General features: G+C 43.0%; 6 protein-coding genes and 1 pseudogene across 23 annotated transcripts in view; 5 read left to right on the top strand and 2 right to left on the bottom strand.

Annotated features, from left to right (window-relative positions):
* The window catches only part of larp1b (La ribonucleoprotein 1B), a 74,916-nt gene extending 16,021 nt beyond the window's left edge, over positions 1-58,895 (top strand). For 3 of the 6 annotated variants that reach the window (XM_084310664.1, XM_084310667.1, XM_084310662.1), the window contains 15 exons: positions 4,109-4,234; positions 5,439-5,601; positions 8,792-8,936; positions 9,976-10,150; positions 15,756-15,937; positions 16,348-16,413; positions 25,020-25,367; positions 33,321-33,435; positions 35,325-35,500; positions 38,395-38,501; positions 41,036-41,196; positions 44,224-44,368; positions 50,724-50,833; positions 54,571-54,698; positions 57,176-58,895. In XM_084310664.1, coding sequence (XP_084166790.1) covers positions 4,109-4,234; positions 5,439-5,601; positions 8,792-8,936; positions 9,976-10,150; positions 15,756-15,937; positions 16,348-16,413; positions 25,020-25,367; positions 33,321-33,435; positions 35,325-35,500; positions 38,395-38,501; positions 41,036-41,196; positions 44,224-44,368; positions 50,724-50,833; positions 54,571-54,698; positions 57,176-57,454 — 2,426 coding nt within the window. In that variant the 3' untranslated portion in view covers positions 57,455-58,895. The remainder of the gene's footprint in view (positions 1-4,108; positions 4,235-5,438; positions 5,602-8,791; positions 8,937-9,975; positions 10,151-15,755; positions 15,938-16,347; positions 16,414-25,019; positions 25,368-33,320; positions 33,436-35,324; positions 35,501-38,394; positions 38,502-41,035; positions 41,197-44,223; positions 44,369-50,723; positions 50,834-54,570; positions 54,699-57,175) is intronic. The other 3 variants (XM_084310663.1, XM_084310666.1, XM_084310665.1) reach the window with 3 other exon arrangements.
* Positions 58,896-60,155: 1,260 nt separating this feature from the next.
* pgrmc2 (progesterone receptor membrane component 2) lies at positions 60,156-66,198 on the top strand. The gene is made up of 3 exons (XM_084309416.1): positions 60,156-60,550; positions 64,435-64,590; positions 65,982-66,198. Exons 1-3 carry the CDS (start codon positions 60,184-60,186, stop codon positions 66,077-66,079), a joined length of 621 nt encoding a protein of 206 aa, XP_084165542.1. The 5' UTR covers positions 60,156-60,183; the 3' UTR covers positions 66,080-66,198.
* Positions 66,199-68,590: 2,392 nt separating this feature from the next.
* Positions 68,591-90,013, top strand: asmt2 (acetylserotonin O-methyltransferase 2). The gene is made up of 9 exons (XM_084309758.1): positions 68,591-68,795; positions 69,047-69,154; positions 70,263-70,437; positions 75,634-75,763; positions 78,390-78,458; positions 80,150-80,268; positions 84,171-84,308; positions 86,471-86,593; positions 89,359-90,013. The coding sequence occupies exons 2-9, from the start codon at positions 69,074-69,076 to the stop codon at positions 89,568-89,570; spliced, it is 1,047 nt and encodes a 348-aa protein (XP_084165884.1). The 5' UTR covers positions 68,591-68,795; positions 69,047-69,073; the 3' UTR covers positions 89,571-90,013.
* Positions 90,014-92,854: 2,841 nt separating this feature from the next.
* On the top strand, positions 92,855-141,397 carry jade1 (jade family PHD finger 1). The gene is made up of 11 exons (XM_084311100.1): positions 92,855-92,948; positions 103,550-103,634; positions 104,613-104,683; positions 108,564-108,721; positions 109,367-109,551; positions 113,100-113,311; positions 119,210-119,377; positions 120,412-120,528; positions 124,332-124,913; positions 133,197-133,329; positions 138,143-141,397. The coding sequence occupies exons 2-11, from the start codon at positions 103,586-103,588 to the stop codon at positions 140,509-140,511; spliced, it is 4,044 nt and encodes a 1,347-aa protein (XP_084167226.1). The 5' UTR covers positions 92,855-92,948; positions 103,550-103,585; the 3' UTR covers positions 140,512-141,397.
* A 17,533-nt stretch (positions 141,398-158,930) lies between these two features.
* nsd2 (nuclear receptor binding SET domain protein 2) lies at positions 158,931-219,001 on the bottom strand. Of its 3 annotated transcripts, none has more exons than XM_084309405.1 (23): positions 218,893-219,001; positions 216,049-216,619; positions 214,184-214,358; positions 213,503-213,669; positions 207,219-207,656; positions 204,134-204,305; positions 203,909-203,968; positions 203,672-203,781; positions 201,687-201,765; positions 201,324-201,439; positions 199,973-200,077; positions 198,152-198,278; positions 195,618-195,818; positions 188,857-189,036; positions 187,315-187,471; positions 185,195-185,397; positions 183,608-183,711; positions 182,857-183,126; positions 180,456-180,572; positions 178,509-178,650; positions 174,233-174,339; positions 166,874-167,066; positions 158,931-161,375 (listed from the first exon to the last, which is right to left on the bottom strand). In XM_084309405.1, exons 2-23 carry the CDS (start codon positions 216,592-216,594, stop codon positions 161,032-161,034), a joined length of 4,113 nt encoding a protein of 1,370 aa, XP_084165531.1. In that variant the 5' UTR covers positions 216,595-216,619; positions 218,893-219,001; the 3' UTR covers positions 158,931-161,031. The 3 variants fall into 3 exon arrangements, with proteins under 3 accessions (XP_084165531.1, XP_084165532.1, XP_084165533.1); XM_084309406.1 differs by having other exon boundaries at positions 213,503-213,666; XM_084309407.1 differs by lacking the exons at positions 201,324-201,439; positions 201,687-201,765.
* A 2,433-nt stretch (positions 219,002-221,434) lies between these two features.
* LOC311224737 (CD9 antigen-like) lies at positions 221,435-222,713 on the bottom strand (annotated as a pseudogene). Its single transcript has one exon. The product of its transcript is annotated as a CD9 antigen-like (transcript).
* Positions 222,714-223,886: 1,173 nt separating this feature from the next.
* On the top strand, positions 223,887-274,789 carry letm1 (leucine zipper-EF-hand containing transmembrane protein 1). Of its 10 annotated transcripts, none has more exons than XM_084310895.1 (16): positions 223,887-224,215; positions 242,514-242,574; positions 243,222-243,876; positions 252,842-252,985; positions 256,623-256,760; positions 256,995-257,198; positions 258,304-258,423; positions 259,190-259,321; positions 259,974-260,132; positions 260,946-261,047; positions 261,866-261,898; positions 263,500-263,634; positions 264,789-264,982; positions 266,139-266,171; positions 267,226-267,382; positions 270,497-274,789. In XM_084310895.1, the coding sequence occupies exons 1-16, from the start codon at positions 224,137-224,139 to the stop codon at positions 270,647-270,649; spliced, it is 2,499 nt and encodes an 832-aa protein (XP_084167021.1). In that variant the 5' UTR covers positions 223,887-224,136; the 3' UTR covers positions 270,650-274,789. The 10 variants fall into 10 exon arrangements, with proteins under 10 accessions (XP_084167021.1, XP_084167019.1, XP_084167028.1 ...); XM_084310893.1 differs by having other exon boundaries at positions 223,887-224,221; XM_084310902.1 differs by lacking the exon at positions 266,139-266,171.
* Positions 274,790-288,358: the final 13,569 nt, after the last annotated feature.

The raw sequence follows: 288,358 nt of genomic DNA, 5'->3' as shown, positions 1-288,358 counted from the left end.
TTATCACAGATAATATATCTATATCGATCTGTATGTTACCGACGCCATGCGGTTGATTTAGCACCAAAGTTAAGCTATTTTAAAGGGATATTTCACCTTAGTAGAACTAATGTAAGTACTTTATGTAAGTAAATGAATGGCCTCTGCTGTCAACACCACCATTCCTCCCAGGTGTCAGGCTCATTCACTTCCATTCATTGAAATGTCATACTTCTGAAGTATAACCTGCTGCTACTGTGCAGATTTCAATAAAACAGACACATTTGAGGCAAAGATATGTGTATTTATTTACACTTATTAGATTTATAAATATATAAATAAATATACAGGAAAACAAATATACAGGAAAATAAAAACAGATCAGTTAAATAGGTTTTTAGGTTTGGAGAGTGGTTGCCCATGGTTACATGCAGACATCAAGTTCATGGTATCAGACCTAAGTGTGCTCAGCTGTACTCTGCTGCGCGCAATGTGCTGGAGAGACACGACAACCATTGAAAACCATAGAAAAAAGGTGTGCAGTCAGTGTGATCACAGCCTTAAGCAGTGTTGTTGTGTTCATATGTATAGTAACGATATTTCCAATGTTTGTTATTTGGCCAAACTGGAATGCAGCCAAGCTTTCTAACGCCCAGCAACTGTCTTCCTGAAGCGCGCTCAGCTTGCATCACTTCAGCGTTCCTATTTGTGGCACGAATGCAAACGGATTAAAAATATCCCTGAAGGTAGGTCGTTTTCATGGGAGTTCCCCAGTGGGTAGATCCTCTCAGGGAGTCCCCAGAACAGTTTGGTCCGAAAACGACCATTAGCTAAAAAAACGAGTACCGTTTGACACAGAAAAATATATTACACAGAATAATATTGCTCTATAGTTTGTTTACTCCAGAAGTATTATATTTAGAAATGGTCCACAAAAGGGCAGCTGAGTGGCGCAGTGGGCAAGGCGCTCGCCACTAACGCAGGATATGCTGGTATCGAGCCCAGCTCTCGGCGTTGCTACCGGCTTGGCCAGTCGTCATACTAACACAATTGGCAGTGTTAGAGGGTGGGAAAGCCGGTGGGTGGGGATTGGACGTTGTGGACAGCGACTCCTACAGGTCGGTTGGTGCGCCTGTACAGCAGAATCAGGAAGTATCGGGGGCAGCGTGAGCCTCCCACGCGTTACTCCTCGCCACTGAGAGATCGCGCTGTTCAGGTGAAAAGATGCGACAGTTGCCTCCTCGTGTACCGGAGGGGACACGTGATGCAAGGCTTGGTCCTCACTGCAGCCGACCAGTGGGAGGCATAGTCTAGCAACGTTTGAGACAGGGGAGGGGAGAATTGGCGAGGCGAAATTGGGATGGGAGAAAAAATTGAAAATATGGAGAACAAGTGGATACAAAAAAAATAAATGGTCCACAAAATTAATGGAAGTGAATGAGGAGCCTGACACGTGGGAGGAATGGTGGTGTTGACAGCGGGGACAGCAGTGGTCGCTAGCTTACTTGGATGCATTGACTTGAAGTTCAACTGAAGTGAAATATCTCTTTAACTAGCTTAGATTTGATGGGAGGAAAATGCCATGGGCGTGGCCATTTTCAAAGGGGTCCCTTGACTTCTCACCTCAAGATGTCTGAAATTAAAATGGGCCATTGGCAGCACACAGGACTCCTTCCAGCCTGGCTAATATATGCTAGTCACATGCAGAATTAGATTGTCTTAACTGTAAAATATCCTGCCTCGCTCCAGTACATATCTTGGTCACCCCTTTGATAACTAAGTTTGAGGGATCCTTGCTAAATGTGAGCAAGTATCGGCCGATGTATGGATACTGGCATTTTTTCCTGCCCAAATATCGCCATTGGCCCCACAAATATCAGTATTGGTCGGGCTCTAGTATGGATTAGACCAGTAATTCCCAACCTTATTTTATTATAATTATTTCCCCTCCCCCTCCCCTTACTTAGCCCTGATATAGTGAAAGGCTAAACATTCCACTATTAAACAAGTGAAAATCAGTAAAAGTGTCTTAAATGCTATTTTCCTCAGTTGTATTATTATTTTTATTATTTTTAATGCAGTATGTGCAGTAATACAGAGTCCCACCCGTAGCCTAGACACGTCAGATCTCACGGTTCTGAAACTAGCCCGTTGGCTAGTAACAAAGAGAGCCTCCCGGCAAAAGCGGTCGTTCATAAATTCACGTGACTCACCGTGGTGATGTGTCGGGGTCTTTTCTCTATGTTATCACCATAGAAATATTATTTTCTCTTTACTAGCTAACGGTTGTTCCCAGTGTAAACGTACCTTGTGCATAGAAAAATAACCAATGTACTGTAATGTAATGAGTATGTAATGATACTAAATGTAGTTAACATCATACATATCGGGTAACCTTGCTATTTGGTACCTAGGCAGAACAGGAGCATTTACACAAGTTCACATGTGCAAGGCTTGCTCATACTGGGGAAAGCTTTTAGCTAACACCTAGTATAAAGGGTCATGGAGAGAACCGACCTCTTCCCATACCTTATTGTGACCCAGAACACGCCACTATATGAAGTTACAGTGACTTTATAAGCTACCCTTTTCACTAGTAGTCTCAGTTTACTAGCCAACGAGCTGGTTTCAGACCCAGTGGCAGGCCTAGCTTGCGTGTTGGGCTAAAGCCCCTCCCCCCTGCACACCGCAATCGCCAAGGCGGGTCCATTGTGGCGATTCCCACTGCCGGTGCTCGCTCCCCGGGATCGACTACCTTTCAAAAGAGAAGAGGCTAACTACGCATTTCAGACTCTAGACCACTGTAGTTACTAGGCCAATCGGCATCCACCCTCACTAGATATACTAACCACTAAACACTACAAGATGAACTTTCAGCGTACATTGCTTTTGTTCCTACTGAATTCAACATTAGGCTATTGCTCTTGAGGATGTATTTCAAAACGGACAAGTTGGCAGAACATTTATGTTTTCAGTTATAGGCCTATTTGTAGCGATAGGTTATAGGTTATTTTTGTTATTGTCCAGTATACTTAACCCTGCTTAAACTGTTTATTCTGTCCTATCCTTGGCATAGGGCATTTTGTGCTGCAGGTTATATTGGCCAAATTAGTAGACTATTCTTAGCCTGGCATTTATGGGTATAAATAAACCTTTGTTGATAAAAACATGTTCATCTTTAAATTCATAAGTAGCATAGATGTGTATTTAACTACACAAAGAGACAAAAGCCTAGTATTCTCAGCAATATGCATCCCCCTACCTTGAGTAGTTTTCTATTAGTTTGTTTTACCTAGATTTCAAATTTATCGGAAGGGTTTCTTATTCATAATAACGATAATCTACAACAATAAAGAATTAAAAAAAAACCTGAACATAGATTTATTAAATCTGAATAATATAACTAGCTAATGTAGGCCTATCTAAGTTTCCTCATCACTATTGGGACACAGTTAGAAATGCGCTCAGCTATTTACAGCCATGTTGACCATACAATAGCTAGTTTACAGGCAAAAGGACAGGGTTCGCACAAGGTCCTTGAAGTGCTTAAAGTGCTTGATTTCTTACAAAAAATAAGGCCTGGAATTCCTTAAACAGACGATTTTTTAACAAGATGCTTAAAAAGGTCCTTGAAATTCAAATCAACCATTCGCATTGAATGTTTTGTTCATCCTTGATCAAATTGTTCTCAATCAAGAAATGTTTTTTTGTTCCGTTTTAATAGCTTTTCCTCACTTCTTCGCGTGTGATGCTCTAGCTTGCTCTAGCTGGCCAGCAGGCCAAGAAGATGCTTAAAAAAACAGCATTTAAAAGAGAATTGTTTCCCTTCTAGTGACACCCCTAAAAATGAAAAATAGTGCTTGGAAAAGTACTTAAAAGACCTTGAATTTAATTTTGCAATGTCTGTGGGAACCCTGAAAGGAGCAGGGGAAGAATGCTTGACGCTCGCCTGTCGGGCGCTTCCAGTGTGCGATCGTAAAAACGCCAAAGCCAGTGAGTGCCGTCGGTCGCGGGAGTTTTGGGTTGTGGTCTGCAGGGCCTTCGATAAGGCCTCAGACCATAGGTTGGGAACTCCTGTGTTACACTTTTGTAAGATATTTGACCCTATGCTCACCCGCCCCCCTTACAGGTTGGCGAAGAGAGCCGCGGGACTACGTGGATGATGCTGCCAGCGTTCGCAGTGATGGCAGCGTCAGGGGGGGCCTGAGGGGCCGTGGGGGGAAAGGGCGCGGTCGGGGTCGAGGCCGTGGGCGAGGTGAGTCTTGGCTAAAACAAATTTTTTCGCTTAAACTATCGTCTCATCTCATTGGACCTGTCGTCGCTTTGTATATTTATTTTCCCCTGAAGCAGAATAGTTTTAAATATTTGAAATGCAATGTGAATATTTATTTTGTGAATGTTCTCCAGGTGATGTTGAGAAAGTGAGGAGAGGGAAAAAAGCCTGTGGCACAATTCTCTCTTTTAAATAAAAACGATTCTCCTCATACCTGATTAAATGTGAATAGAGGCATGGTGTATATACCTTTTATATATTTATTCTTACCGTGTATATATATCCACATCTGTCTGTACATACTAGGGCTGACCTTCGAATTTTCTTTTGGAATTCGAAGCTTCGGGGCCGAGATTCGATTTTAATTCGAAGCTTCGAGATAATTATTTTTTTTAAAGTATAAATACATTTATTTTATTTAAATTTTTTTAAATGTTTTATGTTGTGGGACTTGTACAGCACTTTGTTCAACTTTGTCAGTGCTGTAAAGTTTATCTTAGACAAACGAAACACTTTGCTTTCATGAAATATTGTAAGCCGTCATTTGAGGCTTTATAAAAGCAGCACAATGAACACAAATCTGTCAGTGCCGAGTCCGACCTCATCTTAAATAACAAACAGCATTGCTTGTTGTAATTAACAAAGAGAGGCAGAGTTGATTTTGCACAAAAACTTTTTTTTATTTTTATTTTATATATATATTCCAATCCCATGCCCATCGAACGAAGCTTCGAAGTATTTAAGACAGCCCTAGTACATACCTGCATATAATCCCTTTTACATATCTGTAGATACTATATCATTATCTATATCTGTACATATCCCTTACTAGTTACGCTGCTGGCCAGTATGACTTACTACCATAGGGTTTTTATACCTGTATCACTGTACACATTAATGCTACAACTCTGTACATACATCTGATTAGCACTATTTACTATATACTAATTTATATATTTTATATCCATTTGAATCACCTGCACATTGTATATTACTATTGGTCTTTACTAACTGTTACATTTGCACTCTGGTTGGATGCCAAACTTATTTTCGTTACTGTACTGTACTTGTGCTGTATAATGACAATTGTTATCTAATTAAAATGGAGAATGATCAGTGAAATCTGTTACTCTTCCAACATCCTGTAACGTCCTCTCTGTGTGTTGTCTCCCCCCCCCTGGCTCAGGTCGCTTTGAGTACCAGACCTTCAGGGACGGCCAGTCCTCCGACAGTGGGCCGGGCTTGGCTGACCTTGCCGGCAACATGGTTTACTACTACGACGACAGCAACAAGGTCCAGATGTACACGGTGGACGAGAAGCTCCTCAAGGAATATGTCAAACGGCAAATGTGAGAATCGATTATTTAGCAACTTCGTGAACCGCAGCGGCGAATAGATGGACATGTTCACTAGCAGCCAGTGTCATTTCTTAGCCACAGGAGGAGACTTTAAAGACTAGCCGTGTTTTGTTTTGTTCTCCTCATATCAAGAATGAGAATCAATATAATAATTTGACAAATGTACTCAAAACATGAAACCGAAACAAAAGCAACGAAAGAAACGACCAAATGAGCAAACAAACTAAAATAAACTAAAATGCAAGATGAAAACAAAAACAAAATTTTACTGAACTGATGGAAACACAGGGTTCTTTAAAAAGTCTTAAACCACAAGTGAAATCAGTATAAAATGAAATATGGTATCGGCGGACATCCCTGCTGTCTGTAGTCTAGTGTGGTGAACAGCAGAGAGTTGAGCTGTCTGTAGTCTAGTGTGGTGAACAGCAGAGTTGAGCTGTCTGTAGTCTAGTGTGGTGAGAGGCAGAGAGTTGAGCTGTCTGTAGTCTAGTGTGGTGAACAGCAGAGAGTTGAGCTGTCTGTAGTCTAGTGTGGTGAACAGCAGAGAGTTGAGCTGTCTGTAGTCTAGTGTGGTGAACAGCAGAGAGTTGAGCTGTCTGTAGTCTAGTGTGGTGAACAGCAGAGAGTTGAGCTGTCTGTAGTCTAGTGTGGTGAGAGGCAGAGAGTTGAGCTGTCTGTAGTCTAGTGTGGTGAACAGCAGAGAGTTGAGCTGTCTGTAGTCTAGTGTGGTGAACAGCAGAGAGTTGAGCTGTCTGTAGTCTAGTGTGGTGAACAGCAGAGAGTTGAGCTGTCTGTAGTCTAGTGTGGTGAACAGCAGAGAGTTGAGCTGTCTGTAGTCTAGTGTGGTGAACAGCAGAGAGTTGAGCTGTCTGTAGTCTAGTGTGGTGAACAGCAGAGAGTTTGTTTAGTTTGTTTGTTTATAATTTATTTTACCTATGGACGGTGCACATTAATGAACATCTTCAGTTTCCACATCAATGTAAATGTGCCAGATTTGAGCTAATTAGCTAGTTTCCATTTGTAGTCCTTGCCTACCATGCATGTATTTATGGTAGTGTGGTGAGAGGCAGTTGAGCGGTCTGTCTCCTAGATTACAGTCTTAATAACAGGGTCAGGGTCGCCCTCCTCTCTCCCCTCCCATATGCTCACGATGACACGGGTTCAAATCATGACCCGTTGACGCGCTTCCCTCTTCACTGTGTGTTGCCTAATAAAACCCATAAAAGCAGAAATGCCCTTTAAAATCCTTCTTCATGGGAGGAAAAGCAACAGAAGAGAGACCACACGACAGTCCTGCAGGGGGCAGCGTTCCTGCTGTGGCCCAGCGGCAGCCTCTGCCTGGTTGCTGGCCTCGACTCAGAATAGTGGCTGGCGAGGTGTGTGCCTAAATATAGCCCCACTGCCTTGGAGGGAAGCGGGGATGAATTCTCTGCAGGCCCGAGTACGGAAGAGAAAGGGCCTGAGAGTGGCCATGGAGAGAGAGAGTGAAAGGGAGAGAGAGAGGGGGACGGGGGTGAAGTGAAGGGACATTCCTGTCGACTCGTCTCTCGTCTCCGTCGGTGTTATTCAGCCTGTTCACCCAGGCGTTGCGCTCTCTGTCCCAGCTCCTCTCTGGGACACTGAGGCAGCCAGCCGCTCCCCACTGCCCCCAGGCTGAGGCTGGGCTGTAGCTGCACTATGTCCCTCCCTGTGTGCGTTTGTTAGGGACTGTACTATGTGTTTCGACAAGCATGAGGAAGGTTTTCTTCCTTAAGAGTAGACATCTTGGGGATAGTGATTTCACAGCCCCTCAGTTACAGAAACACATACTTCCTTATCCCATAATAATAAACCATCCTGTACCAACTTATCGCTCGATGCTCAGTAGATCTTCTTTTGCTACTGAATGCCCGAGGCAAGTGTATAATGTCTGTGTAAACATACGTATTAAGATTATACTGTAGAAACTTCACTGCAATTAATCAAATAATTTTTGCTGCCGAAAGATTCTCATTGCCAACCCAGAATCAAATGATGGAGAAAGGAGCGCTTGAGGGAGTGTTTACTTTTCGTCGTTCCAATCCAGGAAGTGTACAGATATGTAGTTAAATCGTTTTCTTAAATCATTTTATAATGAATTGTTTTGCCACCAAATGATTCTCATTCCCAAACTAAGATTTAAATAGTTGAGAAGGAACACTTAACTCATTTAGCGCCAAACGCGAGATTTCTCGTGTTTCAAATCCAAGCGTTGAGCGCCAAACCCGAGATATCTCGTTTTTAGATCCTTTTTTCTTTTTTTCGATTTTCCCATTCTAAACACTCACGCAGACCTGCCTGTCTCCCTGGCACTGCTGCCTATGGTATAATTGCAATGACGATCGAATCCTGACAGGTGGCAGTATCGCCTACCTTTTGAACTGGGTCTCTCAGTTGTCTCTCAGTGCCTCTGGCTGCAGGAATCCCCTCCCCCTCAAAGTGAAGCAGCACACAGCCATCTGTCGCCGATTGGCTCGCCTGAAACCTATTGTTTTCCGTATTATAGCCAGGCCCAATGCACACCAGTAATGGCGATTGCGATGGAACTACTGGGATTATTCATTTTGGAGTACCTTCGGACAAAGGTAAGGTCTATTTTACCGAACCTAAAACATGCTTTTGTATTGATCACAGCATCGTATTTTACCGAACCTAATGCATGCTTTTGGTAACGATCGCAGCTTTTTTTAAACGACCCCCCCCCCCTTGATGACTTTGTGAAGAAACATCTATATATGGTATATACCTTTTTGATTTGGAAATAATATAGGTTTCAGGTGAGCAACCCGAACAATCTGCGCATATGCACATAACACGTCATATCTCACAATCTAGAAAACGAGACTGGATTATTTTGAAACGGGGCGATGTTTAGCGTGGTATAGCGCACAAACTAAAGTATGTAGAAATTAACTGGTTTGTCCCTGTTGGACTATAAATAGTGCCTGTCAAATTAGCCATACTATTGTCTCCATAGCTATAATATAGAATATACGATGGCTCTGCAAACATCGTGAAAATGAAAAGAAAAAAAATTGCTCCAGGAAGTAAAGATGGAAAAACAGCGTGGCAGTCAAAGAGTTAATGGCAGCTTCGATGAAGGAAAAAGTGTACTACTTTCTCTACTTCCTAAATCAATACTTTGTGTCTTACTTCAATCCAGCGAGTACTACTTCAGCCTTCACAACCTGGAGCGGGACTTCTTCCTGAGGAGGAAGATGGACACCCAGGGTTTCCTGCCCATCGCTCTGATCGCTGGCTTCCGCAGAGTCCAGGCCCTCACCACAGACATCAGCCTCATCAAGGAGGTAATTGGGGCCGAACGATTAATCGAAATCGCATTATTGGCTGAGTGCAATACGGCGCCCTGTACCGCGTCCAGTGGTTAAGGTTAGGATTAGGCTAGGGGTGGGTTTATACACCAGATGCCTAGGTTTTAGAGAGTCCCTAATGCAATATCAAAATTGTGGAAATTGTGGCACAGTAGTTGTAGCAAAGTGTTGTGGCGTTGCATAGATGTCCAGGCCTACAAATCATATTCTACATACTTAACCTCTTAAGGAAACATCTTCGTTTGGTCCACACAGAAAATAATTTTAATGTGTTTTTCATGAAAATGAGATTTTTTATTTTTATTTTTTTAATCATCCCGTCCTAGAGGAAATCAAGTTTAGAGAATAGCAGTCAGGGCACGTCCTCAAGTAAAGAAATACATCGACTAATAGTCACGGGACCTTGTCGACTAATCGAGTAGTTGATCCAATCAATATGCAAATGCCATGAGCCATATGTGACTTGGAAGAAGGCAAAGCCTCCTCATTTCCTGTTTGTTTCATTCCACATGGAAAGATGTCCGATCTCTTTAGAAACGTTAGTACTCCGAGTCGGTATAGTCACTGATCTCCTCAGTAGAGTAGTGGTGGGGTCGTGGTGCACCTCAGTGGGTACCTGGCGCGCTGAGCTCGCCACTAACCCTCGACACAGACAGGAAGTGGGAGCAGAATGGCCGGATGTAAGAGGCATATGTTGGTGCCTGCTTAGAGCAAACACACCAGACGATGTGTTCTGCAGTCACCGTGAGTGAATCTCCCGGTGTATTCCCACTGCGAGTTGCACGCGTGTTCTGCTTTCATTCAGCTTTTAATCTGTTCCAGGGGTAACATTGCCAGGGTTTAGGGTGGGGGTTTGATTGCCTCTGGGGCCACCCGTGCTGAAAAACCTATGCAGTCACTCCATTGTAAAGCACTTTGATTAACCTTCTGTAGTGTGGTAGTGAAAGGGTTAATACTGGTACTAGAAAGGCGCGATATAAATGGAGTCCTTCCTTCCTTCCTTCCTTCCTTGTAGGCTCTGAAGGCCAGCACAGAGGTGGAGGTAGTGGATGAGAAGGTGCGCTGTAAGGTGGACCCCGAGCATTGGCACATCCCGACCCCCACCACCGACTTCTCCCAGCTCATCAACTGTCCCGAGTTCGTTCCTGGACAAGCCTTCACCATCTCTTCAGCCTCCGCCTCCACCGACGGTCAGTCATCAACACCGCTGACGTCAACCCAACAACTGAATTTATTTATATTTTGATTTAATTAATTTTTTACCTCTTTTAAACCTTTGTATTTAACTGTTATTGACTAGTGAGTAAGTAAGTAAGTAAGTAAGTAAGTAAGTGCATTTTTATTTCTAAAGCACATTTAAAACAACTCTAGTTGCACCAAAGTGCTGTACATATAAATGGCACTATAATAAAACATGGTAAAAAAGCAATAAAGATGCAACAAATATAACGGAAAGAAAGATCACACAAATGTATAAATAAGAAATGGAAAAATACACAACATAAAACAGGGTAGGTGTGAATCGGACTATCCAGGCAACAACAAAAAAGCCCAGTTTAAAAGCAAATGCTAAAAGGCCTGCTGGGTAAACTGGTAGGTTTTTAACCTGGATTTAAAGGCAGACCGGGAGAGAGTGCACCTTATGTTGGGGGGGGGGGGGGGCATTCCACAGCCTTTGGGCAGCAGCTGCAAAGGCTTGGTCGCTCTTGGTGACCTAGTGAAAATGGGAGATGAAATAATATTAAATATATGAAATGTTTTTGTATTCAAGTTGTTGTTTTTTGCGGGGTTATCGGGAGATTGGTGTATCTGGCGAGAGGTTTTATGGAACGCGTGGGAATTTACATTTTCGCCGCCAGTTTAGTGTCACTGTGTTTTCTTTGCTAGTATGGTCATACCATTTGTATTAAAAAGGTCTTAAAGTCTTACATTTTACTTGTAGAAACCTGCAAATACCCTGCACGATGCTGTGTAGGATCCTAGTAGACCGAACATCCCTCATGAGTGGGTGCCACAGTTGACGACAAGCCTGCTTGTACTCGCTCATTTCATTCATAACGGGGTGGGTCTCTATCAGACTGTGGGTGCAGACTGTGGGTGACTGTCATACAGCGCATCGCTAGTATGGGCGGAGCCCAGCCAAAAACAGCTTGGAATCTTGAAGGGTAGAAAATGCTGCTCTACAGAACTTGATTAGAAATACAAAACAATAATGTTTTTTTTTTTTTGAAAAAAAAAAAAAAAAAAACGTACAGATGTGTTCCATAGACTCACAGGAATTGTGTAAAATTGCCCAAATAGTGAAAGAAATAGTAAGATAGTTCCCCTTTAAATTTTTTTAAATGCAACATACCGGTACCCTCTCTCTGGCTGCTGTCCCCAATAGACGCTGCTGTCCCCAATAGACGATGATCGCTCTACCCAGTAGACGATGAATGAAAACCGGTTGCTTTTTCTTTTTTTCTTTACCTTGATTCACCTTGATTTTGAGACATCGATCTGTGACAGATTTGTTGGGGAAGAGATGTGTAATCCAGGTCCCTGGCTAACGTGACCACAATCTGAGCCAAATCAGATAATAAACGGTTACGGACAGACACAGACAGACAAACAGAGTGATTACAACACCCTCTCATGCTCTGTCTGTGTGTGTGTGTTTGGGTGTAATGAAACAACAACAGATGAAGTCATCAAAACGGAGAAAGAAAACTGTAAAGGAAAAACAATACAGGCCTGGTACATTACATGAACCAATGAACAGATTATTTTATTTAAAAAAAACATGTGTTTTTCTAGTGCCGTCACGCTGACACAAATTAAAAACAAAACAATAAATAAATACAAACACAAATAAGAGATATAGATAAAACAAACGCAAAGATAAATAAATGAGAAACAAGAGTTCAGGAGTGAGGGCGGGAGAGACTAGGGCTGGGCGATATGGAAAAAAATCATCGCGATAACGATATGATAATTTTATTTTATTTCTCGATATCGATAATTATCGAATTGTTATAAGTATAATTTTTTTTTTTTTTTTTTTTTTTTTTATAAACAACAGATGTATGTTTATTTTGCAGCAATTCTTTGTCATTGCCGCCATCTTTAGTGTTACATCCCCTCACACTCCAGTTCTCAGGCTGCAGCTGGTTTAAAAGCTAAAGTAAACCGGCTTCTCTGCTGGCTGTGGCTCCAGAGGAGTTGAACAGTTCTGGCTCTGCTAGTTTATTTTCGATCTTTTGGCGCTTTTTTGGTGGACAAACCACCGCACATGTGCACCGTGACTCGTGACTGGAGTCTAGTTCTGCTAGCACACATAGCCTACTGTGTACAGACGGTTTCAAAATGTATTTTAAATTAGAAAGCAAACAAAATAAATGGACAAGAGAAAAAGAAATCTGAATTTGGTCAGTATTGTCATTTGGACAAGCAAAGCCATTACTTTAAGTTGCAGGCAAGAAAGACAAGTCTGTCCACTGTCTCCGGTTTTAAAACTGCCCTGTTGCAGGTAAAAAAAAAAAATTAAAAAAAGAAAAAAAAAAAATATTCGATATCGATTATTAAAATATATCGCGATATTTATCGTTATCGTTATATCGCCCAGCCCTAGGAGAGACCCTCTACTGTGCACAAGTTACTAGTTTCCTTATGTTCCAGGCATTATGGATATAGTTGGATATTGCAAATATGTGGTTATCAAATAGCCATTTAATGACGTCTTGGGTTCTGGGGACCTGCCTCCATTTTTCGTGGATCGTCATAGAAGGGACAGTAAAGTAAGAAGTGGGTTTCACTCTCTAAAACATTTAGTGTAGTTGTCTTTCTTCATATTTGGCGGTGATAAAGACACCAAATGATAAAATCTTAGTTGATTATATTTTTCATACATCAACACATCAGCAGTGCATTCCAAACATTCCATGAAAGGCCTTTTCTCCTTTGACAACACAACGCATTCTGTTGCAATGTTGTGTGTTAACACAGTTGCTGACAGGAAAAATTTGCAATAAAAATGGTAATAAAAACAGGGGCCAAAGCTGTTCCCATAGCAACGGAATACTTCTGAATAGGTCTACAGAAGACACAAAAAGACATCTCCGTGAAGTCATAGGCCCCTTTCACAGCAGATGGGTGACCACAGATAACTAATAACCTTAATAATAATAAACGTTATTTGTATACAATGCATAAAGTGCAGACATAAAATAAGTATAAAACAAGCATAAAATAGATGGCAGCAAAAATAGACAAAGTCAAGATAAGGCATAGAACATTAAATGATAGTTCTTCATATTAGGATCTAACATCTTAACACATTGGGCGCCATAAATGTCGTACAACGTGTTTCAAGGTCATGCAAATTCTGCCAATCCACGGCGTACGATGTTATTGAGATCATATTTCATTTCTTCTATTCAGTCAAAGATAAAAAAAAAATTATTGATATTCTCATTTGGTTCATTACAATTTACTCAAAATAAAATTTTCATTCAATCAATCACCGCGCAGATTGATTGAATGAAAATGTTATTAACAGATTGCAGAATGGGTACAATACAGTACGGCACACAATTGTTAAAGGGGAACTCCAACATTTTGGGAAATTAGCTTATTTAACATCTTCCCTGGAGTTAGACAAGAAGATACATACCTTTTTTGTCTCTGTGCGTGCATTTTAGCTTTGGGAATAGACGCTCCGTTAGCATAGCTTAACTTCATCACTGGAAGTGAGGCAGGACAGTAGCCTTACAGTGCCTTACAGTGTATTGCAAGGTCTGACACAGGTCAACTCCTGAAAAGGGGGTCAATGTCAGACCTTGCAATCAAAAGTTAGGGGGCGCACTGAAATTATGGCAAGGGTTATTAGCCCCCTAACTTTTGATTGCAAAGTCTGACATTGACCCCCTTTTCAGGAGTTGACCTAGAGCCCACCAAGGTCATGCATATCAAGTTTGGTCAATGTCAGACCTTGCAATACACTGTAAGGCACTGTAAGGCTACTGTCCTGCCTCACTTCCAGTGATGAAGCTAAGCTATGCTAACGGAGCGTCTATTCCCAAAGCTAAAATGCACGCACAGAGACAAAAAAGGTATGTATCTTCTTGTCTAACTCCAGGGAAGATGTTAAATAAGCTAATTTCCCAAAATGTTGGAGTTCCCCTTTAAGGGGATGCAGACCAGAGAAAGACTTTCGTCTTGTTTACATCAGGGTCCCCCATTTTTAATTCATAATGAATTGTAAGTAAGGGTGCAACTTGCACCGTGCAATCCATTCTTTGTGGATCTAGCCCACAGTATTTCTGACACTGGGAATACATTCCCTGAGATTCATAGATGTCCCTATAATCAGATACCAAGAACATGCAAATGGACCATATTAAAAAAAAAAATCTGTAAATGTGTATTCTACATTCTTATAGAATGAATGAGATACAAAAAAAATATTATAAAAAAAAAATTGTAATTAATTTTGAGTTAATTTTCATAACGTGATAATTTGCTGTGTAATTAATTAATCTAATTAACGCGATAAACTGACAGCCCTAATTCTAGACGGTATTTTCGTATGAATCTATGAATGAAAAAGTATAACGTTCCTACATCCTGAACGATAGATAATCGATGTTGAATGGGCCATAGTAATGTCAATTTAGCAATACAATTAAAAAAGTTATAGCCCTGCAAAGAAGGTGAACATCTCCATAGGCTTAGAGTGGTGGCAGAGAGTGGTATGAGAGGGGCAAACAGCGTGGCAGTTAATGTGTTAAGGGGCCTCTTTGTTTACGGTTTGATTATCTCTGATACACATAAAATAGACATTTAGATGTTTGAGCTGCCATAGGTCTTTCTCATACTCCGCCTTTTCCCCTGTTCTAAGGTACAAGTTCACATGGATTGGCAGGAAATATATTCAATCAACACATTAATACTCCACTCCATTTAGATGTGCCAGTGCCAAGGCCCTGGTAGTGTGCATACTGGCTCACTGACACCTAAATGTAAATCTTTAATGTTATTATTTGCAGCTGTGTTTACGACGCGTCAAAATGTCTGCTGTGAAAAGGGTCGAGGCCTTTCACGGAATGTTTAGAATGTGCATTTGTCCTCCATTTTCGTAGAAACCATGGCTGCTATGTGCAGAACAATGGTTGCATATATGAGAAATGAAAATGTAATAAATGGTGCATTTATATAGCGCTTTTTTCTTAAGCTCTTTACAATTTTGTTCCTCACATTCACTCACACATTCACAGTGAATGAATGTTTTGAACTTTTATTTCCGTGTCATGTCCGACGACCCATCCCTTACGGGATTATAAGACACTAAAAACAATAATTGAATATAACATTTACTTCCCCAAGGTTTGTAAGCTACACCGTGCACACCATCAGAGGTCAAAATAAATACATCACATGTTCTTTTCGTATGTTTATCCCAAGATTTCTCTAAATATTCTGCAAGTGCAAATACCCTGTGATCAAAAATCCATTTGAGTCTTTCTGCATCACTCAACCACATTAACTCAAGATTTCTACACCTGTCAAATAACCTTTGACACAACTCATAATGGACAATAAAACATAAAATGAAACTCATTCTCAATATCAATATTACAGTAAATACAGATCCGCTCTTCTTCTGCGAATGAACAGGCAGCCATGTTGGAAGAAAGAGACCTAGTACACAAACATTCCATGCAAGGCCTCAATTTTAAGAAAAAGCCAAGCCTGTCATGTGTTTATGAACGTTTTTTGTTATCTGGTTTCTGAGCGTGTTGTGTTTTCCTGCGACAGGTCCTTCAGGTTCACCTCCTACGGAGCAGACCGAGTCCGGCGAGTCCACCGCCCCCTCCGGCTCCGACCCGGAGACCGACCCGACTAAAGACCCCTCCAAAGACCTCCGGGACGCCAAATCGGACCCTGATGCCTGGATCCAGGTGGAGAAGCGCCATCGCCAGCCTTCCGGCAAGACTAAGGTAACGGCGCCACACGGCGGTCGGGTTCTGTATACATTTGTCAGCGTTTTCACCATCTGTCATATCTTTCCCATTTAATTTCTTAACTTGACCTTTATGGCCGTCTTAATCTACCTGTTTTATTTTCCTCCTGTTTCTCTCTGTCTGTCTGTCTGTCTGTCTGTCTGTCTATCTCTCTCTCTCTCTCTCTCTCTCTCTCTCTCTCTCTCTCTCTCTCTCTCTCTCTCTCTCGCTCTCTGTGCATCTATCTATCTGTCTCTCTCTCTCTGTTTCTCTCTGTGCGTTTCTCTCTCTGTGTCTCTTTGTCTCTCTGTGCGTCTCTCTCTCTGTCTCTCTCTCTCTCTCTCTCTCTCTCTCTCTCTCTCTCTCTCTCTCTCTCTCTGTGTGTCTCTACCCTCTTGGGTCGGCAGCATGTCAGCGATGATGTGCCTGTTGTCACCATCTCTCTCCCAGTGCCCGACCACTCCCTCCCTGCAGTTGAGTACTCACTCCTCTCACTCCCCGCACCTCAGCATTCCTCTCTCTCTCTCTCTCTCTCTCTCTCTCTCTCTCTCTCTCTCTCTCCGAGTACTCTCACTAGTGCATTCCTCTCTTCTTTCTACCCCATCCTCTCACTCATCATTCCTTACCTAATCTTTTTTTATTGCACTTGACCTGAAATAACGCAAAGAAAAGCGGTAAAGGGGAGGTGTCAGTTAGGGGTTAAGTGTCTTGCTCAAGGACACTTCGACACATGCTGCCCGGGAGGAGCTGGAATCAAACGGGGAACCTTCTGATTACCAGACAATCTCCTGAGTCACTGTCGGGACAACAAATATTTGTAAACATGAACAACTCTTCTCCCAAATCCTAGAGCTAAAATTCTAATTTGTGATGTCAAGCTGCTTTTTAGACAGTGAATTGAGAAAGATGGTGTAGAAGACACTGAGAAGACACTTGAGTACATGTACATGTTCTGTTCCAGAACTGAGAACACTACTATAGAATAAAGCTCATTTCCAGAGGAGAAACTCAAACAAACATATTGTTCATCGTCTATGGACCAGCTCCAGATTTGATACCTGATGACATTACATGTTTGAGTCTTCTCTGGTTTTTGGCTTTTGGGGGAGAGGAGCTCATTATTATAAATACTGATTGAACTTTCCTAGGCCATGGAGATGACGTATTGAAATTCTGAATTTGGGTGGTGTTCTCCCCTTAAACCTTCTCGCAAGGAGAACTGTTGTGCAGCCAATCATGAACATAAACGGACAATTGCCACGGCAACTATAAACGATACTTAAAATACAAAATACATAACCGTGTTAAATGCATACATTCTGAAATAAATGTCAACTCAAGTGCAAATAATCTTTAATAAGAAATGTTATTGAACTTGCACTGTTTAGCGGGAGCCTCACGCACCAGACGCTGAAGCGTCGTTCTCGTGCGAACGGGAGCCTAGCTGTTCACACCAGAAGCTATTTCTCCATGCTGACCAATAAGGGATCCTCTGCTCCAGTCACATGTAGAGGCACTCTCCGAGAAAATAGACCAGATGGCGAAACTCGCTGAAGATTACGGTGTGGTCGGTCTATCCCGGCGTCAACGCGGGCTGTATTTGCAAAGTGTGGTGTGTGTGGAGGGCGGTCATTGATCAAGAGAACGTGTGTTCAGATTCAGACCTTTGAGCTCATGATGTTGGGTGTTAATTTTTATCAGCGTGATTCCAATTTTGAAATCGGGTGCCATGAGACAAACTGTCCCAGATTGTGAAATGAAAATCTGCTAACTTTTATCTTAGTTGGAAGCAGTTGATATATTCCATAGCCATGTTAGTATCTAAGGTTTATATTAGGGATTGGTCAAACTCACAAAATTGCTATTGCATAGTCGCTAGGAACTTTTCGGATACTAATAGAAAATCAAGCTTTTTATTTTTTTAATATATATATAATACTTAACACATTGACCGCCAGCAGCAGGGGGCGCTGATCCCCCTTCAGCGCCAGGTCTTTATTCAATGGATATAGTTTTAGAATGCCACACTTGCGAGTCCTAAAACTATATTTTATATTATAGCTATGGTTCTAATAACGCCGTCGACTGTCGGTGAGTTGCTTCTGGTCAACATGCAAAAAACAGATTGTTTTTTCATCCGTACATTTCCGTTTGATACCGTTTTGAATATGAGTATGGTTTGGGTGATTCTGAGTAATTCCAGGAAAAGACAAGAAAAAGGCATTTTAGTGTAATCCAGTCATCACGTTTTTTTTTTATTATTATCTTTTCCCCCCTCCTTTTTCCTCCGATTTTTCTCCCATCCCAATGTTAGTCGTTATGCCAATTCCCAATCCCCTTCCTGGTCGCTGCGCACTTACCCCCCACAGTCGGTCTGGGAGAGTGGAGGCTACCACGTGCTTCCTCCGACACATGTCCAGCCAATCAACCGCTTCTTTTCACCTGGCAGCGAGGATTCTCACCGAGAGGGCGTAGCGTGTGGAAGGATCACACTATCCCACTTAGATCCTATCCACGCTTAGCAGGCGCCCCGACCGAACTGTAGGAGTCGCTGTTTACAACGACCCGGACCCACCCCGCCAGCTTCTCCCACCCTCTAATACTGCCAATTGTATTAGTGTGAACGGCCAGCCAAGCTGGTGACAACCCCGGAGCTGTGAGCTGGATTCGAACAGGCGAATCCAGCCGCTCCGGGGTTGGTGACGAACGTAATCTCCGTTACGCCACCTGACCGCCCCCCAGTCATCACGTTGTAATTTTTCGGCTGATTATCTAATCATCCTGAAATCAACGCTAGATTATCATTATTATATCTCCTCGTGCATACATGAAATGGCCCTCGTAGCGGGCCCCCCCCCACCACAGCCAACGGTAGAAAGCACAACACGGTCCACACAGATAGCTTTGATCGCGGGAGAAAGAAATATCAGATCAACGCAAGATTTTATATAGTGTTCTTACCTTGTCTCTGATAAGGTAAATAAATAAAACTCTTGACTTGACTTGATGTAATGCAAAAAAAATAATCCAATTATCTGATCGCCATTCCAGTTATCCACAGCGATCCTGTCCCCGACATTACCGAGCGTTACACATGAAGGGGCGGGCGAGGTTAGTGTTCCATGCTGTTACGCACCCCAGTAAGGGGACGCAACACAAGGCCACAGACACGTTAGGTGAGGGTGCAGTGACACAAAACATGAAACAATTTGCAAAATAATAGTATTTATTTCACAAATGAACAAAAACACAGCAACACAGAGCAAGGAGGACTACCTAGTGGCACCAAATAAAATAGTAAAAGGAAATGAAAACCCACCCCCCTTTACAGGCGCTGAACGCCCAAAAGTACAGGTGGTGGTGCTCACTCTAAAGCTGGTGTCTTTAACATCAAGTCACCTACGTGATGCAAAATGTAGACCCCAGGGTATCTTCCTGTCCTCAATGTCCCTGTGTGCTAAACAAAAGATTAATACAAAGAAAAGCAATCACCATAGGCCATAGAACCAGAGCTTTTACCTCTGAAGAGCCACTGCTCTATATAACTAAGAACCAGAGCTTTTACCTCTGAAGAGCCACTGCTCTATACACCTAAGAACCAGAGCGTTTACCTCTGAAGAGCCACTGCTCTATATACTAACAACACACAGAATTATCACCAAAGACACAGAGAGACACCCACCACCACATTGAGCCAAAATAGCTAACTAACACTGCACAAAATGGGATATATAAATGGAGAGTGGAGCTTAATTGCAGATCAGCTTCAGCTGCCGTTGCACTGGGGTGAGTTGCTGATTGACCAGCTGGCTGCTGGTGCTGCAACTGGGAGACACCTGAGAATGGGATATGTTACACAGGAGGGAGACAAAAACAACAACCAAACATGCCTATATACACACACACAACAGATAACATACATAACCCCATATATATACACACATAAGGACACCGTCCGTAACACATGCCATTTAAAAAGTATTTAAACCCCGCCCCCACGGCTCAGATCGGCTCGGAAAACACACCAGACCATTTCCAATGGAGTGCAATAGCTCCGCAAGGCAGTAGAGGGCGGTGTTGACCGTCTGCCAGCTCAGACCTGAGCTGACCCCCCGCATTTCACTGTATACTTGTATGCCATGACAAATAAAACTCTTGACTTGACTTGACGGGTCTGCAGAGGCTGCAGCCATGAATTATGAATAGATATGGCGAATAAAAGAAATAACGATCCCAAAAACGAGTTAACCCGTTCTTGGCGCAGATTGTGTTAACACTTTCAGTGCCTTTGATTAATGTTGATTAATGTCCTTGGATGCCAGCATCCACTTCAATGATGGGGTTAAAAACGCATAATCTATGTTTTAAATTATGGCTATGTGTCTAATCTGCCCGTCGCTTATCAATGACTTGTTTGCAGTCAACATTGTCGAAACGGATTGTTTTTTAATCTGTTCATTTCCGTTTTATAGCATTTTCGAAAAGCTATCGTTTTCTCAAATGTCAGGAAAATAGAAAGATCTCAGTGAAAACAGCTCTGATTATCCTAAAACTGGTAACATAGACTCCTTACCGCGTTTATTGATTGATTATTGGCTGCTGTAAATATATATTCCAGGCTGCTTTCCGTCTTGCAATCACTTCCCTCTTCATCAGACGGCTCGCCAGCATAGTGGAGCGAGTAGGCTCCCCCCCCACCCATCGACCTGTGTAATCGAATGGGCTGCAGTTACACAGGGATAGACGATAGGGGGCGGTATTTTCCCATCGGAGCTCATAGAGGGGCTGCTGTACCAACGGGAGACTCGGTTGATGAAATATGAATTCAGATTGTAAATTAAAAATTAAAAACGACAATTAGCATCGTCGGCTCTCAACGGGGGGCATGAAATAACGATATATAGCGTGGCCGGCACTGAAAGTGTTAATGGCGAACATGAGATAATCCAACAAGCGAGCTCGTTGGCTGCTGTCATTGCTAACAGCTAAAGTTGGGAACAAAAGCATTCATTCTGAATGTTACATGACTGATGCTTGAAATGTGTGAGCTTAGTGAATAGTGAAACAACATGGCACATCTCCAGTCTCTCTTTCCTTACTGTTCTCCCAGCTGTTAACAGACTGTTATGCTACCTGGATAGCTGTAGCCAGCATGCCGTTCAGTGGTGTAACAGTTAATAGGGTCCCCTCTCAATACACTACACAGTGTAGTTGCAGGTAAAATGAGGGAAAATATATATTTTTTTACCAAATTATATTCACACAAAACAATTTTTTATAATTGAGCGGCTATTCGAAAATCGATGCGCGTCCCTAGTTTGTATGTTGGTCTTATTCAGTGTTCCCCACATGATGTAAAGTATTGGTGGGGTTGGTGAAGCGCTGCGATAGGCTAAGACTGTGCGCTTGGTAAAAGTCTGGGACAGGCTGAGACAGGTGAGACACCTGGGCGTCATATAACAGAAAGAAGTGACGAGATGAATTGTGTTAAAGGTCCCATGCATTATAAATAGCCTTTTCCAGTGTTTAGCATTGTTTCCTAGCAATTGGGGATTATATCAATGTTGTGGTCTGTGTGTCGGTAATTATCATATTGACTAGTCTAGTCTCATGTTCACGAGATCTTCCCTCACTCAACTAAGCCATTCTGATTTGACTGGTTTGCTGATGTGAATATAGCACTGATTTGCAGTAACGGCCCCTCTATGGTTGTAGCGCATAGTGTAACCCGACACTTCCTCAAACGGGTTTTGACAGAGGCAGAGAGCGAGCGAGCGAGAGAGATAGAGAGGGAGAGAGAGAGAGGGACCGGCGGGAGCGTGTGCAGAAGTGTGTGTGTGTGTAAAAATTAGGGCTGTCTTAAATGCTTCGAAGCTTCGAACGTTCGATTCGATGGCACAAGCTTCGAACATTAAAAAAAAAATCGAAGTTTAAAAAAAAAATCAAAAAAAAAATCAAATGTTTTTCAATTTTTTTTTTTTTTACTTCGATGTGTGTGTGTGTGTGTGAACTACCCATCCCAGTTAGGACAGCCGAATCCCGTCCAATCTTTCGCCGTCGACTAAAGACTCACTTCTTCAACCATTATCTGAAATGATGATAAAAAAAAAAAAAAAAAAAATCTAACCGTGACTAACCTTACTGTCATGCACTTTGATGAACATTGTTACTCAGCTGATAGAGTTGTACCCTTCTTGCTGTCTTGTCGTACAGAACTTGTAAGTCGCTTTGGATAAAAGCGTCAGCTAAATGTAAGTGTGTGTGTGTGTGTGTGTGTGTGTGTGTGCGCGCACCTTGTAGAATTCCACACATAAGAAAGAAAGATACTGGGATGAATAAACAAAATAGGAAATGCAATGCAATGCAATACATAAATAAATATGAATCTCCATATGAAATATAACATTTAGATAAGGTGCTACTGAGATGTTTTGGTGAGTTCTTTGTTTTTTTGTGGAAGTTGCCCTTCTTAAAAATGCATGAACATTCACTGATAATTGGTCTGTAGTGGAGTCTACAAGGTCTACATTGCCGGACCATGTAGAATCCGGACCTTGTAGACTGACATAATTCTGTGCATAGTTTAGTCTACACAGGCCATATTTCATCAAAATCTTACTTCATTCATCTTAAACATTCTTGATTTGGGGGATTGGTAGTTCCCATGAAATCTGAAGTTGTTCAAACGACAACAGCGATCCACCTTGAATTAAATCACACAGCCGAGTGAAACCTTGTTGGATGCGTCAGTCACGAAAGGGGCTACTTAATTAATTAATCCAACCCACTTTATTTATAGAGCACATTTAAAAACAACAACGTTTACGAAAGTGCTGTACAAGTCCCACAACATAAGATACTTTTTTTTTTTTTTTTTTCTCTCTCGAAGCTTCGAATTAAAATCGAAGCTCGGCCCCGAAGCTTCGATTGCCAAAAAAAGCTTCGAAGGTCAGCCCTCGTAAAAATGTGTGTGCGCCATCTCTCCCTCGTCGGAGCATTTACACACAAACTTGACTGCGTGTGTGTCGGGGACGCATCTCTTCTCTCGCGCTTGCTTGTTCTCTCTCAAAACCGTACAGATGTCTTCCATAGACTCACAGGAATTGTGTAAAGTTGCCCAAATAGTGCAAGGAATAGCAATGCATGTCCCCTTTAACTTTTTTGGCAAGTGGCTTAGTCTATGCATGGGAATCCTATGTAGTCAGGTCCATAAATATTTCGACATTAACCCTTTATCTGCCAGGGATTATTCTGATCATATACCCCTATCTGCCACTGTTGAAAGTCTATGGAGATGTTCCCCTTCTTTGCAGGGCTATAACTTTTTAAATTGTATTGCTAAATTGACATTACTATGGCCCATTCAACGTCAAGTATCTATCGTTTAGGATGTAGCAACGTTCTACTTTTTCATTCACATATTCATACTAAAATATGGTCTAAAGTATAAATATGTTTTTATCGTTTTCTGCAGCATTCTGCAGAACGTGATTTATAGCCAAAAATGCATTATATTGATGATCAAATACAGTTTGATAGCGATCGGCGCCAGATAAAAAATTTCAAATGTACGTGCTTCTATAAGTTACTACTCATCTGATGTTGACCGGATGTGGGGGGGGGTCGTTTATAATTCCGTGGCCAACGTTAGATGATTCATGTAGTGTGGGTGATATGATCATCAGAGCAGTTTGTATCGAACACGGTAATAATAAACGCTGAAACTTACCCCAGTCTCCTCGGGCCGTTGGGCGATCAGCTTGGAGTAGAAAGTTTCCTATTATGGGATGTTGATCTAGATTAACCATTTCCAGGTTGTATAATACTATATACGTCCAAATAACGTTGTTTATTGAGTTAGGGCGAGCGATTGATTATCCAGTGTGTCGAGATGGAGCCCCGGGAGCTATAGCGAGTGGCCGGACCGAATTTGGATGAGCACCACTTTCTGTTTCCGGTTTGCTGTTTGGGCGATCCGCCGATCGGCCACCAGATGGCGCTCTTGAACCGTTGGAGAGTTGAGAGGAGATCAACAGGTGATCTCAAGTCTCCGTGGGTGAAATATGATTGCCATCACAGATATTTGAAATATTGATCTCAATGACGTGTTACGGCGTCATTGGCAGATTACGCATGGCGGAGAATGACGTGTTAACTCGTCCTTGGCGATTAAAGGGTTAACACCATTTTTATAATTTTGGCTCTGTACACCACCACAATGGATTTGAAATTAAACAAATGTTCACCTGATTTCTATGTAAATACCCTCAAATGAAAGATGAAAGTCTGCACTTAAAAGCACATCTTGATTGATTCATTTCAAGTCCATTGTGGTGGTGTACAGAAACGTTGTGGTGGTGTACAGAAACGTTGTGGTGGTGTACAGAAACGTTGTGGTGGTGTACAGAAACGTTGTGGTGGTGTACAGAGACATTGTGGTGGAGTACAGAGACATTGTGGTGGTGTACAGAGACATTGTGGTGGTGTACAGAGACATTGTGGTGGAGTACAGAGACATTGTGATGGTGTACAGAGACATTGTGATGGTGTACAGAGACATTGTGGTGGTGTACAGAGACATTGTGAGGTCTAACAAAATCAATTGTTTCCTGTTGGTTGTCGGTTAAGGCCATGGGTAGGTAGGGAATTTATTTTATAAAATGTATTGAATTTTTTCCCACGCCGACTATGGATAGGGACTTTCTTTATTTAATTAAAATGTTCACGACAACATGGGTGCATGTACTCTGCCAGCATGTTTAATATCCATAATACTAAAGGTTTGACTAAGATTTTTATGAAACTTTATTGTAATTTTTTTTTTTTTTTTTTACTTAAAGCAGGGTCGGTCGGCAACCGGAACCAAACCATTTATTTTGATAAGCCTGATGGTGTACAGAGACATTGATGGTATACAGACACAATTGTGTCGATGTCTAATATTTATGGACTTGACTGTATATACTATTAAACCTCGTATTCTCTCCTCATAGGCCAGTTGTGTATTCTCTCGTACGGGGATAATCTCCTTGCTTGTTGCCGTTATAATAACAGCTGTGTATTCTCCTCTACTGTCCAGGAGCGTGGCGAGGCTCCCCAGTCCGCCCCCAAGCCCGAGCCCGACCAGGAGGAGCTGGACTTCATGTTCGACGAGGAGATGGAGCAGATGGCGCCCCGGAAGAACAAATTCACAGACTGGTCCGACGACGACGACTCGGACTACGAGCTGGACGACAACGACGTCAACAAGATCCTCATCGTCACCCAGACCCCGCCGCACCTCCGCAAGCACCCCGGCGGTGACCGGACGGGCAACCACGAGTCCCGCGCCAAGCTCACCACCGACCTGGCCAAGGCCATCAACGACGGGCTGTTCTACTACGAGCAGGACCTCTGGACCGGAGAGGAGCAGGCGGAGTGCACCAAGGTAAGTCGGGAGCTGGAGGATTGTTTGTTTACCGTCTGTCAAGGATCCTAGATTCACTAGATTGGGGCGGCACAGTGGTCAGCACCGCTGCCTCACGGCACGAGGGTTCTGGGTTCGAACCCCGGCGGGAGGCCTTTCTGTGTGGAGTTTGCATGTTCTCCCCGTGTTTGCGTGAGTTTCCTCCGGGGACTCAGGTTTCCTCCCACACCAGGAGACATGCATGTTAGGCAGGGACTCTGGTTTCCTCCCACACCAGAAGACATGCATGTTAGGCAGGGACTCTGGTTTCCTCCCACACTAAAAGACATGCATGTTAGGCAGGGACTCTGGTTTCCTCCCACACCAGAAGACATGCATGTTAGGCAGGGACTCTGGTTTCCTCCCACACCAGAAGACATGCATGTTAGGCAGGGACTCTGGTTTCCTCCCACACTAAAAGACATGCATGTTAGGCAGGGACTCTGGTTTCCTCCCACACCATAAAGACATGCATGTTAGGCAGGGACTCTGGTTTCCTCCCACACCAGAAGACATGCATGTTAGGCAGGGACTCTGGTTTCCTCCCACACCAGAAGACATGCATGTTAGGCAGGGACTCTGGTTTCCTCCCACACCATAAAGACATGCATGTTAGGCAGGGACTCTGGTTTCCTCCCACACCAGAAGACATGCATGTTACGCAGGGACTCTGGTTTCCTCCCACACCATAAATACATGCATGTTAGGCAGGGACTCTGGTTTCCTCCCACACCAGAAGACATGCATGTTAGGCAGGGACTCTGGTTTCCTCCCACACCAGAAGACATGCATGTTAGGCAGGGACTCTGGTTTCCTCCCACACCAAAAGACATGCATGTTAGGCAGGGACTCTGGTTTCCTCCCACACCAGAAGACATGCATGTTAGGCAGGGACTCTGGTTTCCTCCCACACCAGAAGACATGCATGTTAGGCAGGGACTCTGGTTTCCTCCCACACCATAAAGACATGCATGTTAGGCAGGGACTCTGGTTTCCTCCCACACCAGAAGACATGCATGTTAGGCAGGGACTACGGATGAAAACTAGCTCATTAGCTAACTCTGGCACATTTACATTGATGTGGAAACTGAAAGTGTTGATTGATGTGCATTGTCCCTGAGTGATAAATAAACTTAAAACTAGGGATGTCCGATATTATCGGCCGATATCGGCATTACAATGTGATATCGGAAAATATCTGTATCGTTTTTTTTTTATTTCTATAACCTTTATTTACCCAGGCAAGCAAGTAAGAACAAATTCTGATTTTATTTATTGTCAAAAGTATGCATAATGTGTAATAAATAGTGTTAATTCCACAACAAGATATATGTAATGTTAATTACCTGAAATTATTCCGTTTTTGGGGGGGGGGGGTGGGGGGGGGACCCTGCATATATCGGTTGATATCGGTATCGGAAATTAAGAGTTGGACAATATCGGTATCGGTAAAAAAGCCAATATCGAGCATCCCTACTTAAAACCTAAGATTGCTAGCTCATGTCTAGTAGCAATCACACCAGGCTCGTGCCAACTCATTCCTGTTCGACCTGTTGCCATCGGGCAGGCGTTACATGTCGGTGCATCAGAGCCAGAACAAACAGGCTGAGTCGGAGACGGTTTCTTCCCCAGAGCCATCACCACCTGGCTTGAACTCCAATATGCACCAATAACTCACCCCTTCCCCCCTCCTCCCACACTGTGCAACATCCTACCGCCCAAGTGCAATATACACAGTGCAATACACCAACCCACTACCGTCTGACAGTGATTGTTATTTTGTATATTGTACAGTATTGTAACATTGTTTTATTGTATAGTATTTTATGTTTCTCTTTATTACTTTTTTTATATTTTCTTCCACTGTATGCAAATATAATGACAATAAAGTACAATCTAATCTAATCTGTTAGCTAAAGTTTGAGTGTCGTCATAGTGACCAGCGAAGTCATCCTGGGTTCCTCCTGAAAACATGAATGACAAAAAACTAGAGTAGAGAGAGGAGAAGCAGAAGTTGGCCACGTAGGACTAAAAGTAATTTGCGTTTTGCTATTTGCATGCGGCATGGGTGTTCCTGTCGTGCTGTAACGTTATAATGCAGCCATTCAGATAAAGGGCAGCAGTCGGCAGGCCAAACATCCTCACGTGTCACATTTATTGCACAGGGACTTTGGCTGCTCCAAAGAGTGAGTCGTCCCACTTCTTCAACTCCCCTGAGTCAGACACTCGAGTCTTATTTCGTAGGCATCTTCAATCTTCTTAATTAGACCAGATGGGGCTCATTTATCCTCTGAAGGTTTGCAGTTACTAAGAGGTTACATAAAGGAGTGTTTTTAAGGATTCCCTCCACGTGTGTTTTTTAAGAAATTTTGTATATTGAATAACAATTTGTTTGGTTGTGGTCCCCCCCCCCCCCCCCCCACGTCTTCCCCCAAGCCGCTTAAATTTTTTTATTTTCCCACAAACGGTTCACTATAAATTTGTTTCACCCAAACACAACACTTCTTCTTGGCTTACTTAGCTTACAATCTTGTTATGATTAAGAGATTCGCTGAAAAAGATAATTGATTTTGTGCATAGATCACTAGATGTATCAACTTTTTTTTAAAGTTTCACATTAGCATTTCATGTTAGCATTTGCTGGATGACAGTGTGGCCAATAATGATAAATTCCCAGGATTATCTACGTCACACTATTTGCGTCCTCAGATTTTGTGGTAGTACAGAGAAGCCCCCCCCCCATTCAGTGGAATAATGTGAAAAGGGCGCTCTGGTGATAAAGTTCTGCACAAATAACAATCTGTCCTGCCTCCAAGAAAAGTTAACAGTAGAAAGAACATGTTTTTGAGTAGAGGGGACCTTTTTAAGGCCTGCACAAGATCCCACCATCTCTGGGCCTGTATGCATAAAGGAGTACTGATCTAGGATTAGTGCTCAGGTCACATGACCACCATAGAACTTAAACTGGTCTCAAATCAGCACCCCTGTTGTAAGACACTTTAGACATACAGTCGAGTCCCTGTACTCCCAGACACTTCATTCCTCAAATACAGTGAATGTCCTGGAATCTGTCTGCGGGACAAGAGGGTACAGAGACATTAACGGTTTGGGGCCTCTTAGCAGTTTTCGCAGACAGGCCTGAAATAGTAGTATAATCACAATCATAATCAGAAAGGTCTTTATTGCCAAGTAGTTTTCACATACAAGGAATTTTATTTGGTCGTTTTCGGTGTGACATTAACGGACGGATAATAAGATAAAAAGGTGGAATAAAATAAAATGGAACATAAACTAAATTAAAATAGAAGCACAACAGAATATAGTATAATTTATATAGTAAAAATAGGTATTTAGTAGTATTTATTCCAAATTTTCACTAACATTTGCAAACATCTTGTTTGCAGTGGGCCATTCTTGTCACCGACCCCCCCCCCCCCCCCCCCCCAACAAATAACTTTGACTGTGTGTGTATGGGAAACACTGGAACAACTTCACAGGCGGGTCTCGGTGGAATTGTGTTGCTAAGGAACCGCTCGCGACCCAAGTTCCCCCGTCACTGTGTTTGCCACTACATCGGCGGCTGCCCGGGATATCGCTCGTCGTCCACCTAGAATGTCTACTTCGCCGGGTTGAGAGTCAGACCGTCTGTGGCATAACATGTACCCTGGCGTTATCCACCCCTACCTCTCTGAACACAATCCAAGCTGGAGTCGGCAGGTGAAGGGCTGGACATATAGATAGACTCTCCGCTGAGATCCTTTTGCACGGGGGCCGCGCGTAAACATGTAGATACGGCCAGGAATAGAGCACACTTTAACACACACTTGATGAGCCCCCTCCACACTGGATACATGTGGGTCACATAGCTCCCTCGGGGGGGGTTGACCCCCTTTCCCCGTCTTGTCAGTCGACTGCGTGCGGCGAGCGATTTTATGTTACAGCGTTTGCTAAATGGACGTCATGATTTCTGGCGTCCCACAAACAAAAGGCTCTGAAGTGATCTGTGTCTCGGCAGCACTATTTTGAACATCCAATGTAAAAAAAAAATATATATATATATATATATAATATTCATACTAACAATCTCGCCCAAGGACTGCGGTTGAAAATCAGCCAGCTGGCTGACCTAGAGCTGGCACATTTACAAGGTGTTTTCTGCTCTATAAAATGGTGTGCAGGACAACAAGAGAGGCCTCTAAACGATAGGCGCTGTAGGTGGGAGAGCGATTAATCAAATGATTAATTCTAATCTAAACGGACGGGGCTGACGCTTCGCTCCGTCGACCTTCATCAGAACCAGGGTGTCGTCGTTTGCAGGCGTTGTCCCTGTGACGAAAAATGTAATTAATACAAATTTCAAACCCCGTCTCGTCATGTTCCTGCTTGTGTGTTTATGGAACAGCAGGGGGAGGAGGATGAGGAAGAGGATGGAGAGAGGAAGAGTGCCGGGTCAGAGACGGCTAGATAATGGATAGCGTGAGAAAGAACCACCTGTTGAGACTTGATAACGAGTAGCCAGCTCAGCAGCCCCCGCCCCCCCGACACACACACAAACACACCTCTCCTCCATGACCAGTCAGAAACACGGTGGGCAAAGGCTCATGACCAGTCAGAAACACGGTGGGCAAAGGCTCATGACCAGTCAGAGACACGGTGGGCAAAGGCTCATGACCAGTCAGAGACACGGTGGGCAAAGGCTCATGACCAGTCAGAAACACGGTGGGCAAAGGCTCAGGAGGACAATGAATAAATCGTGTCATTAATCATTCTTATAAGACCACTAGTCTATTTAGGGGTAGTGATCCCACCTTAACCCCTCTTTTGGTCATCTTTATTCAGCGTGGTCACCAGTCAGCACCATGTAATAATGATTAGTGGTCAACGACTAGGTCTGCTGATATATATGAGAAATGTCACACCTGAGCACATACAGCATCAAGGCCACCTGCCCCCCCCCCCCCCCCCCCCCCAATCCTCACTTCTGACACTGCCGTCTGAAGTTCAAAGTCCTCTTTCTAGATAAAGCATGTGCGTCGTCACATCTGCTGTTTGTCACACATGCCTGCCCGCCTGTCCATAATGCTTCCAAGTTGTGTCACGAGTCCATTCGCGTGTGCCTTCCTCGCAGCCCGGACGCGTCAGACCCCCTGGAGAGAGGCCGCGCGGGCCAGGGTGCCTTCCGGGGGCGTGGCGTGTCCGGCTTCCGTCCGTGGTGGAATTCATGCGGTTCCAAACGGGGTGCAATAGGGGCTGGGTTTCGTTTGAAACGCTTCGATCCTGGTGCCAGTAGTATCGATACCTGGAATTCTATACCGGTACCGAAACAATAAACTCTTTGCGATACCCTGCTTTGCAGAGTTATGTGCGTCGTGTGTGCTATTCGGTTGTTAAGTCGTGTTGTTAAGTATCGCCCTTCCAATAAACAGTTTCCGGGGGCCAAGCTTCCTGCGTTGGCTGAGGCTCTGGTCTTTTCAACATGTCTCGGTGTCCCGTGTTGTTTTAATAGATTGAGTCATAAAAACTGTTTGGGGTCTGTGCTCCTAGTATCTCCCGCTGTCTGAAGCGGAGCTTGGGGCCCCGGACATGAATATACGCCTGGCGTCGAGACGTAACAACCAAATGCGAGACAGTCGGAGGCTTTGTTAATTTCTGGGTTGGTTGAACAGAAGAAATGGCCAATAGCCGGCCTTATATCGTGCAACCAACGTGGTTATTGGCTCACTGACGCTGATGACATTTTGGGTATCGGAATTTGGTATCGAATGACTGTTTTCATCGATACACTATAGGTATAGAAAGTATACAATTTTGATACCCAGCCCTAGAATGCAATACAGATCTAGGAAATCCCAGGGTGTCCAGTAAGACATTATCACGATACTTGAGCCGCAGTACAAGTATGTCGGTCCTCTTATTATAGGCCCATATTATGAATGAGAATTACAACTTCAAACCTATACATCACTGATGTCGGACAAAGCCCACTCGCAATCAATAAAATGTTCAAACTCTGGGCGGCTACGTGGCGTAGTGGGCAAGGCACTCGCCACGAAATGCTGGAGAAGCTGGGCTCGTCAGTTCGAGCCCAGCGCTCCACATTTGCTTTCAGTTTAGCTGGTCGTCCGTACTAATACACATTGGCCGTATTAGGGGGTGGGAAACTGATGGGTGGGGATCGGGCGTTGTGGACAGCGACTCCTACAGGTCGGTTGGTGCGCCTGCGCAGTAGAATCAGGAAGTGTCGGGGGCAGCGTGAGCCTCCCACGCGTTACTCCTCGCCACTGAGAGATCGAGCTGCGCAGGTGAAAAGATGCGACTGCTGTTACCTCAAGTACCGGAGGGGACTTGTGCTATGTATGACTTAGTCCACATTGCAGCCGGCTTGTGGGAGGCAAGAAACAGCGTCCGTGACAGGGGAGGGTTGAATTGGATGATATACGAAATTGGGATGGGAGAAAATATAGAAAATGGGAGAAAAAGTGGATAAAAAAAAATTAAAAATTATTTACCGTAATTTTCGCACTATAAGCCGCACCTGAATATAAGCCGCAGCTTATATAAATTGAATGATGTGTACATATATAAGCCACAGGTGTTTTAATGTTTAATTACCATATGTAAGGGTTCGTGCACAGAGGGGATTGTCGGGAAAGAGATGGCTGTTTGAGGAAGCTCCCATTTATTAACATTTTTGTTTAAACGGTAACGGTAGCTAGGTACTAACACCAGCTCACAGAACGATAGCCACACTAGTTAGCCAGCCAGGTACCAACGCCAGCTCACAGAACGATAGCCACACTAGTTAGCCAGCCAGGTACCAACGCCAGCTCACAGAACGATAGCCACGCTAGTTAGTGCCAGCTAGGTACCAACGCCAGCTCACAGAACGATAGCCACGCTAGTTAGCCAGCTAGGTACCAACGCCAGCTCACAGAACGATAGCCACGCTAGTTAGCCAGCCAGGTACCAACGCCAGCTCACAGAACGATAGCCATGCTAGTTAGCCAGCTAGGTACCAACGCCAGCTCACAGAACTATAGCCACGCTAGTTAGCCAGCTCCAGCTAGGTACTAATGCCAGCTCACAGAACGATAGCCACGCTAGTTAGCCAGCTAGGTACCAACGCCAGCTCACAGAACGATAGCCATGCTAGTTAGCCAGCTAGGTACCAACGCCAGCTCACAGAACGATAGCCATGCTAGTTAGCCAGCTAGGTACCAACGCCAGCTCACAGAACGATAGCCACGCTAGTTAGCCAGCCAGGTACCAACGCCAGCTCACAGAACGATAGCCAGTTAGCCAGCACCTGCGAAATCTAATGCCAAACTGATGATATCAGGAGCCATCAGTAGCTAGATAACATTAGACAACGCCTCATGCATTAATAAACTAAAGTGAATAGTTCGTTGACTGGGTCATTTTGTTTAATGCTTCAGTTATGTTGAAAGAGGAGCTCTGAGCTGCTCATATACTAGACTCTTGCCGTAATGGTTTGTTGACGTGGGTCTGTGAGGGGGAGGAGGAGGGGCAAGGCGTGCACTTCTGCAGCAGATTTAGGAGTCTGATCTGATGGTCACAGAGCTGAGGGAGCGAGCCCAGTTAGCTGTAAAAATCCATAGATTAGCCGCACCGTTATATAAGCCGCAGGGTCGAAAAATGGGGGGAAAAGCCGCGGCTTATAGTCCGAAAATTACGGTAATTTTATTACAAATTCATGAAATGATATCACAACGACAAAACTTCTCAGAAAACAAGCGAGTGTGACGCATGAGATGTTCGCATGGCATTTTAGTCAAATGTGGATATTTTGTATCAGGGAATGACTTGTAACCCACGTGTCAAAAAGAGCAGTGGAGAACCTTCATGAAGGTTTGATTTAACTGCGAGCTCTCTTCACTCACATGTGGACCCGGTGTGCCTTGGTTTGTACCCCAGCAGGAGGTGGAGAACTTTAAGAAGCTGAGTGTCATCAGTCAAGACGAGTTTGAGACCCTCACTCCCAAAGTGCCCGTTGATCCAATCCAGGAAGTCCCGCTTCCTCCCATGCCAGGTTTGTTTGACCCATTAATCCTCCCATTAACAGTTACATCGACTCACATTAACGCTAATTAAAACGTACGTTTTGGATACTATAACCGTCGTACCCTTGTACATTTAACGCACAGTAGGGCTGGGCGATACGGCCTCTAAATTCTGTTTTTCGGTGGACTTGAAAGGGCTTTGGCTTCACCTCATAGTTCCAGAGAATAATTTGGAGACCCATGTCTGTTTTTCGGTGGACTTGAAAGGGCTTTGGCAGTCGCACGTTATGTGATTTTCTGCTGCTAGGGGGTCTCTCAATCAAAACGATAACAAAAGATGGGAGTTTGACGTTGTGAAGTGCCGTGGGATCATGGAAGTTGTTGTCTTCATTGTTAAACAAACAATACACTGAACTTTTCTTTGCTTTTAGCTAGATGGAGAATTCAAATTAGCACTGGCAGACTGGGGTACATCACCCAAATCTGTATTAATCCTATCAAAATCTAGTGATCACGCCCCCTAAGGAGCCAATCAGCCAATCACATAAATTAGTTCATATTCGGTGCTGGGTGGGTGGGTAAAGGGGATATGATGCCATTGACAGGCGACCAAATGTGATGCAACATTACTTGCTTAAAATTGCCGTTTTTGCTGGGTTTGAATGTTGTCGGAAACATTTTGAGATAATGTAAGAACACAACTCAGCAAAATATATAGCACAGGTCTAGTAGTTTTTAGACTTTTTGATGAAGACATTTTACATATTATACCTTTTTAAGCATTACATTAAACTGTACGTGGTTGAGTCTCTACACAGTCCTCATTTCAAATCATCAGACGATCTTAAACGGCATCCACAGCAGAGAAACAAATGTTTAGACACTATATACACATTTTAAAACAAATCAATTTACAATTCATACTGTGTCAAAATTGTATCATCAGTACCACAAAAATAAGTGGAAATGAAGGAAGCGACCAAATAAAAAACAAAACATAGAAACACTGAGAGGTTTCAAGCACTTAACAAAGAAAAGCATCAATTTTGGATGATGAGGTGGCAGGCTTGAGCACAAGCATTAACATTATTTTTCACCGGATCAAATTTCACACACTTATTCATTTCATCAAGATCAATCAAATTAACTAGCAGGTGATGAATTAATTGGCACAGTTGCTGTGGATGTGTGTTGATATCCTTTACATCTACTGAAACTGACAGACTGACTGACTGACTGGGCCAATCAGGGAAAGCTGAGTAGCATTCTTCCTACGCAGAGAGTTGGACGACTGTCAAACATCTCAAGAGGAAGTAAACTATCCGGTGCTACCTACCGTAATTCCTCTAATAGTAACCCCGGCTTGTATTTGTTTCAACTGTAGCGGGTACCAGGCTTGTATTAGGAGGAGGCCTGTATAAGAGGGAGGCCTATATTTCAAACGGATCATAATGAATAAATCAACATTTTGTGTCAGTTTGAACCCAGTAAAATGTACTGGGTTCATTTATTGAAACCAAGTACTGTATGAAATAGTAAACAGTGCAATTACAGGTGGTCACTGGTCATTTCAACGTTTTCAAAGTGAAATCAAGTAACTAGCTCAGTATGCAGCTCAGTATATTAGTAACCCGGCTTGTATTAGGAGGCCGGCTTATAATTGCTTAGCTCAAGAGCGCACCCGGCCATTAATAGAGACCCGGCTTGTATTTGAGACCCGGTTACTATTAGAGGAATTACGCTATATTATATTATATTATATTATATTATATATAATATATTGTATTATATTATTATTTTACGTTAACATATTGAATAAATCCTTTATAATTAAGAACCAAAAATGGGTTGAAAAAGTAAAAAATGGGTTGAAAAAGTAAAATAATGTAATTAAATGAAGAGTTTGTGTACGTTACAGCCGTTACAGTGGGCGTGTCGGAGATGGCCCAGTCTCTGCCCACCACGGTGCCGGACTCTCCCACCGCCCATGAGCCCAAGACCCCGCGGACACCACGCACCCCCGGGCGCCAGGACCCCAACAAGACGCCACGCTTCTACCCCGTCATGAAGGAGAGCGGACACCTGGACGGACAGGTGAGGAGCGCCCAGGGCCCCGCTGACCCCAACCATTCCACGCCTCAACCACTGCGTCGCAGAGTGATCGCTATTCCAGCGCTTTGTTGCTTTTACTACTCCAGAAATGTGCTAGTTAGCGCCAGTGATATTGGTCTCACCGTGTTGTTTTCATTTACCCACCACGTTATTTCTGTGTGTGTGCGCGAGTGTGTTTGTGTTAGAGCCGTCCAAGACTAAAGACATTCTTAGTTGAGTAATAAGTCACAGATTTGATCGACTAATTGATTAGGTGATTTTATTGCCAAATCTGTCAAATTGTCAAATTAGTGTCATAATACACAAAGCTTTCAAATGTGAACAAATTCATGAGATCAATGTCATCGGTTGTCGTCGGAGATTAACATTGGCTAACTGTGCTAACAGGTGATTAATGAATTGCTACAGTTGCTGTGGATGTTTTTGATATCCGTTACACCTACTGACAACTGACAGACCCATTTGCGTTCCACTGTCAAACATCTCAAGAGGAAGTAAACTATCCGGTGCTATCTATACTCATATTATTTTCCCTTAACACTTTCCCGGCCACTTGGATGCGTCTAATATCACTCTAGACGGCCAGCATATCAAAACAGACTTGCGTAGTTCGTGAGGCTGTTTGGAGAGCTAAATCTATACTTTATAGTATTGCTATCTGTCCATTCTCAGGCCCTTGTTACACGCAGTGTTTTTGTGCTAGTTTTTATACGTTTTTGAATACGTTTGCTGTCCCTTTTACACAGAAATGCGTTTTTTGGCGGATACGTTGTGGCTCTACTGAAAACGCTAAATTGTGTTTTCCGTTTTGGAGTAGCGCCAAAACTCAGCCGTGTAATCTGCGCGGAGCCGTTGTTGCTCAACGCCCATGCGCAGTAGACTGTCAGACTGCAGTGTAACCTACAGCCCGCGCGCAGCACCATGTATATCCCTCCTGTCTGGCTGTCTGTCTCGAGCCCGGCGGGGGAGCAGCACCGAGCAGCGGCCGAGGAGCAGCCCGCGCGCAGCACCGTGTATCTCTCCAGTCTGGGCTGTCTGTCTGTCTGTCTCGAGCAGCACCGAGCAGCAGCAGCCCCGCCCCGCCTCATCTCTCCTGCCTCGAGCAGCACCGAGCATAATGCCATAACGTTATGAATGCCCGAAATAACATAGCATTACAAAGTACAGTTGACAGCTGGGCTGTGTTAATGTTACAATGTACAGTCCCGCAAAATAACGTTATGAATGCGCGAAATAACATAACATTACAAAGTACAGTTGACAGCTGGGCTGTGTTAACGTTACAATGTACAGTCGCGCGAAATAATGTTATGAATGCCCGAAAACATTTGTGATGTCACAGTATGATGTCATAATCAAACATTCTAGAACATTTGTGTATCTATTCAACAATGCTCTCACAGCTGAGTGTGGACGACAGTGGGGACGAGGGAGAGTAACTACCTCACCGCGCATGCTCAGTGCTGAATTCGAGACGAGATCCGTTGTGGTCTGACCAAGCCTCGTTCTGACGAAACGAAAGCGCTCAAGGTGCAAAACGAGTGTCTAACTCGGCTACGAAACTCGGCTGCGAAACTCGGCTGCGAAACTCACCTGAAAAACGAAACGAAAAACAGCCTAGGTGTAACTCCAGCCTCATTGTCAATTGAGACCATAAACCGTCCCTTCAAAATGGCTTAAAGAAATAATTTTTTCATCAATACGTTCTCATTTTATAGCGTCTTGAATATAACCGTTATAAGGGATTTTGGCTAGGATATTTCCTGGAAGGCTGGATAAAGGGCTAATAGCTACTAACGTTATATCCAATGGCATTTCGGTTATACAGAAGCTACAGTTAAAACTCAAAGTGCATATGATCCGTACGATCCTCAACCATGAATGGATGAAAGGGGGGGGGGGGCGGGGACATCGTTTCTGATTATTGATTACCAATAACCGTGTTAGCCTCAGTAGCCACATTCATTGATTGGCTGGTTGAGTATGATAACAAGGCCTGATCAGCGTGTAATTTACGTGAAAAAGATCTTACCGTGAGCCGGTTGGATCCCCCAGACCATTTCCCAGTTATCCATTGCCATCTGGTAGATCGATATGTCCATTGGCTGATGATAAATTCCTCCAAAACAACCTTGCCACGGACATGTCCGTGGTTGGTCCTCAACCGGTGGATTCGAAACACTGATTTATCCGTGGCCCGTCCCGAATGTGTTAACATATTGAATCAATAATATTTGTATTATCTTTTTATAAATAACAACCGAAAATTAGTTGGAAAAAAGTTTTTAAGAAAAAATTGTTTGCATTGCAATTACATTTTCCTTTTTTTAATTCATAAATAAACGTTATTTTAATTCGAAGTGTTATGTTTAGATCTACACGTAACCTACCGGTATATTTGAAACCAGCCCGTCGTGTTTTGCGGAACCTGATCGTTGCCCTTCGTAGTAGGGGTTATCAGTTAATTCCCCAAGAAATGTTGAATACACAAATGTCGCTGAGGGAACTGATTCACTCAGCATGAATGGACTATAGGTCAATAAAAAAAAGAAAAAAAGTTTTTAAATTTTTTATTTCGATTATAATCTATTCTAACATTTGAAAACCGATGCAGTTGAATCGTCACATTAGGATCGATGCATTTCGATGCATCGATACACCCCTACTTCGTAGTATTATAATAATAATAAGCAAAGCATGACTTGTGTACCTTCCGTTCGTTTTGCATACATAATTCAAACGTGAGCCTGCATTTATTAAAAAACAAGTAAAAAGAAAACGAGTACAACACTCGTCTGTTACGTATTTTGCATCACTTACTTGGACGCCTTCTTCAGTGAGAGGCTGGCTTTGATTCTTGTGTTTCCTTCTGTCAGACGCCCAGGAAGAAGAAGACTCGTCACAGCTCCAACCCTCCTCAGGAGTGCCACATCGGCTGGGTGATGGACTCACGCGAGCACCGGCCACGCTCCACCTCCATCAGGTGCTGCTGCGCTCCTTTATTTCTGTGTGTGTGGGGGGGGGGGGGGGTAGGCTTGATGTGACTTTGTCTGAAAATCGTAACTGTCATTAGGACTTGGTAAAACGTTAAATATTCAAACTGTAATGATGTCCTCCAAAATTGGAAGGCACTTAGCCCTTCTATTAATTTCACAGTCTGCTTTCCAGTGTCCCAGATTAATGTAGTCACACACTAAAGCACATTTGTGATAATATAATTGCGATTACTTAAAGTTTTAATTAATTTGAACAAATTCTATTTTTACATCAGACCCGTTCAAACTTGATTTTTGGGGGGAAAGTGACAGCCCTAATAAAGACTCGAAACCCTGTCCGTTTACCACCACCATACACTATTATAAATATCCTAATAAAAACGCACAACCCTGTCCGCCCCCCCCCCCTCCACACTATTATAAATATCCTAATTAAAACACACAACCTTATCCGCCCCCCCCCCCCTCCACACTATTATAAATATCCTAATTAAAACACACAACCTTGTCCGCCCCCCCTCCATACCATTATAAATATCCTAATAAAAACACAACCCTGTCTTCCCCCCCCCCTCCCACTATTATAAATATCCTAATAAAAACGCACAACCCTGTCCGCCCCCCCCCCCCCTCCACACTATTATAAATATCCTAATTAAAACACACAACCTTATCCGCCCCCCCCCTCCACACTATTATAAATATCCTAATTAAAACACACAACCTTGTCCGCCCCCCCCCCCCCCCCTCCATACTATTATAAATATCCTAATAAAAACACACAACCCCCCCCCCCCTCCCACTATTATAAATATCCTAATAAAGACACACAACCCTGTCCGTCCCTTCCCCCCTTATTATAAATACCCTAAGCACAGGAAGATTACCTTTGTGCCCTCTAGCAACATGACTAGTACATTAAAAATTTTAAAAAGCCACAGCGATATTTTACAGACTGTCTTCTAACTGGAAAGGAACCTCTGAGCAGTGGGTGTGTACCTGCCAGGGTGGCTTTTAGACAAACCTACCAGGCACAACCCCTAATGCAGGGGTCGCCAATTAGGTTTGCCCACGGGCCAAATTTTCCCCAAGCCATTGTGTGGCGGGCCAATGATAAGTGAACATTTCTTAACTGTAAAAAAAAAACGACATATACATGTTTGCACTGTCTTTTTTCTATTATAAAGTGCCTCTCACACAGTGCATTACACATGAACAGATCAGTCATTTGATTTTAATGCAGGTGCTCGCATTATAAATCGAATTTACGATGAATTGAAAATGGGGGACCCTGATGTAAACGAGACGAAAGTCTTTCTCTGGTCTGCATCCCCTTAACAATTGTATGTATTGAGCTGTACTGTACTGTACCCATTCTGCAATCTGTTAATAAAGTTTTCATTCATTCATTCATTTCATCAGTAGGGTGCATTTGATTTTAAGCACCACGGCGGGTGTATTATACATCGAATGTATTATTATTATTAAAACACAACACTCACCGGCATAATGCAGGCAGCCCTGCACTGGACTTATTGTTTCTGCTTCGGTCCTCAAAAATCCATGCTAATAACATGTTAAATGTCCGCTCGCGTTGAATGCCCACCCAACTTGAACACAGTTGCTTGCTCGTGTTGCCATGTCAACAAGCGAGAGTCACCGGTTGCTTATTGCGAGAGTTACCTGTTGCGATAAACCCGTATTTTAAGAATGACTCCTGTTTATTAAAAATAAGCTTTATAGGTCGTAGGCTCCTCTTCTGGCTCATCATATTTCCCCGTTGCAAAAAAGTTATTCAAAGACGTTTGTTTTGTTTTTGCAAACGTTCGCTCGCGGCATCCCAAACGCGGAAGTGAAAGTGAAATTCCATTGGTTCTCCCAGTCCATGTGACCATTTCTAGCATTTCAATTGGCTATAGTGACAGCCATAGATATGATGAATAGATAGATACAGCTTCAAAAGACACTCTGGCGTCAAGACGAGTGAATATTTCCTGCGCGTAAAATAAACATCATATTCTCAAAATAACCTGACGGGCCAGAAATTATTGCTGGCGGGCCCATTTTGGCCCGCGGGCCGCCTATTGCCGATCCCTGCCCTAATGCATCAGTGTTGACTGGAAGCAGTAGTCATTTCTAACCTTTTGCTAAGAGGTACATGTGGAAATCTAGGGGTATACCGGTAATCATCTATGCTATTAGCATAATTCTTTAAGGCTCATTTTCATTGTTTACGATAAAATGTGTTTTTCTGAGCCAAACCTAGCTGTGTAGTGTATATATATATATTCATATATATATATGAAAGCTCTGTAGTATGAATACATTTTAACACATAAAGAATTGAAAATCAATTGTGACCTTAGAATCTAAATTTGTATCGAGTCTGAAGTACATGTGGAAAACACTGAACACTCACTGTCTCCTTCCATCCCTCTCTCTCTCCTCCCTCTCCCCTTCCCTTCCTCTCTTTCTCTCTCTCACCTCCCTCCCCTTCCCTTCTCGATCTCTCTCTCTACAGCAGCTCCAATGCTTCTCCATCAGAGGGAGCCCCTCTGACTGGGAGCTATGGCTGCACCCCTCAGTCTCTGCCCAAGTTCTGGCACCCATCCCACGAGCTGCTCAGGGACAACGGCTTCACTCAGCAGGGCTACCACAAGTACCGCCGGCGATGCCTTAATGGTACACAGCCAACTCTCAAACACCACGCACACGCACACACACACACACACACACACACACACTGTGGGGACATTCCCTAGACTTAAATGAATTCCAGAACGAATTACCCTAACCTAAACCATAACAACTACATACCTTATCCTAACCATAGTCTAACCGTAACCTAACTATAACCCCTAACCCCTAACCCCAAAATAGCTCGGTACTGGTCAATATCCCCACAGCAACAAAAATAAATCTTGAAAGAAAAGGCCACACCCACTTTTTATTTAAAACTGTTATTATTATTATTATTTTTATTACTTTATTTATTGTCAAAGGACCCTCATTTTCAATGTCGTTGAGACTTAGACATTTCAATGGATACATTTTTTATAATATTATAATAATAAATAATAACAAGTGCCCCACAGCAATTAGCACAAAATTAACAAACAAAAATGAAATCAGCATACAGTCGACAGAATAAAAACTGCAGACATAAGAATAGGTATAAAAGACAATAAAAGTAGTGCAAGGTAGAACGTGCAGGCATAAGAATAGCCATAAAATAAGTACAATAAGTACAGTGTTGCTCGAAGGCATGTGAACCCCCCCCCCCCCCCTCCGAACAGCCAGTCCCCAAACACCCCACACATCAATCCCCACCACATCCCCATCCAAGACACACCCCTTGATGAAGAATGTCATGACCGAAGGAAAACACAAACGGCCTGCGTGCCACTCACACTGCCATGCACAGCGACATATGTCTAGAAATGTGTGCCAAAGTTCAAGTTACTTCTTGTTTTATGATGAAGTCACTCACATTGGGACTTACTGTCAAAATGACTCATGCACAACAAGTCTACACAGGGACTACTACTGTGATCTGATCACGCCAGCCAACCTGCACAAACCATGTGTACCATGAACACATTTTGATACGCTGTAAATATTATTGCTGTAAAATATCTGTAAAATATTTGTTGGAATTGTTACATTTACATCCCTTCTTGGGTATATTTTGGGGAATGTAAAAATATATATATAATAATAATATATATTTTTAATATAGTTATTTCTTGATTGATGATGTATATTAATTGACTGATTGACAGTGACTTGAAGTTTTAGCCTATACATTTTTTTAGCCTATACTATATATTGACAATGTAATAGAATAATATAATTATCTTCAAACCATATGAAGGCATGGTTGTAACATTGTCTATTAAATGTATTTATTTATTAATGGGAAATCCACCATCTACCACGCTTTTCTGAGGTAATCCATTGAGACCGACTTTATGGGCTCAAATAATCTTTGTTTGAGCAACGTAGAAAGATCCAAAGTAATTTGATTCAAACATAATGCCTTACAGCTCAGAAGAAAGTGTACCCGTATCAAACTAAAGTCACCATGGGTTACTGTCATAGTCGGTGCAGGAGTTGTTCCACTACCAGAGGTTAGACTAGGACAGGAGCTGTAACTCTACAGGAGGTTAGGACAGGAGCTGTAACTCTACAGGAGGTTAGGACAGGAGCTGTAACTACAGGAGGTTAGGACAGGAGCTGTAACTACAGGAGGTTAGGACAGGAGCTGTAACTCTACAGGAGGTTAGGACAGGAGCTGTAACTACAGGAGGTTAGGACAGGAGCTGTAACTACAGGAGGTTAGGACAGGAGCTGTAACTCTACAGGAGGTTAGGACAGGAGCTGTAACTCTACAGGAGGTTAGGACAGGAGCTGTAACTACAGGAGGTTAGGACAGGAGCTGTAACTACAGGAGGTTAGGACAGGAGCTGTAACTCTACAGGAGGTTAGGACAGGAGCTGTAACTACAGGAGGTTAGGACAGGAGTTGTAACTCTACAGGAGGTTAGGACAGGAGCTGTAACTCTACAGGAGGTTAGGACAGGAGCTGTAACTCTACAGGAGGTTAGGACAGGAGCTGTAACTCTACAGGAGGTTAGGACAGGAGCTGTAACTACAGGAGGTTAGGACAGGAGTTGTAACTCTACAGGAGGTTAGGACAGGAGCTGTAACTCTACAGGAGGTTAGGACAGGAGCTGTAACTCTACAGGAGGTTAGGACAGGAGCTGTAACTCTACAGGAGGTTAGGACAGGAGCTGTAACTACAGGAGGTTAGGACAGGAGTTGTAACTCTACAGGAGGTTAGGACAGGAGCTGTAACTCTACAGGAGGTTAGGACAGGAGCTGTAACTCTACAGGAGGTTAGGACAGGAGCTGTAACTCTACAGGAGGTTAGGACAGGAGCTGTAACTCTACAGGAGGTTAGGACAGGAGTTGTAACTCTACAGGAGGTTAGGACAGGAGCTGTAACTCTACAGGAGGTTAGGACAGGAGCTGTAACTCTACAGGAGGTTAGGACAGGAGCTGTAACTCTACAGGAGGTTAGGACAGGAGCTGTAACTCTACAGGAGGTTAGGACAGGAGTTGTAACTACAGGAGGTTAGACTAGGACAGGAGTTGTTCAATTATTCACAGTTTATGAAGCAGCTCAAGGATATATATCCTGATGACATCATTAGAGTCTTGTCTCATGTGTTCAGCTTAAGGAGAGACTCATTCATATTCATAAATAAAAACTGAGCTGTGTGCAGTATTATAGAAACAACATATGTGAACGCTACCTGAGGGTGGACTTCAATCGCAGTACGCTCTCATGCTCCACGGCTACCAGTGTTGTCTCGCTGCAACAGCTTGCGCATTGCGCGATTTCTGTTTCAGTGGCACAAACAAGCACTTTTGGTGATTAAAAAAAAATAAAAATAAAAGATCCGAGCACCCTCAAAAACCACTCGAGTTCAGTTGAAACGGCGAGTACTCGAGTAATCCATTACTCACGCTCATCCCTAATGCAGAGGGACCTCATTTAAATCTAATGCTTGCCAGAGATGTCCTCATACTCTTTTCAGGATATAACTCATTCAGCGTGGGGGGGGGGGGCATGAAAATCGTCAAGAGTCTTGGTCGACTAAAACCGATAATGGGTGACGTCCCTAATGCAAAGTATCTCTTCCAGAGAGGAAACGGTTGGGCATCGGCCAGTCTCAGGAGATGAACACCCTGTTCCGGTTTTGGTCCTTCTTCCTGCGGGACAACTTCAACAGGAAGATGTACGAGGAGTTCAAGCAGTGTGCTGTAGATGACGCCAAAGATAACTACAGGTAATTCTCAATTTTTTTTGGTTTTTGCATGTGTATATAGTCAATTATTTTCTGTTCTGATCTATTTAGTTCTTTTCTACTTTATTTTGTTACATTTTACTTAATTTCATGATTTTCTACCAGGCTATTCTATTCTACTCTATAGAAATTAACTTTTGTTTGTTGTACCTGCTGCAAAATCTCTACTGAAATCCATGTCCTCAGAATAGAATTGAGTGACAATGACTCCAAAATGGTTAAATTGATGAATATTGTTATACACCCCAAAACGAACAAAAGAGCTCAAATAAAGCCTGGTCGTATGTATGGGAGTTTAGATATGACCTCATGTAGATTAATCATACAAGTTCTGAGAGCTTTTAAACTTGACATGCTGCTAGTCAGGACATCCCTCTTCATAATAGAAAGAAACTGGATGTAAATATCGTGATGCATGTAGGAAAAAGGCCCATTAACACATCCCTAAAATGAGTGGAAATGTAAAGAAACTTTAGTATCTATGCTGAATGTTCTAATTTACTTTGTAGTAACTGCCTGTGGATTGTCATAGAAACACCAGTGAGGGCTTGTTGGCCAGGTGTAGTTGTGAATCAGTAAATGTACTGGTACATAATGTTTAAGCTGCAGTGCAGAACGTCTACATATTAATTAATGTCGGTTACATTTGAGCTCTTGCCAAACGGGTTTACACAATACTGATGAAGCCAATCACCTCCAGGGGACTCTCTGTATTTATCAGTATACCAGAGTAGTGTTTGTCTGTTTACATCAACCAGCAATGTTAGTCTTTCAGAGCCCAGAGTGGAAGAGGAGAACAACAACAGTAGAGACGGAGTGAAATGGCAGAAAGACCTAAGAAGCGTCCAAAAGAAGTTTCTGGAGTGTGTAATAAAGAAACTCTGCGTTCAGAGGAAGGAATAAAGTTTAAAATAAAGAAAAGAAAAGCAATCGATGGAGACAACGACGACTCTCACTGCCAGTATTTGGAGACAAACTGTAGCTTTAATATATTGATACATTTAAAATATGGAGCGACTAGTCTGAGTACACAGAGTACAGGAGACCAGGCAGTGACTAGTCTGAGTACAGGAGACCAGACAGCGACTGTAGTCTGAGTACAGGAGACCAGGCAGCGACTGTAGTCGGAGTACACCGAGTACAAGAGACCAGGCAGCGACTGTAGTCGGAGTACACCGAGTACAAGAGACCAGGCAGCGACTGTCGTCTGAGTACACCGAGTACAAGAGACCAGGCAGCGACTGTCGTCTGAGTACACAGAGTACAAGAGACTCTCCTGGTGCACGAGGAGTGCTATGTTCTTGTCCCTGGACAAGACGGCGCAGTCAGGAAGCGCATCTGCGGGGGAAACGCCATTGGCGTCTTCTTTATCTTGAAGTCGCTGTCAAAGAAGACTAATTTTCTTGCGGTGCAAACCAACGTGTGAAAGGAATGGGGGAGAGTGGGTGCTGGCTTTTGGTGCCTGTTACAGCAGGTGAAGAGCGCTGGCAGGTGATTCATCATTTGGTCATCCTCAGACGGGTTCGCCAGCGGCGATTCCAGTCATCCCGATCCTCCATACATCCGGCCAGTTCCGTAGAGCTCTCCACACCTGCGTCCTTCCTCAGTATGTCCACGTATGTTGGCGTGGGACGTCCTCTTGGTCCGGCGCCCGTGTGTTGTCTCCCAGAGCACTAGCTTGCTAGTCGGAAATTCCTGGTGTCGGTGGCAGTGACCTGCAAGTTTCATCCTCCTGGATGCCACCTTGTCGCTAAGCCTTGGTAGTCCCCCGTACAGATGCTTGTTGGTTACCTGCTCGCTTTGGTCGATGTTCAGTACCACACGCAGCATTCTGGTATAGCATCCGTCCAGAGACTTCTGCAGGGTGGGCTTCAGGGTCCATGATTCTGGTGATTGGTGCGACGGTGCGTGTAGAATTCTCTGTTACAGCAGGTGAAGAGCGCTGGCAGGTGATTGGTGCGTGTAAAATTCTCTGTTACAGCAGGTGAAGAGCGCTGGCAGGTGATTGGTGCATGTCAAATTCTCTGTTACAGCAGGTGAAGAGCGCTGGCAGGTGATTGGTGCGTGTACAATTCTCTGTTACAGCAGGTGAAGAGCGCTGGCAGGTGATTGGTGCGTGTCAAATTCTCTGTTACAGCAGGTGAAGAGCGCTGGCAGGTGATTGGTGCGTGTCAAATTACCTCAGCGTGAGCACGAACGCACGAGCAAGGTCCAATAGTCAAAGCAAGACAGGAACAAGTGGAATTTGTTGGTACATTTAGTGATGCAACTCCCTTACCATGTGACACTGTCTGATTTATCACAACCACACCTTTTCAACAAGTTGGTGTATCTAGGACGATCCATGGCAGAGTTACTACAAAGTAAATGAGTACATTCAGCAGATGTTTTACATTTCCGCTTATCTTAGGGATGTGTTGATATGTGTATTTCCTGCACGCATCAAGATATTCACATCCAGTTTTTATATTAGGTAGAGGAATATCCTGACTAATGGCATGTCAATTCTGAAAGCTCTGTGCCTGTATTATTTATCTACATGAGTTCACATATGCTTCAACTCCCATACGGCCAGGCTTTATTTGAGCTCTTTTTTAAGAGTGTACAATTTGACCATTTTTGCAGTAAACAATTTTCATACAAGGATCCATTTCATATACGGGAGACCTCCAGAGATGAGGAAAAACGTGGCTGTGTTTAACCGTCGGTAGTGTGATAGTAAAGGGTTGATGCTTCTGAGCAACTCTGTTGTGCTTTTGCCCGGGGCCTTGAAAAACCTGCCAGGCCAACATTCTTGTCTTGTCATATGTAGGTGGTTCAACACTGGAGGAGTTTATTTGGGGTTGGGGGGGCGGGGGATGTTGTTCTAAGGTGTGTCATGTGAAGCAACACGGGTAACAACCAAACAGCTGTTAATAGAGAATGTGATGTGGGTGGGGACTTTGACGGGTGCTACAGGGTTTTTGGAGGATTACTCTGGTTGACTGGTGTGTGTTGACAAGCAAAAAGCTGCCACAGAAACTTCATCCCTTCTTTCTCTTCATCCCTTCCTCCGTTTTTGACATTTTGCAGTTTTAGCGATTTCTCAATACAAATTGAGCCATAGCTCCCCCGCCCACTTCGCATTCTCTATAGAGCTCACGTTCACCAAGTAAAGGAACGCGCCAACATTATGGGAAATGAGTATACGGTGTATAAGCGGATACGGACCACTAGCCTAGCTTAAAACTCAGGAAGAGGTGTTTTTGGCCAACGGCTAGGCTAGTGGTCCGTATCCGCTTCCATTCATTTGTGCTAAGCTAGGCTAGCTTGCAGCCGGACAGCTTTATACTGAACACACAGAGGAAATTGGTATGTATCTTCTTGTCTGACTCTGGAGAAGATGGTAAGCATATTTACCATAATGTTGGCATGTGCCTTTTAACCTCTTTAGCCTGATGACATCACGTCATAAATCCATGTCTACAGACTGTATAGATTAATGTTGTGTTTTTCCCCTCAAATGTAGCCAAGAGTAAAGACCCTAATCCTGTCAAAACAGCAGTCATACTGTATATTTTCAACAATACGTTTGTTTACCAATAGGTTAAAGTGTTATTAATGAAATATCAGTTCAGGAATTGTATTCATATGCAAGCGAATTTTGACCAGAAATACATCTGAGTGGCCATTTTGCTGTAGTCATTATGATGAAGGAAAGACGGGGCTTTCAATGGGCTTTTTTCGAACTACCCTACCCAGCTCAAGCCAGCTACTGTACAGCAAATGACTTGTGGAATAACTTTTTATTTTTCGGAATTATCTACCACACAACTGAACGTTATTGGCATAGATTGGAGCGCAGTTCGTTTGTCTACCTTCTGTGAACGTTTAGCAACAATCCGCGTTGCAAACCGATTCAAAATGGCGGAGCCATATCCATTATAAGAAAGGAAATTTCATTCACGGTTCTTGCTGTACGCCTGTTGATACTAAATCCAAATTGAACTGGAAAGCCCCCCCTGAACTTATTATTATTTTTTTGTACATTTTAAAGTTAAATGCATCAATCTGGTGCACTTTGAGAGCAAAATAAAGAGGCTAGATCTATGATGAACTTTGTGCTCAAAACACAAAATCGACTAGACTAGTGCTTCCCAATCCTCTCCTTGAAGCACCCCAGCCGTTCAATGTATTTTATTTTTTTATCTACTTTTTCCTCCCCATTTTTCTATTTTTCTACCGTCCACAATTTTGTATTGTCCAATTCTACCCTCCCCTGTCTCGAACGTTGTTAGGCCATGCCTCCCACTGGTCGGCTGCAATGTGGACGAAGCCTTGCATCACGTGTCCCCTCCGGTACTCAAGGAGGCAGCCGTCGCATCTTTTCACCTGCACAGCGCGATCTCTCAGCGGCGAGTGTCTGCGTGGGAGGGACACGCCGCCCTCGTCGCTTCCTGATTCTACTGCGCAGGCACACCAACCGACCTGTAGGAGTCGCTGTCCACAACGTCCGATCCCCACCCACCAGCTTCCCACCCCCTAATACTGCCAATTGTATTAGTATGAACGACCAGCCAAGCTGGTAGCAACGCCGAGAGCTGGGCTCGAACCCAGCATATCCTGCGTTGGTGGCGAGCGCCTTGCCCACTGCGCCACCTAGCCGCCCACCGTTCAATGTATTTGTTAAATTCCACCACCAGCACACCTGATTCAACTTAACAAGCCCTTTTATTAGTTGAATCAGGTGTGCTGGTGGTGGAATTTAACAAATACATGGAACGGCTGGGGTGTCTCGAGGAGAGGTTTGGGAACCACTGGACTAGAGCATACATTTGAGCCATCAAAGAAATGAAGCAAAAGCGGTTACCTGTGTTGAACTGGTTTATTTTTTAGAAAATAAAAAAATATAGTGGATTACTATTACGACTACTACCAATACTACTGATACATCCCTATTGGCAAAGTGGGCAAGGCGCTCGCCACTAACGCAGGAGATGCTGGGTTCGAGCCCAGCTCTCGGCGTTGCTTCCGGCTTGGCTGGTCGTTCATACTAATACAATTGGCAGTATTAGGGGGTGGGCTATTCTCTCGCCACTGAGAGATTGCGCTGAGCAGATGAAAAGATGAGACGGCTGCCTCCTCGTGTACCGGAGGGGACACGTGATGCAAGGCTTCGTCCACATTGCAGCTGACCAGTGGGAGGCATGGTCTAACAACGTTCGAGACAGGGGAGGGTAGAATTGGATCATACGAAATTGGGATGGGAGAAAAATAGAAAATGGGGAGAAAAAGTAGATAAAAAAAATAATACAAATAAAAGCAATTTGTAAAAGGAGGAAAGAAGTTCAAGGAGGGTCTCTGAACCCATGGCACACACTTTTGCTTTAGTTAGTATTTTATAATTAAATTTTTTTGGGTAATACAATTGCTTTACATTTTTTGTACTTTATTATTTATGTCTGTTTAACAGTGTTGTATTAATATTCAGGGATGATGTGGTTTGTATATGGGTGAATCAAAAGGCAAAGAGAAATTTAATATAAAAGAAATAGAAAGGGCGAAGGATAAGGGAAGAAAGAAGTTCAAGGAGGGTCTCTGGACCCATATCACACATGATTGCCTTAGTCAGTATTTAATCCTTTTGAGGAGTTTTTTTTTTTTGTATGCCTGTTTAAGGGCGGTATACAATCAGTCTTTGTATTAAGTACCTGGAAAAACAACTGTAGCAGAACCGTACAACTAACCATGCTACCCATGTAACCATTTATGTTCACTGCATTCTTTCTTATTGTGTTGTTAGTTTCATTTTTGTGTAAGTGTTGTTTGTCTATAAATGTTAATACAAATTTAAGTTTAAAAAAAGAAAAAAAAAAAATTGTAAACCTTGAAACAAATGATGAGTCTGTGACTGAACACGCTTCTCATCTTGACTAGCTCGTCGTAGAGGGGGTGGGAGGGATTCTCCAGGATAGCAGCCAGCTTCCTTCTCATCCCCCTCTCTGCCACTACCTCTAGTCTGACCAGCTCGACTCCCACCACAGAGCTAGCCTTCCTCACCAGCTTGTTCAGTTTGTTGGTGTCCCTCGAGTTGATGTAGCCCCCCCAGCATGCCACAGCATAGAAGAGGACGCTGGCCACTACAGACTGGTAGAATGACTGCAGCAGTCTATTGCAAACATTGAAGGATATATATATCTATATTGTACATCCGACATTCCCCTGACCCGCTATACAAACAAAACCCCTTTTAGAAACGTGACTTGGAAGTGAACGTTAAATGTCATTCGTTTACCAAGTCCTGCAGTGACAGGGATTAGTCCTTTTGAACGTGTTCCTGTTTGTTTTTTCCCTCAAGGTACGGGCTGGAGTGCCTGTTCAGATACTACAGCTATGGCCTAGAGAAGAGATTCAGGATAGATCTCTTCAAGGACTTCCAGGAGGAGACCCTAAAGGACTACGAGAAAGGTAATTCACAGTTGTACACATGTCATAATCTAGGGATGTCGCGATTACTCAGTCAATCCATTACATAAAATAATCGATTAAAGGTCACTGCACTAATACTTCGAAACATTTCATTGGTGGCAGTTGAATGTTTCAAAGCATCTAGTCTGACAGAAATACAGAAGAAGAAGAAGAAGAAGAAGAAGAATTTCATTCAGAAGCGCTAAGATTGTTAAAAAATGCTCTAAAAAGACCCTGTTAAAGTGAGCTTATTTTTTTGGGGATGACAAGTAATCAGACTTGTACATAAATCTGGACACAATCCACCCACCATGCGTATACGAGACGAGGTAACGCTGACCCGATCCAGCAACAGGAGACGCCTAACCGTTGTGTGGACACACGGCAATAGCTACGTTTCCATCCAATTGTCAAGTGAATTTTAAGCGAACTTTTGAAATGTTGCAAAAACTATCATTCAAATGAGGTGCCATCAGTTGGGTTGTGGTGAATAAACCTACGTGAACATGGAAACGTAGCACATCCACTGAAACACACACAGCATTAACATGAGTGCCAGGGACGCGTTTTGTCATTAGTTCATGCCGCCAGGTGAGTGCCACCAACGCTATATAGCGTTTGTTTGTCGTATTTTTTTTAATTTATTAGCGATTTGAATTCATATTTCATCAATCGAGCCTCACGCTAGTGTTGCAGATTCTCTCTGAGCTCAATTGGGAAAATACCGCCCCCTATCGTCTCCCTGTGTAACTGCACCCCATTCGTTTAGACTGATGGGGGGGGGGGGCAGCCTCCTCATGTTACTTTTCCGACGAGGCATCTGAAGAGACCCAAGTTGATCGCCGGCCCGGAAAACGCGTGGAATATATATTTACAGTACCCAACACTGAATCAATAAACGCAATCGATATTTGGAATGGCGATCAGGAATTGGAATAATCTTTTTGGATAACATCTGATCTGAGGTAAGGAATCTATTTTACCAGTCTTGGGATAATCAGAGCTATTTTCACCTATATATCAGCGTGTGCCATATGTGTGTGTGTGGCTGTGAGTGTGTGCTCGCTGATCAGGAAATGAGAGAATATATTTTTCAGATCGCTTCTCTAGCGTGCATAAGTACACATATACTATCGATAATCTAGCGTTTATTTGAAAAGGATTCATAAATAGGCCGAAAAAATTAGTTTTTTGTGTATGCCTGAATATTCCAGTAAATGCCGTTTATCACGGAATCTTAATATTTCCTGAAAAACGAGGGCTTTTCAAAATGCTAGAAAACGGAAATGAACCGATTTTATAAAAAAAAAAAAAATCCGTCTCGACAATGTTGACTGCAAACAAGTCATTGATAAATGACGGACAGATTAGACACATAGCCATAATTAAAAACAATCCGACTCGACAATGTTGACTGCAAACAAGTCATTGATAAACAACGGACAGATTAGACACATAATTTAAGACAGATATTATGCGTTCACAACGCTATCATTGAAGTGGGTGCTGGCATTCAACGGCGGTAAGGCGCACCGCATCGCCGGTATTATTATTATTAATGATCAGATCTAAAAAAAAATATCACATTGAAATAACAAAAGGTAAAAGGAATGCATCATATTGATTTATGGAGCAAAACCCACTTCACCGAACTTGAAGGTGCACATGCCAGAAGCCAGTCCCTCTTAGGTGAATGCATTTGGTCTGAGAAAAGGATTAAACCTTTTTGTTTCTCAACCTCGTTCTCGGTTGTGAATGACTTACTGACACAGAATGAAGGATTACTTCCAAAGCTTTATTCCAGCCCAGTTCATTTTATGTACAGTTGAGTGTCACTAATTTGAATCCCCCCCAGAACTGAGATTTGAACTTACCACTAAAATATTGGCGTAACTGAAACATTGAGCCAAAACATCAGTTTACATGCCTTTTTCCAGCCAATATAAAACTCCACAAAATAAATTCCTAGCATAGACTTGTTATAATAAATACTATCGGCGTCATGCAAGTTATGTGCAAATATGATCGTCTCAATAAAACAACGTACGTTTATACTACTGACCATATTCTATTCTCCACTTGCACAACCTGAAAGTAGGCACTTCCGGTTGCGAATGGTACTTCCTGTCCCATCCAAATACATTGTTTTTAGCTACTTTTCTCCCGTTATTTAAACAACTTTGTCGTCACAGAGAGGCAATGAAACGTTTGTATTATTATAGTATATAATGTATTTAATAAGCAAACATTTGTCAGCAGGGTTTTTGGGCTGTATTTCATGTAAAAACGTTTACTGTTAGTTTACTTGCTCACGCTAATTAAGGCTAATTCTGGCTAACAGAAGCTAGCGCAAGAAACGACGCCGCAAAGTATTGTTTATAGTGCATTTCTTGCCACCTTATAGCATTTGTACATTTGTATGACAGTCTATAATGCTCCTGTGAGGTTTTTCCGGACGTTTTGGTAATGATTTTCACTATAAAATCATATTTCTAAATGACAGGAAGTTGATAAACTGGCCGGAATAGCTTTGAGCTAACGATCTTTGCCGATGCATTCCATTCTAAACGTAACGTTAGTTGTTCAAAACATTACCTGTCTATATAATTTGTTCCTCAACATTAGCTTCTAACTTTAGCAGGCTGCAGCTTGCTGGCTAACGTTAGCTTCTAACTGTAGCAGGCTGCAGCTTGCTGGCTAACGTTAGCTTCTAACTGTAGCAGGCTACAGCTTGCTGGCTAACGTTAGCTTCTAACTGTAGCAGGCTGCAGCTTGCTGGCTAACGTTAGCTTCTAACTGTAGCAGGCTGCAGTTAGTTTACAAAACATTACCTGTCTATATAACGTTGAGGAACAAATTATATAGACGGGTAATGTTTTGAACAACTATTTAGAATGGAATGCATCGGCAAAGATCATTAGCTCAAAGCTATTCCGGCCAGTTTATCAACTTCCTGTCATTTAGAAATATGATTTTATAGTGAAAATCATTACCAAAACGTCCGGAAAAACCTCACGGGAGCATTATGGACTGTCATACAAATGTACAAATGCTATAAGGTGGCAAGAAATGCATTATAAACAATACTTTGCGGCGTCGTTTCTTGCGCTAGGTTCTGTTAGCCAGCATTAGCCTTAATTAGCGTGAGCAAGTAAACTAACAGTAAACGTTTTTACATGAAATACAGCCCAAAAACCCTGCTGACAAACGTTTGTTTATTAAATACATTCTATACTATAATAATACAAACGTTTCATTGCCTCTCTGTGACGACAAAGTTGTTTAAATAACGGGAGAAAAATAGCTAAAAACAATGTATTTGGATGGGACAGGAAGTACCATTCGCAACCGGAAGTCAGCCGGAAGTGCCTACTTTCAGGTTGTGCAAGTGGAGAATAGCGATGGCAAAACGAGATATTTCAGAATTCTTCATATTTTTTTGCTGTCGGTAGTAACGGCTTACCAGCCAAATATGATTACTGCTACTAAATATTTTGCAGCCATTTACCATTTTTTAGCATTCCCATTTGTGCGTCATCTTCATTAATATCCCTGCATGATGCATGAATAAACACAATATTCCAAACATTACCATGGAAACTGACTTTATTCAGATCACTAGGAACCAACAGTGACTGGATTATGTTGTTTGCGTAGAGACAAACCTTGGAGATATCGTTTGTCAAAAATGAAAATCCAATAAATGGTTCTACTGTTTCTGTAATTCCTTCATATAGGCCAGCTGTATGGACTGGAGAAGTTCTGGGCCTTCCTGAAATACTCCAAGATGAAGACCCAGCCCATTGACCCGAAGCTTCAGGAGCACCTGGCCAAGTTCAAGAACCTGGAGGACTTCAGAGTGGATGTAAGTGGGCGTCGGCCATGTCGTTGCGAAAGAGACGGGAGAATGGCTGTGGGTTCAATCTCACACTATTCACTATGGGTATTCATTCACCACGTGTAACTGTCTAGCAGCTGCTACTTCCTAGATCACATTTGAAATGGGTCCAAGTCTTTAATGTAGCATCTGTCATATTTTGAAGATGCATGTATTCTTGCATCCTGGGAATTGCTGTGAAAGGAGGGTTTTTGTAGAGCTTGACAGATACTGGATTTTTGGGACTTAGTTGAGCTTAGTGTGGTGTTTAATGTTTCAGTAAGAGTTTTTGTATGCTTAGTGTATGTTAAAGCTTAGTGTAGTGTTTCAGTAGTGGATTTTGTATGCTTAGTGTATGTTAAAGCTTAGTTTAGTGTTTCAGTAGTGGATTTTGTATGCTTAGTGTATGTTAAAGCTTAGTTTAATGTACACTAAGCATACAGAATCTACTACTGAAACACTAAACTAAGCTTTAATGTACACTAAGCATACAGAATCCACTACTGAAACACTAAAGCTTAGTTTAGTGTTTCAGTAGTGGATTTCGTATGCTTGGTGTATATTAACCTGTTAAGATGCTTTTTTGTATCATAAATCGATCAATAGAGACCGTATTAGATCCCCAATTATCATATCATGGGGTATCAAGCCACACTCATTGGCTACAACCCTGTGCAAAGATTTTCGAGATCGCCAAATGATTGACGGAGCTAGAGCCCCGGGAGTCGGGGGTGGTAATGTGTACTTTTGCATACTTTGGGGCACGCCTCACATATCGGCATGTAACTCGAGAACCGCTGAACGGATTTTGTCACCTGAAAGGGTAATCGACAGGCAACAAATAGGGCTTTAATTCTATATATTGTATTAAAAGAAATGCACTAGAGGTCGGCAAAGTGGCATCGCGAATCGTCCTCATGAGGGCCCACATGTGTATATTTTCATTTTTACAGATGTTTTATACGATTTATCGGAAATACGAATTTATCGGAAAAATGCTAATTATATCTCTTTTATCGTAAAACCGCAAGGAAATGACTAGATCCAGATCCCTGCCATTGGAAAGAGGAGCCGTTTCCCTACCCATAGATGTATGATTTGGCCATAATAAGGCCAAGTTCAAGGTCAAATATGAATTCATAATTAAAATCGATTATCATTTATTACTGTATCTACAAATCCTTCTGTTTAATCATCTTCCCTTTATTCATTTGCTTAGATTTTTTTTACACTTGATCTCAATAAGGTGGTGAATGAGCTCAGTGAGCGTAACCCCGCAGATTTAACATGGTGTTATTCACCGTCAAAGATACAAAAATAAATCATAATTTATATTCTCCTTTTCTTCATTACAATTTACTCAAGCCTAGTAACAGACACAATATTTCTGGAACTGGAATACACTGGAAATACATACCCCCAGGTCCCTAGATACCAAGAACATGCAAATTGACCTTGCAGAAGTGGAGCAATCTTCCATTTACTTAGGCATGTACCTTTAGGCGAAATTTCTGAAAATAGGGCTACCACTTAACAGGTTAAAGCTTTTTATACAATGGTCTGGGTGAATACTGTCTTCTGATTGGCCGGCAGCTATGCATTATAACCGTGTAATGCACATGTAATCGGCTCAAGTTTAATCACTGTTCTAAATTCATCCGCTACCCAACCTGTAACCGTGGCAACATTAAAGAGCACAGCTGTCGAAGCTTACCCATTAAAGAGCACAGCTGTCGAAGCTCACTCGTTATTACCTGCGACGAGCACAGCTGACTTGTCAACTTGATAAACTAACGACTGGGAAGGAAACGCCAATGTGGTATTTTATTAGGCCGTGGTATATGGTATTTTACTATATCACAGTTAAGGGGCGTAGTTCGCCCGACGCAAGGCAGAGTTAGTTGGTAACTAGATTAATAAACTTAGTGGAAGTGGCAATAATCAGAATAAAATCATCGCTTTATCCGTCTGATTCAGATTACGCTATCAGCCATTTTGAGCCTCTCTTGGTCCGTATATGGGCATGTGTGTGTGTGTCATGACACGAGGCCTTCTCCCAATCTTAGCATGAAGAGTATTCCTCCTTTTAACTGGCATGTGTCAGCCCCAGTCTCCTCCGTAGACCGTCTCATTTAACCAGGCTAAGGTTTTCCCCCCTCAGACCCAGAGTGATACTGACTTGTGAAAAGGAATTGGAATCATAGCTGTGTGTATACTCTGATTATACCATGGCTATGAACCAATAAGATTGCTTGATTTGAGCTACCCGTTTTGTAAACCGTCTTAAGCCTAGGCATTGCGTGGAGGGTGGTTCTTGGCCTCCCATGTTGTGCCTTAAAACGCACCTACTCATTGATTATCCCTTACGTGTATGTTGAGTGTCAGTAATGGATTTTGTAAGCTTAGTGTATGTTAAAGCTGCGTGTGTTGAGTGCTTGACGCTAACCTTTGACCTCTTCCTCTAGCCCCCGATGGGAGAGGACGGAGGCAGGAGAAGACGCCTCTCCTCCTCTGGCGGGGACGAAGGCAGGCGTCGGCGACACCCCTCCAACCCTACCTCAAAGCCCACGCAGGCCGCCAAGTCCTCTGCTGCCGCTGCCGCTGCCACGCCCACCCCTGGCCCCGCTGCACATGCACAGAACACGCCCAAAGAAAACACCCAGAAAGCCCTGCCAGCCCAGGGGAAGAAGGCTGAGGCTGGAGCTGGTAACGCCAAAAAGGAAAGCCGTGCACCAAATAAATGAATAGCTCCCACCTGGCCATCCTGGGAGAATGAGAGATCAGAGTGAGAGAGTGCACCTCTCGGCAGAGAAGAGTGCTCTTTACAGTGGCATATCGTTCTGGTATGAACCGACTGCTAAGGATGATTGGTTTAATTTGATTTGTTTTATCGGTGCATTTAACTTTTTTTCCCTTTTTTTTTTAAATTTTTTAGCAAGCATAAATAAAGTGAGCTTGAATTAAGTTATCAATGCGCTCGACAGCTCTTTTAACGTTTACAAAAGAATGCATTCCCTGCATTTAGCATTTATTCTCTCGGATGCCATACATTTCAACGAGCGTTAAGACCTTGTTGATCTCCGGAGACTGTAAAGAAAACAAAAAACACACACAAAAAAAACACATCTCAGTCTGGTAAGAGCTTGGCCTGTTGAACTGTGAGTTGGACTTCCTGTTTGCCCGTGATGAGGCTTCTGGAAGTCTTGACTTCCTGTTTGCCTGTGATGAGGCTTCTGGAAGTCTTTTGGTGCCTTAATTTGAAGCGGAATCATGACGGAGAATGCGTTCAGTCCATATATATTTTTTTGAAAGTCTTCTCTCCCATATTAATTGTTTTGGGTTTGCAAGTTACGAGGGAGTTGGGGAAAAAAAACTGACACCGTTTGCCGCGTTGCTTACTTTGTGTCGGCGAGGCACGGAAAGCATCTACAGAGCTGGTTTGATGATGACAATCGAGTAAAACATGACAGCCGCGGTCATTGATTCGGGGGTAGATAGATGGATCCTGAGGCTGCTACTTGGGAAAGGATGTGCTGTTTTTATCGGGGTGACTGACGAGCATCACAGTTGAACTTGACGGGAGTGAAGTTGATTTTTATTTTTTATTTTTGTTGTTGATGAAACCCAGGTGAGTCTATGGAATTGACAAATAGTAATTTGAAATGGTCATCATTCGGAGAAGTTTTATTTACGTCAAGTTTTAAAATTCCAGAAGTAGGATAATTTATTTGTTTTTTTTTCTTCTCGTTTATTTTGATGAAATAGTCTTAGGTAATCATAGCAGTTGTTTTTAATGGCTTTTATGATTTGAAGATTATAAACTATAGGAAATGTTTCGGCTGAAATTCTGGGTGTGCGCTAGCGATCGATTAGGCTGTTTTTAGCTTGAAGTCTACTTCATATCATTATTTTTGACGCTTTGTGCCCTTGGGCACTTTAATCAGCAATTGACCTTTCTTCATCACCAGGCCAAGGCATTCAGCATTGGACAATAAAAAGAAAAATGTACATACTATAAAAAATAATTTGCTATTCATCTTCTTTTGATTTTACGAATTTGATTTTGTGTTTTATCGGTAGTGTGGTTTGAGTGTGTTTTTAGAATAAAAAAGCTATGCATGTCAATGCCAGAGTTTCTTGTCATGAATTGTAAAATGCAAAATTATATAAAGTAACAATTGATTGTGTAAACTTGTCTCTGTGTGATCTGTTGTGTTTAGCTGCCAACTGGTTTTGTTGACACCTGGCAACATATCTGGTAAATCTGGAGAGAAAGTGGATAATGTCCAGGTCTTGTAATGTTCTAGTATTGGGCAAATTCTATTTTGGAACCCTGTTCCAGCCGTCGCACTCTGCAATTTCCCAGGTCTGTCCCTACCTGGGTGTGATATTCCCAGGTCTGTCCCTTCCTGGGTGTGATATTCCCAGGTCTGTCCCTTCCAGGGTGTGATATTCCCAGGTCTGTCCCTTCCAGGGTGTGATATTCCCAGTTCTGTCCCTTCCAGGGTGTGATATTCCCAGGTCTGTCCCTTCCTGGGTGTGATATTCCAGGTCTGTCCCTTCCAGGGTGTGATATTCCCACGCTGCTGTGGGCAAGTCTCCTCTTGTAACGTCTAATCCGATCAGCCACTCTGGCGGAACATCTGGAGTGTCATATGAGATAAATCAGATTTTGATAGAAGGCCCTTTATACATCTAATCATACAAGTACATTTCAAAGCATAAATCGTGCAAGCATTCGGGAGCGTGTTTACACGCTATGTGCTAATGACATGCAGAATTCCGATGAAACCTGAATAGGGGACAGAGGCAAATGTACTTCTAATGTAACTTACGTACTTCTGTGACATAACTGCACACTTAACGTGGCAGTTGTAATCGGGTACTAAATTATGCTCTCCTTTTAGCAAGAATGTTGAAGCAACCCAAGTATTACCATACAGAGGGGAAGGGGCGGGGCATTTGCTTGGGATACACTTTGTACCCAACAAGTCTAGCAGAAATACTATTTTGAAGCTGAACAAAACATTGTTTTTTTTTAATTATTATTGTCCAGTCAGCATATTGGGAACGTTGACACAAGCATATTTGGCAAGCATTTCAATTTTAACCTGTTACTGGCCGCAAGTAATAAGAGGAATTAGAATTTTTTAATATCTTTTTGCCATCGGTATTGATATATATGATATGATACATTTATTTATATTGCGCCCCTCAACCAATAGTTACCAAGAGTATGGTTGTCTTTTACATGTTCTCCATGGCGAAATCATAACAAAACACAAAATTATTGTTTAGTTCCTTCCGACTGACAAAACAAAACGGACCGGATTTCCCAGCGGGGCACGGGAGTAACGACAGCCCCGCGGCCCTGCCCGCCTGTAGCCCCGCCCCTGGGACGCGTCTATTAAAGGGCCAGTAGGCGGGTTAGAGCCGCTGGTAGGGGCGGGTAGGCGCTTCTATCGTGCACAGTATGGCGGACGATGGAGACACTTCGAGTGGACCAGTTGACACAACAAGCGGCGGCTTGTTGGGGACGACGGCTGACGAGTCCGAAGGAGGGCTCAGCCTCGGCGCGATGTTGTTAGATATCAGTGTTTTAGTCGTGATCGTCGCGGTGTGCTACGTGATTTACCGGCGCTGGGGCGCGCGGCACGGCGCTGCGGACGGCGCGGCCCTGGGAGGCGGCGAGGCCTCCACACTCCTGCCCAAGATGAGGAGACGGGATTTCAGTTTGGAACAACTCAGGGAATACGACGGACTCCAGAACCCGCGGATCTTGATGGCCGTCAACATGAAAGTCTTCGACGTTACATCTGGCAAAAAGTTTTACGGGAAAGGTAAGGAGGGGAGGGGGGAGACGATCAACGAACAAGTGACGGAAGAACGACACCCGATGAGCGGGCTGCTATAGCTAACAGAACCAGTTCCCCTGCTGCTGCCGTCCGGCCGCAGTTTGGGCGCAAACCGTCGTTAGCTTAGCTTTAGCTACCCGTCCGCTTTGTCTGCTCTGCACGCCAACCGTCGTTAGCTAGCATGGCATGGGGGCGAGCAACGATCGCGAATATATGTCGCTTAATACTAGGAATCCTGTGCACGTTTCCTTTTTATGTTTAGCAACACATGGCTCTGTGTGAGTTAAGTTGTGCACTGGCGTTATTCAACTGCTAACTGTCGTCAGAGGGGCTGGGTGTCAGCAGGTCGAGGCTAACGCTGCTAGCTTGATGCTGCAACAGTGTTGACGTCCATCTGCGCCGTCTGGCTGGCTGTCTAGACGGTCAGTAGAAGAGGGAGGATCAGTGTGTTTTGAATAGTTCTATAATAATAACGTGAACTTTTTTTTACTCAATGCAGTGCGGTTTATAAAAACAGCCGTAACCTAGTAATATTGCATGATCAATGTTCGGTTACACAGACTTACACAGGCTAGCTTAACATGTCTCAACAAATGCGCATGTTTGTATTAATTAATAATTGTGTGCCATTATTGCTATCACAAATGTAATAATTGTGAGATATTTCTGTAATGAGTTGTATGTGTATGTATCAAGCATCCTTGACTTACAGGGACAACGATGTAAATAAGCCATTGGCTTTTTCGTTCCTATCCTTGACTAAAGCTAATATGTGATGTAATGATCTGTATGTTTTGTTGTCTAAATACATACCTAGGTAACGCTATAGCGTTAGAAAAGGAATGCAAATAAGAACCACACGCGTCTTCTCAGTCCGTGAATATATAAACTAATATAATCTGTAAAGTATGCTGTTCAAAAAGCACCAGTTTGTCACTGGCCTTGAAAAAGGCAAGACTAGTTTGCTGCCCCATTCCCAAAATTTTCTCTTAAATTGGCTGCAGTCAACTATGTTGTTGTAGCCTGTATAATTATCATATTTAGCATAAACCACATTCCTTGTTCCAGGTGCATGTTACTAAAATAACATATCCAGGACAAAACCCAAGTAGGCATGAGGTTTAAGTCTAAACTAAATCAAATAACTTGCTGTTATTTGTGTCCCTGAGGGGGATGACGGAGAACACTTGTATCTTTTGCTTGGGTCTGTTCTGTGACTGTGGTGGAATGTGCTGCGAAGAGAAAATCTAATCTGGTTAAGCGACGTGATAAAGGCGTCTTTGCTTAATGGACTCTTTGATGGGGATCATGTGAAATACTATGTATTTGTTGCATTCTTTGTTGCACAACTGAAATAAAGAACCATACGAGTTATCCCGAGGGAGAACTGAGTGTTCTTCACAATTTCACATGCTGATCAGATGATGCAAAACCTAATTGTTTTGTGGCAGGGGGTCTGTTCTCTATCCCTATGTTCTAGTACAGGCTGTAGCAGTATTTAATATTATTATGGCTACTTGATTATGGATATTGAGCAATGTTTATATATATATTTTGTTAATGGTCTATTATCTAGTAGTAACAAATACATTTATTGACATATTTAGGGTGTTTATGCTTTTATTATATAAGAAGGTAATTGATAGGAAATCAGGAGATGGGGGATGACTAACAACAAAGGTCTTCAGGCTGAGAGACTTGAACCCAGGATGTTGCGATTACTTTGCATGTATTAGCCACCTGGACAGCATGTGATGGTTATATATTACCTGGTGTGTGTGTTGTGGGGCCACCTGGACAGCCTGTGATGGTTATATTACTTGGTGTGTGTGTGGTGGGGCCACCTGGACAGCATGTGATGGTCAACAACCTTGCCCCTCCCTACCTGTCCGACCTCCTCCACCGTCACACGCCCACCCGTCGCCTTAGGTCTGCAGATGCCAACCTCCTAACACCTCCCACGACCAAGCTCCGGACCTGGGGCGACAGGGCCTTTGCTGCTGCTGCCCCCTCCCTCTGGAATGCCCTCCCCAGCCATATCCGTGATGCAAACACCCTGACATATTTTAAATCAGCCCTCAAAACCCACCTTTTCAATCTTGCTTTTGACCTCTAAAGGCGCTCCCATAGTCCAGCAGACTGTACACAGAGCAGACTCCGCGGACGTCCGCGCGGACTCTTTGAGCCTTCATAGTCGAGCGGACCTCCGTGGACCAATTTCCTAGATGTCACGCGCCAGTTTACACAATTGTCCCCACGCTGTTCAACTTCTGTCATGTCCTCGTCATCCGATGTCAAAATAAAGAGTATGTTATCTCCGTTTCCAATATTTCGATAATAAAACGGGCAGTTTTACGCACTTGAATAACAGGTATATAGGCAGCGAGATGCAATGTACCGTATAGGCTTGAGGTGGACAGCGCGCGTGGTGCTGAAAAGACACGCATTGCATGAAATAAAAGCACCAGTTTTATTTCAAAATATTGGAAACGGAGATAACATTCTATGTTATCTCCGTTTCCAATATTTCGAAATAAAACTGGCAATTTTACACACTTCATTTAGAAAAGCCATTCAAACATCTCTCTTGGCACGGAGCGAGTGTTCAGAGTAAAATGCAGATCGGCGTCACATTAAATGCAGTTCGATGTCAACCAAAACGCAGAGCAGCGTTTTGTGTGACACCAAGTCAGCGGCGCGGATGTCCGCGCGTCAGAAAATTGGAGCTTCGCACCTGTGGGTCTGCTGTCCGCTGAGATCAAAGCTCAAGAGTCCGCGCGGACGTCCGCGGAGTCTGCTCTGTGTACAGTCTGCTGGACTATGGGAGCGCCTTAATTCTGTCGGTTTTATTTTATTTTGTCATGTATTATTTTTGTTCTGTTTTTTTGTTTTGCCATAGTTTGTCTCTCCTGCCCATGTGAAGCGTCTTTGAGCACCTGGAAAAGCGCTATATAAAATAGATGTATTATTATTATTATTATTATTATATTACTTGGTGTGTGTGGTGGACTGGTGGGGCCACCTGGACAGAATGTGATGGTTATATTACCTGGTGTGTGTGTTGTGGGGCCACCTGGACAGCATGTGATGGTTATATTACTTGGTGTGTGTGTGGTGGGGCCACCTGGACAGCATGTGATGGTTATATTACTTGGTGTGTGTGTGTGGGGCCACCTGGACAGCATGTGATGGTTATATTACCTGGTGTGTGTGTGGTGGGGCCACCTGGACAGCCTGTGATGGTTATATTACTTGGTGTGTGTGTGTGGTGGGGCCACCTGGACAGCATGTGATGGTTATATTACTTGGTGTGTGTGTGGTGGGGCCACCTGGACAGCATGTGATGGTTATATTACTTGGTGTGTGTGTGGTGGGGCCACCTGGACAGCATGTGATGGTTATCGCTGCTGTCGGGACAAAACCTCATAACTCCAAAAACCCAACTTTTCAGCAGATGAAAAAAACTAACACAGATTTGAGGGTGAATAGAGTTAGGAGGTTTAGACAGATGATCGGTTTAATGCTTTCCCATTGTTTAAACTTTGTAAAACCCACACACACATATGGAGGATGATCTACGGAGTTGATTTATATAATAAAAAAATAAATAAAAAAAAATTGAGTTATGAGGTTTTGTCCCGACAGCAGCGTTATATTACTTGGTGTGTGTGTGGTGGGGCCACCTGGACAGCATGTGATGGTTATATTACTTGGTGTGTGTGTGGTGCGGCCACCTGGACAGCTTGTGATGGTTATATTACTTGGTGTGTGTGTGGTGGTGGTTCACTGCGGTTGAATGCATGTAGAGAGGGACCACTGAACAACTGTTATTAAACTAACACTCCTCTGTCTGGACTTGTTTTTCACAGAGGGCCCTTATGGCATTTTCGCGGGCCGCGATGGATCCAGAGGCCTGGCGACATTCTGTCTGGAGAAGGACGCTCTTAAGGACGAATATGACGACTTTTCTGACCTCAACGCTGTACAGATGGAGAGTGTGAGAGAGTGGGAGATGCAGTTCATGGGTAGGATATATTTTATATATGCATGTTATGTAGGATTATATATAAATGTTTTATATATGTGTGTATATGTATATATCTTTTATATATGTAGGGCTATATATTTTATATATGATATCTTTTTTGAAGCCTTAATCATTGGGAGTTATTTGAACTTTTTTGTTTATTTTTTAGTCTGCAATCCCAATGAGAACTGTGATCTCTTGCACTGGAATGCAGGCCCAAATAACTGTTCTCTTGCCATGTGGGGAACCACCAGAAACATGACCCGGTTTGGTTGTTTAAGAACCCTGGCTTTGAAGGATATCACATAAGTGTGGATTCTGTGGAACATTGTATTCTGCTCCTGTCCACCATTTTGATTTGAAACGTCCTTTAGATAGTGTTTTTTTTTACGGTTGTTGTTTCACAGACACGCCCACCATTTCTTTCATGCGCAAGTACAACTTTATGTCTCGTTAGGAATGCGGATGGGGGATTTTCTGTATATTTCAGTTCTCATTTTGGGTGTTAAGTTGATTTCCTGGTTTGCCTTTAGTTTTGGGCTCTGGTGGGGTGTAGCTACTCCAGTTTATCCTATCTGCCTTTTACCATAGATAAACTCTCATTTACACCATATTTAAATGGTCCATCACACACACACACAAGGAGAATTTTACCATCTAGACTCTCATTCACACCATGTTCAAAAGATCCATCACACACAAGGAGACTTTACCATAGATAGACTCTCATTCACACCATATTTTAATGATCCATCTCACACACGAGGATACTTTATCATAGATAGACTTATTCACACCATATTCTAATGATCCATCTCACACACACAGAGACTTTATCATAGATAGACTCTCATTCACACCATATTCAAATGATCCATCACACAAGGCGGTTCAACAGCAGAACTCTAAACCTCTGATATGTAACCTAACTGTAGCACCACCTCTGCCCTGTCCATTGGTCTCGAATGTCATGATGATTTGAAAATGGGGGGTCCTGAATATATACGAGATGAAAGTCTTTCTCTGGTCTGCATCCCCTTAACAATTGTTTGTATTGAGCCGAACTGTATTGTACCGGTACCCATTCTGCAATCTGTTAATAACGTTTTCAATCAAAACACACACACGCACAGAGGACAGAGCAATCATCTATTAGACAATGATGCATTTGTTTCTAAGCTGGCCCCAAGCTTTCACTGCAAAAAATATAATATAATAGTTATTTTTTAAACACATGGTGCTGTGCTGTCATAGTGGCGCTCCGCCCCTATAACATTCTTTATGGAAAGCACTGCAACCATCTTCATTACATTAGGGTAATGTAATATATCAACTCTTGCCGAGAACGGCGGACCTCAATTAATGGCCTGTTTTTCTCATTCCCTACAGAAAAATACGACTACGTGGGCCGGCTTTTGAAGCCCGGGGACGAGCCGTCTGAGTACACGGACGAGGAGGACGTCAAAGACCACCTGAAGCACGACTGAGCTGTTTACTGACGCCACCAAAGCCAGGATCCCAGGAACAGCTGCGACAGACCGCCTGTACCACGCCCCCCCTCCCCCTCGTCGTCGTCCTCCGCCCCGCCACTCGATCCTGCCCCCCCCCCCCCCCCCCCCCCCCCTGTACCTGTATCTCTCTGGCCGTAGCTGTTCTGGAAAGGAAGGACTCAGTCTGTCAAGCCCCCCCTCCACCACCACCCACCCCCCACCCGCCCTGGCACCCAAAACCTCCCTCTCCATCCTACAAGATTATACCACCAAATGGAAAAAGATTGAGAAACTGTCATTGGCGAAGTGGAGGAGGAGCGGGAGGGGCGGATTTTAATGACCGTTGCGTGTCTGGGTTTTGTGCTGTTCGGTATATTTGTAAAGGAAAATAACTTGACTAAACGTTTTACTCCCAATTTATTTTTTTCCCAGAGGAAATGTGTCCCAACGAGCGTGGTTGCTGCGGAGAGCTGGGCGGTGATTGGTCAGAGGGTGTTGTCTGTCATAAAAAGGAAAAAAAACGATAGTCAAAAATGTCATTGGGGTAGTGGGGGGGGGGGGGGGGGGCGAATTTGCTTTTTGTTCTTCTTTTTTCACTTCGCAACTGAACTGCTTTAGCTTTCAAAAGCTTGTCAATCAATCAATTTTTTTTTTGTTAAAGATGAAAAATAAATGTTCCTTTTTTTCCACTCCCCTCCCTGTTGAAAGGGGCGATGCTGTGTGGCCTAACCAAAGGCAACGGGAGGGGGGACGACTTGCATTTTCCTGTTGTGTTTGTAGTGTATGCACTACTAGTTTCTCTGTTCGTCACCGTGTGATTGTATTCGTTGAGTAGCATAGCGGGGAGGGTGTGGGGGGGGGTGGAGGGTGTTAAAGTCCTTGCCATAAAAATGATCTTTTGAATCACGTCGAGACAGATTGAAAATTGGTGATTTGGGAATTCAAAGGGAAGGTCAAAAGACAGTTCTAATCAATCGACTGTTTACATGCCTATCAAGCCAGCTGTAAGTCTGTAGAACCCCCACCCCACCCCCACCCCCACGAAAATGGTCAAAGTATTAATTGTGCCTTATTTTGTTTGTTTTCTACAACTTAAGTCCTGATCAAAAAGAGGAAGGGGAGGGCTGGTGGTTTTGAAAACGAGACCCCCCTCCCCCTGAATGATTTTGACAGCGACGGTCTCCCAACACTCAGACCGCCAGACTAAATAGGCATGCGTTTGTTAGTCCACTCTGGTCCTCCTCGTACAGTCTGTATATTACCCCCACTTCACTCTGTAAATAGACCGTATGAAGTACTCAGTGTTACTGCCATATTTATGTAGTTGACGATGAACTCCATATATATTGCTATGTTGTATTGGCCAAAACCTCATGGTTTGTGTTCCCCCCCCCCCCCCTTTTTTTCTTTCTTTCTTTCTTTTCTGTTTTTTCCCCCACTTCAAGTTCTGAAGTTCTTTTTAAACGTGGGTGAATTTCAAAAGGAATGTTTAAAGTGCTGCGGGTGGGACAGGGATGTGTTCTTGGCGAATTTTAGGAGAAAAGTTGCTTTTTCCTGTAAATATCTGTATCATTTTATTAAAGCATGTGCAAAAATTGTGAGCTATGCCGAATTCCCACCACGTCATGTATTTAAATGTTGGGTGTGTGTGTGTGTGTGTGTGCGTGTGTCTGCGCGACAGAGACAGGAAGGGATTTGTTCATGCATAATAAATTGATTTGGTTAATAATTTAGAAGTCCTGTGTTTTTATTTACATTCAAAGGGGTATGAATGAGCAATTCGATTGGTTCCAGAGAAAATGAAACCGGTTTAATAATTTGTCATGTTTGGAAATAAAAAAAAATATATATATTATTTTTTGGGTAGGACAGCTTTGTTTGAGTTATAAGCAATACTGTCGAGGAGAAAACCATTTTACTTGTAATCTTCAGTAAATATGTTTTCTTCTGGCAAATTTGTGATTACAATATTTCACCTGCCAATTACACCAAATAGTTTGTCAAATCTCCACTTAACCTTCCATTATTGTCTCCCCTTTTATGTAATTAGAAATTAAGTCAAATCTGACTTTTGTCACTAATATTCCATAAACAATGACTCAATGAAAATAATTTATTCGTTAAGAAAACCACACCTTCCATCCCATAATGCATACATTGATCTACTTCAATTTGATACATGCACGTGAATGATTTCTGACTAATTCTGTGTTTCTGACAGGCTGTGGAATAAACTGCAATTCATATCACATTATGCATACTGCATGTAGCATTCAATGACATTTCTCAACAGTATCGCCAAAGATGGTCGATATTCTTTCCGAGAAGTCCCTGTTATCATCACTAGAGGGTGAATATGAATTGCCTAGTCATAGAATGAAACCCGCCCCAGCCCATGATGACTACTCGATAGCGCCCTTATTATTGGGCAGGTTGATTGTGGAATTACATTTAGGGTCAGTGTGTGGGTTTTTGTCAACTAGTCGGCATTACTCCCGTTATCAGTCACAAAGCGGCTTAACCATTCGCTCCAGTCTCTAAATATCCTCTGATCTGCAGAGATCGCGTTAGTATCGTTGCAGAGTCAATCATTTCACTGTTTCAGATCGACATCAACTCAGGCGCCCCGACATCTTGCTCGCTTTTTCTTTTACATAACTCTAAATTTCCAAAGGCGTTTGGGACGGGACTGCGATCTGTGCATCAGATAAGGGTGAGTGAAAGGCTTATTCAAGAATCCTCTTTCGATATACTTTCGCTTGCATTGCACACAAAAGATTGCTGTCACACGGTGTAACGATACTTGCAAAGCGATGCACAGAATGCTGACTATAGGCGGTGAGTCGGTGACACAAGTTGCATGCATTCCTAGAGGGCTGCTCATCATTAGTAATAATGTACATTCAACTCCACGGTTGACTGATCTCTGATTTGACCCCCCCCCTCCTCTCTCTCTCCCCCCAGAGAGCACTATACAAGAGACCCAGAGCAATGGCAGAACATCTGTCCCAGAGTGAACTGGACTACCCCTTCAAACTTTTGGAGTATTTCAATGGCTTCAGGGTCTCAAAGGTTTATTTGATTGTATTTATGAATTCATTTATTATTAATATTATTATTTAAAAAAAAATATGATTATTTAACTTTGGTCTATTTTGTAAACATTTAAATAACTTGAAGTACAGAAACTTAAAGGTAGAATCTGTAATACCGTCAAACAGCGACCTCTATAGGCAAAAGAGCCGCTCTTGGTATTGCGCTTTGTTGCCTATTTTTTGTTTTGGTCTGACTGTGACATGAGTTTAGCACGTTATTACACTGTACATTTTCTCCAGGCCTCGTTTGACAGAGCCTGAGGTGTGGCCAGCCTTAGCAACCCCTCCCTTATACACAGTAAATCTTGCAGTGTCAAATTAACACTATTCCCGAGAGTATTTGGTCCCACTCAGAATTGGTGTTAAGGGGAACTATCATATAAATGGCCTTTTTCAGTGTTTAGCATTGTTTCCTAGCTATGTGGACTTATATTAATAGGATCTATGCCTCTAATTCTCATATTGGCGCATTCTTCCAATTCTCCTCTCACAATATTCACCCTCACTGAACTGAGTCATCTGAAAATGTGCATATCTGTGATGTCAGAGATTTCTCAGCTGCATAATAATGTGGCAGACTGGCAGTTGATGTGGTAGTACCACCAGGCCACACAGTGGTCGGAGCCCAGCCTAAAACGGCTTAAGATCTTGAGGTAGAAAAATGCTGTTTTTGAGTACTTGATTAGAAATACAAAACAATGAATTAAAAAAAAACTTACAGAGGTGTTCCATAGACTCACAGGAATTGTGTAAAAGTGCCCAAATAGTGAAATAAATAGTAAAATAGTTCCCCTTTAAGTTTATTCTTACACAAGAGCAATTGTCAATTGCAAAGTCAATTTAACACCAATTTGACTTGACTTGAATTGCATTTGACACTGCAAGATTTACTGTGTACTCACTGAAATCCAACCCACACATCAGACAAAAACAAATAAACATAAAAATACAAAGATTGCCTATATAGATCGCTGTTTGACAACATTACAGATGTTACCTTTGAACGCAGTATGTTCAACTTCAAATCACGAGGAAAGAATATTGATTGACAAGGCATGATTCTCGCGTTCTCACTCTCAACACAGGTGATCTTTTCTGCCTGTGAGCTGGGCGTGTTTGACCTCCTGATGCAGTCCCAGAACGCCCTGAGCACGGAGCACGTGGCCCGGGAGCTGGGTACGAGTGTGGACGGCATGGAGAGACTGCTGGACGTCCTGGTGGGCATCGAAATCCTGGACGTGGAGACGAAAGAGGGGACAGGTGATGTCCACCAGGGGGAGCAATATAGCGAATTAGAGATAAGATAAGATCTTATCTTACAGGTGATGTCCACCAGGGGGAGCAATATAGTGAATTAGAGATAAGATCTTATCTTACAGGTGATGTCCACCAGGGGGAGCAATATAGTGAATTAGAGATAAGATCTTATCTTACAGGTGATGTCCACCAGGGAGAGCAATATAGTGAATTAGAGATAAGATAAGATCTTATGTTACAGGTGATGTCCACCAGGGGAAGCAATATAGTGAATTAGAGATAAGATCTTATCTTATCTTATCTTACAGGTGATGTCCACCAGGGAGAGCAATATAGTGAATTAGAGATAAGATAAGATCTTATGTTACAGGTGATGTCCACCAGGGGAAGCAATATAGTGAATTAGAGATAAGATCTTATCTTATCTTATCTTACAGGTGATGTCCACCAGGGGGAGCAATATAGCGAATTACAATATAGTGATAACCGGCAGTGTCTCCCACAGATTCTTAGGTTAAGATAAGATATTCCCCAATCGCCCCCAAAAGTGTCCACTTTAGTTTTCGTTTTTGAGGACTGCATACTTTTTTTTGCAAACCAAAATACTATACTTTATACTTATAGTACATGCATGAGCCTGGTCTCTTTTGAAATATGACATTCGGAAGTTTCTGATACAATAAAGAAAATTCACTTTTAGTGCTAATGAAATAGAGTAACATAGGTCTGAACTTGAGTTGTAGAAAAACTTGTTACTCACGTTTTTCTGTAGTAGTTAGTAGTCCAGAAGTATTATTTCTATGATTTTCTCATAGACTTCAATGGATTCGAAGGAGAATTCTCTTCCTGTTTTGGCTTGTGACTTTTCACCTAGAAAAATATGCACACCGAGCCGCTAGAGGTCGACAAAGTGCCGGTGGGCAAATCGTCCTCAAGAGCTAGGGCCCACATGTGGGCCGTTGCATGCTGGTCCCCTTGGGGAAATTCGGGTGTCATAGCAGCATGGGGCGGGGGTACATGTATGGGCAGAGTAATAGTAGAAAGACAGTGGCTCAGGAAGAGGTAGAGCAGTCGTCTGGTAATCAGAATGTTCCCGGTTCGATTCCCGCTCCTCCCGGGCAGCGTGTCAAAGTGTCCTTGAGCATGGTCGGGGTGTGAATTTGTGAGTGAATGGGTGAATGTGAGGAACAAAAAATTGTAACGTGCTTTGAATAAAAGCGCTATAGAAATGCACCATTTACCATTTATTTACCATTTACATAAATATAGGCAATAACATTTGATCTGAATATAAAAGTATGAGAAAAAAATAAACAGTGTAAACAATATAATTAACTCTGAAAATAAAAACAAAGGTGCAGATGAGCGTCTCTGTATGCCTGGTCACTCTGTATGTGGGAGTGGCGCGCTGAGTGCAGATGAGCGTCTGTATACCTGGTCTGTATGTGGTAGTGGCGCGCTGGGTGCAGATGAGCGTCTGTATGCCTGGTCTGTATGTGGTAGTGGCGCGCTGGGTGCAGATGAGCGTCTGTATGCCTGGTCTGTATGTGGTAGTGGCGCGCTGGGTGCAGATGAGCGTCTGTATGCCTGGTCTGTATGTGGTAGTGGCGCGCTGGGTGCAGATGAGCGTCTGTATGCCTGGTCACTCTGTATGTGGGAGTGGCACGCTGGGTGCAGATGAGCGTCTGTATGCCTGGTCACTCTGTATGTGGGAGTGGCGCGCTGGGTGCAGATGAGCGTCTGTATGCCTGGTCACTCTGTATGTGGGAGTGGCGCGCTGGGTGCAGATGAGCGTCTGTATACCTGGTCTGTATGTGGTAGTGGCGCGCTGGGTGCAGATGAGCGTCTGTATGCCTGGTCACTCTGTATGTGGGAGTGGCGCGCTGGGTGCAGATGAGCGTCTGTATGCCTGGTCACTCTGTATGTGGGAGTGGCGCGCTGGGTGCAGATGAGCGTCTGTATGCCTGGTCTGTATGTGGTAGTGGCGCGCTGGGTGCAGATGAGCGTCTGTATGCCTGGTCTGTACGTGGTAGTGGCGCGCTGGGTGCAGATGAGCGTCTGTATGCCTGGTCTGTACGTGGTAGTACTAGTGGCACATTGGGGCAGTGGTTCTCTAATCTTTTATCAAGGACCCCCCCATCTGAGAAGATATTCTTTGCTCTATATTCATTCATTCATTCAACTCGAGAATTCATTGAGGGCAAGTCCTCATTTTGAATGATGTCAAGCATACATGTATAATAAATACATACGAATACAATAAATATACAAATGCAAAACATAGTATATACAATCAATTAAAACAACTGCAGGTTATGGTGGTATGATTGGTAATCAAGGATTAAAACTGACCAAAGGACAAATATTGAGTTGTCGTATGATGTTCCACGTGTCAGGAGCACAGAAGCCAAAAGCAGATTTCTCAAGGTCGGTACAAACTCTAGGTGCTATGAGTGGGAGCCAATGATTTAGTCCAGACTTCCATAACTGTTTACTGTAGGCAGGGAGATAACAGTCATTCTCACACATTCTCTCATTGTGCTAACTTCTTACGAAATAACATTTGAGTGAAATCAAAACTGTCCCCATCTTTCTGGGGACCCTCTGAAAACCCCTCAAGGACCCCTGGGTGTCCCCGCACCGCACTTTGAGAACCTCTGACACATTTGAGCAGTGGAAAGGACTGCGTAGAGCCGGATTCCTCAAGCTCTCTAGTTTCACATGATATTCCTATATTTCAAATCAAATATTTATTTGTCACATAATAAGGTACATGTACATTATAGTGAAATGCTTGGTTCTGTATGACCCTCCTGAAATTGTGCTTCATACAGTAAAATAATAAAGACCAAACACTATACAAAATATACAATATGCAAAACTAAAGTACAAAATGCAATACAAAATGCAAAAATTAGGTAGAGAGGTAGTGCACATTTTTAAAGTGTCTAAAGTGAATGTTTAAAGTGAGTGTGTGCATGTGGATGTGTGTGCAATGACTGTAGAGGTTTAGAGGTTTGTTAATGTTAAGTGATACAGTAAATGACCTTGCGGGTCACTGAGAAAAATGCCGCGCACCGGATGTGAGTCGAGTATCACTGGTGTAGAAGACTATACATGCAAGACATTATTCATGTGTCATTGTATCAGTTTGAGAAATCTATTTGTGGTCGGCCTGTTTGATATCATGGTGGGCCGCCACAAATAAACCTGTGTATAGGACACTAATACCTAACACTGTGTCACAATATAAAACAACATATTATCCATATTGCAAAGATTCCAGCTGCTATAAGTCCTGAGCTAGAGGAGCGAAGGGTTCTAATCGGGACATAACTCCAAAACATATCGGAGGAATTCCGGGGCAAGGCCATGTGAGGTCTTTAAAACTTAAAGTCAGTTCAAATTGAAGAATTGTATCAAAATAGACCAAACATGCTTATCTTATCACTCTTTGGAGCCCTCTGGAGGGCCAAAATAAACCATGTACTTGGTCAACATGTCCACAAGCCTTACTTTGGGTACATAGACGATAACAGTATTTTGTAAGTATTACCACATCGTGACTAAAGAGGGAGTGATTGCAAGTGGATGATACTTCCTGTCCCCTCCTTTCACTTAGCAGTAATGTAGCCTCCCACTGCCTGGAAAGTCCCGTCTAGAGAAAGGCAAAGGCAATGAAAATGTCATCCTGTATAGGCCGGGAGGTTGCGACCCCCTCTGCGTGCCCCCCTGTCTCCGGAGGTCTCGTAGTGGTGACCGGAGTGCCGGATGTCCCGCGATGATGTCGGGGAGTTCGTGACCCTCTCTGCGCCGCCCCCTATCTCCCTGTCTCCGGCTGTCCCTGAGCAACGACCGGAGTGTTAAATGTCCCTTGACTAAGACGGGGAGGACGTGACCCTCTTTGCGCCGCCCCTGTGCCTCAAATAGATTGCTATCAGCTCTATCTTTAATCTTTCAAAATGTTCAGTTGCTATCGCTATTAGCTCTATCTTTAATTTTTCAAAATGTACAGTTGCTATTGCATGCACTCATCTGTGTTCCACTACACACATGAGTGCATGCTTACCAACTGTCCGTCTGCAACACTACTATCACCAACATCTAAGAAGGGAGATCCCCCCTTGAATGGCCCTTCTAAGGTTTCTCTCCTCCACACTGCCTGTGGAGCTTTTTTCCCTATTGTTAGGTTTTAGTGAGTTTTTCCTTACCTTCGCGTGGGGTATGTCTGGGAGTGCTTGCATTCTTTCATTTATTTGCATCCATCTAAAAATGTTTGCACCTTATGGTGTTCTTGTTCTGTTCTTGACTTATTGTTATGTTTTCTTCTTGACTTGTTTAAAGAAGATCTGTACGGCCCATGGGGACATTAACGTGTGTTGTCGGGCCCTATAAATAAATTTGATTTGATTTGATCTTGTCCCGTCTAAAAAATATATATAGAGATTTGAACAAATCGCAAAGGTGATACTAATTGAACCCTTGCACTGAAGGACCACTCAGTTTGGAAATATTTTGGACAGCCCATGTATTTGCAGTTACAAATCAAATATTACTTGTGATTCAAGATTCAAGATTTGAATTTGTCACATACATACACAAGACATACAGTGAAATGTAGGTGGCCATGTCCGCCTCGATTGTGCAAAAATACAAATAATAAAATAGAATAATAAAATAGAATAGATAATAAAATAGAGTAGACATGATAACAAAAAAGTAATACGAATAAAATACAATGCTAAGCTTAAGAATAAAGGCAATGTGTAATATATACAATAATATACAAATATACAGATATGTTTTTAAAGTGACCTTTTTGTAGTGTATTTGTGTGTGGGGTGTGTGAGAGTGTAAGTGAGGATGTGTGGTGTGTGTGTGTGTGTGTGTGTGCGTGTGTGCGTGTGTGTTCATGTGTGCTTGTGTGTGGAGAGATCAGTGTTCAGTGTTCTGATGGCCTGGGGCAAGAAGCTGAGTCTTGAGTCTCTCTGTTCTCTCTGTCTTTGTGGAGTGTGAATGTGAATGATGTAGATCACCAGAAAAGTACTCAACCTCTACCGCCTTTTAACGATGAATGAACACTCTAAACTTACCATCTGTAGATAATAAAGTTTGAAAACATTGTTCCTCTGAAAACTTCCGACTGAGAGTTCTATGGTTATTCATCCGAGGTCCTCCTGTTGTCTTGTGGTGTATCAGCTTTCTACAGCAGTACCGACGTGGCAAACCTTTACTTGGCCAAATGCAGTGCAAAGTCCCTCCATGATATGATCATCTACCAGTCTCAGACCATCTACCCGCTGTGGAACAACATGGCGGATGCTGTGAGGTAAGGCTGATGGGTGATGGGACTCACTAAAAACACGGTATCTCACGCACCAGTGGGCGGTTGGCGTGGGCCGTGAGGTTCGATGAAGTGAGGGTTACGGTAGGGGCGGGTTTCTACGTGAGATACCAAGTTTTTAGGGAGTCCAGCTGGGCGATAATGGCCAGAATACATCACTGTATTGTGGAGGTTTATTATGTATTTGAAATGACAACATGATATAATGTTGAATTTGGAAGGAATACTCGAGCACACTGGTATTCTTGCTACTTCATTTTAAGGGTGGAATACTTTAAACCAACGTTTCGGTCAACAGACCTTCTTCAGGGTAATACTATTCCTTCCAAATTCAAGATGAATTTCCTCCTCTGAGAACCGGCAGAAAATTAACGTACAATTTCCATATAAATTGGATTGGGGAGGCTACGTTGTTGACGAAGGTGTTGCATAATCACATACCTTGTATTGCTCCATGATGGTACATCTTACAGCCCCACCATGAGGTTTCAATTATGTGAAGTGGATTTTCTCTGAAAAAGTTTAAAACCTTTGGCATAAAAAAGGTTGTTCTATTAAACCTATTGACAAACAAATGAGAATGAGTGTTCCTTCATCGGAAAGTAAACAAACTATTTCAGTTTTAAATATTTCATTGAAAGTGAATTGATCCCGACCCTAGAAGTTAGTGGAGTGTAATTTTGCAACATCAGTGTACAGCAGAATGGTTTCTAGGTGGGGCAGAAAGGCTTCTGAAACAGCATTTAGACCATGTGATGTATTTCCAGGCTGTGATTCTCCCACATATAACATACTGTTTAACTACCTGGTTTCATACCAGCGATTAGATTAGATTAGATAGATTAAAATATAAGACACAGTACAACAAAAAGAAGTTTGGCATCCAACCAGAGTGCAAATGTAACAGCAAAGTGCAATAGTAACATACAATGTACAGGTGATTAAACTGGGTATACAATATATAAATTAGTACTACTTGGTGTAGTACTAATCATATCATATGTATGTACAGAGTTGTAGTATTAATATGTACAGTGATACAAGTATAAAGACACTATGGTAGTAAGTCATACTGGCCAGTAGCGTAACTAGTAAGAGTAGGTAAGGGATATATACAGGTATAGATATAGTATCTACAGATGGATTATGTGCAGGTATGTACAGAGACAGACAGATGTGGATAGATATAGATATATACACGGTGGATATGGATGTGGATTACAACCCTGAAACCCATCCAGTCCTTATACAGGCAGCTCTTATAGGTCCTGGATATCAAACCCAAAAGCTACGTACCATCACTGTAATATACTGTATGATCTCCTGAGCTGGGAAAATGTGTCCAAATTTCACGACACCTGTCTAATATATAAAATCCTCCATGACCTCCCCCACTTAGCACCTTCATAACTCATAATGACAGGTTAACCAGATCTTCGACCCGAGGGGACATTCTTGTCCCAAGGAGGGACATCTCATTCAGCCAGTTCGCTTTTACAGTGATAGCTTCCCAGACTTGGAACACACTTCCAGTACATTTAAAGGCACAGTACCCACCTATCAGTCCTCCATGGATACTCTTAAAACGCGGCTCAAAAGCAACCAGGTGTGTCATTATACTTAGCCTCTGCATGCCTGCTTTATCCGTCCTCATCTGTCTGGCTTGTCTGTCCTCATCTGTCTGATCTATCTGTGTGTGTCAGGTTGACGTCTCTTCGCTCTAATCCCTCTGTCTGTATGGTTGTACCACATGGGTTCCAATAGTTTTATATTGCTAGTTGTGTCTTGTCAGCTAATGCTTGTCTTGTTGTCTATATTTGTGTCTTGCCTGCTAATGATTATGACTTGTTATGCATAATTGTGTCTTGTCAGCCCATGCTTATGTGTTATTATCTATAACTGTGTCTTGTCAGCTAATGCTTGTCTTGTTGTCTATGTTTGTATCTTGTCTTCTTATGATTATGACTTGTTATGCTTAATCGTGTCTTGTCAGCCAATGCTTATGTGTTATTATCTATATAACTGTGTCTTGACAGCTAACTGCTTATGTTTTATCATGTATGTATTATTGTCTGCTTCATTACAGTGTCAACGATTTGACTTATTTCATATTCATGTTTTATATACTTTGCTTTTATTGGCTTTTATTTATGTCTCCCTGTTTTTAATGGCTATTTAAACACCTGGCCCAGCAGGGACAGCGGTTGAAAATCAGCCTTTTTGGCTAACGCCGGCACATTTTACGGCGACATTGATTAACGCACACTGTCTGTGTACAAATAAAATCGGAAATAAAATAAATAAATTATGCCAAAGCTCTCCGCTGAAACCGACACTAATGAAATTCTGTCAGGTGGGGCAGCAAATCCTTCTGACAGGAGGGTTCACCCCCACTATTCTGCGGGAGGAGACTCACTCGTGCACAGAGAGGAAATTAGGAACAGCGCTCTGCACATAGACGCTTTGAATTGGCATCAAACCACACACACACACACACACACACACACACACACAGACACACATATACACACATATACACACATACCACGTGTGAATTAACAATATCCACTTGCTCAAGCAATGGTTGCTAATGTCATATTATATAACGCAGGGAGGGGAAGAACCAGAACGAAAAGACGTTTGGCCTTCCAGCGGAGGATATCTTCCAAGCCATTTACAGGTTGGTATTGGTTTGTTACGAGTCAGACATTCCATTCACATGCATCCACTCTAAATTAAAATATTGAGAAAAGAAAAACCCTTTGTGGTTTATCCTATTAATAGAGCACGAGTGTTCTTTTGTGGTTTATCCTATTAATAGAGCACAAGTGTTCTATCATCAGCAAATACAATTAAATCTCCGTTTACATTTTGAATTAAGTTAATCGAAAGTGAAATGAACACCACTCCTGATCTGTATCTCGTATTATTGCTGCAAATAATAAACTGCACGTTCATCTTTATCATCATCAGCGTGGCTACATGTGCAGGGCCTCCGGGCTCATGAGCAGGAGGTAGAGGGTTTGAGTCTCGGCCAGGGCGCTGTTGGAGATTGATGTTGTTGTCCAGTAGGGGGCGCTGTCCTCTGGACTTGGCAGTAACAGTGCATTATGGGGACAGCCGACTCACTTTGACCATTAACAGGTTGAGTGCCAGCCGTGTTTTCCTATTTACCCCCCTTGAGTGCCACCACCCACTTCAATGATAGCGCTCTCATATTTGTGAACGCATAAACTACATCTTAAATTATGTGTCTAATCTGGCCGTCGCTTATCAATGACTTGTTTGCAGTCAACATTGTCGAAACGGATTGTTTTTTAATCGGTTCATTTCCGTTTTATACCATTTTGAAAAACTCGTTTTTTTAAGTTTCAGGAAAATATAAAGATTCTGTGATAAACGCCCTTTACTGGAATATTCTGGAATACACAAAAAACGTTGTAATTTTCCGGCCTATTTATGAATCGTTTTCAAATAAACGCTAGATTATCGATAGTATATGTGTACTTATGCACGCTATATAAGCGGGCTGAAAAATCGAATCTCTTATTTCTTGATTGCACACACACACACTCACAGACACACACACACACACACATATGGCACACGCTGATATCTCTGTGAAAAAAGTTCTGATTATCCTAAGACTGGTAAAATAGATTCCTTCCCTCAGATCAGATGGTCTCCAAAAAGATTACTCCAATTCCTGATCGCCATTCCAAATATCGATCGCGTTTATTGATCCAACGCTGGATACTGGAAATATGTATTCCATGCTGTTTTGGGGCTCGGAAATTACTTGGATCCTCTCGGGTGGCTTGCCCCCCCCCCCCCCCCCCCCCCCCCCCCCCATGTGTTTAGTTTCAATCCATTCCAAAGGGGTGCAGTACCACAGGGAGACGATAGGGGGCGGTATTTTCCCAATGGAGCTCAGAGAGAGTTTGCAAAAAAAAACTAGATTTATCGTCGCTGGCACTCAACGGTTGGCATGAACTAACGATAAATCTCGTCTCTGGCACGCAAAGTGTTAAAGTACCCAGGGCGCCTATTGTAAAGAGTAGGGAGCTCCTCAACGTTCCTGGCCAAATTACCAATCCATATCCTTAATTGGCTTATATCACTTATATCAATCCTTGTCTCCTGACTTACATTGCGTATATGTGTCGTATACCTGGTGCCAGTGTATGGCAGCCATTGAGCCTTAGCAGGCTCTACATTGTGAAACGCTGTCAAGAGTGTCAAGAAAAGCTATATTAATTCATTCATTCATTCATTCATTCATTCATTCATTCATTCATTCATCATGCTGTATGATTCATGTTTGATCTCTAAGTCTTCTCACTCTCTAACTCCAAATCTCTGTGGTTTCAGATCTGATGAAGAGATGTTGAAATTCATGGGTCTGATGAACTCATCGTGGGTTCTGGACGGACATGACATTGTGACGGCTTTCAATCTATCCTGCTTTAAGACAATGGTAGATCTTGGGGGTAAGTTGCAGTATCGTTCACATAGAGCTTCAAGATTATATTCGGGGGCAGCAGTGGCTTAAAGGGGAAATATCTTACTATTTCTTTCACTATTTGGGCAATTTTACACACTTCCTGTGAGTCTATGGAACACATCTGTAAGGTTTTTTTCAAAAGAATTAATTGTTTTGTATTTCTAATCAAGTACTCTAGAGCAGCATTTTCTGCACTTCCAGATTCCAAGCTGTTTTTTGGCTGGGCTCCGCCCATACTCGCAATGCGCTTTGAGTGACAGTCACCCACAGTCTGCACTGGCAGATCACTTTGGGGGGAGAGAGAGAGATAGAGGGACTAATAAATGTTGCCGTGGGGGGGGGGGGGGGGGGGGGGGGGGCATAATCCCACGGGACAATGCATTGGTAACTTGTGTGTAAATGCTCCAAGACAAGTCACACCGTATGAGAGCCTCTCTCTCCCTCTCTCTATCTGGCTGTCTCTCCCTCTCTCTCTCTCCCTCTCTTTTGAGGAAGTGTCAGTGACAGGGTAACCGCGTTCGCATTATTTCCACTCGCTCCGTTGTTGAGCGAATTGTTGATTGTGGGCGGTGGCTACAACCACAGAGGGGGCTGAGATATGCAGATCAGCAGCACCTACTTACATCAGGGAGCGAGTCAATTCTGAATGGCTTGGTTCAGTGGGGGAGGTTCTTGTCTGAGCTGAACTGAAGAAACGGGAGTAGCTAGAGATTTCACATCTAGTCAGTGTTGGTACAACCCCACATTGCTAGAAAACAATGCAAACCACAGGAAAAGGCCATTTATAAGATAGTTCCCCTTTAAGGGTAGAGAAGTGGGGGTTTTAACCAGAAGATTGGCAGGGGAATCTGGGTGGGTGAATGATTAAAGCGGTGCTATGTAAGATTGGCACCCTTGTGGCCATGAATGAATGAATGAATGAATGAATGAATGAATGAATGAATGACACCCCATAGGTGTTTTTTGAGAGTGTTTTTGAAAGTGGGTAGTGATTCACATTCCTTTACAGCTTTGGGTAGGGCGTTCCACTTTGATGTGGCATAATTGCGAAACGTGTTTAGTCCCTTGTTTGAGCCGAATCTGGGTTTAACATGATTTGTGGAGCTCCCTCTGGTGTTGTGGTCGTGGTATTCACTGACCTTTGGGAAGTATTTTGACATGTACATGGGTACCTTGGTCGTGTAGTGTATCTTGTAGACCAGGCCCATTGCAAGTTGCTGTACTCTGTCGTCTACTCTAAGCCATCCTAGGTTGTCAAAGTGGGCAGGGGTGAGGTGGGTTCTAGGAGTAAGGTCAAGCAGTAGTCTGACCAGTTTGTTTTGAGATGTTTGTAATTTTGTTTTTAGCACCTTTGAGGTGCTTTGGTACCATGAGGTGCACGCATAGTCGTAGTACCCTTGAATGAGTGCTCCTGCCAGAGTCTTCAGGGTATTCTTGTTTACCAGTGAGGAGATCCGGTACAAGAATCGAGTTCGTTGGTTGACTTTTTTTATTACATTGGATGCCATTTTGTCACAGGAAAGATTTGCCTCTAGGATGGAACCCAGGTAGGTAATTTCGTCTTTCCTTGTGACAATATTGTCACCCACTGTAACTGAGAAGCCGTCGGTCTTGCTGGGTTTGTTATTTGAACCGAAGAGAATGGACTCTGTTTTGCCCATGTGTAATGATAGTTTGTTATCAGCGAGCCATATGCAGATTTTTCCTAGTTCTGAGCTGTGGGTTTTTTCAACCTGTAACTTGTTCTTGTCAGAGACCAGCAGGGCTGAGTCGTCCGCAAACAGGAACAAGTTGCAGTCACAAGCTGACAACATGTAATTTGCATAAATTAGGAACAGTAGCGGACCTAGTATGCTTCCTTGTGGAACACCACAGCTTACTGTGAGGGGGCGGGATAGGGTACCGTTTACCTCCACCATCTGTTCTCTCCCCTCCAGGTAGGATTGTATCCAGCTCACTGTCTGTAGGCAGTAACACAGGGGACAGGCTTATTCTGCAGGCAGAGTGTCTGTAGGCAGTAACACAGGTGACAGGCTTATTCTGCAACCGGTTTGGTTACCAAAGAGAAGAACAATGCACGGCCTGCATGGAATGGTTGTGTAGTTGTCTTTCTTCCAACATGGCTGCATCTAACCATTGGTAATTGTGACTTGTTCATAAATAAGATCAGTAATAAGACACCGATTCATACAATTTTTGTTGATATATTCCTCATATATCAACACACGGCAACCGTTGTGTCTTCCAACATGGAGGAAAGATAGGCCATCCAGACATTATATTTCCCAAACATCCATATTCCTTGGAGTTAAAGTGAGGTTTATATACAGTAGTAGCCTATCTAACAGAGCGACAGCTGGCTACCTTGTAGTTTGTCTCCTTTTACATACAGACGCCCATCGTGGTTGCCATGCAGACTGCGGACTATCTGGGTCACCATGGAGACTGATTTATGGACCAAGAAAAACAATAGGCCTTTCACAACGTTTAGAATGCCAATTTCGCCTCCACGTTTGGAAGAAACAACCGTAGCCACTAACACTGATGAAGGAGCTTTTGCTTCGAAACATGTTTGTTCAAGGCTGCGATTAAAAAGTTTTTGAATCTGAGAGTGCTGGTCCGGCTTCCTCCTGCTTTTTTCTATTTAATCTTCGGGATTTCAGCACCCAGTGTCAGATACCGAGAGCACGTCTATCTTGACTGAGAAATATCAACAAAAATGCAACATTTCAGTGTCTTATTGCTGGATTTTGTAAAACAAGTCACAGTAGAACAGTAATACCAACACTTTTCCAGTGTTTTACCTACTCTTACCACTGCACAGAAATGTGGCATTTTCTTTTAGAACGTGGTTACCAATGGTTACAGGCAACCATGTTGGAAGAAAGAGAACTACACAAGCATCCCGTGCAAGGCCTCTATTCAATCAAGAATGATCAAAAGGTAGAGACAGTCGCTCAATTCTGCAGTCCTTGTCTATGCGTGTGTATGTGGGTGAGTCTGCAAGAGCGTGTGTGTGTGTGTGTGTGTAGTGAGGCCGTGTGAGTCGTACGCACGCGTATGCGGTTCAGGTATCCGCAGACGGGATACACGATCGGTTTGCTTTAACCCGCAGTTGTGACCCGTGTGTGTTTCCCTAGTTAACAGTGTGACAGCTTTACATCCACTAGTGCTTTCTAACAAAACACCAGCAGACAAAGGCAGACAAGCGGCGGGACACATGATACCAGTGTAACAGGCTCCCGTCGTCTCTCTTCCCTTGTATCACAGTCAGCAGGAGTTCTATTCTAGTACCAGCGGCAGGCTGGTAACATTGACATTCCACGCAGTGTGTTTGCTACCACTGTAATACAGCAAACGGTGACATTATGCACAGGCACGTAGTACTGTGATATTCAGCTGACTTAACAGAAATCGCACGGAAAGGCGCTCCCACAGAAAAGCGCTGATATGCTACGAGTCGTAATGAATAGGAATGACTCTCTAAAGCCTTCGGGCCGGGGGGGGGTGTTCAGACAGGCGTTTGGCTAGTCTTGTCTTGGTTTTACTTTGTATTATACTTTCTAGTTGGTGTGTTTTGATTGGTTCTATGTGTTGCTGATGAGATGTTTGATGTTTTTTTTGACTGGAAAGCACTTTGTGATCCTGTATCTTGAAAGGTGCTATATAAATCAAATTGACTTACTTACTTACTTACTTCAATGGAGGGTGTTGAGGGAGCGGATAGCACCCTGCCAGACTCCCCTGCCAATCCAGGGATGGAAGCGTTGTCCTTCAAGCCTTACTTCTCTAACCTTTAGGCCATTGCATCACTAACTCTGCTGTTTTTTTTTGTCATTGCTGTTGTTGTTGTTGATGTTATTGTGTTATTCTCTGTGTTTTGGGCAGGTTGCTCTGGGGCACTAGCTCGTGAGCTGTCCAGGGCTTACCCCTCCTCCTCAGTCACAGTACTGGACCTGCCCAAGGTCATAGAGACGGCTCAGAGGCACTTCTCTGAACAGGAGGACACGGTTGTGTTTCAAGCTGGTGAGCCTCTTCCAATGTCGGCGAAATCCACTTACATGAAAGGTTGTTCTCCAATTATTGGAAAATCTGGTTTTCCCAGGATGTGGAAGAGGCTTGTTAGGTGGTCACGTTGCCGGGGGTGTTCCTTTTTTTTTTTTTTTTTTTTTTTCTCGCAATGGGAGGTTAAAGGGGTATTTCACTTTAGTAGAACTTGTCAGGTTTCAGCAGTCTTACCTCTATGTAAGGTCATCTACAAGTATCAACTCCAATCAAGTCTCATCAACTCCAATCCACACATGTTTTGGTCTGATGTGTGGGTTGGAGTTGAGTGGGGATGGGGGGAGGGGTTGCTATTGCAGGCCACACCTCAGGCTCTGCCAAGACAGGTCTGGAGAAATCCACAGTATAATACGTTATTATATAGCTATATATATTATATTATGAACATATATATATATATATATATATATATATATATATATATATATATATATATATATATATATATATATATATATATATATATATATGTGTGTGTGTATATCACTCATTATTATCATATGATCATAATCACTCATTATTATAAAAAAAACTAAAATAAACTCTAACCCTAACTAACCTTACTGTCATGCACTTGTCCTAATAAACTAACCTACACTATAGCACTCAACACTTTGATGAACATTGTTACTCAGCTGATAGAGTTGTACCCTTCCTGCTGTCTTGTTGTACAAAACTTGTAAGTCGCTTTGGATAAAAGCGTCAGCTAAATTACTAAATGTAAATGTAAATGTATTATTGTGTGAATTTCTCCAGACCTGTCTTGGCAGAGCCTGAGGTGTGGCCAGCAATAGCAATCCCTCCCCCTATCCCTCAATTCCAACAGAAAATGTAAGCAAAGTGCAGTACCAAGAGCAGCTACTTTACCCAGAGGTCTCTGTTTTATGACATTACCGATGCTACCTTTAACCCTTTCACTACCAAAGGGTTAACCCTTTCACTGCGACAATACAGAAGGTTAACCCTTTCACTGCCACACGACAAAGGGTTAACCCTTTCACAACCACACTGCAGAAGGTTAACCCTTTCATTACCACACTACAGACGGTTAAACCGTCTGTAGTGTGGTAGTGAAAGGTTAACCTTCTGTAGTGTGGTAGTGAAAGGGTTCATTTGACTTCCATAGAATGTTGTTTATGTTTTCGTGGAAGTGTGCGTCGTTCAATGTGAGGTTAGTGCACGAGACTTGAAAAGTTGGAATGTTCAGCATTCAAAGACGTTCGTCCAAAGACACATCAACCTCCTTGTCTCTGCGTCGCCATGACTCCTTGCGTCACAATGCAAGGATAAGACACCGTTGACCATATTCACACGGCGGCTATTTTGCTCTTCCCGTCGTGCTCAGGTTGGGTTCCTTTCACTTCAAGTCAAGTGTTCCTTTATGAATCCCCTTGGGGGATATTCAGGTTACAGTTATAAGACACCTTGGAGCACAGCTGTTTCAGCAGAGCATTTCTCACCCTGATGATCCCGTCCTGGGCACGAGAGACATGACATAATAAGAGCAACATTACCACGTCGTGTGAATACAGTCTCTCATTCAGATGCCATGTCATGCAAACACAAGTTCGAAAATGTTACGCTGCCTTTTTGGTGTTCAAGTTCACCGTTAGACGGTCAGAATAGATTCCAATCATAGAATCTGAATTGGTCAAGCAGCCATTCAACCTTCACATTGACATGGCTGAATGGTAATTTGCCTGCTACACTGGCTTAAAAATAACTGCCATAGAAAATGTAGAAACGGTGTAATCTTGTCGTGTCTGGATGAATAGTGGTTTATGTTGTATAACTGAGACTGGGGCCAGCGGAAATATACAACAAAACGGTATTGAATCGTTTAATTTGAATCAAATCTTAAAATCCCAAGATGCATCTATGTCTTTTTTCAGTGGTTGTGTGAATGTTTTCACGAGCGACACATTCTACTTTGCCTCTCGTCCTCATATGCTGAGTTTCTGCTCAACTACTACAGAAACTCAGTTCATCCATATTTATCTGGAACTTGCGAATTGAAATCAAAACAGGCAATCGGTGGTGATACCCAACCTTAACTAAGATAGACTTTCATTATGCTGCTTACTGTGTGACATGGGAGATCATGTTGTGTTCTTTCTATGCAGGAGACTTCTTCGACGGTGACGTCCCTTCTGCTGATCTGTACATTCTGGCGAGGATCATTCATGACTGGAAAGAGGAGAAGTGCCTACAGTTACTGAAGAAGATCTATGACTGTTGTCAGCCAGGTGTGGTTGAGTGTGTGTGTGGTTGTGTGTGTGTGTGTCTGTCTGTCTGTCTGTCTGTCTGTCTGTCTGTCTGTCTGTCTGTCTGTCTGTCTGTCTGTCTGTCTGTCTGTCTGTCTGTCTACCTTGTTTATGTGAAAAATCAGGACAATTTCATGACTCCACATTCATAAAATCAGGACACGCTGCCAAATGAGGACGAACTATTGTAGTGTGATGGTTAAGGTTATGGTTAGGGTTAATGTTAGGCCCCATATTTCACATTGAAACACATGAGTTTCATAGGCCAGACTATGTTTAAAGACCGGGTTAATTTTTATTTTTATTTTTTTTAGACGTGAAGCACCTCATAGACAGGCGGCTTTTTACTGTTCCGCAACTGTAGCTACTTCCGGGGTAGGCCTGATTGGCCCCGACAGGCACGTGACAGGCGCGGCCACGCCCCGCGCCACGCGGCCGCCTCAGGACGCGCAACTTTCTCTGCCGCGCGGCACGCTCCGCGGCAGCATTATGTAGTAGTAATACGCCCTTTTTCACTATCCAGAAATAGCTCAATTGGCAACGCTGCATTGGTGTGGATCCTACCGTCCGTTGCTGGCGAGTTCGATTCCCTTCAATTATTTTATTTTTTTAACGTGCATTCGTTCGCCGTTAAGTTTAGGCATGTTAACTTTAAGCATTGTTTCGGAGTTGGTTAAGGTTAGGCATTGTTTCGGAGTTGGTTATGGTTAGAAAGGTTAAGTTTAGGCGCTGTTAAGGAGCTGGTTAAGGTTAGAGTTTGTCTTAGAGAATGGCAATATTCTTTCGGAGTTGGTTATGCCTTATGGTTAAGGTTAGGCATGGTTAAGGTTAAGGTTAGGCATAGTTTCGGAGTTGCTTAAGGTTAAAGGGTTAAGTTTAGGCGCTGTTAAGGAGCTGGTTAAGGTTAGAGTTTGTCTTAGAGAATGGCAATATTCTTTCGGAGTTGGTTATGCCTTATGGTTAAGGTTAGGCATGGTTAAGGTTAAGGTTAAGGTTAGGCATAGTTTCGGAGTTGCTTAAGGTTAAAGGGTTAAGTTTAGGCGCTGTTAAGGAGCTGGTTAAGGTTAGAGTGTGTCTTAGAGAATGGCAATAGACAGCCTATTTCCGCGCGACAGCTCTCAGCAGCCTCGTTGCGCGTCCTGAGGCTGCCGCGGGGCGTGGCCGCGCCTGTCACGTGCCTGTCGGGGCCAATCAGGCCTACCCCGGAAGTAACTTACTGTTGCGGAACAGTAACAGGCAGACAGGCGGTGTCACTAACTCAGCCGCTCTGCCCCTAGTGGCAGCTCACAGGCATGCCACTTTGTATTCAATCAAAGAGCCTGGAAGGCATGACATCACATCTACAATAATGACACTTTGTGTCCTTGTTTTTAACCCAGGCCCTGTTTAAGTATGTTCAACCTCCACTGCCTGATATAGTATAGAGGACTATTCATATACCGGTAGTTCTCTTTCTTCCAACATGGCTGCCTGTAACCATTGGTAACCACTTTCAAAAGAAAATGTCTGTGCAGCGGTAGAGTAGGTAAAACACTGCGAGTAATAAGACAGCTTTGTACAGAACTTGTAAGTCGCTTTGGATAAAAGTGTCAGCTAAATGACTAAATGTAAATGTAATATACCATGTTATTTTTGTTGATGTATTTCTCATACATAGCAACTGTTGTTTTGCACATAGCAACCATTGTTTCTTCCAACGTGGAGGACAAATGGGTATTCTAAACACCCTGTGAAATAAGATAAGATAAGATATTCCTTTATTGATGCCCTTGGTTAAATTTGGGCGTCATAGCAGCATGGGGAGGGGGGAGGTATGGGTACAGGTATGGCAGGGTAATAGTAAAAATACATAAATATAGGCAATCAAATTTGATCTGAATATAAAAATGTGAGAAAAACAGTGTAAACAAAGGTGCAAATGAGGGTCTGTATGCCCTATCCGTTATATGTTACAATAAATATAGGCAATAAAGAATTAGAAAGGCCTCTATTGTAACATTGTCTTCTACTCCAGGGGCGACAGTGGCTCAGATGGTAGAGCAGTCGTCTGGTAATCCGGAGGTTCCCGGTTTGATTCCCGCTCCTCCCGGGCAGCATGTCGAAGTGTCCTTGAGCAAGACCCTTAACCCCTAACTGCTCCCAATGAGCAGGTCGGCACCTTGCATGGTTGCCTCTGCCGTCGGTGTGTGAATGTGTGAGTGAATGGGTCAAATGTGAGGAACAAATTGTTCAAGATTTTAAGTGGCAAGGCCCCTCCACCGCTCAGTACTAATAGGTCCACAAGATCTACCCAGAGAGGGGACTGTACTGTGCCGTTTAGGTCCAGCTCTTCAGTCAGTCCTGTTTTGCAGTCAGAGCCACTCAGTTTTGGAACGTCCTGCCAACTGAAATACGATACTGTGCTACCTACCACATTTTTACAGAAAAACTCAGGACCTGGCTATTGAGTCAAACATGTGATCACTTTTAATCAGTTCATTGTGTATTTTGTTATTGCTTTTACTATTATGTTGGATTGTGTTGTAAATATTGTGTTTTACTTTAATGCTTCCGTTTTAGGTGTATGGTTTTATAACATCTTGCCCAAAGGACAGTTGCGAATTAGCCAGCTGGCTAAAACTGGCACATTTACAGTAATGATGATTAATGTGTACTGTCCTTTTTAAATAAACTGCAACTGAAACTGAAATTGAACAAATTGTGTGCTATATAAATGCAGCCATTTACCATTTTACCATTGACTCCAGGCGGTGGGGTTCTGCTGGTGGAGGCGCTGCTGCTGGAGAACCGCCGAGGGCCCGTCTTGGCCCAGATCTTCTCCCTCAACATGCTGGTCCAGACCGAGGGGAGGGAGCACCCGGCCTCCCAGTACACCAGCATGCTCTCCAGGACCGGCTTTCAGAACATCCAGGTCTGCCGGACCGGGAAGTCCTACGACGCCATCCTCGCCTTCAAATGAGGACGTCTCACACGGGACAGCGGTGAAGAGGGTGGGAAGTCCCACTGTGGAAGGAGTTTGAATAGTGAATCCCTGCCCAGTGCTCTGTGGTGTCTAGTGTCAGTGGTGCCTCCCTGTGAGCATGAGTATGTCTCCAACCTCAGTGACAAAACAACCTCAGGTTCCTCTTATGAGGAAATAGTCTGTGATGGCGTCCAACAGCGACCTCTAGGCAGAAGAGCCCCTCTTGGTACTGCACTTTGTTTACATTTCCTCATTTTTGGTTTGTTTATTGTTGTCTATTGTTTATTCAGATCCCCATTAGCTTGTCACCTGGGCAAAAGCTATTCCTCCTGGGGTCCACATTTAACAAAACATAAAGAATAATGGACACTTTCAAATAAAAAGTGACACACAAAATACACACACACATGTGCGAGAGTACACACACACTGTACACACACACTGTACACACACACACACACACACACACACACACACACACACACACACACACACACACACACACACAAATACTTGACACATTGAAATAAGAATACAAATACAAATACAAAAAAATAAACAAATAAAAAGTCAAGAATCAAATAATAGAAATAAGAGAATAATAAAACAACTTAAATTCAAAGCTCAAGCATCAAACAATAATAAAGAAAAAGATAATGGACACTATAATGTAGTTGAATTTGAGTGTGTATACGGGAGGGGTGACTGCACACCTCATGCTCTAAGGCCAGCAACACCTACCAAATACCAGGGGTGTAAAAAGTACCCAGAAATTATACTTAAGTGAAAGTATGGGTACTGTCTCAAAATCTGACTCAAGAAAAAGTCAGAGTATCTGGCTAAAAACACACTTGAGTAAAAGTAAAAAAGTCCTACTTTTAAATGTACTTAAGTACTAAAAAGTAAAAGTATTTTTTTATTTTTTTTAAAGGATTCCATCATCGGCCAAGTTTTCATTTTAACTATACATTGCACCAGGTGAGTTAGTTGAAGAGGTGAGCCAATTAGTGAAATCATCAGCTGGTGTTTAGGCAAGGCTGGAATGAAACCAAGCATACACTCTGCCCACAATGGAATGTGTTCTGCGATAGACAATGCTGAAATGAAAGAACAGAGGACATTTAATTTAATAATGTCATTTATCAGCTATCTATGATAGGAGTGCAGATGTTTCTGCACTCCCTGCAAGAAGAATCACATATTAGTTGTTTCTCATGAGTGGGATTCATCCAAAAACTGAGATAAGAGTGTTCTTCATTACTGGAAAAGATTCACTCGGAGGCGCTTTAACAATGGATCACTAGAAGGCTTGCCAGGGGCAAGGTCATCTCTTTAGACTGAGGAATTTAACAGTCAGTTTTCCAAACACCCCACCCCACACATCAATCCCCACCACATCCCCATCCAAGACACACAGCCTGTCTTGTCACTGACTCTATTCTTCTGATAGCAGGTGTTTAATCAAAGATCCCCGCTTTCTAGTCTTGCACAAGGACCAATCAGCATGGGTATGGGCGGGTTCATTTTCCATTGATGGGGATTTGATTGGCTGTTTACCTGCGGTCGCAGGATTAATAACGTTAGTTTGACCAGATAAACAATTCAAAAATACTCATTAAAATGGTTGGACCTGCAAGATTTGTACTTTGTACTTTGTAGGTCTGCATTTTAAATGTAAGGAGTAAAAAGTATGTTTTTTTTCTCTGAAATGTAATGGAGTAAAAGTACAAAGTATACAAACCTAATGATACTCGAGTAAAGTACAAATCCCCCAAAACAGTACTTAAGTATTGTAACGAAGTACAATTACTCAAGTACTTTACACCCCTGCCAAATACCCATTCAAATCCAACCCACACGTCGAACCAAAACGAGGAAATGTAAACAAAACACAGTACCAAGAGGGGCTCTTTTGCCTAGAGGTCGCTGTTTGACGCCATTACAGATCCTACCTTATCCCACACTAGTGTTGGTGGGTTGACAACATAAAACAGGGACTGGACATCTCAACTTTTCTAGTGACAATCTTTAGTTCCACTGTTGTTCTACTGATCTTTTATTGTCCTTTTTGTTTCATCCGTCTGCTGCATGAGATACACACACTTATTATGAAAGTTAGTTTCACTTAGGTTTATGTACTTTTCTGACTGCATGTGTGTAACTAAGAAGTATGACTGATATACTGTACGTCAATACCGGTGACAGACAAGTGACAGATACAAAAATAATAATAATAAATGATGAGCCATAAGCTAATAATATGTGTTAGTTCATAAGGTTGTGTGCCACATACATTCCATTGTAATTCATGGGTAGCATGTTTTCAAGCAACTTCTTATGCAATTTAGGAGCTACTTCTCTGAATTAAATATATATTTGTTTGTTTTTACTAATACTATGCACAAGTAAAAGCGTAGTAGCTTATACTGTCTTGTTTTTGTCATTAAGTTTATTTAATTTACAAACTAATGATGAATAACTTACTCTGCAATTTATTAGGTCAACCATTAACCATATTTGGCTTTAGGACTGTCCTCGACTAAAGAAATTCTCAGTCGACTAATCGCCATAGGACTTTGTCTATGAATTGATTAGTTGGTTGAACATTTTTACATACAGTCATGCAAATGGACCTCTTTAAATATATATTTTTTTTACCAGATATCATTTTCAGCATGGAAAAAAGCACAAAACATCTAATTAACCAACAAACTCATGGTCGGTCGACTAAGACCAAACAGACACGAAATCGACCCTATTTTACTTTATGTGTTTGACGACAAAAATACACTTCCTCTCCTCATATTTCAGACAGTTGAAAACAAGGTGTAACTATGATGTAGTGTAAGTCGTTATTGGTGAACTGTCACTTTAAGAAGAGGGTTATGTATGTAGCCAGATGCAAAAAAAAGGAGTGGATTGTCCATGGGTTGCATCATTCAAATTTGGTGCAATAATTGTATTTGCATAGTGTGTTGTTGCTTTAGCACAGACACCACACACCATCATCCACAGTCCGATAAGGGGTACACATAATGTAGGATATTTATTTTGCCCCCTTTATTATTTCTCATTTTAAGATAATTTGAATTTCATCTCGTCTCTTGTGGCGGGTTGTGCTGCCCCCTGGTGGCGGCGCGCGGCTCCTGCGGGCGGGGTCACCTCACACAGCAGCGGCTACAGTGTGTTTGTGTGGAATGTGCTGCCCCCTGGTGGCGGCGCGCGGCTCCTGCGGGCGGGGTCACCTCACACAGCAGCGGCTACAGTGTGTTTGTGTGGAATGCGGGTCGAGAGAGAGAACGGAACTCGAGGCAAACTGCGCCTGCTACACAGCAAATACAAACACCACCTTGCATCGGCCCTGACGTTCTCTCTGTACGTACTGTCCAATTTATTCTCATCTGACTACGCGGATTCAATTCATAATATGCATTTCTTCCAGAATATTAACAACATGGCTTTATTTGAACGAGTTTATGCCTGGTAATGGTTGATGCACTAGCAGTCCGCTAGGAAAACATCGTCATTTAAAATGGCGCCAAAGATTAACCTCAAGTCAGTGGCCCGCTGGTAAACCTGTCATATACTGTGCCATTTTTTAGCGAAACAGACTGTACTACAACACTTGCATTTAGAGCTACATTTATATCACCTTCAATCAATTCAGCAATGGGTGGTAGTGGCGCTTATTAAGTGGCTTGCTATCCTGCTTGCCTTAGCCCCGCTGCTAGCTCTCTGTTAGCCGACCTAGCTGTTAGCTCTCCTGTTAGCTGTTAGCTCTAGCAGCACCGTCAGCTGGACCGGGGCTCCGTCTCGCTGCTGGACTCTCAGGCCGCTGCAGGCTTTAGCTCTCAGGCACAGAAAGGTAAACATGTCCGTTGGATCCGATTGGTTTCTGACAACCAGGTTAAGTTACTACAACTATTCAACGCATTAGCTAACGTTATAGTATTTGAAATTAAGCCGATCTTAGCAAGACGTAAAAAGCTGTTTATAAACACATTGTGAAGGATGTTGTTGTGGGTGTCCAGATATTGTATAGTTGGGCCAATGTTAGCTGTTGTTAGGTCAGTCTGAAATACAAGGAAGTCACACTAGATATGCCTTGTTGTTGTTAATGTGTTTTTGCATGATAATGGGATGCATATGAAGGGTGCAATAACGTATATTATTTAACATAGTAGTATCATCCAGGCCGCTGGGTTCACGTCGGCAGCTAAATTGGCAGAGACTTGTCTATTTGCTGGAAGGGCGACACGTCGAACCACGTCGTGACTGACCACAGCTAACGCGGCTAGCTGTTAGCTTAGCCCCTTAGCTAGTAATGTAGCTGTGTGCAGAACAGAACGGTCGCCGTCGGTTGTGTGATAGTAAAGGGTTCATTAATCCGGCTGTCGCGTGGCAATGAAAGGGTTAACCTTCTGTGAATTGTCGCAGTGAAAGGGTTAACCTTCTGTCGTTTGGCAGTGAAAGGCCTTCTGATGTAAACAAGACTAAAGTCTTTCTCTGGTCTGCATCCCCTTAACAATTGTGTGTATTGAGCTGTACTGTATTGTACCGATTCTGCAATCTGTTAATAAAGTTTTCAATCAATCAATCTGTGAATTGGGGTTAACCGTGAAAGGGTTAACCGTTGTGGTAGTGTTGCAGTGAAAGGGTTAACTGTGTTGGTAGTGCGGCAGTGAAAGGGTTAACAGTTTTGGTAGTGCGGCAGTGAAAGGGTTAACTGTTTTGGTAGTGCGGCAGTGAAAGGGTTAACCGTTTTGGTAGTGCGGCAGTGAAAGGGTTAACCGTTTTAGTAGTGCGGCAGTGAAAGGGTTAACAGTTTTGGTAGTGCGGCAGTGAAAGGGTTAACGGTTTTGGTAGTGTCGCAGTGAAAGGGTTAACTGTGTTGGTAGTGTGGCAGTGAAAGGGTTAACCGTTTTGGTAGTGCGGCAGTGAAAGGGTTAACCGTTTTGGTAGTGTGGCAGTGAAAGGGTTAAAACTGTTTTGGTAGTGCGGCAGTGAAAGGGTTAACCGTTTTGGTAGTGTGGCAGTGAAAGGGTTAAAACTGTTTTGGTAGTGCGGCAGTGAAAGGGTTAACCGTTTTGGTAGTGTGGCAGTGAAAGGGTTAAAACTGTTTTGGTAGTGTGGCAGTGAAAGGGTTAACAGAGTGCGCACGCTGAGGTCACGTCGTGACGCGTTGTTTCCTCATTATTGTGCACGTGGCAGCTTTCTGTTGTCATTGCAGCAACACTACTACTTCTGTAATGTGGGCCTGTTTGACACAACAGGCAGGGATGAATACTACAATCAGTTTATTGGATAGTATTATTATTACTTTGATCTAATAATGATAGTTATCTTATAGTCCCTTTTTATGTAGTCATACACATGTATATATGTGTTAGTGTTGTGCTCTCTATAACATTGTGGAATCTTAACATTTAGGTGGAGGCTTCAAATATAAGCCTATTGGGTTTTCTGCCACTCCCTGCTGCACTGTATATTATTTATCTTAGGCATTTTTGTGTATTTTCTTTTAATTGTGCAAAGAAACTAAACGAAGGTGTAGCTTGTGTCAATAGTTAATATACCAGCTCAGGTGTTACGCTATGTCCACACTGCTTACTTTACCTGCACGTGTTGTGTCCACATAGACGGCATTATCACATTGAGTTTGCCTTTGATAATATGGCCATCAATAACGAAATGATGAGCAGTCCGAAAAGTGAATAGTTGTAATGAGTCACGTCACATGACGTGTTTCCCCCTACTTCAGACCAGGAGAGAGAGAGAGAGACGGAAAACTACCGCCCTTCACCTGATGTTCTGTTAACTATTAACAACATAATTATAGCCTGCATAGGGTTTTTGCTATGACTGTATAGTACACGTGTAGCCTCCATGTTCCCCTTTAATAACATGCAATTGCTACAATCGTTTACACATTCAGATATAGACATCGAAGGAGCTATAGTGAAATGTGTCAGTTATGTAATGTTGCTGATATGATGTCCACGTGACATGACTATCAACAGATAATTTCACTGTCTATTGTACTGCTCTCAACTTGTTAACATGGGCTGTGTAGCTGCTCTTAATCTGTAACATGGTCACTGTGGCTGCTCTAGTGCTCTAACCTGTTGACATGGTCACTGTGTAGCTGCTCTAACCTGTTGACATGGTCACTGTGTAGCTGCTCTAACCTGTTGACATGGTCACTGTGTAGCTGCTCTAACCTGTTGACATGTTCATTGTGTAGCTGCTCTAACCTGTTGACATGGTCACTGTGTAGCTGCTCTAACCTGTTGACATGGTCACTGTGTAGCTGCTCTAACCTGTTGACATGGTCACTGTGTAGCTGCTCTAACCTGTTGATATGGTCACTGTGTAGCTGCTCTAACCTGTTGACATGGTCACTGTGTAGCTGCTCTAACCTGTTGACATGGTCACTGTGTAGCTGCTCTAACCTGTTGATATGGTCACTGTGTAGCTGCTCTAACCTGTTGACTGTGTAGCTGCTCTAACTAGAGCTGCCGCGATAACCGCATTACCGCGGTATCGCTGTTGCATCACGCTCACCGCAGAGTTAGGCTGAATACCGCGTCACCGCTGTTTTTTATCATAATAATAAAGTTGGCTTGCGGCTCTGCAGATATACCTAGAGCCATATGAAATCCGCGTTCACGGAATCGCGGACGGAATCGCGGAATTAACCAATAAAAATGGAATCAACTGCAAAACGTGGAATATTGCAGAATTTGGCCTAATCTGGACTGAAATTTCGTTTTTGGGTGGAACGTTTGGTGTGTACACGCGACCGGGGAGGCGGGGACGCTACAGCGTGTTACACACAACACAGCCGCGGTGCTCAAGCGTCTGGCTGCTTGTGTTAACATCGTCAAGAAGCTAAACTATTCCACAATAAGCCCTCAATTCAGAGCAGAACAGTATCCTAATGACTTTTATGCCTCCGGTGATAAGGTGTTTTGCTAATTCTGTCAACGTTCCGTGGACTGGACCCGCAAAAACACTTGCGACACTATTGTGATTAAATATATAACGTTAGGACGTTTAGCTTCTAGCTAAATCTAGTGCACCCATCCATTTGTTTAATGCAAACGACTGCCCTTTATAAACTAAATACACTTAAATAGCTATGTAACGTTATAGGACTATCTATGGAAATGATAGCTTCTAGAAGTTCTAGCTAAATCTGGTGCACCCATCAATTTGTTTAATGCAAACGATTGTCATACACTGCCCTTTATAATCTAAATAAACTTAAATAGCTATGAAACGTTACATTACATAGGATAATAGATGGAAATGATAGCTTCTTGCTAAATCTAGTGCACCCATCCATTTGTTTAATGCAAACTATTGTCATTATACACTGCCCTTTATAATCTAAATAAACTTAAATAGCTATGAAACGTTACAGTACATAGGACTATAGATGGAAATGATAGCTTCTTGCTAAATCTGGTGCACTCATCCATTTGTTTAATGCAAACGTTTGCCATTATACACTGTCCTTTATAAACGAAATAAACTAAACTAAAGGTGCCTAAATTATGCATTACTATATTTCATCACAATATAATAGATATAGCTAGGTTACGGACATTGTCATTGTGATAATGTCAGTAGTAGCTAGCTGTATCTATTGTTTACACTTGAAATATGTATTTTTATTTTGTCACAATATTAATTGAAAAATATTGTGTAAAATTGAACTGTATTTCTGAGTTGAAGCACTTAAAAACATTAAATGGACTGTTATATCTTATTCAATTGTGGACATTTATTCATTCCCACTTATTAGACACTATTTCTGATGGTAAAATGAGCATAAAAGGCAAAATACAGAATTCTGAAATATTAAAACGGAAAAAATTGAATTTGGGAAAAAATTAAATGGAATTTGGAAAATAATAAAACGGATTTCATATGGCTCTAGATATACCCTACTCGGTTCCAAGCGACCCTATTGGGTAGAAGTGGTACCAGAAAAGTCATGTGAAACATTGCAGACCACTGACTGGTCAGAAGAGAGACGCGTCACACTTTGTAGCCTCTGAACAAAAACAGAACGCCGGCGCCGCCATCTTTACTGCCTCGCTAAGGATGCATTTCATTCAGGATTTGTTTGCGTCTTTGCGACAGAACCAAGTGCAATAAACAAAAAAGAATGGATTCACTGTGTATTCTGCCTTATTTATTGATGAAACAAAACCGACATCAACCCAATTTACCACCGAGCGGAGAGTTTAGTGTCACAACAAGATCGCTGATGTGTTAAGTTTGTTGTTGTTATTACTACCGTCAGCCGATATACACGAGAGGTAACGTTAAACCCGGGTTTGCTTGGTAGAATACACAATGAGAGGTAACGTTAGCTTTGGCAGAATAGACGCAACGAGAGTCTGGTTAATGTTATTATTGATTGATTGATTGATGATTGAAACTGTGTTAAACTCTGGCTTGCTGCAAGCCCTCGGACATCTATGCCCACGGAGCTTTCAGTGTACACAAGCGAGCGGCCCCGCCTGCATCCCCACACGGAGACAAACGGAGTAGTACCTGGCTGCAGTGGAAAAGGAACGAAGTACCAGGTGCCTAAAGCGGGTTGAGTCGAGTAGGTACTATGCAGTGGAAAAGCGCCATTAGACTAGAGGCAGGCTATAAGAGTAGACTACTACAAAAAAAAAATGCATTCAAACTTTTTTTTTTGTGCGCACTGTGCGGTAATAACCGCGGCGGTAGGAAATATTTCGCAAATTCGTGCGGTAAGGAAAATATCAATACCGCTGCAGCTCTAGCTCTAACCTGTTGACATGGTCACTGTGTAGCTGCTCTAACCTGTTGACATGGTCACTGTGTAGCTGCTCTAACCTGTTGACATGGTCACTGTGTAGCTGCTCTAACCTGTTGACATGGTCACTGTGTAGCTGCTCTAATCTGTTAACATGGTCACTGTGTGGCTGCTCTAACCTGTTAACATGGTCACTGTGTAGCTGCTCTAACCTGTTAACATGGTCACTGTGTAGCTGCTCTAACCTGTTAACATGGTCACTGTGTAGCTGCTCTAACCTGTTAACATGGTCACTGTGTAGCTGCTCTAACCTGTTAACATGGTCACTTAGGGCTGGGCGATATGACGATATTATATAAATATCGGGTACAGTTCATTAACGATACACTTTTTAAACGTATCGTGGATATCGTGATGTTTTGCCCAAGAGGATTGTGTCGCGTCAATCTGGTCCACCCGTTGAAACTTTTGAACAGCGCCGCCCCACACACACACTACTGCATCAAAGTTACTACTTATGATAACAAAGGCATTCGTTTTGTGGCATTAACATTATATAGTTACACGTTCAATAACATCAGCATATTTACATAGCAACGTCCGAGGTCGACCTAGATATAGCAAGCATTAGTCGTTCATAGGCCTGCCACGATAACAAATTTTGCTGGGCGATTAATTGCCCCCGAAAATATCGCGATAAGCGATATTATTGCGACCGGTTAGAGAATTTTTTTTTTAGACATTTATTTTGAAGCCCACCGCTCCGTCTTTTCCGGTGTTTTAGACTTTTATTTTGAAGCCCACCGACCGGACCGGAAGTATTGTTGTTATTATCCTAGCTTGCTGATGCTGCTGGTGGACTGGGGCCAGCTAACGTTAGCTTGCTGATGCTACTACTACTTCGACATGCTGCTAGTGGGCTGGGGCCAGCTAACGTTAGCTTGCTGATGCTGCTGGTAGATCGACATGCTGCTAGTGGACTGGGGCCAGCTAACGTTAGCTTGCTGATGCTGCTGGTAGATCGACATGCTGCTAGTGGACTGGGGCCAGCTAACGTTAGCTTGCTGATGCTACTAGTAGATCGACATGAGCTAATGATAAAACAAATGTTGAGATTGTTGGTGAACAACTAACTTTAAGTTAGTTTTAACGTTAGCTACTAACGTTAAAACGCTAACGTTACACTACAAATAACGCTACTTGGTTAAAAGGTGCAACACTATTGAGAAATGTAGTTAAGCTATGTGGTGTTGCCCCACGGAGCTGCTGTGCTCTCTGCTCTGTAGTAAAGCCAGCGGCCCGCCTCCCAACACGGACAGTGACTGACAAGGGGCACTGGTTCCGCCTCATTAAAACAAACGCGCAAATAGCAATTAATCGCGCCCGTCAAAATCATTGCATTAATTTTAATTATCGCGGCAATTAATCGATTTATTGCTTATCGCGGCAGGCCTAGTCGTTCATATCTCAGCCCGTGCTGACTCAGTTGTGCCCATTCTGCGGTCTGTTAATAAAGTTTTCAATCAGACAGATGTATGGAAAGGCTTTTATTATAACATCCGTTGCAGTAAAATCATTATGCCTCCAGTCGTTTAGTCATCCTGCGGAGCTAAAAGCTAAACGTCGGCCGCGGGGAGCTACCGCTACCATTGTTGTTGTCATTGAGCTCTCCAATGGCGGAAGTAAAAAATTTATACGCGCTTGCCGATTGGTGCTAAGAACAGCAGGGCGGGTGCAAGCGGTGTGACGTAATTGGCAGACTCGACTGTCAATCAAAATGATTCTGTTTGCCGTCTGAATGAATGAAAACGTTATTAACAGATTGCAGCATGGGTACAATACAGTACAGCTCAATACAACAACAGTGCACTGGAGGATGCAGACCAGAGAAAGACTTTCGTCTTGTTTACATCAGGGTCCCCCATTTTCAATTCATCATATTTCATATCTAAATCATATAATATCTCATTGCTAAATATATGCAATATATAATCTAATAATCCAATAATCTAAATCTAATATATAATATAAAAATGCTAAATGGATGGGTATTTTATTTTGTCTTTAATGTTAGCTTGCAAACTCAAATACTGTCTTGGTAAGCCTCATAATGAATTGTTTGGGGAAAAAAAGAAAAACATCGTGATGCGTATCGTGTATCGCCGAAAGGTCAGAAAATATCGTGATATCATATTTAGGCCATATCGCCCAGCCCTACGTCACTAACCTGTTAACATGGTCACTGGCTGCTCTAACCTGTTAACATGGTCACTAACCTGTTAACATGGTCACTGTAGCTGCTCTAAGTAACCTGTTAACATGGTTGGTCACTGTGTAGCTGCTCTAACCTGTTAACATGGTCACTGTGTAGCTGCTATAACCTGTTAACATGGTCACTGTGTGGCTGCTCTAACCTGTTAACATGGTCACTGTGTGGCTGCTCTAACCTGTTAACATGGTCACTGTGTAGCTGCTATAACCTGTTAACATGGCCACTGTGTAGCTGTTTTAACCTGTTAACATGGTCACTGTGTAGCTGCTCTAACCTGTTGACATGGTCACTGTGTAGCTGCTCTAACCTGTTGACATGGTCACTGTGTAGCTGCTCTAACCTGTTGACTGTGTAGCTGCTCTAACCTGTTGACATGGTCACTGTGTAGCTGCTCTAACCTGTTAACATGGTCACTGTGTAGCTGCTCTAACCTGTTGACATGGTCACTGTGTAGCTGCTCTAACCTGTTGACATGGTCACTGTGTAGCTGCTCTAACCTGTTGACATGGTCACTGTGTAGCTGCTCTAACCTGTTGACATGGTCACTGTGTAGCTGCTCTAACCTGTTAACATGGTCACTGTGTAGCTGCTCTAACCTGTTGACATGGTCACTGTGTAGCTGCTCTAACCTGTTAACATGGTCACTGTGTAGCTGCTCTAACCTGTTAACATGGTCACTGTGTAGCTGCTCTAACCTGTTTACATGGTCACTGTGTAGCTGCTCTAACCTGTTAACATGGTCACTGTGTAGCTGCTCTAACCTGTTAACATGGTCACTGTGTAGCTGCTCTAACCTGTTAACATGGTCACTGTGTAGCTGCTCTAATCTGTTAACATGGTCACTGTGTGGCTGCTCTAACCTGTTAACATGGTCACTGTGTAGCTGCTCTAACCTGTTAACATGGTCACTGTGTAGCTGCTCTAACCTGTTAACATGGTCACTGTGTAGCTGCTCTAAGTAACCTGTTAACATGGTTGGTCACTGTGTAGCTGCTCTAACCTGTTAACATGGTCACTGTGTAGCTGCGAAGTAACCTGTTAACAGGTCACTGTGTGGCTGTTCTAACCTGTTGACATGGTCACTGTGTAGCTGCTCTAATCTGTTAACATGGTCACTGTGTAGCTGCTCTAACCTGTTGACATGGTCACTGTGTAGCTGCTCTAATCTGTTAACATGGTCACTGTGTGGCTGCTCTAACCTGTTAACATGGTCACTGTGTAGCTGCTCTAACCTGTTGATATGGTCACTGTGTGGCTGCTCTAATCTGTTAACATGGTCACTGTGTAGCTGCTCTAAGAAGTAACTTGTTAACATGGTCACTGTGTGGCTGCTCTAACCTGTTAACATGGTCACTGTGTAGCTGCTCTAAGAAGTAACTTGTTAACATGGTCACTGTGTAGCTGCTATAACCTGTTAACATGGTCACTGTGTAGTTGCTCTAACCTGTTAACATGGTCACTGTGTGGCTGCTCTAATCTGTTAACATGGTCACTGCTCTAACCTGTTAACATGGTCACTGTGTAGCTGCTCTAACCTGTTAACATGGTCACTGTGTGGCTGCTCTAACCTGCTAAACATGGTCACTGTGTGGCTGCTCTAACCTGTTAACATGGTCACTGTGTGGCTGCTCTAACCTGTTAACATGGTCACTGTGTAGCTGCTCTAACCTGTTAACATGGTCACTGTGTGGCTGCTCTAACCTGCTAAACATGGTCACTGTGTGGCTGCTCTAACCTGTTAACATGGTCACTGTGTGGCTGCTCTAACCTGTTAACATGGTCACTGTGTAGCTGCTCTAACCTGTTAACATGGTCACTGTGTGGCTGCTCTAACCTGCTAAACATGGTCACTGTGACTGTGGCTGCTCTAACCTGTTAACATGGTCACTGTGTGGCTGCTCTAACCTGTTAACATGGTCACTGTGTGGCTGCTCTAACCTGTTAACATGGTCACTGTGTGGCTGCTCTAACCTGTTAACATGGTCACTGCTCTAACCTGTTAACATGGTCACTGTGTAGCTGCTCTAACCTGCTAAACATGGTCACTGTGTAGCTGCTCTCACCTGTTAACATGGTCACTGTGTAGCTGCTATAACCTGTTAACATTAGTGATGCACCGATGTGAAAATTGTGGCAGATACCGATAACCGATATTAATATTGCTGTTCTGGCCGATACCGATATTTACCGATGTCGATATCTCTGTATAGAAAACACTTTTTTATGATAATCAAATAAAGAGCTATTTTCCAAAACGATTTTTTTAAAACTTTTGTAACTTATTTTCAGAAATGACTGATATTTTGAAACTATTTAAGGCCAAAACATGAAAAAAAAATATATATATATTTTTTTTTAACCTGTTAACCCTTTCACTGCCACACTACAGAAGGTTAACCCTTTACTATAACACTACCGACGGTTAGCTGTAAATGGTTAACCTTCTGTAGTGTGGCAGTGAAATGGTTAACCTTCTGTAGTGTGGCAGTGAAAGGGTTAACCTGCTGTTGTGTGGCAGTGAAAGGGTTAACCTGTGTATTGTCACGGTGAAAGGGTTAACCGTTTGGTAGTGCGGCAGTGAAAGGGTTAACATGGTCACTGTGTGACTGCTCTAACCTGTTAACATGGGCTCTGAATTTAAAAGCAAGAGGTTCCGGTGCAGCTCGGGTAGGCGGTGCGGTGTGTCCTGTGCCTTAGGTACCCACCTGTGAGCATCTTAATTCATGTCGGCAAGCGCTGCACGGCACACATGAGCTTCACAGAAATGCAATTTTCCTGGTGGCTTAACAAAATACTGTATTACCCACTTCCAAATTGTAAAAGAATTTGGCCTATGGGTTCTCCAAATGATTGAAATGTTCCAACAGTCTTCTCTTCTCACTCTTTCTTTCTTCCTTTATAAAGTGTCCCTAGTACAGCACAGCATCCTCAAGACGGACCATGAAGAGAACCCGACATCTCAGCAGCAGTGACGACTCCGACAATGGAAGTAAGCAGACATTCTGCCTCACGGTTCATACCACGGTGCCCGATATAGGCCTACAATGAGGTCACCTCGGCCCTCGTGTTCCCTCCGAATTCACAAAGGGATCAAATGAAACGGCACGGCGGGGGGCATTATTGACAGACCCGTTGACCTGATGTCTCCTTATTGTGCGACACGCCAGGGTTTCATCTTTCACCCGATTGACGCCGATGTGAATCGAGGTGTTATTTCATGTGCAGGCAGGAGATGGAGAAATATGGAGGTAAAGGAGGAGGCACTATGGTTAGAGAGAGAGGGAAAGTAGGTGTAGGACGTGAGGAGCAGGAGATGGAATAGGGGACAGGAGACGCATTCCGGACGTTCAAAGATGTCCTGACAAGTCTGGCAGGTTCAGGGTCTGTTAAGATCAACAGCAAAACTCAATACCATATTTGTAGTTGGAGAACTTCCCCCAATACTTAATAGACAAGTTTAAGAAAAGTTTATTTCCTGTCGCAGTGCTTGCTAATACCAATAGCTGACAGGAAATACACGTGGGCCCAAGCTGTTCCCCTAGCAACAGCATTTCACTAAAAAGGTCTACACTGGGAGAATTTCCATGATGCTAAATTCCGATGAGACATGTCGGAAAACAAAGCAAACACAAACCGATAAGCCCACAAATAACACTGTTTATTGAATGAAGTCTGAATACAAACGCATTTAATGCCTACTGATCTCTGGAGTACATGGAGCAGACTGTCACGTGAGTCAGTATTTAGTCACAGTGTTTACATAATGACCAGCTGCAGGGTGTCTGGCTCATCCCTGGTAATAATCTGATGTTCCATCAAGCTGCTGTAGCTGCTCATGCAGAACCAATGAAACAGATGTCACACTAACCTTACACCACCCTTTCTCTTTCTCTCTTCCTCTCTTTCTCCCGCTCTCTCTTCCTCTTTCTTCTCTCTCTCTCCCCCCCCCCCCTCTCTCCTCTACCAGGCAGTTCCACCTGTTGGTCACAGCATTCTAAGACACAACCCAGGAGAGGAAAAGGGAAGAAGCCATCAGAGGTAAGTCTGATTAAGACGTGTCAGGAGTTTGAATGAGACGGTCTCCATTACTCACCCGTTATGAACCAAATGAAAAATACTTGTTCCTCTATTATTTCACCCCCTTTGTCTGCACCCAGTTCTCCCTATTTATCACACAAAAAGAATTTCCTTTTTATCTAAATGTTTTATTATAAGAAATCCAAGTCCCTAATATGTTGGTTAATATGCTTTATTTTTTTTTCTCTTACAAATTTCAATACACTTTAAACTGCAGCCTCCAATGTGCGTGGGTATTTTAGGGTAGAGCTGCCGCGATTACCGCGGTATCGCTGTTACATCACGCCCACCGTAGAGTTTAGCTGAATACCGCATCACCGCTGTTTTTTATAATAATACTCTCAACCAAAGCAATGTGCGGCAGTCGGCCCGACATTAAATACAGCAGTGTGTTATAATCACATTTTTATGAGCTAACGAATTTCGTTATATTGGACATTTGTATTAATTATATCAAGCGAAGAACTGAGAAATTTGGCAGAGAGAGACGGCAACATTATCGTGAAATATAAACGTTGCGTGATGACTATTATATCTCCGCCGGTTTGGCAGTGGGAGCTAGATTTGCGAGAAGTATGCAACCGCAGAGCCAGCGGCGCTCTCAGGTCCGGTCTGGGGAAGCTCAGCAGCGCCACCCACCCAACAGCTGAATTGCCAATGGCTGAATTGGAGTATTGCACTGTGCGCGCACAACTGTCAGCTCTGCGGCTCTGCAGTTGCATGCTTCTCGCAAATCTAGCTCCCGCTGCCAAACCAAATTAATCTCGACATCGCTTCACCAATAGTCGTTATCAGAACACTACACACATATCATAATAGAACACACATCGAATGCCTTTGTTAATCATAAGTAGTAACTTTATAATAATAATAAGAAGAAAGGGTCGGGGGGGGGGGACACAGAGTGAACGGCGCACGACCAGAGGGGAGACTTCGAATCCGTGTTTCATTTTCAATAACGAATGCGTGCTTGCTGAATCCCAAACAATATTCATGCTGCAAAGTCATCCTCTAAAGATAGACATTTAGACTAGAGGCAGGCTATATGCGATAAAGAGTAGACTACAAAAAAAAATGCATTCAAACTTTTTTTTTCTTTTTTTGTGTGCGATAACCACGGCGGTAGGAAATATTTAGCAAATTTGTGCGGTAAGGAAAACATCAATACCGCGGCACCTCTACTTTAGGGTGTCAATCAAATCGACCTCCCGCCGCCACCCCACCAAAGGTCTGTTGCGTTCGGAAATACGTCACGTTGCAGAGGCTTGTGAGGCTAATGTTTCCATGGGACTACTTTACCCTCGCTAACGAGGCCCTCTTCACATTCGACGCTCGGACGCGTCACAGAGGGCTGACGCTGCTTGGTCCTCTTGCCCTGCTTGCCCAGCCGTTGTACAGGTTTTGTGAGCGATGTCGGGGCCCAGGATGTGGGCGTCCAATTAACTTAAACACCCACACAACTGGAAGAGGTTCCTGACACGAGGTCTGTGAGTCAGGGTCGGGCTCAGCGTTGCCAGATGGGAAATGTTAAATTATCCTCCCAGAGGCTTGAAATGATTGTCGTTTGAGCTGTGTCACATTGCAACTTTTCGCTTTTCTCTGACCATCATACCTACAGTTTGTCGGCGGTGCCCGGTAAAATTGTTTGCATCAGCTGCTCGTAGGTCTCGCCGTGGCTTTCGACGCTCGCGGGCGCTACCCTCAGGGAAGCACCGGTGCCACGCTTGAGCATAAAGTGAGCTTCAGTTGGACGATAACAACCTTTTCACGTCAAAAGATTTTCAGCATTTGAATTTGAAAGACAATCCACTTCCTGAATCCGTTGAACTGCTCCCAGCCCTGCTGCAGACGGCGCCACCCACAGGGGCCTTTAGTCCCGCCCCCTCACACAGACGTGCACTCAACCTCCAGCCCGCGGCACAGGGTGCGTTCCCATCCTCGTTGGCACCAGAGTGCGTGCGCTCTCATCCCCCGAAATGTTTTCACGAACCATCAGTCCAAAGTTCTGGATAGAAGAGGTGTTTTTAAAGCAGGGGTTCTAAAAGTTCTGGATTGGAGAGGTGTTTTTAAAGCGGGGATTCTCAAAGTTCTGGATTGAAGAGGGGATTTTAAAGCAGGGGTTCTCAAAGTTCTGGATTGGAGAGGTGTTTTTAAAGCGGGGGTTCTCAAAGTTCTGGATTGGAGAGGTGTTTTTAAAGCGGGGGTTCTCAAAGTTCTGGATAGAAGAGGGGTTTTTAAAGCGGGGGTTCTCAAAGTTCTGGATTGGAGAGGTGTTTTTAAAGCAGCGGTTCTCAAAGTTCTGGATTGGAGAGGTGTTTTTAAACCAGCGTTCTAAAAGTTCTGGATTGAGAGGTGTTTTTAAAGCAGCGGTTCTCAAAGTTCTGGATTGGAGAGGTGTTTTTAAAGCAGGGGTTCTCAAAGTTCTGGATTGGAGAGGTGTTTTTAAAGCAGCGGTTCTCAAAGTTCTGGATTGGAGAGGTGTTTTTAAAGCAGGGGTTCTCAAAGTTCTGGATTGGAGAGGTGTTTTTAAAGCAGGGGTTCTCAAATTTCTGGATTGGGGGCCGCCCGTGAAACTTCGATCTCACAAACATGGCAATCACTGAAGTCCCTAGTTAATGTACCTGCCATGATGATGTAATCCTGCCTCTCGTGAGTCACACACAGTAGCCTAGCAAGCTCTAAAAACAACCATTCATTCCTAACGTGACAGCTTAGCCCAGGGGGCACCTTCTTAAAAGCAGAGTACTGTGTGATGCTGTAGGTTGTTTTAAAACAGAATATAACCAAATATAATATAATGTGTATATTCACACCGTAACGACTCACTGCGGGCCGCCAGAAATATTTCCGAGGGCCATCGTTGGCTGCCTGTTTTTAAAGGCTATTGTATCAAGTGTGTGTGAAATGCTGACACAGGGATCATTTGTGTTTCTCTGTGAACTCGCTCTAGATCATTCCTTCGGCCATGTGACGGTTGCCTGATACTCGGGACTGATTATTATTTCATTTCACTTCATTATATATTTTGGAAAGTATGGAACCCGTTCTAGTGAGTGGCTGGTCCTTAACACATTCACGGTTCTGTATAGAACGCCAGTGCTGTAAGTAAATGGGGCGCTTTGTTCACTTGTGAGTGCTTAAAATTAGGGATGTCCGATATTATCGGCCTACCGATATTATCGGCCGATATCGGCATTAAAATGTGATATCGGAAAATATCGGTATCTGTTTTCAAATTTTTATTTTTTTATTTTATTTTTTTAACATTTCTATAACCTTTATTTACCCAGGCAAGCAAGTAAGAACAAATTCTGATTTTATTTATTGTCAAAAGTATGCATAATGTTGTGTTAATTCCACAACAAGAGATATGTAATGTTAATTACCTGAAATTATTCCGTTTTTGGGGGGGGGGACCCTGCATATATCGGTATCAGTTGATATCGGTATCGGAAATTAAGAGTTGGACAATATCGGTATATCGGTATCGGTAAAAAAGCCAATATCGAGCATCCCTACTCAAAATATATCTTATATTATAGCTATGGGTCTAATACACCAGTCGATTGTCAGTGAGTTGCTTCCAGTCAACATGCACAAAACAGATTGTTTTTTCATTCGCCTGATTATCTAATCATCCTGAAACTATGAGGTGAAGCCAAAGCCCTTTCAAGTCCACCGAAAAACAGACATGGGTCTCCAAATTATTCTCTGGAACTATGAGGTGTGAAGCCAAAGCCCTTTCAAGTCCACCGAAAAACAGACATGTTGAAGGAAACACTGTAGGCTTGGAAAACTTTCGATCTAATGGCGATATCTGTGTTCCGTCTCTGTGGTGTAGGTCTTCAGGACGGACCTGATCACTGCCATGAAGGTGCATGACTCGTACCAGCTGAACCCGGAGGACTACTACATTCTGGCCGACCCCTGGAGACAGGACTGGGAGAAGGGAGTCCAGGTCGTAGTCAGCCCACAGTCCATCCCTCAGCCTGTAGCACGGTAAGACGCTTAGTCCTCAGCCTGTAGGTAAGACGCTTAGTCCACAGCTTGTAGCACGGTAAGACGTTTAGTCCTCAGCCTGTAGGTAAGACGCTTAGTCCACAGCTTGTAGCACGGTAAGACGTTTAGTCCTCAGCCTGTAGCACGGTAAGACGTTTAGTCCTCAGCTTGTAGCACGGTAAGACGTTTAGTCCTCAGCCTGTAGCGCGGTAAGACGTTTAGTCCTCAGCCTGTAGCGCGGTAAGACGTTTAGTCCTCAGCCTGTAGCACAGTAAGACGTTTAGTCCTCAGCTTGTAGCGCGGTAAGACGTTTAGTCCTCAGCCTGTAGCGCGGTAAGACGTTTAGTCCTCAGCCTGTAGCGCGGTAAGACGTTTAGTCCTCAGCCTGTAGCACGGTAAGACGTTTAGTCCTCAGAGCCTGTAGCACGGTAAGACGTTTAGTCCTCAGCCTGTAGCACGGTAAGACGTTTAGTCCTCAGCCTATAGCGCGGTAAGACGCTTAGTCCTCAGTCCAAACAGATATTACATCGTTTTATGGGATGAAATTGAATCGCTAAGAGGCACCGATCAATCGATAAAATAACTGTTGGATGTGTCGATTTGTCTGTAGCAGCTAACCCTGCGTGCGGTCTGTGTGTGGTACAGAGTGCTGGCGGAGAAAGGGAAAGAGATCATGTTCACCAAGACTAAAAAGATGATCCGGACATCCGGCTCCGAGGCGCTGGGCTACGTGGACATCCGCACCCTGGCTGAGGCGATGTGTCGCTACGACCTCAACGAGGAAGACGTGGCCTGGCTGCACATCATCAACCAGGAGTTCGCAGAGATGGGTGAGTGTTCCTTACGACCTGACACCTTCCGCATTGCCACATTATTCATTTGATGGGTAAATGAGATGCACCCGTTTGCTTACCTCACCAACTACAATCGAAGTGCCTTTTAGGCAAGGCACTTATAACGCCCCACTGCTCCGGTGGAGCCGCTCAGTGGTTGGTAAAAGGGCTAGTGGTTGCAATGTGTGTGAAGCAGGGCGTTGCTGAGAGGGAGGGTGTTCCGTCAGCCTTCCCTGGATGAATGAATGAATAGTTTATTTTCGGTCTTTGTTTACAGACAAATCAAAAACACACTTGTGTGGACTTACAAAAAATAAAAATAAAAAAATCACAAATGTACATATTCAAAGTAAGCTCACACACAAAATCCAAAAAACCAATGACCGAAAAAAGGAATAGGCTGAAGCACATGCTTATTTTTGCCTATCCTTTACCATTCTTAATTTTTTTTTATATATATTTGTTTTAACACTTTGACTGCCTAAAAACGCTTTACAGCGTCATTGCTGGCCATGCTAAAGTTGCCGGGGGACGCTGTACAGCGTCCTTATATATCAATATTTCAAAAATCTGGAATCGGATTCATATTCCCCCTCCGCTGGCCTGAGATTCACCAGCAGGACCCACTGAGCTCTCTGGCGGTTCAGGAGCGCCATCTGGTGGCCGATCGGCGCAAGCGCTTAACAGGAAGCGCAGTAGAGGTTGTGCTAGATGTCCGTATTGCTTCCGGCCACTCGGGATAGGTTCCGGCACTCTAGCTCGTCACTCTACATAGCGATCGATTGCCAATAACTCGATAAACAACATGATTTGGACGTATATACCATTATACAAGCTGGAGATGGACCGGGTAATAATATATCCCATAATGATAAAATTTCTACTCGACGATGATCGCCCAACGGCGCGCGAAGACTGGGGTGAGTTTCAGCGTGTAACGTTACCATCTTCGATACTAACTGCTTTTATCAACATTTGACCCACATTAGATGATTGGTATAACGCTGCCCACGGAATTATAAACGCCCCCTCGCCCATCCGGTCAACATCAGATGACGTGTAGTAACTTCTAGAAGTACGTCTAGTTGGAATTTTTTATATCGCGCTGATTGCCATCAAACTGTATTTCATCATCAATATAATGCATTTGGGGCTATATATCACGTTCTGGAGAAAGTTGCAGAAAGAGATGAAAACATACTTATACATTAGACCATACTTTACTATGAATATGTGAATGAAAAAGTTTAACGTTGCTACACAATGAACAATACATATAGGACTTTGAATGGGCCCTAATAATGGCAATGTAGCAATAGAATTTAAAAAGTTATAGCCCTGCAAAGAAGGGGACTTTCTCCATAGACAAATAGCGCTGGCAATCTATGGTATATCATTAATTTAACCCAAGGCAACCAAAGTGTTAATATAAACAAAAAACAACTAATGTGCTGGAGGTTTTATAATTTTTTTGAAAAAAAAAAAAGTTTGATATTTTACTCAACTGTACTCCAGAATTATTTAATTTAAGGCTTTTTTAAATCTCCCCTGAGAAGTACACAACTTCAACCCGTCACTAAGGCTATTCCATAGTTTAACTCCCAAAATTTAAACACATTGAAAAGCTTTTACATTAGTTCTTACTTAATGAATAAGCATCGTATCAAAAAGCCGTCCATGGAGTATTTAAAAAAACCTCACTGAAATGGAGGGCATGGAGAAAATCTTATTTCACAGTGGTTGGATCTTTCGCTTCACTTAATTATTCAGTCTGAAACGGAAAGCTACTCCTAAACTAGGGAGCGTCGTTCACATCTGGATCTCCCTTGATCAATCGGAGAATGTTAGGAATGATATGAAGTCCGGTTGTACCACGTGGTTTACGCCCAGACCGTCGTCAATAGTCGATTTCCGTAGATTGTCTAGTTTTCTGTTGTTCTGTTAGCATCGTGTTCTCATGTAAATCCTGCAACAGTTAGTAACTGAGGGAATGTCTGCGTTTTCAACCATGAGGTGTAACAATATAGTATTATATAGCTCATAATTCAAATCTGTGTTTTTGTCTGTTGTATGGTGTTGGGAATTGTTGTTTGGAGATGGTGAAGAATTGATCAACAGAAGACGATCTACTACAAGCCACTCAAATCCGCACATCAAACTTTTGCTTTTGGTTTCCAGGTGCTCCCGATTGGTGCGTGGATTTCAATGGCTTGTCGTAGAGTAATACAGAAACGTATGACTTCAGTTAAAACACGGACAACTTGATTGACAAAGTTTTGAGATCAAGGTTTTAAACTCTGCAAGAATCTCAAGCTGAGATTCTAAGAGTTCATTCCATGAGCTTGGAGCATCATAGCAAAATGCAGATTTACCCTGTTCCGAGCAAACTCCGGGGACCTCAAGGACCAGCCAGTCACTAGAACTGGTTCCATAGGTTCCAAAATTCCATTCCAATAATGAACACAAAGTTGGTTAAAGACGGGGACAATCTCCGCAAATAGCGAGAAGTCAAAAGGAGACTGATATGGTCGATAGCTCTTTCCACTAGAAGAGCTATTGAGTTCTCTGCATGCCAGAGCGAGGTCAGGGGGCTTGTTATTCTCTTTGTCTGCCACATCGAGGTCAGGGGGCTCGTTATTCTCTTGTCTGCCAGACCGAGGTCAGGGGGCTTGTTATTCTCTTTGTCTGCCACACCAAGGTCAGGGGGCTCGTTACGTTCCCTCTTGGGAACAAAGAATATTTACTGCTGCTATCAGTCTGTCCTCCCATCTCTATCCCCCTGTGCTTCCTCAGCCCCAGAGCGGCTGTTCTTTCCGTTTACCTCGAACACCTTTGGCCTGATTACCTTTGGGCAAGTGTGCCTGGTGAGGAGGCCTAGACGGTGACCGTGAGGAGAGAGAAGCATACAGGGGTCATACGGTTTCAACAAAATCATTCTACATTTAATTTCCTGTCCACTATTGATGTTAGCAAACACGGCAACAGGAAGTGAACTTGGGTCAGAGCTGTTCCCTAGTAACTAGGAGTGTAACGGTACATAAAGACCACGGTTCGGTACGTACCTCGGTTTTGAAGTCATGGTTCGGTACGGGTTTTCGGTACAGTGGGGGAAAGTTTGTCTTTCCATGTTCCACTCAGGGGTGATGTAGTGTGCCGTAACTAATTGTACTTGTAGGGCTGTCAACAAATATTCTATATTGAAATTAATAATCGACTTGTTTAATAATAATAATTATATTAGAGTGTGAAAAAAACAGCCCCCAGTGGGCTCGTTAATGGTTAACATACCGTTGTATTCGTTCGGTACACAGACGTACTGAACCTAAGGTCCAGTACTGAAACGGTTCGGTATGGATATGTGTCCTACTAGCAATACAATGGACCTACCTATTTACCTATCTCAAACCCCGCCCCCTTTTCTGGCAACAGTTGTAATTGGAGTATCAAGAAAAGTGAGGGCGGGGCTTGAGATGTCAAATCCTCTGAATCGGTCTACAGTCAGGCTAATACGGTACTTTGTTGCTGTTGTGTGTGTGTGTATGTAGGAATGCCGCGGCTGGACGAGCTGACCATGGAGAGAGTCATTGAGGAATTTGAGCGCCTTTGCCACGACAACATGACCCACGCCATGGAGACTGAGGAGGGGCTGGGCATCGAGTACGACGAGGACGTGGTGTGTGATGTCTGCCAGTCGCCTGATGGAGAGGACAACAACGAGATGGTCTTCTGTGACAAGTGCAACATCTGTGTCCACCAGGTCAGCCTTTTAAACAGACACTACAATGGAGAGCTTTATTAACATCCAAAATGTTAGAACTGTTGTTGTTGTGACTAAAGCCCTTTGATGTCTATCTAGATATCCAGTCTACTTCCTTTTAAATATTGCATAATCTACTTGGTTTACCCTGATTGGCCCATCAGTCAGTCTGTCAGTTGTCAGTAGTTTTTAATGAAACTAGTTTGTTACAATTTAGTTAATTTTAGAAACATGACAAAACTGACAATTTATTTATCACCTGCTAGCACAGTTAGCAAATGTTAATCTCCCATAGCAACTCATACTGAGCTCATGAAATTACATGACATTAACCTTGTAACTCATTGGGGGCCAACAGCGCCCTCTGCTGATGGCCCTTCAGTGCCAGTGCTTTATCCAATGGCGGATAGGACTTATTTGCGAGTGCTTAAAACATATCAAATATAATAGCAATAGATCTAAATAACACAGTGATCGTCAATGAGTTGCTTCCAGTCAACATGCACGAAACAGATAATTTTTTCATACATACATTTCCATTTTATACCGTGATGAATATCAATATATTCTCCGTACTTTGGTCGGCGCGAACCTCACACACACACACACGCACGCTCCGCTGACGGTGAAAGGAACATCTGATTAACCCAAGATTAACCTCGCATCTGATGTAGGGATGGGAATTGATAGGATTTAATCGTTACGATTCCATTATCGATTCTGCTTATCGATTCGATTCCCTTATCCATACCTGATCAATTTATAATTTAAATAAATAAATTGGAAATGCAACAGAACTAAGCTGGTTAGAATAACAACATGCAACTTGACATTTCTGATTGTCATTTATTGTTGAGCCCCCATGTCAGAAAAATACAAAAACTGTAAAAAAATAAAACATTAACTATAGCCTACACTTAAATAAAATAATGTATTTGAGATTCTCTTAAAATGTATTTATTTTTTTATTCTTAAACTAATTTAATCTATTGAATAACAACCTGTTGAATGTAACTACAGTTATTCCTCTGACTTCTGTCACACACACACACACACACACACACACACACACATACACATACACATACACATACACACACACACACACAGCGCTCCCTCCCGGGCCCCTGTCCTGTAAGGTATTGGCTTGTGTTGCTACACGGACACATTTGTATGTTGCACCACGGTACTGCCTGGCTTACAGACTAGTAAACAAACACTCTGTCTCTTATTATATGTGAACTAAATAGTACAAGGTTTACACAACATCCCCCACCTGCTGTTTTATTGTATTTGCACCTGTACTACCTGCTGTCAGCTGTTTATCTCTCTCTGTGAGCTTGATTATCTAGCGTTAGCTCACGTTAGCTAGCGTTAGCTAGCGTTAGCTCCGCGGCTAATATTACCTTACCCTGAACTAAATCAATGACTAGGTTCTAAAGCATTCAAGTAGTTTTCACTGCACATAGAAGTAGCCAAACAGCGGGAACATTTCGGGAGAATATGACCAAAACCCAGGCAATTTCGAGCCCTTAACACTTTGATCGCCATGGTTCAAATTCATAATGGGGATGTCCGATATTATCGGCCGACCGATATTATCGGCCGATATCTGCAGTAAAATGTGATATCGGAAAATATCGGTATCGGTTTAAAAAAAGAAAATAACAATATTTGTTATATATATATCCAATGAAATTATTAATTACCTGAAATTATTCAGTTTTTTTGGGGGGGAAACCCTCCATATATCGGTTGATATCGGTATCGGAAATTAAGAGTTGGACAATATCGGAATATCGGTATCGGTAAAAAAGCCAATATCGAGCATCCCTAATAATTTACCATCCCTAGCCAGCTCTATTTGTCTATGGAGAAGTTCCCCTTCTTTGCAGGGCTATAACTTTTTAAATTCTATTGCTAAATTGCCATTATTATGGCCCATTCAATGTCCTATATCCATTGTTCAGGGTGTAGCAACGATATACTTTTTCATTCACATATTCATACTAAAATATGGTCTAAAGTATAAGTATGTTTTTATCGTTTTCTGCAGCTTTCTCCAGAACTTGATTTATAGCTCCAAATGCATTATATTGATGATCAAATACAGTTTGGTAGCGATCGTTGCCAGATGAAAAATTTCAACTGGAGGTACTTCTAGAAGTTACTACGTATCATCTGATATTGACCGGATGGGCGAGGGGGCGTTTATAATTCCGTGGGAAACGTTATACCATTCATCTAGTGTGGGTCGTATGATCATCAGATCAGTTAGTATAGAATACGTTAGAAAATAACGCTGGATCTTACCATATCTTCCTCGCGCCATTGGACGATCAGCGTGGAGTAGACTGTTTTCGATTATGGGATGTTGATCCTGATGAACCATTTCCAGGTTGTATAATACTATATACGTCCAAATAACGTTGTTTATTGAGTTAGGGCGAGCGATTGATTATCCAGTGTGTTGAGATGGAGTCCGGCTACCGATCGCGAGTGCCCGGACGGATTATGGATGAGCACTTCCTGTTTGGCGAGCCCCTCCCTCTTGGCCGATCTGCCGATGGCGCTCTCGAACCGTTAGACAATTGAGTGGAGCTCACCAGTACATCTCATGTCTCCGGAGGAGAAATATGATTTCGATCACAGATTTTTGAATTATTGATATCAAAGACGAGTTACGGCGTCTTCGGCAGAATGAGCATGGCGAGGAATGGCGTCTAAACACGTCATCGGCGATTAAAGTGTTAAGGAATCAAATAAGTCTGCCATGGCTACATGCTAACGCTAACGTTGTTTTGAAAACCTGGCAGCGATAAGGGAATCGAAAGTCACGGGAGGCACACGATTCCAGGCATCGGACAATTAGGAACCGGTTCCCAACGCTGCTCTGAGTGTCCCCAGTCCATCTGTTATAACGATACTGCATGCCCGAGAAGTAAAACCTGGACCGGACTTTTTTTTTTGATGCACAGTCCCAGCCAATCCAATCCAATGATGTGCAATACCATCCGGGAGACGATAGGCGGCAGTATTTGCCCTTTGCGAGCTCAGACCCATTCCCAATTGAAGGAATCTATGTTTTTCAATGTGTATATAATGTATTGGTGGGTGACGGCATCTACTCAGACGGATCTATAGATCTTAAAAGTAGCCGGCAGCCAGTGGGTGTCTCCACGGTAGCAAGCAGTGTGTGTGAATGCCAAGGTCGTCAGCAGGTTTGTAACAAAAACAATCGAGATAAGCACTGAGAGCAGGCAGGTTTGGTCAGAGAGAGCGCTATAGGGAGAGTTTGACATCGATAGAACCATGCTAAAGGTGAAGAGCAGTTGCCATGGCAGCACGTCACGTAGTAACAAGAAAAGCGGGCGGGCCCCCGTTGCTAGGGAGAAGACGTTATGATGCGAGTTTCTTTCGGGATAAGTTAGACTGAGATACAACGCCCAGATGAGCAGACGCGTTGATCAGAGACGTTGATCCCTCTCCACCCTCGCTGGGTGGGGGAGGGGAAATAGTGACACATCATCACTAGCTTCGGCTAACAGGAAATGGTGGTTTGCTATGACGAGAGAGAGAACCATTGGATTAAAGAGATGAGAAGAGACGGTGGAGGAGAATGAATTAAGACTGAACAAGGACAATACAGAACAGTGTTTCCATCTGGTACAGAGGCTTTGTTTATGGAATAAACAACGTTTTTCCAAGAGAGGTACCACGTCTGCCAGTGTCGAATACTTATGATTACGGATTGTATTAAGGGGGATGACGAAGTTGTACAGCCAGTATGAGAAGGTCAACTTCAGAGAGAAAAATAAACACAACGCAGAAACTTCACGAACACAGATGACGAGGTCATACTGGCTGATTACAGAAACATCTAACACAATGATAACGTCAGGCTGGATGGATGAAAAATGAATGGATATCGCTAAAAATATCGATTAAAACCCGAGATTTCTCGGGTTTGGCGCCCAGAGCATGGCGAGTTAACCCGGACTATCGGGTTTGGCCTCCAAAGTGTTAACAGGTGGGGTACCGTATTTGGGCCGATGTGCCCGTGGGTGGAACGCACAAAGTCACGGCACTTTGCGAGCGTCTAGCGGCTCAGGGCTGAATTTTTCGCAGAATCTATTTGTTGCAGTTCGAACGCCACATCCGTGCCTCGGTTCTCGAGTTACATGACGATATGTCAGGCGAGCGTCTTTTTACGCGCCCGTGCGTCAGATGACCGCCCCGGACTCTCGACACTCCAGAACCACGAATCATCCGCTGATGGCGAGAGTTGTTGGTCAGTTATAGCCCTGCAAAGAAGGTGAGCGACTCCATAGGCTTACAGTGTTGGCAGTGAGGTATAAGATGGTCAAACTGCGTGGCAGTCATTGTGTTAAAGGTCCAATCTGTGATCCGTGATAAATAAATGGGTTGCCCCACCACCAAATTATTTTCTGTAATGGATTGACTGAGCTTAATTCAAGGACTAACACTATTCAACATATAAATATGAGTTTAAACTGTATTTGCTGTATTTTGGGTGCAGTAATATGTTTGTTTGCGTTGTTGTGCAATGTTTGTAAACATTGGAGTACCGTTAACTCTTTCAGTGCCACGCCTGGTTTTCCGTTTTACCGCTTGAATGCCACCATCGGCGCCAATGTTAACGTTAATATCGCCTAATCTATGTTTTAAATTATGGCTATGTGTCTAATCTGCCCATCGCATTATCAAAGACTATTTTCCAGTCAGTGCTGTGAAGACAGATTGTTTTTTTATTGCGTCGTTTCCGTTTTAGAGCATTTAGAAAAGCCCCCGTTTTGATATAAAAAACAGCTCATTCTGGAGCATTCTATGAAAATCGTCTTTTAGTGGAATATTCCACAACGTTGATATTCGTCTGTCTTTTTATGAATCGTTTTCAAATAAACGCTAGATGATCAATATTATACGTGCACGCAAGCACATTACGGCCGCGCACGGATAATCGCTCCGTTGATTTCCTCACAGACTTTTACAGTGAAACCGAAAGAAGAGATTTCACAAAACAGCTTATAACTTCATCAAACTTACTCCGATTATCCTACCACTGATAACATAGAGTCCTTACCTGACATCAGATGGTATCCAACTGGTATATTCCAATTCCTGATCACCATTCGAAAACATCGATACGTGTATGGATCCAACGCGACACAGTAGATCTCCATGATCCGCAGGGATCTGAGGCTCCAGAATGAACTGTGGTAACCCCGGCTGGATCAGTGAACTGGAAAATGTGGAGTACCGGATTTTTTTCCCCATCATTTTCATTGAGTCCATTCCAAAATCACTTATGTCATCTGGGAGACGACAGGGGGCGCTTTTTTCCACAGTGATCACCGGCGCAGCTCGGCTATACTCGGGTAGGCTCGGGTGATGCAATCATTTTTCAGATCGCAAAAAAATAATAATAATAATAATTCCGAGAAATCTCGTGAGTGGCATGCAACCACCTATAAAAAAAACCGAGAAATCTCGTGAGTGGCACTGAAAGAGTTAATGTATACAGTAATTTGATTTTTGATGGGTTACTAAAGTTCCAAATAGATTATTTTCCATCTATAAATCTAATTGTTTCATATTACACTACTATAATCCTAATATATATACCTAAAATAAGACACAATAAATAATATTAACATAAAGAATGCACACATAGAATTATATATATACATATATATTTCTAAATGGCTTACTTTAAAAGGAGACCTGTTCTGGTGGTCGCTTCTCTCACCCTTTCTTTTTCTCTGTCTCACTTTCACTCTCACTCTCACACACACACTGCATTTGGCGTATGTTCGGTACATCTTGTCTGCTTAGCCGTTCCAAAGATAAGACTTGTGTTAATTTGTTTCTCGATAGGCGTGCTATGGCATTCAGAAAGTGCCCAAGGGTAGCTGGCTGTGCCGGATCTGTGCCCTGGGCATCGTGCCTAAGTGCCAACTCTGCCCCAAGAAAGGAGGAGCCATGAAGCCTACTAGAAGTGGCACCAAGTGGGTCCATGTCAGCTGTGCCCTGTGGATTCCAGAGGTGAACAAAACACAAAACCACAATGTTGTTTGGTGATTCTTCTTTTAAAGAAATTGTACAGGGTCCAGACCTGGAAAAGTTATGGAAAATCACACATGCCAAAACGTTTTTGGAAGTGATATGTACATTTAGTTAAAATCCCCTTTTCAGCCAGTGACGCCTATTTTTTATTTAATTTCAAACCTTTATTTCAACTCGTAAGACACTGCGGTTGCCCTCATTTACAGTGACGACAAGCTTACAGGACAAGACATAGTTTATCTGCAATTTCATACATATAGGACAATAAATACGAATAAACAATAAAAATTGCATTCGGTGTTGGAAGCATCAAAGGAAAAAGCGTTCTATAATGTCAGGTTTGGCTGCATATAGATGTAGCTACCTTTGATGGAATAACAACCCAAATAACACACTTTCCGATTTACATAAGTCCACGGCCATAATGGTAGCATGCCAAAACAAGGCCTGAGACATTCAGAGAAGCTGACCGAACTAAATGTAACATTTGAACATTTAACACCAACACGTTTTGGTCATGGAAAATGCACTGTATATATCATGGAATAGTCATGGTAAGTCATGAGATTTTATGTGAACCCTGATTGTAGTGTTTCAAGGCTAAAGAGACGGAACAGAATAGTGACAACAGCAAAAGAAAACACCACCCTATCTCCCATACACAGCAAAACAGACTCATCTAAACAGACAGATTAGTGTGTCGGTTCGGACCAAGACTTTGTTGATTGATTTGTACATTTTTATGCTTTTCTTCAATGTTGACATTGCAGACTGCCTGCAGACGGTAGAATTGACACAAGGGGGAGTGTTTTTATTTGTATTTTAAAAGTGTTAAAATGTTTATTAACGGACCACATGGTCATATCCAATGCCGATTATCTCAAAATGCCAGATTCAATTAATCAGTCGACTGCTAAAAGTCTGTGTAATTTTTCTCTAGAAACGAGCTCTGCACAGTCAAACTGTTTGCACTGCCATGCAATTAACATTCCTGTGTTGTTAACCCTTTCTAGGTCAGCATAGGGAACCCAGAGAAGATGGAGCCTATAACCAACGTGTCTCACATTCCCAGCAACAGATGGGCGCTGATCTGCTGCATATGTAAAGAGAAGACTGGAGCGTGTATTCAGGTTGGAGCTCATTATTCAATATTCAAAATTATTCAATATAAGTTGGTACATAAACAAATAATTAGGGCCGTTAGTCCATTAATCAGTCGACCAGGGCCCTGTTCCTCGTACCTGGCTAACTGAGTTAGCCGGATAATTTTCAGCATAGCTTGACTTAAGCCAGACCTTTCCTTTCCCCAACGTCGGATTTTCTAAATCGCCATGGTAACAGATAAGAAAGTTTGAACCTGGTCGAGGGCAGGGTTTAGTTCAGTTAGCTCAACAACCTGCATGGCCACGCCCTCGCAAAGAAATGCAGCTCGCTTCCTGAAATAATTCTCACAGTCTAGATCCCATTATACCATTCTGAATTATGTTTTTGTGCTTCGTTTTTCTAGAGGGGGCTTTTGAAATGTAAAATACTAGACCTAAAATGCTGATAATAAATCATATTCAGCCTATAGATTTACTTTGTCCTAAATAATGCACGTCATATTTATACGGATATGGCGCTGGCGTGTCCCGTTACACAAGTGGTTATTTTAATAATGCGGAGCATTGCAAATGTGAATCCCGCAGGGATATTTTTTTTTTTTTTTTTTTTTGTCTTTTTCCCCCTCCATTTTCCTCCGATTTTCTCCCATCCCAATGTTAGTCGTATGCCAATTCCCAGTCCCTTCCTGGTCGCTGCGCACTTACCCCCCACAGTCAGATCATCTGGGAGAGTGGAGGCTACCACGTGCTTCCTCCGACACACGTCCAGCCAATCACCGCTTCTTTTCACCTGGCAGCGCGGATTCTCATCGAGAGGGCGTAGCGTGTGGGAGGACCACACTATCCCCCTCAAGTCCTATCCGCGCTTAGCAGGTGCCCCGACCGAACTGTAGGAGTCGCTGTTTACAACGACCCGGACCCACCCCGCCAGCTTCTCCCACCCTCTAATACAGCCAATTGTATTAGTGCAGACGGCCAGCCAAGCTGGTGACAACCCCGGAGCTGTGAGCTGGATTCGAACAGGCGAATCCAGCTCACAGCTCCGGGGTTGGTGACAAACGCAATCTCCGCTCGGCCACCTAATATCCTAATATCCTCGCGGGGATATTTTTAATCAGGCGTTTGGCTCTGATTCGTTTCATATTCTCGGCTGTGGATGTATTTGCTTAACGGAGCGCCCGGATTGTGTTTCATTCAAGCATAAATTGAAGCGTCTTTATGGACAGTGGATTATGAATTACAAGGAATCTGAATCTGTGGATTGTTTAATTGTATCACTGTCACTCACACGTTATTGTGATATTGTAACTGGCATTAAAATGTCTGAGATGCGCTGTTTGACGGATAAATTGAATGAGCCGTTGACATTAATGAATTTGAGAAAATGCATCTATCTGTTCAAGCACTGTTAGTGTTATCTGATGATGAACATGAGGTGTCACTGGTATAAACCAAAGGTTAATCAATTAAATACATGTATGGATGATGTCCGAAACTGATTAAAACCTGATTAATAGTGAAACTGTATAGCCATCCCTCCAAGCCTCTCTGACACCGTTATTTCGGATGTCGCGCCTTGAAAATTTTGGGAACCATGTATTTATATATAAAGTATGATACCTGCCGAGCGCATACAGTACAGATATCCTCATAAGTATCTATTAATTCGTATCAATTCGATACTCTTTGGGCTTGTTTGTATCTACTTATTCTGAAAGAGTTGAACTAATTATTTTCGCTAGCAATAGATCTCATTCGATTATTCATTCCATTAAGCCTACTCAAGTTCAAGTTCAAGTTCTTTAATAGTTGTCATACAGAAGTACAGAATACTTTCATACAAAATGCTTCTTACTGTTACGCTCCAGAGACTGTGCTAGACAAGATAGTATCAAATAACATAATAACATAATATAGCATGAATTTAGAAGAAGAAAATGAGGTCACAGTGTTCGGTATAGACATATGTACAATGTTCTGAGTTACCATATAATATACAATACACAATACTATGCAGTGTACTAATGTACAGTACTATCTAGTGCAAAGCAGAAATGGGATGAGGTACAATTTTAGGTACAATTTACAGTAAGGTGTACGAGTTGTAGTGCAATCCTTCATCCATAAATATAAAGTGTGGGGAGTGGGTGCTACAGTGTGTTTGTTTACTGCCAGCAGGCACATTTAAAGAAATATAATCTGATTCATTGGGGTAATGAGGGACTTAAAATTAGCCTATAGATTATGCATTTAACTCGGCGAGGCTATTAGGGGTGGGAATCATCAGTTTCATCACGATACGATACGATATCGATTCTTTGGACAACGATACGATATTTGCCGATATCACAAAGTCTGCCACGATACGATACGATACGATTCAATTCAGGTGTCTGCGATCGATATGAGGCGATATTATGTGCCCATTTAACACAATCAGTCACATTTAGATCAACTAAAAAAAGGCTACGGAAATATCAATTGATGTATTTATTTTTGAGCTCTTCCAGACATTTAAATGAAAAACAATCTATTGTTTTTAATACAAATAGACCTCCTGTTCACTTTTGTTTTTATATATTGAGCTTTAACACACACACAGACACACACACACACACACACACAGTCCCCCACAGCCCCCACCCCTCCTCCTTCCAAGTCCCCTTTCCACTCTCCTGTTCTCTCTCACGGTTAGCTGCTTAGCTTTTAGCAGCCAACGCGACGTTCATTTAGATATTTAACGCGACGTTGGCATAAAGGAATGGCGACGATGCAACGCCTGTTATATGCATTTGACCCGTTGCGGGGAAAAAACTGCACAGACTTATATCGGCTCGCAAAATAGACGCTCTGTAGTGCTTTACAGCAGACGCAAACACTGCTGTAATTTCTACACGGAGTTTCACAATACTGGGCGCCGGCGGATATGACTCGCGGGGATTTTCAAAATAAGAGTATCGCAATATGAATCGATCTTTTTACGTTGCGTCGATCCTATTTGATTATTGATAATAGATCGATATATCGATCTGGATCGATGTATTGTCCCACCCCTAGAGGCTATTGAGCCGTACTGTATCGTACCCATTCTGCAATCTGTTAATAAAGTTTTAAATCAATCAATCAATCAATGCCGTTAGAAAATCAGGATTTCTGCGATCGACACCTGCTGTCTTTTCAGGTGAGGCGGCCGCGCGCAATTATCCTGCGTATCAAGTCTGGTTCGAATGAACGAGACTGAATCAGCGTTCAAGGAACAGGGAAAGCGCGGATTCAAACATAATTGAATCTGGATAATGGGACTTTTGATCGACTTAGTTGAACCAGGTACAGGGAATAGGGCCCTGGTCTTAGTCAATCAAGACTTTGTTTGTTGATTTTGTCTTTTTAATATATATTTTTTTAATGTGTTAGAAATTAATATTTTCTTAGTCTTAAATGTAATTTGCACAGGTATGAAATGAAGGTTTTATGAAATAATATTAAATATATTAAATGTTTTTGTATTCAAGTCGTTTTGCGGAGCTACCGGGAGCTTGGTGCGTCTGGTGAGAGCTTGTATGGAACGTGTGAGAATTAAAATTGGCGCGCAGCCGCCAGTGTTGCTACGTCTTTTTAAAATAGTCTTTTTATAAAAAATAATTGCTAGTATGGCCATGAAATTGATATTACATTTAGCTCTAAGTGGTATTAAAAAGTCTTCCATTTAACTTGTTGAAACCTGCAGATACCCTGAATAACGTTAATGAACTTCCTTCTGACTCGTGAGACCGTGCACAGTGTTGCGTAACTTGCGTTCCCTAAACATCTCCTTCTCTCTCCCCCTTCAGTGCTCAGCGAAGAACTGCCGGACTGCATTCCACGTCACGTGTGGCCTGCAGGCCAGCCTGGAGATGAACACCTTCCTCACCGAGGAGGACGAGGTCAAGTTTAAGTCCTACTGTCCTAAGCACTCCGGGCAGGAGGGGGACGAGTCCAGAGACAGGGACTCGGGGGACGAGGAGGAGGAGGAGGCCAGGGACAAGAAGGGCAAGAGGAGGGGACGAGTGAGAGGGGAGGAGGGCGGCACCTCCTCTCTACTCCCCGCCAGGGCGCCCAGCGGGCCGGAGGCCATCAGCAGCATCAGGCAGCAGGAGGACAAGAGGGTCAACCACCGCAAGCAGAAGCTGCAGGAGCTGGAGGAGGACTTCTACCAGTTTGTGGAGATGGAGGAGGTGGCCAGGCACCTGAAGCTCCCCCGGGAGGTGGTGGACTTCCTCTACCAGTACTGGAAGCTCAAGCGCAAGGCCAACTTCAACCAGCCGCTCCTCACGCCCAAGAAGGACGAGGAGGAGAGCCTGGCGCGCCGCGAGCAGGAGGTGCTCCTCCGCCGCCTCCAGCTGTTCACGCACCTCCGCCAGGACCTGGAGAGGGTAGGTTTCCACTTTCCACAGGTTTCCCTCCTCCTCTTCCTACTCATCCTCCTCCTCCGCCGCCGCCCCGTGAGTGGAGAGGAAGGACCGGGTGCTGGTGGTCGGCTGTGGCCCACAGCGAGAGAGAGGAGCAGGAAGGAGACGCAGAGAGGGGGATGAACCCCTGTTGAGATGTGGTCTTGCCCCGAAATAGCTTAGGAAGAGTTTGAATAAATACAGTGCAGTGGGAGAATAAAAAGAAAGTTGTGGTGTCTGTAATAGATGAGTAACTATAATAATGACAAGGCTGGTGAGTTCTACACAGTCGAAACGCAACCAAAGAACTAAGAACTAAAGAACTTGAACTTGAACTTGAACAAAGCATAATCGGTTAAAATAAGGAACGTAGTTATACATGAAATATGACTTTTCTAAACGTTACATTAAAAACTTTTCTAAACATTACATAAAAGAAATGTAAACATTACATTAACACTTTGAGTGCCAGCAGGGGGCGCACGATTTAGCGCTTGAGTGCCAGCGCTGTAGTCAATGGGAGGGCGAGCACATTTGCGAACGCATAAACTATATCTTAAATTATGGCTATGTGTCTAATACGCCCGTCGCTTATCAATGACTTGTTTGCAGTCAACATTGTCGAAACGGATTGTTTTTTAATCGGTACATTTCCGTTTTATACCATTTTGAAAAACGTTCGTTTTTGGAAACTTCCAAAAAAAATGGTGATTCTGCAGGAATTGCGCTTTAGTGGAATACACAAAACACGTTGTAATTTTTCGGCCTATTTATGAATCGTTTTCAAATAAACGCTAGATTATTTCTTTCTATTTTCTTTAGTAGTTTATTCAGTCATCATCTCACACAATACAATATACACCATCATTTAACAATATTTGATTTTACAGTGACTGAAAAGGTACAGACTGAATTATAATGCTTATATATGCCTGTCCTATATTCTTAACAAAAATTAAGACTCAAACAGTATTCTAAAAGAAAATAGCAAAAAGAACAGTATTATTCACCCTTGTAGTTTTCAAAAATAGCTTTACAAACCATTTTCTTAAAAACCAAAAGCGAATTACTCTTTCTTAACTGTATATCAGCATTGTTCCACAAGTTAACCCCAATAATAGAAATACACCTCCTTTTAATCACTTTCTTAGCTTTTTGAACAGTAAATTTACAAATATTTCTCAAATCATATATTCTTTCATGTATTGAAAAAAACCTTTGCACCCCGTCTGGGAGTAACTTTGCTTTAGCTCTGTACATTATTTGCATAGTTTTATAATAAACCAAATCATTAAATTTCATAATATGAGACTTTATAAACAATGGGTTTGTGTGTTCATAGTAACCAGCCTTGAAAAGGTTCCGAATGGCCCGCTTTTGCAGTAAGACTATTGGATTTACTGTATTTTTAAATGTCGACCCCCATACTTCCACAGTAAGATATGTAAGGAAGTATAAGTGAGCCGTAAATGATGTGCAAGGCTTTGTAGTTTAATATATCCTTACATTTATACAATATTGCTACTGACTTAGATATTTTTCCTTGAATATAGTTAACATGTTGTTTCCATGTTAATTTCTCGTCAATAACTACCCCTAGAAATTTTATCTCAGAAACTCTTTCTATTTTTACATCACATTTTTAACTCTATATCCCCCTCTATTTCTTTTCGATTACCAAAAACCATAAATTTAGTTTTCTTAATATTGAGAGACAATTTATTAACATCAAACCAAGTTTTGAGAATTTCAAGCTCTCTTTCAATATCAAACAAAAGTTCATTTAAATTACTTCCTGAGCAATATAAATGTGTATCATCTGCAAAAATAACAAACTTTAACAGTTCAGCAACATTGCACATATCATTAATATAAAGTATTAAACGTTTTGGACCTATCACAGATCCCTGGGGTACTCCACATGTGACCTTCCTAAATCCTGACAGTGTCATTAATTTACACACATTGCTGTCTGTTTTCCAAGTTGCTCTTCAGCCAAGAGTTAGCTATACCTCGTATCCCATACTTCTCCAGTTTATCAAAAGCCTTCTCTAGGTCAATATAAATACCAATAGAACACTTGTCATTGTCAACTGCTTTAGTTATCTCTTCTACCATCTCCATCACTGCATATGTAGTAGTTCTATTTCCCCTAAACCCATACTGGTGTTCACTCAGTATTTTGTATTTGCCAATGAAAAGATCCAGTTGTTTCACAAATAATTTCTCTAATATTTTTGAAATATTATTATTATCGATAGTATATGTGTACTTATGCACGCTAGAGAAGCGGGCTGAAAAATCTATTCTTATTTCCTGATCAGCACATGAACACACACACACACATATGGGACACGCTGAGATATAGGCGAAAAAAACTCTGATTATCCCAAGACTGGTAAAATAGATTCCTTACCTCAGATCAAATGTTCTCCAAAAAGATTATTCCAATTCCTGATCGCCATTCCAAATATCGATCGCGTTTATTGATCCAACGCTGGGTACTCTAAACACATATTCCACGCTGTTCTGCGGCTCGGCAATGAATGGGATCGTCTCCGGTTACATGCCTGACAAGTAAAATGTGGATTCCGGACTTTTTTCCCCATCCATTTCATTCAGTCCAATCCAATGGGTGCAATACCATCCGGAGAGACGATAGGGGGCGGTATTTCCCCTGTTCGAGCTCAGATAGATCCCCAATGGTAACGTGAGGCTAGATTGATGAAAAATGAATGGAAATCGCTAATAAAAAAAATAGCGATTAAATAACGAGATTTCTCGTTTTTGGCACTCAACGCATGGCATGAAATAACAAGATTTCTTGTGGCTGGCACTCAATGTGTTAAAGACTTCTAAACTATAAGACATTTCTAAACATTATATAAGACATTTCTAAACATTACATAAGACATTTCTAAACATTACGTAAAATAAATGTCTAAACATTACATTGAAGACTTCTAAACATTACATTAAAGACTGCTAAACATTACATTAAAGACTTCTAAACATTACATTAAAGACTTCTTAACATTACATTAACACTTTGAATGCCCAACCCGAGATATCTCGGGTTATCAGCCCGCGGAGTTGAATGCCCATCACGAGAATATTTGCTTTTATTTTTTTATTAGCGATCTGAATTCATATTTCATCAACAGAGTCTACCGTTGGTAAGCCTGCCCCACCAGGCGCTCAGATGTGAAAAAGCGCCCCCCTATCGTCTCCCAGATGGTAATGCACCCTTTTGGATTGGACTCAATGAAAATCGATGAGAAAAAAAAACTCCGGAATCCACATTTTACTTCTCACGCATGTAACCGGAGCCGATCAGATTCATTCTGGACCCTCAGGACAGCGTGTAATATGTCTTTACAGTACGTAGCATTGGATCGATAAAAGGATCGATTTTTGGAATGGCGATCAGGAATTGGAATAATCCATTTGGATACCATCTGATCTCAGGTAAGGAATCTATTTTACCAGTCTTGGGATGATCAGACCCGTTTTCACGGAGATATAAGCTTTTCCCATATGTGTCCCCCAGGTTGTTTGACTGTGCGAGCGGTCAGGAACTAGGAGAATCGATTTTCAGCGCACGGCACCAGCGTGCATGCGTACACATACTATCGATGGTCTAGCGTTTATTTGAAAACGATTCATAAATAGGCCGAAAAATGACAACGTTCTAGAATATTACAGCACAGGGCGTTTATCAGAGAATCTTTTTTCCCCCCCTTAAAAACGAGGGCTTTTCAAAATGCTATAAAACGGAAATGAACCGATAAAAAGTCATTGATGGGCAGATTAGACACATAGCCATAATTTAAAACATAGATTAGGCGATATTAACGTTAACATTGAAGCGGATGGTGGTCATTCAAGCACTAAATGTGCGCCCCCTGCTGGGCACTGAAAGTGTTAAAGACATTTCTAAACATTACATTAAAGACTTCTAAACATTACATTAAAGACTTCTAAACATTACATTAAAGACTTCTAACCATTACGTAAAATACATTTCTAAACATTACGTAAAAGCCATTTCTAAACATTACGTAAAAGACATTTCTAAACATTACATTAAATACATTTATAAACATTACATTAAAGACATTTATAAACATTACTAGACTTCTAAACGTTATAAGAAAGAAAAGTCTAAACATTACATACATTTTCCATGTTAGCAGAAATGGTGCTCTAGAACAGCCAAAAGGCCCTGCCCAGGGATTCTAGGCTGCTTTCCAGCTCCTATGAGTTAAAATGTGTGCTGTAGAAGCAGCCAGAAGACCTGGCTCTGCCTCAGGTGTTTGTGTGCGTTTGCTCTTCATTAGGATCTCTTTTAGCCTCTAGCTGAGCATTTCTTCCACGAATCTTCAAGCAAAAACAGATACCGGTACATACAATTGATGATGAAATTAACGTAAAGAATGATTATGATTTAAAAATAGACATTTATAAAACAACTGTCTGCATACATCTCTTTAAAGCAAAACATTTATCTGCTCCTGTAAAACCGATCAATAAAATGTATAGGCTACATTCTATATATATATAAACTAAGAATAAATCAACAATAGAAATAGAAAAAATTAGGTGATATGATCTCATCTTATAGCACCAGTTGTAAGCATTGTAGCAGAAATCCTAACAAGCTGGAAACAGAGAATTTTGCCTATTGATTGTGGACTGGACACTCAAATATTTCTTCTTAAACTTGCTGTCACAGCAAAATATCAATCTATTTATTATTTAGGTGTGTTCAGCAGTAGGCTTGGGCGGTATGACGGTATTACGGTATACCACGGTATTTAGAAATACCGATGGTATTGAAAATCAATACCGTCAAAATCAGTTGGGTTTCAGTTTATATTTACACTGAAACGGAGTTTCGACGGGGACTGCACACACACAGCACGGCCAGCAGAGGGCAGTTTCCTAATGATTGATTGGCTATTGTGAGTCACATGAGGAGAACACAGAGGTGCATCACACTAACCTCAGTAACCTGTATGCATTTCCTCTATCTTTGAGCAGACTGCTAAAGCTTAAAGGGGCTATGTATTGCTATTCCTAGCACTATTTGGGCAACTTTACACAATTCCTGTGAGTCTATGTAACACATCTGTAAGGTTTATTCCAAAAATAATCATTGTTTTATATTTCTAATCAAGTACTCAAAACCAGCATTTTTCTGTTTTAGGATTTCAAGCTGTTATTGGCTTGGCTCCACCCATACTAGCAGAATGCTTTGAGTGACAGCCACCCACCAAATAGCTCCGCCCATCTCCCCGTCCTTCCCTCTCAGGTGAAGGGTTTTTATTCCGACACGCAAAACATATACCGATTTTACTAACTAATACAACATGGCTGTACATTATGTTTGGGATCCAGAGAGCGACCCACAGTATGATTCAGAAGAAGAAGTCGAGTTGCAACAGCGAGGCTTGCAAATAGTTTCCGATTGGTAAGTTTATCTTGTATGTATGTAACGTTAGTTACAACGTTAGTATAATGGCTTGCCGAAAAGAGCGAGTAACGTTACTTACTTGACCAGCCAGCTTGCTTCGATAGCTTGCTATAAGTAACGTTACCTTGTTTACCTCTGACTAGTTGTGTTTGTATTGAGCAGTTTTTAATTATGACTAGCTTGCTTCAATAGTTTGCTATAACGTTACTTTATAAAGAGCAGCATACCGTTATATACAGTGTACTTCTGTCGCGTCCCAAATAGTAGGTACAACTCCTTTGTTTACCCCACCGTCGAACACACACACACTAACGTTAGATTGTACTCACCCCCCAAACAATGGTTACCCACACACACACACGTGAACGACATATCTACTTACTACTTCTGTCGGGTCCCGAATAGTAGGCACAACTCCTTTCTTTAGAAGAATCCAGGATGTCACCCCAGCATCAAAAAGACCTTGATTGACAACGTCTTCTGCGGAAAAATGTGCAGTACAAACCCGAGTATGAGACGTTGCGACAGAACTAGGAGGGTCCCCAAAAACGAACTGTGTCCATTGCTGGCGTAGTTCGGCATCCACGGGAAAAGTGTGCAAAGACGTATTAGTAGTACTAGCTTTACAGCCAGGAACAGAACATGTCCTGTAAGGCCTGTGTGGGGTTTGCTGGGTTTGCTCATCGTGGAAGATATGAAGATGCAAGTGACCGCACTCCGTTTTCTCGGTACCTCTGTATTCTCGGTAGAATGGGGGCGGGCATTAGCTCCAACCACAGAGCCAATCGCATCACTGTGCGCTACCCAGCGGCCGTATGACGCGTATTGGCCGTTCAAAAAAAATATGACCTGATTTACTAGACGACGAAAGGGGCTGAATCTGAGCAATCCGCCAATATGGTATTTAGACCCTAAAACACATTGATACGAACTCCTATTACTATAATACAATGCTAGAGACTGAAAAATGACATTTATAATACATAGCCCCTTTAAGCATCCTCAAACTTCCAGAATGTTCTAACCGGTTCTACTATGACATCATACTGAAGCGTAACTTGAATTACACTGTGACACGACTGCAGTTACAATAATAATAATACGTTACAATTGAACGATGAAGCGTCGAAGTTAACCACCGTCACTCCAGCCCACGATGAGGTCCCTGACCACAGATGGCTAACGTTTTGTCAAACGAGCTAAACTTGCACACACTGTCGCATTTGGACAATTAAAGGACTGGAGTCTGTTCGGATTTAAGCAAAACCCTCGCCTCCACGAGTCGCCAGTGACTTCATCCAGCACAACGAGACTACGAGAGAAGGAGGCACTTCTTTGGGAATGTAATATAAAACGGGGTGAGTGAGTGTTGAATTTTTTTTTTTGTTTTTGATCCACTTTTTCTCCCATTTTTCTATATTTTCTCCCATCCCAATTTTCGTATCATCCAATTCAACCCTCCCCTGTCACGAACGCTGTTTCTTGCCTCCCACAAGCCGGCTGCAATGTGGACTAAGTCATACATAGCACAAGTCCCCTCCGGTACTTGAGGTAACAGCAGTCGCATCTTTTCACCTGCGCAGCTCGATCTCTGTGTCGAGGAGTAACGCGTGGGAGGCTCACGCTGCCCCCGACACTTCCTGATTCTACTGCGCAGGCGCACCAACCGACTTGTGGAGTCGCTTGTTCACAACGTTCGATCCCCACCCTTCAGTTTTCCCTCCCCGTAATACGGCCAATGTGTATTACTGCGGACGACCAGCTAAACTGAAAACAATGTGGAGAGCTGGATTCGAACACGCGAATCCTAGCGTCTCCACACTGGTGGCGAGTGCCTTGCCCACTACACCACCTAGCCGCCAGTGTTGAAATTTTTTAATCATAATGCAACTGGCTCACGTTGATACAAGGCTAACTAGCTACCGTTAGCTCACGTCGATACCTGGATGGTGCCGGCAGGTGGCAGTGGCTACTGGCTACCTTCTGTGATTTCTTTACTTCGAGGTTGAAGAAAGTGCACTTTCAGGTTGAAAGAACGGCCCTAATCTCAACGTGTTTCAATATAAGCAAGCGTTATGTATGGTGATAATAACGAGTATATTGTTAGCTCCGCCGCTGGATGCTGCAGGCTTCTGGCTACCATTCTGAGAGCTAACGATAGTAGTACTGGATGCTGCGGGCTAACTGGCCATCTCCGTGATTTGTTTACTTGGTAACACGGGTCCCCCCCCCCCCCCCCCCCCCCCCCGCTGATGAAAATGAAAGTCATACCGTCATATACCGTATACCGGGGTATTAGGTCATCAAGGTATGACCGTATGAAAAAAATTATACAGCCCAAGCCTATTCAGCAGTGTTTCACATATTTAGGTTTATTTGTGGCGGCCCGCCCACCACAAAAAGATACAATGACACATTAATACGGCTCCACTGCTCAACTGTGCATGTTGTCCGTTCCAGCTTGCCGCGACCATAACGCACGGCATGGTGGCGCAGTGGTTAGCACGGTTGCCTCGCAGCAAGAAGGTCCCGGGTTCAAACCCCGTATTTGTGGGGGTTTCCTCCGGGTGCAGTATTCTCCCACATCATTAAAGACATAGATGCTTGGTACAGACTCCTGGCATTAAAGCTGGAGTTGGTTTCTAGGCATGGCACTGTGGCTGTCCACTATAGTTAGGATGGCTTAAATACAGAGGACACATTTCCCCCAAGGACATAATAACGTATTCCTTAAACATGAATTTTATATTGAACCAGTGGGAAGCATAATAGCATAATGAACACTCCCGCAGGTGCGTAACCTGACCTACATGGTGACGAGGAGGGAGAAGATGAAGCGTATCCTGTGGCGCCTCCAGGAGCAGATCTTCACGCAGCAGGTCAGACTGCTGGACCAGGAGCTGCTGGACCAGGAGCTGCTGACCGGTGAGTGGACGGTAGCGACCGCTAGAGGCCTCGTGTTTGTCCAAATATCTAATCACTTGCACTCTTTATGTAAATAATTAAATCTCCCCTTTGGAAGGGTGCAGCCGATCAATTGTTTTTTCCGGACTAAAGGAAAAATTCCGACCTTAGCTTTGATGTATTTATTGAATTTTCCACTCACACACAACTCAAGCACTCTACAGGTCATGCAGATGGATAGTTAGGTAGTTAGTCAGTATGATTATTTACCTGGAATACAAACAGAAATAAAACGGCAATAATTAGCAACATGTAATCTGCGTATACAAATGATAAACCTGAGGAATAAAATACATTTGTTTATAAAAACATACCGTTAGGCAGTTGGGGCGACCGCTAGAGGCCTCGTGTTAAAGATACACATGTAGGGCGACGGAACGGTGCCTCTCTCAGAAACGGGACATGATTTGAATAAAGAGATGAATTCTGGAGCACACGGTCAACATAACAATTATATTGGTGCAAAGAGACTGACTCTTAACTAGGGCTGGGTGATTAATCGATTTGATTGATTAATTCGAATTAATGATTTAGAACAATTGAAAAAATATATATTTTTAAGAGTCACCTTTTATTTTACAAAAAGTAATGTTTGGTGAAAGTTAGATTTGTGAAGATTGGTGAAAGTTAGGTTTGCACTTCAATCCCAACAGGGAAATTCTTCTTGGTTTGATAATTTTTTTGTGTCAAATAAAAACAAAGCTTATTTGAATGATTTCCTTGGCGTTTCTAGTTTTCAAGAGAAAGAAATGGATGATAAAAAAAAAAAAAATCTGAGATTTTATTTTTAGGCCATATCGCCCAGCCCTACTCTTAACTAATAAAGTTGCTAAATTTACCAAGTGCTGCATAGTTCATCTCTTGACCTTGACCTACAGTAAAACACTGTAAAAATCATGATGTTACCGTTCCACAGTGACTTGTTCATGAGATCCAGTAATAACACCAACTTATTATATTTTTGTTCATATATTTCTCATAGCGCATAGCAACCGTTGTTTCTTCCAACGTGAGGAGAAGTGGACATTATATTCTGTGCAGGGCCTCTATTCAATCATCTATCATATTGGTTCAGGATCATATGATGAAATTATATTGTGATATTTGGTTTGATATCACACCATACATCATCATGCAGTTCAATGCGATGAACAGCAACTGGATTATTTATCTTGTGACTTTGCATATTGAACAGATATTGTGATATATATTGCTATCGGGAAGTGATATGGATTTCTTAGATTTTACAGCCCTAATGGATGTTACACGTAATGTGGGGGGGGGGGGGGGGGGGGGGGGGGGGGGATCGAGATCCTATCTTGTAAAAATCTTCACAATATTCAGTCTTGTTATATTGTTGGCAACTTTCTCATGACTTTAGAACTATTAATCATTAGCCTGCTAAATCCTACAGATTGCCAAGATTAGCCACGCAGAAAGACACACAATATACAAGCTTTGTAACATGAAGGGCAATAGCGATCTAGAATCTAATCTTATCAAATTGCCTATGTAACGGATGTTCTGTCCGTGTTCTCCTTTCCTGCGTTGTGTTCTTTGTGTGAGAGGCTTAGGGATGAGTCGGCACACGTGAACACTGTTCAATCATTTATTTGATGGTCTTCAATGGAGGCCACCTGTATGAAATGGGTGGTCGAAATACCACAAAAGGAATAGCGTCAACATGTGTTCACTCGTCAAGTCTCCCACGTTGAATGCTTGTTGCAACTGAACTACATTACACAATAAATCGACATCTTAAGGCACACATACCTGTATGAAATGGGTGGTCGAAATACCACAAAAGGAATAGCGTCAACATGTGTTCACTCGTCAAGTCTGTTGACAAAGAACAACCAATTGACTATATTGCACGGTGAAATACACCGTCTAAAACCTCCAATTGTGCATATAACCTAACCACACCATTCATTACAACACTATTGAGTCATTATCATTTGTTAACATTGAATTCTTATACAAAATATATATACAACAGAGTAATACATAAAAGTGCTGCGCGCTACAATAGTCAAACGTACCTCCCACGTTGAATGCTTGTTGCAACTGAACCCCCAAACCGGAAAAGGTTGCTTCTATCATCGCGCTAATAATTGACCCGGAAGGCGAAACTCTCGAATGTGAACTTTCTCAAGTTACGTTCAAATAAAAGTGCCTTTGGTATAAAGAAATAATAAATAATAATAACCACTTGGAGACATTTGTAAAAGGATTTGGTGACATTTCAATCCTTAATAAAATAATAAACAATGTCCAATTGACCTGGTTACATTCACCCCTCCTGAAATTTCACCAACATCCTGTGTCAGCAGAGCAAGGGGGACATACAAAGAGAAAAAAAATATATAGGTAGTCTATCACTGACCCAAACTGGCACAAGATACAAGGACCCAGTCCCCTAGTCGACTCAAAAGTCACCCCCAAAAGAGGTTCAGAGAATAAAAAAGATTGATCAAGTCTCAGAATTCCCTTAGACCAGCACGACGCCTGATACGCCACACCATTCTTGGCACTTATTAAAGAAATGATAGACACCTAAGAAAAAAAATTATCTGACCGGGTATCTAGTGCTCCAGGCTCTAGCTCCATCCCTCACACTCGTTCCTGAGCTATCACTCCTGCAACAGGAGGTATCTAGCATCTGAGTGTATAGAGAAAAAAACAGAAATCCCCACTAACACCCACTGGCTCCAAATAAAAATACATACTGGGTCTCTAGTGCTCCAGGCTCTAGCTCCATCCCTCACACTCGTACCTGAGCTATCACTCCTGCAACAGGAGGTATCTAGCATCTGAGTATCGAGAGGAAACAGAATCCCACACTAAGGTAGAAAAAAAACTGGAATACTCAATACTGTAGAAAAAAAAAACTTGGATGAATGAAATAATTATATTGCAATAATGGATTGACCAAACAGATCAATAACATTCACATTATGTACAATGACGATAACTAAATTTCCTACACATTCAATCGTAACATTATTTACATGACTTTTTTCTTTCTTTTTCCACTATTCCAATTGTCCATGTCAGCCCAATCAGTGAACTGCACACTAAACCGTTCATCAGCCCACTGGCTTACCTGGGCGCGGTCCATGGAACCACCTGACATTTTTCTCCTTTCTTCAAAAAAAGAAAAAAAAAAGTTTATCACCGGCCACTAGATGGCAGCGTCTCACCACTGATGAATTGATGAGGCTGTGTTGGTTGACTGGAGGCAGCTCCCCGGTGAACGATTTGATAACGTTCTCCTTTCTTTGATCTTTATCCGGGTCCCGGCATCAATGTAACGGATGTTCTGTCCGTGTTCTCCTTTCCTGCGTTGTGTTCTTTGTGTGAGAGGCTTAGGGATGAGTCGGCACACGTGAACACTGTTCAATCATTTATTTGATGGTCTTCAATGGAGGCCACCTGTATGAAATGGGTGGTCGAAATACCACAAAAGGAATAGCGTCAACATGTGTTCACTCGTCAAGTCTCCCACGTTGAATGCTTGTTGCAACTGAACTACATTACACAATAAATCGACATCTTAAGGCACACATACCTGTATGAAATGGGTGGTCGAAATACCACAAAAGGAATAGCGTCAACATGTGTTCACTCGTCAAGTCTGTTGACAAAGAACAACCAATTGACTATATTGCACGGTGAAATACACCGTCTAAAACCTCCAATTGTGCATATAACCTAACCACACCATTCATTACAACACTATTGAGTCATTATCATTTGTTAACATTGAATTCTTATACAAAATATATATACAACAGAGTAATACATAAAAGTGCTGCGCGCTACAATAGTCAAACGTACCTCCCACGTTGAATGCTTGTTGCAACTGAACCCCCAAACCGGAAAAGGTTGCTTCTATCATCGCGCTAATAATTGACCCGGAAGGCGAAACTCTCGAATGTGAACTTTCTCAAGTTATGTTCAAATAAAAGTGCCTTTGGTATAAAGAAATAATAAATAATAATAACCACTTGGAGACATTTGTAAAAGGATTTGGTGACATTTCAATCCTTAATAAAATAATAAACAATGTCCAATTGACCTGGTTACACCTACATAATCCTCTAATCGAGATTAATCACAAATGGAATTTAAAATGAATTGTAGTGTCCCCCCCCCCCCCCCCCCCCCCCATTTACCTATCCTCGGTGGAAAGGTTTGTGTTTTAATTGATTGGGACTAGGGCTGTCCCCGACTAAGGATTTGGATGGTCGACTATGATTGGCCAAAATTTGCCGTTAGTCGACTATTGGTCGACTAAAAAAATATATATATAATATATATATATATATTTTTATCATTCCATTTGGGCTGTGGGGGTGCTTAATGTCTGAAGGAGTCGACTGAAGGCTTCTTGTCCCCTGCAAAAGCATGCAATTGGTCCACTGATGGATACATCTTGATATTTGTCTAGTCTAGTGTGTTCATTAGATGGGTGAAATCCTCTTTCAGTGCCGCTGTGCCACGCTTCTAGGCCTCTTTTCTTTTGGAAAGAATGATACAAAAAAAAAATATTCTACTAAGAGGTTGGCAGTCGACTACGGCTCCTTTCGACCGATTAGTCGACTAATCGACTAATAGGGGTCCGCCCTAATTGGGACTAATGTGAACTGGTGCGACAGCCCCCGCCGCACAGTTGATCAGTTATTACTTCTTGAAACGTACCATTCATACCTCATGGAGATTGATGTTTTGATGACACAGTCCCCTCCCCTATCATTTGTCTCTGTTGTAGGTGATGCCTCTGCAAAGGACTTGGAGGATATCTTCTCCCTCGGCCGGCTGTCATCCCAGGGCTCCCAGTCTCGCTCCTCGTGGGGCCACTCTGGCACAAAGACCAAGCGAGGGTCCGTCAAGCAGGAGAAGAGGAGAGGCGGCCACAAGAAAGAGGGTCCCGACTCCCTGAACACTCAGATCAAGAGCAATTGCACCAAACCACTTGAAACGACGGACGGCGAGAGTGTCCGAGTAAAGGCCCCCGAGAGCGTCCGAGTAAAGGACACCGAGAACATCCGAGTAAAGGCCCCCGAGAGCGTCCGAGTAAAGGACCCCGAGAGCGTCCGAGTAAAGGACACCGAGAACATCCGAGTAAAGGACCCCGAGAGCGTCCGAGTAAAGGCCCCCGAGAGCGTCCGAGTAAAGGCCCCCGAGAGCGTCCGAGTAAAGGACCTCGAGAACATCCGAGTAAAGGACACCGAGAACATCCGAGTAAAGGCCCCCGAGAGCGTCCGAGTAAAGGCCCCCGAGAGCGTCCGAGTAAAGGCCCCCGAGAGCGTCCGAATAAAGGCCCCAGAGAGCGTCCGAATAAAGGACCCCGAGAGCGTCCGAGTAAAGGCCCCCGAGAGCGTCCGAGTAAAGGACCCAGAGAGCGTCCGAGTAAAGGCCCCCGAGAGCGTCCGAGTAAAGGCCCCCGAGAGCGTCCGAGTAAAGGCCCCCGAGAGCGTCCGAATAAAGGCCCCCGAGAGCGTCCGAGTAAAGGACCCCGAGAGCGTCCGAATAAAGGCCCCAGAGAGCGTCCGAATAAAGGACCCCGAGAGCGTCCGAGTAAAGGACCCAGAGAGCGTCCGAGTAAAGGACCCAGAGAGCGTCCGAGTAAAGGCCCCCGAGAGCGTCCGAATAAAGGACCCCGAGAGCGTCCGAGTAAAGGACCCAGAGAGCGTCCGAGTAAAGGCCCCCGAGAGCGTCCGAATAAAGGACCCCGAGAGCGTCCGAGTAAAGGACCCAGAGAGCGTCCGAGTAAAGGACCCAGAGAGCGTCCGAGTAAAGGACCCCGAGAGCGTCCGAATAAAGGACCCCGAGAGCGTCCGAGTAAAGGACCCAGAGAGCGTCCGAGTAAAGGACCCAGAGTGCGTCCGAGTAAAGGACCCAGAGTGCGTCCGAGTAAAGGACCCAGAGTGCGTCCGAGTAAAGGACCCAGAGAGCGTCCGAATAAAGGACCCCGAGAACATCAGAGTAAAGGACCCCGAGAACATCAGAGTAAAGGACCCCGAGAACATCAGAGTAAAGGACCCCGAGAGCATCAGAGTAAAGGACCCCGAGAACATCAGAGTAAAGGACCCCGAGAGCATCCGAGTAAAGGACCCCGAGAGCATCAGAGTAAAGGACCCCGAGAACATCAGAGTAAAGGACCCCGAGAACATCAGAGTAAAGGACCCCGAGAGCATCAGAGTAAAGGACCCCGAGAGCATCAGAGTAAAGGACCCCGAGAACATCAGAGTAAAGGACCAAGAGAGTGTCCGGGTAAAGGACACCGCGGCCATCGAGGCGACGAGCTGTGTCCGAGTACAGAACCCAGACAGTAACCTGGGGTTTCACCACTGTCGTCTCCAGACACAGGAGATATGTCGGGGGATGAGCTATGTCAAGCTACATAAGCTTGAGACCAAGAAGGTTCCAAAGAGGGAGACTCCAGAACCAGAACCAGACCAGCAGCAGCAGCAGCAGCAGCAGGAGAGCAGGGACGAGGTGGCGCCACCCAGACGGAAGCGAGAGAGCGATCACGAGCAGGAGGAGAAGAGGAGGAAGAAAAAGAAGAGCGGACTCAGGGAAAGTTCTCCAGTCGAGGCGAAGAGGCCGGCGTCGAAGTCCGTCGTGAAGACGGTATCAATCAGGCTGAGGGACATCAGGCACACGGACTCCAACGGCTACTCTATAGACCCGGCGTCGGCCGACAAGGCCTACGTGTTCTACAAGCCGGTCTCCGCGACCGCCGGCAAACCCGACGGGTGGCTGAGAAAGACCCAGGGAGCCCAGGCCAACGGCTCGTCGAGTAACCACCTGAAGAACTGGGGGAAGTTCAGGATCCCCAAGAGGAGCGAGAGGCCCGCGGGGGCGCCGAGGGACGAGGACGAGGACGACACGTCAGACTCGGCCGCCACCCCGCAGCGCAAGCCGCTGCTCAGGCCTCTCGGTGACACGCCGGAGCCCTCGTACCCCAGGACCCGCCTGCGCGCGGGCTCGGAGAACGCCGACGCCAAGTCGGCGAGCGACGGCGAGTCGGAACCCTGCATGAAAAGGTGCCATTCCCACCAGCTGAGGGGGGACTCAACCCTGAGCCGTCGGTACGGCTCCGATATCATCCGCAGAGGGGTGCTGGCCTCTTGATGAAAACCCCCCCTCCCCTATTAGACACTTGAAATAAGCTGCACTGTTAAACGAAAAGAAGAAAAAACAATGGTCTCTCTTTGTATTACTTTATTTTTCTTGAGGAAATCAACGAAGTCCCTAGATTAAACAGAGCTGATATTTATTTTTTATTTGTAACATATGTACAATTTGGAATATTTTAATTTTTTTTTTCGTTTTTTTTTTTTTGGGCTAGTTTTACTGGCTTTTCTAGTTTTTCCTTTTTTGGGCTAGAAAGATGTCAAGTTGCCACTTATACAGTAACTCTCGCTCTGCTCAATTACAAGCAACAAAGCTTCAACTATGAAAAGTTGTGATTGTTTCTTGGGACCATAAGCTTGCATTGTAATTTCTTTATTTTTTTTTATTTTTTTGTCATAGTATTACACTTGCTGCGAGGCAATTGCACTTAGAAGGAAAGGTAAAAAAAATACATGGCATATTTTATCTTGTTCTCACCATAGGTTTGTTTTATGAATCTTACTATGGACAACTTCAGCAGTAAAAGGAAAAAAAAACTATAAAAAAAAAGAAACTCAGTACAGTTTTCATCCTGGATTAGAAACGTTACCTTTCTTAATTTTGTCCTCAAGTCTGTATGAAAACCTCTTTAGTGAGGAATTATGAGTTACCTGTTTTAGTTTGTCCTTATCACTTAAAAAGTGTAATTGAAGTGCGATATCATATCCATCATGTGCCTAATCTTTTATTTCAAGCATTTGCGCTAAGAGAGGATGGCACACTATGAGGTATGAGTAGAAAATTATTTTTACACTGAAAAATCATTTTGTACTATTGGCCGCTGCTGTACTACTGTTATGCAAGTGAATTTTGTTTTGTCATGTCTTAAAGATGAATAAAATTCCGGAGGATTTGAGGCGGCACTACTTTACGCATTTGTCTGTGATTGCAATTTGTTTCATAACAAAATGAAATAAATCCGATTTCATTTTTGTAAAATCAGTCGAATCACAATGTTGTCTGGCGTGTTGGGAGGACCCAGCATTTAAGTACATGTACAGGTTTTGTGGTCTGGGAGTTGTGTTTCTATGGTAATACCAGCACTATCCATTTGCTTATGTAGGCTATATACTGTTTCACTGGAATTCACATTTTGGACCCATGTGTATCCTGTCAGTTATTGATATTAGCAAACATTACAACAGGAAATAAAATTGAGTCCTTTTAGAATGTTTGGTTTAAATTTATTCTATAGATCTTTTCTAATTTGACAACATAAACATTCTAAATGGGCCCCAGTTTGTTTCATGTTGCGATGTTTGTTAATACAGTAGCTGCCAGGAAATAAACGGGTCAAAGCAACGGAATTGTTCTGAAAAGGTCTATAGGCATGATATTGGTGATTGAAATATGATATTAGCCAGTATCTGGAATATTAATAACATGTATTGTGAACACCCATGTGTATACCCATATAAATACTGCTGTGCTATAATGTAGCCATACCCATATAAATACTGCTGTTGTATATAACCATATAAATACTGCTGTGCTATATATACCATATAAATACTGATGTGCTATATATACCATATAAATACTGATGTGCTATAATATAACCATACCCATAGAAATACTGCTGTTGCATATAACCATACCATATAAATACTGCTGTGCTATAATATAACCAGTCCATACCCATAGAGATACTGCTGTTATATAACCATACCCATAGAAATACTGCTGTGGTATACAAACCATACCCATAGAAATACTGCTGTGCTCTACAATGGGGGAAATAAGTATTGAACACATCAGCATTTTGTCCCGTAAATATATTTCCAATGTGGCCATTCAAGTGAAATTTTCACCAGACTTTGGTATTAACTCAGGGAATCCAGACAAAAAATCTAAACATTAAAGTCCATACATAAATAAAGTTATGTGTAATAAAGTGGAATGACATAGGAAAAAAGTATTGGACACACTAAGAAAAAACAGTACACCACAGCAAGGAACTAGCTGAAAACCAAAACTAATTAGGAGGCAACTCTACCTCCTATCTATGCTAATGTCAACTGGGTTAGAATATATTGATGGGCTATGAAGTGTATTTTTTTGTTACCAAGGTGCCACACAAGAAACATCAAATGATGGGTAAAAGCAAAGAGCTCTCAAGACGTTCACAAACCGATTGTTGCAAATCATGAAAATAGAATTGGCTAAAGACATATTTCACAACTTCAGAATCTTCCAGTAAGCACCATTGGGGGCATTATCCGTAAGTGGAAGCAACATCACTCCATTATCAACCGGCCATGCACGGGAGCTCCTCGCAAGATTTCTGATCAGGGAGTCGGAAGGATACTTAGAAAAGTAGCCAAAGAGCCATGGACTACTAGGAAAGAGCTCCAGTAAGATTTGGAGGCAGCAGGTACAACTGTGACAAAGGACCATAGGCGGGGCGGCTAGGTGGCACAGTGGGCAAGGCGCTCGCCAAGCCCACTCTCGTTCAAGCCCAGCTCTCGGTGTTGCTACCAGCTTGGCTGGTCGTTCATACTAATACAATTGGCAGTATTAGGGGGTGGGATTGGGAAGCTGGTGGGTGGGGATCGGACGTTGTGGACAGCGACTCCTACAGGTCGGTTGGTGCGCCTGCGCAGTCCCTCCCGAATTATTATTTTTCGTAGCCGCATTTTGCGGAGACTCTCTGATTGGCCACTTCATGTGACATGTGCGCCCAATCGTGTGACGCCTGTTTCTACACCGGTTAAGCTTAGGCACTCTTTCGAAGTTTGTTAACGTTAGAGTTTGTCTTAGAGCAGGGGGCGATAGAATACCAGCCCTGATTCCAAACTCTAACCTTAACCAACTTCGAAAGAGTCGCCTAAGCAAACTGCGGCTACGGAAAAAAATAACACGACCCTCGCCGCTGAGAGATTGCTCTGTGCGTGTTATTTTTTGTCGTAGCCGCAGTTTGCGGAGACGCTCTCTGATTGGCCACTGACGTTTCTGGTCATGTGACATGTGCTCCCAATCGCGTGACGAGCTGTGTCTTTGCCCATTTCCGCCTCGAACAGCATGCAAACTACCTAACGCCTAGTTTATCACTGGTTAAGCTTAGGCGACTCTTTCGAAGTTGGTTAAGGTTAGAGTTTGGAATCAGGGCTGGTGTTCTATCGCCCTGCTCTAAGACAAACTAACCTTAACCAACTTCGAAAGAGTGCCTAAGCTTAACCACAGGTGTCACACGATTGGGCGCACATGTCACATGACCAGAAACGTCAGTGGCCAATCAGAGCGTCTCCGCAAACTGCGGTTATGAAAAAAAATAACGCATGCTGTGCAGGTGAAAAGATGCAATAGTATGCAGCTGCAGAACCCCAGAACCACCACAGTAGCAGCGCTTAGAGGCCCCGCGCTTAGAGACCCCTCGCTTCCATTGGCTGATTTGGGTCACGTGACCGTCCCACCCAATGGCTGAATTGGAGTGTTGCACTGCGGGCATTGGCTGATTTGGGTCACGTTGCACTGCGGGATTGATTGATTGATTGAAAACTTTATTAACAGATTGCCGAATGATTTGGGTCACGTTGCACTGTGGGATTGATTGATTGATTGAAAACTTTATTAACAGATTGCCGAATGGGTACAGGTGACCACCACAGGCCCTGATTGATTGATTGAAAACTTTATTAACAGATTGTAGAATGGGTACACGTGACCGCCACAGGCCCTGATTGATTGATTGAAAATTTTATTAACAGATTGTAGAATGGGTACAGTGACCTGACCGATTGATTGAAAACTTTATTAACAGATTGCAGAATGGGTACAGTGACCGATTGATTGATTGAAAACTTTATTAACAGATTGTAGAATGGGTACAGTGACCGATTGATTGATTAATTGATTGATTGAAAACTTTATTAACAGATTGTAGAATGGGTACTTGATTTATTGATTGATTGATTGAAAACTTTATTAACAGATTGTAGAATGGGTACAGTGACCGATTGATTGATTGAAAACTTTATTAACAGATTGCAGAATGCAGTACAGCTCAATACACACAATTGTTAAGGGGATGCAGACCATGTAGTACTGTTACATTTGTGACATACAGTAAATATATACAAGGGGGAGGGAACTGTACATTTATGATGAATTGAAAATGGGGGACCCTGATGTAAACAAGACGGAAGTCTTTCTCTGGTCTGCATCCCCTTAACAATTGTGTGTATTGAGCTGTACTGCAGATATATTTCAATTGCCTTACTTATTTACATAAGTATTATAGGCCTACAGCAGTATTGTACAGACAGTAACTATAGAGAGTGTGCTGACCTACGGTGTGTCTGTGTGGTTCTCTAGCTGCACAAAGGCAGAGCAAGAGGCTCTACAGAGGGTGGTGAAGGCGGCAGGCAGGATCGTCGGGACTCCTCTACCAAACATCACCTCCGTCTTCACCTCCCGCTGCCTCCACTGCTCCAAGTGTATCATCAAGCAAGTTGAAAGCATTAAGCTCCTTGGAGTGACACTGGATAGTACTCTATTTTGGTCAAACCACATCACTAACATTGTCTCAAAGATGGGAAGAGCTGTAGGCATTGTTAGAAAATGTGCTTCTTTTGTTGATCGTCCTCTTCTACGTCAGATTATTCAGAGTCTAGTCCTGTGTCATGTTGATTATTGTTCTGTGATCTGGGCCCCGTTCCCCGTACCTGGTTCAACTAAGTCGATCAAGATGTCATTATCCAGATTCAGTTAACCCGATGTTTGAAGCCGGGATTTTCCTGTTCCTCGAAGGTGGATTCAGTCTCGTTAACTCAAGCCAGACTTGAGACCCAGGATAAGTGCGCGCGGCCGCTCCAGTTGAAAAGCCAGCACGTATCGATAGCAGAGATCCTGATTCTCTAGCGGCATTGATTGATTAATTGATTTAAAACTTTATTAACATATTGCAGTACGGCTCAATCGCCTCGCCGACAAGTTAAATGCGTTATCTATAGGCTAATTTTAAGTCCCTCATTACCTCAATCAATCAGATTATATTTCTTTAAACTTGCCTGCTGGATTGAATAATCAAATGAGATCTTGCTAGCGAATTAGTTAAACTGTTATACAAAATAACGATACGGCTCTCTTCCCATTGATTGATGTATGGTCGATCTTTTACTTATCTCCACTGTGGTCTAACGGGTTCTTCTTTTGACTTTCACGCAGACGACCGGGGTTCGAAACCTAGTCTTTCCCTTCTTTTTGCGATGTAGGAATAATTCAATTTGGTGCACGTTGAGAGCTATATAAAGAATGACATCCTCAATGCATGTAGATTTATAATATTTTAACTTAAAACTAGGCTACTTTGGCGTATAATCATTAATATTATATTCCAAAAAATTATATTGGAAACACGGGGTTTCGAACACCGGTCGCTGGGTTGCCAGGATTGAGCACTACCGCTGCGCCACTGTGCCAGATGGGATAAATTCATTGTTTATACATTAATGAACGAGACAAGATCCACAATCCACGCATAGACACTTCAATTTTATGCTTGAATGAAACACAATCCAGGCGCTCCATTAAACATCCACAGCGGAGAATATGAAAGGAATCAGAGCCAAACGAGCGATAGGTTTCAATCATTAAAAATATCCCCGCGGGATTCACATTTGCAATGCTGCGCGTTGTTAAAATAACCACATAATGTGTACATCGCACCGAGCGAGCGCCACGGTATATATAACGTGCATTATTTAGGACAAAGTGAATTTAGTATCAGCATTTTGGGTCTATTTTACATTTCAAAAGCCCCCTCTGGAAGAATGGAGCACAAAAACGTAATTCAGAATGGTATAAAGCAGATCCTAGACTGTGGGAATAATTTCAGGAAACGCGCTGTCACTTTATTTGCGGGGGCGTGGCTGTGCTTCATCCGGCTAACTTGAACTTAAACCCTGCTTTCGACCAGGCTCAAACTTTTGGATCTGTTGTCATGGTGATTTGGACAATCCAGGTACGGGGAACCGGAAAGTCCGGCTTAAGTCAGACTTAACCGAAAGTTATCCGGCTAACTCAGTTATCCAGGTACGGGGAACGGGGCCCAGGTCATCTGCCACCAAAGATGAGATCAGGAGACTACAGGTAGTCCAGAACAGGGCAGCACGGTTGGCTTTGGGTTGCTCACTAAGGTCCAATGTCAACCGTATGCATGCTGGTCTCTCCTGGCTCACAGTTGAAAAAAGGTTATCGTCTAACTCATTTGTATTGTGTAAATCAGGACAGCAAGACTCCATATTTTGTGTTTGAGCAACTTGTTTACAGAAGCTCTATACAAGACCATAATACAAGAGGGGCCAGAAATGGTCAGTTTGTACTCCCTCGTCCTAGAACCAATGCTTTAAAGCGGTCTTTTATTTATAGGTGCATAACACTCTGGAACAACCTACCTAGTTATCTCTACACTTTTAGTAAATCGATTTTTAAAAAGAAACTAAAAACTCAATTACAGCTGTTGCCTTAATGTGTATTGCATTTGTGTATGGGTTTTTGCCTATTAGCCTACAAGTTCTCATTTTGTATCTTTAAAAATGGATATTTATTGTATGTTTTGTTAATTGTTTCGTTTTTTATTTCCATCTATAGCATCTGTGAAAGTATCTTATTTGCTACTAAATCCTTGTTTTAAACTTTTGTATTGATCTATGCATTAACTGTTTTATGTATTGTGTTGTGTGGATCAATCAATCAATCAATCAATCCCGCAGTGCAACGTGACCCAAATCAGCCAATGCCCGCAGGCAACACTCCAATTCAGCCATTGGGTGGGACGGTCACGTGACCCAAATCAGCCAATGGAAGCGTCCGGGTCCTCAGCCTCAATTTATACACATGGAAATATTGACTGAATGAATGAAAACTTTATTTAACAGATTGCAGAATGGGTACAATACAGTACGGCTCAATACACACAATTGTTAAGGGGATGCAGACCTGAGAAAGACGTTTGTCTTGTTTACATCAGAGTCCCCCATTTTCAATTCATATAGAACGACTACGCCGTAACAAATCATTAAAAAAATATACCGTTGGGCGGTTAGGTGGCGTAGCGGAGATTGCGTTCGTCACCAACCCCGGAGCAGCTCACAGCTCCGGGGTTGTCACCAGCTTGGCTGGCCGTTCACACTAATACAATTGGCTGTATTAGAGGGTGGGAGAAGCTGGCGGGGTGGGTCCGGGTCGTTGTAAACAGCGACTCCTACAGTTCGGTCGGGGCGCCTGCTAAGCGCGGATAGGACCTGAGTGATATAGTGTGATCCTTCCACACGCTACGCCCTCTCAGGGAGGATCCGCGCTGCCAGGTGAAAAGAAGCAGTTGATTGGCTGGACGTGTGTCGGAGGAAGCACGTGATAGCCTCCACTCTCCCAGATGATCTGACTGTGGGGGGTAAGTGCACAGCGACCAGGAAGGGGATTGGGAATTGGCATACGACTAACATTGGGATGGGAGAAAATCTGAGGAAAAATGGAGGGGGGAAAAGATCAAAAAAATATACCGTTAACTGGAATATGTAATCCAACATATGTGTAAAGGCACAACATATTCCAGTTAACGGTATCCTTTTTTTTTTTTATATTTTTTTTATTATTGCAAAACAAAAATTATTAAAACTGTATCTTTTTTTAATGATTTGTTACGGCGCAATCAATACTTCCATGCATTCGGGAGCTCCATGTTTGGGGGTATTCATCAGACAAATCGGATACGGGGATTCGGCTCCCATCAGGCGGGCAAGAACTGCAGGTTTTCAGCCTCTCTCCTGAAGCGGGGAGCTTAGTATTCCTGCCGCGGAGGAGGTGGCTACAACATCAACACACAGTGACTACATGCAGTCACTGTGTAGCCAGCTGGTAAATCACGATTTTTTTATTTGTTTGTCATGACAAACCAATTACATAATCCAACATATGTGTAAAGGCACAACATATTCCAGTTAACGGTATATTTTTTTAATGATTTGTTAGCGTAGTCGTTATATATGAATTGAAAATGGGGGACCCTGATGTAAACAAGACAAACGTCTTTCTCAGGTCTGCATCCCCTTAACAATTGTGTGTATTGAGCCGTACTGTATTGTACCCATTCTGCAATCTGTTAAATAAAGTTTTCATTCATTCAGTCAATACTTCCATGCGTATAAATTGAGGAAGCGAGCGAGTCCGCGGCAGAACGGTGGATAGGGGGGCGCGTCACGTGGGGGTCGCGGCCAATCAGAGGAACCCGGAAACCGAATTCCGTTGCGGAAGCGATACACGCATCACGGCTCTGCCTACGCTATACATACAAGACAAACAGGAAGTGACAACATAGGAAGTGACAACACAATCCCACAAGAGATCTACAAAAAAGTACAAAATACCACTTACTGTACAAGCACAACCTTTTCAGAATATGTATATCAAAAATAAGCGTGTAAATAAAAAAGAAACATGTAAATCACAAAGGGATATATCTATATTTTATACAGAGTAGGCCTACATCTTAAACTCATGACCCATATAAGCCATCTTTCAATTATAAATATAAAGAATGATAAATGAAAATAAATAAGAAACAATCGAATGAAATGAAAGAATCAAATGAAACGGGTCAAAACATTTTCCTCATTGAGGCCTCTAGGCTCTAAACCAGTGGTTCCCAACCTTTTTCCCCCCAGGGACCCCCAAACATCTCTGATGAAATTCGCGGACCCCCTCCTAATAAGATAACATAAAATACTTTTTTTTTTTTCATTTTAATAACAAACTGCTTATACACAGGCATATGCATCACAATTAGACCCACTATGCTTCTTTGACTTGTGCCTTCAATCAACAAATCTCATCTTGCACCATATGCATTTCAAAATGTTTGGCCAATATTCAAATGCTGTATTCATCCTCTCAAATCAGGCCCTAATGGTGAACGGTTTGCATTTATGGAACAAATCAATGCAACAAATTAAACTAAATATGAGACAGGAAATTCCAATCAGTAGCAGAGAGAATCTGTCCTAGCTGGGTTTAATACTTTTTTTTGTCATTTTAATAACAAACTGCTTATACACAGGCATATGCATCACAATTAGACCCACTATGCTTCTTTAACTTGTGCCTTCAATCAACAAATCTCATCTTGCACCATATGCATTTCAAAATGTTTGGCCAATATTCAAATCCTGTATTCATCCTCTCAAATCAGTCCCTAATGGTGAACGGTTTGCATTTATGGAACAAATCAATGCAACAAATTAAACTAAATATGAGACAGGAAATTCCAATCAGTAGCAGAGAGAATCTGTCCTAGCTGGGTTTAATACCTTTTTTTGTCATTTTAATAACAAACTGCTTATACACAGGCATATGCATCATAATTAGACCCACTATGCTTCTTTGACTTGTGCCTTCAATCAACAAATCTAATCTTGCACCTTATGTATTTCAAAATGTTGGCCAATATTCAAATCCTGTATTCATCCTCTCAAATCAGGCCCTAATGGTGAACGGTTTGCATTTATGTTGAATGAAGTAAGAATCCACTGCAGTAAAAATATCCTCACCTCGAGTGGTGGTAGTAAGGTTGACTGACATGAGAATGTCCTGCTTCAGATCCTCATTTTCAATATATTGCACATAAACGATGAGCACAGCCTCGTCTGCGACAGTTGTAGTTTCATCAAGTTGTATGGCAAATGGACCCTTTCTAAGCTTTTCTGACAGCTGCTGCTCGCAATCACTTGACATCTTAGCAATTCGGTATTTCACTACATTGTTCGAGAGTGGTACTGATTTTAGTTTATCCGCCACCTGTGGGCCGCACAGTTTCTAAACCATTTTGATGCAGGCTGGTTTGATGAGCTGCTCGCCAAAATTGTGCGGTTTCTTTGCTTTTGCAATTAAAAGCGAACACTCAAAGGAGGCTTCGGTAGCCTTCTGTAAATCACTGCCACCCCTGCTCCACGCTACTCTAACATCAACAGGCTTGTTCGCCTTGAGAGACTGTTCTTTCCTCCGAAAAAAGTCTGGATCCTTCCCAACGGTTTCTGGGTGCTTAGACGCCTGATGTCTCTTCAGCTTGCTGGGCTTCAGGCTCGAGTTTGCCAACTTTTCTCCACAAATCACACACTCAGGTCGTTTGTCTGGTCCCTCAGTGAAGCCCATGGTGATGTAATTTTTGCGATTGCTGTAGGTCCTAACTTTTTTTGCAGATGAGCTGCCATCATCTCCTTTTCGTTTGTCACACATTTTCGCCTCTGGCGGCTGACTGCAGACGAGCCGAGAAAGTTAACTAGCGTGCTAGGCTAGCTACAGAAAGTGATACAGTCAACTGATTCGCGTTTTAGCGGCTACCCGGTAGCCTACTGTTAACATTCAAAAATCATGTCTAGATGTTTATTTATTTATCTTTATTTTTTTATTGTAGTGGAGAGACTATTCATGCTTCTGATGATAAAAAAAAAAAAAAAAGACCTCAAATCATCTGTGGTCTGGCGGACCCCCTGCGCCCCCTGGCGGACCCCCAGGGGTCCGCGGACCCCAGGTTGGGAATCACTGCTCTAAACAATCCAGATAATGAATATAAAAGCATTCCCTTTGTAGCAAGAGCCTGTCTCTGTCGCCGCCTCTTGGTGGTCTCAAGACCTGCTCTATACCCATGTATTTTAAGCCAGAAATATCATGTCCTTACTTATTAAAGTGCCTTGCAACTGAAGACTTAGTCATTTCTTCTTATAGAACATTTGTGCTCAGAAATTCGATTTTTAAAACGTCTTCTTGTTTTTCCAACATAGTAAAGGTTGCAAGGACATTTAAGCAAGTAAACCTCAAAATCAGAATTACAGGTAATCCGGCCTCTAACAGCGATACTCCTACCTGTACTTGGTTGTAAATAAAATGTCTCTTTAAATCATGCCATGACATTGGGTACAAGACAAACATGGAAAATTGCCATTTGGAATATTAGCCATAAAATGGGTAAATTTTTTGGGAAAATCTGTTTGAACTAACTGGTCCCTTAAGTTAGGTTGCCGTTTGTAGAAGTATTTGGGTGGTTCCTGGAACACACCTCCGATCTTAGGATCTGACTTTAAAATGTACCAGTATTTGTTCACAATATCACACATATCTCTAGAAATAGGGCTGAAGGTGGACACCAATGCTACGGAGTTTTTTTTTAACTTTTTTCATTATATACACACACACCATACCCACACATACTGGGCCTGCTCTATATAACCATACCCATATAATACTGGGTGTGCTGTATAGAACCACACCCTGCTCTATATAACCACCCTGGCATTCAGGGGAGCTCACCTGGGACCCCTGCGGTGCACTTGATGAACTGAAGTCTGAGCGATTAACTTACTTCTCCAAGGCAAATAAATTCAACACCATCTGGCATCTATGCAGACACACTTTAGGTCAGTACACATGTTTTTTTGTCATGTTTGCATTTAATGACCACTGTAACTGAGGGGTACAATTCCCTGACTGTATTAATCAAGTATTAGTATCATTAAACTACTACCGTGTATGTACATTACTGGCCTTACTGTACACAAGTATATTAGATGACAACACTTCCACAATGAAACGGTTTCCACACAAATACTCGTTTAGAATATTTATTACATAAAGAATATTATATTACATTACTTTGGTGCGCTTATAAGGCAAAGAATGTACGTAAGTAAATCAATATGGAATGTTAGGAATTAGATCTGGTATTCTGGGGAGGGGGGGTGTACTACCGGTTGTAAGCCAGCAGGGGGAGGCAATGCTCTATGAAAGTCAATGGTCCACGGAGGCGATCTTACTCCCTGGAGCAGCGGGGAAAGGCAGCCTGGTCCCAGGGTGCGCGCCGCGTAGGTGAAAGCCGTGGAGCCTCTGGTACGACAGAGACGGGCTCGAGTGATGGTCTCACGGGCAGGTGTAGATCCCACAGTAGCAGTGGGGTAGGCGGTTCTCTGCTCCAGCAGCTTGGTCAAAGCAATGAAGAATAATAATCCTTGCCGGAAAGTGGCTCTGCTGGTCCGGTGTAGGTATCCTCCGGTGCGCGGTAGTGCACGGTTGAACTTGACGTTACTATCCTATTAGTACGCGGCAATAAATGCTCTATGTAGACGCACAATTACCCACTTCACGTGGTCTTTGACTCGTAATGAAGGTTTACTAATAAATAGCGAACGATACGTTAAACAAACGTATTAGGATAACACAAGACTATCTTGGGGCGATGCGAGCCCTACTCTGCCCACGTTGCGTAGTGGGGAGAGACGTCACTTGGATAACTGGAACTGAACGAGACTGAACGGGACAAGGGACTAAGAGGAATTCTACATTTCTTGCGCCCTATTTATGTGCACGGTGAACAAATAGTACCATTCGTATTTCGGTAGCCGTATTCCTACGCGGAACCGGGGCTAGTTGGGACATGTTCGTGTCGGTAGCTTTCAAGTCAGCTCTAGGGGTAAGTCACTGGCGCCTAGGGGATCGCTTCCAATAGGAGAACGAATATTATGGTCTGTCCTGTAGACTAAAGGGATATTCAGTGTATATGTACAAAGAATACACAAGGGATATCAAACGATATACAAATATTATACATGGGATCTCAGGCAATAAATATATATATTCGGTTTAATCTGACCCTTTGTAACAGCCGCCCCCTAATTAGTCCCACCTAATTAGCTAAGCAGAGACAGATTAACCGCACTGTCCACTACTCAATGTCTGTGAGGGGTCGGGCAGTTCACAAAGTCAGGGGTCATGGTCGCCATTAGGCGAGTCGGGGAGCCTTGGCGACTCTATCAGCCTCGCCACGGGTCGGTTGTAGATCCGCCCTTGGCCGAGCACTTCTGCCACTCTGACCTTTCCGTCGGCACCAGTGGTCACTTTGCTTACGCGGCCGGCCGGCCACGCAGCTCGGGGTGGTGACTGGTCTATGGTCATGACGACTGGACGGGATGAAGGGGGGCTTAGGAGGAAGCGGGCCTGAGACTGCTTTGATCTGTGCTTGGCTGTGCTTTCTCCTCCTCCGTCTGTTTCTCTTGTTCGCTCTGTACCCCGTGTGAGGAGGGGCCGGTCCCGGCCGCCCCGTCAAGGAGTCGCTTGGGGTGCTGGGTTCGAGGTCAGCTACGTCTGAAGCGCAGCTGAGGGGGGTGGAGTTCCGAACTCCCTCTGGTACCCACGGTTCTCTCACGGGCCTCTCGCTTAATGTCAATAGCCTCTGCTGTACGGGGGAGAGGCCGGTGTCGCTCGCCTCTGTGTGTAGGCAGCTTGTAGACGTGGGTTGACTGTCAAGTCCGTAGAGGGGGCCTTGGAGCGTCCATCCCAGTCGGGTCTGAACCGCGACCGGGCATCCTTTGGGTCCGACGTGGGCCGCCTCAATTGGGAGAATGAGGTCCGCGTGGTCGGAGTCGATGAGCAGGGTCGGTGTGGCGCCGTCGATAAGCGGTATAGGTAGTTGACGTAGGTGCCCATACTTAGCCATCAGCTGTGGGATGGGGTAGGTGTACTGAGACAGGCCTATGTCGTGGCTGGTGAAGACGTTACTTATACTATACTGCTTCTCGGGCTTGTCCACCGCTGCTATCTCGAAGGAGACCTTTTCACCCTTTATGGTCTTCTGGTCCCTTCTGATGGTGCGTATGGTCATCGTATCTTTGACACCTCGCAGGCCCAACTGGGCTGCTGCGGAAGCGAGGAGGAGAGTCTTTTCGGACCCATCGTCCAGGACGGCGTAAGTGTCCAGGACCTTGTCCTCGTGGCTCAGGAGCACTCTGACCACTTTGAGGAGCACACGGGGGGTCCCGCTGTGCTGGTCAATGTGGAGCACTCCTGTGGGTGGTGACGTAGACTCTATATGGTGCGAGTCGCACCGTGACTCCCAGTGTCTGCCGTGGCAGTCGGGACACCAGGGAGCGGTCTGGTGGAACTTTGGTTCTGGTGCCACCGCCTCGGCATGGTACATTACCGCGACGGGCCCACTCTGTTGTCCTGGCTGACGCCTGTTGATGTCATGCAGGACCTCCAGGTGGGTGCCACCGCACCTGCCGCACTTCTTTTTCAAGCGGCACTCAGCTGCTAGGTGGCTGCGCGCGCAGCGGAAGCAGCGGCGGTGGTCCTTGACCCACTGGCTCACATCATCCGTGGTCAGCTTCTTGAAATCTTCGCACTGATAGAGCCGATGTTCTCCCTCACAGTACTGGCACTCAATCTTCCACTGGTCCTCTTTCGTCGAGGGGGTGTTGTGGTTCTGGTGCTGCGGTACTGATTCGGCTTGGTGCATGACGGTCACCGATCTTCGGCCATCGTTTACTCTCCTAGGTCCCTCTCTGGAGCTTGGTGTGCTCCGCACGAACGTATCCAATCGTAGGCTGCTGACTTCTCTCGCCAGGAAGTCGGCCAAGTCTAGGAGGGATGGTTCTGGACCGTTAGGATCACGGTGGTCTCTTTGCCGCCTGAAGCGCTCCTGTCTGGCGGGCGGCAGCTTCTCTAAAATCCTCTCGACGTTAGAGTTGGCGTATAGCTCGTGCATACCCTTTTCTCGTTGCGCTCCCAGCATCCCTACCAGGGACTGTACTTTTATAGACAGGTCGTCTAGTGAGCGATTGTCTGTTGCTGGGGGTAAGCGGTCAATATGCCTTATCTCTTCTATTACGTAATCCCATATACGTCCATATCTCTGGTCCAGCGCTGCTAGAGCCGCGGTGTACGGGGTCGTAGAGGTGGCATAGGCTAGCGCTATATTGTGCGCTCGGGGCACTTTCAGGTGCTGCAGTAATATTGCATACTTGTGGCGTTCTTCAGCGACATCCACCATCATTGTCTCTAAGCACATCCGGAGCTCCGTATACTGTGCTCGATTCTCATGGGTGAAGTCTTGAAACGTCGGTGTGCCAATGTATGATGTCATGGATGACTGGCACATCGGTGAGCGTTGGGGGAGAGGCCTCCTCGGCGAGTCTCCTCTTGCGTGTCGTCTTGGGCTGGTACTTGGTGGGTACCGAAGGTCGGGTACCCAGGTGCTGTTCCTCGGGGCTGACGGTGCGTCAAACTCACCTGTGAGTTGAGTCGGGGTTTGTAGCGCAGGGCCTCGGGGCTGACTTCTGGGCTGTACTGGACCTCCTGGTCCTGAGTATGTTGCTGCTGGTCGGGGCTGTACTGGGCCTCCTGGGCCAGAGCACGTTGCTGCTGGTCGGCTTGACATTCCTCCTCTTCCTCTGCTAGGACCTGGAGTCTTTTGTTCAGTCTCTCGGCGTGGTCCGGTTCTTCCCGGTTGCTGGGTCTCGTATGGACCGGCCGGGGAGGGGGTTCCGAGACGTGGACAGGATCCTCCTGTTGGCGGGGTCCCGGGTCGCTTCGTCGGGTAGGGGAATGTGTCCTAGACCCATGTCTTGACGATCTCTGAGAGCTCCGTGCGGAGTGAGGGGGTGTCGCCATGGCAACCAGTTTGTCCATCAGCTCCGCCTGCAGCCGGTCGCGCTCTGCCTCGCGCCGGGCATGGGCTGCGTCGCGCGCGGCTTCGCACTGGGCATTGGCGATGTCGCGCTGCGCATTGGCGCTGGCCTGGGCAGCGTCGCGCTGTGCGTTGGCGACGTCGCGCTGGGCATTGGCGCTGGCATGGGCGGCGTGGAGCTGTGCATTTGCGACGTCGGCGCGGCTTCTCTCGATGTTCTCTTCTGTCTGGAGGCGTCTGGTCTCCAGTCTTATTCGGTCGTCTTCACTCCTTTGTTGCGCCTAGAAGCGCTCTCGCTCGCCTGCAAAATGTTCGCGCTCGCACGTCTGTTGCGCTTGAAGTCGATCGCGTTCGGTGGAGGCTGCCAGGGTGGCGATGAGTGCCTGCGCCAGCATCTTGTCCGCCTCGCTGGGGGAAGACGCCGTTCGGGGCGATCGGCTCCCGGCAGTACTTGTTGGAGATCCGTTCTCCTGTTGCGTACCGAGGAGATCCGTCTCCTGGGTGCGCGTCTCTTTAGGGTTGTCTTCCTCCCGGAGCTGATCGGGGACTATTTCTTCGGTATTGTCTGGGGGTAAAGTCGTGTCAGTTCCCTCCTGGTCCCCACCGTGAGCTTGGTCAGTTACATTAGAACCCACTAGGGCCTCTGTTGGCGGGGTAGCCTGGTTGTTAGGGTCGGACATAATTTTACTTTCTACTTTTTCCGCGTTTAACTTCCCTTTAAAGCTAGGTATTGGACTGACAGAGTATGCCTCTAGATAGGGAGGTGGCTGCCGTCTGCGCTGCGGGCGATCTAGCTTAGGAGAACCGTTTGTGGAGTGTTCGTCATCGGCCATGTCAATATTAATATTATATTAATATTACGCTAATTATTCTCCGGCTCGAAGGACCAATTGTAACTGAGGGGTACAATTCCCTGACTGTATTAATCAAGTATTAGTATCATTAAACTACTACCGTGTATGTACATTACTGGCCTTACTGTACACAAGTATATTAGATGACAACACTTCCACAATGAAACGGTTTCCACACAAATACTCGTTTAGAATATTTATTACATAAAGAATATTATATTACATTACTTTGGTGCGCTTATAAGGCAAAGAATGTACGTAAGTAAATCAATATGGAATGTTAGGAATTAGATCTGGTATTCTGGGGAGGGGGGGTGTACTACCGGTTGTAAGCCAGCAGGGGGAGGCAATGCTCTATGAAAGTCAATGGTCCACGGAGGCGATCTTACTCCCTGGAGCAGCGGGGAAAGGCAGCCTGGTCCCAGGGTGCGCGCCGCGTAGGTGAAAGCCGTGGAGCCTCTGGTACGACAGAGACGGGCTCGAGTGATGGTCTCACGGGCAGGTGTAGATCCCACAGTAGCAGTGGGGTAGGCGGTTCTCTGCTCCAGCAGCTTGGTCAAAGCAATGAAGAATAATAATCCTTGCCGGAAAGTGGCTCTGCTGGTCCGGTGTAGGTATCCTCCGGTGCGCGGTAGTGCACGGTTGAACTTGACGTTACTATCCTATTAGTACGCGGCAATAAATGCTCTATGTAGACGCACAATTACCCACTTCACGTGGTCTTTGACTCGTAATGAAGGTTTACTAATAAATAGCGAACGATACGTTAAACAAACGTATTAGGATAACACGAGACTATCTTGGGGCGATGCGAGCCCTACTCTGCCCACGTTGCGTAGTGGGGAGAGACGTCACTTGGATAACTGGAACTGAACGAGACTGAACGGGACAAGGGACTAAGAGGAATTCTACATTTCTTGCGCCCTATTTATGTGCACGGTGAACAAATAGTACCATTCGTATTTCGGTAGCCGTATTCCTACGCGGAACCGGGGCTAGTTGGGACATGTTCGTGTCGGTAGCTTTCAAGTCAGCTCTAGGGGTAAGTCACTGGCGCCTAGGGGATCGCTTCCAATAGGAGAACGAATATTATGGTCTGTCCTGTAGACTAAAGGGATATTCAGTGTATATGTACAAAGAATACACAAGGGATATCAAACGATATACAAATATTATACATGGGATCTCAGGCAATAAATATATATATTCGGTTTAATCTGACCCTTTGTAACAACCACTGAATTTATTAAAATCTTTGCATATTCACTACTAGGACTGGGAAGTATACTGAATATGAAGGTATACTGTCGTGGATCCATGCAGAGGTATGTCGTCCATGATATATATATATCGGCTACATATTGTAAAAAATACATACTGTATATTTGAAAGTTACTTAAAAAAGATTCCTTGTAGCATTGAAAGAAAATAGACCATTTTGAATCAAATAGCACCATGACAAATATATTATGAGATAAGACCATTTTTGTTATATCACATTGTAATTTGTACTGGAAAATGAAATACCCTTATGCCGTCAAAAATAAGAAAAATATATATTTTGGCCGAAACCCTGTGTATGTAACTTAAATCACATTAAACCCATGGAAAACATTACATTTGACTAAAATGCCAAGCTAACATCCGAGGTGCACTAATCTTCCTGAAAAGTTGCTCTATTGTACCTTAATGGTCTAAAGAGGAAATCTTACTCAATACTGTTACATGACGATGGCAAAGTGACACATACAAAGTCAGCATGGCATTTTAGTCATCTGTCGTTTTCATGGCTTTATGTTGCGTTCACGATACAGATCACTGAATGCCTAGGGTGAATGGCTACCAAATATATCAGCAATTGTTGAAAGTTTGAATAATTAAAACAAAATTTTATATCAAGGCAAATAACATTGGATGACCCACTGGATGGTCAATAGTCACAAGTTTTTAGCGCTTTTCTTAACCATTTGCACCAGTCTATCCCTGCCATCCATTTCCTCAGAATGTCTTATATCATGGCCGTTATAATAGAAAAAGAAAGATCAAGCCATAATATGGATGCAGTAGATGCATGATGATGTTCCAACACTTTTATTGCACGATTCAACATGAAATCTTGCACAAAAAAGCGTATCAGCACTGCATCAACAAAACATACAATCTTAAGAAATTGTATATTATTTACAATAAAAGCATCACTATTCCCACTTATACATTATGTACATATTAGTTCTCTGGTTTTACTATGACAGTAGTTACAAAGGAGACCCCTAAGCACATATACTTCAGCTCTACAGGGAATTACAGTGCTTACAAAAATAACTTGGAACTACATTCACTCATCAGAAGCAAGGTAAGGGGTGAAGATACATATAAACTCAGAACGAAAATACTTGTACAAGACCTGCACCTAGGAAACGGGGCATGTACACACATCTCCCATTCACACCTTTGAAAGAAATCACCTAAAGGAAAAAAAAGGTGCAATTATAGCATTTGGTCTTCACTTGCCTGTCACCCAAAAATAACTCGTTTTGAATTTGAATGAGGAATGACAAGTTTATAAAAAAAAATTAAGAAATCAAATAAAAAGACCCCAGAACTGAACCAAGTAGAACAAAAACAAAACATGCTTCTGAATTAGCTTAAACATAAAGTAAGCCAAAGCCAAGTCAATTCTGATTCAGATCCAACATTAAAGTAAACTTACCGATTATCGTAGAATAGGCACAGCGACGAGACGCAATTCTTAGCCAAATGTTGAAACCAGAGATCTTTAGATCCAATACTGACCACTTGAAAGATAACCCAATTTATCCAAGCTGAATTCACACTCCTATCCTGAGATTGCGATTAAATGTAGTGCGAGGTCATCAACAGCTAAGCCCCACAAATGGCAGACAAAAACGCAGCGCTTGGCACAAATACTCGGTGCTCATGACGATTTCAAATATTTTAGCCTTTCAAATCCAAAACAGTATTATGTTGCCAATGCAGTTTAAGTTGCTATTGATTTTAGAACAAAATGTCAGGTCTTTAAAGAAAAAAAGTATACCTATCTAACTGACCAACCTCAAATATATATATATAAAAGAAAATACCATATATTTATATATAAAAAAATAACTATCCTTTCGCATTCCTTCATTGAACTCCTTGAAAAGAAGAACTCTACGCAGATGACGGTGCACTTCCGAACCTGCCAGCTAACATGACGCTGCTGTGTAATGAAAAGTGTTCCGTCAGATGTCAACACAAGAGCCTGGACGCTGGCTCAGAGAAAACAAGGTCTTTGAGATGAGATTAAGAGCCAACAATATGGTTTCAGCTCCATACGTTTTAATACTTAATATAATCCCTCAAATCTCTGGACAGGTAAGGTAGGTAGGTAGGTAGGTATGTATCAGTTGGGTGGCACCATCGTCGAGCATCCTGGTACTAGAATCGTTCGTATTTATTAAGAAGCATTCATATATTTATCAAAACTGTGCTAAAACAAAAAAAAACAAACAAAAGCAGGATGTAAAATAATAAACATGTACTTGTCTACACTTATATGTAACCTATGACTACTACAGGGATAAAAAAGACAGAGGCCTACCCATAGTGTCTTGGAGTTTAAACATTGCTTATCATATATATAAAAACACAGATTATGGCGACCTGTATTAACGTCTTACAGTATTCCAGTAATCATGATTTTGGTCTTTCATATACACACATTATATAGATATAGATATAAACTTCTACTGTTCAAGATCATCCACGTAGTAGGGAGATAAGTGAAGTAGAGGTTCAAGTGTGCAGAGTAATGCTGTGTTTTAGGATGAGGCGTGCAGCATTCTGCTGCTGACCGTGTGCTTTTCTTTCTTTTTATACCACAGATGTTTGTCTTAGTGCAGACAAAAAAAGGGAACGCTTTTAAAAACAAATACACACCAAAAAAAAAAGAATTAGCGTTGCTAAATCAACCCGGTGTTGGGTCTCCTTGGCACTTTGAGAGCTAACGGGATTTCCCTGATGAGGAGAGAGAGAGAGATAGTGCTTTTCCGTTTCCGTGATCTTGACAACATAATCATGGGGCTTCTGTATGCTGGCTGGTGAGGAGGGGACTGGGGGACACGGCTGGTCCAGTTCAGTTTGGTCTCTCGAGGCCTGGATGGTTCTCAGGTCACTCTAGGCCTCGGCTGGGTTTTTCCTAGAACCTTTGGCGGGACGGGGGGCGGCGGTGGCCGGCTCGGAGGGGGCCGCCTGGGTCTCGGGTACCTCCGGGTCGCTGGAGCCTTTGGAGGGATGAGGTGCGGCGGCGGCCACAGGGGGAGCCACCGGGGCCTGGGCCGGGTCCTCGGCGCCCCCTTCCTGCTCCTCGTGCTCCAGGCAGCAGAGCTGTCCCGTGGGGGGCCAGAGGCGCAGCGCCCCCTCCCGGTGGGCCTTGCAGAAGGAGTTGGGGCAAAGCTGGCAGAAGGCCTCAGAGTTCTTGCCGCAGACGTCACAGTGGTGCCAGGGACAGTCCCAGCGGCCTGGAGGGACACGACACAACGCTTTAGAAGACAGCAGTACAGGGAGGGACACGACACAACACTTTAGAAGACAGCAGTCCAGGGAGGGACACAACACTTTAGGATACAGCAGTCCAGGGAGGGACACGACACAACACTTTAGAAGACAGCAGTACAGGGAGGGACACGACACAACACTTTAGAAGACAGCAGTACAGGGAGGGACACGACACAACTCTTTAGAAGACAGCAGTCCAGGGAGGGACACGACTAGGGGTGTAACGGTACACGGAAGCCACGGTTCGGTACGTACCTCGGTATTGGGGTCACGGTTCGGTACGAGTTCGGTACAACAGGATTTTTTTTTAAATTATTTTATTAACAATTTTTTTCCTTTTTTTATAATTATTATTATACATTTATGATAATTATTATAATAATAATTATTATTAAATAGAATAATTGTCTATAGGCTTGCCGTGGTAGTCAGTGATACTGGTGTCATTCTGTGTTCAGGCATCCACTTGCCTACTGCCCCTTTGCCTATTGCTTAATAACAGCGGAGCAGTGCTGCCGTTGCTTCCGCGTTTTCCCTGATTGGCTGCGACACGCCCCGCGGCAGGCGCGGCAACCGCAGAGCGGAGCGGCAGAGCTTGCGGAATTATGTAACCGCCCTAATCCGCCATGATTTTCATTCGAAGCTCAGCTCACCTGGCAGCGCAGCAGTCCTGCGGTCCGTTGTTGACAGGTTCGAATCCCATCAAATTTTTTTTTAACGTGTATTCTTTCGCCGGTTAAGGTTAGGCATTGTTAAGGTTAAGGTTAGGCATTGTTTCGGAGTTGGTTAAGGTTAGAACGGTTAAGTTTAGGCACTGTTAAGGAGCTGGTTAAGGTTAGAGTTTGTCTTAGAGAATGGCAATATTCTTTCTATGGTTAAGGTTAAGGTTAGGCATGGTTAAGGTTAGGCATTGTTTCGGAGTTGGTTAAGGTTAGAACGGTTAAGTTTAGGCGCTGTTAAGGAGCTGGTTAAGGTTAGCGTTTGTCTTAGAGAATGGCAATAGACAGCCTATTTCCGCGCTGCCGCTCTCCCGCGCTGCCGCGTCACATGGTCAAATTGTCACATTCTTGCACTCCTCCGCTGTTAGAAAGCAACACGCTGCCCCTTTAACAACTTATCCTTGATAAGTTTCAGTTTCACTTCTAGAGAGAATTTAACTTCACAAGGCTGAATACTAGAGAACAGATGACATGTTACAACAATGGCAGAGGATTATTTGGATTACACAGTAGCAGTTCAACTGGAGAGGAGCTCAGAGAGTCCGGAAAAGTATGTTTATTTTTATTTGATTTGATAAGCTGTGCCTGTGAGAGTCCGGCGGGGGAGAATAGAATGTTGGTGTGTTTGTTGGCGACGCGCGTGTGTGTGTCTTTCCATTGGTTTCATTTGGTTGACATTATTGGGCGAACAAGAAAACTGTAACATTGTAATGACCCTGCAGCTGTTCCAGTGTAAATGTTCTCGCACGGACACGAAACCCACGAGTGCCTGCATGCATGACTGGTGTGTTTGCGCTGTGAGGCGTATTCTTCGTATGGCTGCACGTACCGCACCGTGACGGCCGTACCGTAAATTTGCGGGATGAATACACGTACCGTTACACCCCTAGACACGACACAAAGCTTTAGAAGACAGCAGTCCAGGGAGGGACACAACCAGGGAGCGAAATTAACTTTTTGACTCACCGGCCAGTGGCGGGTAGATGGGAAGAATCTACCCGCCAAGCATATTTCTTACCTGCCAAATTTTGTTTGATTAAAAAAAAATATATTTTATATATAAAAATTTTTTTTAAAGGGGAACTATTTTACTATTTCTTTCACTATTTGGGCACTTTTACACAATTCCTGTGAGTCTATGGAACACCTCTGTAATATATATATTTTTTTTATTCATTGTTTTGTATTTCTAATCAAGTCCTCAAAAACAGCATTTTTCTACCTCAAGATCTCGAGCCGTTTTGAGCCTGGGCAGCAGAACTGTGTGCAGCTCATCTTGCACCTCTTCATTAACATGCAGCGGTGTCTCTCTGACATCACAAATCGCGCACTTTTTCAAATGACTCAGTTCAGTGAGGGTGAATATTGTGAGAGGAGAATTGGAAGAATGCGCCAATATGAGAATTTTGAGACATAGATCATATTAATATAAGTTCACATAGCTAGGAAACAATGCTAACCACTCAAAAAGGCCATTTATAAGATAGTTCCCCTTTAAATAAAATATATATTATATAATCATACTTGTAGTTGTATTATCTGCGAGACATCGCCACCACGCAATAAGTCAAAATGCTCACTATCTGCAAACAGCTCCACTGTCTGTGTGTATACTTGAGTAGCCTCCAGCTCCAGCAAGGATTCTCCGGCCCTGCAGCTAGACCCTATATTCAGCTAGACCCTACATTCAGCATGCAAGGATTCTCCGGCGATGCAGCTGGACCCTATTGGTATAACGTTACGGTTGTTTTGTCAAATCACATTCAACATGCCGTCAGCTAGAATACGCATTCAATCAATGTTATAAGACATTGATATCAGGAGCTATCTGTAGCTACTGCTAGCCCGGTAGATAACGTTAAGACAATTTAGTTTACTGGGACAGATAGATCTAACGGGAGCTAGCTAGTCGACTATTGCTGGAGCATTTGTTGATATCAGCAGCTATCAGTAGCTAGCCAGCTACATTTACATCATCATTTACATTTAGTCATTTAGCTGACGCTTTTATCCAAAGCGACTTACAAGTTCTGTACGACAAGCCATCAGGAAGGGCACAACCTCTATCAGCTGAGTAACAATGTTCGTCAAAGTGTTGAGTGCTACAGTGTAGGTTAGTTTATTAGCTAGATACCGTTAGACAATGCCTCGTCATGTATTAAACTAAAAGTGAATAGTTGACTGGGTCATTGTTTAAACAGTAACGGTAGCTCATGGAGGTCCGATCTAAACTAGAGCAGACTGCCCGCATATCGCAATGGTGGCGTTTCAGGAAGTAAACAAGCCAAATGAGAGCTTCCGATTGGTCATTTGCTTTCTTTCTCATGAAACCAGTCACATCACTCTACTGTGATTGGACCGTTGACTTGAGTGCAATGTGGGACTTGTAGTTTCGCGGCGGGAAAAATAAAGACGAGAGAGGCTATAATCTGTACTCGCACAATCAAAATAAGAGTATCGTTATGAACTACACGCCACACGGCGGGCAGCCCTCTAAGTGTCAAGCGCCAAAGGTAAAAACTGATCGCCCCTGTCGGGCGGCAGGCTTTAGTTTCGGTCCCTGGACACAACGCTTTAGGAGCAGTGATGCCACAGATTACTTGTAAAAGTAATCTGATTACTGATTACTCCTTTAAAAAGTAATCCAAGTTACTTTACTGATTACTTGATTATCAGAGTAACTTAGTTACTTTGAAAGTAACTAGGTTACGAAGTCGTCGTCGTTCCCCCAACAGTTTTTTTTAAACGCTTTATTGAAAGTGCATAAATTGTTTTTAACTTGTTTCTCTGCACATAACGTAAATTGTTAAACTAGTGCTTCAGCTTCTGTACCATCAAGTATGGTAAAGCAACAGTCTATGATGCTCACAGCATTAGAGCAGCCAGCCAGTGGTTTTACAAAACCAGTGTATCACATCTAACAAATGCAGGCTGAACTATTCAATTATATCAACTGTAACTATTAAATTGTTTTTATAAATGTCCCTCTATAAACATACAATCAGTCTCTCTTTAACATGTAAATTAACTGTAAATCTGGAAAATAAGAGCTTTTGCTCTGCCACCATCAAATATACATTAATCAAAAGGGAAAGAAACAATCTCTCTTTTTCTGTTTGGCTGGTGGACCTCCGAGTCCTCCTGTACCTAGTCGAAGCGTCGGCTAGTGTTGTGATTCCAGATGCTTTCAATGCAATTGGATGTGCTGTTTTTAGCGGTAGACAGTATTTTGTTTCCTCCGCATATGAATGTTTTTTTTCACCCGGCTTAGCTGACACAAACGTGAAGTAGTGACTGAGGCTACGTTTAGACGAGCGTTTTGGGATGGAAGTCTGAACAGAAACCGCAAAAGTCGTCTTGCGGTTTCACTTTTAATTTTGCGTTTAGACAAGTGTTTTGGGGTGGAATTCTCCGTGCAGACGAGGCTGTAACGACGGAGCCCTGTTGTCACACGATTGGCGCATATGTCACATGACGTGCTGTGAAGACCCGCCCTACTCTGCCTCTGATTCGCAGACTGTGGATGGGGAATGTGATTGGACCAAAGCAGAGTCACTCACAGACAGAGGGTCCAGTCACGCCGCGGGACACATTCTTGTGTAACCCTTTCACTGCCACACGACGTCACTCCCAAATAAGAAAAACAGCTCAAAAATGTATTTTTGACTGTCGAAAACGAAATAAAATACTGCATTCCGCCTGCATTATGAATTTATGATGAGATAGTAACGAAATAGTAACGCACAGCCACTTGGACAAGTAACTGCAATCAGATTACTGGCTTTTAAAGATTAACGCGTTAGATTACTATTTTCGGGGAAAAGTAATCAGATTACAATAACGCGTTACTTAGTAACACGTTACTGGCATCACTGTTTAGGAGACAGCAGTCCAGGGAGGGACACAACACTTTAGAAGACAGCAGTCCAGGGAGGGACACAACGCTTTAGGAGACAGCAGTCCAGGGAGGGACACAACGCTTTAGAAGACAGCAGTCCAGAGAGGGACACGACAACGCTTTAGAAGACAGCAGTACACCCAACTTGGAAGAAAGAAATGCAGAATACTAATAGTAGGGAGGAAGAGGACGTTTTTGTTTCTTCTTCTTTTTTTATAAATGGGGATCATTTATCAAAATGTATGAACCGTATATTGAGGACATTGAAAGACAGTGACATACTGGATCAAAATCGAATCAGAGGGCAGAGCAATTTATCAATGATGTCGTTTTGCATTTTGTCCAAATTCATAATAAAAAAACTAATAGCGAGATGTCACACAAATGATTTCTGATATATTGGAAGACAAATCTAAAGTCATCAAGTTTAATATCGTTCTTCATATTACCACGCAATCCAATACAATGACCATCAACTGGATTATTTCCCACAACCTAGTATGCAGATATCATGATGGATATCATTAGACAAAATTAGCAGGGGAACACAAAAGGTTTTTTCAGATAAAATAATTGTCCTATGTAATATACCTACCGGTACTTATTTGTAATACGTACACATTGTACATTTTCGTAAATATATTACTTACAGCTATAACGTACAATATGTACCCCTTTCCTGCGGTCGATTAGTACTGTTCTGTATTTACATCTTTTAACCCTTTCACTGCCGCACCACCAAACGGTTAACCCTTTCACTGCCACACGACAGCTCGCTTAACCCTTTCACTGCCACACGACAGAAGGTTTACCATCACACAACAGACTGTCTGGGCGGTCTTACCGAACGGCCTCTTGGTGAGGTCCAGGCAGGACAGGTGGTAGGCCTTGGCGCAGCCCTTCTTGTCACACAGCACCAGCTGGCCTCCGTCTCGGCAGCGAAAGCAGTCGTCGTCAGACTTCTTCTTGCCCTCGCTCCGCCTCCTCCTCTGCTTCTTCTTGGGCTTCTTCCCCTCCGTGGACGGGCCGTTTGAGTTCTGCACGGGAGAGTTCGGGTTCAGCAGCATTGAGGTCAATTCAGGAAGTATGATTTAATCCAGGGTATCTGCAGGTTTGAGCCAGTTAAATTTATGACCTTTTTAATACCACTTAACACATTGACTGCCAGCAGCAGGGGGCGTTGATAACCCAATTCATCGCCAGGTCTTTATTCAATGGATATAGTTTTAGACTGACATTTGCGAGTGCTTAAAATCAGGTCCTGCATTAAAAATTTAATCTATGGGTCTAATAACGCCGTCGAGTCTCAGTGAGTTGCTTCTAGTCAACATGCCCGAGACAGATTGTTTTTTCATGCGTACATTTCCGTTTTATACCGTTTTGAATAGAGTATGGTTTGGGTGTTTTTCAGTAATTACAAAAAAAGAAAAAAAAAAAAGGGGGGGGGGGCATTTTACTGTAATCCAGTCATCACGTTGTAATTTTTCGGCTGATTATCTAATCATCCTGAAATCAACACTAGATTATCATTATTATGTCTCATCGTGCATACATGAAATGACCGTCGTAGCGGGGAGCTCGCCCCCCCCTACCCAACGGTAAACAGCCATACACGGTCCACACAGATAGCTGTGATCGGGGTAGAAATAAATATCAGATCAACGATCAAATTTATATATAATGTTCTTACCTTATATCTGATGTAATGCAAAAGAGATAATCCAAATATCTGATCGCAATTCCAAATAATGCTTGTGGAGGTCTGTACCACACTACCGACCGTTTCACAATGACGGGCGGGCGGAGTTACTGTTCTTTTTTTTTGAACTTTCTTTTATTTTGTGTCATAATGAACATCACATTGCAATAATCATACAGTATAATATACTTGATTCACATATTCAATGACATTTGTTACTCAGGCTCTTCCCTCTTATTCAATTTGTTTTCAAAGTATTCAGCGTAATCAAAATAAGCTATATAATCCGAGTACGCCTCTTAAACAACCCAGTGGGGAGGGATTTTTACAATATTTTTCTTTTTTTTGGGATTTTTTGTAGGATAAGAAACGAAAAAATAAATAGAAAAATAAATTTAGCAAAAAGAAGAAAAAAAAGAAAAAGAACAACAAAAAAAGAGAGAGGGCGTCAGACTCATGCTAGTGTATCTCCAGGTACAAGGTTACAAGTGACCATCTCTGCATAAACATATCTTTTTTCAGTTGCAATTGTGCAGTCATTTCTTCCATTGTGTACATCTGTCTCAGTCTCTTGGTCCATTGTTTGATTGACGGTGGTTGATTTTGTAGCCATGCCATAGTTATCATTTTCCTTGCTATTAACAGTATCACTCTCAAGATGTATAACGTATCTCCATAGTATGTGCCTTTCGGTATACATCCCAAGATATAGTACGATGGATTCAGAGGTAAGTCAAGATCTAGAATGGTTTTAATCTCATTTTTGATATTCACCCAAAATGTCTGCACCCTTGGACAGTCCCAGAAAATATGTGTATGATCTCCGATCAATCCACATCCTCTCCAACATAGTGGTGAGGACCCACCAGCAAATCCGGAGAGAACTTGAGGAGTCCTAAAGTACCTGACCTTGACCTTCCAGTCAAACTCCTTCCACATTGGACTATTTGTGATTTTATGATTGCTTGAATGGCTGTCCTCCCATTCTTCATTTTCTATGATCACATTAGCTTCCAACTCCCATTTTTCTTTAATATAGGTGGTGTCTCCTGGATCGTCTAGTTGTAACATGTTGTAAATATTGGATATCTGCTTTCTTTCCATCAAGTTTTTTTCTATTGTGTTAATAAAGTACAGCTCCACATTTGTTGGTGGTCTCTTAATTGCTTCCCACTCACTGTGAGTCATTACATAGTGTCTTATTTGAAAGTATCTAAACATGTCTTTCGAAGGTAGATCAAAACATTGCTGTAGCTGTGCAAACGATTTAAAACAGTCTCCTTCCATTAATTGATTGATAGTAACCAGGCCCAAATCCGCCCATTTTTTAAAACCCCCATCCTCCATAGCTGGCCGGAATTCTGTATTGTCTGCTATTGGCATGGCCCTAGATATTGATCGTGGACCTCCCCCCTTTTTCCTTACACTTTCCCATACCTTTAATGTATTTGTAATCCATTTGTTACCAATCTTAATTTTTTTCCAGTATGCTTTCCCCAGGAATATTATGGATCTGAGAGGGGTCTTTGGAATTGAGTTTTGCTCAATCTGTACCCATCCTGAATCTAGGTCCTTTTGTATCCAATGCACAAGTATGCGTAATTGAGCTGCCCAGTAGTAGTTTCTTAGGTTTGGTAGACCAAGACCACCCTTGTTCTTTGGCAAACATAGTGTTTTAAGCCTTACTCTAGGTTTTTTCCTCTGCCAGATAAATTTGGATAGGAGTTTATCTAACATTTTAAAGGTAGTGGCAGGTATTGGTATAGGTAGAGACTGGAAGAGAAAAATAAGTCTAGGTAGCACATTCATTCGAATTGATTCTATTCTTCCCACTAGGGAGAGAGGTAAAATGTCCCATCTGGCCATGTCTGATTTGATTTGTACAATCAACTTTTCGTAGTTTGCTTGATATAACTGATTGCTGTTGGGAGTCAAAATGATTCCTAAATACCTGAATCCGTCTCTAGCCCAATGGAAGGGTGCTATACTGTTCAGATGTGTTGGCCATGTTCCCACTATCATCATGGCTTCTGATTTGGTCTCATTTATCTTATAACCCGACAGTTCGCCGTAATTTCTTAAATCCATCATTATGTTTGGAATTGATTCTAAAGGGTTTTTGATATAAAGTAAAATGTCATCAGCAAATAGCGAGATCTTGTGTGTAATGCCTTTTTGGTCATCTATTCCCTGTATCTGAGGGTTTGATCTAATCATCTCCGCTAGTGGCTCTATGCCAATCGCGAATAGTAATGGAGACAAAACGTCTCCTTGGCGTGTCCCTCTCTGTATCTCAAAGAAGTGAGAGCAGTGACCATTCACCCTTACTCTAGACTTAGGATTTTTATATAAACATTTTATCCAATCTATAAATGTGTTATTGAATCCCATACCTTTCAATGTTAGTTCAAGGTACAGCCAATCAACTCTATCAAATGCCTTCTCGGCATCTAAGCCGAGAAGCATTGATGGTTCTTTTCGAGATCCAGCCACTGTTTGCAGATTTAAAGTTCTTCTGATGTTGTTAGCACCCTGTCGACCAGTGATAAAGCCAGTCTGGTCTGGGTGTATCAGTTTTATTATATGTTTCTGTATTCTTTTTTTAAGTATAGATGTCAATATCTTGAAATCGTTGCAAAGGAGACTTATGGGCCTATAGGAACTACATCTTGTGGGGTCTTTACCTTCTTTATGTATTACCGAGACAATAGCTTCTGACCAGCTTCCTGGTGGATCTCTCTCAGATAGGGCATAGTTATAAACTACACTTAATACTGGTGTTAATTGTTCAGTGAAATGTTTATAAAATTCATTTGAAAACCCATCTGTACCTGGTGATTTATTGTTCTTAAGCATCTGAATAGTTTCCCCTATCTCCTTCTCCGTAATAGGGGAGGTTAGCTCATCCGCCTCATCTGGGGATAGTTTAGAAAGTTTAAGGTTATCTAAGAAGTTGTTGATTTTTTCTTTCTTGTTTTCCAATTGCTGTGCTTTGTAGAGGTCGGTATAGTAATCTGCAAATGCATTAGCAATTTCTTGCGTTTGCATTACTTCCATGTGTGTGCTGGGGTGTTTAATCTTTGGAACTATCCGACTTAACTGTATTTTGTGGAGCTGGAATGACAGTAGCTTGCTTGCCCTATTTCCCATCTCATAGTAATTCCTACCAGCAAATCTAAGGGCTCCTTCCGCTTTGTATGTCAACAGGTCATCTAGTTTTTGTTTGCAGGTTAGTAGAGCTTTTAAATCTTCCTCATCTCTGTTCAGTTTATGTTTCCTTTCTAGTATTTTTAACTCATTTTCTAGGTTCTGTTGTTTTTCATTTCGCTGTTTCTTTAGTGCACTTGAAATTGAGATAATTTTACCTCTCATTACAGCCTTTGCCGCGTCCCATAAAATTGATGGTGAGACATCCCCCTTATTGTTGAGATCAAAATAACTCTTCAGTTCTTCATTTATCCTCTCCCGTGTGTGAGAGTCAGACAGCATGGATACATTGAGCCTCCAATATTTAAAGATTTTATTGGTACTGAGGTTAATTTGAAGAGTTAGAGGTCCATGATCTGAGATGGTCGCTGTTTCAATGATACATGATTCAACTTTGTCAATATCTTGCTTGGAAATACAGAAGTAATCTATCCGAGAGTAGCTACCATGGACCCCAGACCTAAAGGTAAAGTCTTTCTGCCTAGGATGGTGGAAACGCCATGCATCTATAAGTCCAAATTCTTTTATCATTGCATTCAGTGATCTAGATTTTTTTGAAATGGGTCCACAATCTACAGGCAGTTTGTCTACTTTTGGATTTAGTACACAGTTGAAATCACCGGCCATAAGGATAATTCCTTTGGCGTTACCAGCCAAAAGTGAGGCTATACCTTTAAAGAAATTGGGACAGTCTTCATTTGGTGCATATATATTTAGAAAGGTTATGATTGATCCTCCTATTGACCCCAGGACCATAACATATCTGCCCTGGTCATCTGCAATTTCCTTTTCTTTGGTGAAGTATACTGATTTGTTAAATAGAATAGCCACTCCTCTCTTTTTCCCTGTTTGACAGGACGCACTATACACCTGGCCCACCCATTCTCTCTTCAGTTTCTGGTGTTCGTTCATTGATAAGTGCGTTTCTTGAATGAATGCTATAGAGCACTGCATTTTCTTAAGTTGTCCAAAAAGTTTTTTCCTCTTTATTGGGTTGTTAAGACCATTTATATTATAACTAATACATTTAAGGCTTGTCATAATGTCATTGTATTTCGTATGTACAACATAGATCTATCTTCCATAGTATATGAGCTTGAGGCATTTGTCAAAGAGTATACAACATAAAAAACAAAACAAAATGGTCCCCTATTCACTTGTAAGGGAAAACCTAGGGCTTCCAATTTTCCAGTAAGCTGTCTTACATAAATCACAAATGAAATAATCTCCCGATGTTCTAGAGAGGTGTAGCTTTCTCTCTCAGGGAGCATATTGCACTAAGTGCAGAGAAGTTAACCACGAGCGTATAGGGTTAACCTTTGCCTGATAACACAGGCTAAGTGTGATCCGTCTATGGCTCAGTCTCTGGCCTCAGAACCACATATAAATTAAAGTAGATTTGATATATTTAAATTTTCCCAACAGGTAATTAATACTCAGGGTAAATGATAATCATATTAGTCAGCAGCATGTCCATTATTTCTTGTGTTTTACACTTATTGTAAACATTTCGTTAGTCTACTATTACTATATCTAACTGGTTTACTCATCTTTATCGTCCATGAATGATCTTAGGTCTGCGGCAGATAGTGACGTCATGGCTCCTTTCGTTCGCTGCTCTCGCCCTCTTCTTTGTGTTCGCCACCTGTCCCTTGTCAGTTCTCTTTGTAGTTGCTCTCTTTCGTCGATTTGGACATGAATTCCCAGTTCTTTTAGTGTGGGAATTGCATCCACCAGCGAGTCAAACACCTTCGTTCCCGATTCTGTTGTCATCCTGAGTCGTGCCGGGTATGGGCAATTAGCGCGTATCTCTTTTTCCTTCAGCTGTTTGATGACGTGACGCACCTGACCCCTCTTCTTTTGCAGGTCTGGGGAGTAATCGTGATCAAAATAGATCCTTTTCCCTTGAAGTGTGACGGGTTGTCCCCATGCGAGCTGTAACACCTGTTCTTTGATATTGAAATCTAGAAAGCGCACAATGATAGAGCGCGGGGGGGCGCTAGAATCTCTCGGTTTGGCCGTCAGTGATCTGTGCGCTCTTTCTATCTTAATCTCAGACTCAAGTTCAGGTGTTATTTTCAGGGATGTTGTCAATAGCTGCTTCACAAACTCTTTAATATCCTTGTCCTCGCTACCTTCAGGGACTTGGTAGATCCGGATATTGTTGCGTCTGAGTCTATTTTGCAAGTCTTCACAGGTTGCAGTAATTTCTGCATCTCTTTTTACAAGGTATTTGAGCGCCCTCTGGTGTCTCATTCCACTATCATCCAGTTTCGTAATTTCTTTTTCAATTACCGTAATTCTACCTTCTGTTTTGTCAATCCATTCAGTTACTTGCGACATAGATGTTTCAAGTTTGCTCACTGAAGACTGAGTGGCATTGTGTGCTTCTTTATTCTCTCTCCTTAGATCTTTTAATTCTTTTAGAATCGCGGATTCCTCTCCCTCTGTTTCCTCGTCAGTGTCGGAAGAGCTGGTTTGACGAGCCTGTTCATCTGTGACATCTTTCTCGTTTCCAGAGTCGGTTTTGGTATTTCTTTTAGCCTTTTGTTTCTTCGGGCTCATCTTTAGACTTCTTACCGTCTCACTCGTTAAATGTTGCTGACAATATCTGTTTGTTGGGTCATTTATCTCTGGGGTTCTGAGGAACTCAAGATTCAAGCTGCTACCCGGACATCACACAACCGGAAGTTACTGTTCAATGCCATCGTTTTATAGAACTGGCTCGCCTGAGCATTTAAACCATGCCCGCTCGGCTCAGATCGCCTCCTAAAACACAACAGCCCATTTTCAATGAGATGCAATAGCTCCGCCTGGCAGTAGAGGGCAGTGTTGACCGTCTGCCAGCTCAGACAGGCTCTGAAGGGGATACCAGAGGCTGCAGCTATGAATTATGAATAGATATAGCGAATAAACTAAACAACTATCCCAAAAACGAGGTAACTCGTTTCTGGCGCTCAACGCATGGCGGCCAATAATGAGTTAACTCACTTATGACGCAGAATGTGTTAAGAGCTAAATGTAATACAAATTGCATAACAAAACCTGCATAGCAACACTGAACCGGCAGCTGCACTTGCGCAACAATTAAATTATTGTGCGTTCCATACAAGCTCTTGCCAGACACTCCAAGTAGCCCCGCAAAAAACAACGACTTGAATACAAAAACATTTCATATGATCTAATCTTCTGACTGCCACCCCCACCCCCGCCCGAAAAACAAAAAAGACTTTTAAATTCCTTTTAAGGCCTTAAATTTAACATGGTCCAAATCTGCGGTTGAAGTAGCACATTCACCTTGGGCCTGTCGCCGAGGAAACCGCTGCAGTTGGGCGCCTCGCAGCGGCAAACAGTCTTCTCGTTGCTGAGGCAGTCGAGGTTGTAGTTGAAGGTGAGCTCTGTGCCTGTAACAAAAACACATGTTTAGAAAACAGTAGGGGTCTGGCAAGAATGTTTTATTAGAGCAGTGAGGCTGAATAGAAACACAGGAGAAGTGTTGTTGTGTTCATCATCATTTAATAGACCACAAACTCTGCTGGAAAACCCCATATAAAATATTTGTGTTCAAAGTTAGCGAGAAGTATTGGTAAACTGGGCAAGACTAGATATATCCTGAATCAGAAAACTCTATATACATTATATTGCACACTCATTGTACCATATCTATCATATTGTGTTGAAACTTGGGGAAATACTTATAAAATCAACTTACAATAGATATGCACACTGCAAAAAAGAGCCATACGAATAGTACATCATGGTAGATATTTAGATCACACAAATAGTCTGTTTGTAAAGAGTCAAACATTAAAATTCATGGACTTAATCAAATTCAAATCTGCACAAATTATGTTTCTGGCAATAAAAAACAAATTACCAAGCAACATTAAAAAAAAATTCACGGCTAGAGAGAGTGTTTATAATTTTAGAGGGACATTAGCTTAAAAACAACCTACGGTACGGTACGTACAACTCTTAAAAAGTATGTGCATTGCAGTTTGTGGCGTATCACTCTGGAATGGTCTGGATGAGAGTATAAAGTATTAAGCAATAATATCAATCAATTTAAAGGTAGCTATAAACAAGCACTTATGGACACATAAGAGAGAGGAGCTTGAGCAGTAATGTGACTGCCTAATACAAAAGCTGTACTTTTATTTAATTTTTCATTATGTTATATTATTTATATTTGTATTAAGGGGGCCATTTCATGTATGCACGAGGAGACAATGATAATCTAGCGTTGATTTCAGGCAGCCGAAAAATTAATTACTCAGAATCACTCAAACTATACTCATATTCAAAACGGTATAAAACGGAAATGTACGGATGAAAAAACCATCAGTTTTTTGCATGTTGACCAGAAGCAACTCACTGACAGTCGACGGCGTTATTAGATCCATAGCTATAATATAAAATATAGTTATAGGCATTCTAAAACTAGATCCATTGAATAAAGACCTGGCGCTGAAAGGGGATCAGCGCCCCCTGCTGATGGCGGGCATTGTGTTAACACATTGGTTGCAAACAACAAGATTTCTCGTTATTGGACGCCATGCGTTGGTTGCCAATAACGAGAATTCTCGTTATTTAATCGTTATTTCTTTTATTAGCGATTGGCTCCGAGCTCGAAAAGGGCAAATACCGTCCCCTATCGTCTATTTTATTTTTGTTAAACAGCCTACAATATCAGTCTCACTCATCAAAATGTTTTCTAGGTTATGGTATCTCAAACTAATTAGGCCCTCTGCTATGACAAATGTATCCCTTTTTTTTAACTACAGAAGTCTGCTGCATTTGGCTCACAGAGTGACTCCCCCCACTCAGAAGCAACCTAACCTTCCAGCTTTTTTTTTTAACACAAATTAGTCCAAATATGATAAAAGGCTCAACAGGGCAGTCTCAGAGTTCATCTGTGTGGACCAAGTTCCAATATATATACAGTTGAGAAAGCTGGGTTCAGAAACCTTGTACAGCAACTGTTTTGAGTGCAAAAAAAGTTCTCCAGCATTTTGAATGCCATTGCTTTTAATAAAATGTATTTATTCTGTCATTGTTCATTGTGTTTTAAAATAAAGAACAATAATGACATCCGAGTGTGTTTCCCTGATTTTGAGGAAAAGTATCCAAATTCATATTGGTATAGTATCGAAACAAAAAAATTGGTGTTGTGACAACCCTACTGTGTACACATTAAAATTGCGATTATAATCGATTCTAACATTTTCAAATCGATGCAGTTGAATTTTCCCCTTAGGATCGATGCATTGTTACACCCCTACACCAAAGTCACTGGCCCACTGTGCGTGTGTGTATGTGTGTGTGCTAACTTGTGAAGGATGTCGAGGTTTTTTCAATGTATATATTGGGGGAGATGACAGCATCTAAAAGTGCCAGGTCAGAGGTAGATGTGGTGGTGGAGACAGGCAGAGAGAGAGTGTGTTAGATCAGGGGTTCCCAAACTTTTCAGGCCGGGGCCCAGAAAATATGGCCCAATGCACATCGTCTGTTTTTTTTTTTTTTTTTTGTCAGGCGATCGATTTTTTAAGCCAAATATCACTTCAATCCTATTAAGTTAGTTCAAGTTAGTTATTAATTTATATGTGCTATTTATGAGAGGGCTAACTTGTTGCAAAATAATAATGATAATAATAATAGCCTCATTAAAATACTATTGTTGCTTCGGTTGTTTTCAGCGTTTTATGTGCATAATCTGTTATTTAGTTTGAAATGTTCGTTGAAATAAGTAGATTTTTCGTTTTTGTTTATTTATTAAGTTAATATAAAACCATATAGTCACATTTTAGAATACAATAGAATAGAATTTTAGAATACAACTAGAAACACTGTCCTGGCCTGCTTCTAAGTTCAGTGGCCTGAAAAAAAAAAAAAAAAAAAAAAAAATTAAATCATCTCGCGGCCCATCCGTGGCTGCTCGCGGCCCACCTTTGGGTTGCGACCCCGACTTTGGGAACCACTGTGTTAGATAAGGGTTGAAAGTGCAGACAGGCTTTGGACGTTTAGTGTGTGGTAGGAGCTGATTACCACCCTGCAGATGAGGCTGTGCTGTTCTCATAACCAGCTGATAGATACAGCGTTTGTTTGGGGTAAGTTAATATCAACATTGCTGTTGCTATTGATCTGGGTCAAAATAGCAGAATGGTCAGAGAGAGAGTTTGACACCACTAGAAACAGACGTTTAATGTGTGTGAAGGGTGAACAGCAGTTGCCATGACAGCGTGTCATATGGCAACAAGAAGAGGGGCGGGGCCTGTCATTGATATGCCGAGATGATAATGATGATGAATATTATAAATGTGAGTTTCCTTCCGGGTGTAAGTTAGATCTAGACACGAAGCTGACGCGAGCGGACGTGGATCAGAGACTTTCATCCCTCTCTCACCCTCGCCGGTGGGGGAGGGGAGATGACACATCATCATTAGCTTCGGCTAACGGGAGAATGGTTTTGGCTAACGACGAGGCCTCAGCCACCATTGGACTAAACAGCAGAAGAGACGATAGAATAATGAATTTAACCCACACAAGTCAACAGATGAAGAGGTGATACTGGCTGATTGATCCAAATCTAACAGTGGTGTCAGAAGCGGGGTTGCAGAAGAGACGATAGAATAATGAATTTAGTGTTCCATCAAAGACTTTTCAAGGACAATACGAAATGGGTAACATCTGAGGCTTTTGTTTATGTAATAAGCAACGGTTCCAAGAAAGGTACTACGCTGTCCAGTGTCGAATTCTTAGGTTTACGGATTGCATTAAAGGGGAATGACAAAGATTGTACAGCCAGTATGAGAAGACGTCAAAGAAATAAACAACGCAGAACCCACACAAGTCAACAGATGAAGAGGTGATACTGGCTGATTGATCCAAATCTTAACACTTGGCTAGCGTTATCAACAGCAGAGGTGGGTGCAAGCGGTGTGACGTAATTGGCGTAACTGTCAATCAATGGTCTACCTGACACGCAAACTCATAAACAATGTTTCTGTACTGGGAGGTGTACAGTATTTCAATAGGCAACCCTGAAAGGATTATTTTTCTAGAAGAGCAACACTAGCCAAAACATAGGCATTGTATGCATAAAAGGGGCAAAAGCTAAAGTTAAGTGACTGTTACTTTTGTAGCAGCAGTTCAATGTCACTGCCTTTTTTATTAGGCCTAGTTGTTGGTTACAACTTTGCCACAGTAGGCATTAATCACTTAATAGTTCAAATGTCTGTGTCCCATTCCCGTTTGCACACGCAGATACACACACACGCACACAGTGGGCCAGTGACTTTGGTGGTATGTGCTATTGCGCAGATGTGTGTCCCGTTTGCACACGCACGATACAAATATGCATTTATTAAAAAAAAATATAATAATAATAAACTCTTGTAACTTGAAATATTTTCACTGTGCTCCTAAATATTTTTGGGTGCTCCTAAATTTCTTTGTGTGCTCCTAAATTTTTTCATTTAGGAGCACATGTGCTCCTTGGGAAAAAGGTTAGCGTAGAGCCCTGCTTGGCTGTAACAAAATAATAAAAAGATTTCGAATCTGTGAAGCTCTTCACCTGCAGGGATGTCACAGACAGCGAACAGCCCCACCCTGGTGTCCCCGTTCACCGTCCACTTCTGGGTCTCGCAGTTGGGCTGGCAGCTGTGGTTCATGAAGCGAGAGTAGTTTCCCTTCGGACCGGCGTCGATGATCCGATCCTAGCAGCACAACGTGTGGAATTCAATGTCACTGGTGAACGCAAGCCACTCTAAGATAACAGCGTTATATATTATTATGGCATGTTGCAAGGTTCTTCTACTACAAAGTAGGGCTGGGAGGTATACTATGATGCCCCCTAGCTCATGGAATGAACTCAACACTCCTTAAAGCTTGAGATTCTCCCCTCTGTTGCAGAGTTTAAAGACCTTGATCTCCAACCTTTGTTAATGAAGTTGTACCCATTTTAATTGATTTGTTATGATTTTATACATTGGGTGATTTTATATGCTATATTTATGCTTATTTCTGTATGTACACTTGAAGTGAGTGTAAATGAGGGAAACCTAAGTTGCCTTTCGAGTTTAAATAAAGGTTTGAAATGAAATACCGCATTTTAAAAAGGTATATCATCATTGATCCATGCAGAGGCATGTGTTTTTGTAATACCATGGTCATCAATCATTTTTATTTAATGAATAAAGAAATATGTCACATTATTATTACAATTATCACATTGTAATTTGTCCTGGAAATTCAAGTACGAAATGCATTATGATATATTTTGGCTACGTCGCCCAGCCCTACTACAAAGTAGTCCAACAAGGAAGAACATTTTAAGAACAAACGCATTTTGACCCAAGTTTAACACGACATGATTTGTCACTAGAGCTCTGCTTGTGGTATTGACTACTGTAATGTCACAGAAGACTTGAACATAACATTCCCAATGCAATACCGTGTGGTTTCTCTAGCTCCAAGAGGGACTGGGACTGGCTATTGAGAAGACCGAACCAACACAACTTCGGAGCAAATGAAGACTTTAAAACAGAAACAGAATGATGACTAATATATCCAGTTCATGAAATAACCATTTTCATTTTGAGAATTTAACATTCTAATTAGGGATTGGCAAAACTCACAAAATTACTATTCGATAATCACTGGGACCCATTAGAATACTAATAGAAAATCTGTACCCAGCATGCAGTTTAGCGGTGTAACAGGTAATATGGTCCCCTCTCAATACACTAAACAGTGTAGTTGCCGGTAAAAACAAGGGGAAATATATACGGTATATACGGTATTATAAAAAAAAAAATTATGCTTTTTCTCCCCATCCCAATTTAGTCGTTATGCCAATTCCCCCCCTACCCTACCTGGTCGTTGTGCGCATGTTCCCCCTACTGGTCGGTACAAGGGAACCCTGAAGTCTACCACATGCTTCCTCCGACACATGCGGAGACAGCCAGCGGCTCTCTTTTCACCTGGCAGCGAGGACTCTCATTGGTGAAGTGTAACGCGCGGGAGGTCACGCTGCCTTCACCATTTCCTGCCTTTCGCTGAGCAGGCGCCCAGACCTGACCTGTAGGCGTCGCTGTCCACAACGCCAGATTACCACCCACGACTTCCCTCCCGCTAACTCAGCCAAATGAGTTAGTATGACGACCGGCCCAAGCCGCAGGCAATGCTGACTCCGGGAGTCGAGACTGCAGCCTCTTGCATTGGTGACGAGCGCAATATCCGCTACACCACCCGACCGCCTGGGAAATATATATTTTTTGACACAAAATGATATTCGCATAAACTATTAAACTTTTTCTTTTCATATAATTTAGCGACTATTTGAATATAAAAGAAATCGATGCCAATCCCCAATGATGATGTCACCATAGCAACTGGCCAATGACTGCTATTTATATAGTTCTATAGTTTCAGAATTCTAAGATATAATTATGTAAAAAACTAAACATGAAAAATCCAAAAGAAATTATTTTATGCAAGCAGGTGGGTTGTCGGCACTTACCTTGTCGATGGTGAGCATGTAAAAGTGACTGATGTCATTCTCCTGGTTGTATCTGATCCTGGCTCTACACTCTTCCTCATCAATCAGCTCTCCAATGTACTCGTTCACAAACTCGCCCTGTGTGACAAGAATCCCTCCATTACTTTACAATACAAATGATAAAGACGATAATCAATACAAAGTCAATGGAATCAAGCCATTGTCTACAAGCTGTGGAGTAGATTCCGTTTACCTCCAGTCAGCTTGTACAGACAGTAGCTTGACGCCATTGACTTTGCATTAGTGTGTGGCTAAGTGTAGGGATGGGAATTGATACGATTTTATCGATAAGATTCCATTATCGATACGATTCTTTATCGATTCCCTTATCGATTCCTGATAATTAATAATTTAAATAAATAAATTGGAAATGCAACAGAAGTAAGCTGGTTAGAATAACAACAGGCAACTTGACATTTCTGATTGTCATTTATTGTTGGGCCCCCATGTCAGAAAAATACAAAAATTGTTTAAAAAAAAAAAGGAAAAAAAAACGATACACTTCTATAAAATAATGTATTTGAGATTCTCTTAAACTACCGGTAATTTATTTATTTATTTTAGAATTTTTGTATTTATTCTTAAACTAATTTAATCTATTGAATAACGACCTGTTCAATGCAACTACAGTTCAATATCTTAAACTAATTTAATCTATTGAACTGTAGTTCCATTCAACTGGTCGTTATTCCTCTGTCTTTCAGAAGACCAGCGCACACACACACACACGGCTGCTCCCCTGCTAGCCCCCACCCTCTTCTAGTCAGCCTGCTATTCTCTCTCTCTCTCTGTGTGCGTTTGTGTATATGCGGAGCAGCATGTATGGAGCAAGGTTTAGCTAGCGTTAGCTCCGCGCGGCTAACGCTAGTTTACCCCGAATTAAATGAATTACTGACAATAGGTTGCAAAGCATAGTAGTTTTTACTGCACATAGAAGCAGTCAAACAGCGGGATCATTTCGGGAGCATATGACCAAAACCCAGGCAATTTCAAGCCCTTAACGCTAACGTTATTGTTTTTAAATGCGCAACGGTCGGAGGCATGCGATTCCAGGAATTGGACAATTAGGAACCGGCTCCCAACGGGAACCGGTTTTCGATTCCCATCCCTAGCTAAGTGGCTGGAGCTGGTATGAGGAACAGCATGGACTGTGCTGAGGAAGGCCTCGACCCATCGACAACATCGCTGGTAAGTAGCTGAAGGTTTGGGCTATTGGGAGGAGATAGGGGAAGCAATGATCAGAATATTAGGATACGGGCTACCACAAACAGGACTGGTGCTTTACTTAGGAGACCTGACACACGAGGGAATACAAGGGGGGGACAAATATTTAATAAAGATAATGTTGATAGCGGCCAGAAAAGCAATAACGAGACTGTGGTACAAGGAAGACCCACCGACAATAGCAAAATGGGTAGGAATAGTGGAAGAAATACAGGATATGGAAAGGATAACACACATGCTGAGGTTACAGGAAGAGAAATTTGGGGAAAGATGGGGAAAGTGGGAGGATTATAAAAGGAACGAGAACGACATCACAGAGGAAGAACCAAATGCAACACAAGAGAGCGAAGGGTAAAGGAGGAAAGATGTTCAAGCAGGGTCTATGAACCCATGTCACACACCTGTACTTTAGTTAATATTTTCTATTTTGTTTTTGGGATATTACAAGTGTCTGTTTAACGGTGTGATATTAAATATTCAGGGATGAGGTGGTTTGTGTATGGGTGAACCAAAAGGCAAAGTGAAAGTTAATAAACAAGAAAAAAAAAAAAAAAAAGGACGAAGGAGAAGGGAAGAAAGAAGCTCAAGGAGGGTCTCTGGACCCAGATCACACATACAAACCGTCTTTGAGTAGGAATTACCCGTTTATGCCTGTTTAAGGGAGATACACAATCAACCTTTATATCAAATACCTAGAAAACAACAGTAGGGGAACCAGACAACTAACCATGTGATACCCATGTAAATATTTATGTGCACTGTTTTTTCTTTTTGTTTTTATTGTGATGCTAGTTTCTTCATTTTTTATTATTTATTTTTTGTAAGTGCTGTCTGTCTAAATAACTGTTAATAAAAATTTTAAGTTTAAAAAAAGAAAAAAAAGTAGCTGAAGGTTTTGCTGCATTTAAAAGTAAGATCTCCGACCACCGTGTGTCAACCTGTACCCGTCTTAGCTGATTTCTTATAATTTATTCTTATTTATTGTGCCTATATGTATGAAATTGCTGATAAAGCGTGTCTTGTTTCGTAAACGCCTGTCGTCGCTGTAAACGAGGGTAACCTCAGTGTCTTACGAGTTGAAATAATGGACGTTTCTTCTAAAGTAAGAAATAGGGCTTCAGACCAACCATCTCTTTACCTTCTTGATTTCCCTGAGGGAGACCAGACCCCAGCCCTTGCCGATGGTCTTGATGATCTTGGTCTCGGGGTAGAGGCGCTTGGTGAAGTCCTGGTTGCAGCAGCGCTCCCCGCTGGGACACACCTGGGGGTGGCACTCGTACAGCAGCATGCGATTCAGACACTCTGACTCGAACCCGCACGGCCTCTCGTCCGCCGGCTTGCAGTTACACTTGGGCATCTCGGACACGTCCGCCGTGTAGACCTGCACCTTCCCACAGGGCCTGTTGATCTGCGTGAGGACAAGTGTTTAATGAGCGAACACATGGTTCATCATCAGTGTCCCGCTGGAGCCTTGGATCTGCGCCAAGCCCAGCTTTCCACAAACACTGTTTCAAGTCATGCTAGGGATGATCGATAGGTGTGGTTTCCTACCTTGAATACATATGGGGTAGTTTCCTACCTTGATAAATATATACGGGGTAGTTTCCTAGCTTGATAAATACATACAGGGTTGTTTCCTACCTTGATGATTTTATATGGGGTAGTTTCCTACCTTGAATTTATATGTGTGTAGTTTCCTATCTTGATGAATTTATATGAGTGTAGTTTCCTACCTTGATGAATTTATATGGGGGTGGTTTCCTACCTTGATGAATTTATATGGGGTAGTTTCCTACCTTGATAAATTAAAATGGGGTGGTTTCCTACCTTGATGAATTTATATGGGGTAGTTTCCTACCTTGATAAATTAAAATGGGGTGGTTTCCTACCTTGATGAATTTATATGGGGGTGGTTTCCGGTTGTTCTCTTGTGCTTCCTTGGCCTCGCGTTTCAACTGGTTCTCCTTGAATTGAGCTTCAGCTTCTAGTATCGCTGTGAACACAGAGTGAGCTGCAGTCAGTACCTTTTACCTCCAATGGAAGATCTCAGCCAAAATGACAGCAAGGGGAAAAGAAAATCAATGTTCAACTTTAAGCTCCGACAAGGGACTGACTTCCTCGTCTCCTTTCCTGATTTTAACCAGTAACGGGGAAACTGCAAAGCTGATTTAAAATGTGAAAAGGCTGCTTCACCCAATGACTCCAATCATATAAGCAAATCTTGGTTTTGGTTTCACCACCATCCTGGTTCTGATCCAAGGTTCTAGTTCAGAACGCATTGATGCACTTGTTTCGATTAGACTCCGTTATGATAAGCACTTTATAGGGGCTCAGAAGGACAACGTGTGGAACTGTGGATGTTCCAGCTTGGAACTTTAACTCATGTTAATACGTACGTACATATGAACCAACCAACCCCACAGACCACAGTGCTTATTCCGACGTTAGGTCGTGACGTATCGACCTAGGCGATGGGGCCTCTAAATGATATTGTGATATTTTTTGGCTATATCACCATATATATAGCGATATTTTAAAAGGTTCTAAAGCACTTAAAACTGCTTGATTTAACCCTTTGATGCGTACAGTCACGCCAACATGATGATTATAATAGTCCCTGCAACATATTTCTGCATTAAACCATGAAGATAGTTCATATTCCATAGTACCGGTAGTTTCTGAATAAAACACGTAGGGCTAACGTTTAAACTTGCTAAACTCTCCACTTCTTTCACTCTCTTGTATCCTCTTTCCCCGTTTCCTCCAAACAATAACAAACATGCGCGCTGCCTGTGGCACCGCCTCTGTCTCTGTGTGTGTGTGTGTGTGTGTGTGTGTGTGTGTGTGTGTGTGTGTGTGTGTGTGTGCGTGTACGTATGTAAGTTGGGTGTGTGCGAATTCTTTTTCTGAGTCTGTGAGAGGGAGAGAGGAAAGCACTGCGCTAAAGCGAGTCTCATCTCAGCCCCGGCAGCTTAGAAACTGACGTGACAACATATACTAGGCTTACAATAACATCCAAATACAGGGTTTGTGCAAAACATCGCAATGTCCACGATACGTTTCAGAAGTGTATCGTTAATGCAACTGTACCAGATATTTATTTAATATCATCATATCCATAAACCATTTCCAGGGCCAAGCTTCCTGCGTTGGCGGAGGCTCTGGTCTTTTCAACACGCCTCAGTGTCCCTTGTTGTTTTAATAGATCCTAGTCATAGAAAAACTGTTTTGGGTATGTGCTCCTAGTATCTCCACTGTCTGAAGCGAAGTGTTTGGCCCCGGACATGAATATATATCACGTATATAGAGGTGTTCTATCAGAGCACCTAAAACACAAAGTCCAAATATAAGCCCTATATTTGTTTGTGTTTTAAGAGGACTTTGGTCTTTTAAATCTCATTCTCTCTGGCAGAAGAGGTGACGTTCTTACTGTAGTGATATTTATATTTAGAGGAATGTTAAGTGAAGATCTTCACCAGTCTTGAAGACTTTCCCGATCCCGGACTTCTGGTACTTGCTCCCCCGGTCTCCCTCCATGTAGGGGAAGACGCGGCCCTGGTGGGTCCAGAAGTAGTCCTTGGAGCCGAAGAAGTAGACGGGGAACTCTCCGATCTCGTGCCGCAGGTGCTGGATGTTGGTAGGAATGTTTCTGGGGTGATGGATCTCTGCTGGCCACCATCTGGGGAGGGAAAAAAGGGAAAATAAAAAACATTTGTTCAAAAAAGAATAATGACGGCTTACAATATTTCATGAAAGCAAAGTGTTTTGTTTGTCTAAGATTTAAAAAGGTTTAAACTTTACAGCACTGACAAAGTTGAACAAAGTGCTGTACAAGTCCCACAATATAAAAAAAAAAAAAATTACAATCTTTTTATTTATTTTATTTATTCTTATATATATCTCGAAGCTTCTCGAATCTCGGGCCCGAAGCTTCGAATTCCAAAATAAATATTCTAAGGTCAGCCCTACAATGCTGACATACATTTAAGAATCAGTCATTCGAGGGGAGCTCCAGTAGCTCACCACGTATCTCGGCGCTATTTCGGCGTCGGGGACAACCGTGCGCGTCACGGATCTGGGGTACACGAGTTCGACTCCCGGACTCGCCGTATTTTCTCAGAGTGTCTTCCCCTGATCTATATCCCATTCAACCTGTTTCTGTCGGTCATGCTTGACCAGAAAAAGCGATAAACGCTAAAAAGAAATGAAGTTAAAAAAAAAAAAAAAAAAGTCATTCGCCATTTTTTTTTAAATATTTTGTATAGCCATTCACAAATGTGAATACGTAATTCTTCTTTTGTTATTTTCTTTTAGAGAATATAGGACAGGCATGTATAAGCATTATGCTTCACCCTGTACCTTTTCAGTCACTGCCAAATCAAAGATTGTTGAATGATTGTGCATATTGTATCATGTGTGATGACTGATGACTGAATAAAACAACCACCAACTAACTACTACTAACAAGTTTTAATACCTGTGCAAATTAAATGTAACAATTTTTTGTACACCTTTTCACAAAAATCACACAAAATATAATTTAGCAATTTGTTCTCAGCCTTCGAAAGGGAGGAGCCATTGATATAGCTCAGCCCTTCTGCTGACGGAGGTTGTTGTAGCACTGGAATAAGACTTGAAAGCCACGGATGGGCAGACCAGTCACAGTGACAGTGCAGCAAGTTTAAGACTTTAATACCTTTTAACATGCAACGGCCCACATATGGGCTGTCGTGCCTGCCAGCGGAAGAGACGAAAGTCATGGCACTTTGCGAGCGTCTAGCGGCTCTGAGCTGCATTTTTCGCCAAACATATAAATTACAGAATTAAAGCTCTATTTGTTGCCTCGGTTCTCGAGTTACATGACTATTCTGTGATCGGTTAGGGTTGTAGCCAATGAGTGTAGCTTTCCAATGATACCCCATGTGGGGGTGTGCGAATAAGGTATCTAGGTGAAAGGTGACGAGCGAACATCAGAAGTGAAAAGAAATTCCAAATGAATTGACGTGGATGAGGAAATGGAGAGCTTTTTTCTTGGCACACGGTTTACCTGGATCTCTCTAGAAGACTTTTATTTTTTCGATTTTTATTAAATTCAGACCTACTACATAAGACTTCAGGCTATGGATTTGTGGTGTTTTCCAGCTTACCGGTATACCTATTATTATTTTACTTTTTTTGCAACTGCTACAGGAAAATGTGAGTTCAACTCAAGTTCAGCCCTATGTTACTCTATTTCATTAGCACTAAAAGTGAATTTCCTTTTTTGAATTAGTAACGTAAGAATGTTATCAAAATAGACCAGGCTTATGCATGTGCTATAATTATAAAGTATAAAACTAAGCTTTTCAAAAAAGGTATGCAGTCCTCAAGTTCAAGTAAAAAAAGAAAATTGCCACTTTTCATTTCTAATTGAGAATTATGAATGAAGACTTTTTAATACCCTATGTGAGAAATCCCATTCCAGTGGTTTTTGGTTTGTAACGCGTGTGTTTATCAAAGCCCTGACCTGTAGGTCTTTGGTTTGTAATGTGTGTGTTTATCAAAGCCCTGGCCTGTAGGTCTTTGGTTTGTAACATGTGTTTATCAAAGCCCTGACCTGTAGGTTCCCAGTTTGACCCAGATGATATCTCTGTACTTGGGTTTCTTCCCGGCCCGGCAGTCGTTGCAGAACCAGCTGCCATCTGGCATGGTGATGTTGAGGCAGTCTGGATGGAAGGCCGCAGGACAAGACTCGCAGCACAGCAGCGACCCTCCTAAATCACAAACACCAAGACATTTCAACCTGACCTGACCACATTAAAGATCCTCCTGAATCACAAACACCAAGACATGTCAACCTGACCACATTAAAGAGCTAGAATCTGTATTGTCCCGTCTGCAAAAAAAAACTGCTTGGTGTTGAGCTTTGTAGACATTTATTTGTTTTGGTCCAATGTTTGGCGTGAATTTCTCCAGGCTGCTCTTGGCAGAGCCTGGGGTGTGGCCAGCAATAGCAACCACATTCAAATCCAACCCACACGTCAGACCATAACAAAACATGTAATTTTTTTTTATAAAATACAAATCTATGGATTGGGCCAAATCTCCTCTTTCCAATGGCAGAGTTCAATCTGGATTTAGTATCACCAGGCGTGCAGCAAAGACTGTGAGTGAAATCTACTGTAAGTACAGTTACTTTTTTATTATGTAGATTTCGCCGCCATTTTTCATCAGATTGCACCGCCGTTTTTTGCTAGACGTTCACAGAAAGGTAGAGAAACTAACTGCGTTCTAATTTATGCCAATAACATTCAGGTCTTTGTGGTAGATAATCCCTAAAAAATAATCCACAAGTCATTTGATTGACAGGAGCTGGCTCGAGCTGGGTAGTGTCGTCTTTCAAAATTCCAACGGCCATTGAAAGCCCTGGATCTCCTCTCCTCATATGACTACAAACAAAATGGTGGTTCGCATTGCCAAGCGTCTATATTTGCAGGTTTCCGAATACATTTCCAAAACTCATATTTCACTGATAACACTTTAACCTATTGGTAAACAAACGTATTGCTGAAAATATACACCGACTGCTGTTTTGACAAGGTTAGGGTCTTTACTCTTGGGTACATTTGAAAGAAATAAAACGCAACATTCATTCATACAGTCTGTAGAGATGGATTTATGGCATGATGTCATTTTGGGTCCGGTACCAAACCGATCGGGCTCAAGAGGTTAATCTATTCATTGCTTAAACTGCATAGACAAGTTTCAATTCTAGAAGCAGTATTCTCCAATTTACTCCTAGTTTCAATGCCGTTTTCAGTTGCTAGGCGATAATGCTGTTCTATTTCAGCATCTGGTCTGCAACATATATATATATTTATAAAAAAAAAAAAACACAGAAACAGCTCGACTGTCACAATAATTTATGTGATAAAAACATTCAGTATACTGACAAGTATCATTTACGTTGAAGACATTGCTGTGCACAGGGGTTCCTTCCTCCAAACACGTACAAATCTACTATCCGGAATCAAACCCGATGTAAACAATAACTGTGATAACTGTATTGGCGATAAAACGATAGTGCTGGATTATTGCCTAGTCCTCTCAGTTTTACTGTATATGCAACCATGGCAACAGACGCAAACCACCGGCGTACCTTTGGAGCAGACGAAGCACCAGCTGACGTTGACGTGGCTGTGGTGGCTGTAGCCCTTCTTGGCGTTGAAGTGGTTGGTGCAGATGATGGCGTTCGGGGTCAGCATCTCACTGCCCGCCGCCACGCAGAGGTCGCCGAGGTGGTACGCCACAGGGCAGCGCAGGCACCGCATCATTTTACCTGCAGCGTTAAATGAACGTCACAAGTTAGAAACCATGTATGTGGGCTTCTGTCTCACTCAGAAAGGAGGTAAATGCCCAGAGATGGTGTGGTGGTTAAGACTGCCGACATGTACCACTAACCTAACTAACCACTAGCCTGGGATCGAATCCCGCCAGAACCTTCTCTCCTGTGTCTCCCTCTCAGCCTTCCTACCGTCTCAATAAAGACCTCCAAAAGGACAAAATACTAAAATAATAATAAAAGTGGTTCAGGCACTAGTGGCCATTACAGTACTGCACACTAGAGTTAACGTTGGGTTTGAGACTGCCGTTTCTCCCACGAGACTTGTTTATTTTGCTGCAGTTACTTTACATTTTACCCATGAGCCATTTTCCACTGCAAGGCTTTGTTATAATTTGGGTTATAAGTCCTTCGCAGTGCGGTCCCACAAGCTTGTAAAAAGTCTGAAAAAAAGCTGCGACTGCTGACAAGGTTTTGGCAGATAGACATGTCAAATTAAAGTTTACAACCGTTAATTCCAAAGCTCTGCAGTACCCGCTGAGCGCATATTTTAACACTTTATCAGAGAGCTTGCCACCAGTTATTCAGAAGTCATTGATGGGACAGGAAAGATATCTATAAATAAACCCAACTTCATGCAACTGGTGCATGGTAGAAGGGGCACTTCACCAAAAACTATGCAGATTTATTTTGCACATAATCTCACACCCCCAAAAACTCTAAATAGTTTTGCACCAGTGATGTCATCAGGGACAGTGAATCCTTGTGTTGCGTTAATTACAGCTCAAATAAATGATAAGGTAGCAGCTTCCCTATAAGACGAGGTATTGCTATTTTTTCATTTACATAATTTCATGGACATCACTGGTGGCCATATTCAAACTAATTTACTCTCAATAACTGTCAAACTAAATGAATGTGTGCAAAACTGTTCAGATTAGTTTTGTGTGAGATAATGCGCAAACGTGCCTCTTTATGTTTGACACGTCAGTGTTGTAGCCAATAGCCATCGTTGAGAATGCGGGTATATAAGTCTAACTAATGTCAATGGTAATTAAACATATCTTTTGGTGATTGTTACTGAAATTAGATGCATGTAAAGCTGGATCCACTTTCAATGCTGGTTCAGGGTAAAAACCAGCTTGGGGAAGAAAACTGAAATGAAACCACCTTCTGTACTAATAGTGGAAACACAAGGTTTCAGCCTCACTGTCAGAGTGTGTGTGCAAACATATTTTTATAACTTAATTAATGTCTCTTCCCCGTTTTACTCCTTTTGTCTGCACTTTAAGCCATCTATTTATCACTATGTGCCAAATAGAATAGAAGTACTTTATTGATCCCGAGGGAAATTCAGCACCAAATTCAGAGGATTTCACCCTCGTTATTTCATCCAGAAAAAAGTACCTAATCCACTTTGCCCCCCCCCCCCCTTATAAAAATAAATTGCACATACATGTATGCATACATGTACTTAATGTCAATCAAAAGTCAATTAACTCATTGACTGCCAATAACGAGTATATATATTCTTTTTTTGCGCCCATGCGTTGAACACCAAAAACGAGTATATTCGTTTTATGTATTTTTTATTATGATACTAGACACTCTTGCGCACCTTGTGTATGAATGTGGTAACCCTGGGATACATACAACTGAAATAAATGATGGAATCCCAATAGGTGGCAGTGTCGCCTACCTTTTGAGTACATCTGGGCCAGTTGGTCCTGTCCCCCATGAACTCAGCTGAGCAAACCGTTTGTGAGAGAGGTGGCAATAGTGATCCGTGTGTAGCGAACGATTGGAGATTATCATGAAGAGGAAATACAAGATGAAGACTATCCAGAAGGTGCATTTTCACCAGACTACGTTGGAGTCCGCATTTCTGGTCAATCAGAAAAATAATAAAGCCAAACCGGCCGATGATGTAATGTTATCTGTTCAGAGCATTTCACCACACCGCAGTAGTCGCAAGAGAGCATATTTCACTGAAATGTTCAGCGATAGCGACACAGACAGCGAGATTACCGAGTCAGACCCAGACAAGCCGGAATGGATGCCAAGTCGAGAAGCAGGTAAGATTACCGATGGTGGTTTTGTGAATAGAACAATAATATGTATCAACATGAGCCATTTGACCTGGGAATTTACAAGTGTCGAGCAACAAGCACGAACTGCGCATGCTTCACAAAAGACGCGATATCTCTTACTAGAAAATTAGCAGGGATTTTTTGGAAACTGGCCACTCTTTAGCCTGGGATTGCGCAGGAACGGATGTATGTAGAAATAAACAGTTTGTTCCCTGTTGGAGTATAAATATAAGCCTTTCAAATGAGCCATAGTATGTCTCCATAGCTATAATATAGAATATACGATGAGTCTAGAAACATCGTCAAATCGGTCTGAAACACTGGCGCCAGGGAGTAAACAGTGTGGCAGTCAATGAGTTAAAGTTGACTTCTTCTCCCCCCCCCCCCACAGGTCTGTTGCATTCAGAAATGCATACAATCGCAGAAGATTGGGATGGTGTAAATGTCGTTTCCATTTAAGCCTAGAAAAATAGGTGGGTATCACAGCATTGACGGTCTAAATAAGAAATGTAATCCACAGAGCACACAAAGTAGGTTTCCGTTAGCTTTAGTCAGCTTGTACAGACGGGAGCTTGACCCTATTGACTTTGGCATTTGTCTATGGCCAACTAGCCCAAGCTAGGATGAGGAACAGCATGGATTGTGCTGAGAAAAGACAACGTTATCGGTACGTAAGAAATAAGGCCAGGGTTCCAAAAACTAAACTATCCCTTTAATGTTGTGAGAGATTTTCTTTATCAAGGTATTGTAATGAGGGCCTGTGAAGCCTGTTGAAACATGTAACCGAGATAATGGGCTATAAAAAATAAACTAGACTCTTGATGGTGGAATATCACTTATGAACTACCCTGTACATCACAGGGCTGTTCCCTCCTAGTCCATTAAATGGGTCGGTTTGCTCTTCGGTCAAACAAGACCTTGTTGGTCGTTTAGTTGTTTTTTTGGTGCTTTTTCCCCCTATGATGAATGTTATTTCCTGAAAGATTATAAACAGATCTATGGTTAAAATGAAAGAGGTCCTTCTGCATGAGAGAAACTATTTTACAAATGTGTCAATTAAATAAACTAGTCGTCAAGATCCATGACTTTTAGTCAACTAAGAATTTCTTTAGTTGAGGGCAGCCCTAGTTTAAGCCTTACGGTATCTACATGCAATTGTTTTAATTGCAGATATCTACCGGTTTCAGTTTAACACTTTGGTTGCCTTGGGTTAAATTCATGATATACCATAGGTTGCCGGCTCTATTTGTCTATGGAGAAGTACCCCTTCTTTGCATGGCTATAACTTTTTTAATTCTATTGCTACATTGCCATTATTAGGGCCCATTCAAAGTCCTATATGTATTGTTCATTGTGTAGCAACGTTAAACTTTTTCATTTACATATTCATAGTAAAGTATGGTCTAATGTATAAGTATGTTTTCATCTCTTTCTGCAGCTTTCTCCAGAACGTGATCTATAGCCCCAAATGCATTATATTGATGATGCAATACAGTTTTATGGCAATCAGCGCGATATAAAAAATTCCAACTAGACGTACTTCTAGAAGTTACTACACGTCATCTGATGTTGACCGGATGGGCTAGGGGGCGTTTATAATTCCGTGGGCAGCGTTATACCAATCATCTAATGTGGGTCAAATGTTGATAATAGCAGTTAGTATCGAAGACGGTAACGTTACACGCTAAAACTCACCCCAGTCTCTGCGCGCCGTTGGGCGATCATCGTAGAGTAGAAATCTTATCATTATGGGATGTAGATTTACCCGGTCCATCTCCAGCTTGTATAATGGTATATACGTCCAAATCATGTTGTTTATCGAGTTATTGGCAATCGATCACTGTGTATTGTGACGAGCTAGAATGCCGGGACCTATAGCGAGTGCCCGGAAGTAATACGGACGTCCAGCACAACCTCTATGCCACTTCATGTTTAAGCGATTGCATCGATCGGCCACCAGATGGCGCTCCTGAACCGCCAGAGAGCTCAGTGGGTCCTCCTGGTGGATCTCAGGCCAGCGGAGGGGACATATGAATCCGATCGCAGATTTTTGAAATATTGATATAAGGACGCTGTACAGCGTCCTCCGGCAACTTGAGCATGGCCGGCAATGACGTCTAAACACGTTTCCTGGCAGCCAAAGTGTTAAGAGGTTAATTTAAAGACTTTTTTTTCTTTTATATAAACCTTCTCTTTCTCCTATTTTTCTCAGATTTTCTCCCTGTACCAATTTAGTCGTTGTGCCAATTCCCTCCCTCCCCTACCAGGTGTTGTTCGCATGTTCTCCTACGAGTCGGTACAAGGGTGTCCTGATGTCGAACGCACGCTTCCTCCGAGACGTGCGCCGTCAAGCCAGTGACACTCTTTCCACTTGGCAGCGAGGACTCTCATTGGTGGAGTGTAACGCGTGGGAGGGCACGCTATCTCCACCAAGTCCTGCCCCGCTTAGCAAGCGCCGAGACCTGACCTGTAGGCGTTGCTGTCCACAACGCCAGATTCCCACCCGCCAGCTTTCCCACCCCCTAATACTGCCAATTGTATTAGTATGAACGGCCAGCCAAGCTCAGGGATTAAAGCAAAAAAAAATCTCCTGACTGAATTTTTTTCAGGCCAAGTCATATTCTTATTTTAACCTCCACTGTATTTCTTTTTAATAGCGTTGGCGTTTTAAGGGAGCCTACTTGTTTCGGTTTCGTCGATAATCCAATGTACAGTTACCCCCCCACCCCGCCTACCCAACCCTTCCCTCCCCAACCACCTCCAATGTACAGTCCCCCCCCCCCTCCACCCAACCTCCTCCAATGTACAGTTTCTTCGTCAAATGTATATGCTCTCTTTTTTAGACTCTTATTGTATCACAAACAATACTGTGTAAATCTGGTACGTCATAAATGTATAGATGTAGCAGTATTATCTATCTGTATGTCATGTATGTCATATATGTTATGATGAATTGAAAATGGGGGACCCTGATGTAAAGAGGAAAGTCTTTCTCTGGTCTGCAACCCCTTGACAATTGTGTGTATTGAGCTGTACTGTATTGTACCCATTCTGCAATCCGTTATAACAATCAATCAATATTTAACCGATTGCAGAATGGGTACAATACAGTATGGCTCAATACACACAATTGTTAAGGGGATGCAGACCAGAGAAAGACGTTTGTCTTGTTTACATCATCAGGGTCCCCCATTTTCAATTCAGTGACATTTATGACATGCATGACATTGACATCATGACATTTATGGCATAGGGACATACTACAGGTATATAGTACTGTTACATTTGTGACATATACGATATGCAAATATACAGTAATGTTACCCATAGATCCTGACAGAGAGAATATATACGGTGGGGAGGAGACGGTCTACAGATACACCTGTGTGATGTTGCTACGGAGTTAAGCTAATAAACGTATACTCACAACCACAGCAGGGGACTCACATATTGTACTGTGAAGTAACACGACAATGACAAACGTGTTGTTTCTGTTTTTCTTTTTGACATCGTTGCGGCACACGGAACAAGTTAACTCACCACTACAGCCCCCAGTAGCGCTGCCTAGCCAGTCTCTTCAAACGTCCTCTCCTCTCGAAACTTTTTGTTAGGTGGTCCCGCTGATCCTTTTCATCTGAGAACCCCGCGGTGGGTTCTCTTTTTAGTGGCCGGCTTACTCCTTCCATTTAACAGACGCTATTAAGCTAACGTTAGCTAATCGGTATATAGCAGCGAGTGCAAGCAGCGTGGTGGCTGTGACGTTGGTAAACAAGCAGTTGACGCGTGAGGCTGCAAAAAAGGCGACCCGTCTCTCGAGTCGCTGAGTGATGACTGCTTGGCGCGATAGGAAAAAAAAGCCCTTTTCCATATTTGGCGCCTCTGATTGGCTCAATTTTGTTTCAATCTGTATGCATCTACAAATCATGCAAATACTTCCGTCAGACTGCGAATCAAATGGACGGATCTCCCCAATCAAATTGACGGAAATCCGTCTGGAGACGGAATGCTTTAATGCATGCAAGCTAGTAGCAACGCTGAGAGCTGGGCTCGAACCCAGCGTCTCCTGCGTTGGTGACGAGCACCATCTCCGCTACGCCACCTGACAGCCAATTTTTTTTAAGACCATTTTAATACCACTTGGAAGAACTACATTTTATACTAATTTCACAACCACACACCAAAAAATACTCACTGAACTGGCGGCTGCACTTGCACGGCAATTAAAATTCTTGCTGTGATGCACCAAGCTCCCGGTAGACTCGCAAAAAATAAACTGCTTGAATACAAAATGTAATACCTGTGCAAATAAAATGTAAGACTTTAATAAATGTTAAGGCCTTAAATTGAGAATTATGCATTTAATACTTTTTAATACCGTGCAGATACCCTGTAATTGATTACGCTCACTTTGTTTGTTTGATTTAGTTTTTAATCATTGAAAACAAGGCCCTCATGGCATTTTTAAATTAACGACTAGAGTCAACTCACCCTTGGTGGACTTGGGTTTGGAGCGGCTGCTGTAGTGGCAGCTCAGACAGGTGTGCAGTGCGCAGCGGAGGCCCTTGTTGTCGAACGTGCTGAGGGTGTTGAGGCGGGCGCACGCCTCATGGTAGAACTTGCCGCAGTGATGGACGTTACAGCGGCGCATCTCTCCCTCAGACTTCTTGCAGGAGAAACACGAGTGGACGCCTTCGAGAGGAAAGGAAGGATCCTTACATTGGTACACAAATACTACGACCAAATACCACAACATGTATTAGGAGCACTTTTTACAACACTTTCGTAGCTCACGTCTGGGTTTCTTTGCCTTCACTTAGCCCTGTGGCCAAACAGTAACACAATTATCAATATTACCAGAGACGCATCTCCAGAACCAAGCGAAAACCCAAGAATAGCACATGGATCGAAACTAGGGATGCCCCGATCGATCGGCCAGCAATCGGTATCGGCCGATATTCAGTATAAATATGAGTTACATCCCCTCACACTCCAGTTCTCAGGCTGCAGCTGGTTTAAAAGCGAAAGTAAACCGGCTTCTCTGCTGGCTGTGGCTCCAGGGGAGTTGAACAGTTCTGGCTCTGCTAGTTTCTTTTCTATCTTTTGGCGCTTTTTTGGTGGACAAACCACCACACATGTGCACCGTGACTCGTGACTGGAGTCTAGCTCTGCTAGCACACATAGCCTACTGTGTACAGACAGTTTCAAACTGTATTTTAAATTAGAAAGCAAACAAAATAAATGGACAAGAGAAAAATAAATCTCAATTTGGTCAGTATCGTCATTTGGACAAGCAAAGCCATTACCGTACTTTTCGCACTATAAGCCGCAGCAGCTAAATTGAATGATGTGTACATATATAAGCCGCACTGGACTATAAGCCGCAGGTGTTTTAATGTTTAATTACCATATGTAAGGGTTCCTGCACAGAGGGGATTGTCGGGAAAGAGATGGCTGTTTGAGGAAGCTGTCGGACAAATAACAATAATTAACTCATTTACAAGTTGTATTAACCCTTTCACTGCCACACGACAGAAGGTTAGCCCTTTACTATCATACAACCGACGGCGATGCTCCATCATTAGCATCATTAGCTCCGCGGATGGCTAACCTTCTGTATTGTCACAGTGAAAGGGTTAACCGACTGTCGTGTGGCAGTGAAAGGGTTAAGTTTAGCAAATAAGGGAACAGATAAATAACATTTCAATGCAGTAAAAAAAGCAATATTTCGATTTTTACATTTTCGGGTTTGGTCCATATATAAGCCGCACCGTTATATAAGCCGCAGGGTCGAAAAATGGGGGAAAAAGCCGCGGCTTATAGTCCGAAAAGTACGGTACTTTAAGTTGCAGGCAAGAAAGACAAGTCTGTCCACTGTCTCTGGTTTTAAAACTGCCCTGTTGCAGGTAAAAAAATAAAAATAAATATCGATTATTAAAATATATCACGATATTTATCGTTATCGTTAAGTTTCAAGTTTCTTTAATAGTTGTTATATTGCTCAGCCCTAATTCATCTAGATTAAAAAGAGTAATCTATGCCCACCTCTAATACATTTGTTATTAAGACATGAGAGTTTACCCGCGATCGTGATGAGAAAATTGTTCTAAGGTCGTAGGAGTCCCGAAACTATTTCAAACATGTTTGATAATCTATCCATTTGTCCCTCAACATTCTGAAATGTGATAAAAGTAGATTAGGGTGTTGCCTGCTGCTTTAAGAGTGATGCGTTGTGGGATATATAGGTCCACGCAAGCAGCGAATAGTCAGTCACACATCCCTTCTCCAACTGACGTTTGCAAAACAAAGCTAACGTTATCCAGTTGACATTACAGACCATAATAGCTATGAATGATAACGTTAGCTAACGTTAACGAAGTGAGAGTAGGGAAACGTTAACGTAGTCCGTGTAGCAGGAACAGTAGAGAGAGGCAGCACTTAATTTGCGTGTAACGTTAGTCAATAACATTAAGAATAGAGAGCTGCAAACGGGAATAAATGCCCAGTCCTTGAGATAACGGTAAAGAGGGAATTAGCCCGAAGTCCGGCTAGTTATAACAAGCACGTTACATGACCGGAGTGTCATGTAACGGCCCTGGAGTGTTAGGAGAACGCTCCCCTGTACTCTACTACGGTTCAGATTAATACAGGAAAAGGTATACATTTGGGGGCTCGAGTCCAGGATATGAAAATAAATCCTGATTTCATCAGTGAGTTGTAAACTGTATGGAAACGTGATGCTAGCTCATGCTACTGGAAAACGGACGCACGAGGCAATCTCGTCATTAAATGAACAGAGTTAAAATGATGACGGCCCCATATGGGATCTTTCTTCTTTTTTTACCCCGGTTGTCGCGGTTGTCTGGTCTCCATCCCCCGGTGCCTTGATAACCCGCGGTATTGCGGTGATGCGGTTACCGCGACAGCCCTACGTAGGACAGCACATAGATCTATGATGGGAAGAAAACCCTAGGACAGCACATAGATCTATGCAGATAGGGGAGGGGTGTGAGCGGGTGTCTTACCCGAGATGCACTCCGGACACAGCAGCTTGTCTTGGGGTTTGTCGGAGAGGCCCAGGCAGTGGAGGTGGAACATCCCAAAGCACTGACCCTCACAGGGCAAGAGGTCCTCTCCGCTCTCCTCACATATCTGCAGGCACCAAGTTTACATTTCAGATCCATAAACTTTATTGACCCAGATGCGGAAATTAGTTGTGCAGCAGAGTCTAAAAATACTAAATCACACACCTATGAACCTGACACCTTGAAATAAGACAAAAATAAATAAAAACACACAGCATAATCTATAAAACTAACAAATAGGAGGTGGGAGTCCATATCTCATTAGTATAGAATGGAATAACAAAGTGTGTGTGTGTGCAAAAATAGCAGCCGTACAAAGAAATAAAACAAATAAATGGACGTACAAGATTAGTTACTTTGCGAGTTTAGAAAGTTAATTGCAGTTGTAGTGAAAAGGGACTTAAACCCGTTTAATTCTAGTCTTGGGAGTCCTGAATAATCTGCCTGAGGACAGTAGGTCAAACTAGGAGTACAAAGGATGATCAGAGCAGTCAAGAATACTGTTGGCCTTCCTGAGGTGCATCTTAACCTCTTAAGCCCGAGCGGTCCGGTGGTGGACCGCAATTGACATCATGCCATAAATCCATCTCTACAGATTGTATGAATTAATGTTGCGTTTTTCCCCCCTCAAATGTAGCCAAGAGTGAAGACCCTAACCCTGTCAAAACAGCAGTCAAGGTGTATATTTTCAGCAATACGTTTGTTTACCAATAGGTTAAACTAGCAAATATCGATGCTAGGAAATGTGCGCCGCCATTTTGTTTGTAGTCATATGAGCCAGGGCTTTCGATGGCCGTTGAAATTTCGAAAAATTACACTACCCAGCTCACCTGAACGTTATTGGCATATATTAGAACGCAGTTAGTTTCTCTACCTTTATGTGAATGTCCAGAAAAAAAACAGCGTTGCAATCTGATGAAAAATGGCAGAGAAATGTCCATTATAAAAAAAGTAACTGTACTTACAATATATTTCATTCTTGGTTTTTGCTGCACGCCTGGTGATACTAAATCCAGATTGAACTCTGCCATTGGAAAGAGATTTGGCCCGATCCATAGATGTGTGACTTGGCCACAATAAGGTAATTTATAGGCCTGATATTCTATAATCATATTTCAAATAGCATGAGCCCGGATGGCAGAATTCATACTGTATCTACAAAACCTTCCGTTTAATCATCTTCCCTTTATTGAATTTAGCTCAAAACTCAAACCTAGTTTTGTTCAGTAAGACTTGAAGAGATATTATTTTCTATATATTATCTACTGGCCTAGATCTTTATGCAGTTTTAAAGCACTGTGGCTTTGTTCTGAATGCACTTTGTTGCAGTTATCCTACAGAGAAAAGAAAATGCACTTGACTTTAATGCACATTTTGTTGTATGCAAAGAGAAAATGTTTAAATTGTACAATCTTTCAGCAGTCAGTCTGGAATTAATGTATGCATTCAAAAGTGCTGAATAAATGTTTTATGGACCCATAATAGTGATTATTAATATTATTTAAGTTAGGTTAGGTTTTGCCATAATCATGTATTTTGCCATAATCAGGTAGCTGAACAACATTGGTAAAAAATAAATACATTATATATATATATATATATATATATATATATATATATATATATTAATCATATTCTGCCTTTCGGCATTCGGCCAACTGTTTCCTATTTTCGGTATTCGGTTTCGGCCAAGAATTACTCATGGAAAAGATGATGGGAGAGATCAGATGAACCAAATTAAAGACAAACGCGCCGACTCACCGGGCAGACAAACTCAAATTTCTTCGCGCCACCGCTTCGTTCTCCCTTCTTGGTCCCGTCTAGGCTGTCGTTGGGAGAGTCAGGACGCCCCTCACTCCCTGAACCCTGTTGAAACATTTTAAAATACATAAAATATATATACAGATGCATACATGAGAAAGTGTGTCCAAACTTTTGACTGATACTGTGTATATATATATCAGTGTTTCCCATTAATTAACTAGACTGTGGCGGCCTCTAATTAGTCCCGCCAGTTGTATAATGAACCAAAAAAATTGGTTCCATGTATTTAATTTTTTTTTTTTCAGTCAGGCCACTGAACTTAGAAGCAGGCCAGGCCAATAGTTAGATAACCTAGGTGGGGAACAACCAGGAGATCACAGCAACTCACACAAGTTGGAGAACTATCTCTCTCTTGCTCACACACACACAAAGGGAGCCGCATGTGATTGGTGGAGGTGGGACCCTTTGTGTGTGTGTGAGCAAGAGAGAGATAGTTCTCCAACTTGTGTGAGTTGCAGTGATTTCCAGTGAAATCCATCAAAATCAGTGTTGTTGCTAATCATACATATGCTAGCCTGTTTTTTAACAATAATTTGTGATGCCATCACAAACACTGGCATTTAAAGGGTACAAATAAAAAAATTCCTGGACCAGAATGCAGGAAATTAAGTCTTTGTAACTAAATGTCCTGGTGAATGATTTCCCCAGTCCGTCCCTGGTTAAAAGCCTCCAATGCTTATTAATGTATCTGCGTTTGAACTTTGCATGTTTCAACCACACATTTCCATTTATAATTTATTTTTATACCTCCTATAATAATGGGGGTCGCGGCTCTGACACTGTTATTTCGGGGGTCGCGGTCTGAAAGTCGAAATCTAGTCGATTTTGTGTTTTGAGCACAAAGTTCATCATAGATCTAGCTTCTTTATTTTGCTCTCAAAGTGCACCAGATTGATGCATTTAACTTTAAAATGTACAAAAAAAGTTCCGGGGGGGTATGCCCCTGGACCCCCCTAGAGGGGCCGAGGTTCACCCACCACAGTCTCACAAAATCCTGTGGGAAACACTGATATATACACAGTCAATATTAAAGGTGCTGTATGTGATATTTATTTTGTCTACCCTTTTGGGAAATGCCACTCGAATGTAAGAACTTGCATTACTCTTGTTTCCTTTAACACACCAGATGCTTTATTAGTGTTCCACTTCTTCCCTCTCTTCTCAAAGTGGATCGTCTGCCACCCTTTAGTATATTTTCTCTCAACTGAGACAGAGGGAGGCCAAGTAAGGAGAAGACATGAGGTTATGGTGGGGGATGGGGGTAGACGTGGCTCGACATCCCCCTTACCTCGGGGTCTGGGCAAAGAGGGGACCGGCTCTTCTTGGCCTGAGAGGGTGTCGACTGGCCGTCTGGATCCTGTTTCCTTTCCCTCTTACGCTTAGTCTTCTCAAGGACCTGGTCCTCTGTGGATCATAACCAGTCAAGAGGCAAGACTAGTTACAGAGTTGCCAAGGAGCCGCGTTAACGGAGACATATTGTGGAAAATGTATTTTGCCTGGTGGTTTGTCTGAAATACCCTGGGAAACTTATTTTACAGTACAGGCTCCAAAAACTGTCATGTTTAATTCCTAAACTGTATAACCCCACTGACTGAACTAATGTCAGGGTGATGTTAGTCGCATCATAGTCATGTAGTGGGAGGTGGTTTACCAGGAAGGGCTGCTTTTGATTTTCTCTGACGTTTCTTCTCGACATCTTTAACTTCTGTGGCCCCCTCTGGTGCCGGGCCCTGGGGAGGGACAACCTCACTCAGTACAAGAGCAACAACTTACTTTATTGACCCGGCGCAATGCGTAAATTGCAGCAGTCAAATCAGATATCTGGAAACCCCGTCAGAAAACTGGGTGGTCCGCATCATACATATTCATATTTGAGTCAGTTTCCTAGTCCTTCATTTTTATTTATACTGGTGACTCCAGGCCAGTAGAGAGCTGGAGCTCTGGTAGAGTGTGCTGCTGACTCCAGGTCAGTAGAGAGCTGGAGCTCTGGTAGAGTGTGCTGCTGACTCCAGGTCAGTAGAGAGCTGGAGCTCTGGTAGAGTGTGCTTCTGACTCCAGGTCAGTAGAGAGCTGGAGCTCTGGTAGAGTGAGCTGACTCCAGGTCAGTAGAGCTGGAGCTCTGGTAGAGTGAGCTGACTCCAGGTCAGTAGAGAGCTGGAGCTCTGGTAGAGTGCTGACTCCAGGTCAGTAGAGAGCTGGAGCTCTGGTAAGAGTGAGCTGACTCCAGGTCAGTAGAAATCTGGAGCTCTGGTAGAGTGAGCTGACTCCAGGTCAGTAGAGAGCTGGAGCTCTGGTAAGAGTGAGCCGACTCCAGGTCAGTAGAGAGCTGGAGCTCTGGTAAGAGTGAGCTGACTCCAGGTCAGTAGAAATCTGGAGCTCTGGTAGAGTGAGCTGACTCCAGGTCAGTAGAGCTGGAGCACTGGTAGTGTGCCGACTGCAGGTCAGTAGAAATCTGGAGCTCTGGTAGAGAGTGCTGCTGACTCCAGGTCAGTAGAGCTGGAGCTCTGGTAGAGTGAGCTGACTCCAAGTCAGTAGAAATCTGGAGCACTGGTAGTGTGCCGACTGCAGGTCAGTAGAAATCTGGAGCTCTGGTAGTGTGCTTTAGAGTGAGGTTTGAGCTCTTCACTCACCGGGGAATGCTAGAGACAATCTACTCTAGAAGTTGAGCCTTGCTCCCCTCAGGGTCATCCAGCCAACAGCCTTACTCTTCCGTGTTCCTTCAACCACGCCAGGTTAGGGATAGATTTGTTACAGTATAGACGTGTGCAAGCAGACGAGGATGGCCAACATGAGAGAGCAACGTCTGCACACCAGAAGCTCCATTAATACACCTTAGTCACGGTGTTTCGATTCAACGTGGCTCCCCATCTGGTCAAAATCAATAGGCTTTTGATGGAGTTCCAAGTGTTCAAGATGCGAACAGCGAAATAGGTAATGTACTGGAACGGGGACATTCACTGCTACACTATATCCAGGGCAGGGAAGAATAAATTCTTCATTTACCATCATGGACTTTGCTAATAAATAATCATCTTTGCCTATATTACTACCTACGATGCTATATTATGTCTTTACTACTATGCACTCAAGACTGTAGCGCCCAAGTTCAACACCGTTTGCGACACAAAAAACACATATACGGCACGGTGTTGCAGTGGTTAACACTGTCGCCTCACAGCAAGAAGGTCCTAGGTTCGATTCCCACTTGGGGACCAGGTTGCCAGGTACCCAGGTGGGGAATCTCCTGGGCCTTTCTGTGTGAGAGTTTGCATGTTCTCCACATGCTCGCAAGGGTTTCCCCTCCAGAAAAAGAGATAAACCCAATGGAAAAACATGTAGAACAGATCGCTAACGCTGTCGCGTCCCTGACGAAGATGGACAGGAGCACCAGATTGATCCCCGGGTGTGGCCAAACGCCACAGCCCCCGTCTGCTCCCGGGATGGGTCAAGCAGAGGAAATGTCATCAGCGACTAATCTCCCATCTCACGTGTGTGTTCACTAAATGACAATGTAGCAATGTGTGCTACAAATAAAGACTTCTTCAAGTCTAGTTTAATTTCATTCATTCATTCAAATTGACCAGCATGTGACTGGTGTTAGTTTCTCACCTTGAAGATATAAAACACAAAACTCACCTTTTGTTTTTCAGCATCTTTGCTCATTTTCCGCTTCTTCTTAGGTTGCTGGTCCTTCTCCTCTGCTGCCGCTTCCGTCTGAGGCCTTTTGGACGACTTCTTCTGCTCAACTGCAACACAAGAGCCATCGGGGTGAAACACACAGGGGGCGAAGTCATTTGCTTAACACCCTTGGAATGAATAAAACGCATGGATGACGTGTAAAAACATGCAACTGTAAACCAATATCCAACTCACTGGTGGAATCCGTCGACGGCTCATTTGTTGAAGTCCTCTTTTTCTTCAGTCCTTTTGTAGCTTTATTAAAATAAAATGCAGATAAAATAGTTATTCTCTCCATTCCTGCCGTGGGCTTCATTGACGCAGACTATAAGCACTTAGCCTGGCAACCAGTCCAATATTTGTGCACCACTGAACAAGACCTAAATTTGCCCTTTCTCTTAATGTCAACCGTCAACCAACCTGGAGCTGTGGGCAAAAGAGGCAGTGAGATCTCTCCTGTAGAGGAATCCAGCTTTGATGACCTTCTCTTCACCACCTTGGTGGCCGGCGGAGACTGTTGTTGGGATTTTCTGCTTTTCCTCTGAGGTGCAGGTAGTTCTGTGTCCGTCTCTGGTGCAGAAGTGGTGGAATCCTATAAAAATAAAAAAATAAACTTTTCTTAAAAAGGTGCTATAGTATAGATAACATTTTATGTACTTTTTAATTTTATTTAAATAATACATCCAGGGGCGGTCAGGTGGCGTAGCGGAGATTGTGCTCGTCACCAATGCAAGAGGCTGCGGTCGACTCCCGGAGAGTCAGCATTGCCTTGGCTCGGGCTGATCGTTGTACTAGCTCGTTTGGCTGAGTTAGGGGGAGGGGAGCCGTGGGTGGGTCCTGGGCATTGTTGACAGCGACCCCTACAGTTCGGTCGGGGCGCCTGCTCAGCGAAGGTAGGATCTGGTGAAAGGTAGTGCGGCCTCCCACACGTTACACTCTCCCAGTGAGAATCTGCGCGGGAAGGCTGGCTGCCGGCTGGCTGCACATGCGTCGGAGGAAAGCATGCGACAGTCTCCGGCCTCTCGGACCAACAGTAGGGGAAAGTGCGCAACAACCAGGAAGGGGGTTGGGAATTGGCGTAACGACTAACAGTGGGATGGGAGAAAAATCGGAAAAAGAAGGAGGGGGAAATAGATTAATAAAAAATCTCAAATTATTCATTAATGAATTTATAATTCAATACTTCTCATTTCCCCGTCGAATGCATCTGATTAATGACATGATGGTGCTCTAGTGCGACATCTTGTGGCTGAATGTTATCTATAGCCCCTTTAAACTATTAACACTTTGAATGCCACAGACGTGTTCTCGTTATTTCATGCCCCCCGCTGAGTGCCACCGACGCAAATTGTCGCTTGATTTTTTTTATTAGCGATCTGAATTCATATTTCTTCAACCGAGTCTCCCGTTGGTACAGCAGCCCCTCTAGGAGCTCCGATGGGAAAATACCGCCCCCTATCATAGATAGATAGATAGATAGATAGATACTTTATTAATCCCCTTGGGGAAATTCAGGGTATCTCGCAGCTCACATAGTATACAGACATTGACCATTCCCATACAGTAGTTACACGTTATGTCTGCATCATGAATTAAAATAAGTACATGATAAAATTCAATTAAATCATACCAATCAATATTAAAATTAAAATTAAAATAGGAGCGTGATTAGATAAAAGCAGGTGTATAAAAACAGGTGTAAAAACAGATGTAAAAACAGGTGTAAAACAGGTGTAAAAACAGGTGTAACTATAATACGCTGTTGTACAGTCTGATGGCTGTGGGGACAAAGGACCTCCTGTGCTGTGATCATCTATCCCTGTGTAACTGCAGGCCATTCGATTATACTGGTGGATCTGTCGAGGGGGAGCCTCCTCGCTCCACTATGCTGGCGAGGGATCTGATGAACAGGGAAGTGATCGTGAGATGGAAAGCAGCCTGGAATATATATTTACAGCAGCCAATAATCAATCAATAAATGCGATCGATATTTGGAATGGCGATCAGGAATTGGAATAATCTTTTTGGAGAACATCTGATCTAAGGTAAGGAGTCTATGTTACCAGTTTTAGGATAATCAGAGCTGTATTCACTGAGATAACAGCGTGTCCCGTATGTGTATATGTGTGTGTGTGTGCTGTTGAGGAAATGAGAATCGATTTCTCAGCTCGCTTCTATAGTGTGCATAAGTACACATACTATCGATAATCTAGCGTTTATTTGAAAACTATTCATAAATAATAAACATTCAACATCGATTATCTATCGTTCAGGATGTGGGAACGTTATACTTTTTCATTCATACATTGTTGTGTTAATACCTTCTAGAATATAAGTATGTTTTTAATCTTTTCTGCTGCAATTCCAAAAACCCTAGTTATAGGCCCAAACGCATTTATAATTCCCCGGACCCCAATCATCAGTAACTGCTTTATTTAGGTTGGGTGGATATATTGATCAGATGGTTTGCAAACAAGGAAATGCACAATCGGGTTGAAAATAATGTTATATTCCTCTTACCGTGGGCCAATGAGACTGGCGGTGAAAGATGCCAATTGTTACAAAGGGTCAGATTAAACCGAATATATATATTTATTGCCTGAGATCCCATGTATAATATTTGTATATCGTTTGATATCCCTTGTATATTCTTTGTACATATACAAGGAATATCCCTTTACCTGGTACAGGACAGACCATAATATTCGTTCTCCTATTGGAAGCGATCCCCTAGGCGCCACGGCCATACCCCCAATGTCTAGTTCAAAGTCACCGCTAAGACATGCCTGAACATGCCCGGTTTTGCCATGGCGAAAAAATGAAATATTGATCTCAAAAACGCTGTACAGCAATCCTGGCGGTCAACGCATGGTGGCCAATAACGCTGGACAGCGTTTTTGGCGCTGGATGTGTTAAAAAGGAAAATTATAATTTGTGCATCATGTGCCCTTAGATAACATATTTAGTATTTATTAAGTTCTTAAGATAATACATTTCTTTTTTAATCTGGCATCATCCAATGTGTGATGTTTATCCTGGCGATATTAGCAAATGAGCGCATATTTAATTAGGCAACGCCCATTTTGCATATATAAACAGCTTCACAGTAGTGATGTAGACACAAAATCATAGGCATAAAATTGGCATAATTATAGACGGGCATAAAATTTGCAGATTATTTATATTAAAACCTCCCAGAAAATGTGTAGGCCTAATAGTTGATGGAATCAGTAATCTATATCTGTTTATATCCCATACATTGTCTTATTAGTTATACCACTTATACTTGCATCATTGTACATAATACTGTACATACATTAGATTAGCACATTTACTCAGCATATTTAATGGCTAGATGCCAACTTCTTTTCGTTGTACTGTACGTACTGTACGATGACATTTTAATCCAATCTCTTCGATTAGGAAAAATCCTATTAGTCAAGAATTTCTTCACAAGCTAAGAATGTCTTTAATCGTGTATAGACAGAGTGTGCAGTCTCCAAACCTGTGAGGCCGGCTGGGGGTGACCTTGATCCTTCTCTCCGGAGGAACTCGGGGCCTTTGCTTTCTTTTTCGACAGCGAACCGACCAGCTCCCGTTTCCTCTTCTCTCCCATTTTGTTCTTCGCCCTGGGCGCCGGCGTCTTTCCTCCTGCCGAAGTGTCGTCTCTGGGGTGGGCGGTGGTGGACGCAGCGGCGGCGGCGGCAGGGCCGGGGGGGACTGGACTCAGCCGCGACGCCTCCTCTCCCGGGTCCTCCTCCAGGCGCCGCTCCTCCGGCCTCAGCTTCTCCAGGACGTAGGGGTTGAGGCGCGGGCCGTCGTCATCGTAGACGTACGTGAACTTGGCCAGGCGGTCCTCCAGCAGCAGGCCGACCGCCTCCTTGGCCTGGATGAGGCCCAGGTTCCACTGGGTGCGGAGTTTACGGGGCACGAGGGGAACGGTCTGTGTGGGACAGAAAAACAACACAAGTTTACATTACAAGTCACTTAATACCCTATTTATACTGGTGACCCAGTTTAAAATGACTTAGCAGATCCATGGGTAGAATTAAACATTAATTTCCACAGGCATTCTGTAATCGCCTTTATGCAATCCATGGAAATCGATTGATGATCTACTACAATAAACATCGCCCCTCTCAAGTAGGGATGCACCGATCCGACTTTTTCAGTCCCGATACAGATACCTGACACAGATATAAATGTTCACAATCGTTCACAATTCCAAGCTAAAATATTGCCCCATTTCAATAAAATCCAGGCTGGTTTCCTAGATTGTGAGATAAAGTGTGTTTTGTGCAGCGTATGCGCAAATCTTGCAGCTGCTCGCTTGACACCTATATTATTGCCAGGTCAAAGGTAAACACATGACCTTGTTTCTTCGTTTATCCGACGCTGCGTGCATACAAACGCATATTTTATGATGGAGTTTCGGTAAAGTACACGTAAAACAGACGTTACCTTTGGTTTAGAGGTACTCCATTTCACAGTCAGTGATTTCACACAATGCAGTGATACTTACTAACGTGATGCCGTGTTTGTTTACATTCTCATTTCATTCAAAGGATCCGAACCGATTGAACCGGACACTCAAGCAAATAACGAGGGTAATAACTTCCGGTCGGGGGGGTTCCAAAATAAAAGAGCAACGTCTATAGCAGCCCAGCTCTCGGCGTTCGAGCCCAGCTCTCGGCGTTGCTTCCGGCTTGGCTGGTCGTTCATACTAATACAATTGGCAGTATTAGGGGGTGGGAAAGCCGGTGGGTGGGGATCGGACGCTGTGGACAGCGACTCCTACAGGTCGGTTGGTGCGCCTGTACAGCAGAATCAGGAAGCATCGGGGGCAGCATGAGCTTCCCACGTGTTACTCCTCGCCACTGAGAGATCGCGCTGTGCAGGTGAAAAGATGCGACGGCTGCCTCCTCGTGTACCGGAGGGGACACGTGATGCAAGGCTTCGTCCACATTGCAGCCGACCAGTGGGAGGCATGGTCTAACAACGTTCAAGACAGGGGAGGGTAGAATTGGACAATACGAAATTGGGATGGGAGAAAAATAGAAAATGGGGAGAAAAAAGTAGATACAAAAAAATATATATATTCAAATGTATATGATCGGTATACATTATTCTTCATCATGGGTGAAGGAAAGGGGGGGGTCGTTTATTTAGTATGGGTTGATATATTGATCAGACTGATTGCAAACAAATAAATGGACAATCGGGCTGAAAATAACGTTAGTGTCCTCTTACCGTTCGCAGATGAGACTGGAGGAAAAATATCCCAATTATTTGACGTCGATCTCCTAGATCCATCTCTGGTTTGTATGGCGCAATAAACGCCGAAATCATATCGATTATTGCGTTTAGAAAGCGATCCAAATGCACTTGAGTGTGTATCTAGACCCACGTTACAATATATCTCTGGCGGAGGAATTTCCTCGATGCACCGATCGCCACTTCCGGCTTGGCGTGAGTGTAACTCGCCCGACCATCCACCAGGCGGCGGTATTGAGGCGTTGCAATCTCAGACAGGGTGCCGCTGCAGTCCGGAGGGAGGCTGGATGAATTATAAATGCCATGGCGAATTTTTTTTATATTGATCCCAAAAACGATTTACGCCGTTGTTGGTGTTCAACGCATGGCGGGCAATAACGACTTACGCCGTTTATGACGCACAATGTGTTAACTGCCAAAAACAAGTTATCTCGTTTAATTTTTTTCTAAACAGTCAAGTGGACCTTGGTGTGTGTTCCTGCCTGGTCTCTCGGAGTAAATTATAATTGAAATGATGATCAAATCCAGATAGGTGGCAGTATCGCCTACCTTTTGAACTGGGCTAGTTTAGTGTGGGGGCCCCCGACGCCGGAGTTGAGAGCACTCGAGAGGGAGCAGCAGTGAGTAGAGACGTACCAATGGCGATTGCGAACTTTGAGATTATTATGAAGAGGACAAAACGATCACACTTATGGATGATAACATGCGTTTTCACCAGACTACATTGGACTCAGCACTTCTGGTAAATCATAAAAATACTATAGTCAAACCGGCCGACGAGGTAACATTATCTGTCGCCGAGTTTGAAAGCACCCCAGACTAGAGCCAACTAACACTCGGCAATGAGCCTAGAGCGAACTATTGGAGATTATTTTGAAGAGGACAAACGGTGACGATCCATCCATAACATAAGGTGCGTTTTCACCAGACTATGTTGGATTCTACTTCTAGTATTTAAAAAAGGCTGTTTGCAGGGGAGGAAACTAACTTTTTGGCTTACCAGCCAACTTTTTTTTACCAGCCAAAAATAAATGCTAATTGTGATAATTACTTCTTTGTATGTCTTCATCTAAATTGATTTTCAATCATAGTAATAATCACACCGTGTCTCTACTCTTTTCAAATATTTATTAGCATAAAACATTAATAACAGGGGCGCCCCAGTGGCGAACCACATAGCACGCTCAGCAGCGACACGGCCGACCCGGGTTCGACTCCCGAACCCGTCGTTATTTGCCGAATGTCTTCCCCCCACTCTGTCTCCCATTTCTCCTCTGTCTCTCCCTACTGGACTGCCCAGTAGAAATAAAGCGATAAAACGCCAAAAGAAATATCTTAAAAAAATAAACATTAATAACAGTGTCTCTACTCTTCACAATATTAGCATAAAACATTAACATGAAAGAGGGAACTATTCTGGACTGGGTTGGGCTGAACTGGGCAGTGAAAGATGCTGGGCTGGACAAGTTGGGCTGGTCTAGGTTGGACTGGGTTGGACAGTGAAAGATGCTGGGCTGGACTGGGTTAGGCTGTGCTGTAGGCTTGGGCGGTATGACGGTATTACGGTATACCAGGGTATTTCGAGATCCCGCCGGTATGATTCTCAATACCGTGACGTCACAGACTGCTATTACAGACAGAGTTGATTGTAGTGCACAGCACGCGCCAGCAGAGGGTTACGTGGCTAATCGTTCTGAGAGCTAACGTCTCTGCCTGGCTGGATGCTGGCCAACTAACGTGGCTAATCGTTCTGAGAGCTAACGTCTCTGCATGGCTGGATGCTGGCTAACTAACGTGGCTAATCGTTCTGAGAGCTAACGTCTCTGCCTGGCTGGATGCTGGCTAACTAACGTGGCTAATCGTTCTGAGAGCTAACGTCTCTGCCTGGCTGGATGCTGGCTAACTAACGTGGCTAATCGTTCTGAGAGCTACCGTCTCTGCATGGCTGGATGCTGGCTAACTAACGTGGCTAATCGTTCTGAGAGCTAACGTCTCTGCATGACTGGATGCTGGCTAACTAACGTGGCTAAACGTTCTGAGAGCTAACGTCTCTGCATGGCTGGATGCTGGCTAACTAACGTGGCTAATCGTTCTGAGAGCTAACGTCTCTGCCTGGCTGGATGCTGGCTAACTAACGTGGCTAATCGTTCTGAGAGCTAACGTCTCTGCCTGGCTGGATGCTGGTTAACGAACGTGGCTAATCGTTCTGAGAGCTAACGTCTCTGCCTGGCTGGATGCTGGCTAACTAACGTGGCTAATCGTTCTGAGAGCTAACGTCGGTACCTGGCTGGCTAACTGGCTATCGTTCTGTGATTTGTTTACTTGGTAACATGGCCGGGTTGCTAAGGAATTTAGGTGCGAGGTTGAAGAAAGTGCACTTTTAGGTTGAAAGAACGGCCCTAAAGTCAACGTGTTTCAATATAAGCGTTATGTATGGTGATAACGAGTATATTGTTAGCTCTTCATGAATCACTCGCCAAACAGCAATGGCGATCGCCTAGAGCCAACTAACGTTATTTATTTAAATTGTTCCTGTTCTGACTCAGAAACTTCAGAGCAAGAGTGGACGGGTTTTGGTGGACCTGCTGACAAAGGTAACGTCTATTTTACCGAACCCCATCATAAGACATGCCTTTGTAATGTTCTTAGCGTCGGAAAACGACCCCCCCCTGGCGGCTTTGTGAATAGAAACATTATATTCTATGAAATGCGCATGCTGCACAACACACGTCATATCTTGCGTTTCAGAAAACGAGACAGGACTATTTTGAAACCAGACGATTTTTAGCATGGGATAGCGCACGAAGGAAGGCATGTATAAATAAATGTTTTTTTCCCTGTTAGAGTATAAATGGTTTCCCTGTTAAGAGTATAAATAGTGCCTGTCAAATGAGCCATACTATTGTCTCCATAGCTATAATATAGAATATACGATGGGTCTGCAAACATCGTGAAAATGGTCAAAAAAGCTGGCACCAGGGAGTAAAGATGGAAAAACAGCATGGCAGTCAAAGAGTTAAGAGGTTAATGCCCAATGTGACATACCGTAAATCCTCAAATATAGGACGGGTCTTCTATTTACCTCAGCTGCAAAGAGCACCAGGCCTTTATTAGAGAGGCTTATATAAGAAGAGAAGCAGGCCTTAATTTCTAAAAATGACACTCATGGACATAATCCCTTCATTTTCAGACTTTTATTGCATTATTATTATTATTATTTTTAAATACGTACATTGTCTGTCTACATTTATTTAGACTAGCATTGGTATATAAATATTGAGTGCAGTTGAGTAATTGTGGGATTAACGTAATTCACACTGAAGTTGTAAGTCCGGGGACGATTTTGCGTGTGGTACCTACCTTCTCGACTTCCTCAGTCGAATCGAGTTGACGACATGCAGGCAATAGCTTTAGCTAACGCTATCATAGCATCATGAGACTGTAATGTGTCGACTGGACAACGCCAGCCTCGCCTGCAAACGCCATATAGATAGCGAACGTTAACGTTTGCAAACAAAGTCAACGTCATCCAGCTGACACCACAGATCTAGATATTATGACAACGTTAGCTAGCGCTAAAGGTAACGCCAACCAGAGGGAAACGTTAATGTACGGTAGTCAGTGTAGCGGGAGGCAGCACTTGATTTGCATTGGCAAGAGTTTCTCATTCTATATCACGGCACGAAAAATAAAGAAAATACTTTTTGAGACCTTGGAGACCGGCCTTTATTTGTCTGCATGCATCAAACCCTCAGCCATTATAAGAGGCCCGTCCTTTATTAGAGTACCCTCCACTATTAGAGGATTTACGGTATATGTGACATTTCAGATCTTTTCCACTAGGGGGTGGTATTTGAAAACAATGTCAGAAATGTGTTCTTTGTGGTCTATTTAATCTGTTTTATGCCCCCCATAATTTTCCTTTTTTTATCTACTTTTTCTCCCCATTTTTCTATTTTTCTCCTGTCCCCAATTTCATATTGTCCAATTCTACCCTCCCCTGTCTCGAACGTTGTTAGGCCATGCCTCCCACAAGCCGGCTGCAATGTGGACGAAGCCTTGCATCACGTGTCCCCTCCGGTACACGAGGAGGCAGCCGTCGCATCTTTTCACCTGCACAGCACGATCTCTCAGCGGCGAGGGTCTGCGTGGGAGGGACACGCCGCCCTCGTCGCTTCCTGATTCTACTGCGCAGGCGCACCAACCGACCTGTAGGAGTCGCTGTCCACAACGTCCGATCCCCACCCACCAGCTTCCCACCCCCTAATACTGCCAATTGTATTAGTATGAACGACCAGCCAAGCTGGTAGCAACGCTCGAACCCAGCATATCCTGCGTTGGTGGCGAGCGCCTTGCCCACTGCGCCACCTAGACGCCCCCATAATTTTCCTTGATGGAGAAATGGGTATGGGTTCTTATTGGTTAAATTGAGAATATTATATATAAATACTTTTTAATACCGTGAAAAAGGTTTGAAAAAAACACCTGTAAAAACAAATCATCTTCCAAATGTACCTTTTTATGGATGACACGGGAGGATGGCTGCTTGTTGCCCTGGCAGAGCTCCTGGTACTGCTCCTCCCCTTTAAAATACACGATGCTCTTCTCAAAGATGTAACCCCTCTCGGGCGCGTCGCCAAAATACTGCACATGGTAAAGGAGACCTGCTCTGCTATTTGCTGCTGGAAACCAAATGAAGGACAAAAAAAAATAAAAACACACAAATATGTTTAATGACGTAATTTCATTACGCTAACTACAAATAAAGCTAAACTAATGTACAACAGCAGAATTATCATCAAAGTACTTTTGAAACCAGCTTGATAGCATCCTAACTTTAAAACAATCAATTGAGCATAAGTGATCAAGATACGTTTATGGTGGGTCACACACAAAAGGTCAAAGTCCCCCTGGACCCCCTTCATAATGTGGGACTGAACTAATAACCGCGTGGGATGAAGCACAACTCGCCATCTGCTACTACAAGAAGAAATACATTCCAATTGGGTTAGAAACAGTGGCGTTTCAGTCACTAGTACCTTCGTCATATATCTTTGTCGCGGATGAGGAGCATCGTGCTTCATCCCACAGGGATTCTACAGATATTTAAGTGGACTCCTGGTTGTTCGAGAGCCAACCTTTTTACATACTTCTTAAAACCACAAAAAGAAGTGGTTAAACACTGGTATAGTTCACCTTTCTGTTTGGGTTTGGTGTGCTCGTTGAGTTCAGGGTCTGTGGTGACCACACAGGGCCACCAGGGGTACCCAGACACCTTGGTCCAGACCACGTCCCCGACGGAGAATCGGATTTGCAGTGGAGACTCCTCTCTGCCTTCCATCAGCGCCGGGACAGGAGGCTTCTCCTGGGTCTAAGAGGGAATTGTGTTTATTTTAGGATATTTTAAACCAAAAATTTTAACCAAAGTGAATACTTCAACATAATACTTTGATTTGCATCGCTAACTAAGTGGTAGAAACGTCCTTAACGTTTACATATTTCGGGTTAACTCGCCGAACGTTGGGCGCCAAACCCGAGAGAAGTCGGGTTTTAATCGTTATTTCTTTTATTCGCTATATCCATTCATAATTCATCCATCCAGCCTGATGTTATCATTGGGAATGTGTCCGAGATCGCAAACGTCCAATACCGCCGCCTAACGCCTTGCGGCCGCTATTGCACTCCATTTGAAACAATCTGGCTTGTTGTCTGGGCCGAGCGTGCGTGCGGGCGGGGTCTAAACACTCCGGCAAGACAAGCGCTCATAACACATGCATCGACGAGGGTCGGGCCCCCCCGGTTCGTGTTCTTTGGTGGATTACGTTGGAAACATGATCGATCAGTATTTGGAATGGCGATCAGATAATTGGATTCTTCTTTTTGCAGTACATCATAGACAAGGTAAGGACTATGTTATCAATCTTGCGTTGATCCGATAATTCTTTCCCCGTGATCGCAGCGTGTGTCTGTAATGTACTGTGTAGCGTATTCCGTTGGTGGCGATCAAAGCATAGAAAAACTACCCTTTCACGCATGCATGATGAAACATAATACAGATAATCTAGCGTTGATTTCAGATTGATTATTGATCCAGGCAAGAAATGTCACGATTTATAATGAAATGCTGGCGGCGTTTCCTGGGATTACACAGAATCACTCAAACTGTACTCATATTCACCACGGTATAAAACGGAAATGTATGGATGAAAAAAATTCAGTTTTTTTGCATCTTGACCAGAAGAAACTCAATGACAATCGACTATGTTATTAGATCCATAGCTATAATATTTAATATAGTTTTAGCACTGCAAACACCGGCATTTATCCCCATTGAACAAAGCGCTGCCGCTGGCACACAACGGCCATGCGCCCACAGCGACCTCTGGCGCTGAACCTGTTAAAAAGGAACACTTTGCAGAAATGTTTTCCTTTGTATATCAATTACTCTCTGTGTTGCCTTTTTTTTTTAATCCCCCTCATACGTCTCCACGGTGAACGGAGAATCCAAAACACGTTCCAACATCCACTAACAAACTCTTACACAACCCGTGCACTATGATCCAAGTCTCAGGTATCCAGTCGTACACTCAGTATGTGCATTTTAACTCAAACAAAAAGATTTCCGGATAAATGCCACCTTCAAAATGGGGGCGTTTTTTTTACCATGTACATAAGAAGAGTTCATATGTATTCACAATGTTGTAAGTGGAAAATTTGCCTCAGTGGCTGCCTTCAAGACGCATTGCCCCGCTAGCTTCAACCGCTTGAATGCCAAGCATGTTATGTACTCGCATCGCCATGTCCAACAAACTCACTGGTTCCAATTGAAGGCAGCATTTATCCGGAATTTTTGCAAAAGGTTTTTAGCGAAAAACGCATGTGTTTGGGAAGTACCGAGCATATGACTGGATAAACTAGATATGATATACCGCACACGTTTGTAAACAGCTGTTTTGATATAGTTTTGGCTACCGTACCATAGTATGGCTACCATGTTTAGATTCTCCGATCACCTTGTAAGAAATATATATATATATATAATATAAGGACAGAAGCCAAACCTCGGCCGCTGCGGTACTCTCGTCCATCGGTGTGGAAACCGGCGGTGTGGCGGGGACGGCCGTGGAGCCCAGGTTTCGTTGACGTTTTGTCTTGAGGGTTCTCCCCGTCTTCGTCATGACATCAGCCAGGACGCCATCGGCGGCGGCCGCCACATCCAGGTCGGTGGTGCCGTCGGCGCAGCACGGCTCGAACCGAGGTGGCTTCGCCGACTTTCTGATCTTCGGCTTGCGCTGGTGGGTGCCGTTGGTCACGGGGCCCTCGGGGGCGCAGAGCTTGGGGATCTTGTCCTGGTCTCCGTTCAGCATGCGGGAGGTGAGGTCTTTCAGCCTGCCGTGGTTGGTGTGCCCGTTGCCGACCATCTTCTGCAGCACGCTGTCCTGTAGCGTGGCCGCCAGCTGGGCGGCAGCTTTGTCCATCAGCAGCACCGAGTCTGCGCTCATGTCGCTGCGAACTTTCCTCCCACCGAGGGACTCTGGCGGCTGTTTCATGCTGATCAGGTTGGCTGGTTCGGGCATAGAAGGCAGGGAACTACCTTTGCTGTCCATCCCATCAAACCCCAGACTCAGTGAGCTGTGAAACACAGGGAATAAAGGCAGAGCACATGGTATTGCACAGGTTAATCTCGGCGACACACAGCCGCTCCACCCAATGGTTTTAAGGCAGGAGGGTGGTGAGCTCTCTGGTGGTATAGATTACACCACTATCACAGTAATCAATAGTGGGATAGCCGACTGCCAAGTTGTACATGATGATGATGCTGCAAATTCACAAGGCATAGCAGTAGTACCACTACCGTTGCAAGGTTTGTGGGGAACCCTCACTGTGAAATTGTTTTCATTTTTATTTTATTTTATGTCACATTAATTAGATTGGTGAACCAACAACAACAACTCTATAAAAACAAAGACACATAGCTATCTGGGGTTATGGATTCACTGTATCCAGCGCAATAGCTTTTCCAAAATGGCACACTAGCTCAGACAGAGCATGAAGGCAGCCCCTGCTTGGAAGCAGCAGTCACACAATTGCACCTGTCATGGAATGTTCTAGCCACTAAAAGACACATCGTATAGAAAGGTCTTCCCCTGGAAGAAGAGTGACTCAATTAACTAAACAAGTACGAAAAAGAAAATAATCTGGCACGAATCCCGATACCTCACAGCGGGATCGATACAATTGAGAAGACGCCAAACCTACAGGTTGGTCATAATAATCAACTCATTTGAAACGAGGTCAAGGAAACAAACAAAAAAAACATGATCGATATTATCCGTGCATGCAACAATTTCGCGGGTGGAAAACATCATGATCTTACCCCCGCCGAGTTGTCTCTTTCTAAATAGCAAAAGAAGCACCAGCTAGCTATTAGCTCCCAATCAATGGCAAAGGAAGGCGGTGTGGAAGGAGGAAAAACAGGGAGGCGAGGAGGGAGCAGCTGTACCGCATGCAGCTCTGCAGAATACCCAGTGAGTGAGTGGGAGGCGGGGAGCAGCTCTGCAGAACACCCAGTGAGTGGGAGGCGAGGAGCAGCATCACCGGCGAGAAAAGCCGCGGAAACGCAGGCAGCTGACAAGACAACAGCGCCAGGCGGCCGGACGGGGGGAGGCTAGCTGCTGGAATTAAATGGAGGATTCTCCTCATCAATAGTCTCGCTCTCGCATTTATTTGCGCCGGTGAACGTTACATTATACATTGAGTTTATTAGGATCCCCATTAGCTGTTAGATGACAACAACTAGTCTTCCTGGGGTCCACACACAAAACACAAAACATAACATTCAACAAGACTTTTACAGAACGGTAAATAAATAGAATGAAAACTTGATTTCCGAAGTCCATTTGCCTTCAAGAGTTCAAGCATTGACTTTCTGATTTTCCATCATACCACTTATTTTCTGATTTTCATTTCATTGGAAAGAAAATAATGATGATAATAAAATAGGAATAAAGTACTTATATCTGCATTTACAGATGCCAGCCTGAAATTCTCTTAAGGTACAACTACCTGAAATGAAAATAAAATAAAAGGGAAGAATAAATCACACTGATGAGGGCTCATACATATACACATCTAGTGAGATTAGCACTATATGATTTTTTAGTGTTGCCCTGTCCTCGATCGCGTATTGCTTGTCAACTAGTCCCAGTATTAGCAGCTGCTCTGCAGAGCCTCCTCACCATTACATTACATGCTGCAGGAACATGGCCCGGGCTATTCTCTGGAGCAGAGCCACGATGGAGGGTTACACACGGGCGTGAAGACCCCCCGAACATGGTCATCATAACCCAGGCAAATCATCTCTAACGTGACTGCCCTAAACTCCTGCCCATCACGTCACATTGCCACTCACACTCCCATGCATCTGCAAAATTATCTTCTTTTTCTCTCCAATCGTATTCCAGCTAAACACACCAGCGTTAATAAACCCACCTGGTTACAGTAGTAATCGTAGCGTTAAATGCAATGGATGAACAACTAACGTTAGCCAATGTTAACCCTGGTTAGCCTGAGCTTAACACACTGGTAAATACATCGGTCGATAACTGACGTTGTGTAGCTGGTAAAGTTAATGTTACTTGTATATATCACTATATAAAGTTGTAGGCACCGTGACAGCTCGTTCAGAATAGGCTAACCACAGCTAGCTAGCCCGTGCTCGCCTCTGCACCACTAGTCGGCTAACTGGTGAGCTAACCTGCTAGCTTGTTGTCGGTAGCTAGTAGCTAAAATGGTTGCTCGGGGCCCAGAGACAAATGTTAGCGTTATTATTTGCATAAAAAAGTCACGCCCGTGCGGTTTCTCAGATGAAATAACATGGCAGTGTCAGTTTATATGTAATTTACCTGTTTGAATTCCTCTTCTCACGCGGATTAAATAGGCAAATCGCCTGTTTTCATCCTGTTATAAAAGCGAACGATTTTTCATTCAACTCGAATCAAAGCTCGAACTCAAACTCTCCTCCCTGCCGGCGCGAAAAACACTCACTTCCGATTGGTCGGGAGCGGTCATGTGATGAGTTCGAACCCGGTCCTTTCAAACAAAACCAACCGTGTGGAGTCGCGGTGCAGGTCCGGTCCCCGTCTGTTTGTCGGTGACGTCGGTCCCGTTTGTTGTGAGACTGACGGGGAGGGAGGACCGAGGACCGCAGACATCCTCTACATATTTACAAACACGCAGGTGTTGACTAGCTACAACAATTAACCCTTTCACTGCCACTGTGTGTATTGAGCTGTACTGTACCCATTCTGCAATCTGTTAATTAAAGTTTTCATTCAATCAATCAATCACGCGACAGAAGGTTAACCCTTTACTATCACACAACCGACGGTTGCCGGCAGTGAAAGGGTTAACCGGCTGTCCTGTGGCAGTGAAAGGGTTAACCCTCTGTGTATTGTTGCAGTGAAAGGGTTAACCGTTTTGGTAGTGCGGCAGTGAAAAGGTTAACCTTCTGTGTATTGTCGCGGTGAAAGGGTTAACCGGCTGTCGCGTGAAAGTGTTAACCTTCCGTGTATTGTCGCGGTGAAAGGGTTAACCGTTTTGGTAGTGCAACAGTGAAAGGGTTAACCCTCCGTGTATTGTCGCAGTGAAAGGGTTAACCGTTTTGGTAGTGCGGCAGTGAAAGGGTTAACCATCCGTGTATTGTCGCAGTGAAAGGGTTAACCGTTTTGGTAGTGCGACAGTGAAAGGGTTAACCCTCCGTGTATTGTCGCAGTGAAAGGGTTAACCGTTTTGGTAGTGCGGCAGTGAAAGGGTTAACCTTCTGTGTATTGTCGCGGTGAAACCGTTTGTATTGTCGCAGTGAAAGGGTTAACCTGCTGTCATTTGGCAGTGAAAGGGTTAACCGTATGTGTATTGTCACAGTGAAAGGGTTAACCGTTTTGGTAGTGTGGCAGTGAAAGGGTTAACCTTCTGCGTATTGTCACAGTGAAAGGGTTAACTGTTTTGGTAGTGCGGCAGTGACAGGGTTAACCTTCTGTGCATTGTCGCAGTGAAAGGGTTAACCTGCTGTTGTGTGGCAGTGAAAGGGTTAACCTACTGTGAATTGTCGCAGTGAAAGGGTTAACCGTTTTGGTAGTGCAGCAGTGAAAGGGTTAACCCTCCGTTTATTGTCGCAGTGAAAGGGTTAACCGTTTTGGTAGTGCGGCAGTGAAAGGGTTAACCTTCTGTGTATTGTCGCGGTGAAACCGTTTGTATTGTCGCAGTGAAAGGGTTAACCTGCTGTCATTTGGCAGTGAAAGGGTTAACCGTATGTGTATTGTCACAGTGAAAGGGTTAACCGTTTTGGTAGTGTGGCAGTGAAAGGGTTAACCTTCTGCGTATTGTCACAGTGAAAGGGTTAACTGTTTTGGTAGTGCGGCAGTGACAGGGTTAACCTTCTGTGCATTGTCGCAGTGAAAGGGTTAACCTGCTGTCATGTGGCAGTGAAAGGGTTAACCTACTGTGAATTGTCGCAGTGAAAGGGTTAACCGTTTTGGTAGTGCAGCAGTGAAAGGGTTAAGGGGATGCAGACCAACTGAAAGACTTTCGTCTTGTTTACATCAGGGTCCCCCATTTTCAATTCATCGTACTATATCGTACTATATCTGCTAGTGTGCCTTGCTCTTACAAATTGTAATAGAGGCCTACAGAATGTTTGTCTAGTTCTTCCAACATGGCTGCCTGTAACCATTCGTAACGACTTTTAAAAGAAAATGCCTAATTTCGGTGCAGTGGTATTATAGTAGGTAAAACACTGGAAAAAGCATTACTGTTCTACTGTAACTTGTTCAATCCAAATAATTATGTGTTTGTTTATATATTTATCGTATTAACTAAACAATGGTTGCTATATGTTACAGGTAGCTATAATGAATGCCATATTAGCTTTAGTCTTGCATTAGATAATCTAATAAAATATATAATAATAATAATAATAATAATAATAATAATAATAATATTCAAACATAAATATTTATACCATATAATGGCCTAAAATGTCTTTACCTTGTCCCTGTCTAGGTAATAATAATAAAGATCTTGTTGGGGGGGGGGATGCCACCTGTTGCATAATTATGAGAACAGTTGAAGATCTTTATTCATGGGAGTTCCTTTGACTGTTCAGGAGGAGGCACTGATGGACTACTGCTTTACATCTACACTACAATAGCAGTAATAATCAGACAAACTGAAATGTGTTCCACACCTAAAGTTACAACGCCCTTACAGCGGTGTCTAGTGGATCCAGCTCCCTATAACATTAGCACACTTTTACAGTACATCCCATAAAACATACCGTCACGGTTGACAAAGTAAGCCACTGAGCCAGCTAAACAGGAAGAAAAAACACACAATTAATGCAACACACTTCCGGTAGAAATGTCCATTAGACATTGATTGATTGATTGATTGAAAACTTTATTAACATATTGCAGAATGGGTACAATACAGTACGGCTCAATACAAACAACTGCTACGAGGATGCAGACCAGAAAAAGACTTTCGTCTTGTTTACATCAGGGTCCTCCATTTTCAATTAAATTCAAATTCACCCTGACCTACAATGTGGGTTTAGGGCCCTTGTGATGAGCCCTATAGGATGAGCCCTTGTGATGAGCCCTATAGGATGGGAGACGGCCCTAGCAAGCTAGTTACACAGGTTACACACTTTTCCCTCCATTACAGAACCAGGAAGTGAGAGATGGATTAGCTACAAACATGATATTAGAAACATCCTAGTCAAACTAGAACAGTGACCTAGAAACATATATATATATAAGTTAAGGGCACGACATGGTGTGTGTGTGTGGGTGTGTATCTGTGGGTGGGTGGGTGTGTGCATCTACACAAAGTCTCTGGACCTCTTAATGGCACAGCAGAGGAGCATACTGAAGATCATTCCAAAGATCATGACGACTCCGATACCGATGCCCACTCCTCCGATGATGTGCAGTCTGTTGTTAAACACCTTGTCGATGGCAGCCGGACAGCTCGTAGTGATGAATGAATGAATGAATGAATGAATGAATGAATGAATGAATGAATGAAGAATGGATCAAAGGAGAGCTTGAGTCCTTCCTGCCTGGGGCAGATGTCCTTGATGGTATCGATCACTGTCCCTGTGGGGCCGCAGCAGTTCAACCTAAAGTGAATGGCCCTCAGCGTCTCCTTCAGGGCCTCCTGTTTGGTGTCTTTATAGTTGCTGTAGGTCTGCTTGTAAAACTCTGTCACGTCCTCCACCACCCTGTCTCTGTTGGAGAGGCCCCAGATGCCTGCTGCCACTCCCACAGCGAAGATGACGAGCAGGAAGAAGAAGAACAATCCCAGCATGCATGGTGATTCTTTAATGGCACCACAGCATCCCAGGAAACCAACCACCATCATCAGAGCCCCCGCTGCAACCAGGATGTACACGCCAGTGAAGAAGACAGTTGGAGATTCCTCTCCTTCAAACAGTCCTGCCGTCCCGGAGTCGAAACGAAGCCACCGCCGCACGGCCTGCACCCCTGCCCCTGCCAACCAGAGGATGAAGTTGAAGACAAACACGAGATACTTGACACATTGTATTCCCCCCATGGCTCCTCACACACAGGATGAGTTATTAAAAAAAGAGAAAATATTTGTCTCGCCGACGGAAGAAATCCAAAACACGTCCGAGCTCTAGTGAGAGTAAAAACTTGTGTGTATACACACACAGACACACCGGTGGAATCCCAACATCACAATAAAAGTCCCTAAGCTTGAACCCATTTAGAAATGTTTTCTTCTTGAACCACTAACAATGGGTTGAAAACATTATAATAATAGTATATTTATTGATTGAGTAAAACATGTTGAAATGTATATTTTTATAAAATATAATGCAAGAATAGACTATCCTAAAATACTATGGAGCTTCCACATTTACGTATTACCTCAGCTGTGTCCTTTTAAAATGGAGGTGAAACTGAATTAGATATTTTCTCATTATTGGTGAGGGAGTCATACATACATACAGGTTTTCTGTTAGCAAAGATGTAAAAAGACTTAATTTCTTGGCTATTAGAACATAAAAAAAACATATGATGTAAACATATTTTGACTACTCAACCTGAGCAGTGAGCACTGAACCAAGCATGTAGATTAAATGTTTTTCTTTTTGTGTGCACATTTTTGTTTTGCACAAAAGATAAATAAATAAGTTTTCAACTACACGTTGTTGCTATTCTTTCAACGTGTAAAGATGGCAGACTCATTGCAGTGTGCTGTGTATTTCTCCTGACCTCCTTCTTCACCTTTTTTTCAACCTAACCATGGTGTCTGATTTGGCAGAGAAACTTACTGCCCACAACCAAAATCTACCAATTTTGGCTTATAGTTGGTGTTCATTTCTCACCTGACAATTTTGACATTGTGTAATCTGGTAGTACCAAAGCAAACAATCGTTTTAAACACTACTAATAATTGCAGTTTAACTCTAAAATGCACTGACTTTTTCCAAGAAAAAAATAATAATTCAAGCTTTATTTTTTCCAATGCTCTTTCCTTTGATCTGTTTTATGTGAAACACTTTGAATTGCATCTGCCTTTGTATGCCTTTATGCTGCCTTTATGATGAATTGAAAATGGGGGACCCTGATGCAAACGAAAGTCTTTTTCTGGTCTGCATCCCCTTAACAATTGTGTGTATTGAGCTGTACTGTATTGTACCAATTCTGCAATCTGTTAATAAAGTTTTCAATCAATCAATCAATCAATCATGGATGAGTAAATATGCGCTTTTATTTTCTAAATATCGCAGCGGAAGTGCCTCAGCCGCTCTCGTTCGCCTCGCGCAGGTTCTCCTCAGTCGGGTCATCAGTCATCACTTCAGTAACTCAAACTGTGGAACTCGGACTTCGTGTCGCTGTCATCCGCGGATACGGGAAGGACATGGGGCAAGAAGTTAAACTAAACAGTGTTATATGCGTCATATATTGTTAGAAAACGTTGGTTTTTTCCATATGGCTAGTTAGATACCCGTTGGTTTAGTTTATTTGTAAGTTAGAGAGTGGCTGGCTAACTAACTAGCTCAGCTGACTAGTATCTGTGTTAGTTGTTATTAACGTTGACAGTCGGCAGCATCCTCCATCATGGCGTTAATCCTGTTTACCAGGTCTCGCGCACCTCTGATGAAAACATCTAGGTCATTGAAGAATGAATTCAGAAAAGGTAAAGGTAAGATTTTATAGCATTACTAACTTGTTACTATTGTGTGTGTGTGTGTTTTTTTTTTATAATATCGTGTATTGATGATTATGCTAGTTAATGACGAAGAATCTTGCCCAATAACGGCTTGGGAGTCAATAATATAACCCTACTGTCAGTTGATGGAGGTATTTGGGTTCACACAGGAAGATGGTGGCTGAATCACTGTGGTGTGTTATGAATTACATAATTTTGTTTATCCCAAATCCATGACCAGTTTGTTGGTTGACAGCGGGTGTTTGTTTGTTAATCTGTATCGGTGTAGTGTGTAACGAATGTGTGGAAAATTGGGGCACACCTTGCGAATAGCAGAATATTATTTGGGGATATGCGTCATTTGAGGCCAGGTTATGTGAGGACACCCTGGGTGCCATGCTCCCCCTCTTCCACTGCAGTCTGCAATGGCACTGTTTGTCTCAATTCACACTGTCAAGACTGACTGCAGACAGGCTCTCTCTCTCTCCTCCTTCTCTAAAATCACATTGCTCTGACGTTTTGGGAGGTGGGTTGATATGAAAAAGTATTTAGGCTACAATGACGTGCTGATTTAGTCAAAGGTACATTTTTGTACCACAGCCTTTTTTTGTTGGTCGTTTTTTCATTATGTCTTGAGCTATATGTGTTTGTTATTGGTGTCTGGACAAGCCAGGTCATATAAATGCTCAAGCCATTAGACTGTTGACTGTTTTAATCTCTGGCTGAAACAAATAGGACCATCTGCAGTCATTTTCAAGAGGTGATTGTCCAAAAGGAGCATTGTATGAATGGTGTGTGTTGAGGGAGCGGGGGTAGTCGCACCTGTCTCGCCTTCTGTTTCCTTGTGCCTTTTCTTCACTATATTTTAAAGGCCGCTCGTAAACTCACACCCGGCCATCATTAAGGCTGTCCCTCCCTAGGGCCTAGATGATTGACAGACTGTTCTACTGTAACGAGCTGTCGGGTTGTGCAAGCTGTACGTTAACCCTTTCAAGTTTGTGTTTTTAATTTCTCAGAATTCTATCTTGTAATACTGCTTCCTGCCATCATAAGAATGTTCAGTTTTCCAAATTCGAATATCACATGCAAGACGGTACACGTAATCATGTTCAGGCCGCATGGCAACATAAACAAACGGTAGTACTGTATATAACAACCGGGAACATTCTTGCACTGAGCAGATCGAGTTCGGATTCTTGTGTGTGTGTGTGTGTGTGTGTGTGTGTGTGTATTCCACTATCTCTACAGGCTAAAGCAGCACTTTTTCAGTTTATGACCGTTTTGTAACCATGGATTTCAACACAGTAGTTGACGTGGAACCGGCTCAAACGCTAGACTCCACCTAGCTAATCTCCCTCTTGGCTTTCAGTTATGACCCACAACTGCTCTTGGGTTATTTAGAGGTCATGGTGTGGTTAACTTGGGGAATAACTTGTGTGTGTGTGTAGTAGTGGTGTATATAATCGATCCACTCTGAGAAGTATAAATGGATCAATATCGGGAGGAAGGAGACAGAGGTCTTCACTACAGAAGAGGCTTATTGGCATTTTGCCCAGACAGTCGGACAGAGAGCAAAGAAAGGTCAGTGCTTTATTTTAGCCTCGCGTGACCCCACCACAGTCGGGCAGGTCCACTGCCACTTACCCACATCTCCTAGCATCAGTCATTCGTCAGGATTTGGCTCTGGATTAACAAGGCAGTGTTATTAGGTTGTTTATATAGTGGTGGCACACTGGGGCATGAGGCAAAGAGAGGTGAGCAGAGTGACATGCAACACAATATGCACCACGTTGTGTACGTTTTGGTTTCATCTATTTGTGGTGGGTTTTTCTGATTATTGTGATGGACTGCCGGAAATAAGTAGCCTATGTTTGGAAAATGACTGCATTGACTATGACAAAGCCTCTGATTGAAAGACTGCTGGTCTAGCATCATCCGTCAAGTCACATGGTGATATAGGAAATTTTCTTCCTATATTTGTTCCGGCACTTGTTCACTCTTTAATCATTCGTTAGGCTACTTCATGGATAAAGATGAATGTTTTGAGAATAAATGCAAATTATTGTAGAGCTGAGAATTTTTTTTATCAAAGACCTGCTTGTATCAAAGACTCGTTCCAGAGCGATGGAATTCTCTGATCGGCAGCTTACTCTGCTGTCACCACTGGCTGAACATCAGCATTCTGACAAACCCCCTCGGCTCCTTTATCCCCCTGCCTGTGGCGAAAATGAACAGAGTTTTCCTCTCCTGTTTACCTGTAATGTTGTCTGTTAAACTGCATGTGGGATGAGAGGTAAAATAGCTTTTTAAGAGCCAGAAATGACCGGATGTCATTGACCTGATCTGCAATGCTAACGGGTTCCAGGCTATTTCTGGCTAGCGAGAAAGCAGCCAAAATATGTCACCCGAGGGAGGTCAATTGACCGGTGTGGTGCGGTCTTCTATCATGTGCCTTGGTCGTGCAGATGTTTCTGCTCAGGGACATCCTGACATTTTAAGACGAGGCAAGCCGTGGAGTGGTCTGAGAAACCCAGAAGAAGCTGTCTGTACTGTGTGTGAGAGATAGACGGTCTGCATGTGGGCCTGTAAGACTCAGAGTACGAGATTAGCTGTGGACAGACCTGTCTCAACCAGCGTCAATATATACCACAGTAAGCAATAGGGGTGGGAATCACCACAATAACACATCATCGATCATCACGATACTAGTCACAATACTGTATTATCGCAATATTACAATTTATTCCCCTTTTTCAACTGCAAACTTTGTCCCCAATGAGAACATTTGTCAAGATCTGCAATACTAATAATAATTAAAAAAATATATGTTTCATATAAGATGAGACATTTTCAGTCTGTTTAAATATTGATATTTGGCTTCAGTGTATCGATATAATATCAGCGCACAAAATATTGTGATATATCGCTCTATCTATTTTCCCGCTTACTTCTAGTAAGCAATAGTGTTTTGAGACTTATGATTAGTGGTTGATCGGTTTTTCAGTGGCCGATACAGATATTTAGAGAGTAAAGCAGCCAATGGCCAATTTATTTGTAACTTAATAATAACAAATGAGACAGAATTGCTGAACATGCCTACATTATGGGAAATGTGCACAGAGAGGAAATTGGTATCTATCTTCTTGTCTGACTCTGGAGGAGACTGTAAGCTCATTTCCAATAATGTTGATGTGTTCCTTTTTAAGTTCATTAATGTTAGCCCTGTTAACTACATGTAGCTATCTCAGCTGGTTGATGACAGAGGTTTGCACTTGCTAACATAACCCTAAATAAAAATAGAGTTAGCTTAAATTTATCTTGAAAAAATATTGCTCATAAGTAAGTAACCGTTGGATGTCAAATATTACAATATTTTTTCTCTTCAAAATATGAGAAGGTTTGGGCCCTATTTAACCCCTTCCATGTATGCTAGCATGAAGTGATTGGTATCAGTCAACAGATACCTTTATGATCTCTAATTTCATATGATACCATCAGTTTTTCTCTAGCATTGAAATTGAGCCCAGGACCATTTCAATATGGGCTGATAACCAACATTTCATATTATGGCCAATATTTCACTGGTGTTAATTCTGAGTTGGTTCCGCTTCTCCCTCAGTCTAGGTTCCAATCTTAAAGGTAGCACCTATCCCTCAGTCTATGTTCCAATCTTAAAGGTAGCACTTATCCCTCAGTCTATGTTCCAATCTTAAAGGTAGCACCTATCCCTCAGTCTATGTTCCAATCTTAAAGGTAGCACTTATCCCTCAGTCTATGTTCCAATCTTAAAGGTAGCACCTATCCCTCAGTCTATGTTCCAATCTTAAAGGTAGCACTTATCCCTCAGTCTATGTTCCAATCTTAAAGGTAGCACCTATCCCTCAGTCTATGTTCCAATCTTAAATGTAGCACTTCTCCTTCAGTCTAGGTTCCAATCTTAAATGTAGCACTTCTCCTTAAGTCTAGGTTGCACACATTCTAAACCTTTTCCCAAACAATGTAAAGTTCCTCATTGGGTTGGTCGATTCAGTGGTTCATATGTGTGGGTTTGTTTGTTCACTCCATCGATCACTTCCTCACTCATCCAGTTGGCTAAGCTGCCTGCAACCACACATTTTGTCATCCGCAGTGCACACTTTTTTTTTTTTTTTTTTTTTTTTTTTTTTATAAATTCTTTTCCCCCCTCCTTTTTCCTCCGATTTTTCTCCCATCCCAATGTTAGTCGTTATGCCAATTCCCAATCCCCTTCCTGGTCGCTGCGCACTTACCCCCCACAGTCGGTCTGGGAGAGTGGAGGCTATCACATGCTTCCTCCGACACACGTCTAGCCAATCAACCGCTTCTTTTCACCTGGCAGCGCGGACTCTCACTGAGAGGGTGTAACGTGTGGAAGGATCACACTACCCCCCTTAGATCCTATCCGCGCTGAGCAGGCGTCCCGACCGAACTGTAGGAGCCGCTGTTTACAACGACCCGGACCCACCCCTCCAGCTTTCCCACCCTCTAATACTGCCAATTGTATTAGTGTGAATGGCCAGCCAAGCTGGTGACAACGCCGGGAGCTGGATTCGAACAGGCGAATCCAGCGTCTCCGGTGTTGGTGACGCGCAGTGCACACTTCACCACAATGTATGAGCACATTTAAAGAGCTGGTGCACTTGTGTTTTTGGAAGACATTGTGCTTCAGTAAGACAAGATCTATTGTCTCCTGAACTCTGTGCCACGTTGACAGCCCCCCCAGTCCCCACCATATAAACTCTGAACTCTGACTCCATTGTCTACACACCCTAGGCTCTGTTATCCATACTGCATGACTCTGAACTCTGTTGCCTACAGTATACTCAAACTTATACCTACCTACTGCTTTCACTGTCTAGTCTACATATACTCTGTTTGATAGCATGTACAACAGTGCTGTATACCACATATTTACATTTATATCTTTATATTACAGCATATATAATATACCCATATTTGTCTGAATATACCTGCATATAACCGCTCATATACTTGCTGTACATTTACATTTAGTCATTTAGCTGACGCTTTTATCCAAATCGACTTACAAGTTCTGTACGACAAGTCATCAGGAAGGGCACAACTTATCAGCTGAGTAACGATGTTCATCAAAGTGTTGAGTGCTAGAGTGTAGGTTAGTATATTAGGACAAGTGCATGACAGTAAGGTTAGTTAGGGTTAGAATATATATATTTTTTTCATTTCAGATAATGGTTGAAGAAGTGCGTCTTTAGTCGACAGCGAAAGATTGGACGGGTTTCGGCTGTCCTAACACAAGAAAATAGAATTTCTCATTTTATTTTGCAGTGGTTTGACATTTATCTTGCTGTCATAACCCACCACAGCTGAAGGAGTGTTGGTGTTGGTGACACACAGATTAAAGTCCTGTTATAAAAGCCACAACCATCTGTTAGAGACACTTGTTGTGGGAAACAGGAACTGATTACAGATAAACACCATCGGTTTATTATATTGTCAGTTAAAAACAGGCCTGAGGTCAGATCCAGCTGGTCTTTCTGAGTAAGGTATACGAACTGAAAGAATGTCTTTCAAGTCATAGGCCCATGTCAAGACAAAACCGATTATGGTCGTATCAGTCAAAGTATTTGATCGTATGCACTTTTCATCCACACGGAACTGCGTTCTGGCAGCCTGAAGACGCTATTTTCTAAAACCGGCTTCCAGAGTGCGCAATTCTGAAGACGCTCCCCTTGCGTGGCCGTCTTTACAAGCGATACAAGTATTTTCCTGAACCGTTGACGTGATAGCCCACCTCTTCCTTTTTTTTAATAAACAAAATGAAAACACAAAAGATCAAAATAGTTTTCGTCTGGACAAGGCCTAAGCCATAACAAGAATAGATAAGATAAGATAAGATATTCCTTTATTGATCCCCAATGGGGAAATTCAGGCATCATAGCAGCATGGGGGAGGGGGAGGGGAGGTACAGGTAGTAAAAACAAGCAGTGTAAACAATATAACAAATCAATATATAATTAACTAACTAACTACTAACTGAAATATACAGTATTCACATAAGGTGCAGTATGCATAAGGTAGTATTATTGTCCTTTTAGGTTCCTAGTAGTTGTAGTTGGATGTCTGGCAGCAGTCCCTGTCCACTGTTGTGGAGCCTTATGGCCGCTGGTATGAAGGACTGGCCAAGGCGGTTAGTTGAGGGGGGGGGGGGGGGGGGGGGTTATGAGCACACGTGAACATTACAGGACACCCTCAGCTGTTCAGGTAATAAGTAAGGTATTAAGTCGCACCCCATTAATTGCCATGCAAGAAGATAAGGGATTTCCCCTGTTACATGTATTAAAAAGGCTAAGACCAAAATGCAACTGTGTTGCTGTCATTACTCAACCTCATTATGTAAGCTTGTCAGAGATAGCCCCAGGACACTGACTGGGAGATGGAACGGCTTCTCAAGAGGATGCATTAGTCAGCGTTGGTGTCGGCTTGCTGTGGGTCTTAGAACCTCTCACAGGTCATTTGTATTGGTAGCAGGCACTCAGACACAGCAACAGAAAACGTCTGGGTGCATAATAGTTACTTTCTTTCTTTAGTCTGGGAAATCTATTTGTGGTGGACCTGTCTGATGTTGTCATGGATCTTATATTCTTATATTCAGATCTGTTTGTATTGCCTATATTTATGTCTTTCTACTAGGGGTGTAAAGGTACACGTATCCGTGCCGAACCGTTTCACTACTGGTCCTGGACCTAAGGTTCAGTACGGCTGTGTACCGAACGAATACAACGGTATGTTAACCACTAACGACCGCCCACCGGATGCTGTTTTTTTCACAATCTAATATAATAATTTCTTTATTTTTTTATTTCACAAATCGATTATTAATTTCAATATAGAATATTCATTGACAGCCCTACACGTACAATTAGTCACTGCACACTACATCACCCATGAGTGGAACATGGAAAGCCAAACTTCCCCCCACTGTACCGAAAACCCGTACCGAACCGTGACTTAAAAACCGAGGTACGTACCGAACTGTGGTTTTTGTGTACCGTTACACCCCTACTTTCTACTATTACCCTGCCCATACCTGTACTTCCCCTCCCACATGCTGCTATGATGCCCACATTTCCCCAAGGGGATCATTTAAGGAATACCTTATCTGTCTGGTGGGTCAGCACCATGCAGGGACAGTGAGGTGGGTGGTGGGGGGCAGGGTCAGTGAGGTGGGTGATGGGGGACAAGTGAATTTAGTTTTGTTGCATTTTGTTTGCATTTTGTACTTCGTTTTTATTGTATATTTTGACAAATAAAACAACTTGAAACCAAACATCTATTATGTGTGGTGCTGCAACATTTGTCTGTTTAATATGCTATAACCGGTTCCACAGTTTAGCCATTTTGATTTTGACCATTAAGCGTACTTAAAAGTTATATTATTGAATTAATTCTGTTGCATACACTTAAGCTATATAGCTTACCATCAGTAATGCTAATTTTTTCACGTGTGCATGAATAGCCCTCAAAATTCACTCCGCCTTTTCGGCCACACTGTGAGGCTATTGACTGGGGCCTTGGTAGCAATGCATAGCAACTGGCTTAATTCCCCACTTACTTCCCGACCCCTATAGGCAGGGTTTTCATTGGCTTTCAAAGAGCTGTGGGTGGTAAATAATGTTGTCAGTGGGTGGGCTTTAGCAGCGATCACTCCTAAGATCGCACAACAGCTTTAAGAGCAAACCTAATGGAATTGGGACTGGGAGCCATTAAGAGATCCTAAGCAATGAATGAATTATATTGGGATTGATTCAAGATCCTTTTGCAAAGAAAATATACAACATACATGAGAGTTGTCTTTTTCATTAAGCTAGTTGGAAGAAGAACAGATAAGATAGTCATGTTGGCTACTACTGTAAGAGTTCTTCTAACAGCAGAAGAAGCCTGTGTTAGGAGACACATCGACAACAGACTGGATCTGTATTGTGCTACTAGTCTGTCTGGGCTACTAGCCAACTGATGCTCACTGCCAAACCGTTTAGGGAGCTTTCACACTTGCCTTGTTTAGTTTGGTTGAACCGAACCCATGAGACCTTGTTGAAGAAGTGGTCCAGTTACAAACTTACTCTGGTACAGAGAACATTATAGAATATAATGTACAATTGTGTAGTATATACACTAAAATAGAATAAAAATACAGTGGACTATGTAGCAGGGCTGTGCAATTGTGCAGTATTCTGCAAAAAGTATGAACAGTGTCGTGTTCAGATGCTCACAGTTTTGAGTGTATGTACAAATATATAGTCCAGGGCCCTCATTTATCAATGGTGCGTACGCACAGATATGTGCGTAACCCGTGCGTACGATCATTTCTAAGCAAAGTGTGTGACTTATCAATTTGAACGTGTGCTTGACTTTGTGCGTATATTTACGCACAGCTCTGACCATGCGTACCTGGCGCCCGGCGGTAGAATATTATTATTGCAACGCGGAAATAAGCTTCCGTGCATTACTTCCAACACTGTGGCGCGTGTTCTGTATGAACCGTAATTCATTAGTTCATTGTAAAATAGCGACAGCCGACAGTAGTGTAATTATAACGTGCTCACGCGCGAACAAGAGGTTGGCCTGCTTGTTTGGCATGGGGGGGGGCAGACGCAGAACACCCACCTCCAAACGCGATAAAATATTGTTTCAAATAAAAAGTAAAAAATAAAAAATATGATTGGTCACAACGAAATGCTTTCTACTTCAATTTGTTGGTTAGAATAGATGACCTCCGTTGAAACTTCACTGAGACTAAGACAGTCTATTTGTGAGCTCCCGCACAGACGTAATAATAATAGCTTCATTTTATATAGCGCCTTTCAAGAGACCCAAGGTCGCTTTACATAGATAGGGGGGGGGGAAATAACAAAGTAACAAACATAGTGGACAGACGCAACATATAAATATGATGATGGAATTCAAGTTCAAGTTTGTATTGATCACATATAGGCAGGCTACACATGGCGTAGGCTACATCATACATGGCAGTGAGATTCATTGTTCTTGTATATGCTCTCGTATTATTGTTTATATAGGCTACCTAATACCGACATCAAAATAGATTGTATGCCTCTACAAATCATATGCAGGTAGAAAATTGACGGAAAATCCGTCGCAATTTGGAATAAAATTGAGGAGAACTTTAATCCCTGGGTATTAATTGAACGAAACGGGAAAAGGCAGTCATATTCCAGCACGGTCTTTATTAGTGTTTGCGCTGCCCAGGTGGAAATTGTTAATAGATATCATATCCGACATCACCGTACGTGTACACGTCTCTGTCAGCCTGTCGCGTATTTCTCCCATAACACGCTTCGCTCGGCTTAGTCCACTTTTCCACATTTCATGGGGGTGTTCCATTACCGTATATGGTTAATTACAGGCGGTTCTATACGCAAATACTTAAAATCGTGCATGAGCGCCGAGCGTAGAACAAATGGTATTTATCAACACGGAGTGTGCGTACGACCCGTGTACGCACGTTTGATAAATCCCGATTTTTCTGTGCGTACACACATTCTAAATTCTGAACGAAAATAGAACACTTTCTACGCATTGTTGATAAATGAGGGCCCAGGAAGGGTGTGGTGTGTTAATGCAACATTCACACAGTTACACTGGTAGTAGTAGCAGGCATGAAAAATGTCTCATGGACAGACATGGTCCAATGAAGAGGTGAAAGCCCCAATCGAAATATTGTCAGACGATCACATAACACAATACAGTTGCTTGTGGGCGCACACAAAAACAACAAAGTGTTCATATTATTTAGGGACAGAATGATGGTAATGTCGTTAAATTACACAAATAACAGCTGCTATTTACACAGCTGTGATGGGACTGGAGCTGACACAATGTCCAGTCGTAAGGGGGAGGTTTATTCTCTCGTTTCTCTCTCTCGTTTCTCTCACTTGTTTCTCTTTTGTTTCTATTGTTTTTCTGTAGTTTCTCGTTTCTCCCTCTTGTTTTTCTCTCATTTCTCTATTGTTTATCTCGTTTCTCATTTATCTCCCCTCTTGTTTCTCTCTCGTTTCACTCTTGTTTCTCTCTTGTTTCTCTCTCTTGTTTCTCTATAGTTTCTCTCTTGTTTCTCGCTCTCGTTTCTCTCTTGTTTCTCTCTCTCGTTTCTCTCCCTCTTGTTTCTCTCTCGTTTCCCTTTTGGGTTTAACGATGGTAACCGATTGTCCTCGCTATATTCCTATCTTGTCATTTCTCAGTCTCCTCAGTTGGTCAATAAACATAGTGGAAGTGGTAATAATCAAAGAATCTGGATAAAATCAAATCATTGCTTTATCCGTCTGATTCAGATCACGGCGTCTGCCTTTTTTAGCCTCCCTGGATCCATGTGTGAGTGTGTGCCGTGATGCGAGGGTTTCCCCAACAACATGACGTTGACATTTAGTTTGGTGCGCTTGAGTACAGAGTGAAATATTCACCAAAACCAAATGAAAAATGCAACAATATTGAAACCTCAACCCCTTGTATTGTATTGTGCTGTACAATGACAAAAAAATCTGAATCTAATCTTATTACTAAAGCTGTCAATCGATTAAAATATTTAATCTGATTAATTGCACGATTGTCCATAGTTAACTCGTGTTTAATCGCAAATTAATTGCATATTTCTTATCTGTTCCAAATCTACCTTAAAACGGATATTTTTCAAGTTTTAATACTCTTATCAACATGAGTCTACAAATGCTTGCTTTATGCAGCAATTTAACACAAAAGGATGACCCTCATGCATTGCAAATTTGCATCACATTCAAAACAGAGTGATGCACAAAATAACTTAAAAGAAAATAATAATTTAAAACAATGAATAAAGTGTGCATGACATAATAGGGGAGAGAAAACGTTACATTCACCCACTCTTGTTTCTCTCTCGTATTTCTATCTTGTTTCTCTCGTATTTCTCTCTTATGTCTTATTTCTCTTGCTTCTCTCTTATTTCTCTTATTTCTCTCGTTTCTCCCTCTCGTTTCTCCCTCTCGTTTCTCTCTGGTTTCTCTCTGGCTTCTCTCTGGCTTCTCTCTTATTTCTCTCTTGTTTTTCTCCCTCTTGTTTCTCTCTCATTTCTCTCCCTCTTGTTTCTCTCTCACTTGTTTCTCTCTTGTTTCTCTCTCGTTTTTCTCTCGCTTCTCTCTTGTTTCTCTCTTGTTTCTCTCTTGTTTCTCTCTGGTTTCTCTCTTATTTCTCTTGTTTCTCTCTCGTTTATCTCCCTCTTGTTTCTCTCTCACTTGTTTAGCTCGTTTCTCTCGTTTCTCTCTTATTTCTCTTGTTTCTCTCTTGTTTATCTCCCTCTTGTTTCTCTCTCACTTGTTTAGCTTGTTTCTCTCTCGTTTCTCTCTTGTTTCTCCCTCTCCGTGTGTTTCCCCCTGTAGACCCAACAGGTGTCCTCAGTGGGTCTCTCTCACGTGCGTTCCTGTCCCAGTTCTTCAACAGCTGGTCGTCATCAGTCATCATCACCCCCAGCTGTTGTCTATTAGTCATTATTCCCCCCTTGTGTATTTAAGTCCACATCCCCATAACCATCCTCCTGCCCACCTGCCGTGTTGTGGCTGCGGTGTCCTGAGCTCTGGAGAACGTTGTCAGTGAGACTGTGTTCTTATCTCGACCCCAGTACCGACTCTGTCTGTCCTCCAAGTTCGTCAACCCCTTCCCTGTCTGCCTGCCTGCCTGCCTGTCTGCCTGTCTGTCTGTCTGCCTGCCTGCCTGCCTTCCTGGTCCCTAGGCCTAAAAAAAAAAAGGGTTTGGTTCCGGTTGCTGACCGACCCTGCCGATTTAGGTGCGACCCAATTTATTTTATTAGTTTAAAAATTGTTTAATTTCTTTTTAAATATATATATAATTTTTTTTTACAATAAAGTTTCATAAAAATCTTAGTCAAACCTTTAGTATTATGGATATTAAACATGCTGGTTGAGTACATTCATCCATGTTGTCGTGAAAAAAATAAAATAAAAAATAAAATAAAATAAATTCCCTACCTACCCATGGCCTTAACTGACAGTGACAACCAACAGGAACCAAACAATATTTGTTCATGCCCTAGGCGTCCACCACTGTGACAGCAGGGGTCTCCTTCTTGGTCTACCTTGTGAGACATCAGCAGCCGTTCCTTGAGGGGGGGATCCTGTCACGGTTGAGACTTCCAGCACCTGTTCCTGCTCCTATTCTATTCTGCTCTCTCTCTCCCTCTTGTTTCTCTCCCTCTTGTTTCTCTCTCTCCTGTTTCTCTATCTCCTTCTTGTTTTTCTCTCTTGTTTCTCTCTTTCTATTGTTTCTCTCCTTGTTTCTCCCTTTCTCTTGTTTCTCTCTCTCCCTAGTGTCTTTCTCTCTCCCTCTTGTTTCTCTCTCACTAGTGTCTTTCTCTCTCTCTTGTTTCTCTATCCCTCTTGTTTCTCTCCCTAGTCTCTCTCTCTCTCTCGTTTATATCTTGTCTCTCTCTTGTTTATCAATTGTCTCTCGTTTATCTCTTGTCTCTCTTGTTTATATCTTGTCTCTCCCTCTTGTTTCTCTCTCCCTCTTGTTTCTCTCTCACCCTAGTGTCTTTCTCTCTCGTCTCTTGTTTCTCTCCCTCTTGTTTCTCTCTCTCCTTCTTGTTTATCTCTTTCCTCTTGTTTTTCTCTTTCTCGTCTCTCTTGTTTCTCTCCCTCTCTTTGTGTTTCCCCCTGTAGACCCAGCAGATGGAAAAAATCGATATGGCATAATATTGCAATATTTTGCTTGCTGATATTGTATCGATACCCTGATACCGAGTATCGATATTTTGCTTGACAATCCCCCTTTGCTGAAATACAAATGATTGGAGTGCGGCGAACAGACTGAAAACGTTATCTTATTAGATAAAACAGATGTTGTATATACTGTGTATTTTTATTGCAGATGTTGGGGACATAATTTGCAGTTGAAAAAAGGTAATATATTGCAATATATGGCAATATCACAATATTTTGGTATTCGTGACTCTAGTATCATGGGGGCTCCCACCCCTACTGCTTTCTGTTACCTGAACCTGTCGTCATTAAACTACCTGCCTGTTGGTTTTTCCCGGGTTACCTGCCTCAAGTCAAGTCAAGAGTTTTATTTGTCACGGCATACAAGCATACAGTGAAATGTGGGGGGTCTTGCCCGCAACGATTGTGCAATAATACAATAATAAGAATAGGATGAGAACAAGACATTTGTGCAATAACACAAGTAATAAGAATAAGACATAACATAACAGGTATATGTACATAAAGTTTACAAAAAGCATGGTAAGACATGCTAAGGTCCTGCGATAGTGCTATACACTGTTAGCTACGGATGAGGCACTGGGTCTTATGTACCTAGTTTCAAGAAACTAGAAAGCTTACAAAAGAAAATACTACGAGTACTATCATGGTCCGGGTATAAAGCGCCCTCACAACCTCTGTTCCATCGCTTTGGTCTCCTGAGGCTCGCTGAATTTAACATTCATCAAAACGCATCAATTATGTATCAAGTTGTCAACAACATGAATCACAGACTGTCTGAGCTTGTCCCAGTCTGCCAACCACTGCACATCCACAACACAAGAAATAAGCATCTTATATTTGGCAAGAGGAGAAGGCTCAATTGTGCTAGCCTAAGGCCCTGTTTAGACGGAAACGCTAGCAGGTGAATCCGCAAAAATATTTTTTCGGATGTGCCTTTTGTTTATACGGAAACAGCGTTTTTACGGGGTGAAACCGCAAAAAAGTGAGACTACCTTCCAGGGTGGAATTCCTAGAAACGATAAACCTTTGCGCTATCATCTAAACTGTCAAACCGCATAAAACGATGACGAAAGGCTCTCGTCGCGTGTACTGCTTACATCACAGGCATGCGCCAGTAGCCTAGAAGCGTAAACAAAGCATGTCTGATTCTATCCATGGCGATCACCTGAAGGCTACATTGGCAGTACTTTTAAATACACAAGAATCTGTCCCGCGGCTATCACAACTATTAGACTGGACCCACTGTCTGTGAGTGACTCTGCTTTGGTCCAATCACATTCCCCACCCACAGTCTGCGAATCAGAGGCAGAGTAGGGCGGGTCTTCACAGCACGTCATGTGACATATGCGCCAATCGTGTGACAGCGGGGCTCCGTAGTCTCGAGTCGTTACAGTCTCGTCTGCACGCAGAATTCCATCCCAAAACACTAGTCTAAACGCAAAATTAAAAGTGAGACCGCAAGACTACTTTTGCGGTTTCTGTTCAGACTCTCTCCGTCTAAACGTAGCCTAAGAATAGCATACAGGGGTCCACAGATCTGGAACAAGCTTGACGAGAATCTGAAAATAACTAAAACCTTTAAAACATTTAAAAAAATCACTGAAAGAGGAACTGCTTAAATCATATCTCTAATTAAAATTATAACTTAGGAATACAAATTGTCTGTATTATGTATCTATGTTATATGTCAGTTAGTAGGTAGGTGTGTAAACCTACCCACGTTGTATGTTTTGTTTTGTTTTTTGTTTATTGTTTTGTTGTTTATATTCTGTTTATATTTGTGGTCCGGCTCCCCCCAAAAGCTTTAAATAGCTTCTTGGGAGACCTGGCACATGCACACAATTGCGACGTTGTATCACATGAGGATACTTACATGTAATGTATCGTGTGTGTGTGTGTGTGAAGAAATTCATTCATTCATTGCTAGCTTGCTATATCCATTCTGTTTACTATACAAGAACCACTCCCGTTCTAGTCTTTAAAGTGACCTTTCATTGTGTAAAGTGACCGTTGAGTGTGAGCGTGTGCAGCATGTGTGTGTGTGTGTTCATGCTAAAGTGACTGCTAGTGTGTGAGCGTATACAGTGTGTGTGTGTTGTGTGTGTACTCATGTGTGCTGCCTCCTTCATACATTATACAAATACATTGACTATCCTACAAAAAAGAGCAATAAGAGTAATAAACAATGCAGGATATCGGGACTACACACACACACACACACACACGCACACACACACACACTGTTTCTACAATCACACATTTTGAAGTTCATTGATATGGTAAACTTTAAAACTCTGCAAGTTATGTACAAAGCAAGAAATAATCAATTTAGTACCGGTAAATGTAAGAAGCACATTTCTGGATAAAGAGGGGGGATACAACCCCAGATGACCATTGAACTTCAAAAAACCTGTGATGAAAACAAACCTGAAAAGAATGTGAATCTCCTCTTACGGAGCCACCCTGTGTAATGGGCTGCTAGACAGTGCTAGAGGATGAACTAAAATATTGTGAAAACATAAATCAATTCAAATCTAGACTAAAATAATCTATTTTCGATAGGTACAGAAGGGAAGAAGAGCTTTAATTGCATATTAATAAAAAAAATGCATATGATACTGTATTGTACGTTATATCATATTACATTATATAATCATATTATAATTAATTTGTATATTATATTCAACTATATTTACCCTATATACTAATATATTATGGTACTATATTATATTGTATATATCATGTACTATATATCACATATATGTGTTGTATACACTATTATATACTATATAATATTATATACTGCAGGTATACTATACTGTAATGTGTACTATATTCAGGGGTAGGGCCCGACAAGCCTAGTGCTTTTCCATCGCCCTTTTCGGACAATTGGACAATGCTGCAATAGCAGCTGGTAAAACTTTGCAGATTTATGGAATGACCATTGTTACGTGTCCAAAACCCGAAAAAAATAATAATAACTGAACTGAACCTGCCTCCTTCGTCTCTGCACTTGGGTCCTCCACCACAACCATTACAAATGGACCCTTTTACTGTTCGTAAACAATGACGGTGCTATGGAAGTCACCAGGGACAGTCTGGATGAAACCATGTAAGACACTAGCCATGGAAGGAGACCGGAGGAGAGTACAGTACCTAGTCTAACCAGTTATGCCAGGACGTTAAACACCAAAGGTCATGACTCAGCTCTAATGCTCACTGCAGTAGAGATTTGAACGAGAGCGGTGTTGACACTAACTACTGAAGATTAGATTCGACGTTTGCCATCCAGCCACAGTGCAAATGTAACAGTAAGTTACACAGTGCAATAGTAATATACAATGTACAGGAGATTAAACTGGGTATACAATATATAAATACTATATAGTACACTAATGAGTATAGTACTAATCAGATGTATGTACATAGTTTTAATACCAATATGTACTGTGATACAGGTATAAAGACTATGGTAGTAGTCATACTGGCCAGCAGCGTATCTAGTAAGAGTAGGTAAGGGATGTACTGTACAGATATACCGTAGAATAGATATAGTATCTACAGATACAGTATGTAAAAAGGATTATATGCAGGTATGTACAGACAGATGTGGATAGATATATACGGTAAGAATGAATATATATATATATATATAATTATATATATACGGTAAAGTATGTGCCTGTTTCATGTTCCGAGAGGATTTAAACTCAAAACATGCATGCATGGTTTGGATCTTTCTTTCCATATAGATCCATTTCTCCCAGTGGTTTCAGGAACGGGAAACGAGTCGCGTCACATTGTAACCATAGTAACAACATACTGCAGTTGGTTTTTCTCCTGCTGACTAAGTGGACTGGTAGATCTTTCCAGGGCGTTTTGGATTTCAGTGACCGTATGACAAAACGGCCACGTGTGCTTCGAGTGGCACACGGCACATACAGTACTACAGGGCACATTTGTGCTTACTGTCAAAGTAGGTTTTATCTGGAGATTGGTAGGCTAAGGCTTAGCCTGTATGCTTGGTGTCCAACCAGTGAGATACTTGAGGACATCGCAGCTGTACCGCCGCTGCTAGCATCGGGTTCTTATTTAACCCAGGCTTAGGTTAATGGACTTTGTTTCCACGCCTTTCTCTTGGTCAAATGTAACCCCTAGCTACATTGGTTGGCTAAGGATTAGCCCATGTGCTTGGTGTCCATCCAGTGGAATCAGTTTGAGCTGCACTGCCGTTATATATCAGGTCAGTACTTATTCAAACCAGGCTTTGGGAGGGGTAATGTACTGCATTTCCAGGGCTTTCTCTCTGTGTGTATGTAACCCCCTACCTACAGTGGCTGCACTGTACCACACACAGTCACAAAGGTGACATAATTCCAGTACACTCTGTGTCCTACCGGCCCTCTCCTCTCCTGTCCTGTCACGTCCTACCGCGGCTTTGCTGGATTCAGTCCACTCAGGACATGTGACTGACGACTGCCGGGAGCCGATTGGCAGCCTTTCAAGGCCCGCCCCCTTCTCTCTGCATGCACGTTGACATCAGGTGCCTCTCCAGAGTTTGAATTGGGACTCCCTTCCTGGGGCCTCTCTCTCTCTCCCTCTCTCTCTCTCTGTGGGCGCAAACGAGCTAGCCCCAAGACACACATATAACCGCACAGAGTTCAATACTTATGGGAATTAAAGGCCTAACTGAGCACATTAAAGCACTATTTCCTATACTTAACCGATGATGTCGTTGATCAGTAGAATCCTTTCTCAGCTTCAATCAAGCTCCTGTCTCTACAAGCCGACCGGAGATAACCGAGTACTTCCCTTCGGTCAGCTTGACCCCTTTGACTTTGACTTAGCCTAGTTTGTGTGGCTAACTAGCCAGAGCTAGTGTGAGGAACGGCATGGATTGTGGCCTATGTTCGATAAAGCCTTAGAGATGGAGGAAAAGGCTGATTCCTTTGCGTGTGCACAACACTATTGCAGATGCCTCCACGAGCGATGGCCTGTACTGTAGAAAGTCCCACCACACACATAACTGACTGCAAAGGCACAAGAGGCAAAACTCCTTCCACTTGATCTATGAGATCTATGTTTTATTTGCTCTGATGAAGGTCAACTAGACTGAACCAGTAAATAGGGCCGGGGAAAGAATATTGAAAAGATTGAGAGTGAATTGTTTCATTTGAATCAAAATTCGATTCCCAAGATCTTTTTTATCATCACTGATCATTTTAAACGATGCCTTTTTGTTAATCGCACGATCAGTCAAAGGCACGCCGAGTATGCTGTTGCTATTGGTGTAGCTGCCTAATTATGTCCAGAGGCCTCTGAGCCTTCTATTAAGTTATACTGTATGTGTAATCCCTTCTTTTGCTGTCCAATAACAGTTTGTAATCCTTTCCCATGCTCTCTCTCTCTCTCTCTCTCTCTCTCTCTCTCTCTCTCTCTCTCTCTCTCTCTCTCTCTCTCTCTCTACATCTGCTTGCTCGTCTTGTTTGCTGTTCTTGCAGGGAAACTACAACAAGATGGGGCCTGTTTCAACTGCACAGCACTTAGACTCTCTAGTCAAAAGTAAGTCAATTATAAAGAGTTTCTCTGTCAACAACTCATTAAGCACCATCAACTAAACTTTTTTTTTAGCCAGGGCCTGGTTGCAGTATTTAATTATTCGGTACCAAATCATGTTTGACGAACTTAATAAGTTGTGTATCTCTGTGGGCGGCTACGTGGCGTAGTGGGCAAGGCGCTCGCCACGAATGACTGAGACACTGGGCTCGTCAGTTCGAGCCCAGCGCTCCACATTGCTTTCAGTTTAGCTGGTCGTTCATACTAATACACATTGCCCGTATTAGGGGGTGGGAAACTGATGGGTGGGGATCGGGCGTTGTGGACAGCGACTCCTACAGGTCGGTTGGTGCGCCTGCGCAGTAGAATCAGGAAGTGTCGGGGGCAGCGTGAGCCTCCCACGCGTTACTCCTCGCCACTGAGAGATCGAGCTGCGCATGTGAAAAGATGCGACTGCTGTTACCTCAAGTACCGGAGGGGACTTGTGTTATGTATGACTTAGTCCACATTGCAGCCGGCTTGTGGGAGGCAAGAAACAGCGTTTGTGACAGGGGAGGGTTGAATTGGATGATACGAAATTGGGATGGGAGAAAATATAGAAAAATGGGAGAAAAAGTGGATCAAAAAAAAAAGTTGTGTATCTCTGTCTGTAGACTTGAGGAGCTCCCCGTCGGCCCCCTGGCCCAGCTCTCCTCGCCCGGCCCCACCTTCCACCTCCCGGACGGCCCCCTGGCCCAGCTCTCCTCGCCCGGCCCCACCTTCCACCTCCCGGACGGCCCCCTGGCCCAGCTCTCCTCGCCCGGCCCCAGCTTCCACCTCCCGGACGGCCCCCTGGCCCAGCTCTCCTCGCCCGGCCCCACCTTCCACCTCCCGGACGGCTACGCGGCCTCCTGCCAGGGGCTCGACGCACAGCGGCTGTACTGCGCCGTGGTCCTGGGGGCCGCCGCCCCTTCGCCTCGCCCCGCCCCCCTCGCGGGGGGGCCCCCGTGGACTATAGCGCGGCCGCGGCACGTGCGGCCCGGCGTGCGGTGGATCCACGCCACGGGGCGGCGGTGGGACGAGTCCAAGGTGGAGAAGTCCCTGCGCTCGCTGAAGGACAAGAACAAGAAGCTGGAGGAAGGGGGTCCGGTGTACAGCCCCACGCTGGACGTGGAGCCCGTCAGACGCACCATCGGGCAGCGCGTGGTGGAGGAGGTCAAGCACTACTACCACGGCTTCCGGCTGCTGTGGATCGACACCACCATCTCCGGGCGCATGCTGTGGCAGGTGCTGAACGGGCACCCGCTGTCCCGCCGCGAGAGGAGACAGGTGAGCGTCGGACAGAAGGTCACCTGCAAGGGAACGGGGCAGGTGTTCAGTGTTGTAGTCGAGTCACAAAATCTCGAGTCCCCGGTGTCCGAGTCCGAGTCCAAGTCACCATAAAAGAGTCCGAGTCGAGTCCCCAGTGTCCGAGTCATCAAGGTTGAGATTCAGATTCAGATTGTTTCTTTGCTAAATAAAACATAATAAACATGTTTCACAGATTCAAGGAAGTCATATAAAATAGTTGGGAAGATACATAATATGTCCCCTTTGATTTTACTCTCACCAGATTTAGAAACCTTGGAATGACCTTCTGGATAGACAAAGGCAAGGCGACTCTACTGCCATTACAGTAAATGACCAAGCCGGGTTAGGCCTGTTATATTATTTCTAAACTAATTATTGCAACACAGATGGAGAAACTTAACTCAATAATCCTCCTTATCTTACCTTTTATAAACCCCACCGCATTTAGTTTGGATGTCTGAAATTACATTAGTGTCTTTATTAATGTAAAGAACACCGAGATTAATCTAGTTACCAAGGCTATAACTGGAGGCTAAGTGGGAGATGGGGGTATGGCACGTGCTCAGAATGTGCTGGTAGAGTGGGGAGCAAATCGAACGGAGATGTGAGTTTAAATGCGTTATACCTCACAATCTTTCACAGGATGTGACCCGATATGACAGCAGTGACATCTAAATATCCTCCAATGCTAGGCACTAGGCAGTGACATCTCCTCCATTTAGCCCCCTTGCTAGGCAGTAGGGGTGTAAAGGTACACGTATCCGTACCGAACCGTTTCAGTGTGTACCGTACCGAACGAATACAACGGTATGTTAACCACTAACGACCACCCACCGGGGGTGTTATTTTCACAATCTAATATAATTATTATTATAATAATTTCTTTTTACAAGTCGATTATTAATTTCAATATTTATTTATTTTACCTTTTATTTTTACCAGGTAGTCACTTGAGATCAATGATCTCTTTTTCGACCAATATAGCAATATAGAATATTCGTTGACAGCCCTACAAGTACAATTAGTTACGGCACACTACATCACCCCTGAGTGGAACATGGAAAGCCAAACTTTCCCCCACTGTACCGAAAACCCGTACCGAACCATGGCTTCAAAATGTTTTTTGTGTACCGTTACACCCCTACTAGGCAGTGACATCTCCTCCATTTAGCCTCTTTGTTGGGCAGTGACATCTCCTCCATTTAGCCTCTTTGTTGGGCAGTGACATCTCCTCCATTTAGCCTCCTTACTAGAGAGTGACATCTCCTCCATTTAGCCTCCTTGCTAGGCAGTGACATCTCCCATTTAGCCTCCTTGCTAGGCAGTGACATCTCAAATAAGCCTCCTTGCTAGGCAGTGACATCTCAAATAAGCCTCCTTGCTAGGCAGTGACATCTCCATTATTTAGCCTCCTTGCTAGGCAGTGACATCTCAAATAAGCCTCCTTGCTAGGCAGTGACATCTCCATTTAGCCTCTTTGCTAGGGAGTGACATCTCCTCCATTTAGACATAAAGAAGCGTCACATAGATGGAAACAACTAGTAGTCGACCGCTGGACTGGGGGTGCAGGGATATTCCATTAGTTTATCAACTTCTGTTCCCCTCTGTTGCTTCATTATCAGTCAACAGAAATGACTAATTGAATTAAATGATCTGAAATTGTACAGTCATCATTAATGTCAATAATATTTAGGTGAGTCCCAGTACAGTGAAGTGAAGTCTTGGAAAGTCTACCCAAAAGGAGACGTCATGTTGAGGGAGGTGACAGACACTGGATCTACTGATCTCTACTGTACTTTCCTCTCGCGCTACATTAGCGCCGGTGATGAGACGGCACTAAGTGAATGTTTACAGAGCAGAAGACTAGCGGCGGACTTGGAGATCAGGGAGGGGTAAAAGGGATTTAGCGGGTAAAACGGCCCAGACATCTTGTTCTGTCTCGTTTAATCCAGGGTGTCTTAAATGTCGATGGGATCAATTATAGAAATTGGCTGCATGCTAATTGCCCACTAGCCACTCGCCACTCGCCAGACGCTGCCGTTGGATTACTACCTCCCCGGGAAGAAGAGTTCCCCCTTTGCGGCTGATTAGACCGCTTCTCCTTAAGCTTTAGCGAGGCCTAGGCGATACGGAAAAGATGAATATCACGATCAATAGGGATGCACTGATACGACGATGCTGATATCGGATATCGGGCCGATACCAGGCTGGATCGGTATCGGGAGTGTTTAACCAACACCAAAATCCGACACCAAGAGACTGTTATAACATGACAGAAATCAAAACAAAGCCATTTTATTTTATTCTTATACCACTTTTTACACATTTCATAAAGTGAAAAATGTATTATACCTGATAATCCTTTCCCAATGACCACAAACTAAGTCTATCGAATCAGTACTCCGTAAGGCCTTCCAGCCTCGTCTGTGGGGCAGTCGCTGACTGGGCCCTCGTCCTTCTCCCTCTTCCGCTCAAAGGCCTCCTCCATCCGGTCACCGTGAGCTCCGGCATGACGGTGTTCTTTGTGGCCTCTGACGCCAGAACGATGTTGGGTCTCTCGGGGTTGTCTTGGCAACGTGCTGAGGGAACTTGAGCCTCCTGTCTAAGTCCACTGCCAGTCCTGTGTGGCGCGGCCAAGCCCCTGATGTTGCGCTACGTGTTGTCCTTGGCTTCTCTCCAGCTCTGATGAAGCTGAAGCTTTGCTTCTAGAAGTCTGACCTGCTGCAGCTGGTGACGGCACTTACAGATACTCTTGAACACCTGGTCGTGCCTCCTGTGGTGTCTGCCCCCCCCCCCCCCCCCCCCCTCCAGAGTGCTCAAGGGTCCCCTTTCTCTGGCAAAGGGACTCCCGACCATCATGAGAGAAATGGAATAGAATAGAATAGAAATACATTATTCATCCCAAGGGAAATTTGCCACTACAGATCGCTCACAGTAAACAGTAAACATTTTTAGGTAGTCAAAAACAAAAGTCACGAATAACAATAGAAATGAGACTACAGTAAGAATAAAATACGGTCCGGGATATACATTTTCTATGTTATGTATATACATTCTAATATAAAATATACAGTAAAAATATACATTCCCCAGGTTTTTGTACATTTAGCAGTTTTAGATTTTTTAGTTTTATATTGATGCAAGTGAGATGGTGTCCAGCATCCGTCCGCAGTGACCGTCTTAACTTCCCACTCACTTCCCGTGTAGTGGTGTCATCATAACAATAAGACATGTTCATCCTCGCCTCTTTATTAATACATCAGCGGTGTGTTTAGATGGCCTGGGCGCGGTGGGGGCTCTCGTCCCTCTTGTCGTCCTCCAAATGACTTGAAAAGGAAGAGGTCATTGACCGTTGTCCTGCTCGTGACCTTTGTCACACATTATCCCCTCTCTCTCTTTCTCTCTCTCTATTCTGTCTAATCTCATTATCCTGTCAGTCACTCCATGTTGCACTGTTTAATAAAGAAGAAATGTTTCTGAATCTTTCAAAAGAAAAAAGAAAATAATCTTAAGAAAAAAAGGTTAAACAGAAATGACCCCAGTGCAGCTGTCATGCTCCCGATGTCTTTGTTCCCCCGACGTCAGTGACGTCTCCCTTTTCAGATCCTCCTAGTCTCCCTCTCTAGGAAGTAGCAATCTGTGCCTGTCTGAACTGTGGGACGCTGCCCCTAGATTGCATTACCGTCTGCCTCCAGCAATATGAGGAAACATGAGGAGTGTTGTCAGCGACAGGGATCCAGACGGAGCTGGGCTGTGATCTAGTGAATTCTAATGCTTACTGCCGGTCCTCTTATCTATTCTTTGCTAAGGTACTAGAGGTAGAATATAGTTGAAGGGAATATCTGAAGCTGCACGCTTCATGTACTGTAGATCACGCTTACAGTCTTTGTAACCATCAGCTATGCTCTGATGAACGTCGCACTGAACGCTTCCTTTTTTCAGGCCCAATCCGGATTTCGTTTTTCCCTATAAATGTGGGATGTGTATTCGCATAGATTATGTACACGCCAACATTATGGGAAATGAGCTCACCGTCGTCTTCTCCAGAGTCGGACAAGAAGATGGATACCAATTTCCTCTCCGGCTGCAAGCTAGCCTCGCTTCGCACAAATGAATGGAAGCGGATACAGACCACTAGCCTAGCTTAAAATTATTAACCCGTGGTAAATCAGTATATACTGTAGATCTATAGTGTTTACAAACATTACACACATCTTTTTTTACAGCCACAAAATACAGCAAATACAACTTGAAACAAATTGTATTTGGACGCTCCTGGTCTGGACTCCTGGTCTGGACTCCTGGTCTGGACTCCTGGTCTGGACTCCTGGTCTGGACTCCTGGTCTGGACTCCTGGTCTGGACTCCTGCTCGGGGCTCCTGGTCTGGACTCCTGGTCTGGACTCCTGGTCTGGACTCCTGGTCTGGACTCCTGGTCTGGACTCCTGGTCTGGACTCCTGCTCGGGGCTCCTGCTCGGGGCTCCTGGTCTGGACTCCTGGTCTGGGCTCCTGGTCTGGACTCCTGGTCTGGGCTCCTGGTCTGGACTCCTGGTCTGGACTCCTGGTCTGGACTCCTGGTCTGGACTCCTGCTCGGGGCTCCTGGTCTGGACTCCTGGTCTGGGCTCCTGGTCTGGGCTCCTGGTCTGGGCTCCTGGTCGGGGCTCCTGGTCTGGGCTCCTGGTCTGGGCTCCTGCTCGGGGCTCCTGCTCGGGGCTCCTGCTCGGGGCTCCTGGTCTGGACTCCTGGTCTGGGCTCCTGGTCTGGACTCCTGGTCGGGACTCCTGGTCTGGACTCCTGGTCTGGACTCCTGGTCTGGACTCCTGGTCGGGACTCCTGGTCTGGGCTCCTGGTCTGGACTCCTGGTCTGGACTCCTGGTCGGGACTCCTGGTCTGGACTCCTGCTCGGGGCTCCTGGTCTGGGCTCCTGGTCTGGACTCCTGGTCTGGGCTCCTGGTCTGGACTCCTGGTCGGGGCTCCTGGTCTGGACTCCTGGTCTGGGCTCCTGGTCTGGACTCCTGGTCGGGGCTCCTGGTCTGGACTCCTGGTCTGGACTCCTGGTCTGGGCTCCTGGTCTGGGCTCCTGGTCTGGGCTCCTGGTCTGGACTCCTGGTCTGGGCTCCTGGTCTGGACTCCTGGTCTGGGCTCCTGGTCTGGACTCCTGGTCGGGGCTCCTGCTCGGGGCTCCTGGTCTGGACTCCTGGTCGGGGCTCCTGGTCTGGACTCCTGGTCTGGGCTCCTGGTCGGGGCTCCTGCTCGGGGCTCCTGGTCTGGACTCCTGGTCTGGGCTCCTGGTCGGGGCTCCTCCAGGCAAGATGTCACGGGAGGTTACATTTTGGAGGGATGCCCGGGTTTCCAGGGAAGTAACGTGATGCGGGTGCTGTGGGCGTCTGTGTGTCCTCACAGGAGCAGGGCAGAGAGGGGAGGTCATGTAGGTCCACATTGTGTTCACAAACTTCACACCTCCCGTGACGGCCATAGGTTAGGCATAGCACAGATGGCTGGCGAGACGCGAACAGTACACTTGTTTATATTGGGATGTTTAGCAGGGGCTCCCTGGCGGTTGCGCGGGTAAAGTGCCCTTTGCGCTATGACTGAGGTGTGTGTGCGTGTGTGCGTGTGTGTGTGTGTGTGTGTGTGTGAGAGTGTCTGTCTCATGCTATGGAGGTTGGTCCTGTGTACTGCAGGGTGCATGGAGCTTGGATTTCTATGTTATTACACAGAAGTTACTCTAGTTTGTGTTCTCTCTCTCTCTCTCTCTCTCTCTCTCTCTCTCTCTCTCTCTCTAGTGCGTGCATGCCCTCGTTTGTAGTGGCATTAAAACTGCCACTGATTTTATTCCTTTTTCAAAAGAAAATACACCTTGCACAGAATGTTTGTGTCGCTACGTGCAAACCAATGGTATATATCAATATGAGAAGGAGAACAAGAACATAATCATTTGGTGTCTTATTATTCGATCTTGTAAACAAGTCACAGTAGAACAGTAATAGCATGCTTTTCCAGTGTTTACCTTCTCTACCACTGCACAGAAATTGAGCATTATCTTTTTTGAAAGTGGTTACCAATGGTTACAGGCAGCAGTACTGGAAGAAGGAGAACCACACAAACATGCAAGGCCTCCATTGAGACTAATCGGTAGGCGATTCTGAGAAAAGATCAGACTTCTCCCCAGAGGAATGGCTCAGTGGGAGGGTCAAGCGATGCAAGCAGTAGAATCATACTTTAAGTCAAACATTTTCAAAATAAAGGTCCTCAAGTCTATACGATACATTTTCGTGAACAAGAAAGTATAAAAGTGCAATAAATGCAGAGAATATAGTGTAGAGGTTTGATCATTTTTAGATACGATATTTTATACTGATTTAAGGCTTACACGAGTAAGTAGGCTAATCCAGCTTTACTCGGCACTAAGGAGGCCAAGTCGAATGTGACCATCTTCAAATCTCGTTCATGCCACAGAAACGCAATAGACATCGACAGCAAATGACTTGAAATGCACAACTGCTGCCTGCCTTACTGCCGTTGGCTCGCAAAAATCTGCCATTTCGACTGCAAAGTTTTAATTGTGAAGCACAATAAACACTATGAAAAAATAAACACGCCGAGACACTAAAACTAACCTCTGGATGCTAAGGGATCATCGCAAGAGTTACACACTGAGGGAACCTTATATGGACTCCCAATACCTTTTTATTGACTGTGTTTGAAGAGCACGACCAGTCCATTTAGATAGAATAGGCCGACGTAAAAAGGGGGCGGTAATGAAATGTGAAACTACATCAATGTGTTGTGCTGAATGTCGATAACAATTTTTTTTGCTGGTGCTACAAAACGTCTCATTTAAAGGGTAGAGAGCACACTTTAAGAAGTGAAATCCTAGCCTCACTCCCTCACTTAGTCCTCCTGCTCCTGCATAATGCTAATGGTGACCGGTCAGGACCACATTACTCCCCATCTGCACCTTTTCAGATGCAGTGGACTCCCTCCCTCCCTCCCTCTCCAGCCCTCATACAGCACCATTCATCTAACCTGGCCTGCCACTGTCCCCTTAATCCCTCCTGTTCTCACATCCACTCACTTATCATACCCAGGCTTCTGTTAAAAGGGGTCGGGCGTTCTTTCATTTTAATATGCCGTCCCCCTCCTCCTCCTCCTCCTCCCCCCTCCCTCCCTCCATCTTTGATGTGGAATTCTGGGAGGTGCTATACATGTCAATAGGACAGCGGACAAAAGCCTTTTCACAGAGGCCCCCGGGCCCAAGTCCTTCCCCCTGCCTGGTTGGGTGATCTGCAGGTGGAAGAGGGAGCCTCGAGCTGTGGCTAAACTCCCCCCTCAGGGGGGGGGGCATCTCCGTAGAGGTCCTTATTCCCATTGTTTCCCCCGGGGATGGTCAGCAGGCTTAAGCCGCGATCGGAGGACGGTCGGTCATGATGATGCGTTTGTCCGGTGTTAGTGTCTTTTTTCTTTTTTTATATATACTATACTACTTTGAGTTTGTTTTAGTCGGTGAGCCTTGCGAGAGGGAGAATGTTCAGCATAGTCTGAACCGGCACCATGTAAATGACACCTGGGTGAATTAGGAGGGTTCTGTTGCCACGGTGATGTATGGACACAGGGGTCACAGAAGTGCTGACTGTTGAAACCACTATTAGAGGGATTGAGGGGGGGGTGATTGTAGGAGCGGACAAAGGGCGATGAGGAGAACATTTTCACTGTGTGCCCCCCCCCCCCCCCCCCCCCCCTGTTTCTGGACTCCCTGTTGCTGCCCTCTGCTGGGGGCTTGTACAAACTACATGTTAGTGAGTAGGACTGGGTGGGTGGGTAGGTGTAGGTAGGTAGGTATTTATTTAGACAACAAAACATATACAGATCATTACATCACATGTTTGCTTTTGTCAAGGATAGGAACGAAAAAGCCAATGACTTATTTACATCGTTGTCCCTGGAAGTCAATATTCCAATGTACAGTTTTGCTTGTACAGTTGTACAGTGTCCCACCCCCCCCCCCCCCACCTACCCTCCAATGTACAGTTTCTACGTCAAATGTATATACTCCCTTTTTTAGACCCCTTTTGTATCACAAACAGTACTGTATTTGCAAATCTGATAAGTCATAAATGTATAGATGTAGCAGTACTGTCTATCTGTATGTCGTGTATGTCATATGTTATGATGAATTGAAAATGGGGGACCCTGATGTAAACAAGATGAAAGTCTTTCTCTGGTCTGCATCCCCTTAACAATTGTATGTATTGAGCTGTACTGTACTGTACCCATTCTGCAATCTGTTAATAAAGTTTTCAATCAATCAATCAATCAATCAATCAATCAATGCTCGGTACATACACATCACTTCACATCTAATCAAATAGACTGGAGAGCATTCAACAAATATCCACAGTTCCTCAGAATGTCTCGACATATTCTGACTTCATCTCTTCCTGGGATGAATGTACACACACATACATACATACATACATACATACATACCGTAGTATACATACATACATACATACATACATACATACATACATACCGTAGTATACATACATACATAGACATGGCTGGGTGCCTGAAAATGTCCAGGGAATGGGCCCTCCCCAAACCTGGTTAACGCATATCATATATCAAACATACATTTATTGCTGGCTTCCATGGGCCACCCTAGCAGCTGGGCCCCAGAATCCCCCCCCCCCCCCCTATGGATGGCCCTGCGCATGCACACAGACACACACGCATACACAGACACATACACATACACACACACATACACACACACACACACACACACACACACACACACACACCCACAGTCCACACACAGAAGACAACTCCTTCTGAGCACTTCAGATATAAGAATTGTACCTGAGATAATAATGAGATAACAAGTGCACAGTCACTCTTCACAAAGCTAACCGCAGGCTTCCTGAATGTTGTCCCCAGTTCCTCAGGACGTGCGCAGACATCTTCAGGCTCCTCCCCTTCCTGGTGTTCATCATCGTCCCCTTCATGGAGTTCCTCCTCCCCGTCGCTCTCAAGCTCTTCCCCAACATGCTGCCGTCCACCTTCGAGACTCAGTCCAAGAAGGTAGGGGAGGCACCATGTATATACAGACCCTCATCTGCACACCGTTTCTTACTTTCTCTTTATTCTTATATTCGCAGTTAATTATATTGTTTACACTGTTTTTTTTTTTTTATCTTTACTATAATTGTATTGCCTATATTTATGTTTTTGTACTATTACCCTGCCCATACCTGTACCTCCCCTCCCCCCTCCCCCAAGCTGCTGTGACGCCCGGATTTCCCCCAAGGGGATCGATAAAGGAATATCTTATCTTATCTTATATATCGGTAACCAAAATATACAAAGAGAGTGTGTATTCTAATGCTAGGTTTCACTTTGTCCACCATTATCTCCTCAACTGTGGAATTCTGGACTTAATGATATCTAATAGGGATACAGGATATATCAGACTTAATGATATCTAATAGGGATACAGGATATATCAGACTTAATGATATCTAATAGGGATACAGGATATATCAGACTTAATGATATCTAATAGGGATACAGGATATATCAGACTTAATGATATCTAATAGGGATACAGGATATATCAGACTTAATGATATCTAATAGGGATACAGGATATATCAGACGTAATGATATCTAATAGGGATACAGGATATATCAGACTTAATGATATCTAATAGGGATACAGGATATATCGGACTTAATGATATCTAATAGGGATACAGGATATATCAGACTTAATGATATCTAATAGGGATACAGGATATATCAGACTTAATGATATCTAATAGGGATACAGGATATATCAGACTTAATGATATCTAATGGGGATACAGGATATATCGGCGACCATATCTGCATTGGTTAATTGCCCAGCCCTACTGTGTCAATGTGAAGCAGGGCATTGCTGAAAAAGAGCATCCGTGCTCAGTGAACCTACCCCTATTTATATAAAAAAAAAAATACAAAGAAAGTTTCAGTATTGCAGACTGGATATAGCAAGTCTGGATTTCAGAGTTCACTGTGTCAAAAACATCATCCATCCTGGGGTGTTATTTTTTTGTGGGGAGGCTGGGAGCAGACAAAGAGACGTTTTCAGCTCAGAAATATCATCCTAGGAATTGAGGATGTTGTTTTGATGGGAGTGAATTAAACTGGAAAATATCCACGAAATGTTGTTATTTTCAGTCTGTTGACGAATAACACAAATACAGACATACGTTCTATTGAAAAGGCTGATTTAAGCTAGAGCACTCGACACATTTGCTTGACAGAAATCATGCATTTTCGTCAGAAAAAGGTGTCGCTCTATGAAAAGTCTCCCAGAATTGTGTTATGTCACAGACACCGTCATGGGTTTTCACACAGTGTTGTGAAAACCTGTTGTGAAAACTTGAATGAAATGCCAGTCTTGCCATGGATATACTAGTGGTTTCACTTCGGCTTTTGGCTGCAGCTGACGTTTTCTGACCTGCCACATGGAGGTGACAGAGGAAAGATTGTCTGAGAAAAGAAACGCCAACAGTCGGAAGCGTGGCATGTGTTGTTGCCATAGAGACGACGGCACCCTTCTCCAAAGCATAAATAATAAACGTCGAGCAACACTTTCATTTCCGCTGAGCGACAGTCGTCAAAAGTGTCGAGCGCCCAAGCATATTGAGATTTATGTGTAATGGTGTTACCTACCTTATTGTACTTATGATCCATAATGAATATATGCCTTATTTAATGGATGAAATTAAAACATTATTTAACAAGAAATGTTAAAGTACTGTCTTTTACTAGTATGCTATTTGCTACTAAATAATCGTCCTTGTCTATATTACTACCTACTATGGTAATATGTCTCTACTACTATGCACTCAAAACTGTACCACTCAAGTTCAACACTGTTTGATGAACATTATAACTCCTTCCAAGCACTGCAGACACAAGTGGTTTCCTTTCGACGGGTTTATTAAAGGCTTGGTCCTCCAATCCACCTCCAATCCACCGTGAAAACTTAAACAGAAACATACGTTGCGTCAGGTCAACACAAACAATAATATACACGGTATGAAAACAACACATCAGAAAAGCAAAATACAAACAAACATTAAATACCTCATTGGCTGCATGCTACATAAAAAGGGGTCTTATTCTTCTGTTCTTGGTAACAGTCTTGATAGTGGTACACTACACATAGTGGTACACTCTTAGAATTTAGAGAGCCTGTACAACTCGTCTCTGACCATTCCTGCCGCTTGCTCGCAGGTGTCTTAATCAGTCCCAGTCTCAGACCATCCCTGCCGCTTGCTCGCAGGTGTCTTAATCAGTTCCAAAGGTAAAAACGCGACAGCAGCCTAACGGGACACCATATATGACCAGACGTCAAAATGAATATATTATAAATTGTAGCAAATTAAATACTAAATAAAATAAGAAATGAAACATAAATACATTCTCAAATATTACACTTACAAACTGAAATATCATATAAATGATGAAACCATATAATGGCCACAGTTACAAACATTGTTACTTAGCTGCCTTGTACCCTTCCTGCTGACCTGCTGTACAGAACTTGTAAGTCACTTTGGATAAAAGCATTCAGCTAAATGACTAAATGTATTTACAGTACAATGATGCCAAGCTTACAAAAAAACATTACACAAAATGACCAGAAACATCTCTAGACAGACAAAACTGTGTGAAAATATATTCATCAATAAACCATTCAATCAGTTAAAACTTAATCAGCTTAAAACAGGTAAATCACCTAAAATACAAAATTAAGGTCAAAACTAAGAAAATGGTTAGCGATCATGCCTGGCTTTGAACTGTGCACAGGTTGGAAGAGTATTGATATGTTCCTGGACATCCGACACCACCTCTCACCTATAGAGCGCCGAAGGTGTTGGTCCTACCAGACTTACACTAGCACTAATCCAATTGGAAGCTTAATCCTTACTATAGATGTAACTGGATGCCATGCTACTTACTTTCTCAGACCATTGACCTCAGTCCTGTAACCTGTCCTGTAGTCATGTTCCAGTGCTGCCAGCTCTTTTTTTTAAATGTCATTTTACATGTAATCTTGACATTGTTTTGAAGTTCCTGTGACAGTAAAGTAAATAGATTTCTTATCAATTAATACCTAATGATCCATGGAAAAGTATTTTACGGCAAGACCTTTGGGGTGCGGTTGATTTGATTGATGTTTGAATGACATCCTAAAGTACCCACACCTTTTACATTATTTATTTTCTAAACATGGCAGGGACAGGGTTCACAATCAAATTGTAATAATAATAAACTTTTCATACAAGAATTGCAGCCCAAAGTTCTTCACAGCAGTAATGTAGAGATAAAATTGACATAGGCATAAAATTAACATAAAATGGTCATAATTATAGACGGGGATAAGATGAGCAGAGAATTTACTTTAAAACTTGTATTGGACAATTCTTTTGGTGTTCTCCCTGGAGTGCAGAGTGACGCATCTCACACATTGGATACCTTTTCCAGGAAGAGAAAACAATAGATCTCTTTAGATGAAATTAAAAAGGAAAGGATTTTTGTGAATTTTCATACAAGTGATAAATAGATGAGAACTAGGTTAAACTTTTGTCATTTCATGGGACTTTTTAATATGGCATTCCATTTTCAATGCAAATCCCATCTATACTTTCTTGTTCCGTCATTCCAGGAGGAGAGACTGAAGAAGGAGCTCCGGGTCAAACTGGAGATGGCCAAGTTCCTCCAGGACACCGTGGAAGAGATCGCTCTGGGGAACAAGGCCGCCAAGGGCAACGTCACCGAGGAGTTCTCCACGTTCTTCCAGAAGGTAGGCAGTGGCTCAGAGGGTAGAGCAGCCGTCTGGTAATCTGAAGGTTCCCGGTCCGATGCCCTAATAATTGCAGGTTGGCGTCTTGCATGGTTGCCTCTGCCGTCGGTGTGTGTGTGTCTCTATGAGTGACTGAATGAATGGCTAAATGTTACAATTTAATTTGGGTATTCAGCCTTTTTTTTTATATCCACAACAGTTGTACAAATCCTAAAGTCCTCTTCACACTCGTAGATCCGGGACTCGGGGGAGCGTCCCAGTAACGAGCAGATCATGCGCTTCTCCAAGCTGTTCGAGGACGAGCTGACCCTGGACAACCTGACACGGCCGCAGCTGGTGGCGCTGTGCCGTCTGCTGGAGCTCCAGTCCATCGGGACCAACAACTTCCTCCGTTTCCAGCTCATCATGAAGCTGCGGGCCATCCGCGCCGACGACAAGGTCAGCCGCTTATCGGAGAAGACGGCCGCCGCCGTAGAAATCGAATCGATGGGTAGATCATCCCCTTTCAAATCGACACGGTTGAACGGTCATATGGATGGTAGACCATGAAATGGCTGCCGTTGACTCTTTATAATTGAAATCGGTATCGGTTTGGTGCGTTGACATAACATACTGTGGCGAAAGTATCATTTGAATGAACATTTCAGTAGCTGTTGTTTCATTTCAGCTTTCTGAATCTCAAAGCACAGTCCACACGCATGAAACAATGCACCTTTATTTCCACCACAACATTATCAAAATGATATGGCAGCCATCTTGGGTGTATCAAAGCAGGTCACTTTCATTCATTATGGCAGCCATATTAGGTGTATCAAAGCAGATCCCTGTGATTCATTAGGAAAGGCCCTTTGATATCCATTCAGGTTCTGTGAGCGTGACGCTCCATTAAAAGCTCATTTATAAACGGCACAGCAAATAAGTTGTAATAAAGTAATTGACCTATTTCAAACCCCGCCCTCTTTTCTTGATCCACCAATCGCAACCGTTGCTTCCGTTACAGTTTCAGTTTGACACTGTATCACACGTCCCATTACCCTGCAGTCCAGTAATGATGAACCTTCCTCGGACAAGGATCATGAAAAGAGGGTGGGTTTTGGTTTATTGATTAACTATGAATCTACTTCAGAAAACAAATAAAAAAACGTGTGACATTTCAGTCCTAGAGACCGGCAGCTCTCTCTGTATCTGTTGTCTTGAAACGTATCGTGTCACGCTTCACGTTTCCTCAGTGGTTCATTACAACAGCTTTTCTCAACCAAAGAAATACTTAGTGAACTTTATACTCAAACGTCAAAGTGGCGCAGAGGGTGGCACCGCTAAAGCCCAAGGCCACGGCGAGGCCTACGTACAGAATAATGTGACTGCATGTCGGGCGATGTCGGAGAAAGGAGCGACCGGCCCACGCAGAAGTATAATTTGGTCTTAATAGTTATAGGATTTTTATGACTTAAAGCTTATTTGATATAATGTGTAAAATGATCAATGACAAAGCTGATTGCAGAGGGTGTGTCTGCTTTATATGACATGTATGTGGTACTTGCAGCTGATCTCGGAGGAGGGTGTGGCGAGCCTGAGTGTGAATGAGGTCCAGACAGCGTGTCGAGTCAGAGGGATGAGGTCTCTGGGAGTGACGGAGGACAGACTGAGGGAGCAGCTCAGCCAGGTAATGACAACAAAGTGTGTGTGTGTTCTAAAAGTTCTCCGTAAATGTCCTGTTTTATTTTATTTGTTTTTTTGCTATCCTGATCAATGATCAACAATTTCCAAAATATGAAATATAGACTCTGCTGTGCTTGTGTGTTTATGGTTTTATCCCGTTATTTTATGTTAGTTTGTTATTACTGGTATATTATTCTTTTGTTATGATATTTAAGGGGAAAGAAATCTTATGTCAAGCATGTTTCCTTATGAAATACATTTTAGTTGGATTTGAGTGGTTCAATTTGAGTAGTCTTATGTACATGTTCTGCTCTGAGTGCAAAATATTTGGGTGGGGGTGATGGTCTCTAGAAGTAGTGGCCAGGTTGCTGGTTTGTTTTCTGGCGCCACCTGGAGGGTAGACCTGGGAGGTACACTGAATATGAAGGTATACCTTCATGGATCCATGCATACATCTGCAGAACGGTTGAAACATGTAAAGTTGTAACATATTTTATTATATCTACAGAACGGCTGGAACATGTAAAGTTGTAACAGATTTTATATTTTGATTACATCTGCAGAACAGCTGGAACATGTAAAGTTGTAATATATCTTATTACATTTACCTCAGCAAGAAACTGAATTCCTAAGCCGCTGACTGCGGGCGACCCTACTCTCTCCAGCCTCTCTGAGGGAATGCATGCGTGTAGGGATCAGGGACTGTGTGTGTGTATCTAGGAGGGATATACAGAATTACAAATAAACGCTCCTGCCGTGTTTGTCTTCAGTGGTTGGAGCTGCATCTGAACCAGCACATCCCCACCTCTCTGCTGCTACTGTCCAGAGCTATGTTCCTCCCCGACACCCTGTCCCCCGCAGACCAACTCAAGACCACCCTACAGAACCTGCCTGAGATAGTGGTATGTACTCATCATTAATTGGGCTCACTATTGTGAAATAACAATGTAAGTAATTGTGTATTTATGGAGCCCCTTTCAATACGGATGAGTAACAAAGTGCGTCACAAACTCTAAGATCAAAGCAAAAACTAACAAACATTTGACTAAACTCTTCTCCTTTCTTCTCCTCTTTTCTCTTCTCTGCTATTCTCTTCTCTTCTCTGCTATTCTGTTTTCTTCTTTTATTTTCTCTTCTCTGCTATTCTGTTTTCTTCTTTTCTTCTCATCTTCTCTGCTTTTCTCCTCTCCTCTCCTCTCCTCATCTTCTCTCCACTCCTCTCCACTCCCTCCTCTCCACTAATCTCATCTCATCTCATGTCACCCATCTCCTCTCCACTCATCTCATCTCCACTCATCTCCTCTCCTCTCCGCTAATCTCCTCATGTCATCTCATGTCATCTCATCTCATCTCCTCTCCACTCATCTCATCTCCTCTCCACTCATCTCATCTCCTCTCATCTCCTCATGTCACCTCATCTCATGTCATCTCATCTCCTCTCCACTCATCTCCTCTCCTCTCCACTCATCTCATCTCATGTCACCTCATCTCATCTCATCTCATGTCACCTCATCTCATCTCATCTCATCTCCACTCATCTCGTCTCCTCGCCAGACCAAGGAGGCCCAGCTTATGGCGGCTGAGATGGAGCTGTCTAAGGTGGACAATAAGACCAAGCTGGAGTCCACGTTGCAGGAGCAGGCGGTCATACGCCAAGACAACAAGGAGAGGAAGCTGGAGAGACTGGCGGACGCTGCCGAGAGGGCTGCCAGGGTAAGGCCTTAAAGGCGAATGTCACCCATTTTAACAATTCACCTGTGTTAATTCCATGGCCTGGGAAAGTAGTTCAATCAATATTTGTGAACATGGGCTCCTCTCTCCTTCAAAGCCGGAAACCAGAGAAGTAAGATTCAAAACGAGCTCCTCCACTGACAATAAATAGGAGACTGATTTTGTGGACCCACAGAATGTTTGTTTTCCTCTTTTATACCAAAATTGGCTTGATTCTACAGTAGTGTTCTCAGTTCTGAAACGGAAAAATATCCTATGAACTCAGAACCCAGGGTGCTCTCAGTATCCCCTTTACCATCGTACAAAATGCATCATCTATGGAGCGTAGCGTGTTCCTTTTAATGTCGAGCCTCAGGAGAGAGTGATGCATGTTGACAGATGTCAAGTGTCCCGGGGAGTCGGGGTTAAATACATACAGTATGTGAAACAAAGTGAAGTGACCCGACTTCTAAATCTATTTCATGAGACACGTGCAACTGTTGAGGCAACGTAAGCAGCGGTAATCATTCACAAAATTGCTGCTGATTATCGCTTAAAGATGTCTTGCCAGGTTATCAGGCACAACTGTGTAGCCCAGTGTGATCCTCAATTTATGGGGGGGGGAGGAAATAATAGTGAGTGCGTTAATAACTACACACTCAATAAAATATAACTACACAGTACTCGAGTATAAACCGACTTCTCTCCATTTTTATTTTCCAGCAATTGAAATCCAATTAATCATCTGTGTCTGATAGACAATGTCCTGCTGTGTATCCGGGCCCTAAATGAATGGCTCCACTGTTTTGTCCGCAGGAGGGTGAGCTGGAGACGGAGGCCCAGCGGGGCCAGGCGGAGGCGGCGCGCGACGCGGCCGAGACGCTGAGAGACACGGCCCCCATCCTAGAGGGAGTCAAGGTAACGCCTGTTTATTTGGTTATTTGGATCCCTGCTATTACTCTTCTCCGGCTCCGCACACAGAGAAATGTAAATGTGCGTGGCCTCAAGCGGAGGCCTCAAACGGGATGTTCAGAACGCCCATCTGTCCTCCGTGATGGAGGAAACGTCGGTTACCGGGTGCTTGTGACACGTCGATATATAGAAGAAACATCTCAAAATGTTTTCATGTATCTCAAGATTTTATGAATTTGTGTCTTATTATTACTGGTTCTTGTGACCGAGTCACAGTGGAACCGTGGACATTATTCAATTTCTTTATGAAGTGGTGGTTACTAATAGTTACAGCCATGTTGGAAGAAAGAGAACTACATTTACATTACATTACATTACATGTAGTCACTTAGCTGACGCTTTTATCCAAAGCGACTTACAAGTTACTAACAGGTCAGCAGGAAGGGTACAACTCTTTCAGCTGAGTAACAATGTTAGTCAAACAGTGTTGAACTTGGGGGTTACAGACTTGAGTGCATAGTAGTAAACTACACACACCATTCCGTGCAAGGGCTCTCGGGGGCTGTACCGAGAACATGAATAAATTAATTACCCCTTCCTTCCATGCCTTTTTTGGCTTTTTCGAATGAGGTATTTGAACAAAGCTTTGAATTATGTCCATCGTGATACATTAACGTCACCATATTTGGCTCCCATAATATATGAGATTTGTCCGAGCTGAGTATTTCATTGGGTGGTGGTGTGATTGTTTTCTATTCATACCTTTCACCTTGACTTGTGTGTTAACCGCTCGCGCTGCTGTTTCCTCCCTCGTCGCCGTGCAGTTTGAGCCGTGGCAGACGTACCTGCGCCCACAGGTTAGATTCAAAGCTGTCTCCTTCCTGAAAGACCCTCGCATCCATGCCAGTCTCTCCCTGCACTCGCCTGGTCTCTCCTCCTGCAGCATCACCACTACGAGGGTGTAGGGCTGGGCAGTATATATTCATATTCATATCTAGCAGGTTTTTCTTTTTCACATCATGAAATTGTGCCACTCGATTTTGGTGTCTAAACTAATGGTAACAACTAAATTAAATCGGATCTCTAACTAATGTCACTTGAAAATGTACCCATCTCAGGCTCTGCCCTCTTTTCTTGATCCTCTAATCACAACTGTTGCTTCCATTACAGTTTCAGTTTGATACTGTATCACACGTCCCATTACCCTGCAGTCCAATATGATGAACCTCGATTGGATCATCTAATATATAATGTTACATACAGTACCTAAACGGATATTGTGATATATATATATATCTATCTGTGATCTGAATATTGTGATATTTGTATCTATTTTCATATCGCCCAGCCCTTCTACTCGGAGTGTGTGCAGGTTATTGTTTTTGAATAGGTTCTTCTCCACCAAGGTGTTTCCCACAGACCCTCCAATCCTCCTCCTCTCCTCCTCACAGACTCTCCACTCCTCCTCTTCTTCCTCCTCTTCTCTTCACTCCCGTTGGCCTGGTGTCACTGTGTTCGATCTTTAGTTTCTTGACTAACAAGCATTCAGTTCCTACAGAGTTTCCTACCAACCACCTTGGGTCGATGTAGGTTCTGGGCAGACAACTGGGGATGTAACGAACATTTGAACAAATTTACATTCAATACAGTATTGAAATTTCAAACCGTGTCGTCACGGTTACTAATACTCAATACGTTCTCTTCCCCAGGTCTCTTGTTTTCCCCCCGACTTCTAAAATCAGTGGTGGTTCTCAACCTGGGGATCGAGACCAAATACATGATTGTGTTTATAATCTTTGCTATTGATGTTTATTTTCTTTTGAAATAAAGAATATTGGTAAAGTCTAAAGCCCTCATCAATAATCAAGTGAAACAGCCTGAAAAGGTTTGTCTCTTTATCGCCTAAAGAATCGAAAATGTAATGTAATCGTGACCTCGAAATCAAAATTTGTCAAAATCTGAAAATGTGTGCATCGTTACACCCCCAGTTATCACCCACTAGACTCTCCAACATCCAACCTCCTCTCACCTTTTTTATGAACATGTCCTTTGTATGTTGTCTTTATACTATATGTGTATACTAGGGGTGGGGTTCTGTATGCCACACAAGGCATACATTTCAACTAACTTTAGTTTTTTATTTATAAAAGAGACAAACAAATATGGGGAACAATAATATAATAATTATTTATGTTAAGGGTAATATGAGTATAAGTAGCACCGTTTTAGTTTACTTCCTCTTTGGGCAGAGATGTCTGACAGTGGAGGGCAAGTGGAAAGTCCAACTCTCTGCGTAGGAGAATGCAGGTGTCAGACATGGATTAAGCCTTTGATTTCCTGTCAGTCGTTGACATTAGCAAACAGGAAATCAACTGCAGTCCACACGCTGTTCCCTAGCAACACAATTCCACTGCCTAGCGACACGGTTCCACTGAAAACGTCATCTATATTTCCCCAGGGAGAGGAGATCACCAGAGAGGAGATTGACATGTTGAGTGACGCCTGTTCAAAGCTGAAGGAGCAGCGGAGGACGCTGACGCTGGAGAAGGAGGAGCTGGAAGACCTGAAGGACGACGTCCAGGAATACAACGAGGTAGAGAGACGGACGGGGATACACAAGGACTCTCGGGATTCTGTCTCAAACTGAGGGTTGTTCTTGACACGATTGTGCTTATGTGTGGGAATCGAATACAAAAAAAGAATTGAGCGACCTTTTCTGGGTCTCATTGTAAAAGGATCACGTTAAGGCTGTCCCCGAAGCCTGTTTTTGGGATTCGAACTTCGTCAGGGTTTTTCGAACGAACGTTTGAACGTTTGTTTTTAATAAACTTTTTTTTTTTAATATTACAAATATTTTGTCAAAATATTTTTTTATTTATTTTTTTTATAAATATCCTCAAACTAAATCCTCAATTTGATTAATCTGATTAAATGAGTCTTTCTTTTTGATTAAATCAACTTTCTTTAATGAATATAACTTAGCAGTTTTTTTTAATACTATAATATTAAATACTATAATCTTTATCTGCAACTGTGAAGAAAAACCCCATTGGTTTAAACAGAATGAATAGACACATAAAAAAAAAAATATACCGGATATATATATTTTTTTTATAAAAAATAAAAAATTCGAATTTTGATTTAGAATTAGAATGTTAACGATGCCGTGCAATTGTGGCCTGTGTGACTGACTGCATGTAGTGTCTGCGTATTGTCTGCACAACGTGCACGTTGTTACTGTGAATGTATAACTATGAAGCGATCTGACGTTCGCTGAGACCGCACGCTTCTCACATCCGCAGCACCGCAAAGACCCTACTGACTGCAAGAAGTGTGAAACACGTTTTACAGGTGTTTTTATAGTTGATGTCATTTAGGTTAGTCACTATGAGTCAATACTATATTCTCAAGTGTCATAACGCGAGTGCTATGACACAAGCGACAGCTATGGCGGTGGTTCGGGAGGTAGAGCGGTCGTCTGCTAACCGGAAGGTTCCCGGTTAGACTCCGGCTCCTCCCGGCAGTGTGTTGAAGTGTTCTTGAGCAAGACACTTAACCCCTAACTGCTCCCGATGAGCAGGTCGGCACCTTGCATGGTCGCCTCCGCCCTCGGTGTGTGAATGGGTGAATGTGAGGCATAAGTTGTAAAACGCTTTCGATAAAAGCTCTATATGAATGCAGTCCATTTACCATTTACAAGCATGCGTGTGTTCATGTTTGCGTGTGTGTTTCGCTGTGTGTTTCCAGGATCTGGAGGAGATTAAGAAGGAACTGTGCAAGAGCGGCCAGGGGAAGGCAGTAGAGGAGTCCAAGGCCAGTCAGCGTCTGGCCAAGAGGGTCGGCCGCATGATCGGCCGCATCGACAAGATCATTGACGAGCTGGAGAAGGACAAAGTGGTGTTGGACGGACAGATAGACAGTGGGTCCACCCCGCCTGTCGGGTAAGGGAACCTACCTCTGTTCTTTACAATCGCCACCAGGAACCACCGCTGTGATTATCCAAGAACAAAGCCTTGATGAGCAGCGCTTCTTCATGACTCATTTGTGTGTGTGTGGGGGGGGGGGCGCGACGGTGGCTCAGGAGGTAGAGCAGCGAGAGGCCAGAGAGAGTGAAATCTCCATATGTTTTCGCTCAAAAAAGTTTACATCTACTTTTTCCGCCTTTCCCCCTCCCTCTCGCAAGAGCAAACGCCAATCTTGAGTAGTTTTGTTACACTTTTGATGGGGCATACAGACCCTCACCTGCACCTTTGATTACACTGCTACTTTCTCATATTCTTATATTCAGAGTTAATTATTGTTTACACAGTTTATTATTATTTTTCTCATATAATTTCTTTTATATTCCGATCAAATTTTATTGCCTATATTTATGTCTTCTTACTATTACCATGCTCATACCTGTACCCCCATGCTGCTATGACGCCCAAATTTCCCCAAGGGGATCAATAAAATAATATCTTATTATCATATCTTAATATGAACAAGCGAGTCTGTGGTCAAGTGTGGGACCCTACGGTTAAGCTATGGGTCACGACACAAATGAGTCATGGGCCTCTGTCTCTTCTGGGGAATTATTTGACCAGAATACAAGCATGTTTTAATGAGCCGTGAAAACCAGATTTACTACATTTGAGTCTTGTCCCGTAAAAGAACCCTGCTTACAATGGTCTTCTTCTTGGAGAACACAGGTTCGATTCGGCTTGCACCATTTCATGGGCTGTGGTGTTGTGTGGTGGTCATTGTAAGACATGAAGCTTCTTGAGATCTAGGCTATGTAAGCACTCCATGGCATCTGACTGTATTGTTATTTATTTATTTATTTATTTATTTATTTATTTATTTATTTATCACATTCAATTTAAAATGTAATTATTTTATAACAATCCAGTTATGTGGAGTAAAAAATTCCACATTTGTTATGGAGTGTTTAGGTAGCTGTAATCATCATTGTGATTATCATCCTCATAACTATCCTTATCCTTTTGTAAAATGGTGGTGGAGAGATAATAAATAAGAAACTAAAGGTTTCCCAGAATAAAAAAAGAAAAAATATACACTTTTAGGACCAGCTTCTAATACATTTGAATTTTACAGATTATTCTTTGAGCCAGGTAGGGACACCTGCAGGTAAGATGAAATGTAGTTAAACATGTTTTACAATTAATAATAATAAATCCGTCCCATTTATTGCTTGCCAAATGCTAACATTGCATCCATCGTGGACTGTCAACCATCAAGAGCTGAAATTTAGAATAGGAATAATCTAGGGCTGGGAAGTATGCCAAATATTAAACCTTTATATATTGACCTGTTAATCCTACTGTAGGTGTGAGTGTTTTGGGGATTTTTTTCTCAGAACTCTTATCTTATATTTCCAGAACTCTATAGCTTTCATTGGCCAGTATCCACCTGAAAGGGTGTGCTGTCATGGATCCATACAAAGGTTTGGATTTCTACTATACCATCATCAACAATATACAGTATAGAATCGTTTTCTATATATTGTTGTACATACTTGTTTAAAATGTACCAAAAAAAATAATCCTTGCAGCAGTATTATAAAAATAAATATGGATACAAATTTGATTAAAATATACCCTAAGGCTCTGACAATTGTATTACCAAATAAATACGCCAAAAAGATGTCACATGCTGTCAAATATCGTTGTACAATAAAAAATTATAAACATATAATGAAGTCATATTTTGACCATATCACCCAGTCCTAGAATTGTCAGTTTTCATTTGTCTTTTCCATAGCTGTGTTGTCCACCTGGTTGCTGTGCTCTCATTTTACTTACCGTCACCATCTTTTTTGCCCCATTAAGGAATAACGTAACATCGCATTCAAAAAACTAATTTCAATTGCTTGATGTGAAATGTTAATGTTAATCAAGAATTCTTCTGAAAATATGACACGAAAAAAATGCAATTCCTAGTAAAAGCTTAAAGATTTTAAATGAACCGATTTTAAATTGTACGTTTCAGTGCATTTCAATATCCAATAACTTTGGCAAGTTTCACCCAAAATTCTTTGAAGCAAATTAATGTGAAGGCAACATTTTTGATTGGTGTGCTCTGGGAACCTTGAATGCATGAAAGCTTTGGCGTGAAGAGTAGCCTCCGAACTTCGCCACCATTTTACCCCCTATCAAACCGAGTAACCGTGTCCTGTATACAGTCTGTTCTTCACCTATAGGGAGAACCTCATCAGTATCGATGAGCTCATCGGTGTCATGAGACAGATCCAGAACATTCCGGAACACAAGCTGCAGAGCATCGCCGACGCCCTCGACGACAACAAGGACGGCAAGATCGACATTGATGACGTAATCAAGGTATGTTTGTTTGTTTGTTTGTTTCATCAGTGATATTGAATGTGTCCCGTCCAAGACCTTTCATTAGTCTAGATCTCCAGTAGGATATAAGAACATCTGGAATATTAATACAAATGTGTGTTGATGCTGTTACTAAACATTTATTTATACTTTATTTATTACTATAACTTTACTATTTATTACTAAAACTCAAAATTGTGATGTCATCAAGTATGTGATGTGTCATTGTGATGTTCCAGACAATGAATTGGGGAAGATGGTAAAGAGCACCCAGGGGGGTGTTCTGTGTACACAGATACGTTTTCTGTTTCAGAAGTGAAAACACTACCATAGAATAAAGCTCATTTGAGTATAAAAACTCAAACTCATTCATTGTCAATAGAGCAGCTCCTGACTTTATACCTGATGACATCACAAGGTTTGATTCTTACTTCTCTGGTTTCTGGCAATATCGACGTGAACCTTCCTAGACCATGGAAATAACATTGGAATTCCTCATTCGTGTGATGTTCCCCTTTTTAAATTGTGATCACATTGGACGCCTTTTTCTTGTGCTCGAACGCGCGGCACGGCAGTGTACGTAGATAATCCAAAGTGCACAAGGGCGCACGTGGCGCAATGAGCAATACCACTGATTAACATTTGCTATCTCAGCTAGCGTTACATAAGTTACATAATTACTGCTCACAGCCCTCCAGGCGATGCTGTTCATATCTCGGCCGCGGTTAAGACCTGGTCGTAAAAACAAGGTTTGTCGGAAACTGCCAATATTAGCTTCTCCTCTATTATCGATTGGTTTGTTTTGCTGTCGATTTCTCTTCAGATACCTCAGATTTGTAATCCCTCCCCTCGGTTGGTTCGATTGAAATTGACGTTGGTGCACTCTGCGCCTAAAGTTGAGAGTGCCAGAAAAAACATCGCTTCAAAAACACGAGGCGACAAAACCATTGAAAACCATGGAAAAGATTTGTCTAATTTGATCACAGCCTTAACAACGTGTCTTGCCCAACCTTGCATACCCTCACTCCTGACCCTCCAACCCCTGCATCACTTACATTTTCACATCTGTACACACCTATATACATGGCCGCCTAGTTATAGTTGAAAGTGGGGGTGCAAGATTTTTTTTTACATTTAATGAACACCTGTATGTGCAATTTCCTGCAATATAGATCCTTCAATCTTGACCAAAATAAAGCTGCTCTTTTCACTATAAAACTCAGTTTATATTGCAGTATGATAGCTATAATAATAATAACTTCACTGCGAGGGCTCTTTTAGCTAACGCTAGCTAGGCACGTATGATAGCCAATTACTATTATTATAATAATAATAATAATAATAATAATAACTTTCCCATCCTCCCAAAGCCCCTCCGGCCCGTTCACATCCGCAGTGGCAGTACCAACAACAACAACAACAATGAATTGACGCTATCAATAGCCCCAGTGAGCGCGGTGGCTGAATGAATGAATGAATGAATGAAAACTTTATTTAACAGATTGCAGAATGGGTACAATACAGTACGGCTCAATACACACAATTGTTAAGGGGATGCAGACCAGAGAAAGACGTTTGTCTTGTTTACATCAGGGTCCATACTAGCCCCTTTCGTGACTGTGCTGCACCGAGTGAATCCACAGTCACTTGCTCCTCAATGGGAAACCAACCTAGATTTACCCTGAAGGACTCGGCGTTGCTAATAAATATTTTAAATATTTTTTTATAAACTGCTCAAAACGGCATTATTTCCGCCGTTGGGTGATCACAGCGCAGGCGCACCAGGCAACCCAACGCCGGAAACGGTGCAGTGTTGAGCAGTTTATAAAACATTTTAAATGTTTATTAGCAACGCCGAGCTTTCAAACCATCCCGTATCTCTGTCCGAAACCCTCGTGCAACTGTGAGCACCTTTGTAATGTCTCTGTGATACTTGTATAACGAACGGTTCGGCCAGAACCAGTCCTTCAGGGTAAATCTAGGTTGGTTTCCCATTGAGGAGCAAGTGACTGTGGATTCACTCGGTGCAGCGCGGAGGCTCACCATACGAGAAATATTCAGTTTCAATCTGTTTGCGCATTTAGTATACAGTCACAGTGTTCGACATACGTGATGATTTGCTCCATTTTGATGTAAACGCAGAAGAATAATCCTCACAATGTTATCCAATATCCAGCCTGAATTTTTCAATGGCATTCGAAAAAGCCGCCTCCCCCAACATGTCGTATACGTCATGCCGAGGAACCGTGGCCCGTGGGCACTGGATCAAACCATTAAAGTGGGGGGTCACACAATCTTTGGAAACTTAAAAACTTGCTATTAAGTGTCATTGTGTATTATTAATTTGATTGAAATTACGTAGTTATGGTTAGATTTATATGATGGTATGATCAAAAAGTGGGGGAGCAAAACCAGACGTTTGCCCCCCCATGTTCAATAGTGGTAGAGCAGATTCTTCGAGTGCTCTATGCCTTTATATTAGTATTATTATTATTATTATTATTATTTTTTTTTATTATTATTATCTTTGTCTCTAATCTGTCTCCCTTTTTCTGTAGTATCCCCACCATGTTGTCATTGTGAAAGTCCATGTACTGTGTTTGTCCATGTACTATGTTTGTCCATGTACTACAGGCTGACAGGAGGAGCGTGTTCAGTGCTAGGCCCACACTACCTAAATGCAGCACTGAACGGCACAGGAAGTCCTTCATTCCAACAGCCATCAGACTATACAATGCATCACTGTGCCTCACTGAGCTCTTACTTTTGAAACAGCACTGTGCAATATTACACCTACTGTAGACTTCAGTATATTTTTACTGTATTTATTTACTGTATATTTTATTCCATTTTTATTCTATTTTATTCTATTCTTATCTTAGGCAATTTGATTTGTTTTGTTATTCTTATTCGTGACCTGTTCTGTCTAAATGTTTAATGTTGAGCGATTTGCAGTGTCAAATTTCCCTCGGGATAATAAAAGTATTTATATTCTATAATGCAATGTCTGTAAAGTGCTTTGAGATACCTTATGTAAATGTATAAATGTATTATTATTATTATTATTATTTAAGCGCTAATGCCTTATGTGTGCGTGTGTGTGTGTGTGTGTAGGTAGTGGAACTGATCGACAAGGAGGACATAGACATCTCCACCAACCAGGTGACGGACATCATGGTGATGCTGCAGAAGGAGGAGATGCTCCAGGACAAGGAGAAGGCCAAAGAGAAGGTGGAGAAGGAACAGGCAGCTAAGATCAACAGCTAACTCATCTCCAGAACAGTGGGGCCCCTGAGACAGACTCTTGAGAGCCGCAGTAGCTGGTTTCCTCCCCGGTCACAGAGACACCCGGTCACTCTGAACACAGAGGTCAAACCAGGGGTCGTGCTGTGAGCCATCAGCTACGCTCTCGAAAATATCATTCTATTATCATTTGGGCTCTTAAAAAAAAAAAAAAAGGCTTATTGCCTTCTCAGAGCTGGCCGCTCTCACAGGTTAGTTATGTATGCACACATTTAAACAAGCAACTTAAATTGCAATTATGTTTAACTATAAATATATAGATATTATTTTGATATAGATATACGTATTTGGTTTGTTAAGAAGATTATTCAGCAATTATTTATTAATACAGGGTACACGATGACATGAAAGCGTGGTTGTTTTCCTATCTTCCTCGAGAAGCTCGAGAGGGAAGAACCATTTCCAAATTTGGTTTTGAAAACAATCACAATGTTTAAGTGTGAGGTGAACCATCTTTCATATCATTCGCGCTCATCTCAAAAGAAAGGAGAGATCCTTTCTTGACTTTGCACACTAAAACCACCGTCATCACCAGCATTCCACTCAGTTTATTTAGCTTTTTTTCTTTTTCTTTTGTTTCGGTTTCTACCACCGCAGTATGATTTTCACGAGCTCCCCATGTTCTTTTGTAGTTGCACACGACTACTGTAACACAGATGTAACAAATGTAGGTCACCAGGATGCTTTGATGCCGTTTCGTAACCAAAGACACAGTTTAGACGCAGAGTAGAAATAACATTCAAAGTCCTTGGTCATAATGTAGAATCAGTGCAGCTGTGGCACATTTGTTGCACAGATTTCGGACTTTACCCAAAAATATTTCCCTTCCTAAACTGATGATGACTGACGGTCATTGTGGGGCAGATCATAAGTGATCAATTATGTTTTTTTTCTTTTAAGCACAAGAGAAGTGTGGCAACTTTGACCATTATATGCAACGTGGCCTTGTCTAGACCCAGATGTCATGGAGAATATACTGTCAACAAATGTATGTTATGTTGCGTATTTGTTTTATTGTATGTAAATTAGATGATGAAGCTATGGTATTTCATCTAACTTTTGACTGGAGAGCTTGAGCTTGTGTGGGCGACTGTTATGAATTTGATTATGATGTGTCGGAGTCGACGGATGGATTGCACTGAATGTTAGTTATTTTGTGTGGAACTCCTTCTTAGTCTCTTGCGCTTTGGCCAGAGACTAGTTGTGCAGATTAGCCACCACAGCTTCCCTGCTTGCAGTGCATACATGGGCTGCAGATAATATCATACAATTTTCCTAAGCGGTTTGCTCATATTTGCTGAACATACACTCGCACACCAAGCGCAGCGACTTGATTGTTATAATATTATAATCGTATAATATTTTATACAGTCTGGTAAGAAAGGCAAAAAAATTAACTCTGCTCAACTTTGTGAAAATCCACCTCAATAGCTCCATCTGTAAATAAAACGCTCACTTAACGCGATCATCTTCTTCTGATGAATTGTCATCAAAAGCGTTACCATGGAAACGGCCGACTAATTCTCCACAGCGGTTTTGTCAAAATAAAAGTAGGGACACGAGAAGAAGAACATGGAAGTAAAGGTTTTAACTACAGATGAATCTACTGTATGAAAATGCATTTTTACAAAGCTGGGGTGAGTTTTCCTTTTTCGTGTTTCTTACCATATATATACTATATATATAAAATAAAAGCCCTCCAGTAGCTGTGCTTGGCGTGTGAGTGCGTGTCGCAGGTTTGAGCAGAAATACCAGCAAACTCATAAGTGCATAAGGATGTATGACAGGATCTGCGGCCCTGACTTGCTGGGGGACACTGTTGGGGTCTATGGGTGCAGAGGGGGGGACACTGTTGGGGTCTATGGGTGCAGAGGAGGACCTCGCGGAGACAAAGTGATCCTTGAGATGAAGCCGAGTGGACGCCCTACATTTAATCCATTCCTGGAATTCGCCGTAATTAGTTAGGCCACTACTAGTGTTCCGTCAGGGTATCGTCCCCGGTTCACACACGGAGCCCTCTGACACACTCGGTCTGTTGGCGTTGCCTGGGACCAGTCAGACTGATAGCCGCGGGGTAAACACTCGGCCCATACATGGACCAGATCCTGCCACACTGGAGGGTTCTGTTTAGGTTAGGAGTTCTCCCGCAGTACATGGCACGCTCACTGCCGCATAAATCATCACCGAGTGTAAACATGTCACCGCACGGAGGATAATGTCGCGACAGACCCCCCCCCCCCTTTACCCCCTGTTTCCCCCCAGCAGGAGATGGAGAGAGAGAGAGAGGGTGGTATTTGTGTCCAGGTGCCTGGTAGGTCTGTCCTGGAGAAGTACTGTATGTGTTGGCGCATTAGCAGCCGAGGTGCCACTGCTTCTGGGCACAGCAGGGTCAGAGCACAGCATTATTGGCAAATTGATACACACCAATATTCAGGATGGTGATTTCAGGGTTTTCCCCTCTCTCCCTCCTTTTCCTCTGAATATTTTGGCCATCATTATCTTCTCAATAATTGCCTGAGTATGGGTGAGGCCGACCCAAATCGGTACTCGTGACGATGAACGGTGGCCGTATAAAACCGTACATTTTCCCAGGCATCACGAATTCCCCCCAAAAACAGTGACAGTTATGGAGCTTTGAGTTTGTAGCCACTTCTTTTTGCTTCCAATATGAGGTGTCGGCCAGAGGTGGTTGTTGGTGAACTCCGGTTACAATATCTAGGCTTTCTCACTGCTGACTTGTATCGGCTGCGTCCCTTTAGCCTGCTAGAATCATTCTGCACTGTCTTGATGCTATTTAATGAGGAACGTGTAAAAGGAGTAGCTGAGTTGTACTCTCTTTGTAAAATGCACTATATCTTTTTGTTTTGTTTCTTAATTGTGTGGACTCAGGTTTGCGAGTGTGAGAGCTGAAACAGGGTTGTTGTCGTGCCGTACCTTTTTACAAGCCGTCCCAAAAGTCCTCCTGGGGTTGAGAGAAACGTCATTATGGATCGTTAGTAAGCGGATGTATATATGAAGCAATAATCAGTCGATTTATAGATTATATACCTGGGCTAAGTTTGAAGATTTCTTTTTTTTGGGGGGGAAAGTGTGGACAATACTACTGTTTTTATTTTCAAAAGGTATATCGTACTGGCCCTTTCTTACTGGAGACATTTAATTTTTTTGCTTTGACTGTTGAGAGTAGAGCAGGGTTTCTTAAACTATGGTTTGGGACCCGAATTGGCCTGTCTCAAGAGTGTGTTTTCATGTGACTTGGTTCCGGGGGTGAGACTATTCTACTCCGTTGAGGGCCCAACGTTGGAGAGCTTTATCACCATCTGAGGTGTACGAACAAAACTGATTTAGAACTCTAAGAACTGAACACTCCAATGATGATGGCTAGTGGTCATTGAAAGCTACATAATTCTAGAATACATTTTAAAAAAATAGAACATTTTGGAGAAAAACAAACAAACTCACACCTCAAAGATTGAAAGACCACTGAAGTAGATGTTCTGTAGAGAGGGCAGAGGATGGCAGAGGAGAGGAGGGCAGAGTTGAGGAGAAGAGCACATTTTCAGCACTGATCATGATTATGAAACAGGAACTCACGCAGGCTGACTGGCGTCTGTGGATATAGAACAAAGGTAATTTAGCGGTCGAGTCCATGCGGTCCTCATTCCAAATAATCAGAGATCTGATTATTTTGCACCTAACCGTAATATTTGTGCGTCTGACGAGAGCACCAGACAATGAGAGATTTGAATTGGGCCTACAATTGAAAGGTGAGGCACATGGCAGTATAAGCATTTATTAGATTTCATTATAATGGAATCATATACCAAACATTTTATTATTATTTGTATTATCTTGCCTAACGCAAGATATATATATATATATACCGTATATATATGACTATCAGATTTTGTTTTGGAAAGAACATTATTTAATCAATCTTCAGAAGGTTATATTTTTGAACTTGAGATTGAGCATCCAAAATAATGAGTTTTCTTTCTTTTCAAAGATGAAATAAGTATTTATGTAAAAAGAAACTAAATATTTTAGAAAATAACTCGCAAGTTATTATTCACAAGTGTTGAATAAAATGTTGACGATCCTTGAGAGTGTGTACGGTACCTTTTTTATTGTTGTCAGTTTGTTTTTAATTTCTCATGCATGTCCCATCCCACCGTCACTTTCACGCTAAAAACATTTTGTGTTACTTTTTTCATTCATTCATTCATTCATTCATTCATTCATTCATTCATTCATTCATTCATTCATTCATTCATTCATTCATTCATTCATTCATTCATTCCCTAATCTTGCCGGTCAAACCTCTTGCCAAACCTGGTATCTCATGTATGAACCCCAGCCCTACCGTAACCTCGTCGGACGTCTTGCCCCCCCGCCAGAACCGCCCATTGGATGCGGTGCATGAGATGCCAAGTTTTCAACTAGTCTTTGCCAAGAGGTCTGGAGAAATTCTTGTAGAAAAAGAAAATAATTAGTGGCTTAACTGTGGCGTTGGAAGTGGAGCGCTGCAATATGATTGGCTCTGATGACAAACGCTGTGGTCTCATGCCCCCTGAAGAGCCACTTGTGGTCTGATTTTCAGCTCAGTTCCACCCAAGTGAAATCTGACTGGTTTGACTCAAGACCATGCCCCACGGTGTCACCACCCCCCCCCCCCCCCCTCTCTCCACGAGAATCCCCCCAGACCTTTGGCGACGTGAGATTAGTCATTCCCAGAGCTTCATTCCTCAGCCCCTACTAGCCTTACCACACACGCTGACACTCACCACAAGAACTCTGTCCTTTGCCTCTGGAATCCAACCACAGGGTTGATATCCCAGTGACAATTCAACCAAAAGGTTCTCACTCACACAGACTGAATGCACACAGGGACAAAATATCAGATTCTTTCTATTTTACCCTTCCTGGTAGAGATGCAATCGGCATCCCTACCAGGATTGCATCGGATTGCATCCGGGCCAATACACCCCATCAATACTAAAACTCTAAACTAGGAGCCATGTGTAACATATCGGAAAACAAAATAGAAGCCACTTGGAATTTCTGCGTTTTATGACACATCAGTGTTTATTGTCCAACGACCCCCAAACCGATGGTCTTACATAAGTCTAAACTGTTCAGTAAAACGAGTGGATCGAACGGTCAGATGATACGTTTTAGTCTAGATCCACTCTGTGGCATAAAGGGTAGGAAAACGTGTGTGCGCCCGTGTGAACGCAGCAGGAGCGAAAAGGAAAATCCCCAGTGCAGTCTGTACTACAGAACATTCAAAAGGAAGATGGTCTGGGTTATCTGTCCAGATGGTGACCCGATACGTCTCTCCCTGCCAGCCAACAGCGACAGTGTGTCGGCCACGAAGCCTTCAGCACGGAAGCACACTTAACGCGGGACAATGATCTCAGGAAGTCGAGGCTGTCCTCCTTAGGGCAGTTTCTTATTTTTATGATGATGGTTTTGATTAAAGAGGGGGGGGGGGGGGGGGGGTGTTTCAGTGAACCTTTAAGAATATGTGATGGGTTTTGGGAATTCATTTGAGATTGGCTGCCTTCAGTATGTTTGAGCTGTGTGGCTGGACGTGCTACAGTGATGGTGTGTGTGACGCACACATTAAGGGTTATTGCAATTGAATTTCATTCAATACAGAGAGATAAAAGAAATGTTTGGAAGAACTCTTAATGTATTCCTTAGATTGGAAACGGTATCTGAATTAGTTTTTTGAAAGAGAGAAAGCTTTGTGATAGTGTTTTTTTTATGGGGGAATCTATCAAATGAAATAAGGCTAATGGAGTATGTAATCCGTGCACTAAAACTTGACTACATCAAATACTATACGAAGCAGTTCAGTTAAACTTTATTATCCCAGGTGGGAAACTTGACTTGCATTTTTCTAAAACTCCCCTGGAAATATACAGTATACAGAACACAACAAAACACAAAGCAATGTCTAAAGTGCAAGATAATGTGCATTGAACAGGTTTATTGAACAGGGAACGATATTTAAAGTGCTAGATTACACGTGCAAATTGAGCAGGTTTATTGAACAGGGAACGAAGGAGTTTTTACTCCTATTGCAGTTAAACGGGGGTCCTCTAAATCCTGAGGGTAGAGTCTCAAATTCTGAAGTGAAGGGGGTGGTCTAAACTGTCCAATAGAGAGAATATATTGTAACAAATATATGCCAAAGGTATTCTGAAATACATTTATTATATATAGTTATAATTCTTAGCTCCCCTGACTTGATTCTGCAAAGTCCTTATAATACACATTACTGGCATGGGTTGAAATTTCATCGTGAATTATTTGCATAAACAATTAAAATGATGAGAGTCCCCATTCAGTTTGAGAAGTGTAGCCCTTTCCTTGGTTCCAGTACTAAAAACATACCTGTAATCTTGTAATGTGGGGACATTTTGGGTCTCATTCTTTAAAGGTAGAATCTTTAATGGCGTCGACCAGTGACGTCTAGGCCTCTTCAAAAGAGCCCCTCTTGCTATTGCACTTTGTTTACATCTTTTTGTTTTTGTCTGATGTTTAGGTTTCGGTGTGAATTCATTTCTACTGCTGGCCACCAGGTGGCAGACACCTATTTTGTTTTCTAGTAGCCTACACATTACGAGGGGCTTAAGTGTAGGGGGCGGGGCAAACATAGACCAATGATAGCAGATCTCCTGCAGTATTCCTATTACACTATTACACACGATCACACTATTGCACGAGCACACTAGTAGACTATTACACTATGACACTATTACATTATTATACACTATTGCACTATTGCATTAACTCACTAATACACCATGATACTTACAAACTATTACACACTTGCACAGTATTATACACAGTATTACACACTGGGTCGAATAAACCTTTTAAATTATTTCGGTCAAAACTTGAAGTAATTGATACCACCCATAATAAGTCTATGACAAATAGTTAATGATATATGAAAGGGGGCGTGGTTTATTTCAATGGACAAGATTGGACTAAACTCCAACCCACACATCAGACCAAAACAAGTGTGAAATCACAATAGCTGCACCTTTTTAGCGATGCCAAATTTGTGTGCACCAACCAACCGACCGACCGACCTATAGAGCTTCTGGTCGCAGCTAAAAGGTAAACAAAGTGCAGTACCAAGCGGGGCTCTTTTGCCTAGAGATCACTGTTTGATGGCATTACAGATTCTACCTTTTTAAGAAACACAACTGTATATACATGATATGTAGTAGTAGTAGCTGGATATGTCTTTCTTTTGCAGTTACAATTATTGTTTTGATGTTGTTTTGAAGTACCGGTATATAATGTGTGAATATATGTTTAAGCACTGTCCCCATACTGTATACAGTATATTCCTTCAAGGAACTCTCAAATTGAGATCCTCTACTGACTACCGTCTGGTCATGGGTTTGAGACACTGATGTTCTAGCTATCATCAGTCATGGGTGTGGCAGCTTTTACGATATGACAACAAAAAAAACGCATTTAATTCTTGTATTATAATTTTTTACTGGGGAGGGATTGCATGCAAGTTTATTCATTCAAATGATCTATCGGTGTGCTCAACTACTACTGGTCAATAGTACTAACTCATGGTGATGTGAAAGAACTAAGCATTATGGCGCCACAGATAAACGTAGGCTATACAGTACTGTATATGTACGACCTCACACTCTTGTCTCTGCCTCTCTGCTGTAGTAGTCGTAGTCTAGTAGAAGCACAATGATCATCGAGTGGTGTTCTTAACCGGCTGTCATGTGGCAGTGAAGGGGTTAACCTTCTGTGTATTGTCGCAGTGAAGGGGTTAACCTTCTGCCGTGCGGCAGTGAAAGGGTTAAACACGGAGGCCCGCTAGATAAGCTCGCTGGAAGAGAGGCTGCGATTGTGAAACACGTGTTGCAACGCCGGAGAAGTGATCGGGCCTCCGAGTTCTTTCACTTCTACGGGTCTGAGCACAACTGTTAGGGATACTGTCTGTCTTCACTGCATGATGTGTTCTTTTCAGATCAGAGTCGTCGTAATGATCTCCACTGTAATCATCTTCTTTCACTTTAGTTGACAAAGACGATACTGCCACTGCCAGTGCCGCTATTATTGGGTGGATGAACCCTGGGAGGTTTCTTGAGCCCAACACGGTGCTGTTCCACTCCAGGCCAATTTTCCAGATTGGGTTACTCCTCGAATATTTTTTTTTATGTGGGATGTGGTAATTGGGGCTCAGCCTGCCAAAGGTCCTGTAGTGTTGCATCCACACATTATTTCATCTAGGATTTGGGGCTTTTGCTGAAATGAAGATGAACTTGAGAGGAAGATGATTGTAGGGAAACCCCATCCTTAAAGGAACACGCCAACTTTTGGGGAAATTAGTTTATTTGCCATCTACCCTGGAGTTAGATAAGCAGATACACCCCTTTCCTCTCTGTGCATTTTACTTTCAAATTCGTTTTAGTTTGTTTTCAGGCAGGGTTTCTCACTTTTAATTTAGTTTGCGATCACTTTTTGATTAGTGTCGCATATGCTCTGGTTTAATTTTCATTTTATTTGGTTTAGGCTTTGGTTCATTTCCAATAACTTTGCTGGGGGAACACAAGACTCCTAATATAAATATAGTTTTTCATTTAGCCCTAATCGGGCCATTCTCGCCAAATTTAGAAGGCGAGGGGTATATGAAATGAATCCCTCATCAGTGCTTCTCACAGACTTGAACGGAGAACCCCAATCTTGAAAATGTATCCAGGATGGCCACTTAGGTGTTTTCATTTGTTGTAGCATCTCACATTTATTGGTGGTGGTGAAGTTAGGGAAGGCAGGCTGACTTGGGTGGCCTGGACCAGGTCTAATACCAGAGCTGCTGTTAAAGGCCCCACTCTGGTTTATTTGACCAGATAAACATTGGCTATATTCACACACTACAGTGTATATCCTTGACCAGTTTGACCTGAAGATGGAAAGCTTTTTACAACTCTATAAAATGCAGGTCTCTTTTACTCTCAATGCTTTCAAATGTTACCTTTTACAGTCACAACATTAATATACAAAAATTATAAAATAATAATAAAAAAATATCAGTTTCAACCAATAGCTAATGTAAATGAAGCCAATCACTGACTGGGCCTTTAATATGCTATTTAATTAGTTTATTCAGTTTGTGGCGGACCACTGCAAATAGCACTCATGGCGGCTGAATGTGCATTTGAACCTGGCAGGAAAAATCTGGGCGGGGGGAGGTGAATGAATAACACTCTCCCGCCCTTCAATACCAACCCCTGAAGTGCCCTTGAGCAAGGCACTTAACCCCCAACTGCTCCAGTGGAGCTGCTCAGTGGCCAACAGTGTCGGACTGTGGTTGTACTGGGCGGCTCCCAGGTGTGAATGTGTTGAACTGTGAGTGTGAAGCAGGGCGTTGCAGAAAAAGAGCACCTACCCTGGGTAAATAAAAGTAAAAAAAGAATGTATATATATCACACACAACTGTGTTTCTGCTGTGCTTTGTATTCTCATGTACTGTAAACTGCGTTGCCTCTCAATGGAAGCAAACTCATCTCAAGACACTTGGATTGTTTGACATTCGCCATGATCATGCTGTTAGACACAATGCCTGCAAACTGCAATAAATCTATTAACATATCCCTGTATCCTATTGTGTATCTTAAATTATAGTATCTCATTTATCCAATTACCATAAATTACATGCAGCTGGAGATAACAACGTCGTTAGAAGTAGAGGAGACGCATCAGGGAGGGGTTTTTGAAATTCAAATCAATTCTATGTAGGAGACATATTGGGCTATTAGGGAGCATACGTGCAATTATAGTGTAATGAAAATATAACCTTTGTCAATTATAATTGGTCGATTATTCTACTCATCTTCATTATGTCAAAGTGCTGCCTGTTTATGATGCCCACAAATGAGTGCATTTAATTGGTAGGCAGCCTCACCACTAGATGGCAGTGTGTGACAGTCTTTCAAAGGTCCTGTCTAAATGGACTGCCCGATCCCCCCAGTGACTAATAAGACCTACATTATCACTGTAGCGACCAGGGCTTGTATTTATCAAGCGTCAAGCATCAACGCAAAGGACTATTATGTTTTCAGAGGAATAATATTTTCAAACCATATTATTTAAAGATGCTAAGTTAAGAGTGTTGTGTTCATTCATAGTTTCAAGGCTGTAGTACTTTCTTGTGATATTATCACATTCACACTCCCAAGTGATTTGGATTGACTTTGCAGCTGCAAAAACACGGGCTGTCGAAACAAATATATAGTTATATTGTTCTTCAGTGCAACGATTCAATTAACAATCAGCCATTTGTATGACTTGCTGATTGTTACTGCTTCACCAAGGGCAAATTAATTATCATACATTCATAACAGACTAGAGAGGCAGTAGGGAGGATGATTCGCAACTGGAGCTTCTTAACAAATGGCAAACTAATGACTGGAGATTTAACTTTTGTATTGTTGCAGAGATGGGTATAGCTTAGATTTCAGCCCATGTACAATACATATTATAATCCCATGGAGTAGACATTAGATTAGATTAGATTCTTCTCATTTATTGTCATATACAGCACAAGTACAATACAGTACAACGAAAATAAGATTGGCATCCAACCAGAGTGCAAATGTAACAGTAAAGTGCAATAGTAATGTACAATGTACAGGTCATCAAACTGGGTATAAAATATATACATTTGAGTGTAGTGCTAATCGGATGTATGTACAGAGTTGTAATATATGCGTACAGTGATACAGGTATAAAGACCGTATGGTAGTAAGTCATACTGACCAGTAGCGTAACTAGTAAGAGTAGGATATGTACAAATATTCATATAGTATGTACAGATATGCAAAATGACTATGTGCGGGTAAGTACAGACAAGTGTGGATAGATATGTATGCGGTAAGAATAAATATATATATATGGTATATACAGCATTTTTGTACATGTTATCATACAGAGCTATGGATTATATGCTGGTGTATAAAGGACACAGTGATGAATGAGGGCAGAGTGATGGACAAGAGTCCAGGGATTTAAGGGTTGAAGCCGCAGCATGTCTATAAATGACATGATGAAGATGAAGAAGAAGAGCGGTACGGAGGATCAAGAGAGTCCAATGGACTAGCAGACCACCTTTACGTTTCTTCACTAAAGCACAAGGACGACTAATGTTTCCACACGAGTGAATAAGATCTCTGTTGCGCTGTTGAGATCCAACGATCCTACGTGTACACATTCAGACGAGGTTCTTGTAGAGAGTAGTGTCTCTGTGCATTGATGTGAGAGAGAGAGAGAAGTAGATTGTGTGTATGAGCTGCACTAGGCCCCCTTATGTAGGAGAGTATGTGTGTGTGAGCTGATCAGGACATTGAGAGAGTGGCATCTCTGTGGGTTGTCCATTGAGGTGTGTGTGTGTGTGTGTGTGTGTGTGTGTGTGTGTGAGTGAGTGAGAGCAAGGGAGAATACGGGTGTGTGTGTGTGAGCTGATTAGGACATTACAGCGTCTGTGGGTTGGCCATTGATGTGTGTATTTGTGTGTGAGAAAGAGAATACTGGTGTGTGATCAGGACATAGAGAGTGGCGTCTATGTGGGTTGACCATTGAGGTGTATGTGTGTGTGAGAGAGAATAAGGGTGTGTGTGTGTGAGCTGATCATGACATTGAGAGAGTGGCGTCTATGTGGGTTGACCATTGAGGTGTGTGTGTGTGAGAGAAAGAGAGAATAAGTGTGTGTGTGTGAGAGAGCTGCTACTAACCCCCCTCTGAAGGACAGTTCAAGAGAGCGTACAGTACGTACAGCGAGCCGATTAGGATATTGAGATAGTGACGTCTCTGCATGTTTGTCGTCCATTGAGGTATGTGTGTGTGCGTGTGTGTGAGAGAGAGAAAGAATATGTTTGTGCGTGAGCTGCACTGAGCCTCCTCTGTCGGAAAGAGAGAGCGAGAGAGCAGTTATATGAAGCGCGGTCTCCCTTCCAGACCAAACACACATTCATCTCAGCCTCATGCTGTCAGTGACCTCTGCTATCTGGCGTCTATTTAACCTTCACTCTGGCGTCAGTAAACACCTTGGCACGTCAGCCTGGCCACCCAGCCTCTGTGGTCCGTCAGTCACCGGAGTCTGCGTTTGCATTTAGAGGAACATTTATAGGGAGGTACAGCGCAGCTACAGTATGAAGAGACCTCTAAATGGTAAATAAATGGTAAATGGCTGCATTTATATAGCGCTTTTATCCAAAGCGCTTTACAATTTGTTCCTCACATTTGACCCATTCACACACACCGATGGCAGAGACAACCATGCAAGGTGCCAACCTGCTCATCGGGAGCAATTGGGGGTTAAGTGTCTTGCTCAAGGACACTTCGACACGCTGCCGAGGAGGAGTGGGAATCGAACCAGGACCTCCGGATTACCAGGCCACTGCTCTACCTCCTGAGCCACTGTCACCCCATAAATCTAGTGTAGCCTCTAGTCTAGTGCATACAAGAGGTCTGAACGAGCATCGACAGCTACAGTATGAAGAAGCCTCTAGAGCAGGGGTGGCCAACCCGCGGCTCGCGAGCCGCATGTGGCTCGTTGCCCGTCAATGTGTGGCTCTTCCATCCATTAAAAAAAAAAGATTATAATATATATATATATATTTTTTTATACATTTCTTTTATGTCACTCATTCCATAAGGACATAGAATAAACATTTACAGATTTTTTTTTAGGCTTGAGTAAATTGTAATGAACCAAAGGAGAATATCAATTATATTTATTTTTTTTTATCTTTGACTGTGAATAACACCATGCTAAAATTGACCAGACCTGAAAAATCTAAGCAAATGAATAAAGGGAAGATGATTAAACAGAAGGTTTTGTAGATACAGTACTGAATTCTGCCATCTTTTTTATAATGTAAATTTCTCCATTTTTCATCATATTGCAACACTGTTTTTTGCTAGATGTTCACAGAAAGGTAGATAAACTAACTGCGTTCTGTTTTATAAATCCAGAAGTCAGATGATTGACAGGGGCTGGCGTGAGCTGGGTAGGGTAGTTTTTCGAAATTCGAAAGCCCTGAGTCTCTTCCTTCAAAAGACTACACTCACTTTTGGCTGCTCCACTTCCTCCTGTCAATATGTGCCGGTTTCCGACTCAATGCCCTGAGATTTCTATAATCTTATATTTCACTACTAACAGTTAAAATCATTGGTAAACAAACGTAATGCTGAAAATCTCGTGCTTAAGAGGTTAACCCTGTGAGGCCCAAATTAAAAAGACATTAGCAACTTCAGAGGCCAGAGGGTGGGACATATAAACACATTTACCATCAAATAGCATTGTGAGGCTGAACAACAGGACCAATTGACTATACATGTGCTTAACATTTTTTAAATAAACATTTACAGACTTTCTTTTTTTAAATGGCTAAAAGTGATTTTGTAATTTTGCAACCGTGGGTCTCACAGGGTACTTTTAACCCTGTGAGGCCCAAATAAAAAAGACATTAGCAACTTCAGAGGCCAGAGGGTGAGACCTATAAACACATGAAGGGTGCCGTGACTGGAAAAAAAGGTTGAGAAACGCTGGTATATGGTGTGGCTCTTTGTGGTACCACAGTCATTTTTGTGGCTCTTAGTCTCTGACTGGTTGGCCACCCCTGCTCTAGAGTCTAGTGTATACTAGAGGATTGGACGAGCATTGACAGCTACAGTATGAAGAGGCCTCTAGTGTATACTAGAGGATTGGACGAGCATCGACAGCTACAGTATGTAGAAGCCTCTACTGTATACTAGAGGATTGGACGAGCATCGACAGCTACAGTATGAAGAAGCCTCTAGTGCAGGGGTGGCCAACCCGCAGCTCGCGAGCCGCATGCAGCTCTTTGCCCGTCAATGTGTGGCTCCTCCATCCATTGATAATTATTTTTTTTATATATATAAATTAGTTTATTTCTTTGTCATTCATTCCATAAGAACGTAGAATAAACATTTACAGACTTTTTCTTTTTTTAAATGGTCCATTTGCATGTTCTTGGTATCTGATTCTAGGGACATCTATAAAGAATAAAGTATTTCTATTCTATTCTATGGATATCAGGGAACGTATTCCCAGTGTCAGAAATATTGTGTCTGTTACTAGGCTTTAGTAAATTGTAATGAACCAAAGGAGAATATCAATTCTATTCCATTTTTCTTTATTTCTTTTTATCTTTGACTGTGAATAACACCGTGCTAAAATAGACCAGACCTGAAAAATCTATGCAAATAAATAAAGGGAAGATGATTAAACAGAAGGTTTTGTAGATACATTACTGAATTCTGCCATCCGGACACATGCAATTTTAAATATGATTATAGAATATAGAATATCAGGCCTATAAATTACCTTATTATGGCCAAGTCGCACATCTATGGACTGGGCCAAATCTCCCCATTCCAATGGCAGAGTTCAATCTGGATTTAGTATCACCAGGCGTGATTCACAAACCGTGAATGAAATCTACTGTAAGTACAGTTACTTTTTTATAATGTAAATTCCTCCGCAGATTGCAACACCGTTTTCTGCTAGACGTTCACAGAAAGGTAGAGAAACCAACTGCGTTCTGTTTTATGGCAATAACGTTCAGGTTTGTGGGAGATAATCCAGAAAAATAAGAGAAATAAAAAAGTAAATCCAGAAGTCAGATGATTGACAGGGGCTGGCGTGAGCTGGGAAATTCAAAAGCCCATTGAAAGCCCTGGGTCTCTTCCTTCAAAAGACTACACTCACTTTTGGCTGCGCCACTTCCTCCCGTCAATATGCGCCGGTTTCCGACTCAATCCCTGATATTTCTATAATCTTATATTTCACTAATAACTCAATTAAAATCATTGGTAAACAAACTAATAGTGCTGAAAATATACACTTTGACTGCTGTTTTGACAGTGTTAGGGTCTTTATTCTTGGCTACATTTGAAAAGAAAACGCAACATTAATTCATACATTCTGTAGAGATGGATTTATGGCGTGATGTCATTTGCGGTCCAGTACCAGACCGCTCGGGCTTACGAGGTTAACCCTGTGATGCCCAAATAAAAAAGACATTAGCAACTTCAGAGGCCAGAGGGTGGGACCTATAAACACATTTACTATCCAATAGCATTGTGAGGCTGAACAACAGGACCCATTGACTATGTACATGTGCTTAAAACATTTAAAATAAACATTTACAGAATTTTTTTTTGTGGCTCTTAGTCTCTGACTGGTTCACTGGTTGGCCACCCCTGCTCTAGTGTATACAGGAGGACTGGACGAGCATCGATAGCTACAGTATGAAGAGGCCTCTAGTGTATACTAGAGGACTGGACTGTTTTACCGTTGTCCTGGTCGTTACTGTGAATGTAGCTATTATGATAACATAGATGGTGAAATGTGTGTGTGCGTGTGTGTACACACTGTGTATGTTGGCATGTATTTGTGTGTGTGTGTGTGTGTGTGTGTGTGTGTGTGTGCATGTTAGTGTGTGTGTTTGTTTGTGTGTGTGCATGTGTGTATATATACTGTACATGTTAGTGTGTGTGTGTTTGTTTGTCTGTGTGCATGTTTGTGTATATACCGTGCATGTTAGTGTGCGTGTGTGTGTGTGTGTGTGTGTGTGCAGCATGGGAGTGGTTGTGATCATACAGGGTGATGCACGTTGTGTGATCTCATATTCGAGGTTGTAGTCTCTCCTCGTGCACAAGCCTCCCCCCTGAAGCTGTGCAGATTAGTGCGCAATATCCTATTGTTGTATGATCTCATTTTGCAGTCATCATCGGGACACAGAAATGCAAAATCAAGGCTGTGGTTGTTTGCTGCTCAGCTCCCAGCTGGGAGGTGTTTACCAGCAGCCAGGCCCGGGCCTCACCCGGTACCTGAGGCTCCATTGTTACGAGGCGGCCCCATCTCACCCCTTTGTAATCCCTTTAATCAATACTCTGACATGAGAGAAATAATAAAAAAAAAAAAACGAAAGGAAATATTCGCTTCATTTATTATGAGAGACAGCGGCATCCAGTCTTGTTTACCAACTCCCTCGCTGTCCCCTTAATGAAAATATTCTCAAGAGCTTGAGTTTATTATACTCCAAGTCACAAGGTCATGTTTTCATTTGAATGCAGGTGATGATGGTTTTGTTTATTTTGCTTTCTTTGGTGGTGATGGGGGGGGGGGGGGGGGGGGGGGGGCGGGGTTGAAGGCCAATTGTTCTGGTGCTCTGTGTAATAATAACAGTTAACGGTTCGAGGGGCGACGGTGGCTCTGGTGGTATAGAGCGGTCGTCAGAAGGTTACCCGGTTCGTATCCGGGTTCCTCTCGGCAGTGAGGTCGAAGTGTCCTTGAGCAAGACGCTTGACCCCCCCCCCCCCCTAACTGCTCCCGATGAGCAGCCAGGTTGGCACCTGCTGGCATGGCTGCCCCCCGCCAGCCATGTGTGAGTGAATGGGTCAATGTGAAGTTTGGATAAAAGGGCTCTATAAATGTAGTCCATTTACCATTTTAGTAGAGGAGAGAGGGTGAATGCTGCTCTGTTTGGCAGGTGGTAAAGGCCTGACGCAGGTTGGCGCTCTCTGTGTATCTCTGTTTGGCAGGTGGTAAAGGCCTGATGCAGGTTGGCGCTCTCTGTGTATCTCTGTTTGGCAGGTGGTAAAGGCCTGATGCAGGTTGGCGCTCTCTGTGTATCTCTGTTTGGCAGGTGGTGAAGGCCTGATGCAGGTTGGCGCTCTCTGTGTATCTCTGTTTGGCAGGTGGTAAAGGCCTGATGCAGGTTGGCGCTCTCTGTGTATCTCTGTTTGGCAGGTGGCGAAGGCCTGACGCAGGTTGCAGCAGCGTTGGCACGCGAGTGAGCGGAGAGAGGGTGAAATGATAGTTTGAAATGGGATTTCCTGGCTGCCGGGCGGCTCTGCGTCCCTGGGAGACTCATTAGGAGCCTCTGGTGTCTGGTGGCCGTCACTATGCTCACATAGCGATGATGTTGTTGAGACCGTGCGACGGCACACGGCCCCTCGGGCGCGAACTCACTCTCACGTTAAATACGCCCCCCGACTTCGCTGCCTGGATTCCTGTTCGGGTGGCGGAACGGATGAGACCACGGTGTTTAACATGCGGCACGTGGCCGCGCGGTGCCGGCGGGCGGAGGGTTGGCGGTTCGAGGTTGAGGGTATTTCTACTTTTACATAAGTAAAGGAACTGTGTACTTCTTCCACCACTGCACGAGAGAAATACAGCTGACAGCAGCATTAACACAGACCAACGTCCCTCACAGGGGGTGTGTGTGTGCCCCCGTAGGTGTGTGTGTGTGTGTGTGTGTGAGACCACGCCATACGTGCGTGTGTGTGTGTGTGCCCCCGTAGGTGTGTGTGTGTGTGTGAGACCACGCCATACGTGTGTGTGTGTGTGTGTGTGTGTCTGTCCTTGCTTTACTGTTCCCCACAAGTGATAAAAACAAGATTATTTTTAAATGCTTGTGGGGACATTGTCTGGTCCCAATGTTGGCCTGTCACCACAAGGGGCTATTTTAGGGTTTAGGGTTCGGGCATTTAGTCATTAGGGCTAAGGTTAAGGGTTAAGGAATGAATGTAAGCCAGTGTCCCCACAAAGCATGAACACGCGTGTAAGTGTACACACATGCTCGCGTATTGTGA

The sequence above is a fragment of the Notolepis coatsorum genome (genome assembly GCF_963971535.1).
Source record: "Notolepis coatsorum genome assembly, chromosome: 3".
NCBI lineage: Eukaryota > Metazoa > Chordata > Actinopteri > Aulopiformes > Paralepididae > Notolepis > Notolepis coatsorum.
The sequence above is the reverse complement of the archived record's forward strand: the minus strand, read 5'-3'. Positions and strand labels throughout refer to the sequence as shown.

What these genes read in the sequence shown, in the direction of transcription:
- pgrmc2 (XM_084309416.1), top strand. Translation starts at nt 60,184, where the DNA reads ATGGCGGACGATGGAGACACTTCGAGTGGACCAGTTGACACAACAAGC. An exon ending in CAAAAAGTTTTACGGGAAAG is followed by an intron (nt 60,551 to 64,434) that starts GTAAGGAGGGGA and finishes TGTTTTTCACAG; the next exon opens with AGGGCCCTTATGGCATTTTC. An exon ending in GTGGGAGATGCAGTTCATGG is followed by an intron (nt 64,591 to 65,981) that starts GTAGGATATATT and finishes CATTCCCTACAG; the next exon opens with AAAAATACGACTACGTGGGC.
- asmt2 (XM_084309758.1), top strand. Translation starts at nt 69,074, where the DNA reads ATGGCAGAACATCTGTCCCAGAGTGAACTGGACTACCCCTTCAAACTT. An exon ending in GGAGACGAAAGAGGGGACAG is followed by an intron (nt 70,438 to 75,633) that starts GTGATGTCCACC and finishes GTGGTGTATCAG; the next exon opens with CTTTCTACAGCAGTACCGAC. An exon ending in AACATGGCGGATGCTGTGAG is followed by an intron (nt 75,764 to 78,389) that starts GTAAGGCTGATG and finishes TATATAACGCAG; the next exon opens with GGAGGGGAAGAACCAGAACG.
- jade1 (XM_084311100.1), top strand. Translation starts at nt 103,586, where the DNA reads ATGAAGAGAACCCGACATCTCAGCAGCAGTGACGACTCCGACAATGGA. An exon ending in TCCGCCAGGACCTGGAGAGG is followed by an intron (nt 124,914 to 133,196) that starts GTAGGTTTCCAC and finishes ACACTCCCGCAG; the next exon opens with GTGCGTAACCTGACCTACAT. An exon ending in GGACCAGGAGCTGCTGACCG is followed by an intron (nt 133,330 to 138,142) that starts GTGAGTGGACGG and finishes TCTCTGTTGTAG; the next exon opens with GTGATGCCTCTGCAAAGGAC.
- nsd2 (XM_084309405.1), bottom strand. Translation starts at nt 216,594, where the DNA reads ATGGACAGCAAAGGTAGTTCCCTGCCTTCTATGCCCGAACCAGCCAAC. An exon ending in GCCGTCGACGGATTCCACCA is followed by an intron (nt 203,782 to 203,908) that starts GTGAGTTGGATA and finishes CTTGTGTTGCAG; the next exon opens with TTGAGCAGAAGAAGTCGTCC. An exon ending in GTGTCCGGAGTGCATCTCGG is followed by an intron (nt 195,819 to 198,151) that starts GTAAGACACCCG and finishes TTCCTCTCGAAG; the next exon opens with GCGTCCACTCGTGTTTCTCC.
- letm1 (XM_084310893.1), top strand. Translation starts at nt 224,137, where the DNA reads ATGGCGTTAATCCTGTTTACCAGGTCTCGCGCACCTCTGATGAAAACA. An exon ending in CTGCCGAGAGGGCTGCCAGG is followed by an intron (nt 260,133 to 260,945) that starts GTAAGGCCTTAA and finishes TTTTGTCCGCAG; the next exon opens with GAGGGTGAGCTGGAGACGGA. An exon ending in AGACGTACCTGCGCCCACAG is followed by an intron (nt 261,899 to 263,499) that starts GTTAGATTCAAA and finishes ATATTTCCCCAG; the next exon opens with GGAGAGGAGATCACCAGAGA.